Source organism: Colius striatus, chromosome 1, assembly GCF_028858725.1.
Source record: "Colius striatus isolate bColStr4 chromosome 1, bColStr4.1.hap1, whole genome shotgun sequence".
Lineage (NCBI taxonomy): Eukaryota > Metazoa > Chordata > Aves > Coliiformes > Coliidae > Colius > Colius striatus.
The window spans coordinates 68,557,573-68,841,036 of record NC_084759.1 but is presented as its reverse complement, the minus strand read 5'-3'; the positions used below and the strand labels follow the sequence as shown (position 1 = coordinate 68,841,036).

General features: G+C 40.1%; 5 protein-coding genes and 1 long non-coding RNA gene across 16 annotated transcripts; 2 read left to right on the top strand and 4 right to left on the bottom strand.

The window, feature by feature from the left end:
- Window positions 1-8,246: 8,246 nt before the first annotated feature.
- On the top strand, window positions 8,247-91,334 carry CYFIP1 (cytoplasmic FMR1 interacting protein 1). Of its 2 annotated transcripts, none has more exons than XM_061998206.1 (31): window positions 8,247-8,422; window positions 27,149-27,272; window positions 27,430-27,519; window positions 28,901-28,978; window positions 30,057-30,158; window positions 31,381-31,562; window positions 33,304-33,400; window positions 33,549-33,677; window positions 34,941-35,045; window positions 35,216-35,307; window positions 36,397-36,514; window positions 37,131-37,253; window positions 39,706-39,831; window positions 40,097-40,263; window positions 41,626-41,773; window positions 43,669-43,822; window positions 45,036-45,192; window positions 45,746-45,842; window positions 46,570-46,646; window positions 46,760-46,868; window positions 47,420-47,539; window positions 52,312-52,511; window positions 59,287-59,374; window positions 73,586-73,729; window positions 75,246-75,336; window positions 83,716-83,846; window positions 86,184-86,256; window positions 87,381-87,475; window positions 88,911-89,149; window positions 90,313-90,460; window positions 90,935-91,334. In XM_061998206.1, exons 2-31 carry the CDS (start codon window positions 27,156-27,158, stop codon window positions 91,097-91,099), a joined length of 3,762 nt encoding a protein of 1,253 aa, XP_061854190.1. In that variant the 5' UTR covers window positions 8,247-8,422; window positions 27,149-27,155; the 3' UTR covers window positions 91,100-91,334. The 2 variants fall into 2 exon arrangements, with proteins under 2 accessions (XP_061854190.1, XP_061854183.1); XM_061998199.1 differs by lacking the exon at window positions 43,669-43,822 and adding an exon at window positions 43,209-43,356 and having other exon boundaries at window positions 8,341-8,422.
- LOC104563025 (fibronectin type III domain-containing protein 9) lies at window positions 65,771-66,442 on the bottom strand. The gene has a single exon (XM_010209345.1). The coding sequence runs from the start codon at window positions 66,440-66,442 to the stop codon at window positions 65,771-65,773; it is 672 nt and encodes a 223-aa protein (XP_010207647.1).
- A 2,353-nt stretch (window positions 91,335-93,687) lies between the features above and the next one.
- NIPA2 (NIPA magnesium transporter 2) lies at window positions 93,688-106,778 on the bottom strand. 4 transcript variants are annotated; one of them, XM_061988507.1, is made up of 9 exons: window positions 106,485-106,778; window positions 103,792-103,848; window positions 100,472-100,589; window positions 99,154-99,218; window positions 98,598-98,820; window positions 96,999-97,055; window positions 96,159-96,249; window positions 95,439-95,599; window positions 93,688-94,666 (listed from the first exon to the last, which is right to left on the bottom strand). In XM_061988507.1, the coding sequence occupies exons 5-9, from the start codon at window positions 98,734-98,736 to the stop codon at window positions 94,029-94,031; spliced, it is 1,086 nt and encodes a 361-aa protein (XP_061844491.1). In that variant the 5' UTR covers window positions 98,737-98,820; window positions 99,154-99,218; window positions 100,472-100,589; window positions 103,792-103,848; window positions 106,485-106,778; the 3' UTR covers window positions 93,688-94,028. The 4 variants fall into 4 exon arrangements, with proteins under 4 accessions (XP_061844491.1, XP_061844489.1, XP_061844490.1 ...); XM_061988505.1 differs by lacking the exon at window positions 100,472-100,589; XM_061988506.1 differs by lacking the exons at window positions 100,472-100,589; window positions 106,485-106,778 and adding an exon at window positions 105,951-106,253.
- Window positions 106,779-110,451: 3,673 nt separating this feature from the next.
- NIPA1 (NIPA magnesium transporter 1) lies at window positions 110,452-125,767 on the bottom strand. Its single transcript, XM_061998187.1, has 5 exons — window positions 125,517-125,767; window positions 122,309-122,356; window positions 118,342-118,432; window positions 116,944-117,104; window positions 110,452-115,663 (listed from the first exon to the last, which is right to left on the bottom strand). Exons 1-5 carry the CDS (start codon window positions 125,674-125,676, stop codon window positions 115,152-115,154), a joined length of 972 nt encoding a protein of 323 aa, XP_061854171.1. The 5' UTR covers window positions 125,677-125,767; the 3' UTR covers window positions 110,452-115,151.
- Window positions 125,768-151,475: 25,708 nt separating this feature from the next.
- On the bottom strand, window positions 151,476-159,065 carry LOC133625465 (uncharacterized). The gene is made up of 3 exons (XR_009818735.1): window positions 158,952-159,065; window positions 153,093-153,241; window positions 151,476-151,549 (listed from the first exon to the last, which is right to left on the bottom strand). It is a non-coding gene; the product is annotated as an uncharacterized LOC133625465 (long non-coding RNA).
- Window positions 159,066-159,299: 234 nt separating this feature from the next.
- HERC2 (HECT and RLD domain containing E3 ubiquitin protein ligase 2) lies at window positions 159,300-268,425 on the top strand. Of its 7 annotated transcripts, none has more exons than XM_061998140.1 (93): window positions 159,300-159,366; window positions 160,265-160,381; window positions 170,795-170,909; window positions 178,301-178,438; window positions 186,875-187,094; window positions 188,563-188,663; window positions 189,462-189,618; window positions 190,418-190,528; window positions 190,827-190,998; window positions 191,517-191,690; window positions 192,289-192,477; window positions 193,060-193,211; window positions 194,025-194,182; window positions 194,591-194,704; window positions 196,419-196,670; window positions 197,576-197,769; window positions 198,304-198,504; window positions 199,117-199,345; window positions 199,421-199,545; window positions 200,978-201,156; window positions 202,110-202,294; window positions 202,638-202,793; window positions 203,070-203,255; window positions 204,332-204,502; window positions 204,583-204,686; window positions 204,796-204,946; window positions 205,933-206,147; window positions 207,004-207,136; window positions 207,248-207,375; window positions 207,498-207,693; window positions 208,196-208,332; window positions 209,117-209,290; window positions 209,365-209,501; window positions 209,595-209,746; window positions 210,166-210,357; window positions 211,172-211,359; window positions 211,848-212,040; window positions 212,646-212,828; window positions 213,427-213,611; window positions 215,308-215,455; window positions 215,543-215,739; window positions 215,968-216,198; window positions 216,899-217,034; window positions 217,597-217,740; window positions 218,469-218,611; window positions 218,838-219,105; window positions 219,267-219,409; window positions 221,637-221,735; window positions 221,831-221,999; window positions 222,112-222,237; window positions 223,019-223,127; window positions 223,274-223,413; window positions 223,692-223,882; window positions 225,592-225,697; window positions 225,860-225,951; window positions 226,467-226,642; window positions 227,128-227,239; window positions 228,234-228,315; window positions 228,414-228,557; window positions 229,124-229,214; window positions 231,170-231,347; window positions 231,773-231,854; window positions 231,937-232,108; window positions 232,895-233,039; window positions 233,710-233,935; window positions 234,894-235,065; window positions 235,616-235,802; window positions 236,576-236,716; window positions 237,120-237,311; window positions 238,398-238,551; window positions 239,244-239,351; window positions 240,494-240,625; window positions 241,147-241,305; window positions 241,397-241,515; window positions 242,188-242,313; window positions 243,239-243,394; window positions 243,537-243,652; window positions 243,778-243,976; window positions 245,182-245,396; window positions 246,074-246,251; window positions 247,714-247,875; window positions 248,926-249,017; window positions 249,837-249,976; window positions 251,084-251,271; window positions 251,941-252,138; window positions 253,859-253,942; window positions 261,095-261,236; window positions 262,031-262,225; window positions 262,328-262,440; window positions 263,354-263,544; window positions 265,698-265,803; window positions 266,413-266,625; window positions 267,422-268,425. In XM_061998140.1, the coding sequence occupies exons 2-93, from the start codon at window positions 160,310-160,312 to the stop codon at window positions 267,692-267,694; spliced, it is 14,520 nt and encodes a 4,839-aa protein (XP_061854124.1). In that variant the 5' UTR covers window positions 159,300-159,366; window positions 160,265-160,309; the 3' UTR covers window positions 267,695-268,425. The 7 variants fall into 7 exon arrangements, with proteins under 7 accessions (XP_061854124.1, XP_061854138.1, XP_061854115.1 ...); XM_061998154.1 differs by having other exon boundaries at window positions 159,305-159,398; window positions 189,462-189,603; XM_061998131.1 differs by having other exon boundaries at window positions 159,305-159,398.
- The last annotated feature ends 15,039 nt before the right edge of the window (window positions 268,426-283,464 follow it).

The following is a 283,464-nucleotide window of genomic DNA, read 5'->3' as shown; positions in this document are numbered from 1 at the left end:
CAAGTATACCGTTGGGAAATTTTCTGCTGCCCCACAGCACATTTTTCGTTGTTTGTTTGAATGAGTGGAACTTTTGCTTTAGAGAATGTTATGTTTGTATTTTCCTCTGCAACCACATGACACTGTTTTGCAAATGGATGTTTTGTTGTGGTAGGTGGACACCTATTAACAATTGTTAAGTCATTTGCAACTCCACTTTGCCATGACTGGTTCTCATCTGAGATTGCATGTTGTTTATTGCATGCAGAGGCAGTGTATGTTCTTTATTAACTGTTTCTTGCTCATTCAGAGTAAAACTGAATAGCATACAAATAGTATACAAATATTTCTATACTACTGTTCTACCATAGTACACAAATATTTCCAAAACCATAGTTGCATGCACTGGTTCATTACTTTCTGAGTATGCATATGTCTTGTACTCTGCACTTTAAAAAATCTATAATGTAGTTCCTTTATTTCTCCTTTCTATACAGTGATTACCTTCAGTGAAATTACTACTTTTCTTATATTCACCTTGCATAATATTAGCCAGATATGGGAGAAAAAAAACCTTCAAACTTTCGTGTTGTTGAAATAATAATTCCTAGTACATCCTTTTGCAGATTTTACCTATTTTATTTGAAAGACCTCATGGAAGTGAAAGGTTTTGCTGTTTTATCCAATATCCTGCTTAGGGTTTAACATTGCATTCTGCAGAGAAACTTCTGTGCACTTTGGAGGTGGGTGATGCCTACGTGCCAATTTTCATCCAGCTTCCCATATTTGTTTTCTCTCATCACAAAAGCATAGCGGAAAATCCGGTCATCCTTCATGCTTAGCTTTTTGTCAATCAGTAATACTCAGCTGATAAATTCCCTTGAATGAGTCTGTCTGTATGGCATCCTTTTCTCTTTTTTTGGAACCATAGAAAACGTTAGTATGCATACCCTGTTATGTCACCAGGACCTTTTCATTAGTCTTCTAGAAGTGTTTAAAATGGCTATTTACCTGTTTGGAAGAAAGAAGGCTTTTAGTGACATTTTGTGTATGTCCTAGCTTCAGCTGGGATAGAGTTAATTTTCTGCCTAGTAGCTGGTACAATGCTCTTGTTTGGATTTTGTGTGAGAATAAGGTTGATAACACTCTGATGGTTTGGGGTTAGAGTTGCCAAGTAGCACTTATCCTAAGTCAAGGATTTTTCAGTGTGCCAGACTCCACCAGTGAGGAGGTGCACAAGAAGCTGAGAGGGACCATGGCCAGAACAGCTGGCCTGAATAGCTAAGGGGCTGTTGCATACCAGAGGACATCATGTCCAGTATAGAAACTGAGGGGAGTTAGCAAGGAGGGACAGATCACTGCGAAGGCATCAGTCAGTGGTGAGCAACTGCATTGTACAGCACTGGTCATTTCTTGGGATTTGATTCTCTCTCTGTTATATTCCTTTTCAGTACAATTATTATATTTTATTGTTACTGTATTTTATTTTAGGTTGTATACCGTTCTTCTCTCAACCCATGAGTTCTGGGGTTTTTTTTTGCTCTTGATTCTCCTCCTAATCCCTCCAGAAAAAGGGCAGGAGTGAGTGAGCAGCTGTGTGGTGCTTAGTTGGTAGCTGGTGTTAAACCACAACAGATATTTGAGCTATTTTATTTGCTCAAATTTCCTTGTATCATTTTCTGATTTTTTTACAGATCAGTGTTACTTGAATTCTGTCCTGGGTCCATTCCTTTTGGATGTTTTTTTGACCACATTTCCTAATTCATGTTTTTAACAGCTATCTTCGTGTTGATTGGAATCTTCATTTTTGGAAGCTCTTCCTCGTTGGAGGAAACCTAGTATACTTTACATTGTACTTTTGGAATTCCAAGTAAGCATTTGCAGAGATGACAGAAAAATAAGGCCTAATTTATTGCATGTGTGTGTACAGATTGTAGAGGGTTCTGTCATGGTCTATGGGTTTTTTTTTGTAAACTATCAAGTTTAGCTAAAGGAAGGCATTAAGAAAAGCTCAGCAAAGTGTGTAGAAACTGAACTTTCTAAGCTTGTAAGGAGGCATCTCTGAATTTAAAACTCTGTTTTTACAAAGCCCACTAGGTGGCAGCTTTTAAAATGTCAAGGGTTTTTTGTTTTATTAGTTGATCTCTTCCCCAGCTCATGGCTGTTGGTTTTGTAATGTCTAAAGACTAATCTGTATTTAAATGAGAAAAGACTTTTTCCCCTAAATATGTTTGATCTAAAAAGCATAAAATAAGACATAATTATTTTATAATTAAGAAAAAGTCCTGATAATGGAGAAGGGTTTTTAATGAATTATGTAAGGTGAGGAAATATAGTGTGGTTTATAGTCATAGCCAAGTTATGCTGATCCTGGAGAACTTGAAAGTAGAAAGAGAAAAAACTGTCTGGATCCTGGTCTCAGACATATTTTTCTATTTTATGTTAAGGCACAAAAAGGCCTACTTGGGTTTTTGAAGCATGAGAATAAGTTCTTAAATTATGTACTTAAAGGGAGAAGTGAATAGTGAATGGTTTTAAAAAACAGCACTGATGCAGGTGGCACAGAAAACAGAGATTTGAGTGCTTAAAACCAAGGATTTGGTTAGTTGAAGTTAAAAAATATTATAATCTTAATGGTAATATGTCTGATGTCTAAAATTCTTTGGAAGAGAACACACTGTGTTACTAGATGCTGGCAGTTTCATCTTTACTTTATTCCCATCTTTATTTGGTCTCTGTAACTTCTGGGTGCACCTTCTGATAAAAGTTGCAGTGTAGAAGCTCTTCTCTATCTGGCTCCAGATTTTTTCTTCCTTCTTTTCTTTCCTGTGGGCTTCTGTAATCTCTAGACCACATTTTACCACAGATTTATTAGATTCTCTAACGCTTTCTTCACTGTTTAGTTTTAATAACCCCTCGTTAACTGCTAGGTCCTTGAGGACCTTTGGTTGTGCCAAGCTATGGATACCAAAAAAGTTAGCAACCAGTTGCTGGTTGCATGGTTTCCATGGTAGTGTGGATTAAAGATAGCAGCTCTAAATTGCAGACTGGTTTAAAAATATTTTTTAAATCCCTCTGACGTGTTTGTTAATCTTATTAACTGTAGAGAGTTGGAGTTTTTCCAGCTTTCTTCCTATACTCTTTTACAGAAAAACCTTTCCACAGTGATGCAATTCATATTTATTGGATGGTGCAGTGGCTTGTTGCTGCACTCTGCATGTATTGCTGGGAAGGCTATGGTGGACCACAAATCTTGGGGTCTAGATAGCTAATAAAATTACCAGCATTAGAGGGGCAAAGAGAGCTGGCCAAAGAAGAACCTCATGAGGTTCAACAGGGGCAAGTGCCACAGTCCTACACCTGGGGAGAAACAACCCCATGCATCAGCACAGGCTAGGGATTGACCTGCTGGAGAGCAGCTCTGCAGAGAGAGACCTGGGAGTCCTAGTTAACAATAGACTAACATGAGCCAGCAATGTGCCCTCATAGCCAAGGCAGCCAATGGCATCCTGGGATGCATCAAGAGGAGTGTGGCCAGCAGGTTGAGGGAGGTTCTTCTCCCCCTCTACTCTGCCCTGGTGAGGCCTCATCTGGAGTCCTGTGTCCAGTTCTGGGCTTCCCAGCTCAAGAGGGACAGGGAACTTCTGGAGAGAGTCCAGCGCAGGGCCACCAAGATGATCAGGGGACTGGAGCATCTTCCTTACGAGGAAAGGCTGTGGGAACTGGGGCTGTTTTGTCTAGAGAAGAGGAGACTGAGGGGAGACCTCATCAATATTTACAAGTGTATAAATGGTGGATGTCAGGAGGTTGGGGCTTCCCTTTTTTCTATTGTATCTAGTGACAGGACAAGGGGTAATGGCATGAAGCTGGAACACAAAAAGTTCCATTTAAACGTTAAGATAGAACAGGCTGCCCAGGGAGGGTGTGGAGTCTCCTTCTTTAGAGGTCTTCAAAACCTGCCTGGACATGTCCCTGTGTGACCTTGTCTAGGTGGCCCTGCCTCTGCAGGGAGGTTGAACTGGATGATCTCTAAAGGTCCCTTCCAATCCCTACCGTTCTATGAAATCAGAACCAGAGTGCTGCACATCTAGTCGTGTGCTAATGAGTATTTATGAATATGCAGCATACACGCTCTTGTCAGCTATGCTCTCAGTGGCACATTTGTTGTCAGAGGTAGGAATCTGTTTTTTCCTGGAGGTTGAAGTAGATGTGGGTGACCAGATCACTCTGAATTTGCATAAGGCCTTGAGAATCAGAGAGCTCCTGACTGTAGCGATGGCAGGAGTTGTGTTACCTGGTTGGCCGGGCTTCCTGCCGTGGGGAAGTTCTCGCTTCCTGAGCTGGCTGCTCATTAAGACCTCTGAGGCAGTTGCTGCTTTCTGCTTGGTCTCTTCTGATTAAACTCTCCCAAATGCTGTGCCCTTTACATAGGTGCCTGTCTCCTCCTTAGAGCTGAAACAGTGGGTTTGCTCCTTGCTCTGCTTTAAAACATTTGTCACATCTGACACAAAAGCAAGTCCCTGCTGACTTATGTGAATAAGCTTTTGCCCATGGAGGTTGTGGAGTCTCCTTCCTTGGAGGTTTTCAAGACCTGCCTGGACATGTTCCTGTGTGCCCTGATCTAGGTGGACCTGCTTCTTCAGGGAGAGTGGACTAGATGATCTCTATAAGGCCCTTCCAGCTCCTAACATTCTACGATTCTATGATCTTGTCCTGTCCTTCAGAGTATGGATAGGTGGCCGATATATTGCCAGAGGTTGGATTTTTTTTTTTAACTGATTTCTAGACAATTACTCATTTTATTTTGTTATTGTTTTGCTTGACATCCTAATCTTGGGGTCATTGCAGCCATTGCCTGCCACGGCTTCATAAATACCTTTCTGTGTCAGGTTACAATAGTTTCCTGTGTTGCCTTACCTCCTTTCTGAGGCTGAAAACATCTCTGTGAGCTCAGCAGGTTAAACAAATAAATAAATAAATAAATATGCTGCTAATTGCTAACATATCTGAGTGGAAAGTTGCAAAAGCAGAGAGTACATCGGCATCTTGAGCATAACAGAAACCTTGTGGCAGGACCATAAGATTACTGTTGAAGCTCTCAGGGTGCTGTTGAGTGGAATTCTTCCATAGATTTCCTTGGCTTTGGATAAATACTGTAAGGACTAAAGAAATTTAAGAGAAAATTAAAGTAGATGGAACTCAAGAAGTTAACTTGTGTTTGTCTGCGACTAGCATAGTGCCTTGAACCAAGCCTCTATCTAGTATTCAGGTGATTGCATTAAGCTTGTTACTACCCTATTATCTGTCATTCAGCTGACATAGGCTTGGGGTACGTTGCCAGCAGCAGGATACATTAGTGTTGTAGATCTCACCAAAAATCATTGACAGGTATGGGTTAAATAATCAAGTTGAAACAAACACCACCCAAGAAGGAGCCGTCTGACATCCTAAATTTGGCCACTGGGCTCAAAAAGCACACCTAATTTCCAGTGGACATAAGATCACTTAATGTCTTGATCAGGACTTTATGTATCTTCAGCTAGGGCCAGAAGGCCCATGTTCAGTGAGACAAGAGTAATGAAGGATGGATACAGCAGAGGGAGAAGCAGGTTCTGGAGACCCACGAAATACCTTTAATCAAGTGCTGCCACTGCAGTACATTGCACAGAAGTGGAAAGAGCAGGGAGTTGTAGGGGGCATTGCAGGATAAAATCAGGCAGCTGGAATGCTGTGGCATGGACTCTTTAAAATGGCTCTGGTGAGTGTGCCACATGTTATGTGAGGACATTCAGGTGGTAAAATGCGATTGGCATCTAATTCCAATACCTAGTAATAGGAAAGCAGCACAAATCTTGACTAGCTGCATGTCATGTTCAGTTATCATCAGTATTATTGTATCTGACCTTATGGGAAGCTGTGGACTTGAGTGTTGGAATGTGGATGGAAACCAGATATGACAAGGGGTAATGGGATGAAGCTGGAACACAAAAAGTTCCACTTAAATATAAGAAAAAACTATTTCACTGTTCAGGTGAGGGAGCCCTGGCACAGGCTGCCCAGAGGGGCTGTGGAGTCTCCTTCCTTGGAGGTCTTCAAGACCCATGTGGACATGTTCCTATCCAACCTGATCTAGGTGACCCTGCTTCTGCATGGGGGTTGGACTAGATGATCTCTAAAGGTCCCTTCCAACCCCTACCATTCTATGATTCTTTGATAATTTCCTTTAGAGGGAGCCTGGCAAAGCCCAGATCACCAAGCAGTCCTTAGGACAGACAAGCTGTTCTTGCTGGGACAGCATGGTGCTGATTGGCAGTGCTTTGCTTTTGTGCAGAGCAGCCGCTGCTGGCTCTAGGTGACAAGTACTGGCTCTTGACAAGTACAGGAGCTGCAGCAGCAGTCTCCCACAGAAGCACTTAGGACCAAGCTGTCACCCATCTAGGTCTCTCGAGGGGCTTTTGGCCTTGCTTGGAGCAAGCTCCCTGTTCTTGCTGCTCCATCGAGGCTTGATAACGGAGGTCTTGCTGCTGATGTAGGCCAAGTGCCTGCGTTAAGACAAGGCTGTTGCGAATTTGCACACACCCAGGACAAGGAAATGAAACCCATCCCACGTTCCAAAGGTGAGTTATTCATCAGCAAGCTTTTTGCCCCAAGCAGGGGTTGTGGGAAAGGGCACAGAATGGATTGCATTGGACAGCATCAATTGTCATTTTAGAAACAGAAGCATCCAGCTGTGGTTGTGTTTTACAGTTTGGACTGAGCTGTGACAGGTGAAATTATTAATATGGTAAGTACACTCGAAATGCTTGTGAATGTATATGGAGAACAATAAGCAGCCGCTTGCTAGCAAAGAAACTCTTTAATTGAAAAGACTATATTGGAGCACTGAGAAAAATGTGACTGTGAAGAGGTACCTGTATTATGATGAAACGGTAGCAGTAACATCTTGCAATGATGCATAACTTCTCCACAAGCTGTTAAGTTCTTTTTGATAGGGAATGGCTGGAGTAATTGGATTGGAGAGTACTTGAAATAATGAGAAATGGAACGTTTAGTAACTTATTCCTATTTTCCCAAGGCTTTCTTGAAGATGCTATTACAAAAAGGTTATTTAAGGATAGTAAATAGATAAAGGAAGAACTGATTATTCTGTTCTCAGTACAGAAATCGTTGATAACAGTGTCCCACCAACAGCTCTTGCAAGGAGAGATCTAAAACTGCTTGCTACAGCACTACTGTGTCCTTGTCTGATGATAAGAGAGGATTTTCAGGCATAAATAAAATGCTGTATGCAACTTAAAGCAGTGAAATACAAGCTAAGAGGCTTTGAAGAAAAGTTTGGAAGTTCCCATGCTTTCAGCTGCCTGTAACCCCCATATATAATAGGTTTGTGGATTCTATCTGCTGTAAAATAGGGGATGGAACGAACAATCTTGACGAACTTTAGTGAAAAGAAGCCAGCAGTTTTGGTTTGTAGTGCAGCATCAAGTTCGTGAGATGAATCTTGAAGAAATAAAAGAAAAACAGAACTTGGCACATGAGAAAGCTACATGGAAAAAACAAGTGAAGTTTATATACGTATACATAGTACTCAATTATATACATATGTGTTGTGTGTTACAGGAGAAAAAAAAAAATGAGAGGTTACCCCCAGCCCCTGGAAACCAGGCCACCTTGGGTTTTTGGGTTTTTTTGTTTCAGTGACCACTGGCTTTTCGGATGCGAAAGACAGGCCTGAGCACCCTCTACGGGACACTGAAAAGGGTTTCCTACGCGATCCCCTTTCCTGCTTTAAAGTTAGGTCCTCCGTCGCTACTGCTGGGCTTCTTCCCTCGCCATCCAGCCAAAAGGAGAAAGTGGATAAAACCCCAAAGGCCCTGTTTTTGCCGCGCCCGGGGTTCCTGGGACGCGTTTTCCCTGGGGGCTGGGTCTCAACGGTGATATGAGTGGCAGCCGGGCGCCACATCGGACTTTCTCTGGTTCGTATCCGAGTAAGACGGGGACACAGTCGCCCTGGAGATAGATTTGTCTTCTTCTGTACAGATTTCCCTGTGCATAGCGCACAGAAAGAGTAGCTTTCGTTAAAAGCACAGAGCCGGCTGCCGCCTATAGCAACCCCGGGACGACTCCCGGCTCCTCCGGAGGGGGAGGAGGCGGAGCCGGAGCCTGCGGCCGCGGGGAAGGGGCGGCAGGTTTGGGATGAGGCGGGAGGAGGAGGAGCTGGAGCGGCAGGAAGGGTGTTTCCCTGCGCAGCTCCCGGTTGAAGTGAGTCAGACAGGAAACTCCCCGCCAGGCGCGGCCCAGGAGCGGAGCCGCCGGCCCGACGCGACCCTCGGCGGCGGACGGGCCGTGCTGTGCCGAGCCGAGCCCCCGAGCGGGCGGAGAGACGGGCCCCTCCCGCCGCCACCGCCGCGTATCGCTGCTCCCGGGAGCCGGCAGCGAGCGGGTGAGCAGCGCTTCCCCGGGCCCGGGAGCGGCCTGCCCGTGGGGTGGGGACCGTCCGGCCGGTGCTTCGCCCCTCTCTCCCGGTTACAGACGCTTTCTCTGGGGCACCGGGTGGTTCCGCGCTCTGTCCGCGCACCTCGCTGCTGCCCGCGGCTCGCCGTGCGCTCGTTTTTGACTTAATGAAGTCTCCCCTCTCAACCGGTGGTCTGTTCGGTGTTTCCCTGGGAGGACCCCCTCGCAGGAGGCTGCGGCCCGCTGAGCTGCGGGGCCGGGCCTGTCCCTCGGCCGGAGCGCGGGGCCTCCCGGGGGCCTCGGAGGAGCCGGTTGCCCCTGCGAGGGCTGCCGCGAGCGGGGCCGGGCCGTGCCCTGGGGCTGCGGGAGCCGCCTGGGCCGGGAGGAAGGGTCGAGCGGCGGCTCCTCTCGGTAGTGCCAGGGCTGGAGGGCCGCAGGCAAGAGGCAGGCGGGTGGCCATTCTCTCAGGCGGGCCCCGCCAGCGGGTGAAGCCGCGGGAGGTGGTGTCTTAAAGGCCGGCTTTAGTCGCTTTTTGTGAGTATGAGGTCTGAGTTGTTCTCTCTCAGGCATAGCTCGTGTGTTTGTGACAGTAGTCAGAGTTTTGGTTCTTAGGCTGTCCGGGAGCAGCTTGGATGGGAAAAAGTAAAAGCAAAGAGTACTAAAGTTCATCTCTCTCTTCAGGCAAAAGCGGTTGATTTAGTGTCTAAGGACACAGAGTAAGTTCCTTTTGAGGAAGCTGAGTTTTATCGAGTTAAAATAGTTATGTTGTAGTGAGAGCAGCAGTGTAAGCATGGAACTCCCCAGAGGAATGGTCTGGTACCCTGGCAGTGTCTTACCTGTCTCTGATGAGCAGTGAGGTGCAGACAGACATGCACTCCATCTACTCCTGTAGTTTATCAGGAACTCTGCTAGTCATATTTGCCTTTCTCTAGGCTTTTGGTGCTTTGAGTTTTATTCATACGCCTTTTGATGACAGGTTTGAGTAGCATTTAGACATGTAAATGGTTGGTTGTGCCAGGGAGGCTGTTAAAAGGAAGATGTCTCTATGGGATGTAGCCAGTCTGCCTGAAGTGGTGGCTGGAGAGTGTGCATTTGAGGGGGAGGAAAGCTGGCTGTCTGGAGGAATTTCTTCTTAATTAGAACGTCATACCGAGCTTTGCTGTAAACTGTGGGAAATGGAAAGCTTAGGCTAATGAGCGACTCCAGTCCTTGCTGCATTCCAGTTACTTATTCACCATAACTTCATTATAATAAACTTACTGAATGCATACATATGCAGCATTGCTGGGTAGCATGTTTTTCAAAGTGGAACTTCTAATAATATTGTGATGCAGTTCTGTGATCTCTGGGTAGGTTTGTGTTAATTGCAGTTATACTAAGTGGTTTATTCTCAGACCAAGTATCTCTGATACAATATGCTGGAAAACGCATTGCTAATCCATAGTCAAGCATTCCTGTTCTTGGCTTGAAGTCCTACTTTTACCTTTTAGAAACTTTTTGTTTGTTTGTTTTGCACTTGTAAACATAGAGTTCATCCTAATCTAATGTAAAAGGCTCCTTAGCATTCTCAGACAACTGGTTTGTGAAGTCTGGCAGCTGCAGGCAGCCAGGAAGGAGGAGGAATTCAGAAGCAGCCTGTACAGCGCTGGGGTACAGCAGGAAGGCTTACTTCCCGTATTGTCAAAACTTGCTGAGCTTGTCCTCTAAGAAATATACAGTAGCCCTTCTCTGCAGCACCTTAGATATTTTTCAAAGTTTGTGGGTTTGGTTTGGGTTGGTTTTTTTTCATAAAGGATGGTGTGATTAATGAACTATCTCTATGGTACTTAGTGATTTTCAGATCGATACAACTAATTTATTTATTTTGAGAATAAATCTCTCAGAACCTTAGACAAATAACACACCTCTCCAACTGCTCTGATGAAGATATGAATAAGACTTTGTGTGTTTTCTTTACAGACCTTGAGTTTGGTCAAATTCCTGTTGAGTGTAATGGCAGGGAGAGTGGAATGGTGTTTGAAATGTGTTCAGCGGTGTTAACTTAAGGCTTCTCACTTAATAGATATCAGTTTTTAAACCTAAATGGAGCTAAGTAAGTTATTATAAAAATGTTCCACAAACAATCCAGGCTTTCCAGTTTTTAACTTCTGAATGTGTGACTTTAAAAAAGCTGATAGTCCTTTAGTGATGTACCTGTGATATCCAAAAGCTGATAGTCCTTTAGTGATGTACCTGTGATATCCAAAGCATTCATTAATAGAGTTCTTGTTTCTTTTGTTGCCTTAGATGGAAATCGACTTGAGCCCACAAAATCTCTTGACCCATTACCCAGATTTAAAAGTGTAATTAAACAACTAACAAGTATCAGTTCAAGCTACCTATTTTATGTTAAAAGTTTGTCTGAGCTACTCCTTAAGTTTTGATTGGTGCTTTGTTTATTCATTCTGCAAGAAAGGTAGGTGTCTTGGAAGGTGGCTCATTCCCAAGGGTAGATTTCACAAGCATGTGAGTGTGTAATTCTCAGAATTATCTGATTTTTCCTTTTTGTTTGTTTCTCAATGTTTTCCAAGAGATTTAGGCTGAGGTTGAAGCTTTGGGGCAGTTGGATTTGAACTGCAAAGTTGGAACAAAAAGATCCCAGCAAAGCTCCTTTTCTTGGGTTCAGCTTTATTTGATCCTTTGTCCCCAAAGCTACCAGAATTGCTTGCAGTGCTGTATAAGAGAAAATTAATTTTAGCACAGTTTCCACACATATTTATGTGTGCATCAAGGCGGTTTCATTTCACAGTCTTTGTTCTGTGTTCTCAGGGCAAGTCCTTCATGTGGTTCCTTTGCTGTACTGAGTAAACTAAACTTCAGTGTCGGGTGGCGAGTTGCATGGTACTGAATCAGAAGTCAGTGTTATAATTGGCTTCACTTCTCTAGGAACAGTGACAGGGCAAGTTTCTCAGTTTTTATTGTTTATGTGTTTTTAAATAGCTGTAGCTACTATGGCAAGCCCCAGGTTAGTAAGCAATTACTCTTGAACCAGTTTAAGTGCTGTTTACCTAGGGATGCTGCAGGAGTTGGCACACTGCAGGAGTGTGAAAGGCCACTGAAGTGTTTTGGGTGGATCTACCCCTCGCTTTGGGAATGTGATTCATTTGAACAGTCCTGAGCTTCCATTTGGACATGTGTTCGGTTAGATCATGCGGAGAGGGAGGGGTAAATATATAACAGATTTAGAAACTATTAATATTTGGAAACATATACCTTGTTACAAGTGGCCTCTGACAGACCTTATTTTTTGCAGGGCATTTTGTTAGTTTTTGGATACATTGTTATTCAAATACACAAGAATGGAAGGTCACCTCTATTTGTCCTTTTTTGTTCATGTGTGCAGATCTGACACAGGAACATAAAAGAGGGGCATTTCAACAGGGTGAAATATGATTGTATGCATGCAAAAAGTTACTGAGAACTTAGTTAAGTGTACTTTATATTTTAAGCTACAGGTATTAGTTTAGATTTCTTTTTTACTGTACACTTTCCTTTAGAAGCTGATATTTGCAATGGCTCAGGAATACTCTTTGCTGTGTAACACTGATAACAGAGTGCACTGATTTGCTTGGTTTAAGTATAATTCCAAAAATCCACATTTGTAGTGGTAAAATTATCATATGATGCATTGATGAGGCTTGCTCCAGAAAGGCAAAGGGTGCAAAATATTAGATAATCTATCTCTTGGCACCAAACGTGCTATGACTCAACTTTTGGGTGGCTCCCTATCTCTTGTAAACATACTGACAAAAAAAAAGCCGATTTTTTTTTTTTTTCATAGAACTTAAAAGATTTTCTGTGTCATTATACACTGATTGTTCTCTATCTCTATTGTTTCTATAAATATATGTGTGCTGTGAAGAAAATCCCATCTTCCAATGGTTCGGCGTTTTTGGGGAAAAGTGTCAATCTTGGACTTGTAACTGTAAAAAATAGGGTCATGATAAAAGTGACTATGGCACAAATAATTGCCAGGCATTTACCACCTCGGTAGAAACCAGCCTTCCCTCAGACTGACCACTGGCAGAACAGTAAGTGAAATTATAGCTGTGTGGCCTTTCTGGAGAAAGATCATTGTGGGAGAGGTGATTAAAGGCTGTGAGCAGCAGAGTTGAGAGCAGCCCTGGCTGGGAATGCTGGAGAGGGATCCTAGTTCTCCAGGCCTGGGAGGTGGTGGTCTCTGCTCCTAGTGATAGCTAGGAGCAGCACTTGTGTCCTGCTGCTCATTTGCCTCCATCATATCCTCTGTAGCTGTTTATTTCTTCCAGACCTCCAGCTGGCAGGAACTCCAGTGAGGCATCAGTGTCATGGCCTGGTGGGGCTCTGAGCTCAAGGACTCTTGGGATAGAAATCCCTTCATAGGTAAATTAGCTGCTTTCCGGGTGTTCCCTGTGTGGGTCTTACCCAGCTGCAGTCTGCGAGTTTGTAGATTTGCAACCCTCTAGGTCATCAGATGAGATCCCTGTTAAAATGTTTTCTATAACTAGAGAGAAGTCAAGGGAGACATGGTGGTCTTCCACTTGAGTGTTGCTGGAAAAGGTGCCCTGGCACAGACACAGCTTAAGGTCCATGTTTTCTGCAAGACAGGAGGTTCTATCTGCTAACTTTAATAAAGCTTTCCTTATTTCAAGTAATTAGGTAACACATGAGTAACTGATGCTTTTGTTTCTGCTTCTGTTAGAGGTAAATGCCAGGGCAGCAACCTGTGGTGCCCTCCTTTCCCTGATTTTACCAAGCACTTATATGTGGAGTGGAATTGCCTGATTTCTCCATGCTTGGACCAGAAGTTGGGAGATTTTCTCAGTTTAATAAGGTGTCTCTCAGACAGCCTTTCACAGAGCTGGTTTCTGCAGGTCTGCTTTTCAGGAATGCTGTTCAGGTGGCAGTAGAATGACCAAGCAACTTTTTAAAGCCAAGAATTACTCATTTGGAGAAAAAATTTCCTTTCCCCTCCCACCATCAAAAGGCATCTTAAGACTTCAGGCAGCCTGTAGACTTAGGCTTGCTAGATAACACCCTTTACAGATGATTAGCAGAGATGAGTCCAGGTTATCTTCTGAATTAATAGAATGTGAAATAAAATACAAAAAAATCAAGTGGTGCCCTTGGTTTTAGAAACAAAGACTCAGATTTTTAAACTCACTCACTGGATATGAGTCTGAAAGATTGACAGATATGTCATTGGAGCTTTTGGAGATGATTGCTTTATGCACTAAAGGCATGCAGGAAATTTGTTTCCAGGGTTTAGATCAGAATATGGTAGTGCTGTGTGTAACTTTAAAATACTTTACTTCTGATAGGAACATGGACACTATTGTCAAGAAATAAAAATGCTATGGACCTAAACTTGATTTATCATCTTCTTTCAGTGTAGCCCTGATTATTTTAAGTGAATTCACTGACATGTATTAAATCAATAAGGAGAGTACACTGAATTATACATTCTGAATGTAAAATTCAGGTAAACTGTCACGACACATTTCTCAAGATAGATGTGAATGTTTCTCAGGTGATACCAGAAGTAAAGCTTTTGATGAATTTTCATGTTTTGATGACACTGTGTGTTTTCATGTATTGCATAAAAATGGAAGTATAAAATGTTACAGATGATGAGATCTTTTAGAGGAAAAAGAAAGCTTAAGAAACAAAAAGCAAAGCCATTTGCTTATTTCCCTTTTCTCCTCCACCCTATCTTGTAGTATTTCCTTAATTTTTAGAAAGAAATACTGAGTTGCAACTTGCTTTTTGTCTGATTCTTCCCCTCCTCCCTGAAATGCACATACTGGTACATTTTCTTTAACAGCTTCTGAAGCCTATTTTTGTAAAAAAAAAAATCTACAATTTCTTCAAATTGTACATTATTCTTGTACAGTCTTGGATTTTAAAGAAAAAGCTAGTTCTAAGCATGAGTAGGACAAATTTGCCTAAAACCTTTTCCAACTTATTTTTCAGACAAAGCAGTGTAATTTTGTTTTCATGGAGAGGGTAGAATGGTTGATTTGCTAAATACAAGTAGGGGGAAGGAGTAGGAGTGACAGCATACAGCCTCTGTTTAAAGAGTCATTTTTATTGAAGCCTTTGTTCACTTTTTATACTTCATTTTAAGGCAAGTGCAAAAGCCTGAGTTTGAGCCGGAGGTTTGTATTGGATATAATTTATGCCTGTGGTGTCACTGGGGTGGGAAGCATATGCTGTGAGACAGAGCTGGACACATAGTGTGGAGGTGCTGAGAAAGACCTAGGTGGTGGGAAGGGAGGCTGCCCCCCTTGGTGCCTTGGCTGATAGCCCTCCCCACAGGCAAGGGCTGCTACCAGGAGGGCAGTAAGGCTGACCCTAGGGCAGCCATCTCTGGAACTGGGCAAAGGAAGAGCGTGCTGTCCTCCTCTCCTCTGAAAAAACTGTTTTCTTCTCAGTTTCTGTGAAGCGAAAGTACGGTTCCAAGAACTCACATGCATAAATAAACAGATTGTCTAAGGCCGAGGGGTTGTGTTGTTGCTTGGATTGACTCCAGACTCTCCTGTCTTTCAGTCTTTGTGGGTTGTTTCCCTCACCTATAACATGACAGAATAGAGCTCAGCCCACCATCCACAGCTCCTGTCAGCACATGCACACAGATTTGCCCTTTTTGATTAAATGAAGAGTGGTCCCTCCACACAAAGTACTAAGGGCAACCAACCAAACCCACATTGAAATGCGTGAGCATGAGCAATCCGTGAGGGTAGTCTTTCTGAGGGATTTAGAGGTGCTGTGTCTGAGCAATGCCAGGCTGATTTCATGAGCACGTGCCTTCTTTCTAGGGGAATTATTGCTCCAGTTGCTTTCTTCTTCCCTCTTTGTGGAATCCTTACACTGGAAATCTTGTCTTTGCCAAGAAAGGACAGAGCTTTTCACAACTGCTGAACGTGCTATAAGCACTGCGTTTCCATGCTTGGCTTTTGTCCTTGAGTCTTGCCCAAAGAATCAGCAACAGAGGTATGGAAGAGATGCACATTGAGGACAGCTGCAGGAGGTAGCAGCAGTGGCACAGCAAAATAACCAAAGCAGCAAAACAAGAAGATTAAACAACAGGGGAGGGTAGGAGCGAGCTGTGTGTAAGAAAAAGGACGTGAAAAAGAGAAGAAGGGCCAGTTAGTCGAGAAGCAGTAGGAAGAAAGAACTGGAAGTTGAAGAGTGAGCAAAATGTAGGTTGCAGTTGGTACAACTCAAAGATGTACTATCATGGAACGTTAGAGGGAGGAGGCAGATAAGCATAGCAAAACACATCATGTTGCACCTAACCTAGACTGAGACAACAATTAAGTCGTTAACATCATTCCAGCCTGAAGAGATGCTAAATATTGCAGGATTTTAAATATGTACGTAAGTTTAGGTTGAATATTTTTTTTCCACGTTCACTTAGGACTGAGCTCCATTAGAATTAGTTGGTAAATGAACACAGCCTCCACTCAGCCATCTAGTCCCACCAACAGCAAGGCTTTTAAAATGTTATATTTCTGACTTATATCCTGGGCTTTAGGCTTAGTTACACAAATAAAACAAACCAAGGAAAACCCCTCTGTGAATTCTTGTAGCACGAGTGCCATTGCAGAGGGGGTTGCCCTCCCTCCTATTTCACATGCATGGAGTGCCTTAGAAGCAAGCTTTACAGGGTTAGGCTTCTCCCATATCATAGTAACATATTCTCAAATAAAATGAGTGAGCCAGAATCAATTTCCTGATCATCTGCATCATACTGCCCTTGAGATTCCTGCTTGGGGAATTCCTTCATCAGACCCTACATTTTATCATCAGGAAGCTGTACCTCTCTTCCAGAGCTTCAAGATGTGAAATCGTGCTGCAGATGCATAGTATTGGCCAAGCTGCCTATTGAAATACCTGGTGATCACTTGCTCCATCATCACTTGCTCCATCAACACTGCAGATGCTGCTGCTGTATAATCAGTATGTGCTCATTCATGTGCTACTGCTGGCTGCTTTGTTGAGTTTGTGTGGAGGGGCATTTTGGTAGCAGGGGAGGGGCTGCAGTGGTGGCCCTTATAACCCTATAACAAGCTCCTTGAAGCTTTCCCAGCTTCAAGTGAGATCCACTTCTGGATAGGGCCCAGTCAATCGAGTGCCTCTGTGATCACTATTTAAGAAATGAAAAGCTGCAGTAGGAGGAGGAGGTGGTGGTGGAGTGGAATGGAGAGAAGTGACCATGAAGACCCCAAGGTCAGTGAGGGAAGAGAGAAGGAGGTGTGCTGGAGCATAAACCTCCCCAGATCCTGTGGTGGCAGCAGGTGTCCTCCTGACACCCATGGAGGGTAATGGCTGAGCTGAGATCTGCCAGGCAGCTCGTGGAGGGCCCCACAGCAGAGGGGATGGCTGTGCCTGGAAGGGCTGTGATTCTGTGGGGAGGCAGAGTTGGAGCAGAATGTGCCTGGAGTTGTGCTGCTGCAGGAGACCCATGCTGGAGGAATTTGTGAGGAGCTGCTATGTGGTGCTTTGTTTCTGGCAGGGCTCAAAGCACAACAGCTGCTAGCACAGCAGGAAAAGATAAACCCACTCTTGTGCTAATTTGATAGCAAGAATATTGTGACTCCAGTCTTATGCTGTGATGTAGGAGTGATAGGATTACATTATGTTCCACAACTGTGGGAAAGTTTTCTTACTGGTGCTTTTAAAGACAGTATCTAAGCGACTTGCACTTGGTGGCAGGCATCAGGAAAGCTGATTCTGTCCTATTGTGGCTCACCAGTCTTGGTGTAGGCTTTGTGTAAAGAGCCTCAGAGGTCCTGTTCATAACATGTTGTGATGATAGTAGAGTGTGAGACCTTCCTGGTGCTATAAATGTGCTTGAACTCATCCAGGATGTTGGAAGGGAACACCTATAGATATTTGACAAGCATGACTTATTGTCACCAGAGTGCTGCTTGGTCAGTGTGTCAGCATGCCGTTTCAGCTGTGTGACCGCATCATTAGCAGCAGTACCCTCCTGACCTTGATTATCTTACGGGAGAGAGAGAGGAACAACACTGATTCATGACAGTGTGGCTTTAAGGTTGCATTAGCGGTGCTGCCGTTGCTTTACTGAAGTATCTGTAACTTCACATGATGGAGTTTTCAAGGTGATGAGACTGTGTCACTGAGCATTTGAACCTTGTTTGCACAGTCATGGCATAGGTATTGCTTGTCATGATGTTTCTTTGCAGGAGACAGAAGCTGGACAGGTAGCAATGTAGGCTGTTTTCATGAAGAAGGTTGTGTGAAAAATTCACACGTGACTGGACACAAAGACCTTTTCATTTGCGAAGTTCAGATTTTTCTGAAAAGAATAATAATAAAGAAACAGAAAAAAGCATTTTCTGCAGTTTAGCCTTACATTTTCCTCCAAATCTATGTCTGCTCTTGAAAACTTGCTTCCTTCTCCCCTCTCCCCCTTCTCCAGCCACCCTGCCTCATAGGAGTCTAATAGGAAATTAATTGTTTCCATGATGTGACCATTTTTCTGGGCCATGCTGGGATGGGGTAATTCAGTGCCAGAATTTTTGTTTTCTCTTCTGCACCTCTTGAGCCTTTTTTGATTCTAATCGCAGATGTATTTTTCAAAGCTTAACAGTATGTCAGATCTGTTGCACAAAGGACTGTCAGCTGCTGTTTGCTTTCTTCTGTCTTTTACTTTAATCAAGCAGGCCAGGAAATGATGTGAAAAGCATTTTTCTTTGCTCCTTCAGCTTATGCAAATCTGTTGCTTAGGAACTAAGAGGAGCTTCAGTCCCAAAAGGAACATCTTATGCTGATTCCCCTGGCAAAAAGGCAGTTTGTGCCGTCTAGAGCACAGAAAAAGAGCATTTAAATGGAGAAGATCCGCCGCATTGCTGTTCTTTGAAGCGCTTCAGTTATCAGTCTGTTAAAATGTTTTCTGCTCAGTCTGAATTGATAGATACGCAGTTGAAGAGCTGAGACTTTTGAAGTTTAATTAAAATAGAACTAAAAGGGAATTTTTTAGAGAAGTCTTGGAGGTTTGAAAGAAAAGCGAGTATTATAGTAATTGCTGGGCTGTTCTGGGAAGAGAAAATCTATTCCTTTCATTAGCCCTTCCCTTTGCAAGAGCCTTTTGTGGTCAGAGTCTCACAGTTTAACCTGAGTAGGAATGTTACATGGAGTATTGAATCAAGTTTTCTTCACAGAAAAATGATTTAGTTGATTTTCTACAAGCCAGCAACGTAGAAGAATGACACAATGGAACAGAAAAAAACCTGAAAATGTTGCATTGCAATAGAGATAGAACTGCTGTTGCCATGCAGACCGAGTCTATTCCTGTGGGAATGGTGTCATTAGCTCCTGTGGAGTTTACTGATGGTGGTCCCAGAGACCCTAGTTCAGCAGGCCCTTCACCTTTTTCAGTTTGTCTCTCATTTCTCTCCTTCTGTACATGGATGGCAGAATGCCTCTGTTCCTCCTTTTTGAAGGATATGCTTCTCTACTCTGTCTTTAACTGCTGTACGTAGAATTTTTCTGATTTTCATTATGTCATTGTGCTCTGTAAAGCAGACTAGGCTTTGTTTATTTATTTACTTAAGCTTGTTCTACAAAGACAAAAACAACTCATGTGGATACAGGTTTCAGTTTGTGGATTGCATGGCAACTGTAAGCTCCAGTATGTCTTTGCCAGGCTTGAGATCTGGTTTTAAGATTCAAAAATGATTTTGAAGACTTACGAAGGGAGGCAATGTCTAAGGAAGTGCTGTTTAAAGTGCAGACAGACTTCCTCTTTGTGTTATTTTGAGCCTGGGAAAATATATCCAAGCACTTGAAGATCAAATGCATCTATGTAAAAGCAGAATGAAAAAACGTGTCCAGTGGACTGCAAGAAGGCACAGGGCATCCTTTCCCAGCACCTGTTTGCAGTAAAATTAAGCAATATTTTCATCTGGAAAGTCTCTCAATATTCATAAATTTCAGTAATCTGGCATTTTTCTTCATTATTTAAGCTCCACCTTAATTATCTCACTCTTTGTCATCACCCTTCTCGATTGTTTTGGATATGAAATAATATTTTCTGTTAACAAAGTTCAGTGTTTGAGCTCTTTTTGCATTGCGTAGAGCAGGGTTTTATGAGAAAGAATTTCCTGAATGTCCCAAAACACATCTGCTTTCTTGGGCTGCGTTCTCAATACCAATATTTACATGTGTTTTATTGGTGTTAGATGAATGCTAGTTTCAAAACCTTACGTTTTACTGGGTGCAACTGTGTCCTGTTCTTTGCAGCAGGAGGTGGGGTGTACTGCAGCGTCTGTTCTTGCCCTACTTGTGCAATTGCACTGGCATATTGCTGAACTCACTGTGGTAAGTCTCTTTCTCCTGCAGTGGAGAGAGACAGAGAAACTGTGCTCTAGTGAGTCAGACTTTGCTGATCCCAGCTCAGAGTCCAATGTGAGGTGCCTGGTTGCCAGCTGCAGCCCAGAACTGCTGATCCAGCCTTTTCTGCCTGGGGCCCCAACCTCTCCTTTCCCGTGGTGGGAACTTGCCCTGCCGTTATGCTGGCCATAGGAAATGTTTTTCCTGAACTGTTCCAGGTGTAACTATCTGTATCTGGAATGGATTCATGCTGCTTTTAAACTTCAGGTTTTCTTGGAGCTCATGGTTAAATGACTTAAAGTGTAATTTAACCTGGAGGAGGCTGAGAGGAGACATGATCACTCTCTACAGCTACCTGAAAGGATGCTGTAGTGAGGTGGGAGTCAGTCTCTTCTCTCAAGTAAGGAGTGATAGGACAAGAGGAAATGGCCTCTGGTTGTGCCAGGGGCAGTTTAAATTGGAGATTAGGAAGAACTTTTCCACTGAAAGGGTTGTTAGACACTGGCACAGGCTGCCCAAGGAGGTGGTGGAGTACCTATCCCTGAAGTTATTTAAAAGATGTGAGGCTTAGGGACATGGTTTAGTGGTGAACATGGCAGTAATGGGTTAATGGTTAGACTCGATGATCTTAAAAGTCTTTTCTAACCTAAAAAATTCTATGATGTATTTTTATTTAGGACACTGGTGTCCAAGAATGGGTGAAGTAAATGAGTCGTAGTCTAACTTACATGATTTGTAAAAATGAAGAGTTTATGATCATTTCAGTGCTTGACACTTTTTTTTCCCCATCTGAATGGTGACTTTCCTTTATGCTTTGTTCTGACACTCACATTCTTGTGTTTCCCTGTGTGCCCTGCTGCTTTCTGTTAATTCCAAATGGAGGTTAGCCAGTGCTGCTGCTTTCTGACTCTTCTCACCCTGAGATTCAGCATGGCTCAGCTGTTTGCCCATTTAGCTCTTCCCACCTGACTGGCCAGATTCTGCTAGAGATGCTGGTGTGTGTGTTTAAGGCAGAGAGGGAGGAGGTCTGTCAAAAGATAAATCAGTGAGTGAGCTGCTCTGAAGAGGATCAGGACCCTAGGAAAGGTTTTCTCTTCTGTCTCTGTTGTGGGGACAGCCTAGGCAGTTGGCAGTTTGTTCAAAAGCAGGTGGGACATGCTTCATTTTGCAGCACTCATTTTCAGAGTCCAGCCAAAAAGTGGGACGGACAAGTGGAGGATGGTTATTTCATCTATCAGTTTTTCATCTGCTACTTCTAGCTTGGTACAGCACTTCATGCCAGGCCAGCTCGAGGACCCAACTGAACCAAGCTGAACAAAGACATGAAAGTGCAGATCATTTATGTCATTACCTCTTTCGTGTTTTTTTCTTGTTTGAATAAGGAGTTCATGCTAAAATGAAATCGCTGTCTATGGACATGTGACCCTTTGCTCACCATATCAGCTCAAGTGCTCTGGGCAGTGAAGTTGGCTGCTGCACCTCCATATGTGATATTGCTTCTGTGGAACAATTCCCTCTCCGTGACATTGTCTTTCCCGCTCTATGGCATCAGCTAAGCTTTCATTTTCCATGGAAGTTTACCTTTCAGGATGCACAAGATGAGAATAGACCAGGTTGTGTCTGTCACCTGATCTTTCTGGCATGCAGTAGAATGGCAAAAGCTGTGCTGTACGGAGCTGACTGCAAAAACTACCTCAAAACTGTCACTGTGTCCAGGGCTTACTGCCCTGACAGTTGTGTGAGGGTAAATCCTTAAAGATTTCAAGGTGAGGTGCTCAGGTGTTCCCAGGGTGTCAAATCTTTGAGTGATACAAAGGAAAAAATGCCTGTCAGCTAAGGGTCTTAAGTTTTCATTATTTTTTCTTTATTTGAGGGAAGTCTAACATGGTTTTGTTTTATCAAAAAGGAAACAATTGCCGTAAAGTGAATGCCTCTTCTTGCTTTGTAATACTCTAAATCACCGTCTTCTGAAAAAAAAGTTGCTTTTGCTGTAGCTTGATACTCTATTTTTTCCCAAAGGACCGAATTTTACTACTTGTTTCCTGTGGGAATAGGCATTGGACAGTCTTAGTCCAGAGACTAATGCCAGTTTGCAAGTAATTTAACAGCATATGTACTCGTACCTCTCCATGGAGTTACTTCCTATACTTTTCCTATGTATTTTCAGGATAACTCAATATACCTTTTGATTTTTGCTTTATTTAACATGCTTTGTGATAACATGGTAACATTCCCATCATCTCTTGATCTTGTCTAACAGAATTGCATCTGACAATTCTTGTAGTGAAGGGCTTTAATTTTCATTTGTAAGTAAGTATCACAAAATCCAGTTATTTGAAACTGAACTTTTAATGCTGGGAATCAATGTCTTTTTAAAGCTCATATAGATAGATTCTTAAGGCCATTAGTGGACATTTCTGGGGAAGTCTCGGCCATGTGATTGTGGCAGAGGCTAAAGAGGAACTGCATGATAATTTCTGTATGTATAACAAGGTCTCAAGAAGCCTACAGTTATGTGAGTTCATTTGTTTTCCCCATATTTATTTGGTTGCTAGCTACATCAGTTACGTTGTGTGTGCTGTTGCTGAACATATATAAATGATCTCCTATCACCAAGAACCATTTTCCTGTTTTAGCTATTTATAGACTGATTTGTTGAGTTGTCTTTTGATCTTCTCTTTGGTAAATAATCTGACCTGCTTCACTCAGTTACTGGAAGAAATTTTTAAAACTATTAAGAAGTTTTTTATAACTCTTAATTCATTAGAATTTTGGGGGACCTTTCTTACCTTTGAGCTTGAGAGCTGTTCTTTCTCTCAGTTATTCTGAAAGTAACACTCCTTTCTCTACTTTCTGCTTTCTCAGTTCCTACCTTCTGTTTTTTTGTATTGTTTCTTCTGGTCACTTTTCCAATTTTTTTCCTCCAACAGATGTTTCTCCATAATTTGCTCATGTTCATATTGTTATTTCCCAAATAGTGTGAAGTCTCAGGAGGCCTAAAAGAGCAAGGCTGAGAGACGCATCAGTGTTTTCTGATATGCTTAGAATTAAGACTGTGGAATATTGAATTAAGAATACAGATATTTTGCAAATATTTCAACATTATTCTGTAAGGATGATGATGAGGAAACGGTGTCTTTGCTAGGATTGGCAGTCGTCTCCTCTAAATACCACAGCAATGTTGTGAGCAGAGTGCTGCTTACCACGTAGCTACATGGCTGAGAACATGGTACAGAGTTAGGCCGTTTAACGGTTGGCAAATCTTTTGTCTGAATATGTTTCAGTAGTAATCCAGCTCTGCAGTTAAACCCAAATGTAACCAATGCTAAAGGAGCTTCAAAGTCTGGTGCCTGTTGTTTGGTTTGTTTTTTCTTGTGGACAAAATGTGACAGAGGCAGGTCGGTGAGCTTCTTCACAGCACAAAATCTAAGCAGCTCAAGCACACCTGGTGTTCATCTCTTTCAGAAACAAAGACAAAGTATATCTTAATTTAAGCTAATTAGTGGCCTTGCACTCCCATACCCAGAGTTTCCTTAAAAAAGCCTGTGATGGATATCGCTGATCCTCAGACACGGTAGGACTTGGCACTGTAAGGATAAAGCTTGTCTGCCAGAGAACAGGGACTTTCTTGCTTTGGAATACAGAAGAAGGAGCTGAGAATCGACACAGACGGTGCTGTCTTCTGCTTAGAAAGACAGACCTGCTCATCAAACACCAAAATTTAGCAAAGCAGCTTGCTGGCATATGTGATCCTCTCTCATGGAGGATCATGTCAGATAATGAATGATTTTTAATTAAGTTGTGTACACCCAGAAAAACATGTTCTTGGAGTACATTTTGAGTGTTCTGTAATGATGGCTCATGATACAAAGATAACAAAAAGAGCATTATTTCAGAAGCAGTTCTTACATGTCTGCCTGAGAAAATCCATCCTGGAAAACCTCAGGTAGGTACAAAGCTGAAGACACAACATTATAGAAATATAGTAAGAAAGTAATTCTCACAACTTGAGTAAAATAGGTAGTGTAACTATAATTATTAGTATGACTACAGCATTTTAATCTGTTCTCATTTAGGTATATTCCTAATCAGACTTTTGAGTAGGCCTTTGAAGTTTCTGAACTTCTCTTCCAAAAAGGAGTCCATTAAAGTATTAGCTCTTCTGCCCAGTAATTTCACCTGTAAGAACTCATAGTGAATGATTCTTAAGGAAGTGAAACTATCTAATTTTGTGTCTTGGGAATTTTAGTTTTCTTATATTACTTTTTCTTATATTACTTTTTCTGAGACTTAGGGGGGAAAAAAAATCTGGCTTGGCCAGCCCTTGTTTTTTGGAGCTGGTTTTATCAACAGCAACACCAGAAAAGAAAGGGAGAAACCCCTCAAACCTCAAGCTTCAAGGAAATCTTTTCTATCCTGGTCCCAGGCAAGGGTGTGGCAAAAACTGTGTGGTGGTTTCACCCAGCTGTGGGTTGTTTTCTCCTGGCTAATATGGCATGAGCATAGCTGAGCTCTGGCTGTCACTCCTCTGCTACTGTTGTCAAACCTCTGCTGCTCGCTTCTCAAGCGGCAGAGGGGAAGCATGAATCATGTCCTTGTGACGTTTGAAAATGTGTGAAAGGTGGACAGTAAGGGGATGCTTCCTTTTTCATGTCTTGCTAGGTACCAAAGAAGCTGTAGAATAGGAGCATCGAATTTGGGCGACAACACACTAGGCATGTGGATATCTTTGGCAAAATTACAAAGTGGAGCTGTCAGTGGGTGACCTTAAAACAAGAAGGCATTTGTAACAGTTTGTGCCCAACTGCTTATATTTTCCTGGTCCAAAAAATGCTGGCCTGTGTTTGGGAAATTATGCTGAAGGGCATGAAAAAAATGCATCTTCCTGTATTCCTTTTCACAACTCTGAGGGCAACAGGAAGCTTTTGTTCCTTAGCTTGTGCCTGTGGCCTGGTAATTGCGGGGAGGGGTGTTCCAAGGCTGCTGCTATTAAATAGATTGCAGCATAAACGCCATGGGATGTTGCCTTTGCTTATAATTTGATTTCTCCTGTTAAATTATTTTCCAAGTACTACAAAAAATCCACAGACAATCTCATGTCTGCTAGTCTGAATGTAGAAAGCTATTGCTGGAGAGTTACTCCTATGTAATTGTAAATATTGAGGGTAAAAGCATGCAAGTATGCTTTCTGAAAGAGCATGTACAGGATTATCTTCAGGACATTTGCTTGCAGTGGTGAGGAAACACATCAGTAGCATAGTTTTTGTGAATGCCTGGCTCTCTCCAGCAGCAGGGACATGAGTCATGGATTTTTACGAGGAAAAGGAAGATGTGTGGATTGGAAAGAGTGTAGATAATTTCCTGGTGCTTAATAACAGCTCACTTTCACATGGATAGGTGCAGTAATTTTTGGTGTAGAACAGGCAGCCATTTTTCATTATGTTTTTTTGTAGCATGCCCCTGTTGTGCTTTCTTGGAGCTGGTGCTTTGTGGCCATTTGCCTGTCCTGCGGTGTAGAGTTGGGGAGAGTTACAGGCCCATCAGTCCCTCTGAGCAGCCGCACAGCGTGGTGTTTCTGCTTTGACAGAGAAGCTAAGAGGTGGAAAAGTTGCAAATTGGAAGGAGGCTCCCAGTTAAACTAACTTACATAAAGTATTGTGTTGTTTTCTTTTTAGCTGAAGCTTGACCTAGAGGTACTCAGACCAAAAATTAAAATACTATTTATTTGAAATGCTCTGACATGGCAACTCTCTTCTGTTCCCTCTAGTGTAAAGCTGCTGAGACTTTGACCTCCTTACAGGACTTCTGCCCACACGTGGACTTATTTTGACATTTGTTTATTTATTGAAGGGAGAAGGCCGTGGGTTTTGCCAGTTTGTAATTTAAGAATAACTATTGTTCTTGTGTCAGAGCTTGAGCTGGGTGTAGACAGGTGTTGGGCAAATGTTCCAGTGCGTGTCTGCCAGCCAGCACTCCTGTCCCAGTCCTTCCTCATTTTTTTGGCAGGGATCACAAATTTCACAATATGGGCATTTGTTTATTTACTTTAACAAAACATCATATGCTCAGATTTGAAGCAGGTTTGGACTGGGGTTTCAAGAAGCAAAAGGCCCTTGGACTTTTTTGATGGTAGCTGCTTGAAGTTGTTGGTGAGCTCACTGTACGTGGTATGTTTGCTTTGCAGCAATGGCTTAGGCCAGTTGGTCTTTGAAGGTAGACAGGTAATCACTTTGGGCTGTTTCCCTTTTCTTTGGGTTTAGTTTTGTTCTGTTGTCAACTGAGCCCTTCCTTGGATGCAAAACTGCTGTTTCCGTGGGACTTTCCCCGGGAAACCATAATTAGGTAAGAGAAAGCGAGGAGGTTTTGCTGGCAGGCCACTAAAAGCACAGTGAGTGGTAAGATGGCCAGCCCATCCCAACTCACTAGAGGTGAGATTTTGGCAAAGCTGTGGTGGGATCTGTGTATAGGGATGGCACTGCTCCAAGGGCATAGCATGTGCCAAGCAGGGCCCTACTCATCTGCAGTACAGGCACTTGGTGTTCCTGCCCTCCTGGTTAGAGCTGAGGGCAGCACACAGCCACGTGGTTTTTACTGTGGTTAGTGGTAGAAAAAAACTTGCAAAGCCCTATAGAGAAAAAAAAAAAAAAAAAAAAAAGAAACAGCTTAATTAGACATTATGTTCCATTAAATGAGTTACTTTAAAAATGAAGAATTTTTTAATCTACTGAGGAGGACGAGTAGATTACGATAAAAAAAGTAGATGACTGGGTTGTTCCACCCCACACTTTTTTCCTAAAGTTTTTTGTTGCTCCTCTTTGTTCCCCATGCAAGGGCAGTGGTGGGGGATGTGGGGAGATTGCCATGACTCTGAGAGGTTTTGGGCCTCTCTGTCACTAACTACTCAAAGCGGATCTGAATGTCCTAGGGCAAGAAACATTGGAGACTCCTGGCACCTTTTAGCAGCTAGGTCTCCTTAAGATGAACTGGTAGTAATCTCTGTGCATAAGGGTTTGAAGACACATCAGCTCAAACTTGAGCATTAGAAGTCATCTTTTCCTCATTTTTGGTGTATTTTTGGTGTGAAGCTGTGGAGGAAGAGAAACGTTTCTCAACTTATAAGAGTAAGGAGGAAGATGTTAGTCTTTTTAAACATGAGCACTAAAGCAAGCTGGGTTTCAGTTTGACTGTTTCCCTTCTGTTAAGGTTAAAGGGAAACTGCATGTTTCCCACAACATAAGTAGTTCCCAGCTCTTCATATTACTCATTTGTTTTCCAAGTATATAACAACATGTATGTGTGTATACAAATCTATACATGTGTATGTATTTTTAATCAGGTGCAAAATGACTGCTCAAGTCACACTGGAAGATGCCTTGTCCAATGTGGATCTCTTGGAAGAATTACCATTGCCAGATCAGCAACCATGTATTGAACCCCCGCCATCATCTCTGCTTTACCAGGTATGTTGTCATTGTAGGAGTTTTTCTCATTGCTGTTAAGAAATATGTGCCTTAAAAAAACCCCAAACAACCATAGTGTATTTATATTTGCAATACATATAAATATTCTTTTCCCTACTGAGGATTAAATTCTGCATTTTGCTTTCTTTGTATGCAGCCAAACTTCAACACCAATTTTGAAGACAGAAATGCATTTGTCACTGGCATTGCAAGATACATTGAGCAAGCTACAGTCCATTCTAGCATGGTAAGTAGATGGTCAGATATGTGCCTTTGTGTTAACCTGTTAACCTACCACCCTTCCGGGAGGCAGTGTGATGAAAAAGCATGTGGCCTTTCTTTCTTCATACATGCGCTTCATGATGACTTCTTGGTAAAATGGTCTTTCATCTTGATCAACCAACATTGGTCAAAAGTTTCTTGCTTTCATTGTGTATTTTTACAGTATTCTGAGGTGAGTTGGTTGTAGCTACTGTAACTTGAGTGAAAAATTACCTTCTGTCCTCCCAAATTTTCACTACTTCTCTTGTCAGTTTTAGTGGTGTTGAAGAGGTTTTGTTTACTTATTCACTATGGAGTGTTAACGTTAGTAGCTTGTTGGCATGCTTTTGTGTAAGGTATTTAGTGGCTTTTAATGGTTCCACAATATAAGATTTCGTATTAGTAGTTATGTCCATCTATGCTGATGGTGTTGCTATTTTGGGATACAAAAGAACTTGCAGACTGCAAATGCTGGACTGTGCTGAGCATGCTGTCGTTTCATGGCACTTTTGGAAAATGAGTAGTAATATATTTTATGATTCTAGAAGCCAATTCACAAACAGTGGAATGGGCAAGTTAGGCATCTGATGCAACTAAAAATCATTTAAATTTACACCAGTCTGCTCTTAACATCTGGCAACTGCTTAACCTGTTTTGATTGTTTGGGTGTTGTAGATTCTCTCTTTTGATATGCAAAAAAGGATATTGCTCTGCATATACTGACTCTTCATCCTTGACCATTTCACCTTGGTACCCAAATTTAGAAGGAAACTCCTTTCCTCTGCCTCTCTAGATTAGCATTTTTATTTATAGATCATAGTGTCTTTATTTTTTGTGAAAAAAGAACACCACCAAAACCAGCCTAATCTGGGGAGATGATAATTTTTGTCATTAGGTAGGTGTACCTGTTTAGAGTTTGTTGATTAGTGATCTGATTGGTTGTTGGCTTACGTGGTATGGGACCTGCTTCTGCAGGGGGCTTGGACTAGATGATCTCTAAAGGTCCCTTCCAACCCCTACCATTCTGTGATGATGATGTGAATTTTCTAAGAATTAAGTTGGGTGCTAAAACAGATGACTGAGAGTAAATGACTTCTTTTGTTTAGCTGTTGGATTGTAGCCAAGATGGATGTCAGTAACTGGTCAGCTCTAATACATGTGATGTGCCAGTTGAGCTTGTGCATTATGGTAATATTATTTTACATACATGAAGTATGATGTATCATTCAGCTTGCAACATGTTTGTACATAAACATACTAATAAGAGAAACAATTTTATTTGGAAAAAGTTTTGCAATGGTGGAAGACAAGTGGATTTAACCCTTCTGTATTACAATGCCTAATTATGCTGAGTGTCTTTCCCACAGAATGAAATGCTAGAAGAGGGACAGGAATATGCAGTAATGTTATACACTTGGAGAAGCTGCTCAAGAGCCATTCCCCAGGTAAAGGATGGAAATTGAACTTTTCATGCATCATACGAAGTTGTGACTTGTTTTAGTGTGGAGTTGCATGGATATAGCTTTATCAAGAAGCTATAAAATGTAGTCTACTTTGACTGCCAAATAGGCAAGCTGGCCTTTTAGCACTTGAGGATCTGTTGCTCTCTCTTTTTTTTTTCCTTATATGGAAGCTATAGCAACGCCTCATGGGTTTTGTGTTAATCTCACTGGTTGGTTCAAAAGCTTTAGAGAGGTAATGTGCTCTAAAAGGAAAAGCTTTGATTGTCACATCTGTTTGAGGTCAAGATTTAATTAATTTCATTCAGGAGAATGGACATTACTCACCAACTTAATACTTAAGTTCAAAACAGGTTTAACAGGTGGCGTAGCATATAATAATTACAATTCAAGTTAAAAAATTAAGTTGCTAGACCTCCTAGGTAGTAATTTTCAGCATGGCAGAGCTACACAGGGTTTTACTGATCTGTATATGAAAGTAAAACTGTGAACAGGTGAGAATTCCATAGGCAGCCTCAAGTGCCTGGATGTGGTTGTGCAGGAGTGGGGTCAGAACGTTAGATGCATCAGAAAACTGAACAAAATTATAACCATGAGCTGATACCTGCCTGCTTTATAAGGAGTTTGAAATTTAATTATTTTTATACTGAAATGCAAGGAAGGCTTATCCTGTGGTTTAAATATTTAGAGTGGAAATTAGGTAATCTGTATTAATTTTTGGGTTTGTTCCTATTCTAGTGCACGTCTTTCCACATCAATAGCTACTTACTGAAAGAATATTGTCCTAATTGTACAGAGGCATTTGAAAATAAATTATTTGCCGTGAGGTAATAGAGAGACAAATCTGAGATTTTAATTTTTTTTTTAAACCTGTACAGTTAGTCTTAGAAGACTAGCATAAACCAGAAACCTATGCCTTCAGTTTATCTGTTTAGGATGGTAATATATTTTCTCAAGTTGTCATTATGATAATACATTTTCTTTAGTTGTCATTAGGGATTAATAATTTCTGATCTTTAGCAGGAAAAATTCCAAGTCTAATGATCTCTTTAATTGTCCTCAGGTCAAGTGCAATGAGCAGCCTAACAGAGTAGAAATTTATGAGAAAACTGTGGAAGTCCTGGAGCCAGAAGTCACAAAGCTCATGAATTTTATGTATTTTCAGGTAAAAAGAATGGAAGCAAAATTTGTCAGTAGGCTTATATTTTTATATTTCTATTTTATATGCTTCGTATTGTGTGCTCAGATACTGAACCTATTCATTATACTTCAGGAAATAAAACCCTATATTGTCTCATAGAAGGGCAGAATTTCTAATGCCTATCTTAAAAGCTTCAGGCAATCTGCATTAAGACTTTCAGCATAAAATCAAAAGTCCCTACACAGCACATTGGAGCAGTCCTGGCACTTTAGGAAGAAAGGAAATAGAAATATAGTACATTTCACATGTATACATAAGAATTTCTCAGTACAGAAGCTATTTGTTGGGGAGCCAGGGATCCACAAGTCTGGACAACAGGGCAGCAGGTGCAACTTTGCTATCAAAATCCATAAGTGGGGCAAGCTAACCCAGTTGTTGTGACCTGCCAGCCACCCAGGCTATGCAAGCACTGGAGAACAGCAGTCTGTCTTCCTTCCCTCCTCCCATGTTGGCAGCTTGCCATTTGCTTCAATAGACTGAGTATGTTTCCAGGCATTATTCAGAGGGAGCTGGAGCAGCTAGATAGAGCCTGTGAGCCCTGGAGCACACAGGAAGAGGAGACTGAATGAAATGTAATATTTCCTGTTTTCTTCCCTGAGTGGCAGGTCTTACTGAGTACAAACAGCCTCCTTTCATTGAAGGAGATTAGTGCTCTGAAATCAGATGAGATTCCTCTTTACATTTGAAGTTGCTATCTTTTTTGTCCTTGCAATCTCCATCTAAAATGGCTCTAATTTGTGCTTGGAAATAAATCCTCAAATAAGTATGTGCCAGGATGAGTTTGAGAGCTGCCATTTACCATGTGTTGTGGGTTTTTTGTTTGTTTTAAATGAATGTACTGATAATTTGCCTTTTAATACATATATACTTTGTCACTAAAGAGAATGAAATCACACATTTCAAAGAGGTTTTAAACTTCTATGGCTTTAGTCTGCAAAGAAAAGCCTTGTCTCATGTGCCAGCCGAGCTCTGTGGCCAAAATCACTGGTGACTCTTGTAACTCAGCAAGTACACAGAGATGGAGCTGAAAAAGCCTATGCTGATTCCTTCTTAGCCCTGCACACTTGAAACATTTTTCTGTTTCTGCTCTTTGTGCCAGCACCAGTTACTCAATGAGACTTTTCCTGGAGGCATCATAGCTTTTCCTCTCTGTTTCTTCTCTATTTAATTTTTTTCCTCCCACCAGAGAAACGCGATTGAACGATTTTGTGGGGAGGTGAGGCGCTTGTGCCATGCGGAGAGGAGGAAGGACTTTGTGTCTGAAGCATACCTGATCACACTGGGCAAATTCATCAACATGTTTGCAGTGTTGGATGAATTGAAAAACATGAAGTGCAGCGTGAAGAATGACCATTCAGCCTACAAACGGTAAGCAGCAAGGACCAACGAGGCCCTGGATGTCTGCTGGCGGGATTGAGGCCTCCCAGGAGGTGGCAGCAGTTCTGTTTTTTCTGACAACTTTCTCTTCAAAAGTAGTCCCTTCATGTGTGAGACAGATTACCTTGAAACTAGGAATGCATTGGCTGCAGTTAGGCAGTTGAGTAAATCTAGTTTCTTTATGCTGTTCTTCCAGCAGCAAAAAGTTTTTCTGCCTTTTAATGCCAGGCTGTCAAATATTCTGTCTTGGTCTATGCTACACATAATGAGTGAATATACCTTGCTCAGCAAAGCTTTTCTTTTTAAGTTTGAGAGGAAACTAGCTTTTTGTTTACTTGTGCTACTTCTGTTTTCGGCATCTGCTTTTTTTCAGTCCATTGGCATTTGTTTCTGGGAGCTGTTACACTTGCTGTTAAGACATTTCAGCTTTGCTGTTTGAGGTTGTCATGACCACAGGTGTAGCAGGGAGCGGAATGGGATATCAGTGTCCAAGTTTTGTGCTTGAGCTGCCAGATGGTATCAGGTATCTTTTGTTGAATGTGATAGTCAGGGCAGCAGGGGAAGACAGTCTTTATGCCAGCTGTAGCATCTGTGGTCTTTCATAAAGAAAACCATTCAGACAATGACTAGCAAATTTTCTTTTATGCTGCTTCCACTTACATGAGCTTTCATTTTTTACTTCTGCCAGTAGTTTCATTTTGTAGTTGCTGTTGTGCCTACAAATCTCTTCAACTTACTTGTTTTGCCTTTCTTTTGAAGCATGCTTCTGTTTTCTGGAAGGTTGATTTTTTCTGGGTTGTTGTGTGGCATGAGTCTACAGAGCCACTGCTGCTACTGTCAATTGAGGAATATATACAGTGGGTTTTGGTTTGGGTTGAACTGGGCCTTTTAACTCAGGTGAAGTGGGAGAGTGGTATTGTAAAACAGTTCATTTAGGATAAATTAAGTCCCATTTCTCTCTTCATATGAGTTTGACCTTTCTTTTCATTATTTATAATAATAGATCTCATTATTTATAATAATGGATTTCATTCTTTATAAGTATCTAAATGGTGGGTGTCAGGAGGTTGGGACATCCCTTTTTTCTGTTGTATCTAGTGACAGGACAAGGGGTAATGGGATGAAGCTGGAACACAAAACATCCCATTTAAACATAAGGAAAAACTATTTCCCTGTTGAGATGAGGGAGCCCTGGCACAGGATGCCCAGGGAGGGTGTGGAGGTTCCTTCTCTGGAGGTCTTCAAGAACCGCCTGGATATGTTTCTGTGTGAGCTGATCTAGGTGGGACCTGCTTTGGCAGGGGGGTTGGACTAGATGATCTCTAAAGGTCTCTTCCAACCCCTACCATTCTGTGATTCTTTTCAACTGGTCTCTTAAACAGACTCCCTTTATCTTTTGCAAAACAGACTCTTGACATAGCTTTCTTGAGTGCATAGCCTGTGTTTGGATAGCTCACTTTTATGAAGCTGCAGCAAAAACAGGTACTGGCCATGTTTGCCAGGCTGTCTTTCTGCTCGATTCAGGAATTTGGAGGTAGGAGATGCACTGTGGCTGACAAATCCTGTATGAACAGTGAATGATATGCCATTGTGTCTGCACTTAAAGTTGTGCTAACAACTTACAGTTCCCCTGGAAGATTTGAGGATGGGTGTCTTTCTGTTGAGAAGGGATGGATTTGCTTACAAACAGTCCTGCCAAAGGGAAATACTGATTTTTCTTCTATTTTCAAAGAGCTGCTCAGTTCCTGCGAAAAATGGCAGATCCTCAATCCATTCAAGAATCCCAGAACCTCTCCATGTTCCTTGCCAACCACAACAAGATAACACAAGTAAGTTTTAATTGTCTTTTTGTAAAATACCTAATGCTTTACAAAACTATTCAAATAAAATGCTTCCAGTTTGGTAGTAACTGGTGCTCCCCAGGGAGTATAAGTAGTTGACTAATATATGTTTATTCTCTTTCTTTTTTTTTTCTAGTCTCTACAGCAGCAGTTGGAGGTGATTGTTGGCTATGAAGAGTTGCTTGCAGATATTGTGAATTTGTGTGTGGACTACTATGAAAACAAAATGTATCTAACACCCAGTGAGAAACACATGCTTTTGAAAGTAGGTTTCTTTTGGGTAAAAAATTGAAGAATAATGCTTGAATTAGTATGCAAATGTTTGAATTCTTGATTTATTGTGAGATTTTTTTTTTAAAGGAACTACATTAACCAAATAACTCATGTTATTTCCTTCCCTTTGTGTTTATATTATATTACATGATAAATGTTTTGAGAACCTTTCTATTCCATTTTCGTATCTCATAAATTGAAATGCAAAAGTTGACCCAGTTGAACTACAGCCTTGCTAGGAAAACAATTCAATGAAATTGTGTTTCTTTCTGCTGTCATTATACTTCACAGAAACTACTATGTTGTATTTTTAGATATGTGCCAAGTTTGTATAAAAGCTTTTGGAGATGAGGCTGTGTATCAAATATATCAGGAAACAAGGAACTTAAAATTAGCATTGGTAACTAGATAAGTTTAATTGGCTGGAACATGTGCATGTAATAATAGGATACTGGGCAATATAAAGTGTGGCTGACATTACCAGCTGCATGTCTTGCAGTGGAAGAAAAAAGTATTGAGGAAGAATTGAAAAATTGTCTCATAACAAATATTTCATTTCCATGTTTAACTTCTAAAGAGCTCTGTTCATTAGGACCAAATGGAAGTATCCTGAATCCATACTCTAGAGCTGTCTGCAGGAATGCCCAATGTGTCTTTCCCATTCAGGCCTTTTGTTTGTTAAATGCATGCTTGGAACACATGAAGTGGCTAAAGCTCAGCTTCTGCTATTGTAAATACTGAATTATAACTTGATGCTAATGAATAACTTGGACAAAGTGTGATTAGGTTTTATTTTTGGGGGATGCTTCTGAGCTCTTGTGTGTATAATTGAGATGTACTGAAAGCCATTAAAAGCAATTGCTCAGAGGTGTTAGATCTAGACTTCTGTTACAGACCAGTACAGAATCTTAATAAAATTCTGTAGTGGAAGTGGAAAAATACCATGTCTAAATGTAGCCAGACACTACTTGCAGTGATTGGGGGTTTTTTTGTGTACTAAACCTTTACGCAAACAAGTAGCGTCTTTTAAAGATAACAGATCAGGTTAATGTGAATGTAAAAGCTACTAATATTATGAAAGAATACTACAGAAATATATGTATTTGAATATACTCTGTTTAAAGGACGATGGATGGTTCAGGACAGTTTAAAAAATAGTACATATTTTTTAATCATATGAAGAATGATCATACTGCAGTAGGTTTTTACCTCTGAGGTCCTTTTACAGAGAGGTTTGATTTTTTTCCTTGTTCAGGTTATGGGCTTTGGATTGTACCTGATGGATGGAAGTGTCAGTAACATCTATAAGCTGGATGCAAAGAAAAGGATAAATTTAGCCAAGATAGACAAGTACTTCAAGGTTGGTTAAAATGTGATAGTAGTATATGATTTTTAAAATAATTCCCCTTATATTTTGAATATAGTTAAGTAGAATAAACATAACTTTGTACTGTAATGTGGGTAAATAATGGCTTCCTTTCACTAAGATTTGTGTTTAATTAATTAATCTTATTTATTCCCTATGTACAGCAGTTGCAGGTTGTCCCACTGTTTGGTGACATGCAGATTGAACTTGCAAGATATATCAAGACCAGTGCACATTATGAGGAAAATAAATCCAGGTAAGAGAGAGAAGAAACCAAAGAGGAGAGCATCTGGGCTGGGGAAAGTCAGACCATTGGAGTGTATTTTCCTAATAACCTCTTAGTCTGTGGATCAGTGGCAGTTGCTTTAACAGGATTTTCACCTTGTTCTCCTTCCTGCTGTGAATATTTCACTATTAATGTAGTTCACAGAATGTAATTATCATGTAGATAAAACTAAAGAAACAGATTGCTTGAAGACCTTTTCGGTTGCTGAGCTCATTCTTTTATCTGTGACATTTCTTATCACCTGGGTTGGAGGAAGTTAACTTTATCTTACACTAATGTAATCTTTATTTTTTCCTTTAAATGTGAAACTTTCTTTAAAAGAAATGAAGGATTTTACTAAGCAAGGTGAGCAGTAGCAGTGCATGGGTAAATAGGCATGTGTATATTGTATATGGAGCAGCAAATTAGCTTGTCTCCCCTTTTTTTTGGCTAGGTGTGCAGCACAGCAAAATGGCTGGAGTGGGCAGCCAGTTGTTACATTAATGGTTCTGTGGTTTATGGTTATTGCTTTGTTTTAGTGAACGTTTCTGTGCTCCTCCAAGTTCTCTCCTCTGTACAGTTACATGAATTTAGAATGTAATGCTTTGCAGTGTAATTCCTACAGAAAAAACCCCACATAACCTGCATGTAATTGCTAAGAGAAAATCAACAGCAATGGGCCTACTGAGCTACTAAAAATATGAGGCTGCTTAACATGACATTCTAGCATGTCTTTTGTGTGCCTCTTGATAACATGTTAATATTTAATAATGCCTTTTTTTTAATAATTGGGAGCATATACTGTATGTTCTTCATAGTTAAATAAGGATAGCAAAAAATAATCTTAAGGTAGCTAGATGTACCTTACAATCTATACCTATACTTCTACCCTGCCTTTCCATTGTGCAGGAACAGAGGCAGAGGTTAGAAGAGAAGAAAGGCTTTAAAAGGAGAAGTAAGAGTCAAAAAACCCCTGACGAAACAGAATTATGCGTTGTGGATCTTTCTTTCTTTGCAGTATCAGATGTAACATTTTTTGCCTAAACTGATTTAGATGAGGGTTTTTGTCTTCTGAAACAGGTGGACATGCACATCTTCTAGCAGCAGTCCCCAGTACAATATATGTGAGCAGATGATCCAAATCAGAGAGGACCATATGCGTTTCATATCAGAACTGGCTCGTTACAGCAACAGTGAGGTGTGTGGGATTACGGCTCTGTGCAAATTTTGTATCACCGATTAACAATTGTTAAGTATCTGAAGAGCACGTAAACATCAGGCTAGGGAAATGACAAACCTTGATCATCTGAATTAAGAAAAGCTGGCTGCAGGGCTAGTACCCATTCTCAGCATGATATTTGTGCTACTTAAATTTAAAATAATCGTGACACATCATACAGACTGCAGTACTCTTCTGCCTCTCTCTCGATATGTACCTGTGCTCTTAAATGTTTAAATAAAACTGAAAGTTAAGAGATTAGTTAAAAAAAAAGGCACACGTATACATATATAAAACACATATACAGATATAGAACATGTGACATATATATAATTGTTGTCTTCATCTGTAACAATATTTTGGTGATCAGAGATACCAGTGGTTCCCATCTCTTAACCAAAGTAAAGTTTAACTATGTAAGTCTCTAGAAGAAAAAGCTGATATTAGTGGAGGTGTTGGTACATGATGCTGTTTTAATGCTTAAAAGAAATTTAATACTTAAAAGAAATCTACATAGAAATTTGGCTATGAATGCTCGATACAGCATGTGCTGATATGGGCTTTCTGGGTTTTTTGTTGTTAAAAAATGCTCTAGGTGGTGACTGGATCTGGTCGACAGGAAGCTCAAAAAACAGATGCTGAGTATCGAAAGCTCTTTGATCTCTCTCTCCAAGGCCTGCAGCTTCTCTCCCAGTGGAGTGCTCATGTTATGGAAGTGGTATGTTATCTGGGAAATAAAACTAGATGAAAAAAAAAAGGTGGCTTGTTGAGGTTGGACAGGCTTTGCTTTAACAGAAGGAAAAACACACGTTGAGTTTTGTTCCCTTAATTCCTTTCATCGTTCACTTCTTTTCTCTTCCTGCTCCAAAATATGGTCTCAAAGGAAAGCACATGAAGTTCTCACAAGCTAGCAGTTTTTGTTGCTGCTTTTAAGATCCAATAGTTTGTACAATCTCATACAGTACATTCAACTTGTTATAGTTAGTGGATGGCTGATCATCTGTGAGCCTTGACCAAATGTTTTTATGTTGCTCATGATACGTACATTTTGTAGACTAAGACTTAATTATTTTCCTCTGAAGGTTGTTTAAAAATATTTCCTGTTAGAAATGTGCACACCAACATGCAGTCACATAGGAGGTGACAGAACAGCGTCTACTGGCCGTGTTTAGACGTTGCTTAGTAAATTGTGCCATGTAGTTCTTAACCAAAGACATAAAAATGGATGGAAAGGCTACCATTGGCTTTAGATTAGGCTTTTAGTCGAAAGGAAAGTAAATGTGGGGAAATGAAAATTTAAGAGGAAATGAGGGAATGGAATTAAAGAACCTTCATAGTTGTTTCTCTGTATTTTTACAATTTATTTTAAAAACAGATGCCAGGTAGAAAAGCACCTGTTATTTCCAATAAGAAACTGCTTAAGGCAGAATTTGAAGAGGAGGATGCAGGAGTCCTTTTTCACGTTGCAGATGCTTGTATAAAAGCTGCATATCTTACCTGCACCAAAGCATGTTCTAGGAATGGTTGAAACATATGTTGTGTTGTGTTGTGTTGTATTGTATAAGAGAAGCCAGAATTGTTCCTCCCCTGCCTCTGACGCCTGAGGAAGCGTCAAGCCGTTTGCACTGTGTGAATCCAATGGGCATAGGTAGAGACCCAGTTTTCTATCTCTTCTGTGTTTTTAACAGCCTCTTTTAAAAGCCAGTAGATGAGTCATGCTTTTTACTGTAATACCCTATTCTTATTTAAATCAACTGTATTTTATGGTGAAAATCTCGTTCTCCTTTTCTTCTTAAGAGAGGCTGCTGTAATCTATTTCTGGCCCATGCAACTCCCAGACTTGCTCCTTTTATTGCTGTCATTGCTAAATGCTGCATTTGGCTTCCCTCTTCACAGTGACAATCTGTTTTATTATCAAAGAATTATAGAAGTCTCTCATTCTTAGCTCTGTTTTTATCCTCCCAGTTCCAGAACAAACTTTCTCTGAGGACCACAGCAGGGGGTTTTTTTTCCCATTATCATAGCTTTTCTTTGTCTTTCTGGTTTCTGGAACTTCTTATCTAAGTTCCCATTCACCTTCTCCCTGTCTTTCTACTGAGAATTTATGCTAAGAGTATCCTACTTGTTTACCTGTCTTCTACATTCAGTATCCATGAACCTTATCAAATGCATTATGTTAACATAAAAGGTTTTAGCGTACTTCTGATGTCCAACTTAACCCTGTCAGCTTAATGCCCCCAGAATACTTAATATTTGTTTAATAGTTTCCCCAGTGTCCTCATTGTAGCACTTAGGTTGCCAGGTGTGATGCTACTCTTTCACATAGGTAAGGTGGTGCAACTATGAATCCATTATAGTAGACAAACTTATATTGCTCTGTGATCTAACACTTGTGCAACAATAATATCAACCAGACTTTACTATTTTCTGAACTCAAACTGTGAGAAAATGGTATTTTAGTGTGACTAGACTTTTTCACTAGACTGTACCCTGGTGGAACAGCCTAATACTGCTGAACACTTTGAACTGTGTTTTTAGTGGCTGAAAAGGCAATTTTTATTGAGAAATCCATGCTGTGCAGATGATATTGTCACAGACAATACAGCCATTTCCATACCTTTAAGCCTAGTAAACGTTAAAAAAAAATACCAGCCCAACCCAAAGCTGTGTAGTTTCCCAATTGTCTTTTCAATTCTACATGTGAATATTTGGCCAAGTTGAAAGTTCATCTTTTGATGTGAGAGATTGTGATGGATTGTGTGAGGTCTATGAGTGTGGTGGATTTTTTTTGTTGTGCTCTGAGGTCCCTCTGTGTTCCTTGTGCTTGAAGTGGGGAAGAAACATTTTCCTAGCGTTTGCTCAGTGAAAAACTACCCTGAAGCACATTATCTGCTGAATGAGAATTGCAATCTTTTGAGCTAATACAGGACTGATGGCTTTCAAGAAAACGTGTTAGGCACGTTATTGTTTGGCATTTCCACTAGACAGTAGTTTCAGAGCTTATCCAGGTTTTGAGAATAGTACCCAATATCATTTTTTCAAGTATTCCTGAAAACACAGGAGTATTTCTTAAAGGATATTATTTGTGCCCACCTACGTTTTGTGTTTCTCAGGCCTTTTTGTCTTTCTTCCCCTTCTCTTTTCTCTTCATTCTGCTGTGTGAACTGCAGTATTCTTGGAAGCTGGTACACCCAACTGACAAATATTCCAATAAAGATTGTCCTGACAATGCAGAAGAGTATGAAAGAGCAACAAGATACAATTATACCAGTGAGGAGAAATTTGCTTTGGTTGAGGTAAGATAAATCTTTTTTTACATAGATTTTTCCAAAGATTAAATCTATACAAAGAGAAACACTCTATAAGCATTTTCCCATGCAGTGCAAAAAGACAGCATGCTCTGTGTTGGTTCTGAAAGAGCTATTCGATATGTAGGAGGAGCACAAAAAAACTACCTGTTATGTTTTGGAACCTCTTAATTCCCCTTTTCTCACTTTCTGCATTTCCAAAAGAGCTTTTTCAACAATTATGCAAACAAAACAAGGAAAGTTTTTTTTGCAGGTGATTGCCATGATCAAAGGTCTTCAGGTGTTGATGGGAAGGATGGAAAGTGTTTTCAATCACGCCATTCGCCACACCATCTATGCAGCTCTTCAGGACTTTGCCCAAGTCACCCTTAGAGAGCCATTAAGACAAGCCATTAAAAAGAAGAAAAACGTCATTCAGAGGTACCATTCTCATCTTCATCTTCTCTTATATTCTTTCAGTTAAATCTGTCTACATTTGTCACAGAATTACAGAGCTGTTACATTTTCCCTCTTTAAGTCTGTACTTCCCTACTAGTGTGTTTGGCTTTCAAAGTTAACCTGGTTGAATATGTATTGGAAGTTGAAAAAGTTTGAAGTAAAATAATTAATGGCTGCCAACATGGCTATGGTAAGAATCCAGACTGTCTTGAGCCACTTAGGACTACCCCAGGAAGTCTGGTATTCCCCATAGTGTTTTTATTTTAAGGCAAGGTAAGTACTGTAATACTGAAAGCAAGACCTAGTATTTTTATTTTGAAGAAAGGTGTTACTGTCCATCTTCCTTGTGATTCCAATGTTCCCTCTCCTTGAGTCTCATGTTTTTTACATTCCACCCCATAGTCTTATCTCTGCCTTGTTAACATCCTTCCTTTTTTCTCAGCTTGTGCTATTTCTGTTTCATTTGCTTTATGTTTTTCTTAGAAGTGCTCTATCTGCCCACATTAATTTCTGGCATTTCCTGACCGTCATTTTTTTTATCCCTAATTGTTTTCTTTTAAGCTTGACTTGTTTAACGTTTGTTTGCTCCTACATTTCATTGCAAAGCTCTCAGCGGTGGAAGTCTTTGGATAATGAGGCTATTGCTAAAATGCCACAAAAATGCCATCATAAGCTAAAAATAAATTACTCCAAATTATCAAGTTGTCCTAGACGCTATCATGGGGTAGGGAAGCATTACCTTCATACTCCCTGAAGTTTGAGGGGAGACATTAGCTTAATCATTCAGCACAGGATATGACTGGCTCTGTTTCTGCCAAGTATCTGAAGTCCAGTTCAGCACTACAATTCTGTGATTTAGAGTTAGAAGGATGAAGCTGTTAGTAGAAATTCCATCTGAATTCCAGACTTGCACTGGAAACAGGAATTCTGCCACTTCATTGCAAGCCAGAGTTGTGTCTCTAAAGAGATAATCTGGTTAATAATCTGCTTTGATATGACTGAATAATCTGCTTTTTGTGGTTTAGAACAAAATGACTTGATGTGCTGGCTGAAGGTCCTGGAGGTGAATTCTTGACAAATGACTTTTGTCTCTGGTGAACCAGTTTCTGAGGTCATCTTGCTTCTGACAGAGAAGGGCTCTGGACTATCAGCGTGGAGTGATTGTTTTGTGGATGTGGCATTCTTGAAGTTGTTGACAAAATTATTTGTGGTTGCTCTGAGGTTACCCTGAGCTCCTGAATGCTGTTGCAAAGTTTCCATGCTTGAGGAAGAGTATTTAAAAGAAGTAAAACGTTCTCGTGACTTGGATATGTACTCGTGTGAAGTAGTGTAAATTGTGTTCAGTGTTTTGCAGGCCATCAGGAAGACAGTCTGTGACTGGGAAGCGGGTCATGAGCCATTCAATGACCCAGCTCTAAGAGGAGAGAAGGATCCCAAAAGTGGTTTTGACATCAAAGTCCCAAGGCGTGCAGTGGGACCCTCCAGCACTCAGGTATTTTCCTGTCTGGTGGTTGTAATATCTGTCAGCAATTACTGCATGAAATGTGGCCTGAACAATTTAAAAAATGCAGGTTTGGGATTTTTTGGTGGGGGGGCAGGGACATTAATTAAAAATCTACACTGATAGATTTGTATTTATGAAATGATAAATACTTAACCAAAATCCTCTGTCTGGATTGCTGTCACTTTCTACTCTAGTGCATAATTTTTCCAAGTGTTCAGTCTCTTTAATTTGCCTTCCTGGAAAAAATATTTTCTCATTGAGCTCCTAATGTTTTTTTAAAATACTGTTTTGAACTATTTGAATTCTTTCTTGATTGATTCCCATCTCTGATGTGGCTGGTGGTTGGGTTTATTTTTGTTAAATCCTGATGTTCAATAGATGTTTGTATAGCTTCAAAATATAAATGATATTCTGTAAAATATGGGAGAGTATTTGACCTCTGACAATATTCCTCTTACTGTTCAGTAAGGAATGATAAAACTCCTCCCTAAGATCTATTTGATCTGCAGCTGCCACTAAGACAAGGAACATTTCTCATGTATCTTCTGTGGTAGTCATTGAAATCCCATACCTAGATGCTCATTCTTGTTAGCTCCATATAATGATGGCTTTTATTCTCATTGTGGAATTTTTTGGAGAGTGTATGGTCTGATATTCATAGCTCATCTGAGAAAATGAGATACTGAACACTTTGGGTGAAATAATTAAGGCAGCTGTGGTTTGTAAAGACAATCTTTTAATCCTGAAATCTGTGGGGAAGAGAGCATGTACGGATAATAATCGAAAGTTGCTTAAATTGTGGTAAGATGAGTTTAATGAAGATTCCATTGTGGGAACTGAAAGAGAAAATGTTTAGATTGCTGATTTTGGGAGGGGGGCAGGAAAGGGTGGGAAGAATGTCCTAAATATCACCAGCAGTGTGCTTCTCCTGTGCTTGATGTGTTTAAGGGCTTTGTTTCACTGGCTGTGACAGGCTGTTTTAGAGTATGTGGTTCCTTCTGCCTTTTCTGCTCTCGGGCTGGCACACTTGTCTGTCTCAGCTGACAGGAGGAAGGGAGGTCAAACATGTCGATTTTTAGATAGGTTGTTTTCCTCGGTTTCACACAGTTCTAAAAATGGCTGTGTATGAGTTGGTAATATGTGGAAATCTTTGCAAAATCATTTAAGAGGCTAATAGCTCTCTGAGCATCCTCTGAAATGAATGGGAGCTTTTCCCTTCGCTGGAGGGAGCACCGGATTGCAGTGCCTATTCTGAAGGAAGAAACCTTTCTGTGTGTCCTCCTCTGCATGCTTACCGTGCCGCCTTTCATCTTTAACAAACTAACACGTTTTCTCTGCTTCTGTTTCCCCTTCCTTATTTACCCGTGTGTTTTTGATTAACGGATTCTTTCTCCCCTGCCTGCCCCTGTCTGTTGGTTTTTAGCTCTACATGATTCGCACTATGACAGAGTCCTTAAACTCTGCCGAGCTGTTGAAGCAGCTCAAGTCTCTGGGACTGGAAAAGCTATTGCATGTGACACACAAGTTTCTGAGGCAGTCCTACATCTATCCGCCTCTTTTAAACTTTGGTGGTAAGACATTACTTATTACTTTTACTCTTTTTTTTTGTGGCGACGTGAACTGTTCCACTGCACGTGGTCTGCTGCTGAGTGTCAGTGGAGGTCCCCTCGGCATGGGTAGGCGTTTGTGCTGGTGCGTAGGTTAGCGTTGCGCCTGTTCCTCTCTTGCCTGCGAGGCTTTGACCCACACAGGGCCAGTTTTCAATTTGAAGTGGAGCAGTCGCTTACTGATGGTAATTCTCAGTGTTGCTCAACTAATGTACCGTGTGTATTTTCCTTTTTTCCCCCTCCTTTCCACCACAATTGTTTCCTTTAATGATACAGCTTTACATGGTGAGAACTATGTTAGAGTCCCTCATTGCTGACAAAAGTGGTTCCAAGAAAACCTTGAGAAGTAGCCTTGAGGGGCCCACCATATTGGACATAGAAAAATTCCATCGCGAGTCTTTCTTCTACACTCATTTGATAAATTTCAGTGGTAAGATATGTAGATGATCAGTGTCCAGCTTAGCATGTCCTAACACCTCTAACACGACCTGGAAAATGTTTCCGATTGCCTAAGTCAACTTACCTTTATTTATTAAAAGCCTGGGTCTGTCCAAACTTTTTCTGAGATGGGATATTCGGTGTTGTGGTGGGATTTTTATTTTGACTCGTTACACCTTTTGTTTATAATGCATCAAATTTCATATTGTTACTTCCTTTTATCTATTTTTTTTTCGTGTACTTACCTATATAAACAAGGGACAGATAAGCCTAGATGCATTGAAATTTTAAAAAGGATGCCGTTTCTGTGGGATTTTTCTGTTTTCATTTTAAGTACAGAGAAAACAAGTTCTCTGTTGTGGTAAATTCGATGTCATTTCACTACTCTTACTATTCGGTTAATTGTAATCGGAAACATGCTGTCCTAAAGAATTCACCTACTGACATTGGATGTATCTAGTCTTTGTCATCGCCATGCCGTGTTGTCTTTCATTTTTGTTTTGCTACTGGACTCCTGTACCCTCAAAGAAGGAGGAGCCTGTTAATGTCAGTCATACCTCTACTGGGGAATGGCTCTTCAAAAGGTCTCCAGAAGGTCTTAATGTAAAAAGTTCACTCCCATTTTGGTTCTCAAGCCTTCTGCAAAAGAAGGTTTGTGCTGAATGTTTTCTGGAGAGGTGAGAAACACACCTCCATGCCCTTGACAGCAGCCTTTTTGTTTTAATCCCTCCTTCACATGTCTGTCTGTCATTTCCTGCCCATTTTTTCAACAGGAATGTGTGGAGCGATTCAGTCCTCCAGAGGGAGAGATTGGTACTGGTGAATCCAGTACAATTTTGTCTCCTTTTTCTGCTGCTTCCCAAGTTCAGCATTTGACTTTCTCAGCCCCTAGCTGAGAAATCAAGCTAGAAATCACCCTTTACTGGTGCACTTAGTTTTGCTGTTTAACTGGTAGTCTGGTCCACCCCATGTGTTTTTTCTGTGGCACTGCTTTGGGGGCCAACATGGAGTTCAAAACTCTTTGAAAAAGTCATGGGCTTGATGTTTTGAATTTGGTTTATTCATCTGGCCTATATATAGCTCTGGTGACTCACCCCTGCTTTTTTTTGTTTGTTTGTTTCGCGTTGCATCATCAGAATCACAATTGTATTGTTCTGCTGTATTTCTATGAGAAGTGTAATTTTTTTCTGTATTTATTCTGAAAGAAACACTGCAGCAGTGCTGTGATCTGTCCCAGCTGTGGTTCAGGGAGTTCTTCTTAGAGCTGACTATGGGCAGAAGAATCCAGTTTCCCATTGAAATGTCTATGCCTTGGATTCTGACAGACCATATTTTGGAGACCAAAGAGGCATCAATGATGGAGTAAGACTTACTTGTGCTCTTCCACTAAGCATTTATTATTACTCATTGCCATTCCTTATTATAATGTTACTGCTTTAATTGTTTTTAACAAACAGTCGCTGAGAAGGCATTCTAAACCTTTATAAAATTTTCCTCTTATATTTGCCAGTTTCCACCTTCTCAAAGTTTTCTTTTTAAGGTGAATAATTTAAATACAAAATCTTTCATATAAGTATCATTGCACCAGCCAAATATGTTGTTCTTTGAGTGAGTTCTCCTTACTTAATCCTCAAAGATGTCAGTGGTAAAAACAGAGTTCCATGTTGATGGAAAGCTACATCTAGAAAACAAATTTCAGACTGAAAACGTATGTATACAATTTCTGGAAAGAACAAAAGACTTTCTTAACAGAGAAATTGTGATACTTTCTGTGTAAACTCAAACAAAAAAATGATCCTGTTTAAATAAACTACATATCAATTAGAATATGCACTGGCTTACAACATCATGACTGCACCATCCTAAAGAATGATAATTTCTATAGATGTGTAACACTTCATTTATTCCTTTTCAGGTACGTTCTGTATTCTTTGGACCTTTATAATGACAGTGCTCATTATGCACTTACTAAATTTAAGAAGCAGTTCCTCTATGATGAGATTGAGGCAGAGGTAAAGTAACCTTACCTGCTGGAGAAAAACTCTGTATGTGAAAGTGATGCTAAAGCCCAAGGCTTTTTCTAAGAGATAAAGAACCGTTGAAGATAACTGGGGGTGTTTAGTCTAGAGAAGAGGAGACTGGGGAGCGATCTCATTACTATTTACAAATATCTAAATGGTGGGTGTCAGGAGGTTGGGGCATCCCTTTTTTTCTATTGTATCTAGCAACAGGACAAGGGGTAATAAGATGAAGCTGGAACACAAGAAGTTCCATTTAAACATAAGACAAAACTATTTTACTCTTCAGGTGAGGGAGCCCTGGCACAGGCTGCCCAGGGAGGGTGTGGAGTCTCCTTCTCTGGAGGTCTTCAAGACTTGCCTAGACACGTTCCTGTGTGACTTGATCCAGGTTGACCTGCTTTTGCAGGGGGTTGGAATAGGTGATCTCTTAAGGTCCCTTCCAACCCTACCATTCTATGATTCTATGATAATAAACTGTGAAGAGAGACCAGATGATGGGTAACTGGTAGGGTGACATGTGGTGAGGAAACCTGTTGACCCATTAAAAATAACTCACATAAATGCCGAAAACTGAATGTTATGTTCTCTCGAGTTGCGAAATTTAGATGCGTTAATTTTGTTAGTTACATTTCATACACAGTGGGAGGTCTTGGATAAGTACTCTCTCTAGAGATTTTAACTATCTCTAAATACAAAATTCTTTTTTTTCCTCCTCAAGGTAAACCTGTGTTTTGACCAATTTGTGTACAAGCTGGCAGACCAAATATTTGCATACTACAAGGGAATGGCTGGCAGGTAAGCTATTCCAGTAATGAGAATTTTTATTCATGCATGTCTGCTATGCTTTGCAATCTAACTTAAAACACTAAACTACAGCTTAACAAAGTGTTTTCTTCCTTTCTTAATAGCCTGCTTCTGGATAAACGATTACGTTCAGAATGCAAGAATCAGGGATCAACCATTCAGTTGCTACAGTCCAACCGCTACGAGACGCTGCTGAAGCAAAGGCATGTCCAAGTGAGTTAACTCATACTCTATTGTACTTGAGTTGCTTGGCCGTTTCCCGGTAGTGTTGATTTATGTAACTATTTCTGTGCTTTACATTGTGTCATGTAAGTGTCATAGCTGACATTGGAGATAAGCTTTTTTTGTCACAAGAAGTAAATTAAGGAAAAAACCTTGAAAGGTCCAGGTTTAATACAAATGTCTGTCACAGTTAAGCAAGAACAAGCCAAGTAGGAACGTCATAGGTGGTAGAGTTGTCTTCCTAGTAATGTCTTTCACCAGTTTTCAATATGCTGTCAGCACAATGTCATGGGACCATAAAATGCTGATATAAATACTTAAATATAAATCCAGCATATGATTTTACTTCTTTTTATGAGAATTGTGCTGTAAGTTATAGTGCCTCATTTGTTCATGAATTTTGTCCATCTGCTTTGTTTCCGTGTTTGGAATGCGAGTTCACTATGTGAGAGTCTGTGAATCTGTGTAGTCTCATAGTTCTTGGACAGCTTGTCTTGTAATTAGACTTTCAGTTCAGAACTTCATGGTGTTTTTTTCTTTAGCTTCTTGGTAGGTCAATAGACCTGAACCGACTGATCACTCAACGAATTTCAGCAGCCATGTACAGGTCAATGGAACTGGCAATTGGTCGATTCGAAAGTGAGGATTTGACTTCCATTGTGGTGAGTGTTGTGTTGAGGTTTTGCCACAGAGCTAATGCTGCACTTGGGTTCTACCTGCTAGTTCTGTTTTGGTTTAATTTATTTTCTCTTCTTTTCATTTTTATTATTTTACTTTCATTGAGAATGAGGGCATTTAGCTTCCTTTTTTCTTTTTAGTTTTTATACTGGCAGAAGAAAAAAAAAGTTTTCTCTGGCTTTGCTACAAGTCCTCTAAGTATTCTCTCAGCAAATAAGTGTACAGTCACTCCTGAAAGAAGAGCAAGCTGAATGAGTAATTGGTCAAACTTATTTTGCCCTAAACCTTAGTTAAAGATGTATCAAGTGGGAAGAATTTGAGCAGTCTTCAAAAAAAAAAAACCCAAACCATAACATTTTTCTCTGATAACTTAATTTTTCTGTAACTGTGAAGTCATACAGTGCTATGACTGAAGTTTGCTTAACTAAGTCTGGATTGACAAAACCTCTTCCCAGAGAAACAACTTAGTGTTGCAAAAGGCGTTCTTTTAGTCACCTCCAGCTACATCATAAATTATACTGGCAAATCATCTTTTGCCATTGTGGAATATTGTGGACTTTGTTAATTCTCATGTGCTGTGATTGTTTTAACTCGCCACATCTTAACCTGCAACTCTGTTCAAACAGTGCTTTGGCCTGACCTGACACAGTACTCTGGCCTACACCACTGTACTTGGGACTGTACAAGTCTCAGTCCTGTTGAGACTGAGAGTCTTGCTCTCTCCTTGCCCAGAAAAAAACATGAACCTGCTGCAACTGAGGGTCTTGGGAGTAGGGTGTAAACATCACCTGTAGAGAAGCCATATACTTGAGCCATGAGGAAATAAGAAAAATGAGCATTCTTGTGTTTTACAGTTTTGTAAAAGCCCAGTTCTGTCCATGCTGATAGATAAATTGCTGACCGTAACAAAACAGCCTTGTGCCTAGTAGAATCAAAATGATTTTATTTGCCTAGTCAGGTTGGTTTTTATATCATGACAAAAATATACTTTTTTATGGAGGGATGTTGTGGTTTAGGCCCATCAGGGAACAAAAGACCATGATTAGCCTCACGTATGGAAGAGACTGAGAATTGCCAAAGGGCAGGGAGAGCTTAATTGCCGCTTAAGGTTCAGGACAAAGCAGACCAGGCTACTCGGCTTGGGGAAGAAAACAGAAAATAATTTAATGCAACATCAACTAAAACATAACCTTAAAACCCCAAACAGAACCAAAATAAAACAACACACAACAATGAAGAGTCTGACCAGCCCTTTAAGAACACCTTCTTGCCACATCTCCCCTCTTCCTGGGCTCAGAGCCCTGTTCCTCGTGTTTTTACCTCATCCCCTGCGAACGGTTCAGGGGGACAGGGAGTGGGGGTTTCAGTCAGTCTATTCCTCATAGCTTCTGCCATTTGTCCCTCCTCAGGACAGGTGGACTCCACACCAGTCCTCCCTGCAAGTCCGTGGGGTAACTCACACTCATGGCAGCCCTGCACGGGCTGCTCCGATGTGCATTTATCCCAAAAGCTGCAGCTCCTCTCTGCCTCTCGTGTGGGGCTGCTCTGGGGCCCGCAGGCTCTCCAACACGGCCTGGTCCATGGCCGTCTCCCCACACAGTCCCTCGCCCGTCCGGGCTCACTCACATGGAGCTGCTGGTGGCTCTCAGTCCTGCCACGGATCTCCATAGATTGCAGGGGCACAGCTTGCATTCTCGCCTCGGCTTGCAGAAGGGTCTCCGGTCTATTGCTTCTCCTTCCTTCCTGCTTCTCTGGCTGAAGGGTCCGTGTGGTCGCCTCCATCTTGTATCACTCTTACACCTTCTGCCAGCACTTCAAATTCCCGTCCCCTAAATAGTGATGGCAGAGGCGCCAGATTGGCCCAGCCGGGCCGGAGGTGGGTGTGAACCCAGGAGCCGGGGGAGAGTCCAAAAACTCTTTACCGGGTTTTCACTGCAACCCGCTCCCCCTGTTACTAAGCCAAAAGCTGCTCCTTGCTAAACCAGAACAAGGGACAAGATCTGATTTGTGCCTGTGGAAGAAGAGCATCTGTGTAATATATTGAGGTGTCTTTTTGAGTTAGTTTCGTGATTAAAATGCTGAGAAACAAATTTTATTTCCAGATGGCAGGAATTTGACAAGTAAATATGCAGTCAACATGAAAAATATCAATCACATTTGGTTCTGCTGGAATGAAAAATAAGTTATGCAAGAAAGTTTACCGTTAGTCTTTCTGTGATAAGTTGGTTTCTTTACCAATGAGATTTTTTCTGTGTAGTTAACTGCCTTGGTTTAATTTCATTCTTTACTGAAGATAAATCAAATACTGAGGCCATATAGCCCCTTGGCTTTTCAGCACTTGGTTTTATAAGCTTTGGATTATTGAAGCGTGGTTTTTCTTTATGTGCAGGATTTTCTTAGTGGCCAGATGAACAGAAAGCATTGACGATGTGTTTCTTAGATCACAGGTTCTCACTTTTTCTTGAGTTGCAGTGTGGCAGGACTAAGGTGTTGTCCCTCCACTATGTTCCTTTTCATTTTTTATCTTTGTTTTATGCAAAATAATTTCTACTGAAATCTACTTGGTTTCTCAGTGAGAAACTTAAAATGCTTAACCTATCAGTAATTTCTGTTGGTTTTCGAGATATTTAAATTAAATTAAGGTAGTTAAAAGGCTGAGCTATTTTTTTCCCTCAAATAGGACTCAATACTGTAGTAACAATCATAATGGTTATTTTTCATTTTCCTTAAAGTAACTGTTACTCACAGGTTTCAAAATCCTTTGAAACATGAAGTAGTTAGACCTGACAGCACAGTAAGGGAAGATAACTGGTAGTTTGATGCACAACTAAACACAACTACAGGACTTTCATTCACTAGACAACAATCTTTAAAAGCAGTGCTTGGAGGTTTTTTTTGAGTGAGAGACTGTGTTCTTTGTGTTTGGTGTTTCTAGTATCTGTGGTGGTTTAGCCTTGGCTGGGTGCCAGATGCCCACCAAGTCATTCTATCACTCCTCCTCCTAAACTGGACAGGGGAAAGAGAAATATGAGAGGTTTGTGAGTTAAGGATGGAGAGATCACTCAGCAATTACTGTCATGGGCAAAACAGACTCGACTTGGGGAGAAATGGTTTGATTTATTGATGAACAATCACAACAGATCAGGGAAATGAGAAATAAAACCAAATCTTAAAACACCTCCTTCCACCCTTCCCTCTTCCCCCTTTCTCCTTCCCCCACAGCGCAGGGGGCAGGGGGTTGTGGTTGGTTCATTACAGATGGACTTTGACGCTGCTTCTTGTCGGGAGGCCTCCTCACACTTCCCACTGCTGCAGTGTGGGATCCCTCCCACGGGAGACAGTCCCTCACAAACTTCTCCAGTGTGGGTCCTTCCCATGGGCTGCAGCTCCTCATGAACTGCTCCGCCATGGGGCCTCCCACAGGGGCAGCTCCTCACACCCTGCCCCAGTGTGGGTCACCCACCAGGAGAACAGTCCTTCAGGTACCAACTGCTCCAGCCTGAGTCCCTCACAGGATCACAAGTCCTGACAGCAAACCTGCTTTGGTGTGGGCACCTCTCTCTCCTTGGAGAGAGCTCCTGGACTCCTGCCAGGAGCTTGTTCCAGCATGAGCTTCCAATGGAGTCACAGCCTCCTTCACACCTGCTCCGGTGTGGGGTCCTCCATGGGCTGCAAGTGGGTCTCTGTTCCCTGGTGGCCTCCATGGGCTGCAGGAGCACAGCTGCCTCACCCTGGTCCTCACCACAGGTCACAGGGGAGTCTTTCTTCCAGGACCTAAACACCTTCCTCCTTCTCCACTGACCTTGGTGTCTGCAGAGATGTTTTTACATTCTCACTCCTTATTATTGCTGCAGTTTAGCAACTGCACAGCAACTTCTTCCCCTTCTCAAATACGCTATTCACAGAGGTGTTACCTCAGTCACTAATTGGCCAGGCCTGGGTCAGCTGCAGGGTCCATCCTAGAATTGACTGGTATTGGCCCTGTCAGCTACAGGGGAAGCTTCTGGCAGATCTTTGTTTAAAGAAGCCACCCCTGTAACCCACCCACTACCAAAACCTGGCCCAGACAAAACCATTGCAGTATCTAATGTCAGAGATGTTATTTTATTTTTAAAATTTGTTATATTTTATCAAAAGTGCCAGAAAACATACTAGGAATTTCTTGTCAAGAGGAGAAACATTATGAAAGGCTGTGTAGTCTGCAGCTTGTGATTTTTCTGGAATACCTTCACAATATTTGTAAATGTTTGGTCTGATCTTTCATTGCATCTTAGGACATTCTTCACCATAGTAAACCATGAGAAGGATTTATGGTAAATGGGATACTATCCCTACCAGTACTACTGCAGAAGTTACTTCACCAGTTGACCTATTGAGCAGAAATTACTTTGTGATCAATTGTAAAGTAGGAAAGGTAGAAGATGCTTCTTGGCCTGTGTCTGACTTTGTTTAGATATTGGAGTTTTAACTTTTGCTCAGTGGAAGAAGAGTTGGCACGAATCTATGTTTGGACCGATTTTTAATGAATACCCTTAAAATCTCAGAGGGTTTAGGGCGGAGACAGGTACAAAACAGTCCCAAGAGCACCAATTCTTTCCAGCACTTACCATTAAAGTGAGAGACTGGGGGAGAACAAATTGTTCATTTTGACGTCTTTCTACTCTTCTATTTGGTGAAGGTTATTTACGTACTATGTTGAATTTCTCCACTTTATTAAATGGACTGCTTACTATGTTTCCTCTTGTTTTTTTTGTAGGAGCTGGATGGCTTGATAGAGATAAACAAAATGACTCACAAGCTTCTGAGTAGATACATGACGTTGGACAGCTTCGATGCCATGTTCAGAGAAGCCAATCACAATGTATCAGCCCCTTACGGAAGAATCACTCTTCATGTCTTTTGGGAACTCAATTATGATTTCCTTCCAAACTACTGCTACAATGGATCCACTAACAGGTTAGCACACCAACCTTCTATTTGCAGCAATTCTTCTACCATCCTCTTGCAGCTTCTTCCCTATGAAATACTGACAAGTCTATCTCCATCCATTTAGTGCATTTTGACTTATATTGCTTTACTTGAAATGAAGCAGCATGACTCATTTTGCTAAGTACTGTCAAATGTACTGAAAGCCTGTTATTTGTCCACAATAGAAGTCAAATGTAAATGTAGCCTCCAAATTCTGACATTTTGATGATTTAGCTATGACATGGTGAAAAATGAAATGCGTCCAAAAATACTGTGAAGTGCATGTCAGGAAGATACTTTGGTAAACAGGATCATCCAACTGTGAAACAATGGAAGTATAGTTTTATTTCTGATTCTGTGTTCCTGTGAAGAAGGGGATTGTTTACTGGAGTTCAGTGTTCACTGCAACTACAGTGGCAGCCTTTAAGGAGAGTAAGTAGTGAAAATCAAAGGGGAAAGGTAGGATCTAATGTTTGAATGAATGAAAGGCACAGTGCTTGGCACTTGGCATTTCTGGGCTTCCTACTTGTGTGTTGTTTTTAGGATTTGTTTTGCTTTTAGCCTTTACTCAGGTTTTGATTAAAGCACTGTGATGTGACAATACAGTGATACAGAATATTGAGCTGTAGGAAAAGGAGGAAGCCTGTTCTCATCTTTCAATGTTTCCTTAGAGAGCTTTTCCTGTCTGACATGTTCCATGATAGTTATGTTGCATTTTAGATCCAAGATTCTGTCTGGGGAAAAAAAGAAGTGGTTTTTTTTGTGGCTAAGTTTTAGCAATGAAACTTCTGTTACATGAATCTGTTTGCACAGGAAAGTTGAATGTATTTTCAAGGAATCTGCTACATTGATGTATCTGGAAACTGGTGGGGGATTATTCAGTATGATGTATTAAGAATCATGTAAGCATAATATTAAAAGCCAGTCTTGATGAAATGCTGATCCTTGACCTGTCAACTTTAAAGATGTTCAGTAGCTCTTGTAACAGTTCAGCCTTTGTTCATCCGGGCTATAAGGATTGCTGGACTGCAGACCACAGTGCTTGGGGAAGTGAGCATGGAACACTAAAGGATGCTGACAGGATCCCATAGGACTATTACTTGTCTGTTTAAAAACTGTACACACAGATTGAGTTAGGCTGATCCTTGAGCTTGTGGGGTGGTTAATTCAGGATAATTCATTTAAGAGATGATGGAGACAGATCTTGGGCAGTATATGTACTGTGTCTCCCAATTTGATCACAGAATTACTTTGGTTTCAGTCAAAAACAGCAGTATGGAGAGAATAAATGTGTGTGTTGCATGTGCAGTGCCCATTGATAATTTGCGGGGAGAGAAAGTAGGAAGTTTCTATCCATTTTATAGTTCATTGTGTCTGTTGGTGTCTTGCAGTTAGTACAAACTTTAAACTGATGAGGTCTCTCTGCATTGAGCTGTACAGGTTACTGTGCAAATACAGGTGTACATGGTGATGAGCTCTGTGAGACCTGCTAGTTTCATTCTTGACTCTTGATAGGTAATGTCTTGCCTGAAAACTTTGTGTAAACATGGTAAAAATAGTGACAATGGAAAGCTGGAAGGGATATAAGCATGATGAAAAACAGAGAGGTTACTAGGTAGTGAGGGGTTGGAGGTAGAGCTCTCAGGAAATGTGAGACCTGTGGCTTGCCATTCATTGATTTGACCACTGCCTAGGTGTAAGGGTCCTCTTTTGAGGTTAGAGTTTTGGTCACATTAACTTGTATCCAGTACCTTTTGAAGTTCTTTTCCCAAGAATGCTTGAACATGATGATATCAAACATCTGTAAAAGAGTTCAAGCATTTTAGAAACCCTGCAGATTTGGTTCAAAGGCTAAGGCTAGTGACACAGAAGTGACACGTTGCATGTTTAATTATTTGGGACTTAAGAGAAAATTAGTATCTGATAATGTACTGAGATTAAACAGTGAGGCTGCTATTAAAATATTTAGCAATTTAATAATTGCAGTTACCAGTTATCTGAAATTTAGTCTCATTAGTGCTGGCCAGCTGCACAGCATGGAAATCCAAGGGTACTTGTAATTCACCTGCTGTCAGTCACAAAAGAAAGAGAACAAACTTTCGGCTAATGGCATGCGCACATGAACTGCAGGTGAGGTCAAAGCTCTCTCTAGTCCAGTGTCCTGTTGCCAGCAGCAGCTGTGCAGAGGGCAAGTATGAAAACAAGGGAGACTTGTGGTAATTTTCCTCCCAAAAACTGTGCTGGCCTCTAGCAGCAATCAGATGTTTCTGCAAAACAAAAATGATGCAGTATTAGTGCATTTCTGTCCCTTTATATGTTTTTTTTTTTCCCCAGTTGATTTGTCCAATCCTTTTTATTTAAAGCTGTGCAAGGTTTTGGCATTCATGACGTGATGTAGTGAGGGGTTTGCATTGAAGATGTGTGCTACATGAAGAAATATCACTCTTAGTTTGCTCTCAAGCTGTTGCCTGACAGTTCTTATATTGAAAGTAATGATGTATGCCATTTCCTGCTTGTTGGCTTTTCTGTGCTGCTTGAGATTTTGGTTTTTTTAAGAGCCCTCTCTCATTTTGGCCTCAGTTACATGTTTTTCCAATCCAAATGTCTTTCCGCATCTGGAATCTCTGTCATGCTTATACCTATGTCTGTATGTTTTCTGTTCCACTGTATCTTTGTGGAGCTACGATTAGGGCTGTCCAGAGGGTTCAAAGGATACAAAGACAACTTGGATGTTTTTGTCCTTTGTTCCTTTTCTACTATCTGTGGTGTTCCTTTTTATGCTTTGTTTTCTTTCTAAGCTGATCTTTTCCTTCTGTGGTAGCTTGTTTTGGGTTGAGGTCTAACAGAGGAGCAAGTGTGAGACAGCCTATACATCTATTTGGATTAAGGATTTTCTGTGCTTTCTTGACACAAGTGATGCAAGCTTCCAGAGACAGGAATCAGACTTGTGGCTCTGTCTCCTCTCAACACATTATCCAAATCTGTGTTCTCTGCTAAAAATTAATGTGTAAAGCACTCTTCCAAATGTGGTATGACATGTTTCTTCTGAGGATACAGATTTGTCACAGATGAACAAAAAGACCAGCTTTTTATTTTTCAGTCTTCCTGCTTCTCCCCCTTCCTTTTGTGAGCTCGCTCTCTCGTACTGCTGTTGAGACTAGTTTTCACAGGAGAACAGCTGTATCTTCTTGTCTTGCATCACTCTGATAGTCACTGTTCAGAAAAATTGTCAGTTCTTTCAGACGCTGCTGGAGCAGACCTGAAAAGCAGCACTGGCAGGGAAAAATACCTACTTTCTGCTACAAAGAGCCAAATGGTGCAGTGCAGGGGATATGGTCTTATTCAAATTAGTGGTGACTGTAGTCAGCTACCTTTCTCCACCTAAAAAAACCCCAAACAAACAAAAAAAACCCCTCCAACAAAAAGCCTTTCTGCCAAAGGAAAGGTGATAGCAATGGAACCTTTACAGAACCTTTATAGTTCAGTTGTGATTCTATGAATGGAGGAGTGGATATCTGTTGCTTTTTCATGCTCTGTTTTGTCTGCTGTTTACTCACATTTCAGTTTGTAGCCTCCTGTTCTTGCTGTCTTGACATTCATGTTGAAGAAGGGTAAGTTAGATCTAACATTCATTTAGAGAGGAGGTGCAGGGCTACTCGTAGATCTGGTAGTCAGGAAAAACTAATTGGAGAAGGCTGGAATTGGAAAGTGTTAATACCAATTAGATGGGGAAATGCAGAGGGACACATTTTGTGTGAGCAGAGAAAGAGGATTGTGATATCTTAGTACTTCTGAGATGAAGCTTAGAAAGTTTATCAGTGAGACACTGTGTGATCTGGTGCCTGCAGTAGCAGGGCAACAGGATCATTGACTGAAGTGGTTTCGTCCAGATTTCTCCTGATTTCCCTAAGTAGATGATGGTAAGTAGAAACATAGAATCATTTAGCTTAGTTTGTGAAGTGTTCAAGGCAAACTCCTTCCTGGTAGGTATCACATAAACACTGATATGAAATGTTTTGATCCCCAAAATACTTACTTTAGGGCTCGTGATGTGCTTTAGCAATCACTGTTGCAAAGCTTTGGTAAGCCAGCAGGCTTTTCATCTGCTTAATCTACTTTGGCTGCTTACAACCTGTGTTGATTAAAATGGAAAAATGGTTGTGAGATCCCCGATGCTGATTGAAAACGAAAAGAAGCGATTACCTGGGAGTGTGCCAAAACCCACATCCAGTGGTACCCAAGGGAAAGCAAAAATTTCCCTATTCACAGAGCTTCAGTCCTTCAAGGAGGTGTTTCTGTTTCTTGGAGGAGGAGCAGAAGGAGTCCAACAGGCAGGATGTCAAAAAGAAAACATACTTACATTGAAAAACTTTGAGGAATAGCAGATGATGCTGAACTGTAAAGGTTCTGTGTAACCCTTAGTTTTGAGGGAAGAAATATCTAATATTTACGTGAATGATATATTGGGATTAGTGACATACCTCCTAGAGTGATGCATTCTCTTCAACTTCTTGTATCCTCAGTCTTAGCTGTAGCACTACCATAAGATAGCAAGTGACCCTCTCTTGCTCCTACTTGCTTTTCTTAAACTCTTCCTTCCTCTCTCAGTATCTTTCACCAGAGAAAGTATAAAATAAGTGCTTGCTTCAAGTCTTTAAGAAAGCTTTGAGACTATATTGCTACTACTCTATAAAATATTAGAGAGGGAGAAACCCCCAAGAATATAGACGAGCACTGGGGAACACCCTAGAATTACTTGTGCTTCTGTAGAGCCAGATGAAGCTTAGGCACTGTCTCTGAAAGAATTCTACAGTATTTGATTTTTGAGGCTGTGATTTCTTCTCAATCCAAGACTGATTTGCTCCCAGACACTAATGACATTGTAACTCAAATATATTCATAATATCTTTTTGACTTGCAGCTTCCAAAGTCATGATATTGACCCACATTTATATTCTGGAACACTCTTCCTTGTGAGGGTTTTAATTTTAGTGATATCAACTCTTGCCCCGTACCAAACCCCGACCTTATTTCAAATGACGTGTTATCTCTCTTGCTTTCGTTCATTTTAGAGATTTTATTAGGGCTTGAAAATTTATGTCTGTTTAAGAAGGAATAGGCTTTGGAGGGAAAGAATGGAGAACAGAGTAATCTCTGGAACTGTCACATATTATAGATTCCTTTGAATTCCATTAGGTGACCAGATTCGAGTAATCTCAAGAGGAACTTTGTGGTTGTGCTGCAAGTGAGAGAGAAGGGGAAACTTGTAAACTGAGGAAATGTAAATGTAAGGAGATTGAAGTTATATAGATATAGTATAAAAATAGTACACATAGGTGATTTTCTTTTTCCTTGAAAGCTCTGTATGCAAACATTTTCTGGGCTTTGACAAACCCAAGTACATTTGGAAAGACAAGACTAAAATACCTATTTTTGAGCAGATTAAAAAGATACAGAAAACTTGCTCTGAGGTTATAGACTCACACAAGAATGATTGAGATTATAAATAAAACACAGTGGAAATAATTGTAATCAACCTGCTGCACTTTAAACATGTTTGGGTGAAACAATTTTTGATTAACGTGTCTGGTTTTGTTTTCAGCTAGAAAATCGATGTATTAAAATTTCTATGTTCTTTCTAGGAAAAATTATGAATGATTCATGTATTTTGTGTGCTTATTAAATTCAAACACATTCTAAAGAAACAAAAAAATTATCAAGAACTAATTGTATCTTAGGCTGTTACAATGTACTGCAAACTTTCTTTCCTGAAACCTTTTCCTGGATGCATTTGTTTCATTCAGTTCTCCCTCAGAACAACCTGATCTGATACAAACGCTTCTGAAGTAGCTGTTTTTCTGCTTCCTTGAATATAAACAGCTTTGCAGCATTTACCAAGAAATCCTTATCAAGTTAAAAAACAAAGTAGCCATCCAGTCCCTGAACATGTGCACCATTTTGGTCAGTTTAATAAAGTTAAGCACAGTCAGAACCGTAGTAGGTGTTGATTAACTTCTTTCTGCACTCAAGCTGCAAAAAGTGCATTAAACAATTAACAGGGAACCTCAGGGGAGATGGGTCTGAGCTACTTATTCATGAGAGGACTGATGCTTGTAGAATTGAGCCCGTTATTGAGGTTTTAGGCCTCCCAATTTGGAATGGGCTGTTGATCTTATCCTTTGCAGTACTCCATATCTCTGTAGTTCTCTTGTCATGCCCTTAACAGTACAGAGAGGTAAAGCTAAACATGATTTGTATTGCTACATGCTCACATTGGAGTATGAGCAAACTTTTTAAGCATTAATTTTGCTACACGGATTATATCCTTCCTCCTGACTTTTTTTTAATGTATTAACCTAAAGTATTTCTCCTGCTGTGTGTTTCTTTTTGGGGGGAAAAGCTCCAAAACATTCAATAGAAATGTCATGTTCTTCTTTGAAGAACATATAGATCATTCTCAAGGACTTAATGTTGGAAGCACAAGGAGTTTCCTTACTCTCTGAGAGAGGCTAGTGCTACTTCAGTTCCTTCTCTCTTTGGTGGGTTGGACTATAGTTAGAGCATCGCATTAAGTGGTGAATAATCAGATGATTATTTGTGTCCAGGCCTTTGAGCAATGCAGTTTCATCATGGGCTGAAAGACAGTCTGTCTGGCTTTGATTTTTATATATAGCCAAAAGCAGTATTATACAAGGTAAGATGCATTAGGCACACACTTGCTAACCTAAGTATAATTAATGAATGTTTTCTTTTGTTGTTACAGATTTGTTCGGACTGTGCTACCGTTTTCTCAGGAGTTTCAAAGAGATAAACAGCCAAATGCACAGCCACAGTATCTCTATGGATCAAAGGTTGGATTTAATGCCCTTTGTAGTTATGGTTTGCTAATGTTTAAAAGTATTTTTTAAATGATAGAAATTGTGAAAGTTGTAAAAAATGACTCAAATACATTTTGTAAATATTTTAAATTGGGTATAAGCTTTTTTTTAGACTTTGTTGTGAAGCTTGTTGTGTTTCAGCCTAAGTGCAAGTGATTAATCCGATGGTTAGTCTTATCTGACACAGCTAAAAATAAATCCTTCTCCCAAGCACAGTTGCTTATAGTGGCAGAGCAGACTCAAAGCAAAGATTCATTAATCATCTGGTGAAGTGAGAACAAGAGCCCATCTTGGGTGCAGCTGCTCACTTGTTACAGTGGTGAAGACTGTGATGGCAGGAGAAAAGGGAACAGATAGAAAAAAATGCTTCAAATGTTATCTGACTAAAACTCTCTCACATCAAACTGCTTAAATTAGTTCTTAAAAAGTAGAATCTCTTCAGCATCTTCAACCTAAGGACCTCAAAGTTGTTTTGATGAGCTTGACCCTCTGGCCATCTCATCTCCTGTATTAGCATCGTCTTTCTTGCTTTGCAGAATAGGAGTGCCTAGAAGGATTATGTAAGTTTTCAATAGAAGTGTACATGATATGCAGTCATGTACTCTGCACCTTAAAGCAATGCCTAATACTGATGTTGGAAAGGAGCTTAAATGGGTGACAAATTGAGAGATTACTTGGCACAACAGAATGGTCATGAGCTTTCATAGAGCTTACCCAAGTGAGGGAAGTTAGCCTGTATTCACAGGACTAATTATTACTTGAGTCTTAATAAGACTCGGGTTGGGACATCCCTTTTTTCTATTGTAGCTAGCAACAGGACAAGGGGCAATGGGATGAAGCTGGAACACAAAAAGTTCCACTTAAATATAAGAAGAAACTATTTCACTGTGAGGGTGACAGAGCAGTGGAACAGGCTGCCCAGAGGGGTTGTGGAGTCTCCTTCCTTGGAGGTCTTCAAGACCCACTTGGACATGTTCCTATGTGACCTGATCTAGGTGAACCTGCTTCTGCGTGGGGGTTGGACTAGATGATCTCTAAAGGTCCCTTCCAACCCCTACCATTCTATGATTCTACAATTCTAATGACCCTTAAAAGCATACCACATTATTACCTATCTGAATTTTTACTCTCCATTCAGAAATATTGATCTGCAGCAGTAGAAGCCAGCAGTAGTATCTTCAGCAAGTCGTTTGAAAATATTATCAACATGTAACTCTGAATTTTGCATTGTTACCTTGACCATCAGGGAGGCAAAATGAAAGTAAGGAGAAGACCAATAAAAATATATGGATGAAATCAGAGGATTGTTGAAAAAAAAGTTTTAAATTATTTACTCAATTATTCCTGTAATTTACACAGGTGCCATGTGTCATCTTCATGTCTAGCTGCTTTCATTACCTAGATCCTGCTTAAACATGAGCATAGTTTGTCCTCATCTTACTGTAATTTCTGCACATCAGATCCTAGTTATGTGGTGCAATTGCCGTGGAGTGATTTGCCCAGCAAGTTGTTTTTTTAGAGCTGAAGAGATAGCTCAGAAGAAACGAATTTCAGTCCTAATCTAGCTGCTGAATTTGTAAAACTTTCATACTTTTACAATGTGAAGGAGGTGGAAAAGGACATTCATATGTCTTTAACGTAGCGGCTAATAGGCTGGTACTGTGAACACCATAATTGTTCTGCAGCAGGGAAGAGTAAATTACAGGAAAGTAGGATTTTCTTACATTACAGTTATTGTGTTATTTTAAGAATTCACCAGATGCAGTGTAAAGAGAAAAAAAACCCACTGAATTTAGCACAGATTGCTGACTTAATTTATCTAAGTGATGATACTGTTCGGTGAGTGACAGAGATTAACTGGGGAAACTTTTTTTTTTATCAATCAGGTTACATGCTTAGAATTAGTTTAGTAGTCTTTATTCTCAGAGCTACCTATTTTCAGAAATCTGATTATTTTTCCATATGAGCAGGAGCAATTGAGGGGGTTTTTAGATGCATTTCTGGAGCAAGTTTCCCAGCTAGATATGCCTGTATTAGCAAATATTCCTGAATGTAGGTTTAAATTTTTAGAAGAGTATGTTTTTATTCTTGAATCTAATGTATCTTGGAATTGAGGATGTCTAAATGGAGTTTCAGGAGGACATTTCTACTGTACATAGCAAATAATTCTTACATGATGGAGGCTGCACATTAATAATGTATGATATAATTGCAGGGTGTTTATTCTGTGTACTATATAGCCAGGGTTGTCACAAAGCACGTCCTTGTTTGGCTCCTTTAACAGTTTCATTGTTGAATTGTCCCCTGACTGGCTAATAATGGGGTATGGATTTTTTAATGTATTTTTTATTTTACTGTCTTTTTTGAGTTCTTGAACTGCTCAAGATATTCAGGTGAGCACTTTCGTTGGTTATATGAACAATACAATATGACTTCTTATTTTCCTTATTGAATTTTGTTGTTGGTTTTGGGTTTTGAGGGATTTTTTAGGGTTTGGGTTTTTTAATTATGTTGGGGTCTGGTTTTGGTTGTTTGAGTTTGTTATGGGGGTTTTTTCAATCTATGGTATTTATTTTGGTCAGGACAAAAGCTTTGTGTTTTCTTGTACTTGTGTACAATCGTACATTTGGACTGTAATAGCTGAACATTTTCTGTGCCAGAGCTTTGCACAAGGAATTTTTAGTTGACCCCAAAGCGTTCACACATTCTCAGATATTTCTAAATGAATCAAAGCATTTGGTCTATATTAATGTGTGTATTGGTGTTTAGCACAGACACTTGTGTCCTTACTCTCTGTTGCATTTAAAGTTTTCTGAGCAGTATCTTCATCTAATTAGCAAAACAGAAACCCACAGATACAACTTTCTTGTCCTGGCAGATGTGAGTGAGCTGACCCGCGAGAGCTCGTCAGCCTTTTTAGCGAGCTGAAGGATTTTAAAAGCTCTTTGAGCACAGTCACAGAAATCCCTTTACTCAGGTGAAATGTGCATAGAATTATTGAAATGAATATTAGCAGACCGAAACAGGGGCTGGAGGCATAAAGTACTTAATAATGTGTATACAAGAAAGAGGGTTCTTCTGAGGATTTGAAACAAACTTTGCATGTTAATGAAGTGCCTGGTTTTATCGAGGTTTCATAGACCCAAATTGAAGAGCTTCCTTTCTGGCTTACACAACACTTTCCAAAGCTTTTCATGTTTGTGTGTCTTCTGTGTTTTGTAGATGCTAACTCATTTGTTTTGTGAAAAAACTATCTCTTTGGAAAATACTTCTGGTGAATATAATGGTTTTTATCTACCACTGGTGCGCAAATTAACATCAGTTTGCATTATATTGTGTCTTGTTATCAGTTTAGCAATCACTTAGAACGTTTTCCCCTTACTAGATAACTGCCAAAACAGAGTTGCCAGACTGAATGAAATCACAGAATCGATATGGTTGGAAAAGAACTTTAAGATGATAATAAAACCTTGTGAGCAAGAGAAAAAGAATTGTGTAGCTGTGTGAGCGTGTCATAACATGAGTTTTTTCAAAACCTAGTTCAGAAGTCAGACAATGCTCCTTATGCATGGCTCGCTTGCAATGGGTGTGAGATGGTCTGTTGCTTGTGAGGTGATATCTAAGTAGTGCACAGTAAACTCCTTGGGTGGAGTGGTTTTGTATTTAGATGAGGTAAATCCCATTCCTGGGAGCATTTCCGTGGTAGCTCCTCGCCTTCTCAATCTGGCATATACGTGTGTCTTTTTATAACTGTGTATGTGTATATGTTTGTATATCAATAACAACATTCAGTAGGTGAATTGAGTCAAAACTGCTTTAAGACTGAACTACTCCATGTTCTCACGATGGTGTATACATGTGTATATAACATACAAGTGCAGGTAAATATTTGTGTTGGCAGAGGTGAGGATATACATCTGTTTGCTTCACCCCTTTAACATTAAAATAATCTTTTCTCTCTTGCATGAAATCCTGATCAGAGAAGTGTTACCGTTAATTTGATGACAAGATAATTTTAAAGCATTTTATTTTTCTGTTCCTGCTACCCAGCGACCCCTTTTTGGCAGTAAACTTGTAGTGTTGGCTTCATGCTCTGAAGAGAGCTTTTCAGTGTCTGTTTCATGAAACACCTTCATTCGAAACAGCAGTAAACTGTTTTTATCTTCACAGTTTAAGACTGATGTCTGTGACAAAGAAAAACTTGTGTCAACTGGAGGAAATGCTATGGAGGGGGCAGAGAACACGTTACCTCTAACTTAACACAATGAAGACACCTTCTGAAGTGTTTCTAAAAGTAATCCTCGCCCCCATTCAGCACGTGTTTCTGCATGTCCTACCTATCCTAGTAGGAAAAAAATAAAGAAAAGGCATCAAACTTATACCAGCTCGTGTCTTCCCAGCAGTATGAGAGCTGACATCTTTCGCAAGTTGTGGGAGATGTTGTCAAAACACAGTAGCTGCAAAGAGCCACTGCCTGCGGTGGAGGGTTCGACGGGTGCTCTCTTGCCAAAGTTGTACACTGCCTCGGCTTCCAGGCTGCAAGGGAAAGGCAGTGCCCAGCCAGCAGTTCTCTAGCCTTTACTGGTACAACTGAGCTGTGTCAAAAAGAGCTGACATAATGCATACGTTCATACCAATAGCAGGTTCAAATGCCTGCAGTCACAGCGTTATCTTTGGGGTTTTTTTACATATACCATACCATACAGCAATACTGAGATTTATCATGTTTTTATTGAACACAAATGCAATGAAGAGATTTAAAATAGGGTAACTTAGACACCTAAACCAGACAAGACTTGTCATGTTGTGACAGATTTCTGTCCAAAGGGCCTTCCTTGGCACTTTGCCATGAGGCTCAAGGCAGAGAGAGATGTTGGGCAGATTGGCTTGTTACAAAAACCAAAGTGTTTTGACATGTTTTTCCTTCTTTGCCCCTTCATTGTACTAAATGTACTGTTCAATTGGATTGAAATTTGCAGCTGGTGAATGAGTTTTTTGTCATTAAAACTGAAAGGGAAGGAGAGAAAGAAGAGCCAGGAGTTGCTTCACTGAATTCCATTTCCTCTACAGGGAGTCATTCAACTGTGGAGCAGAGGATAGTTTGTAATGGGATCAGCAGATGGCTTATGGTGGGTGCAGAAGAGTGGAAAATATGATAACCCAGGATATTTTCTTAGTTTCATTAGAAGTGTCTATACAGAGTTGCTATCTTGCGTATGTTTTCAGACTGAGGGGGCATTTCAAAGACAGACAAAAGAAGATCATTAAAATCCTGGTAAGGTTAGCCTATGTGCTGAGACTGACCTCACTCAGACGGGAGCTGTGGAGAGCATTGTGGTCGCTGAAGTGTCGTAGTCTGAGTGTAGCAGTTTGTACCGTGTAGTTTGAGAAGCAGTCGGGGTTGTGGGAGTGTTGCTTACGCTGGCGAACCACTGCACTCGGGGTGTACGTTCCAGTTGCCTGTAGCATAGCAGCCTGGGTTGCCATCTGAAGACTTCTACTCAGTTTTAATTTATGCTAGTAGGGGGAAAAAAAAGGGCCTCATAGTCACTTCTGATTCATTTTTGTATCTGTTTGCTGTTTTAAAGTAATGGAAAGCAACCAAAAAATAAAACAACCAACCCCTCAGAATGCAAACTGATTGCTACATGCTTCAGTAATAGAGCGTGGCTGAAGTGGGCCTCTCACTACAAGAAGGACTTTGAGGTGCTGGAGTGTGCCCAGAGACAGGCAAGGAAGCTGATGAAGGGTTTGCAGAGCAAGTCTTATGAAGAGTAGCTGAGGGAGCTGATGTTTAGTTTAGAGAAAAGGAAGCAGAGGGGAGACATGATCCTTCTCTACAACTACCTTACAGGAGATTGTAGTGAGGTGGAAGTCAGTCTCTTCTCCCAAGTAATGAATGATAGGACACAAGGAAATGGCCTCAAATTGCACCAGGAGAGGTTTAGATTGGACATTATAAAGAACTTTTTCACTGAGAGAGGGTTGTTAGACACTGACACAGACTGCCCAGGGAGGTGGTGGTGTCACCATTCCAGAAGGTATTTAAAAGACATGTAGATGTGGTGCTGAGGGACATGGTTTAGTAGTGGCCTTGGCAGTGTTAGGTTAATGGTTGGACTTGATGGTCTTAAAGGTCTTTTCGAACCAAAACAATTTTGTTGCTTCTTGGGAGTCTGAACCTTTGCTTCTGGTGCAGAGGCTGTGTAAGGGCTGTTGGAAAGGGATATGGCAGCAGAGATACAGCCAGGAGCTCTGTGGTGAGCAGCTGGAGCTCCCTGTCATGAGGGCTGACAACACTGCATGCGGTGTGTTTGCAGCAGTTGGGATGTTGTACGGAGTGAAAATCTGCTCCCTCACAAAAGGTTTCTAATTTATAGCAGAGCATTGTCCTGTCATTGGTGCTCGTTCCTGGCTTTTGGAAGCCGGCACAATGGGCTCCTTGCATGCTGAGGGATTCTTAATGATTGTGGCCAGCTGGATGCCACCTGAGTGCTTTTCCTCTGTGTCCTGCATCAGTTGGTTCTGCCTGCCAAGCTCTTCTGAGCCATGCTCCATGCTTTTGGTCAATGCCGTCCCATGCTCTTGTTTGGAGGCCTCGTTTCTCCCTTGCTGGCGCTCACGTCTCCTGCGACACAGGAGGTGCAGGCAGCCATAGAGGAGGATTGCAGCGATGATGAGGAGCAGGACGCTGCTGGTGACCCAGATGCCCAGCGCCAGCTCCTTCTTGGTGTTGCTTGCAGAGGCTGGGTCTTGTTCCAGCGTGTTAAAAACTCTGCACTGGTCGCTGGAAGGGTTTGCAGACTGGCAGGTCACGCACACGATGTACGTCGTTAGCGGAGTCAGGTTTTCAACAACGAAGGAGGAGCGGCTCGTGGGCACCCTCTCTTCCTTCTGAAAGCTCTTTCTTGAGTAACTGGATAGCATGCTGTTCCAGTTAGGGTGGTACATGATGCTGTAAAAGCTATCGGCACAACTGGCCATTTTGGGCCAAATTACCATTGCTGTGTTTCCCGTGATGTTTTGGACGGTTATTCCCATCGGGCTGTTGCTCAGCTGGTTCTTTTTCTCTCCCGGTGACAATTTGGCTGTGGAAAAGAAATATGTTCGTTTCCTGGGTAGGTAACTGAGAAGCTGCAGCACTGGGGACGTTGCGTGGATCTTAATTGTAGTGCCCTGTAATTTAGGAAAGGAGTGTATTAGGAAACTATGCTCTTGTGTAAGAGTGAGAGTTGGATGTTCATAAAGTTTGAGGTGTTTTAAACTGTGTATTTCTTTTCCAAGTGAAAGGATAAATACATGCTTATAGAAATTGAGCCAGAGCTGCTGTCTCTACAGGTGATGAGTTGTATCTGTCTCCAAGGTGCAGTTTGCAGAGTTTGCACTCAGGAAACTGCTTCGTTTCACAGGTCTATGGAGGTTTTTTCAGATGACTGAACAATAAATGCAGCACTCCCTTTTTTTTCCTAGTCTGATGATCTCGCATTTTCTTTTACTTGGTGTTTTACCTAATCTCAAAGCTCGTTTTGGTGAGCAGTGTATTTTCCTAAGTGGCAAGAGAAAAGGGGTGACAGGAGTGGATATTGAGGGATAAATTCCTCTAGCATGCACAAGTCTCTGTTTTTGCCAGTCACGATCAATTGAAGAACAAAGTAGTATGTCAGAACATCACCAGGTAACATCACTTTTGGTCTCCAGTATTATTTTACATTAATTTCTTATTCACTGATACTGTCTGTTTTTCTGCTGGCGAGTTATCACATCTGTAGCCACCGGTCGAGCAGTGACTGTGATGACTCTGCCTTGGTGGCATCAGTATCACGATATTTTGTCTTGATGCTAGTCGGCCTCTTGGAAAAGCTTTCCCAAGCTAAGCTTAGTTGGTGAAATACAGCTTTCACTAGAGTATATACCTTTTGGCTAAATACTGGATTGTTTGGGGTTTTTTTAAAGGACCAATACTCTTTTCTGTTCTAAGTAATTGTATGTACTTGTAAGTAAAGTATGGACTTCCACGCTCTGTCTGCCCTGAGCTTATAAACTCTTTCTCATAACAAAATCAAAATTAGAAAAGCTGCCACTGTTTTGAGCTCTTTCAGTTTGCATTACCACTGTAAATAGTGAAAGCAAAATACTATTTTTCCACAATTTTCTAAACACATCTATTAAAGAATATACAGTAGGAGCCAGTGAGTATCTTTTCATTTCTTTATCATGGTGGTTTTGCTTCAGCTGCTGTGAGAGTAAATTTTGAAAAAGAGCCTACCTCAACAATTTAATCTGTTTCTCTTAGTTTACTAATCAATTTCTAGTGGCATTCATCTGAAAGTTTCTTACTTCAAAAATGAAGATAAATGCCCGTGACAGTAACACTATGTTTCGTTGTTTATGTTGTTGTTATAGAAATGAATTAACTATTTTATGATCAGATCTAAAGTGTTAAGCCTCCTGACTAAATAGAATCGTAAGATCATAGAATGGTAGGGGTTGGAAGGGAGCTTTAGAGATCATCTAGTCCAACTCCCCTGCAGAAGCAGGTTCACCTAGATCAGGTCGCATAGGAACATGTCCAGGCGGGTCTTGAAGACCTCCAAGGAAGGAGACTCCACAACCCCTCTGGGCAGCCTGTGCCAGGGCTCCCTCACCTGAACAGTGAAATAGTTTTTTCTTATGTTTAAGTGGAACTTTTTGTGTTCCAGCTTCATCCCATTACCCCTTGTCCTGTTGCTAGCTACTATAGAAAAAATAACAATTGACTACTGAAAATTCTCATGATGAAGAAAGATTTACTCATAACATATTCTGAAGTTATTCTATAACACTTTTATTGCATTTTATACGTTATATATGTTAATGGGATTTTGATAGTTGCATTACAGTAATAGTAAGAATTCTGTGCCTGTTGATGTATGAAAATTGTCAATTGAGGCTTTTGGATTATACTTATTGGGAAGTGGAAACAGAAAGATATATGTTTGTTTTCATCACAATGTAGAACCAGAGGTATTACTGATCTGGGTAGATGCTGCCATTCTAATTGTGTGTCAAGTGGATACTTTTTGATACAGCAACAATATAAAAGAACTGAGTTAGCTGTCAAATAAACTTAGCAGACAGACACATTTTGGCACCTGCCCAGCTTGTGCAGTTATTAAAATCGGATGTGTTAGTAAGATCAAGAGCTTTTACTTGCTCAGTTGTCTTCTCCTTAGCTAATAGATCTCAGTTACTTCAAATTATTTCTATATTACTTTTGTGGAACACTTCCTGACACAATCTAGAAACAATAGTTTTCATCCTCATAGCATTTGTGAGTAGAATGTTTGGATTTTAATTAAATAACCATAATACATTTCTATTATTGCAGAATGTCAGTTATTTGAAGACACACAATTACTGACATGTAAATGTTCTATAGATTATAAAGTCAGTACTTACTGTCACTTCCTGACGGAAATTTCAGGACAGAATTTTCAGGCGGTGATGCTGCTGTGAAAATGATGGAAACGTTAAGTTTTCTTTATCCTTTTTCACATGAGTGAGTTATTTCCTGCCTGATCTCTGCTTGCCAGTTTGCTTTTTCTTCCCTTCAGATTCCCTGGGCTGAATTCTCATTGCTTGGTGCTTTCAGTTTTTATCCCCGATGCTGCTGGTGGCATGGTTTCTTTGTCTCTTCCACTGAAATTCATGCAAGAGCACATCTTGTCTGAAGATGCTGTTGCCTTGCTTTTCGAACAACATACAGGAGAAATAATAATGCCTTTCCCTCCCCTCTTCTGCTTGCCTCCCCTTGGATTGCCTGAACATCCCTGTTATATGCTCTTGTGCGTGTACCAGTGATGCTGTGAGTGATTAATGTTAGCACTTTGATGACATCAGCAACTAGCATCTCTTTGGGCTTTTTTTTTCTAAATGTAAGTAGGGGAGGGAGCAAGCATAGCTTAAAAAATAATGAACTCCCTCTTTCCTTCTCTGCCTTTCCACCCCCATCCCCACTTTGTTAGTGGCTTCTTCCCTAAGCATTTTACGCTTCTGTGCATCATGGGGGGGAAGCAGCAGTGGCGTGTGGTGATGTTCTCTAAATCCTTTTGTCACAGTTTGTAAAGCTCTGCTAATCCAGTGTTTACAGGTGAACCATTTTAGGTACTTCCCCGTGAGGGAAATATTAAAGAAAGATGTATTTTTAGATTGGCTGGTTTCTTACTGTGATGTATTGGTGAGTTTTTAAATACCAAAATCATGTTTTTAGGGCTTGCTTTTCTATGACAGATTTCTGCTGTGTGGAGTTCCTTCCCCTGAACCTCACGGCAGTAAAATGTTTTAACCTACTGAAGTAAAATTCTCCATGTACTATAGCTGAAATAGATACTTTGGACACATTTATTGTGGAGACCTATTTGATAGGAAACATCAAAAGCAAAAGATGAGATCTCACCTTTTGGGGACAATTACACAAATACTTGGTTGTATCTTTTAGTCTAGAGAAGAGGAGACTGAGGGTGGATCTCATTAATATTTACAAATATCTAAATGATGGGTGTCAGGAGGTTGGGGCATCCCTTTTTTCTGTTGTATCTAGAAACAGGACAAGGGGTAATGGGATGAAGCTGGAACACAAAAAGTTCCATTTAAACATAAGGAAAAAATATTTCACTGTGAGCATGAGGGAGCCCTGGCACAGGCTGCCCAGAGGGAGGGTGTGGAGTCTCCTTCCTTGGACTACCTGGACACGTTCCTGTGTGACCTGATCTAGGTGAACCTGCTTCTGCAGGGGTTGGACTAGATGATCTCTAAAGGTCCCTTCCAACCCCTACCGTTCTATGATTCTATGATCAAGACGTTCATCTGCATGTATTTTCTTAAGATTTGACCTTTAATTTCTCTCTCCTATCGGTGCCTGAGACCCCCTGTTCTGTGTGTGGAGAGCTATGGAAACACTCATGTTGTACTCAAGGGATACAGCTTTAGGGTTGCCCACCCAATGTGGTGTTTTTGGAGTTGATCTTTTTAGTCACCTCTAATCTAACAGCAGGACCGGTATGTTAGGAGTCTAACAATTAGCCAAGTGTCTATTTTAGTTTAGGTTCACAGAAAAAATGGATGAGTATTTGGAAACAGCCCTCCTCCACAAAATCATCACAAGCCCATGGTCCTTAGAACAGAACTTCCCAGAGAGGCAAATGAATGAGGCCGAGGAACCCTCTGGAACAGGGTGACCTGCAGCGGGTCATTCAGGGATGTCTGTCCAGCCTTGAACATCTCCAAGGACAGAGACTCTATAGCCTCTCTGTTTGGCAATTCTCAGAGTAGTGAAGATTTTTCCTGATACTTAAATGAGAATTGCTGTTTGTGCCCTTTACCCCTTGTCCTGTCACTTGAGCACTGGCGAGCAAGGTTAGCTCCATCATTTTTACTCCCCAGTTTAGTTGCTTATGCATGTGGATGTGAATCTCCCTGAGCCTCCTCTTCTCCAGGCTGAACAGTCGCAGCTCTCAGCCTTTCCTCTCAGCAAAGATGCTCCAGTCCCTTGATCATCTTTGAGGTCCACTGCTGATATCTCCCATACATCTCTCTGTGTCTCTCCTGTTCTGAGGAGACAAGCCCTGGACTCGGTACTCCAGATGTGCCTCACCTATGTCGAGTAGAAGTGATGAATCATCTCCCTCAACATGCTGGCAGTGCTCTGCCTAATGCAGCCCCGCTGGTTGTTAGTACACCCTTTCTGCAAGGACATACTGCTGGCTTGTGGTGGGCTACTTGTTCACCAGGACCCTCAAGATAACAAACCCAAAGTCTGCAAAACCCACTTTCTGGTGGTCAGGCTGTTCTGCTGTATGGTTTTGTCGCATAGATGGAGACAGAAGTTCAGACATGTAGAAGTATAAAAAAACCTTTAAGTAAATTTCAGTACTGGGAACTTCTTTAATTTTCACATTGCAGAAATAAATAGCTTGAGAGTTGGGCAAAGAAGAGCCTTATGAGGTTCAATGAGGGCAAGTGCTGAGTCCTGCATCTGGGAAGGAACAACCCCATGCACCAGTACAGGCTGGGGATTGACCTGCTGGAGAGCAGCTCTGCAGAGACCTGGGAGTAATTGTTGATAATTAACTGAAAATGAGCCAGCAATGGCCAAGAAGACCAATGGCATCCTGGGATGCATCAAGAAGAGTGTGGCCAGCAGGTCAAGGGAAGTTCTCCTCTCTCTCTACTCTGCTCTGGTGAGGCCTCATCTGGAGTCCTGTGTCCAGTTCTGGGCTTCCCAGCTCAAGAGGGACAGGGAAGTGCTGGAGAAAGTCAAGCGCAGGGCCACCAAGATGATCAGGGGAATGGAGCATCTTCCTTATGAGGAAAGGCTGCGGGAACTGGGGCTGTTTAGTCTGGAGAAGAGGAGACTGAGAGGAGATTTTATTAACATTTATAAATATCTAAAGGGTGGGTGTCAGGAGGTTGGGGCACCATTTTTTCTGTTGTATCTGGTGACAAGACAAGGGGTAATGGGATGAAGCTGGAACACAAAAGGTTCCATTTAAACATAATGTTTAAATCATCACATCTAAACATAAGCTATTTCACTGTTCAGGTGAGGGAGCCCTTGCACAGGCTGCCCAAGGATGGTGTGGAGTCTCCTTCTCTGGAGGTTTTCAAGACTTTCCTGGACATGTTCCTGTGTGACCTGATCTAGGTGACCCTGCTTCTGCAGGGGAGTTGGACTAGATGATCTCTAAATGTCCCTTCCAACCCTACCATTCTATGATTCTAAGTTCCTGTGGTTATTGAAGCATGATAAAATTTGTGTAATTTTGTGTGTGTTTTAATAACATGCAAAGTTTATCACTTAGGTCAGGAGTTGCCTAATTCAGAAAGTTGGTTTTGGATCTGTAATTCTCTCTTGTTATGAGATAGACACTCTCTTCTGAGCCTGCACCTTCATGTATTTTTTCCATAGTGCATCAATTTTTGACCCATGAAGGTTTGGGAAGTGCATTTAAGTCATCCACAAAAGGTGATCAAAAGGTGTTAACTTGTTGCCAAATATGCATTCACTAGAATCCAGTTTATACATTTGTAAGATCATAGTTCAAAACATGTTGGAAACTCTATAGACATTTACAACATAAAAATGTGCACCTTCTATCCTGATCTCTTCTAAAGATGAAGTATAAGCCCATTTCTTTTATGATACTGATACCCTCTAAGAGCTTGATAGAGTATCAGGACTTGAATTCCTAGTAGTTTCTTCGTGCAGTGCCATGTGTTGTGGTTTCTGGTATCGACTGGCATGGATGATTGGGGCAGGATCTGCACTGAAGGGAAGGTCAGAGGTGGTGTTTGATACTGGTGAAGGAAAATTTTTTGTTACAGCTGATGTGTGTAGAGTTCAAATCTAACAGTGTGCTGCCTTTCATGTGTGTGTCAAAACGAGAACTGCAGAAGAGGAACACAATAGAACCTTCAGCAAGAAAGGTAGACAAGAACCCCTTTTAAAACTAAATTTCAGGATATTAGGAGGACAAGCCACTTAAAGAAATGGGGGATGTTAATTTAACTCCTCTTTGATCCCTACACGGCATCAGTCTGTACAGTTGTATTCACTTTAAAGAAGTAATGATTTATATGGCAAAGCACCTGGTCCTATTTACAAAACTCTGGAAGAATTTCCATGAGGTTACATCTCAGACTTAGCTATACACAAGATCAAAGCGAAACGAAGGGGTTTGAAAGAGAGATCCTTATTAATTAGTCACAGAGAGCAGTAACTGCAGAAAGCAGGCTCTTTTTGTAGTTGAGTCCCCAGAGACTTAAAACACTTATGAACTGAAAATTGAAGTAATTGCTTTCAAGATGTTTTGTTCATAAAATGGATATGATATAGGAATAGAAGCTGGGCTTTAAATTCAGGGATCTGAACACTGACATTGACTACTCATGCAAAAGAGGAAAAGTTAATGTCTTTATAAGTGGTAAGTGGAAGATGCCTGGTGGGGAAAAAGCGTGAGTTTTCCTTGGCAATACAGAGATTTTGGTTGGATTTCTTGCCTAGTTTTGTATTTTGCTTTCCTGGAGAAAGATATACAAAGTTATTATTTTATTTTTAATATGTGTTAAAATGCTGTTTAAATAAGATGGTTACAAAGATGTAGTAAGCTGCAGTGTTCATTAACCAAATCTGTTCTCTCATTTTAGGCATTGAATCTGGCATATTCCAGCATCTACAGCAACTACAGGAATTTCGTTGGTCCCCCTCACTTTAAAGTCATCTGTAGGCTCCTTGGCTATCAGGGTATTGCTGTGGTGATGGAGGAGCTGCTGAAAGTTGTCAAGAGCCTGGTATGCCAGTTGTCTTTCATTTTCTGCTACTCCAAATGGTTTCTGATAGGAAATGTCTCAAGAAAAACAAAGCTAAAGTAAGATCTCAGATGAAACTAACAAAAATGGTACTTTAATTGAAGTTCAATCTAAGCTGTGTTTGAGAGTAACCAGTGTCTCGTGAGAGCAGTAGAAGATGTGTCTTGGTTGCCTGTGTAGTGTTTTGAAAACTATGGATTCTTCATTGGGGATGAATTTAACTGATGGAGATCTGTGCTTTTAGGTCCTGAGTAAACTCTGTAAAAGAACAAATGTTTCAGATTAGCTGATTTGAAAAGTTTGTACTGTAAATTCACTGTCTCGATATTTTTCTGAGAACAGCTGGAGGGATGCTTTCTGCCTCGTTTGGCTTCAGGGCTTTCATTAATAACATTGACAGATGATGCCTTAATAACAAGGAAGGTTTAATCTCTGTGCCTGATCTAGCAATAGATAGCATCAAGCCTATTTAGAAGAGTGCTCAGACCAGATGTTGAAGAAGTTATCCTTAAAGCCTGGTTACTTTGTATTGGAAAGAGCCATTTCTGTAACTAGGAGGAGGTACAGGGGCTGACTGTTTGCTATATTATTAGTATCTATGTATACACAGTTAAGTTTAAGCCAAAGAAATTGTCTTTTTCTCCTTGTCCTTGTTGCCTGTAAGGAGCATACTGCCAAAATAATCCATCTATACCAGGGAGTAGCTGTAGTATTTGTAATCTTGACACATTCAACACTTTGATTGCAGTGATTGCCACAGTGTTCTAAGTATGTTTGTGATGTTCCTAGAAAGGTTGGAGCCCGCTTGAAGAGATGCTGTGGCATAAGCTTTAGGGAAAGAGGAAAACCCAGTTATTTTTCATGGTTTGGGGTCGAGTGTTGGTGTGTTGTTTTGGGAGAATTTTAGAATTATTTATTTAGGTGGTAAGTCATCTCAGCTCATTAAAGGTGGTATTGAACGCTTGGGCATTTGTGAAGAAGGTTCAAAGGTCTTGGGGGAGGTACCCTGCTGATGCAAATACTTAGATGTAAGGAGACAGGTAAGAGATAGGTGACTAGTGGGAGGAAGGCAGACTGACTGTAGGCTGGGCCCACATCTGGAATAGCCGGTTCTGAGCTGTTACAGACATACTCAACACTAAGGATTTGTCTCTTGCTGCATTTGAAAGCATTCAAAGGCAACTCTTTTACCAAAAATCAGAAAGTTGGTGGACAATAAAGACAGTCTGCAAGAAAGAACTGGATTTCTTTCTTTTCTTACCTTTCTGGCCTTAGGTGGTATGTCACTCTTCCTGTGGCAAGAAGCAGCTGATGCTACATGAAGGAAAGTGCAATCATACTCATTTGAAAAAGTTACCTTCTTTAAGATGATGACTGACAGAGTTAAATGCAAGATTTTTAGAGCTTGTTCAGTTCATGTGTAGTTTGAATGCAGTTTGTTGTGAAGTTTCTTAGTTCAATAACCCTGACGTGTTTACACACATCTGTTTTCTCTTAGTTACAAGGGACGATACTTCAGTATGTCAAGACCCTAATGGAAGTGATGCCCAAGATCTGTAGGTTACCGAGACATGAGTATGGTTCTCCAGGTTAGTTCATGTTTGGTGTTATTATAGCAGCCTTGACAAGGTGACGCTAGTCACCATCTTCTGGATCATGTGTACCTCTGTCTTTCACTCCCTCTCTTCTCTCCCAATAATCAGAACTCTTAGTTTTGGGGTTTTTTCATAATTAAAAAATCTGAAAGTACTTCAATAAAGTTTTAAGAGTTCTGTGCTTAGGGGAAAACAAAAGCATGACAGTCTATATAAAGACAGCCTTAGGAGCTGAATAGTTCCTGTTTCTAGTTTTTGTCAGCAGCATGTTGAGCTTTTCCTTCTGCAAGTTAGCCTCTTAGGCTTGTTCTGTTTAAGTGTCTTAATTTTGATAAGCCTGTTTGTCCAGAAAAACCTCTCTTCCCTTTTCCTTTGCTCTTACCAAATGTAAAATAAAAGGAGTAATACTGCTGAGGCAAACTGGTCCTGCCAGAATAGTTATGTGGGGTGCATCTTAGCCACTTAACAGGAGGTGTGACAGTTGCAGAAGAAGAAATGACTTTGAAAGCTGCTTGCCACTATGGAGAAATAATTGGCTAATTAATATTTATCACATTGTTCACTGAAATTCTGAAACTGCTTCCCCCCCCCCCAAAAAAAAATATTCCTCCTCCACAACTTCTAATTAACACAAATTAATCCTTCCATTGCCACCCACTGCCTGAGTATATCTTTATTTTTTGAGAGTCGCTTAGGTTTATTAAATGCCACTCCAGCTGGAATGAGGCTGGGTGTTTTTTCTGCTTCCCACAGCTTGCTTGACGCTCATTACCAATGTTAAACGAAATCGAGGGCTTACTAAGTGTTTCCTTCCTGTTTTTCTCCCTGGAGCATAGAAATGGATGAATCATGGTGGTTAGCAGTCTAAAAATAATCTCTCTGAGGTTTTTAGCCACTCATTAAGGTCTGAATGCAAAAGCAATAGGTATTCTCAAATATAGATTATGCATCACCGGGGTCTGTGATGCCACAGGTGACATTAGGAAGCTCGTGTGTCTTGCCAGAAGTGCTCACCTGTAAGGAGTAAGTATTTGGCAGGAGATGCCAGGGACTTAAACAGGAGCTTTCTATTGAGGTTAAATGCAACCCATGCTATGGGTAAGGCAAAACTTTACTTGAGCAATGGTAGCCTTCACAGGATCAATTAAAACATTTTGAAATGCTTTGTTAGACTGTTTTGTGGAGATCACAAACTGCTGTGACCTCACTTTTACTCTTGCAAAAGAAATCCCCTATGTTGAGATACCTGCTGAACCGAGAGATCAGAGTAGCTCTTGGTTTTATGATGAAAGGTCGCACAATTATAATTGGATTGGATCTCAGAAATCCATCTGATTCTCTGCTTCTTCTTTGCCCCTGTTTCTTGACACATGGATTTTTCCTGTTCTGAACTATTTGTAGCAATGGACACTTAAAAATCTCCCCGAGAGTCTCTTCCAAGAAATGGCAGAGACAGCTTTTATAGCACTGTCACACCACCTCTCCCTTTGCTTTTGAAGACACCAGACAGAAGAGGGTTCTGGAGGCTCAAGGCACTTCATCCCTCTATCCCATCACTGAAGAATCATGTTGTGCTCTCTTGACACCTCCTCATCATGGAGCAGCTCTGACTGACAAAATATTCTCTGCGATGAGGATGTACTGTATATTCTAGCCCTTATCTGGCATGTTGAGGAGGAACTGCCATATTGTAGAGGGACAGGCTCAAACTGTGCTTGATTGGAATCACTGTCCTCTCCTTTCTGTGCCACACTCTGTAGCAGTCTTTGCCACACCTTGTTTCCTAAGTTTACCACAGAAAACGCAAGCTAATACGTGCCAACTCTTGTCTGTTCCCTCCTCTGCCTCTGAAATCTTCCCGCAGGAGTTAGTAGTTGTAGTAGTAAGTCTGTGGAGCATGTCTGTATGCTGCTTCTATTATATCATAACAAACCATTTAATCACTTTTATAATTGGAACTACCTACACGTACAGACCAAAACTGTGATTCCAATCCGTGGATTAAGCATGTAGATTCCCATCTGTCTTGATGTAACATTCATTTATCGATTCAGAATTCATTTCCTGAGTCCATTCTCCCTAAGCAAAGTGATTTAAGTGTGCTCAGTAAGTAAGCCTCTAGCTATTTCATACACCTCAGACTTTTAATTTGGAGGGTTTTGTTTGGACTCCAATTGCAATTCCTTGAGCTCTACATAATCAGCGCTCTAGACTGCTTCTAAATGGTGATTTATTCCTGCTAAAAGGAGCAGGGGACAGACAGTGGCACCAGACTCGTTCAGGCCTCCTGTTTGCCAATGGGCTTGTTTCCATAGGAACGGTCTAAAGCAGTGAGGAACTTGCTCATCTTGTAGTCATAAAAATATTTGTCTAAAAATACATTAAGCATAAAGATTTTTAAAGGGACCTTTGAAAGTCACTAAAGCTCTTAAAGGAATATTGGCCTGTGAGAGTTTGAATGTTCATCTTGTAGGTAACTTTTACTTCTGCCGTTTTTCCTGTGTTTGAATACAGCATTCCTGCTTTTGATAAGTTTGTGTTTCACGTCCTGCCACTCTGAAGTGGTGTCAGACACAACAAGGAAAGTAATTTGTCAACTGTGCTGCAAGATGAGGCTTAGGTTTTTGTCACTGGTACATCACCCTTCCAAAACAAAGTGGGTTTTTTTGAAAACAAAACAAACCAATGAGCTTAGCAAGTTATAAACTTGTTGAGAAAGTAGCTTAATAGTGTGGTTTTTTTCCTAAGTGTGCACCATTTCCATGCTTCTTATTTAAAAAAAATAAGATGCCATAAATGCTCCTGTTCAGCGGGATCTCGACCAGCTGGAGAGTTGGGCAGAGAGGAACCTCATGAGGTTCAACAAGGGCAAGTGCAGAGTCCTGCATCTGGGAAGGAACAACCCCATGCACCAGTACAGGCTGGGGGTCAAACTGCTGGAGAGCAGCTCTGCAGAGAGAGAGCCGGGAGTCCTGATTGATAATAAACTAAACATAAAGCCAGCAATGTGCCCTCGTGGCCAAGAAGCCCAATGGCATCCTGGGAGGCATCAAGAAGAGTGTTGCCAGCAGGTTGAAGGAAGTTCTTCTCCCCCTCTACTCTGCTCTGGTGAGGCCTCATCTGGAGTCCTGTGTCCAGTTCTGGGCTCCTCAGCTCAAGCAGGACAGGGAGGCGCTGGAGAGAGTCCAGCGCAGGGCCACCAAGATGATCAGGGGACTGGAACATCTTTCATATGAGGAAAGGCTGTGGGAACTGGGGCTGTTTAGTCTGGAGGAGACTGAGGGCGGGGTATCTCATTAATATTTACAAATATCTAAATGGTGGGTGTCAGGAGGTTGGGACATCCCTTTTTTCAATGGTATCTAGCAACAGAACAAGGGATAATAGGATAAAGCTGGAACACAAAAAGTTCCATTTAAACATAAGAAAAAACTATTTCACTGTGATGGTGAGGGAGCCCTGGCACAGGCTGCCCAGGGAGAGTGTGGAGGTCTTCAAAACCCACCTGGACGTGTTTCTGTGTGACATGATCTAGGTGAACCTGTTCTGCAGGGAGTTTGAACTAGATGATTTATAAAGGTCTCTTCCAACCCCTAAAATTCTGTGGCTCTATGAAATGAAATCAGAGAAACCTGGAAGCTATCCATTGGCTAAAGATTTGGGAGGGAATAGCAGACTGAAAGAATTTGGGGGCAACCCAGATCACCTAGATGGTTGTGAAAGGGCAGTAAGAACTCATTTAGATATGCAGGACAGTAGGATATTTCTTTCTAGCAAAATAAACACAGTGCACAGGTTCTGTGATCATAGTTTCCAGATGTGTGTATGTGCTTAAACCTTGGGAACATTTCTGTTGAAAGGAATGGCCTGACTGCTGAAATGCAGAGTTAATGATGTCTCTTGTGAGCCAAAAACATATTTGTAGCTACTATTTGAAGGTCTGTATGAAAGTGAATGTAAACTGAAGGTCTTTTATAGCACTCAGTTTCTTGAGAGCAGTTTTGCTGTTGCAGATGAGCAGATTTTATTTGCCAACAGTCATGTAAAACTACCCAAGACACAACTAGACCAAGAATTACATTCAACACCTGGTTTGTTGTGAGTCAGCAATTCAATTCTAGAATTAATGGCTAAATTTTTGTCTTAATCTTTCAGGTACCAGAAGTGTTACAAGCTCTGTAATGTGTTTGATTTCAGTCTGTAAGTGTGAAATGAGCTTGTTTGATAGAAAGTGAAAGGTGACCCAAGTGAAGAAATCCAACCAACTTTGTGTTGCATGTGTTGATTTGGTCCTAAATTAATTCATGTACAGGCTGCACAGCTGAAACTTGGCATCTGCTGTTTGAGTGCTGTTGAGATGGGATTTTTGGAAGCAAAGACGGAACTTAATCCTTTACTAATCTTCTGTTCTACACTGGATCTATTTTATATCAACAGCCTTTGCTTCTGTGGAGATCTGTGTAAATCGGAAAGTGGGATTATAAAATTGATTATCATGACACTTCATATCATTTCTTGAATAGAGAGGTTTAATTACAGTTGCTTTCTTGGAGAGAGGGATTTATTTGATTCATTTGCCTTGCAAAATACTGTGTATATATTTAACTAATTCAGTGGCTTATGAATTGTACCCGTAAATAAAATTAGGAGAAAGAGGAAGAGCTGCATGCAGTTAAGTGAAATTAACTTTCCTAAGACACTTGTTCTTTTTACAGGGCTTCAGTTTGCCTACACAGTCTTTCCTAAACATACAGTTCTGGGCACTGTACAGTGTCAGGAAGTATAACGTGGAATGCCATTGCTCAAACGTTAATGAAAACACGGTGATGTATTTCTGCCACGGGACTCTGTTGCAGCGCAGATCCTACTTTCAGTGTCATTTCCATTCCGTTGAAAATAGCCTGTGTACCTCTGTAAAATTTAGTTTGTTTTGCTGGTAAATCAAACCTGGAAGTTGTACACCACTGATGGCAGCATTTGGAACAACTGCTAAAGACTGGGTGGCAGATTTTTGAAGTAGTGAGATGTTTTGTTGGTGAATGTATGTGTGTAGGGGGGATGTATTTATCTCTCTGTTTATGGAGACTGGGGCTTTGGGTGGTGAAATAAGGGTCTTGCTTAAGGACCTGGAGAAGAATTCTTCACCTTGAGTGACTGTAAAAGACAACATGTAATTTTTATGGTATGAACCTCAAGCCTCTTTAACTTCTCTTATGCTGCTGCTTTTAGGCAGAGTTGCTGTCTTGCTTTGGTTTCAGTCACACCTTCAGTATGAATTCCTCGTTGCTGACCCTCTGCTGCTCCTGGTTTCTCTCTGTGCCATCCTGCTCCTTAATATTTGCTGTAGGTGACATGGGATATTCTCAGGATTTCATTGTCCCTGTAACATTGAGAAAATTTTCTCTTTATCTTTCTGGACATTGATCCCTTTTCTGAAACTTTCCACAGAAGCCACAGGTCTGAACTCCCCTTCTTTTCCATCCTTGTCATGACAGATGGTTGTTTCTGTGTTGCAGTAGCAGAATTGTCCTTGCTGCTCTGTTCAGCTTCTATTTCTCACCCAGTTGCTTCCCTCACAAGCTAAATGGGAAAATTTCTTCATGTCTGTCCTTGTCACCAATATCCTAGTTGCTCAGAAGTGCTTTCTCACCATGGTGACCGTGTGGAGAAGTCTACGGTTACTTGCTGTGCTTCGGGGAGTCTTACAGCCCTTCTGTTGATTCACCATCAGTTTCTGTGTACATGTTGTGGATGTTAAGCTCAGAACCGTCAGTAGATATTCTAGTTTGACTTCCTTTATGGCACAGACCCAAGCCCAGGATGACACAATCCAGAAAGTCATGGTATGAGGAAAGTGTTTGACTTGACTTCTAGCAGTTGATCCTTAGAAGACCTTTGATGCTAGGTGTGGAAGCCCTTTCCCAACAGGCAAAAACACAAAGGGAGTACTAGTGTGTGTAACTAAAACACATGAAAAAAAAAAGTGTGTAGCTAAGGCTTGCTTCAGTTCCCTCACTTTGTATTTTTTCCCTAACATCAACATTTTCTTTCTGAGAAATGTTCTGCTTTATCACTCTGCCTTTTCTACTTCGTTGCCATGGAGGGCAGGTATGTTTAAACCACAAACACAAGTGCTCACTGCTGCTACACCACCTAGGGACTGCAATTGGTCTTCATACCACTGTGCTGAATGAACACAGAGCTTTTGCATTGCATAGTCCTCATGTTACGTGAAGGAGGGTGCTGGTGATGTGCTGGTGTGACTGGTTTGTGTTTTTAGCTAGATTTGAATGCCTTTGAATAAATTGAGCTCACCAATGCACTCGCTACATCTGACCTTCCTCCATTAGTTTTTCAGTTCTGTGGGGCTTTTGTTGAGTTGTTAAATGACTCAAGTGAGATCTGAAGTTTATCTCTGCTGAATGCACATTTGAACACTCATTTACTGCAGACTTTCTACTGACACACCTGAGATGTAACTGAGCTGCTCCTGCATCCCCTCACCATACACTTGACTGACATTTTGTGTTAGTAATTAGTTTCTGTAGTTAGCCATGCAGCTCCTTTCTTCACTGTATATTTTCAAGTTCCCCTGCTGAATTTGAGGGATTTACTTGAAATATATCAGCTCCAGGCTGTGTTTCAGATTTGTGTGCTCCCCTCTGAGCTGTTGCCTTGCTGGGTACACACCAAGGGCTAATCTCCTGCATGGGAAGTGTCCATCAGCTGCACCTGGGAAACAGAAGAGAAAAGTGGTGGGAGGCATCTGTGCTCTCTTTCCTTGTCTCCTTTCAATTGCTTTAGATGTGATTGGGTCGACTTAATTCAGTGCAATGGAAATGACCTGCCAAATGTAGCATGCAATTTGAAAGCATTACAGGGTGCATTTTCTTCTGCCATCAGTTAAGGGTTTTGGTGTCTTTTTAAAAGGGTCAGGCTTGTGCAGACAGATGGAAAAATGCTGATAAACATTAACTTGTAAAAAGCCAGAGAACTGTCTGACCTGCTGCAGTTGTCTGCTCTTCCTGGCCCATCCTGCACGTGGCTTTAAACTCCACCGTGTTGAGTGCTGACCAGGTTGAGGCCCTGCAGAAGCTGCCAGGCCCAAAGTCTCCTGAGCTCATCTCAACCAAAGGACTGAACAACCTTCCTGAGGCCAGGGTAAGGGAGCTGGAAATCCACCAGCATGTTAAGTGACACTGTTGTTTTGGAGAGGTTCATGGAAAAGACATGTGTTTATGTAAATTATGTGGGGTTTAAAATCAGAATTTTGCTGTTTTTTAACAGCTTTTGCCAAAACTTTAACAGAAACAGTGTTTCTGAATGTGCTTGTCAACAGGATCTGATGTACCCTTGCCAGCAGAGCCTGACTTGTGATTTCTGTGTTTGGCTTAGTGAGGTTGCAGATCACCTCTGACTGGCAGTAGTACCATCAGAGCTGTATCCTGATACCACCTCTGTTCCCTGTACATTTAGCTCTCTGCTTCTGCCTGGCTCTGGCGTCCTTGAAAACTAATAGCTGTGAACTGACCGTGTCAGGTGGTGCAGCAAATTGAGGGACAGAGGCTGGAATGGGACTGACACCAGACACGAACCCATCCCTCTTCCTGCTCCTCACAGAATCACACAGAATCATAGAATGGTAGGGATGGGAAGTGACCTCTAAATCAAGTCCAACCCCCTACTAAAGCAAGTCCACCTAGATCAGGTCACACAGGAACACATCCAGGTGGGTTTTGAAGACCTACAGAGAAGGAGACTTCACACCTTCCCTGGACAGCCTGTGCCAGGGCTCCCTCACCCTCACAGGAAAGAAGTTTTCTTTAACTGGAACTTTTGCTATTCCAGCTTTTTTCCATTACCCCTAGTCCTAGAAATTTCCTCCAGGAAATTGTTTACTTACCACTTATATTAGCTCTTTTTCTTCCAGGAGTGAGAAGCTAGGCACCTTGTTTTGTGTGATTTATCCAGTTAAAAAGGTCAGCACCTCACTGGCTTAATGCTTTATAACCTTCAGATTTTGAATGTATTTAAACACTGCTCCTTTCAGTTTCCTCCTGGCTGCACATCTGGAGATAAAAATCTCCTTTATGTGCTGATACATGGGGAGAGAGCTATAAACATGTAACCTTGCTTACCTGTGCTCTGGTACAGTGTTTTTATGCACGCTCACTGCAAGCTTTGAACAAGCAAATTGGTTAGAAAATTGGTGTGCTTTTGAGGCAGAAGGAAAAATGAATCCTGATCCTTGTGACTCTAACCCACGTGACCAGAATCTTTTTCTCTTCTTTCCTAAGGTGTGCCTGGGTGATCACCACTAGATTTCTTTCTGGCTCCCGAGACTTAATTTGTTTGCTTCTCTCTTGATTTCAGGTATCTTGGAGTTTTTCCACCATCAGTTGAAGGACATCGTTGAATATGCAGAACTGAAGACTGTCTGTTTCCAGAACTTGCGGGAAGTGGGAAATGCTGTCCTGTTTTGCCTCCTCATCGAACAGAGTCTGGTAGGTCCCTGCTGTGCTAGTTAAAAACCCATCTGTCTTTCAAAATGTGCTCTCAATTTTTTATTACTAACATCATAAATAACAAGGCTGAAATCTGCAAGTTTGCCATTGCTGATGAGCAGATGGGTTGAGACAGTTCCCTGCTCTCCGAGCTCTTGCAGCCTTGCAGGGGCTTTCATGTCTGTGAGACAGCAGCGATGCCTGGCTTTGCTGGGTGAGACACATTGCGTTTGTACAGTACCTGGCGATCAAATAGTACGACCATTATCACAAATCACAATTGCATATAGTATTCCTGCAGTTGGTCACGGTCTCTGAACTGGGCATCTGGTACTGTTCTTTTCTTTCCTTGCTTGTCATTCCTCTTGTCTGAAACATCGCGGAGTGAACATGGACTTCTTGGGCACCCTTCTTGCTGCCAGGATGGCTGCCAGTGGTGCCTGCTCTGCCAGACACTCATCAGTCCGAGTTTGAATGAGACTGATTTATGTCCACTTTTTCTTCTGCTTCCTCTCTGCCTAGCCTCTACCTCACAGCATGCAAAGCTCCCCACTGCTGAGGGCACAGTGCTGCAGTTGCTCTTGATCCTTACCTCTCCTTTTCTTTTCCCACTCTTCTTTCCCATTCTACAATCTCCTGTTCAAACAAAATGGCCAGACATTCAGTTTCTTGGTCATTATGCTTTCGGGTTCTGTAAGCAGAGGGAAAGTTGGGTATTGCTCATGGGCCAGAAAAACGAAGAGGTGTGCTGTCTTCCCTTTCTTTTCCTATGTTGTGTTTTTTGAAGCTTGGATAAGCAGTCTCTCCCTTGCCTGTGTGTACAGGACACTCTACCCACGCTGTGCAAGCACATGCTGGCACTGAGGCTGGGCTGTCCATCACAGAGAGCTTTGCTGAGTGCAATCCAGCTATGTCATTTCCTCAGCAAGCTGGCTGGGGGCCTGCCATTGCACAAAAATAAGTCCTGATGTAGGACTTCTTCCCTAGGGTGTATTAAAGCTGTTGATGGTAGATAAGGTAATGAAGACACACTGTTCCTGGTGCTAGAGGATCACTCCCTCGTGGTGGAGAGTAATCAGAGGGCCAAGTGGCAAGCAGTGAATGCGCCTTCAGTAATCATAGGACCATAGAATGGTAGGGTTGGAAGGGACCTTTAGAGATCATCTAGTCCAATCCCCCTGCAGAAGCAGGTCCACCTAGATCAGGTCACATAGGAATGTGTCCAGGCGGGTCTTGAAGGCCTCCAAGGAAGGAGACTCCACACCTTAATGACATAAGTGAAACAAAATGAGAAACTGGACTACTTGGGTTCAGGCTAATAGGGTGTGTAGAGAAAGGCCAAGCTAGCCTTCCTCTAGTTTTTGCCCTCATTGGTGCCCTGACGGCTTGTCTCAAACTTCAGTATTTTCTCACCATGGTCATCTATCATAACTTAAACTGGGATTTACCCTGGTGCAAAATGTAGGTCTGAGTGCATTTGTGCTAGCGGGTGGGTCTTGGCGATTTTGGCCGCCTAGCACATGCACATTTGTAGCATTGACAAAGAATCATAGAAGCATTTAGGTTGGAAAAGACCTTTAAAAGCAACAGGTCCTTCTCTAAGGATCCAGCTGTGGGAAAGGCATATTAGTTCCAGTACCCTGGCCTTGCTGAAGGGGTGTGGCTGATGAATGTCTCTTCTAATACTAGTGCCGAGAGACTACAAATAAGCAGGGCCTCTGCTCCAAAAATGAGGAAAGGGGTTTACCAAAGCCACGTGTCTGCTTCTGGTCATCTCTGTGTTTTCTCTGCATGTACAGCAGCCAAGAAGCAGAAGACATCTGTCTTCCTTCCCCTCCACCCTCACGCTTAGAGATGTAAAATGCTTCCTGCAAGGTAGTTTGCTGCTGCTGTCGTGTGTGTCAGCCTGCCTGGCAGGGAGATGCCCCCCTGGATAACAGGCTGTGGGAATACAGTTGGTAAAAATAGCCAAGCAGTGAGTCAACTTCACCGCTCTGTCTGTCTGTCCGCGTGCCACTCGCACACTGAAATTACTCACCCTGCATTAGTCTTTTTTAATAAATACCCTGTCCTTTATGAACTACCAGCTGAGCGTGGGAGGAGAGAGCTGCCGGGTTGTCTTTGGGCAGCCAAGGTAGCCTGGCTGAAATCAAACGGTCCTTGGGAGCGATGGGGAGAGGAGATGGAGGGAATGGCTGCGTGCCGTGGTGGAGGCTGGCTGCCCTCTGCTGTTCCTGCGGTGGATGGGATGCTACTGGCAGCCCACCCGTTTTGGGGATCTGATGGGGTTGGGGCATTCTTCCATCCTAAATGCCTCTCGCTTCCTTTTCATTTCAGTCCCTGGAGGAAGTGTGTGACCTGCTGCACGCGGCGCCGTTCCAAAATATCCTGCCCAGAGTTCACGTCAAAGGTACGGGCTACGTGCAAACACCTTCCTTTGGGTAACGCTTTCTGCTGTCCTTGCCTGTTGCTGCCGTTTCAGTGACCGTCCCCGGTCCTCCTCTACATCACCACTGTTCGTTACGGGACAAAGGTGACACATTCAGGCCTGTTTGCCTGCCTTTCTTCTTAGCAAGGCTCCGTGCAAATTACAAGAGGAAGAGCAGGGATACTGGATACTGTGACGAGTGGGATGGATACCCAGGGCAGTGTCACCCCACTGTGTGGATGTGGTGAGAGGCCTTTCTAAAGGTGCTGTTTAGCTTAGATGGTTGTCAGTTAAATGAGTTTGGCTTGATGATACAGGGCATAGGAAGTCTGTCAGCAGAGTAGGTAAATACAAGTGGTCTCTGGTCACAATAGCTTTTTCACGTGCTTTTTGATGGAGAGTGCAGTGGTGGATGTTTGCAGGGTTGCTTCTTTTGCTTTCCTCATCCTTCATCATCAGAAAATGAGAGCTGTTGGGTTTTTCCCCCCTCACACTGCTCTTCTCTCTCTGTTGCGCCTGTCTCCTTTCCTCTCCATTTCTCACTGATTTGTTCTGCTCAGAGAGATCCCATCAGTTAAGCTTTCAGAGTATTTCCACGTTCACCGCAGCTACTTGGATCTCTGCGGAAAACTCACCAGGCTGTCGTAAACAATATTTTCCCATTTGCCAGAGAACATTTCCTACTTGTCAGTGTTGAGGGGGTGCCAACTGCTTTTTTTAAGCCTTGCTATACCTAAGATTCCACCCTCGTTATACCCCAGCGTCGACAGTCAAGAATTTTGTGTATGATAAGGACAATTTACTTGGCTCAGTACAAGTGGGAGTTAAATATGTTAGCAGCAGCAGCATAATAGAGCCTTATATTCTGTCTTGAATTTCATTAATTAATGTGTTCTGCTACAAATCCTTCTGTTTGCATATGCAGTGCAGCCTTTTAAACTGTAAATATATTTATCTAAAAAGCACATTAAACAACTATTTAGAGCTGAAATCACCTATAAAAATAACACACCTAGTTTTCTTCCATACTGAATACAGATTGGGTGAAAATAGGAATTTTCTTGGTTAACTGTAATTTATCAGTGCTCTGTCTTTTTTTCTTTCAGAGGGTGAAAGACTCGATGCTAAAATGAAGAGACTAGAATCAAAGTATGCTCCCCTACATTTGGTTCCTCTCATTGAAAGACTTGGCACACCCCAGGTAATCGCTCTCGTTTGTGTCAGAGACAATTTAGAGAATCACAGAATCTCAAGGGCTGGAAGGGACCTCAAAAGAGCATCTAGTTCAACCCCCTGCCAGAGTAAGACCACCTAGAGTAGGTCACACAGGAACTCATCCAGGTGGGTTTTGAATGTCTCCAGAGAAGGAGACTCCACAACCCATCTGGGCAGCCTGTTTCAGTGCCCCATCACCCTGACAGTGAAGAAATTCTTCCTTGTTTTTCTTTGGAACCTCTTGTGTTCCAGCTTGTACCCATTGCCCCTTGTCCTATCATTCAAGATATTTCTGAGCACTACAAAGCCTGTGCACCCATAGCTTTGTCAGAACTTCAACCTGCACATCCAACTTGTTCAAATGACAGGGATTTGGATACGATTTGTTTGTTTTTTCTTTCCAGAATCATGGATTTAAAGCTGTTAAAGCTCAAAAGTTTAAAACATTTGATATTGGGGTTGAATTGACAAGTTTCGGAGAAAATGCTAATTTGTATGGAAGTTGGTATGTGATGCCCTCTCAGTATAAGGGCCCGCCTGGAAGGTCCTAGTGAAAATCCTGCCAAAAGTGATCTGTTTTCTTGTGCATGTGTGTCTCTATATATACATATTTAAAACCAGTATATTCTTCTCTCAGCCAGATGCTTAGAAAGCCTTGGAAAATGAGCAGAATTGAGCTTTCCTGGAAACACAGTGACCAAAGAGAACATTCTTGAACTGCCTTTGCAGCTTGAGCACTGTTTCTTTTGTCAGTGTGAGGAGTCCCATTAATTCCCAGCTAACCTTAGCCGTTTGCAAGCAACAGAGATGTGATTAGTAGACATTAAGAGCAGAGTGCTCTGAAGCAAAAGCCTTCAGCCTGCTTTTATTGTCCTGCATGCCTCAGCTCGGTAGGTGCTGCCTCATGGCAGGAGCTCTCAGGGTGATGGCAGGAGCTGGGCCAAGCTCTAATAGAGCGTTCCCATTTATGGGTTTTGTCTGAGCCTGTTTGGACCTTCCCCATCTCTAACAGCAGTAGCTGAGGGAGACACAGAGAAGAGCACAGGCAGGAGCTTACTGCCTGTACCAGCAGGCAGAGCAGTGAACTTTTTGGTTTTACTTTCTGCCTCCATTCAGGCAAAGAATTCTTTCAGCTTCCCTGGGACTACTCCAGGATTAGCATTACCACAGTGAGCATCACTCACTACAGCAACTGCCTACTTGAAAAGGCTTTTGCAATTTTCTCTGAACATTTTGGGTTATTTTTCCACCAAATTGAACCCCAGATTAGTTTCTGTGACCTCCCTTAAACTCAGGAGCAATTGCTCCTAGAATAATCCAAATTCACAGAGAACCGTGGTGGTGCGGTTTTGTTTAAAAATGAAGTCTTGTGGTCAAGTGGCTTTTACCAGGATCTTACATTTCCTTTCTCTCCACCTCAGCAAATAGCAATCGCAAGGGAAGGGGACTTGCTGACCAAAGAACGCCTGTGCTGCGGCCTGTCCATGTTTGAGGTTATCCTGACGAGGATCCGCTCCTTCCTGGACGACCCCATCTGGCGAGGGCCCCTGCCCAGCAACGGGGTGATGCACGTGGATGAGTGCGTGGAATTCCATCGCCTCTGGAGCGCGATGCAGTTCGTCTACTGCATCCCTGTGGGAACGCATGAGTTCACCGTGGAGTACGTACTGCCAGCGGCCCGCACTTAGGGAAACGGTCTAGTGGTTGATGGGGCTGGGACAAAGGCTGGACTCAGTGATCTTAAAGGTCTCATCTGAAACGATTCAATGATTCTAATGGGGCCTCGCCTGCCCTCCCCAAGGTGCCTGGAATGGAGGGGCTATCTGTGGGGGCTGAGTGCAAGAACAAGGGAAAGTGCTGGGAGGGGCTCATCATCCAGGGACACAGTTGATATTGTGTCCTTAACACAAGTAACCCTCTGTTTTAAGAAATTGCCAGTGTATAAGGGAGGATCCCGTGACAAACAGGCCCTGGCACATGTCTTTCAATAGTAGTCAGACCCCTACAGATGCTGAACTTAAATGGCTGAACATCAGTGCATGTGTTTCTAACAAGTTATTTCTTCTCTGCATTAAGAGCAAGAATGAGCACTTGGAAATTAACGTGAGTTAACCCGGAATTGTTCTTGGGTTTGTTAATTTGTTAATAATCTTCCTTATTTTGAAGGACTGTTGAGCTCTAACATGCCTTTCACTGGGCAGTTACGGAGACAACACAGAATCATAGAATTACAGAATGGACCTCTAAAGATCATCTAGTCCAAGCCCCTGCTAGAGCAGGTTCACCCAGATCACGTCACACAGGAATGCATCCGGGCAGGTTTTGAAAACCTCCAGAGCAGGAGACTCCACACCCTCCCTGAGCAGCCTGTGCCAGGGCTCCCTCACCCTCACAGGAAAGAAGTTTTTCCTTAAGTGGAACTTTTGTGTTCCAGCTTATGTGCATTACCCCTTGCCCTGTTGCTGGGTAGGACATTTGCTTCCTTCATGGCTGCAGAACTGAAGGAGAGGAGTGGTGTTGAATTCCCGCTTGTTTCTTCAGAAGTGTTATTATCCTTTGAAAATGGGGAATGAATATGTTTTTGGAGAACTACATTATGTAAAGTGGCGGGGGGGAGGGGCACTTCTGTGGGGTTTTTTGTTAAGCATCCATTCACATCAGTCATGGTATCTGGAAAAACAACTTAATATACCAGAGCTTTTGCAGTATTTTCTAGATTAACTCTTTGTTATTTAGTATAATGGCTGATGACTGAGCATTTCCTGTGGCTGTTTCTGAGGATTTAGGTGAAATGTGCTTTATGCGGTGTGTTTCCCGTCTCAGGCAGTGCTTTGGAGATGGCTTGCACTGGGCTGGCTGTATGATCATCGTGCTTTTGGGACAGCAGCGCCGCTTCGATGTGCTGGATTTCTGCTACCACCTGTTGAAAGTCCAAAAGCATGATGGCAAAGACGAGGTTATCAAGAACGTGGTGAGTTGAAAACATCTGTTCTGTATTCACTATGTCAAGACAACAATAGATCAGAGCTGGCTTGGGTGGCAGTGTAGACGCAGCAAACGCTTTTTAGAACAAAATGCTGCAAATGAGGGCAGCGACGGTTTTAAGGAACAACAGCTTAAGGCGTTAGTACTGGAGTTGGAAGACTGGTCAGTGAGAATTCCAATTTCCTGAATATGTGGGATTTTCTTAGTGCTTTCCAGCTCATGTATGTGCATTCAGCTTATGACAAGGTTGCTGCAAATTGCCCTTTTTTGTACAAAACTCAGCACTATTGAGAAACAAAAATGCATTTTGGGTTTTTACTGGATTAGCAGCGGAAGGGAAACATTCCCAACGCTGCTGGGAGAGCTGAGGTAACAGCGTCCGCTGCTTTTGCATTGAAGCCTTTTTAGCTCCAAAGCTCATTCCCACCGTCCCTCTTTTTTCTTTTTTTGATGTTTGCAGCCTTTGAAGAAAATGGTTGAGAGAATTCGCAAGTTCCAGATTCTCAATGACGAAATAATCGCTATTCTGGACAAGTATTTGAAGTCTGGTGATGGAGAGAGCACACCCGTGGAACACGTGCGCTGCTTCCAGCCACCTATTCACCAGTCCCTTGCCAGCAACTAAACTGCCCACCTAACGATACTTCTTTTTGTACCGATTTAGTATGAGAAAACAACCAACAAACCCCCAACCAACAGTTTTAAGGCATATCCTCATCTGCATTTTGCTGTATGCCTGTGCCATCTGGGCAGTGCACTGTCCCCTCCAGGCTCCGGGCAGAGGAACTGTACACAATCCAGACGTATTTTTCTAGACTAAACATTTTATACGCTTTGATTAAAAACCTGCGACTGTTGAAGATTTTTTTTCTCTTTGCATTCCTGTACTGAGGTGGCCATTTTAGCCCCGATTGGTATAATTTTCCCCCAAAGCCAGCAAGTTAGTAGCTGTGGAGGGTAAGAAAAACTAGGTTCTGTAGAAAAAAACTTTTTAGAAATAAATTCCTAATTGTTTGTGTTAATTCCTTAATTAGCCTTTATTAAAAAAAAAGAGAAACAACTAACCCATTCTGTTGTCTCTCTGGCAATCATTTTTCTAGTCCATTGATCATTTTTCCTCTTCACACTGTTCTCCAAGATCAGTCCTTACAGAAATGAAGGCTAATTAAAGTGATTTGTTTCCAAGTTCATTGAATGGGGATGCGACTGGTAGTGTTCTGACCTTTTGAAAAGGTGGTGGTTTGACTGATTGCAACAGGGACTTTTTCCTAACAAGAGCTTCTAACACAACCAATACCTTGGTTGGCTCTACAGCCCCATGTACTGAAACACCTGGTTACCCAGCAGTAGAGAATTCTTGCTGCCAAGAATCTTGACTTACAGCATCAGCTCTAATGATGTTCATGATGATTTACTTATGGAAAGTAGTTGTTTAATTCCACTTACTCTAATATGCAAACACAGCACCAGTAAAATTGTTTGTAAAACTTTGCCACTGTGAAAGCTGAGTTTTAAAGCAGCCTGTTCAGCCAGAAGGAGTAACTCCTGCTCGCCTCCTGCAGGAACCTAACAGAGCTCTCGCTTGGCTGTTAGGATCAACTCACACCAAAGGTGAGTTAAGGTGGCTGGAACAGACACAGTGGGATAATCACTGAAGCGTTCGGTTTGGGAAAAGACCTTTCACATCACAGAGTCCAACACTTCACCCAGCACTGCCACATCCACCACTAAACCATGGCCCTCAGCTACACATTTTAAATACCTCTGGGGATGGGGTCTCCACCACCATCCACCACTGGGCAGCCCATTCCAATGCTTGACAACCCTTGCAGTGAAGAAATTTTTCCTCATGTCCAACATAAACCTCCCCTAGTGCAACTCAAGTCCATTTCCTCTAGTCCTGTAACTTGTTACTTGAGAGAAGAGACTGACTCCCCACCTCCACACAACCTCATTTCAGGTAGTTGTAGAGAGTGATCCTGTCTCCCCTCAGCCTCTTCTTCCCCAGACTAAACACCCTCAGCTGCAACTTGTAAGACTTGTTCTCCATACCCTTCCCCAGCTTCATTGCCCATCTCTGGACACACATTTTATCCAGCATATAGATTTGTGGACATGTCATTTAATGTTTCTAACCCACAGTGTGAAACCAAGACTGCATCCCTTTGAGAACCTATTCTTCTCCCTTCCCTCTTTATACCTCAAGGTTAGGTCTCAGCACATCTTTGTTCCTGTTCACCTTTCTCTGGCTGTTTTGCAGCAAGAGAATCGAGTCCAATAGCAGGTAGCAACGACCATCTGACAGAGGAGATATGCAGGAGCTGAGGTACATGTAGATACTGGGATGGCTGAGAACTGGATTTGGAGGAAAGAAACAAACTGGAATTCCTTCAGCAAAACAGAGGGTAGAGTTTTGCACATTTCCACTTACCACAGGTTTTCCTGGGACATCTGGGCTTGAGAACCGCTGTTCCGGAGTGATGTCTGTTGTGGGGAGAGCACACACACACACACACGGCTGTCCTGGGTGTGGAAGATGGACGTAGGAAACACTTGGGCTTTCTTAATGCCAGCTTGTTGCAGGATTTTTTTTTACAAGGTGCTAAAGAGAGAGTTTTCTTTATGAAACATTTATATTTAGTTCTCAGAAGATTTCTAGTCAAGCAAATGCATCCCTGTGCTTCAGGCTTCAGTTAAGGAAGTGAACAACTTTCCTTGTTTGTTGAGATCATCAGTGGTTGAGGGATATGTCACACACCTGAAGCTTTGGCTTGACACTGTGGTACAGAACTTGTTAACTAGTAAAGTCTGATGCCTTTAAGAACTATTTATAACTAACTAATCATGATTTGAGTAAAGTCAGTTCTAATTCTTACCAGTTAACCTTCAGCAGTAATAGAACTGGTCCCTAGCCACTTAAAGCTACTATCATAAATACATATTTTCTGACCACTTATTCCCCTTTCATACAAGTTTAAGAGAATTCAGCCCTTAGTCCTCGGAGACACGTTTCCCATTTTTTCAAAGGTAAGTTCCTTTTTTTTCCTCAACAGGATTATTAGATGATGGGAGCTAAAACCTCTTCATCTGGTGTAACTGCTGTTCTTGCCTAGAAGGAAAAACACAGCAAAGTGCATAGAAGGTGTAACTTTTCCATTGTTAGTCATTCTTCATAATCAAAAATGAGTACAAAGGCTCCAGGTTCACCCCATCTTTTTACCACCAATGCAGAAATAAAGCATTTTATTTTTGATAAAATTGTCATTAGTGCAACACATCTTAAAACAAAAATGAAATGGAATTATTTACACATAACTTAATACAACCAACTGTGGTCTGAGGTCATTTTTAGTATTTGTTTTTAAAGTAAAAATAAGGCAAATAAAACCCCCTTCAGTCTTCTTGATCCAAACTAATCAAACTTAAAAAATTAAGGATTGTCTACACATACTGTTAAGTAGTACATGATTTTTCCAGACAAGCTCAGACATTTCACAGCAGAAGAAAAATCTCCAGAGTTACAAGAATTGTTCTTCAGCAAGATGTAGGTATTTTCAGAAGACTGACAGACTTCCATTTCTCCTGGCCGAGAGACTCTCCGTGGACTGTATTTCGCCCAGACAGGCAGAGCTTTCTTCGTCCTGATTAAAGCAGTCATAGGTGCTCAGCAAAGCACCGTTGGCTGCTCTCTCATCTTTCCGCAAAGAGAGGGGCAGGTTTGCGAGGGTGAAGTTAACATCTTTGAAGGCATGCAATAAAAAGATCCCCACAATAATAGTCAGGAAGCCACTGAAAGTGCCAATAATGTCATCGGCCGCCATGTGTTGCCACTCCTTGAAGAGGATGGCAGAACAAGTTAAAACAGATGTTGTAAAGATTACGTAATAGATGGGAGTCACTATCGAAGTGTTGAATATATCCAGAGCCCTGTTTAAATAGTTGATCTGCGTGCTCACACAGACAATGAGGCTCAGCAGCAGAATCCAAGACAAGGGATGGCTCATCACTGGTTTTCCCGCAAAAAGTTCTTTGATCGCGATCCCCAAACCTTTCACACAGGAGACCGACAACGCTCCAATCACAGAGCAAATTGTTATGTACACGAGAATGTTGGTCTGTCCATGGCGAGGTCCCACCACGAATATCAGGATTAAAGACACAATGACAACAAGAGTTGCGAAGACCACAAAACCTGTGGTTGAGGGAAAAATAAACACATCTCATCATTTGTGTGGACTATCAAAAGTATCTTAGAGGTACCAAGAAAACACTGATAGCGCCATCAGCTCAACTTAAACAGAGAGTTCAGGGTGTTTCTCGCTACTCCTCCAACACCAAAATTAACACTGATCTCAGAGCGAGTAAGCTCAAGCAAAGCACTCAACTCGGACATACTGTGTTACCTTTATCAGTGTATGGGGAAGATGAGGCAGGATTGGATGTGGCACATGCGGATTGTATGGTAGCACAGACTCCCAGTGGGGCAGATGCCAGCGTAAGCAGGTGTGTGCCAGTGCCGCTCAGGGAAGGAGCCTAAGGCAGGCTGCTGCCAATAACCAGGTCACTCCTCCACAGCAGCTCTTTAGTCTCTACCCTTGCTCCTTCCTCGTGTTTAAAATGGGACTTGCCTTTGCATCTACAGTGTTTTGCAGACATGTATTGGTGAGTGCCTCACCCTCCATGCAAGCACAGAGCCTAGACTCCAGGACTGCACTTAGCAGTCGTTTACCAAAACACTACAGAACCACAGTGGTTCACATCAAGCCACTTTGTCCAGAGCCAGGCAAGTTCACTGGCATCATGCAAAGCTCCTTACGGAATTACCATGGAATTTTAACACTCTGCTTCATTTTGACAACACGACACAGACATGGGCTATCTTCCTGGTGCTTAAAAGCAGCAGTGATGAAACCGTAATAAAGAAATGATGGGCTACATGCATATCAAGCCAGATTTTTTCTTACCTGGATCACATAGTTTATGGGACATTTCATTCAAAGTTTCTACTTCCTCCTCTTGCGGTGCATGAATTACCATCACAGTTGATCCCAGAATACTTAGCAAACATCCTATTTTTCCATGTAGATTAAGTTTTTCATTTAAAAAGAAGGATGACAGAATGGCACTAAAAAGAAGAAAAAGGCATCAGCAGATGGGGAATTAGTAATATCATCCATCTCATTCATCTGCTCATCAACTTACAGGTTGCTTTGAATGTATAGGTCATTTGCATGCACAGCATGCAGCTTAGATCAACTACATAGCTGTTTTGAATCTCAAGATACTTGCTATAGAGAAAACTACCTGTTCGTGTCTGGCATCTCTCCCTAAAACTCCCTTTTTTATGCTGCCTCTCAAAAAAACTGTATCAAGAATTATTTTTACAAGTGTTTAAAAAAGACAAAAAGCCTAATTCTGCTTCAGAATGTAAATACTACTCTGCTGTATACAGCACGTTTTTGAAATGCAGATGATGGCTTTTTGCAGACTGAGGTGTAAATGCCCCGCAAGAACCCATTTATAGCACAGTCACTTGACATTGGAGAAACTTGAAGTTACTCCTGATGTTTATAAGCACTATTTTATTAAGCTAAAAAAACCCCATTTATTTCAGTGACATATTTCTAAATAAATACTTTACCTCCCTCTCTGAAATCACACTGCTTTCTGTTACTTTTTCTTACCTTACAAGAACACTGAGAGCTCCTAAAGGAGTCACTAACGTAGCTGGTGCAAAAGCATAGGCAGCAAAGTTGGCTACTTCGCCAGCTCCCACTGCAGAGTAAGAATAGTAATAATTAAAAGAAAGGAGTTAGGCTATCTCTCACAACAAACCTGAGAATCAGTGCAAGGGTTCTTATAGACACAAACGTACAGTAAGGGAACAATGGAAAATTCTAATTACAGCGTTCAGCTGACAGTACTAGCAGCACACACACACTATTATATTTTAAAAATAGGCTGGGGGACTGCAACAGGCATTAAAATTAATTCAGACAATTAGAAGGTGTTTTGTTTTGGTGTCTGTGTTGTAGCTTCCTAGCCTGCCAACCTGACTCACTACTTCTGTGTGGAGAAATCTGCAACAGCAGGATATAGGGCAGCACACAACATTAAGCAATAGTTACCTGAACGCAAGCCCTCAAGAATTTAAACAATGAAAACAAAAAAAAGTTTGAACATAGACATCATCCCAAAACATGCATTCCAAAACATGCTTCCTTCTAAAGAATCCTGCACATCTGAGCACTTCTCTTCTAGAACAAATTGCATAAGCTAATGAAGAGATATGGGAAGACCAATGTCTGCCTAGTTCTGTTGCTTGAAAGAGGCCAGTAAAATTAATGAAAGAAGCCCTGGTGTGAAAGAAGGTTCTACTAAAATCATTTGAGCTGCACACATCACCAGGTCACGTTACCATACATTGAGGAATCTCCATCTCACTCCTTTTCTGTACCCATTGCTGTCATTTGTGGCAGTTATCTACTTAAATTATCTAACGCACATTATTTTTTGATACCTACTTGAAAGAAGTCCAGCCCACCATAGCCACTCCTTAAGGTATGCATGACCACCTTGACCTGAAATTGAAAGAATGTTTGCCCCTCCATTAAAAACAATCATTGACAACCAGTCAGCCCCATGTGGTGCCCCTTAAATACAAGGACAGCCTTTTCTGACTTAGGCTTTATATTTAAGTAAACTGTCTTCTATTTCTGATGTGCATATGCCTCCTACAGCCTACTTTGAAAACCAGTTTATTTCTTTTGTATTAGAAATGGCTCTAATGAATGTGTCTGCATGACCCTGAAAAATACTTCTTTCAACTCCCTGTAATGACATGAAAAGCCAAGTTTTGTGCCTCAGAGAGTGTTACTTTGTGGAAATTACGTGTGGTTTATGTGGTTGATTACATATACAAATTGTGAAATACAGGCACACTTTCCCATTCCAAACCAGGGAGCCTGAATTATGTATCTCAAGATCAACCATCTTTTAGAAGCAGAGAATGACAGGTACTGAACTAAAAATATTCAGATTCAACCTTTTGAATCATATGAGGATGCTGCAATCTTCCTATCTAAATCTACGCTCTTTCAGTTTAAAACCATCGACCCTTGTCCTGCTCCTACAGGCCCTCTCCATCCTTAAGTAATGAAAGGTTGCAATAAGCCTTCTCTCGTCCAGGCTGAACAACCCCAACTCTCTCAGCCTGTCCTCACAGGAGAGCTGTTCCTTCCCTCCCTCTGATCATTTCTGTGGTTCTCCTCTGGACCTGCTCCAACAGGTCCATGTCTCTCCTATGCTGAGGACCCTGAGAGTGGACGCAGGATTCCAGGTGAGGTCTCGCCAGAGGGGAGCAGAATGATCCCTTCAACCTTCTGGCCACTCTGCTTTTGATGTAGCTCAGGATGCACTTGGCACTGTGGGCTGCGAGTCCACGTTGGTGGCTCACGTTCAGCATTTCATCCATCCATAGTCCCAAGTCCTTCTCTGTCAAGCCATTCATCTCCCAGCCTGTAACTGCCTTGATGCAGGATGTTGCAGCACTTGGCCTTGTTGAACCTCATGAGGGTCACATGGTCTCATTTCTCAAGCCTGTCAAGGTTTTTATGCATAACATCCCTTCCTTCTAGCCCATCAACTGCCCCACTCAGCTTGGGGCCACCCACAAACTCACTGAGCGCACACAATCCCCCCAGTCCCACTGTCTGTATCACTGATGAAGATACTAAATAGTATTGCTTTCAGTATAAACCCTTAAGGGACACATGATTATGTGATTTTTCGTTTTCTAAAGCAAACCCCTAATATTCAAATACAGTTAACATTCTCCTAAATTCACTCATTCAGGAGCACAGATGTAGTTAAGAGTGCTGCTTATTCAAGTTGCAAGTCAGTTAAGTGGACATCTGAAGGAACCCTTCAGCAAGAGTCCCTAGAGGGCACTGCATGCAAATTACATAGTGTGTATCATACAGAGAAAAAACACATCATCTCCTATGTTTTAGGTTTCACATACCTGTAATGAACAAAAGTTAAAAAATAAGATCCTGACTTTACTCATCTTCTGTTAAACAGCAAAACTTAAATGTTAGCAAGGTTCTTAAACATGTATTTACCTGCTCTCATGGAGCCTTTCCTGGCTAACCGGAGAAGGCCTTTCTTCTTCAGGATGAAACTTCCTCCGATGAAAATGCTGGAACTCATAGCCAACACCAGCCCAATGCAGAAGTCGTATCTCCCACGAGTTTCACTCATCTCGTAAACTGCTAAAGACTGTCACATTGATCAATGAACAGCAGAACTTCCTTCACTCAACTCAAGATGATCCAACACCAAAACCTGAGCAAAATAAACACATCAGAATCAAACTGGCAGAAATACGTACTCCTCAACAGCTCATGGGACTGGTTCTCCTGTCAATGGCCTCTGAGTGTTTAGAAAAAAGAAACAAAAAAGGCAGCAAGTGTAAGCTTTAATCATGGAACAGTGACTAACAAGTCTGAACACAGAGGAGGGTCTCTGACCTGGTGTATAAAACTTGAAAGGCAAAGAAATTAAAAGTTCTGAGGGAAATGTTAAGGAAAACTGGCAGATGTGTGATTTCTTTTTCATTATGTACACAGATCTATGTCCAACACATCAGGTAAACAACAATACTGATCAACCACTTACTTGCGTTGAAATCAGTTCATAAGAGAATTTGAAAACAGCCACAGCATTTCTTCCATATAAACTCCCTAGGGAAATGAAAGAGAATATCTGAATGGGTGTTTAATCATAGAGCAATTTCCTGAACACAAACAAGCTTGAGATGTATGGACATGTGCTTACTGTCTAACAAACAAGGAAATACACACAAGAAACAAGGTTTCCCACACCTATACACAGCATTTTTTCAGCTTGGCTGCAAAGCTGAAAGCCTTTCACCCAGCCCGCTAAGTCTCCACATTTACACTGATAAGACCTTCAACAACAGCTTAGTAGAAGATAGCAATTCTTAGACTAGAAATCAAGGTTTTTACAAGCTCAATATCTAGCTTAAAGAGAAAATTTGTCTCAGAACGTCTCTTCTCCTGTTCCATGCTGCAATCAGAATATCCAAGCTTCCAGTTAATACCTGAGATTTAAAAATTATTTATAGAGATATCTTAAATTTGACAGTGGAAAAAAAAGGCCCAAAGTACTTTAAAGGTGATTAACTTCTCTATAGTATAAAGCAATGTGGAAACTATTTTTAGCCTTTGATTTCAAGATAACTGATAATTGTGACTGTGTAGAGAACTGTTCTAAGGAAAAAAACCAAACAAGTGTAGATTAAAAAAATATTATTTCCTGGGAACACCACTCACTGAAGTGCCAAACTAACATTTGGTTCCCTAAGCAATTATTTTTCAGCTACTCAGAAGCGTGGCATATGATGTAAGTTGCATTAACAAGCTTTTGACTTAAAAGTAAAAGGGAGGAAAGAGGATGGAATAAAATGTTTCTATTTCAGTCCTCACTGGAATCTTGAGTTCCACAGCTTTCATGCTGGGATAGAGCAGCAGCTTCCCCAAGCAGGAGTACAATGCTGGTGCCAAGGCACTACAATATCAGGCACCCTCTTTCATGCCCAGGCACAGATGGATGCATCCATTGGGAGTCCAGGACTAGATAAAATCATATTCTGATCTGCTGTGCCAGTTCACAGCTCCGACACCTGCACTCATTTCTTCAAAACCCATTTCCTTCAAAACTCTTTTTTACTGTACATTCTTGCTTTCGACTTGAATTAAGTTGCCACACCCCAAGGAAAAATCTAGCAGGGCACTACAGGTAGACCAACACTAAAACTGAACACAGATCCTCTTCCTTGCACACAATTAGGCTGTGAGAAAGTATAGGAAAATAGTCTCATTGAATAAGCACTCAACATGGCATTGTTCAAAATGCTGCAAGATCCACAGGTGAAAAACCTCAAATCCTCTTCCCTTAATCTCTACATACTAACCTTTAATATCTTATTTTGCAGGGTGAGAAAAAAAACAGATTAACTGCAAGGGTCTGCTTTCATTTTCTAGCAAGTTTAAATATAAACTGAAGTAGATTCTTGCTTGATACAAAATCACCTATCAAACAAAACCAAAAAGGACAAATCATTAGTGGAGGAGACAGACCAGAAGAAGCCACCTCACTAACTGCATCAAATATTTCCCTGGTTTCAAATTCAAAGCTAGTCCCTTGTTATGAAAGGGAAAACACATCAAGAGACTTGTGCAGTTGTTCTCTCTATCGTCTTTTCCAGCAGTCCTAAGTCACACTGTTCAGATAATGAAACTGAGAGTGCCCCTCTAGCTGGTACAAAATGTTGTACTGATACAGCATCACCCAGGGGAAGGAGCCAAGGGAGGGCTTCTTTTGATGAGCTTTTCTACTCTACTAGGGTCCTCAACAGTTGCTACTCTAGCTATATTACTAATGGGAATATTTATATTAGTGTAGCTTTTTAGTAAATAGAACTCACTATACTGGCAAACGCACTTTTTTTCCCCTTCTCTCTCTGGCTTCTGTAGCTTCATCTACGTGAAAACCTTTTTAACAGAGGTACAGAGTGTATCCTATCTTCCTTGCACTGCCACTTCAGAGAGAGAAGCAGCACAGGCTGTTTCTTTTTGGAGTAGAGGCAGAATGTGATTGCAGAAGAATAAGGGAAACCTGCAAGCAAATATAAATTTCTGAATTTAGACTTAAAAACACCCTAAGGATGCTACATTTTGAAACTAGTAGTTCTAACCTTCTCCCATGTCCCAAACACATTAGGTTTTGATTCCCTGTCAACCACTTTATTACAGTCTTGTCAATGACACAAATCTTAAGCCCTTCTTCACATACTACCTAGCTTTTCTTGCTAAATTTATTTTTGTCCTCACAGATGTGGCCAGTCCCATTTCTCCTTGGGCTGGACAGCTAAGCTTCCATCTAAGGTTTACACAGATGAGGATATTTGCTGACCACTTCTGCCAGGCAGTCACCATAAACCCAGATAGTCTGTCTCTGAGGAGATCTAGTTCCCTTTGCCTGCAGAGCAGATGTCATTCACACGCGTAGAACCAATACACACAGCAGCAAAGTGAAAGCCATAGCAGGCTCAGGAAGTTTTACAATTCAGGAAATCAGTAGCTTAATTCTAACCTTGAGACTTAGTAAGAGAAGAAAAAATATCAGGTTCTCATAAATATCATCAAGAAAAAATATCTTTGGAAAAATTGAAAATTACGTTAAATTAGTTGTTTCTAGAATAAATACTCCTCTCACAATTCAGCTTTAGGATGTGCCAAAGCTGTCCCATTCCAGCAGCCAGGACCACTACTAAGTTCTAAACAGGAGAGATGCCAGAAAACGTAGGGGTTAAACAAAGCTGGCAGTGGTTTTAGTTGTATTTAGTGTAGGTCTGCACAGGTTCTTTAGTTGAGTTCACAGCTGATTTTAACACAATCGTTCAGTGAAAGAATACTAGTTTGCTGCTCTGATTTCAGAGAAGTAATAAGGGAATGAGACTTTGCTATTCACAGCAGCTATGACATTTACAATACCTCAAAGAATCACCCATTTATGAACCAACTTCCGTATACCTTTTAGTGTCCTGAGTCATAACTCTCAGTGTGCAACATGATGACGACAGACAACACAAGATATACTGAGTTTGAAGGTTATCAGATAGAGAGAGATGGAGAAAAAGCTTTCTGAAAATAAAAACAACCCGGGGGACCACAAGCAAGTCCAGAGTAGCCACGGGCTTTGTTTGCTTTTTTTAAGATGTAACTTAGAAGTACCACAGATGCACTTCCTTGTCACCTTTACTCAAAAGTCCACTTCTACCAAAAGCAGTATACACATAGAGCTCAAAAGATGTTATGTATTTATTGTGACAAATAATCTATCTAAATACTCAGATATGCTAAAAGTAGTGTCCTGAGACGAAAAAACATGTAAAGCAGATAAGCATAAGTATGAAGGAGTTATCAGAAAAAAAAAAAGTAGTATCACTTCCACAAGTTATACATTGTATGGAAGCAATTAATTATACTCAGTAAAAGTAAACACGGTGGACTGTTCCCACTTTGCCTACTTGGCCCCCGAGAGTTCAACAGACACTCTTTTCTCCTAGAAGTAATCTAAATGTAAGCTAAAATATTTAAATACTGGAATTCATAACTTCCTTGTCCAAAATCTGATACTCTTAATCGTGAAAGGGCCACTAAATTAAAAAGGGCCATAACAGGCCATTTACTTAAACCCTTTGTCACACACAGCATCATTCACTGCTGCTTCTCATTACAGATAATTCAGGCAAGTTTATTCCAGGAAATAGTTAAGAAGGATCCTCAAAAACATCACAGCCATGCTTCAATGCTTTTAGTAACTCTCATCATCTAACAGTCTTCCTCTAGAACTTCACTTCCGACTACCAAGGCCTTTTATGTTTGTCCATTCTGAACTTGGATACAACTCCCTTTATCTTTGCACTCACATCTTGTCGTTACTCTTCAAGTCAGGTGCTTGGCATCCCCTCTTGTGCCACCCTCTGGGTCCTTTCCCAGTAGCCCACAAGTTTTTTTATGAAGTTCAACTCCCAGAGCTGCATACAGTATCTTAGCTGAGTTGTTATTACTTACACAGCAGAAGATGACTTTTTTTCACACAAGCCAAAATGGGTGGTTTACTTAGCCCTTCACTCTTGACCTAACTTCCCTCTAGTAGTACAATCTCTGAATTCCTCTCTACAGAACAGCTGTTCTCTATGCTGTACCTGTGCAGAAAATTATTCCTGCCTATGAGTTGTAACTTTTACTTACTCTTAGAAAAAACATTCTCGTTCAGAAACATTTCCTGAAAATACCCAGTGGCGCTTACACACTGGCAACCCTTCTGTGCTCAATGCCATTATTTCTTTGTCTTCTCAGCCAGATCACTACTGCTAAATAGCACAAGATTCAGACACTACTCTCACGGGATTTTTAACAAAACATTAGTAACAGTTACTCCAGGTACATTTGTAAGTTTCAATTTTGCTTATTTCTAAAACATCTGTGAGAAGTTTTAGGTTTCTAACATTGAAATAGCACTCATTTAATTCCCTCCTCCCCATAAAGTTTTCACGGAAGAAAAAGGAGTTGAATCAACAAGTTGTTTTCAACAAATACACGTTGATTATTACATGTCACACATTAAAGTGTTTCCTTCTTCCTTCCCACAAGAAACAGAAACATTTCCTAACAACAAAAATGCAAATGTTCAGTGGTAAGCCTTTCAAAGGCTCGTTATACATACCAATTTTGTTCCAAAATCCAGACCCGTTCACTTCTTAAATATTTCAATATTAGGTTTCTAAAAGATAAGTTAAAAAAAATATTAATTGGTATTTTGAGAATTCAGCTGAAACAATTATGCCCATCATTTCAAGTTAATCTCATTTTCAAGCATGACACACAAGACTTTATGTTGTCTCATCTATGCTTTAAAAAGGAAAAGTACCTGTGTTTCAAAACCACCTGAATCATGAAAGTAGTGTGATTTTAAATTTGATCTTCCTTAGGTATGTCTCACCTGAAGTGTTACAGTTATTTCAGCCCTTTACATTTCACTTATCAAAGAAACTAACTTGCAATCTGAGCTACTCTTTAGAAGGTAACATGCTAAAAGTTGATTTGAAGTACTATCCAAGTCCTTTCAGTTTTCTCTGCAACTTAAGTGCTAAGACACTTTTATTACAAAAAAAGAATATAAAGATTTAATTACTAGCTTTGGTACAGTGAGCTTTTAGAGGATGTTTACATATAGAACTCTAGGGTGGTGGGGAGTAGGAACACAGAAATATGCTCAGTAAGATTACTACAATCCCCAAAATACAGTCTTTCTCTTCAGTTATGCCCTGTCCGCTAATGAACAGATCTTTTAAATACAGGTATAGAGAGAACACTGAAAGGACAGATTTAACATACCATTAAGATGTAAGAACTGCTGGTTTGAAACTTAGTTACATGGGTCTTTTAAGGGCTAAGGTCATACTTACAGTACCCAAGATTCTGTATATTTTATTGAGGGAAATGGTACCTTCAATTTTGCACTGTAAGTCTGCCCAATGTGATACAGTAAGTGGGCATGCAAACTTACACATATAAATATTAACACATTACATAGGCAAAGTAAAAAAAATGTTTGTTTATAAAGATAATGTTGCGTATATAATATGTTAGAGACCCTAGTACTCAGAAAGCAAACCATACATTAACAATTCTAAAGCTGCCTGTTGAAAAGGTTTTAGCTAAATTGTGGGGAGACATCCTTTATAGCAGATTTCTATTAGTAACACCAAAGCAACAAGCATTCCACTTTAATAAACCAGGAGAAAAGGAAAATGACACGCCAAAGATTTTTGTACATCACCTTCTTCATATTTGTTATTTGCAGTTATTCTCATTTATACAAAGAACAACCCTCAATTAAAGCATTTTCACATAAAAAGTATCTTCGTTAAAACGGAGTGCAAGTCATTAACTACATGCAAACTACAGATGATGGTTTTTAGTCAATACTCTGTTGACTGTATTTCCTGGATGTCTATCAAAATAAACTGAAGATAAGGGTAGATGACATGACTTGCTTCATCTTTGCTGTACCTAGTACACCAGCTCCACTATCATTAGGATGAGTCACCAGCATAGGTTCACTGAAGTTCTGCCTTTAGTAGTTAAGATGAACAGTGGTCAATTTAAGATAATTCAATGAATTAAAAGTAAAATCTAGACATCAGTCACATTTTTCCTTTGATGTGACTGTTAATCTCTTACAATCTGCTTTTTATAACCTGAGATTTTTATCCTGAGTATTAATAACTTTAACGAAAGCAGAACCGGTGTGAGACTGAATTCTAAATAAAGCAATACCGATGAAAACTTACGCAATAGTTTCCTATTAACAAAACTGTGACTTTTGAGGGGGAAAAAGCCTAACTGTATACAATAAGGTACATCAAAAGCATTCAGAAATAGTACCGATGACTTACGTTTAGTTTATTATGTTTTAATGAAAAATAATATTAAAGCTATCGCTAGAAAATATGAAAAGCTGATCAGCTGAAAAAGATCAGGAAAAAACTCAGGAACTACAAGGTCAGATCTAGACTGTATCTTCACAGTATGAGAACCAACACAAATCATCGTTCTGAACTACAACACGAAATGATTTTTTCCACCTCAAATCCAAGCACTTCCAAGGGCTCTGAGGTTCTGCTCAAGTTGATCTAGACCAACCTGCGCAACCCTCAACCTCTGTTAAATTCAGTCCCGAACCAAACCAAAACCAAACTGGTTTAACAGCACGCACGCTCCACTAAGACGCACAACAGCTCCAGTGGAACACACGTACCGTAACTCGCCAATTCTGCCCAGCCAGAGAGCCTAACAAACACATAGAATTATATTTTTAACCTTAGCCTCCAGGGCCCAGACCGCAGCAAGCTTCCTGTTACGGAGACCCACACGGCGAAGGTATCCTCAGCTTGGACACCCGCACCCCGTGACAGCCACGCAACCACGGCCAGCCGCCCGGGGGAAGCGGCGCCTGCCCCGGCCTGCTCGCTCCTCACCCACAGCGCCCAACGCCGAGGACCGTGCGCGCCTCAGGGGAAGAAAGCCCCGGCGGGACTGGAGGGAGTCTGCATCAGGAAGACAGGCGGCAGCTGCCGGCACACCGGGGCGCCGGCAGAGAACCTCCCGCCGGCGGGAGGAGCCGTCGCTCCGGGCGGGCCGGGGCCGCACATGGGGGCGGAGCCGCGCCCCGGGCCCGTAGGCACCGCCCTCCTCCGGCGCCCTGAGCGCCCCCAACATCGCCTCAGCCCGCCCTCCGAGGGGCCGGCCGGGCCCGCCGCCGCCACCGCCCCCGCCCCTCAGCCCGCCTGCGGGCCGGCCGGCCACCCACCCCCCCCGCAACCTCCCCGGGCGGTCCCGCCGCTTCCCGCTTACCTGCGCTCGCCGCCCCTCACATCCCAGCCGGGAGGGGCCCCGCGGCCGCCGCCGCCGCGCGCGAGCAGAGAGGAGGAGAGGGGGGAGGGGGAGGCTGGAGCGGGTGGTGGAAGGGCCCGGTGCCCCCGCGCTCCACAGCCATGAGGGGAGACAGGGAGAAAGGTGGGGGGGGGGAGGGGGGGGGAGTGGTACGGGACACGGGACTGGCAGCGGCGCGCGGCAGGAAACGACGGCGCGAGGCGTCACGGGCCCGGCCGCCCCCTCCCCGCGGATTCCGGCAGCCACCGCCGGAAGAGGCGGGGCACGGCCGGGCGTACACACGGCCCCCCGCCTCTCGGGGCACCGGCCCCCTCCCCCGCCGTTACTAGCCGCCCGCCGTCTCGCCGTAGCGCCCCCCAGCGTCCCGCCTGAGCTCTGCTCACAGGGCCGGCGGCAGCCCGGGGCGAGGCGTGCTCGGGCCTGCGAGCAACTCGGCGTGGAAACGGTTTTGCCGCTGCCGAAGTCAGCCTCGGCTTTTAAAACGCGGTGTGGCGGGCGGCGGACTGCGTCTGACAGCCGAGCTTCTTCCAGGCGCTTCCTCCACAGTCCACCTTACCTGGGTTTTACCCCCTGACAGGATAGAAACACAAACCGCCTGCAAGAAGGGAGAAAGGCTTCTCACAGAGTTGGGTTAGCCGTGTGGTTTATTAATCTATTTAATTCTAGTCCCACGCACTTACTGCATTCCTTGTCCCCAAAAATGCAGTCGTCTCACGCTATTTCTCCTCAGCTAGGGAAAAGCCATTGAAACAATCACAAGAAGCTTCAGGGCTTGGAAGGTCTCTTCAGTTTCTTCAAAATTAAGGCTTTAAGCAGCTGCCTTGTAACAAGGTCTAGATAACAACCACTGGCCAGGTACGTGCCACAGCTCCACAAGGAAGATGCAACTCTGCCTTTTGACAGAGGACACGACTTTCTTTTTTGTCACATCCTTTAGTGACAACGGTTCCTACTTCTTTATCCTTTTTGTCTCAGGGTTTGTGTTGATGTTACTGTGGTCTGCACAAGCATCTGCCTCATCTTTGCTAAACTTGGAAACAAAACCAGAGAAGGGAGCTCGGCGTTTCCCCGCAAGATACCCACAACAAAGCTGTTCCTCATCACGTTACCTGCTGTGTTCTTTCTTACCAAAGATGGTCCCATATTCTGTTACAAACATAAAATTTCTATACAACTCAAAGCAGCAGGAAAAATTTCAGGCCTATTTTAATCTCTAAGGCAACATTCCATTCCCTGATTTAAAACTAGTATTCACAACATGAACTTTACACTTGTGGTTATATATGTGTGTGTACATATATTTTTTTAACATCCAAAACCCAAAGCAATATGCAGTTATTACTTATGTGATTACACAGTAGGAGACTGAATTTTCTGACTTTTATGATAAAACAAAACTGTGAGGACTTTGAGAAAGTTCAATAGCTGGTGGAAAGGGTTCCTCAAATGGATTTAGAAAAAAAAATTCCACCTAAAACAGTACAGTATAAACAGAGTACTGATATCCAAGGCAGTTCAAAGTTTAAAGCAACTAAAGAAATTAATGTGCCTGTGATCATATCAAATGCTCAGAATACAAATACATACATATATATTCCTGAGTTTAACTAACGATGTCTGAGGCAAATGAATTTAGTCTGCTCCTTCCCCTCTCCTCTCCTACTCCCTTTCAAAACCACCTCTCAAACAACCTAAAACAATAATGAAGGGAATAAACACCTGAAAATATTAACGGGACTCCTTTAAGCATTGCAGACTCTTTGTGGGACTTTGGTTGTTATTTGTTAATCCTCTTCCTCACGTTTCTTCCACTGGTAGTTCCACTTACCATACTGTCATCGGCTCACACAAGATACAAATTTTTTTTAAGTGCTCTCAATTCAGCACAAATAATGAAAATCATTACTTTGAAGCAAGGGGTTGCACTACCAGAAAATACTGAAGGCATCTCTGAGTAATTTACAACAGCGTAGTATTTCAGGCATGTTTGCTGAGTACCTGGAAAGAACTGCAAATATGAGAAGGGTGTTAACCTGCCTAACCTAACCCATTCTTGCCAGGTAACTTAGCAGCAAAAGCCATCTTTGTGCTCGATATATTTCACAAGAGAGATCTGCTAGCGTAAGCACTTTTGCAAGGCTATGGGCAGGGTTTTTCAGGGCTTAGTATCTACTATGTGTATAGACATCTTGTAAGGTTTAAAAGGACAAAGAGCAAAAATGCCACTCACACAACCTTGGGAAACATTAGCGGGTAGTTGAGCTTGTGTTGTGTACTGACTCTTGTGCAGTGAAGGGACTGTGATGAAAGCCACCATGTGCCAGCTGCCCAGAGCTGCTCTGGGCAGAACAGTGCCAGCTGGCAGAGTTTTAAAGCATCCCACCAGGGCTGTCGATCCAGCAAGGTCCATACCTGGCAGAAAATTGATTAGAGAATCATGCAGCTGTAACAGTGGCCACATCCCTGCTGCATTTTGTGAAGATGGCAAATAAAAACAAAGAAGCCACGTCTGCCAAGTCTACTCATACAGCAGTTGATCTGTCACACACAAGGAACGTAAGGGACTCAGGTTAAGACTTAAAAAGTTAGAACAAACTTCAGGGAAAATAAATAAATAATAATGAAAATAAATCACTGGGACTTTATTTTTGTATTCTTTTGGCACTACCAGATTTTGATCTTTAACGTTATTCCCTTATGATCTGCATTGGTGAGATACATACACTCAGCACTGGCCATATCCCAGACTTTCAACGGTAACAGTGATGTAAACGGCCTACTTGCTGTTACCACAATGCTGCTTCAGAGATGTAACTGATGCAAAAGAACAGAATTGAATATTCCTGCTAAAAAATGTGTTCTCAAAATACATTCACCTTTTCCTATTTATGTAAAGACCAGAGATGCTGCATGTAGAAGGGAAAGCTCCTCTAGTTTCTGGTCTGTCTTTGTACATGGCATTAATATCATCAACACTTTTAAAAATCAAGTTGCAATGATACAGCCAGTAAAGAATCTACATCAATCTTTCCCACTGTTATATTGGAGAGGAACTAATTTCCTTGATTAAAAATTACTTTCAATTTTGACCAGCAGTAACATGTTGCATCCCCCAAAACCCACGTGCAAAGGCTGAAACAACTCTTAATCATAAATCCCACTGTTATAAAAAAAACTCAACAAATAAAACCCCCTCCTGTGGCTGAAAGTCATGTATTTGCCAGTACCTGATATGAGGAGCTAAGAATTTCAGATCGAGGATTAGATGGGCAACTACTGTAATTTTCCAAGTGATTCTGCAGGAAGCTCTTGCGATAGTAAATTAGACTGTACTGTAATTTTCCAAGTGATTCTGCAGGAAGCTCTTGCGATAGTAAATTAGACTGGTGACGCAGACTTCCTTACAGCTGTTGCCACTCAATGCATACCCAACTATGGAGTAGAAGATCTTGAAATAAAAGCTCTGGTAAGTAGCCAACATACAGCAATGCCTAAACAGAGCATGTGATGACTCTAAGACACGGTTTGAAGTAACTCAGGCCCCAAACAAACATTTCTGCCACAGAAATGCTTGTTTTGCCTGTGAGCAGACTTCACTACTATGAAGGCATTAAGACTACAGCTTGGTGGTAGACACCACTATACGGGCAACTCAGTCCTTCATGTGGCAACTGATCTGTACCCAGGAAAGAATCTGCTACTCTCAGTAAAAGCAAGGCTGCTATTTTATGAAAAGGGTAATGGAAATAGTTTGAGCTTACGCATTGGCTTTAGGCTGTACAGCAGCTAGATGAGTGGGAAATGGATTCTCCCTCCCCATGTGATAACAAGTCACAAAACAAGCATTGAGCTAGAAATAAATCATTTATTTTAAAACAATACAGGTTAATAAATAGATTAGTTATCAGAAAACTTAATAAATAGCCTTCTATAATTTACACAAGGCAAATACAACATGCCTATAACTATTTTTTAAAAAGCAGAGAGAGTAAGCTTGACTTGTAAGCCATTAACAAATATATATATACATTATTTGGAAGCTAATAAAATAAACCATTTTTATGTAATCTGTAGTAACTATATTGCAATAGCATTGAAGCAACCAAACCTGACACTGTATGTTTGTTGCCATCCACCTTTTCCCCATATCCCATTGGAACTATTTTTATTACATTCCAGGAAAAGCAAAAAAAAGGAAAAAAATTTAAAACTGTTCCACTGATGAAAAAGGATGTAACTTAAAAATACCTCTATTGTGTAATATTTTCCACTCTGAAGAGCAACTGTCTAGGGGAGAGGAGGGGAGCCCAACACAACAAAAAAACCCAATAAAAATCCCAAACTGATTTGCAGCTTTCGGAAAAGATTTCTTAATCCATAACATTTCAACACTGCTGTCTGAAATACTTGGGCACCAGTAATAAGAACTCTTGACATCATTGGTGGCTAGCATGGTACACGCTAAAATTCTGCATGACTTCAGCCCATATTCAGTAGCACCAAAGAATTATTACAAGGCCTAATCTTTGTAAAGAAAAGAAAACAGGTAACACACAGACATTTGATAACATTTGATTTAACAGTACAACTTCAACAGATACAACTGAGGGATTGCTGTAGAATCCTTGATGCTTTACAAAACAAGGTGAGAGGGGTAGAACGTGCAAACAACTGCCCATTTAAAGCACCCCTTATTTATTAGCCCCCAATCTTCTTCAACTACAAACCCTCTATTTTTTAAATACAAAGAAAAGCTAAACATCAGTTTCTAGTGTTTCAAGAAATTAATCCAGTGGTTTCATTTATCAGTGCTAGTTACTTCAGAAAAATATACACTTTCAACATAAACCAAGATTACTAATAGGAAGCCTCACTTGTCAAACTGTGATGAGACAAGTTCTTATTAATGTTTGTTGCAGCTTACTAATAAATAGGCTCTATTTACACATACAGAGTCCTGGAAAGTCAATACAGCAGGTGACTTGTTTAGATTTTTTCTTTTTTTTTTAACATAAGTATTTAAGGTGTAACAAATTCTTTTGTTTTATCAAAAACGTTTCTATTCTCCTACTGAACTATTTGAGGGATTTTTGTGTTTGACACCTAACAAAGATCGTGACTGACACACATGAATCCTTCATAAACTGAAGAGATAATGACCAAGAGCTATCTTTCAGTGAGAACCAAGTAAATATGTTTGACAAGTATAACAGAAGCCAGACATGAAATGCCTTTCATATGGATTTGAATGTAATTCAAATACATCACACCACTGTAACAAGTCCACTTCGCTTTCTATGCGTAGCCTCTCCCACTTCTACTTTGGAGTCAGAACAGAAGTCATCTAGCTCATAACTATGGACAGACATCATGCAAAGAGAAAGTGAAAAGGGCAGACCCATGAGGGATGACAAAGCTCAGGAGACAACTATGCACATTTGCTCCCTGAGATGATGGAACTCAGATATCTGTCTTATTCTAAGTGCTTACTTGTCAAAGGGGTCAAAGAAAAAAAAGAGGGAACTGCTAAAACCCAACTTCAATGGTGCCTCCTTTTAAATCAGAAAGGCAACGTGACTAAAAAAAGATAGGACACCTAGAACAAGGAGGGTGTGGGATGGAGGGAGGGGAGAATCGTACCAACACTGATGACAGAAAATGCTAATACAGTTCTAAAGTTAGAACTGAACCAGATCCAGGTACAGCAGAACTCAAAAGAACACTGCCACATACTGAAAAAAGTAGCAAAAATAAAGGTTTCCATTATTTAGCATTCATGATGTAAAAGGCTGCAGATATAAACGATGCACAAGGCCACAGGAATTTCTTTCACCTTATGTGCTGGCTTTTCACATCTCTGTTTTAAACATCAAGCTTAACTAGACATTTCTAGAAAGCTCATCACAGGTGAGGAGCAGCTGGGGAGAAGGAAAACTATGCAGACATTTATCAGCTGTAAGGATGGCCAGAGGACCACAGAACATGGCTGCTACTTTATTCTTACTCTGCATAGTGAGTGCTTATCAAGTAAACTTGTGTGTGTGGTGGAGAAAATAGCAAAGTTTAGACAGGGCAGTCAAGTTATTTTGGATCTAATATTTACTAATAATTTGCATATGCGCCTAACATACTAGGACAGGCACTTTCTAAATAAAACAGGAATGAATTTTAAAACAGAACAAGACAAAGAAAGGCCAAAGGAAGACTAAGATGAGACCGCAATCATTTCCCTTCTGATCTAAAGATTTTCACAGAAGCCTTCATAGATTAAAGACTAGTACAAAACCAACATGCAACTCATGAACTATGAATTTGTATTTTGAAATGACTACTTGACTGCTTCAGAGAATGGCAAACATTGGTTTAAAATGTGTATCACTACAGGTCTCACAACCTATGTACAATTCCCGTTTCAAACAGGAAAAATGGGAATGAATATGGCAAAACTTGTTTGCTGAGAACCAAGAGATACCATCTTCCAGTCGGTAGTGGTTAACCAGCTTTCCTTATCCAATTCCCCTCACCTACAATTCTCAAACTTTCTAGAAACCATACATAATACTGTAAAAATCCATGAAGATGGTCTTTTCTCTGCTAGTGCCATTTTATTTCACCAAGACACCCAGTTTCCACGTGGCCTATAACAACGTATGTGTCCACCAACTCAATCCCCTCTCAGTTTCAGGTTATAAAACAAGCTTCCAAATAAATTACTGAGGCTCTTAGTCCCTCAGAACAGTTCTCTCAGAATATTAAATCTTTAGGATTCACTGCTTGCTATTATTGCTGAGATCAGAACAGCTTGTAACATTCCTTTTAAACTAAAATGGAGGCTGAGTTTTAAGGTAACATTAATTAACCAACAAGGGAGTGGACAGTTCTATTCACCATTAGTCAGCTTCCACATTCTTGTCAGCCACAAAGCTGATTTTTTGATAAAGTATCATCAAATATGTCTCATAATCACATTGGGGTTTTTTGTCTGAACTAGAGATGTTGAGTTCCACCCTTCCATTTTTGTGCTTAAATGGAAACCAACATTTATTGCTTTTCAAGCTTTCTCTACAAGTTTTTGACTCATGATATTTTTAACTACCAAATATAAGTACAACATGACAGTTACCTATTTCTTTGACATATCAATATTCTCTAAGGGGTTTAAACTGAGTAGTTCAGAATCATTTAAATCATAGCTTAAGCTATCTGTACGAACTGTCAAAATATTATGGCTGAACTGCTAACACAGGTCTGCAAGTCACTGGATCAGAACGTATATCCCTGTTGGTTATCTGAAATTCAGCTCTTTGAATGCCTTGCTTTTTCAGTTTTTAAACTCTTTTTCCCCACATAACAAAAGGATCAGACCATGTTTATTTGAGCTATGAGAAATCTCATGCTCTTCTCTCATTCTTTTTCTCCTGCATGGGGGTTGGACTAGATGATCTCTAAAGGTCCCTTCCAACCCCTACCACTCTATGACTCTATGGTTCTACTAGCTACTTCACTAAACACTTAGTCACTTCACTAAAACAAAGGTATACTGGACTGCTTTAAACAGTCCTCCCATAGATTACCTCTTCCTATTAGGACTATAGGCTTTTCAGAAGCTTTCAAGGCATCTAAGGGTTTTGGTTCAGGTTTGTAAATTCTTCCAAAAACGTGTGGCTCCTTCTGGATGCTTTACTTGGTTCTAATTTGAGTACAGTCCAATATTATAGATAGTGAGACCGAATTATTAAGCCAGTATAGGCCATCTGAAACAAACACATTCACATTTGCGCAGTATTTTTGGATTACAAAGGCACTGAAATAGTTCTGAGCTGCTTACAAATAAGCCACCGTACAGGCAATGAGTCTGTGCATCATTTCCACATCCTTCTCAGTCTTTCTGTCTGCTCTTAATTAAAAACTCTGAGATGAATGCGACATGTCTTAATGCATGGAAGTTACAAAGAGAAAACGCATACCTGGACACTACCATCAGCTGGTAAGTAATTAGTAAAAGATTGTTAAAGGTCCACTGTTGTATATAAAGAACTAAATGTAAAACTCCCCACTGTCCTCACCGCATAGCAGACCAAGTTGCTGAGACAGTCACTAGGAAGTACAAATCTGCACTTCATGGCTCAGCCACCATTTGTTTCAGAATTCAAAGCCTTGACAGTGAACACATTGCTATATTGAGATCAACTTGTTCCACTCACTTTTTTTTTTCCCCCCCTCATATTTTAAGGTATATATCACTCATGAAAGGTGTCAGATTGAATGCATTAGAAACTGATGTTCTCTGCCCACAGAAATGGTACCTTAGCAGCCACAATGCAAGCTCTCACACACAGATCTGTCAGAATATCCCTGGATCTTTTGTGATGGATTACCTTGTACAGTAAAGAAATACATCGGTCTCTATGCTGACTCAATCAGTGGTTCCAACTAAGGTCATTTATTGTGTTGACTGGGGTACATGGACAACTGTTCCTTTTAAACTGGATGGAGGCCTCCAAATCATATCAGAGAGACCACCAAATTGTCAGAGGGTAACTACCAACCTGAATCATATTTGAATCAGAAATGAAAGGCTCTGTATCCTTCCCTGGGCCATCCAGTTTCCTCTCAAAAAAAAATATTTTAATCTGTCTTCATGTTAGGCTTATTTAAATCCCCGATATTGAAGTTGAATTCCTTGAAGACTTGTATAAGAACAATTCCAATAGATACTGTGGTGAATCCACAAGCCATTCCCAAGAAATCTACCACTCCTACATTACTCCATTCCCTGAACAGGATGGCTGACGCCAGCAGGACTAGAGTGGTAAACACAACGTAGTAGATGGCACCAAACACAGAGGAGTCAAAACATTCCAGTGCCTTATTGATGTATCTGAACTGAATGATAATGCTACATCCTAATACTGCCAGAAGTACCAGACAGAGGTACAGAGCCCTTTGACTCGATGGGTTATTGTGAAAGATATCTTGAGCAGCCAGCCCAATGCCTTTTGTGCTGGGAACAGTAAAACTGCCCAAAAGAGAGCAAATGCTGATGTAAACCATTATATTAGTAGGTCCATGAGCTGGAGCTATCCAGAAGATAAGCAGGAGAAGCATTAGCAGCACTATGCAGAGATAACCCACGAAAACTGAAAAACAAAAAGAAAACAAGATAATAGATAGCAAGGTGAAAACTCTTGGTCTTCCAAAACTTTTAGCAGGCACATCATGTCATACCAGTGAACTTTGGGTATACATCAAGATTAAGATTTGCTACTGAATATAGATCCAGACCCCTGAGCTTTTAGAGATGTTGTGGGCATCTGCAACTGATGATCTTGTCATGCTCTTTGGGTAAAACAAATCATCACGTAGCAAAACACACACTGTTACTCATTTGAAGTGGATTTAGGATAGCTTTTTAAAAAGTTCTCTCTTCCCTTAGGATTATATTCCTTAAAGCCTTCTGTGACAGAAGTTGTAACATCTCATTCATTAGCAGTTCCATGGATCTAGCAAAGGGCTTAAACTTCAACTTAGATCCCATTAAGGTGAATAGGGAGAACTGGAACAAATAGGAGGTCATATTACATTATACCATCAATACACAGACTGGTGAAAAACATTTATTGCTTGAGAGTTTTAAAAAAAACAAAACATTTCCAATTTATTTTGGTCAGACTTAAATAGTAAATTTAGACTAGGGTATACACTTTCTTTGTTTGCAAATTCTTTGGAGAGCTGATGTTACTAGGTTTGAGTTTCTCTCATCTAAAGCACTTAAAGGAAATAACAATAGTTGCTAGTTTAGTTCATATGCATGAAAAATAAAAGTATGTCTGGCACTTATTAGCACTAGTAAGCGGCCACCAGCAGCTAGTGGGACTTCACATTCTCTGTGATAGGCATTTCAGCTATGTCTCAACAGTGTATTTCTACACACCTTTATTGTGCAAAGAAATCTGTTTGGAACATGACTGGAATCTAGCATAAACTTTTAATTAAAAAAAACACACAAATGCAGACTTAGAGAATACAAGACAATCATTTTTTTTTCTCTTTGCATAAAGCAACTGAAATTGTGATCCTAGAATCATACCTTTCACCCCTAAGTAGCAAGACACACTTTTTTATAACTTTAGAAAATGACACATTCAAACGGCCATTGTTCTGAGCTTTGCTGCCTGGTTAATGTTTTCAAAAGTATCCACATTTTCTTTACTGCATCTTTGTATCAATTAAACTGACAAGTTCCAAGTACAGCAAGGCATAGTTTTCCTACACAAAAACCGTACTGGTTTGCCTTTGTCACATCATCATTTCTTCAGAAGTCAATTTCCCTACCTGGTGAAAGCTGTAAGTCTCTTCCTCCTCTGTGGTTTTGATCAGTCTCACAAAATCATTATGAGTTAACAAAAGAACAAAGTACCTGGATTTGTAAGCTTCTCTTCAAGTTCAGCCTGAGTCGTTACACTCTCGGACTTTGGGGAATGGATGATGAGAACAACAGACCCAGCGCAGCTCAGCAAACATCCCAGCTTGCCAAGAATGTTCAGCTTTTCTTTCAGTAAGTAAGAAGCTAAAATGGACCTTTCACAAAGAGGAAGAAAATGAAAAGTTTTAATACATCCAGTTAATAATGCTTTAACAGTGATAACATGAATTTCTCTCTCAAGAGGAATAGCATCAAATGTTGGTGGATGCTCAAAATGCATTTCTGACTTGTCTTAAGAAAGATTCATTGTGTCTCAGCCTTACTCAATATTTGATGTCTCATCGCAGGTAAAAAAAAAACAACCAACCAACCAACCAAACCACTCCAGAAAACAGCACCACACCATCGCCTCTCAGAAAAACAACCCCCCAAACCAGGCATCTGGCACACTTGAGGCAGGTATCCATGTATCAATTATTTGGTGAGCTGTCACTAAGCCCCATGTTATAGGTGCTACACAGTCATGAGGTTGGTTACAAAGATCACAGCGCTCAGATGTGTAGTGGCCAAAATATGCACAATTACGTGGACCAGGAGAAAAATAATAGATGGCAAGTAGAGCACCATCAGTGTGCTTCGAAGTGTATAAAACTAAAGGCAGTCACAAAGCCCACACAAAGCAATCTACACTCTGAAGTAGATGACCAGTGCAGTCAAACAGACAATTCAGCAGTCAACAGAAAAATCTGGAGGCAATGCACAGCTTTGTTTTTAAAGAACTGCACTTTTTCGCTGCAGTAGCTTTGGAACTCTAGTTTAGCTATTCACAAATCCTCTAGTTGCATATTAAACTCCTTTTATGAACACTCACTGCCTTTTTTGTGTCCCAGTCCCCCTCAACATAACATTCAGGAGGCTGGAGGCATGTATGTGCAAGGCACTCCCTCGCTTCAGGAAAAGGGCCAAATCTAATTAAGTGAAAACCAGCATCAATAAACACATGCGGGCTGTGCACAGCAGAGGAGAGAAAGAATGTGAGACAAAAGATCTACATAGTAAGGGAACTGTGAATAGGAGAACAGGTAGAAGAGTCTAGAATAACCACAGTGAAGGGGAAAGGGAAAATAAAAAGTTTATCTGATCCAGATCATACTGACAGTTAAAGCAGAAGTTACTCAGGAACCTTTTCTTCACCATTGCCTTCCCCCTCCCCATTGCCACTTTGATACGGAAGACAGGAATAGGTGACACTATAACATATCACTAACTATCATAAGCCAGTATGACTAGCTTATAGAGTTCTCAGTAGACCTCCAGCGATCACTGAGTCTATCTGACATTTTATTAAGTAGTAACAACACTCAGATAAGAACAAGAAAAGCAAACTCTTACCCAAATGGAACACCAAGAGCTCCCAAGGGCGTCACTAGCACAGTTGGGACTGCAGTGTAGGCCAAGAAATTCCCTATTTGACCCAGAGCCACTGTCAAGCGAACCAGAAATAAGCCTTTAGATCCCTTTGTGAAAAGAAGTAATGAAAACTTACCCAATACTGTTTGGGAAAGACTGACCTAACTGGAAAACAGATGTTACAGATTTGCTGATCTCTGTTAATTTTGCACTTACAAAAAAAATGGCTGGAATTTGACCATATTTTTTTTTTTTTAATATAGGATTTCTGTTTGCCTCACAAGAAGATCCAAAAGGGCACTGTAAATTATCTTATTTGCACCTTCTCTTAGCTGAATATAAATGAGACTAGGAATCGAAAACACTCATGAATTACTCTCAAATATCTCAAAATTATATCTGAATGTTTGTATGAAAAAGACTAAAACAATATATAATCCATGACTTAATCTTTAGAACATGAATGACTGCAATACAAATGAACTTGGTTACAGTTGCTAACAGCAGTGTTACCTTCTGGAGGGTAAATAAGGACAGTACTGAGGAAAGGAATCTAATAATGAAATACTAAGCACGTGCATAAAGGCTGTCCAATACACAGTAGACTGCATTAAGTTTTCACAGCACTATACAACATCAAAAGCAATTCCTAACCACTGTAAAAAGAACAGATCCCTAACAAGTCACAATAACAGCTTCACAATCTCATTTTTTTTCTTTACCCCAATAAAAGTAAATTCCAACATGTACCACACTGTTGCACACCACAGCTGTGATAAAAGACAGTTCATGCGTTCAAGTTTCCAGTTAAAAAAGAAAAGCTGGGTGGTTTTGTAAGTGCTGGCATGTTTATAATAGGTCAACACAATGCTTGCATAGTTAAGGACTCTGTGGTAACTGGCAAGAACCTTGAGAATGAACAGAAATTACATACAGCTCAGATTTCCAGTTGATGTTAAGAGCTATTATCAGCATTTAAAAGCATCTAAAGAATCCAAATTGTCCTTACTCTCAGGCTGACACTGCACTTGACTATCAAATATCGTTACCATCATCCTGTTCTTTACACTTGCAAAGCATTGTGCAAATATTAATCAATTTGCTAAGCTGAAGACCCACATAATTTACAGGAAACTCAAAGGAGATAAACAAACTTACAAAACTGCAGAGTGTGCAAAATTATACTAATTCAATTCACTGAGGCTTTCTCTGCGTGCAGGAGTGAGTCAGGTAAGTTAATGAGCAGCATTTCTAGAGCACAAAAGTCAGCAATGGTCTCCTTGCCCCTGGGATCAGAGTAACAGCTATCAGTCTCAGGCTTGGTTTTCAGCAGATGTACATGGCAAACTTTGTCATTATCTTCAAGGCATCTGAAGGCACTGGGGTAGATCTTGCAGGGAGGACACACTGGCACACTGTGTTTCTGCAGATGGCACACATTTCCAAGTGACTCTGACAAAGGTTGTTTTTGGTTTTTTGGAGGTCAGGTGCCTTAACTTTCTGTCAGAAGAACCATTAACAGATGGCACCAACGCTGATCCATAAATTAGGTCTCTGAAGCTTTAGGCAGACTGCACATATTGTAAGGCAACTGAACTTACCAGAGATTTTCAGTATCACCATAGGGTACTAGTAACAATCTCTTACCACCACAAAAGGCAGACCAGGACTTATTAAGACTAATTATAAAAAGAATCTGAGTAACTGTTACCATCTACCTGATGTTGAGGGCCTTTGCTGCCAACCTATCCAGTCCTCTCTGTACAGAAATTCCTTTCCAGGTACAGTATTGAAGTAAGTCAATACATGGCTTGGGTTCTTGAAGGCACACAGCTTTAAACTTACTAAAGGAGTACCAATGTCCCTGAAGTTATTGCAACACAAAACTTGATCTACACTGACATGTCTATACCAGCAAGGAGACCAGGAGTAGATCTGAACAGCAAAAGGTGTCTGCTCTACCTATGTCAGGGTTGTATTGGAGACTAACTTCAGCCTGCTCCCATGAACAGGAAGTCTATTTACAGCTCATGTGCATTAGACATGTTCCTAGAGTGCATCTTCCAACTTAGTTTCACCTAAAGTCCTGTCTGAGAGCTCCAACACTGCTCCACAATATGAAATAAAGCATAGTCTGTGGAAACAAACTAGAGATTCACCTCACAAGTGTACTCTGCATCTGAAATAAAGCGCTAACATAGAGATATCCACTACAAAAAAGTCACATCTATACTGCTATCAAAACCTATGCTAAAGCTAATTAATTGGCCAATTAATTAGTTTAATGCTCATTGAAATACCTGTACACATGCTGCTATCACTCTTTTGACTACAGTGTAAGAAAGAGTCCCTTAGCAGAATCTGTAGCCCTTCCCTTGAAGTCTTCAGCAGTCCAATGGATCCCCAAGCATCAAAATGGTTAGGCACTGTTATGCTGAGTCAGCATGCCAACACAGAAATGCTTGCTCACCATCTGAACAAATATTATGAAAACAAGTTGATAAGAGTTTTATGTGGGTTTTGTTAGTCATTCAAACTCCAAATTCCCAGCTTGAGAAAATGATGTCAGCTGTTATAATCTTGCCCAGATAACTGGGGATACTGCTAATTCCCCAAACATTGCCCTTCTCTGCCTAACTCTAGGTGCCTACCTGGCCCTGGCTATTGCTGTTTGTGGCTCTGATGCAACTCTGAATCTCTAATATCCTTAAGCAATTCTTCCCTTGGTTCCTTTGTACATTTACTGAGGGTTTTTTTTTTTTCAAATACCTGCACCTAGCTACTGGACAAAAGCCAACAGACACCATTCCCTTCAGCTATTTTGCCTTCATACAATTCACCCCACTCTTTTAAGCATGAAATTGTTTTCTCTGATTCACCAAGATAAACTCCTGTAATAAAATCGCTCTTATTTTAACCCTTCTTGCTTGGAGATTCAAGGTAGGAGCCTCACAAGCAATAAACAACTGATTAATGTTTATTGCTACTTAGGTAGCAGTGATCCTGGCAGAGAAGAAAGCTGACAGAGAACTACTTAAACTTTGGTTAAATTAGCTGAGGACTTTCCTCTGAAGCTCTGGTGGCTTCTATACTTGCTGTGAACTTTGTCCTTCAACGGATCTATAGGTTTCCATTGCTTCTACATAGACCGAAAACAACAAAAGCAGAACCTTGCCTTGCTGCCATGAAATGAGGGGAGCACCTGGACCTTTCAGAAACAGTATCGGACCATCTCCAAATAATTCACAAAAAACCTGGATTAGAGTCTCAAAGTAGGGTATGATTTTAAGCTCACTATTAGAACTGGAGCTGAACTGCAAGAGGAGAAAGCCAGCTGCTCCCCATGCTCCGGGTTCACATCAGAGGATGAACTTAGTGCCAGCAGAGTTTACAAAGATACTGAGAGTAAAATTACACTGATCTCATATCAGCACCACACAAGGCTTCGCATTAATCTTGTCGATTTAAAGCAAAACTGAAACTATATCTGTCAAGCTAGAAACCAAAAAGGCTTTTTCTTTTTTAAATGGAGGCTGGCTAAGTGCTTTCTGATCTGAAAAATAACATGTGCCCAATGAACCCTTTTGTGCGAGGCGACAATTTCTTATTCAGCTGTGACTTTTATTAAAAGCTGAGTGGAGCAGCACAATCCAGAGACACAAACCATATGGGAACCCAGAGTCAGAGCAGCATGTGGCTGTCAAGGCCTGCAAGCATCAAACGGTTTGGAAGTGTGGAAAGATGTCCCAGCTCTTTGCTTTCTCAAACATCATCTGACACGGTAGCCACAGTGAGAGTTGACCAGAGGTGGGATATTTCTGAGGGATGGGAATTTCATGACAAGTAAGCACGAGATTCAAGATGAGACTCCAGATTTCCTGAGGTCTCATTTCACCATCTAAGCACAACTTCTCCCTTCAGTATAAACCAAACCTTTTCAGATACTTACTCGCAATAGTGCCAGACCACCATACTATATCTGTTAAGTATGAAGTACCTGGAAGAGGAAGTACAGGAAGATGTATTAGAATAATATGAAATTGCAATATTGGATCTATGAATCAGAATAATTTCAACAGTCTCAGCTACTAAGGTCCTTCATCTTAACCCCGTTCTTCAAGGCAACTGAGTGGGAGGGAAGACAAAAAAAAAGAGAGAGGGTGCCTGGATTTGGCCTAAGTGTCCAAGTTAGAGGCAACATATTAGTAGGAAGTTATGATTTTCAGTTTGAAGTACCTGTTTGACACTGATATAGTATTACATAGAAAAGCCTCCCAAATGTCACCAAATGCCTCCGAGGATGACATTTAAACACACAGATTGGAACCACTACCAGGAGAATGGAAAAACTGTGGAAACAAAATATGATTTGGATCAATTAGTTTGCTAATAGAACCTCAAAGAAATTGAGAAATTATAGCAGAGAAATTGTCTTGGCAGTACCATAGCACAGACCAATCCTCCTGCACTTGAGCACTGGGAAGTGCTATGCCTGAAGCCTCTGAATTCATGACATACTGCTTCATTTCAAAGAGAGGAGCAAAAACTCTGGATTGTCCCTTAGTGCCTCCCAAGATCAAGGATGATTCTTTTCACTGTCAGATTATAGACTCTTGCCTTGGGATGCGCCAGGGGAGCCCGTGGACCACATTTTAAAAGTTCTGCTTCTGTAGAATACCAGGGCTAACGACCACTTACTAAATAGAAGCTTGGCCTCCACCGAGCGTGACCTTGGCTACATGTTATGTGCTTACATTCTGCTCCTCTTTCTAGCAATTCAGCTCTGCATTTATTTGGAAAGATGCTCTCCCAAGAGCTGCTGGAGCAATATGCAATCTTGTACCTACTCTGAAATCCCAAATGAAAGACAAACACAGTAATCTATAACTCTGGAGATACATAAAAACATTAAGCGCTTGGCAATCACACTATATAATTGAAATGAGATTGAAAATGACTAATGAAAATGGCCAGCTTTAGAGTGGGTGTCACAATTTTTTAAACTTTTGTTATTGCATATAAAATAAGAACCCTGTTGGGGGCACAAATTATGGAAAATATTGACTCAAGTAAGATAATTTTTCAGAAATATTTGTCACCCGCTGCTGTTTGTAACTGAGCGAGGATTACTAATTGAGGTGATATGCTGTTATTGATTCAGCAGAGAAGACAGAAAAAGACTTGAAGTACCTTCTTGTTAATTATACAACACCTACTGAAGCCAATGGAAAAAAAAAGACATCATCTGACACTGACCGTCTCAGCCTCAGAGCTCCGGCTGGTAGACCGAAGGCAACGCAAGAGGAAATATTAACAAATTACTCAGCAAGGATACACGAAACATCAGTCATATCTTCAAAATGGGATGTTTTACAGCTGCCAGCACTGAGAAGGCAGGCACTTCTCAGTGACACCCCCTCACCCACTTAAACCAGTGCTCCACCGAAAGCTCTTCAGGAGTAATTAGATCTAACTAGACTGAAAAATGGAAACTTCCTCCAACTGCTTTGGGATGGAAAGTCATCTCTTCCATAGAATCATAGAACGGTAGGGGTTGGAAGGGGCCTTTAGAGATCATCTAGTCCAACCCTCCCCCCACCAAAGCAGGTCTACTTTCTCTTGAATTTTCTCATTGTTTGCTTTACAAAAACAAAAAGATTTGCACTTATGATGCAAACATGATCTCTCTGTGGACAACAAAAATGGATTACAGCCATCTCGAGGGCCGGGGAGACTATGCTTGCAAAACAGTAGTTTGTCTGAGGCCCTGAACTATAAGATTATTGCAGAAAAGGAAAAATAAACTTGTCAGATCAGGCTGCCAGATGGTAGTAATGTAGTTGCAAGCTTGGTCTGCTGCATCTACCCTGAACACGCTTGATGCAGCAGGTGCTGGAAATGCACTGCTGCTTGAACACCATCTCAAATACATATGTGTGTGTGTATACATATATACTTACATACACACACATATACAAAGAAAGTACCTGGCACTCTTGGTCACTAAAAAGGATTTTTCGTAAGAAAGAGCTCCCAGAAGCTATGGGCATCTGCCCATACACACAGAGACACCTTCACCTACAAAACAAACAGCTACTGGCCACAGAAATGCAATTAAAACGCCTAACGCAAACCGTCTTTACAACTTCCCTCTCACATAAAGCCATGATATTAAGAAAAGATAAATATATTGCATCTTTCTATAGTCAAAGCATCGAGGTGCAACTAGCAAATGTTCTTCAGAAGCTGCATGCTTTGGGGAGCTCCAATTTCAGGATAAAACACAAAAGATCTTCATGCTCTGTGAATTTACAGCTTTGTTTTGGCTAAACTGTCTAGACAGCACAGCCACTTCCTGAATATGTTTATCTCAGAAAACAATAATGAGATACGGGATTTCAATATGAAAAAATTAGAGAGAGAAACGATTTCATGTTACTGGTCTGCCTTCTCTACAAAGGGAAACCACCACGTGACTGATGTAACTTGTCCTGGGCGTCCGTGGAGGAGGTGGAATAAACAAGTGACAAGATGTGCTGGTGTTGTTCATGGCAAGAAACTATCGCTACCAAAGACACGGGTCCCACAGGCATATGAAAATGCCGCATGAGGAACCTATGTATGAGCGGACACACACACACACGAGGCCCCAGCGCTGTGTTACAGCGTAGCAGGAGACCGGAGAGCTGGCCATGCATCGGGAAGCTGCTGCTGCTGACCACGTGAACCCCTCCTCACTGCTCCCCACTTGATCGCACCCCTTATTACGCCGCGCTCCAGTCATCGACCTCTGATGTCAAACACGCTTAAGGTGGCAAACTAAGGCCGGCTGCTCCGCTCCAGCCGCCTGCAAGGTATCCCCCGCTCCAGACCACACCGGCAGTGAGGGTCCTGGGGTGCCTGTGCTCCGAGCGCCGCGGCAATCCCCACCCCGTTCCCCGCCCGGGCCGCCTGCCACCGCCGCAGCGCGGAGCCACCGCGGCCCTTCCGCGGGGGCGAGGGGCGGGCGCGGAACCGCGACGGAGGCCGGGCTGCTCCCGGGACGGGCTCGGGGCGATGCTCCGGAGAGCTGGGAGGTTATCGGCGAAAAGCTGGGAAGCTCGAAGGGGTTTGGGGAGGCGCTCCCGCCTGCCGCCGCCGCAGCGCCGGGCCCCTACCTCGCCCGCGAGCCCGCACGATCCCCTTCTTCTGCAGGACGAAGGTGGAGCCGTTCACCAGGCTGGAGATAACGGCCACGCTCAAGCCCAGAGAGACGGCGGCGGGGCCGGGGCTCTGCGCTGCCCCTTCACCCGCTGCCGCACCGAGTGCCATCCGCATCTCCGCTCCGAGAGCTGCTGGCACGGCGCTGCCCGGGCCCCGCGCACCCGCCGCGGCTCTGCCCCAACACCAGCCCTGCCCTGCGCCGCGCCGCGCCGCTCCTCGCCTCGCCCCGCCTCACCCCGCCCCGCCGGGGGCGGCTCCGGGCGGGCTCCGGCGGCAGCCGCGGCCCTTGGCTCCCGGCCCGCGCGGGCACGCAGCAGCATGACGTCATCACAAGGGCGCTTCCTCCCCCTCTCGCTGCTCTGACGTCACGGCTTCGTGCCGCCTTTCTCCGCGCTGGCACGGCGGCGGGGGCTGAGGGGGTACCGTGCCGTACGGGGGTACGGGGCCGCGGCCGGCGGTCTGCAGCGCGGCGGGGGGCGGGTGCGGGCGTCCCCAGCGTGTGGACTCACGGAGCAGAAGCTGCATTCCTCGCGGGAGGGGGCTGCGAGCGTCCCGTGGGGAGGGGGGCGCGGGAGATGGGTAGAGGGGCGGTGCGGGAGGACAGAGGGACAAGGGAGGATGTGCAGAGCGATGTGGGAGGACAGAGGGACGAGGGAAGATGTGCAGGGCGATGCGGGAGGACAGAACGATGCGGGAGGATATGCACCGCTATGCGCGAAGACACACAGACGCAGGAGGATGTTCAGGGTGATGCGAGAGGACAGACGGATGCGGCAGGACGGGAATGCGGGAGTATGTGCAGGGCGGTGCGGGGGGACGGGGATACGAGGTGTGCAGAGGGACGTGGTCTGCAGGAGGGCAGGGAGCCCTGCCGGGACAGGGTTTCCTGGTGTGTGAGCAGTGCTGCTTTCCAGGCCATGCAGGGGCTCAAGGCCACCACTGCAGCCCCTGTCCTTGACCCGGAGCTGCTGTTCAATCCACTCCACCACTGGTAAGGTCAATGGGTCAGGCAGAGCTGGAGTGTCAGCAAGGGAATGTATGGCTGCAGACTGGGAAAGCTATCCACTTGTCAGCAGTTGCAAACATTGTCTGAAAACTGTGCGATACATAAAGGCAGTAAATCCCAGAATCTACATTTATTTCCAGGAGAAAGTTCACTCTCCTAATGGCACAGGGTAAGATCAACTGCTCAAACTCACCACTCATCCAGCCTCCCTGGGCTATTGTTCAGCAACTTCCAGGTTCTGGAAGGGGCAAAACATAAGTCATTCTGCCATTAAGGAGAAGGGCTAGAAGTCCTTCTGGTAGCAATACCCCTGGGCCATCATGAGCTTACGGTTTTCTTTTTGGGAGAACTTAGTCTCTTAAAGCATGAAGTGCTGAGCTGAAAGCAGTCTTCCTTACAAGGCAGCAGTGTTCTGGAGCACATATTTCATTGCAGTTCTTACCAGTTTCAGATGTGCATTGAAATAAATCAATCCATCAATGGATTACTGTGGCAGTATTCATCAAAGGAAACAGGATACTGTATCCTGGCTTGGTGCAAATGAAAGTGGACATTTTTGTCATTCATGGGACATACTTAGCATGAATTTTATTATTCTTAGGAAACAGGAGTTTAGGAAAAGGGCAAACTCCTGAAAATGTTTCTCTTGTTAGCACATTTCTCAGTTTGTGTACACTGCTGGAGGCAACCATCCCAGGAATGCACAGGAAGGCTGCAGTATGCTTTTCTTGAGGTTTAACAGCAATAAGATGTAATATTGACTGCAGCATTACCCATATTTTCACTCATATTGCTTCACCAGGTCACTGTATAAATACTGAATGCTGTGGAAGAAAGGATTCATCCTTGTGAGACTCATAAGACCTGCAAAATGAGAACACAGGAGGTGGAAGAACAGTTATCCATAGCAACCCTGGGAAACAAAGATAGAGGTTAAGACAAATACAGGCTAATTATAAATATCCATTTCTGATCTATATACAGCCTAGTAACATGTAAAGTGAAATTTATTACAGGAAATAATTTATGCTTGCACTGTGGAAAAAAATGATACATAGTTAACATCCTTTGCATCTAATTATCAGGCAAGTTTCTAAACAAAGCTCAAACTTGACCAATTTTTATACTCAAAAACTCTCTCTGGTGTGGTTGAACGAAGATAAAAACAGGTATCAGAGATCTCAAGAGAACAATTTCTTTCTTTCTAGCCATGTAATTTTAGTCTCCTAATTGTAGAACTTAGATATGCCTTTCTAAAGTATCTATTTCACTGAATCTGCCTTATTCAGTTAGTTGCAGTTACACTTGCCATGTAATAGTTGTAGGGTTCTTAAGGATTAGTCATGAACTAAAATAATAGCAGTGCTGGTAAATATTAAATTTGCAAATATCCTTAAAAACAGAGCCTGACTTACTAGAATCACAGAATTATGACAGCTGGAAAAGACCTTTTTAAAAGGACCCAGCCCTTGGCCTTGTTGAACCTCATGCAATTGGCCTCGGCCCATCGCTCCAGCCTGTCCAGCTCCCTCTGAATAGCCTTCCTGCCCTCAAGCAGGTCTACCCTTGGTTTTATCTGAGAATTTACTTAGGATGCACTCAGTCCCCTCATCCAGATCAAATTCACTAAAGCCTTATAGGATCACTTGATGAAAAAAAAAATCTGCATTCTCTAGTTTACAAACATTTTGGACCAAAGCATAAAGATCCCTCAAAGATAACAGCTGTTATCATTACTTGGATGGAAATTAGATGACATTTCTTAAACCATTACATATATACAGTATATAAACTCCTAAGGTACATCTAGCCTTCTGAGACTGAGTTTTGTTATAATAGCATCATTGCTCTTGGCAAAGTTGTGTTGTTATGTTTGTAGCACTGGAAAACAACATGTTTTGGGTTAGTTTGGTTCATACATTGCAATAGCGCAGTGCTACTGATGTCACAGCAGTCTGATGATGTCTCAGGAACCCACAAATTTCACAGGAGGAACCTCAGATCTGCATAGTGTTTCCTCCAAGAAACTCTATTCCTCTTCATTAGTCTTATCCAGCTCCAGTCTAAGCACTCATAGTACTTCTATTTCCACACTTGTTGGCCACTTATTGGCTACTTCGTACAATGTGTGAGAGCTGGTACAAAAAGTATACAAGTTGTTTATCAAAGTAGCTTACTCTACTCTGGGTAGATGTGCAAATCAGCACAACATCCATATTTCAGACTTACAGATATTGTGGGTATGTTATTGTAAGTTTTGACATGGTGATCTACATATTTTCATAATCTGTGTACCAAACTAGCATGTAGCAGTCACTGAATCACGTATGGTGGTAGTCTCTTCCTATTAAGGTGGTCTGCTGCAGAGTTCAGTAAGTATAGACCAAATTTTAGGGTATACTATGGATGCTTGGACAACTAAAATTCTCACAAGAACACCAGAAGTACTCCTCCCACTGACTGAGTAAACTCTCTCATAAGATTTGCTGAATAGTTCTAACAATATATATGGATCTTCTACTATATTGTTTCTCAGAAAATCTTTTCTAGCAGACACCTCAGAGAGTATAGCAGTCACCTGCCTGCTCTGAGATCAGTCTTTGTGAAGTTGAGCCCATCCATAGCTCCAGAGCCTGAGTTTCATTATAAAGTTAATTTTTATCCAGGTGCTTTTGAATTGAATTTTCAAGCCAATATTGTTGGAAGACTGTAGATGTATCACGCTGTGTCTGAACTGGTATTTTTTGTCATCAAACTAAACAATAGGGGACTAATTTCATTTCATCACGAGAAGAGTCCATATTTAACTGTTTTCCTCTTGAAACTTCACTTTCAACTGAATGTGCATATGCAAACTGTCAGACATTTTGCTCCTGGAACCTAGTTTTTCAGTTCTTAGTGCTCACACTATGTCACCATCCCAGTAACATGTTTTATCTGCTACTTATATACCTTCTCAGCAGCAAAGCTACATCTCCAATTTCACTCACCATTGCCTTTGAGAGCACAAAGCAGCAGCCTGTCTTCTCTGGGAGGACAGTACTGAGAAGCTGGGGTACCCAGCTAATGGGCTTAAACAGCACCCAAGCAGGAGAAATGGTGATGGGCTGATTGAAGGGTGATGGGCTGATGCAAACTGTTTCTAGGGAGATTCTATCAGATAGTGCATGGTAGAAGGAGACTTCCCATGAAGTTCTCTGCTCCAAATCAGAGCTGCTGCACAGACTGCTACTTTAGTATTTTATATTTAGCATTTAAAACTGAGTTTAATATTAAAAATGGAGCTGGTTTGAGAGTTGTAATGAAAGGCAGGTGTGGTAGTTACTTATCTAACCTGGAATGAAATCAGTTGGCATGAGGTTAGTCTCATGGTGTTAACGCAGATGTTCAGTGTTATCTCACAATCGTTGCATGTGTCTGCACCTTTTAATAGGGCAAGACTATATTTATGCTAAGTGCAATATTAAGATCTTAGGCAATGTGAGAAAGGAGCTGTCACCTTCTAGGGAAATTCATTCATCTTCCCTAAATCCTGGCAATATCTGGGCAGAAAAGCCATTTTTCATGGTAGTTAAGGTGCCTATTATGTGATTAGTCAACATTATGTCATGAATCCTAAGATAAAGTGTGTTTTAGTGATGAGTAAGGTGCTTGGGTTGCATTTGGTCAGAGTTCATGCAAAGCTGCCAACAGGAATGCTAACTAACTTTGATGAAATTGGAAGTCACGTTTCTGGTCCTTAGCAGATGAGGTACCAGGGATGCAGGACAATTATTAAAACTGAATTACCGAGTTTCTTCTTGTTTTGACTATTCTGCACATGCATTTGGAGCCTCTTGGGCATGCATTTGTCTTAAGGACTTCCATAGTACTGCTTCTAAAAGAGGCCAATCTCTCTTTTGGTTCTGTTGCTATTTGGTGTTGGGTTTATTCTGGATATATGAAGATCACGATAACTAGTACCCTGACAACAACTGACTTGCACACAAAAGTTATTAGGGTTGCTAAACTGTCAGAATGAGATCTGAGAAGAGGAATCCCTGTGCTTAGCTGTCACTAACTTTGAAGTGCCTAAAAACATTTATTGTCTGGATGAGATGTCCAGCAAATATTATAGGCAGTCTTCTGGGCAAGTCTTTGTATGTATGGGCTGGAGAGAGATAAAGTGGTCTTTAATGTGCATCATACTGTCTCTTGTTTTAATGATTAAGAGCATTTTAATGATGATTTTAATGATAACCACTGCTGAAATGAGATCTTGTGTTTGACAGTCATGGACAATTGTAACAAATAATAGTGTCTCAAGTCTAATGATCTAATCTTAAACTCAATGAAATAATAATGTTCCCTTGTCAAATAAATGTGACTTTAAAAAAAAAAGAAACAGAACAAAACACTTTTTTAAAGGAACCCGTGAACAGGAGAGTATTTTTAAACCTTTTGTCTCAGAACATCTTTCCATCAAATGAGTCTGACTGTACAATAGCACAGTGAAAGGCAGATAATTGCTACTTCAGCAATAGAATGGCAGGAACACCTGAAGCTCCTTCCTCTCTGTGATGTAGCCAGTCACTGAAACAGAATACTTCTCTATTTTAATGTTTCTTTTGGACTCTGTTTGGCTGACTTCAGTTTTGCCAACCTCCAAAATTAATATTTGGGACACTTCCCTCTTCTGTCCCTTAAATAAATCATTGTTGTGTCTGTTTGTTTTGTTCTTTTTGTGGTTATTTTTTTTCCTTTTAACAGCTTCTGCTCAACTCTGAGCTAAGGGACAATGATAGGTGCAGCAACATCTGCCAGCTTAGAGAAAAGAAGGCTTTCAACCACTTTTATCAGAGTTCCCTCTCCTCAAAAAGCAAAAAAAAAACCAAACTGGATTTTGAGATGGGCATTAGTCAGATGTGTAGGGAGAAGGAGCAGCAGCAGTGTGAAGTATGAAAATGGAGAATGTAACTCAGGAACCAAAAATATACTTCACTAATACTGCAATGCACCCAGGACTACTGCTTGCTTAGGAGAAAGATATATTTTGGGTAGAAGATGGTTCTTTTTGCAGGTTCCTATACCCATGCCAATTCTTCCTGTTGTGGGAATGGCTGAAGAGCACTGTGCACATAAGCTGTCCTGCACAAGTCATAGGGTCCACCAAGCATTAGCCCAATCTTCCATCTGCCTTTGCAATGACAGTGTGGCCAAGTGGTTGATGACCATAAAGCAGAATGTAAAAGTACTCTTCTGTTTAGAGCCTGAGCACCCATATTGTAAAACCCAAACTCTTATCAAATGATCTAAATTATAAGAAACATAGTCATAGCAGAATCAAAACCAGGCTAGTAGGTAGGCTACAGTCTTGCAGTAGCTCGAGGAAATGACCACCATGCTGAGATGCTGAGACAAAGTATATGTGGAGGTTTCTTTCTTACCAAGTAAGAAAACAGGCTGCTATTTGCAGTAGTGCTTAAAGTGAATACATGAAAACACTTGCTCATCTGAACTGTGAAATGAATCCATTACAGTTACCCTCTGAGATTCAGTACAGAGCTCTTTGCAATTTTTAAGATGAAGCACATTATCTACTAACATCAGTGTGCTAAGCAGGAGGTGGCACACCTGAATGTCACCTGAGCGTCTGAGCTGTGAGCATTCTTTTACACTGTTTTGCTACTGATTGAGCATCTTTTTCCTTGCACAGAAGATTGCAAGCAGGATTGCACCAGGGTTTTTGAGTAAACAGTGGCTATTCATTGGTGAAAGCACACAGAAGAGAGCTTGGTCTAACTCAGCACCCCAGGGTGACACGTTGTTGGCCATACAGTAGTCAGGCATGGGACTGAGCAGCCCATGGGAACACCAGCCTTTGTTGCTCCTTGGGGAAGGCTAATCCTCTGCCCTGCTGAGTTGATGTCCTCTAACTATCTTCTATTATTTTGCCCTCAGTTTTCTAACTTTCTCATTTACAGTTTTCTCTTGAGACCTTAATAGCTAGTATGAGTCAACAATTTATCTACTTTTGTGTGCGTGTATTTCTCATCTTGCCTGACTCTCACTGCCTGACAACAATTTTCTTCAGTAAAGCTTCACATCTTAATTAATTAATTGGACCCTGGGCTGTGGGCTACTATTTATGATCTTTGAAAAGGACATGGCATTTCAGCACAGCTATTCTTAAACTGATATGGTTGCTCCATTAGGGACCTGGGGAATACATCTCCTAGTGAAAGTGGTGTGTCCCTTGGGAGCTGCTGAGAGATGAGTAGGGGAGAGAAAAAAGCAATAAGATGGCCTGGGAACAGATCCAGGAGGTGAGGAAGTACTTAAAAGGTTGTTTAGAGGGTGGAGTACCTGCCCTGTAAGGACAGGCTGAGAGAGTTGGCGTTGTTCAGTCTGGAGAAGGCTCCAGTGAGACCCTATAGCAGCCTTCCAGTATTTAAAAGGGGCCAGCAGGAAAGCTGGAGGACTTTTTACAAGGGCAGGTAGTGATGGGAGAAGGGGTAATGGCTTCAATCTGAAACAGGGTAGATTTATATCAGATACTAGGAAAAAGTTCTTTGCTTTGGGGGTCGTGGGGCAGTGGAACAGTTTGCTCAGAGAGGTTGTGAGTGCCCCATCTCTGTAAACGTTCAAGGCCAGGCAGGGGAGTTGGAGCTAGAGGATCTTCAAGGTTCTTTCCAGCCCAAACCATTCTGTGATTCTATGAGTCTATGAGAAGGTTTCTTCCAGGCCAGGAGACAGGGAGCACCAAGAAGCGTTGCTGAGGCAATCTGGATTTTGAGAGCTATTGGGAAAAGCCTTCTTCTCCTGTGTCTGTGGTGCTGATGTCCTTGCTGAGGGTTACTGGTTTGGCTCTGTGGCTTTCAGCAGTTACAGACTTCTGCTACCTTTCTTGGCCTGGCTGTCAGGAGCCACTTTGCCGATTTCTCCCTTTGCCCTCTCCTTGCCATGTTCCCTGCTGTGCACCAACCAGTACTCCCCCTGCACCCATCCAAATCAAAAGCAACTCTTATGTGGGAAGAGCACCCAAAATCCAAAGCGTGCTTATGGTGAGGGGGATGTAGAAAAGCAATCTGAGGACTGCTGGCTCGGTGCATCTTCTCCCACGCTGCTGAGGAGGAAGCAGCACTTCTCTGCAATCCTGAAATAGCATGGCAACATTTGAATGCCCAAATGGCACTGTGTGCTTGTATGACAGGGGTTTGTCATTCATCACAGGAAATACCTCTGTAGGGGCCAAGCTAGTACCTGGCTGGCTCCCAGGGGAAGAACTAGGGAACTTGTGGGGACAGGTACTCACTCTAAAGAGATTTCAGGTAGCATCCATACATCTTCTCTGGCCCTTCTAGCAGTTTGCCAGCCCTACCTAGCAGTGACGCAGGTATAAATATTTCAGTGCATTGTTGTTGATAAGCTCCCACTGCCCTTTGGGCTAGTGCTTAGAGGTGCTCCCTCCATCAGAGGGAGCCTTAGGTCTGTGTCTTACCATCACATGGCAAGAACTACAATCTGCATCATTCACACAAAACCTAACAGCTGAGTAAACTGTCATTTTGGCTGCTGGTTTTTCATTGTTATTTGAATGCTGACAGAGTCCCTCTCCTTCTCTGCAGTTCCCTCTGCTGTTTTTAGTGAGTTTCTGTGCTTGGATTTTTTTATTTTTCCCCCCAAACTCCAAACTCTTCTCCTGTTCTGCTCTTTCTAAGTATTTTCTGGTTGCTTATGTAAGTTCCAATGACTAATGTTCTTGAAGGCCTGAAACTTTGTGCTTTTTGTCTCCTTTCTAATCAGACACTTAAGTACTGCTGCAACAGGTATTGCAGACTGAACTGAAGTATAGGAGAAACAGGAAATCAAGATAGTTTCTTGAACTTTTATGCATAATCATGAACCCTGACCCACTACCTGTATGCTATAATTAAACAAACAAAGCCCTTGCTGTGAAACTGTTTTTCTTCAGTGTAAGAAATACTTGCAAACTGAATCAGCAACTTAACTGTAGCATGTGTTTTTTTGTAGTCAGTTAGTTTGAAAGTCTGGTCAGTTTAAACGGCCCATGTGGATTAAACACAAAGTATGTTTAAAGTGATGGTTCATACTCAGTTTCTTCCTTCCCATGCAATTTTAATATGACCCCCCTAGTGAAATTATATCCTAATATAGCAATACTGTATCATAAAGCTGTGAATCCCTGTATTTGTACAAGAAGAGTAGAAGTCAGGAAGGAGGCTATTATAAAGTAGAGGTCCTCAGCTTCTTGGAGAACTTGAAAGATGTCAGAAGACTTAGGGGTCCAAATGGAGGGGGCTGTCATTTTCTTCAACAACTGAATACTGTGTGGGAAGGCTGGATAGTATTGCTGTCAGGGCCATGAGGGCCTCTGTAGGTCTGACTTGCCCTGACCTGCCTCACTTGGGACTCCCATTGATGAAGGAGGTCCACTGAAGCTGGGGCCTGGGTGTAAGCTATGTTGTAGTGGTATAAGCTCTTGGCGATATCATTGACTATTGTTTGCATCTCCAAGGCTGACCTCAGACCTGACTTGTCACCTTGCCTTTGCCTGTCACCAGCCTGCCCGGCTTACCCAGCTCAGGGACCATATCCTGTTGGTGAAGGCACTGCCCGTGCTGTGGTTGCCTTCAGCTCCTGGCTTGATTTCCCTTCTAGAGTAGCTCTGCTGCTGCTTCTCACTGGCAGTTAGCTCAGGTCTTCTGGAGTCTTGGGCTGAGTACCATGGAGCCTGTTCCCCAGTCTGTGCCAGGGTCTGTCCCCCGTAGCTTACTGGCTCCCAGGCTGAACACAGGGCTTTGCCCCTGTGGTTCCTCCTGCTGCTCCTGGTTGACCTCCAAAGCCTGCAGGAAGCTGTAGTCAGCATGTAGAGGCAGACAGCAGCTTGTCAGGCTTTTTTCACGTTCCCTGTACCCCTAGCAAACTCTGTCCCTCAGCTCCTCGAACCCTTCAGTGGGCACTGGGAAAAGAGGTAGTGGTCCTGACCAGCAGACAGTTGTACACTGAGGAGATAGTGATGCATATAACAGTCAAGTCAAATAGGTCCAGGTCCGTGCTTTACTGCATATACAGGTTGTCCTTCAGGCTTCTGCCATGCTGCACATAGCCCTTGGCTGCAGGACAACCTCAGCCAACTCACTGCAACAGTTCCAAGTCTGTATCAGTGATTACATCACTTGTATGTTCTTGCCTTTATCTAGCAGTGCAGCAAGAAGTTCTCAGGTGAGTATCCTTTCTGTTTGACAGTAGAAATGATGAATGGAGTTGTTTACTTGTAAGAAAATCCCCTGATAGTTTGAATGATTAGAACAGTGTAACCTTTTCCACTGACAGGGTCTGCACTGTGTGCTATGTGTAGATCAGAGGTCTGTTTGATGCTGCGTGACCCATGGTTTCCAGCAGCTGAAGTATTTATACTATTCTCTCTTTCTTTGTAGTGTTAGATTTAATAAATAGGATTTTATGTGATGCTTTACAGAGCCTGAGTGACTTTCTTACTGATATCGTCATGGACTGGCATCTCCTGGTACAAAACATAAGGATACAGGTCAGATGCAGCAAATCTTTACTGCCTGCCCAGGGACCCAATCAACAGATACCAGCTGCTCAGCACTGGCAATCACTGCAGGATATGCCAAGGCCTAGGAAGAAGGCCTCGGATAACGGTTGGCCTCCAGATGGAGCCTGTATGATTGCACTTGCTACATCTTTACAGACAATAGTTTCTTTACTGACAATAGTTGCATTAATGAAATATGCACAATTATTAGCAAAAGAGGTAGCTTAGACAAAATATAATTGTTGATAAGAATGAAGTCCTTAATTGTTAGTGAAGGATGTAGCTAAAATGTCTATGAGAATGTATTTATGCTTTTTAATGTATCTATTCCTGTGTGTGCAGGGGCTGGTGTTCAAGGTTGGGAAACTAGATGGTCAGCCTCAGTTGAAAGTTCCATGAAGAAAAAACCCAGAAGACAAGGAAACTCTCGTGGTTCCTCCTGAAGCCTTGGCCAAGTTTAAGGTGATATCTCAACAGAAAATGATGTTATGTATTGTTTATTCAATAATATAAAAAGCTGGACCCTCTTGCAGTGACTTTGGAGACCTCACCTATGAGTGGATGCACTGTGTAGGAGCTCCTAATTGCCAGGACAGGGTCTCCAAACCCTTATTGCACCCGGGGGACCCCAGTGATTATGGACCTGGATGATGGTGATGTGTCATTCTTAATGACTGTTTCTGTTTACCTGTAGTGATGATTAGGTGCATAACCTTGCTTATGCTTTTTGCTGCTTTAGATAAGAGTATCATAAGCTTACTGTTGTAACTGAATGTTGTATCTTATTTTCTGTAACATTTTTAAAGTAGACAGTAAAGTAAGATTAATCTTTTTACTGGTATCTGTGTCCTTTCCACTGAGCCCTATCATCTGGCAAAACGTTGGGCAACATACTGCACCAGAGAGGAGTATACCTGGACCTTTGGAGGAATCCTGGCATGTCCTGCCTTACTACCCCCAGGGGAGGAGCCCACAGAGGTAGATGTCATCCAGCCACGCTTCTCAAGCCAGAGGCAAGATGCAGATAGAAAGAAGGGGTGAGAAGTGCCACTGTGTTTGTAGAAGGTCTGTCACCCCGTTGTCCATCCAATTGCCTCATGGACACGACAGGAAAGGAGGTGCCCTTTGAACACATCTATGCATTATTGCTCTCTGAATTAGCAGAGTAGCTCAAGGACTATCTGGCACATGGGTCTATCCATACCGCTGCCTTCCTTTTTGGGGTTCCTATGCTTTTCTTGTTAAGAAGAAGGATACGGTCTCTTTCCCTGTGTAGATTGCCAATCTATAGTATCAGACTAAATTAAATACCTGTGAAAGTCAATTGATTTGTGGATAGTTTTGAAGCTGTCATCCTTTAAGAGTTTGGGGAGAAAACATAACATTATCTTGAATTTCTGGTTTAAGCAGCCTGACTAAGAGGCAAGCTTTCCTCATACTAGCTTTTTCTTTCATTAAAGGTTCACCTTATTTGTAAGAAGCATTTTTGGCATCTAAGCATACTATGAAGTGACAAGGAGATGGACCCAAGCTGCACTGTCAGAGTGGGAAGGAGGGAGAGGCTTATTGTTCACTAAGTTTTGATGGAGTGTAAACACGGAAGATTAAGGAGCAGTGAAAAAGATGATGGTTAGCTTGACAACGGTAAGGAAAGGAAAGTATTGTGAGCTCAAAAAAGGGTGATTAGCTTGGCAACTGCAAAAGAAGCAAGACTCAAAAGCAGTGAGAAAATGTGTAGGAGGTGATTCTGAAATTAACAATTGTGCACCACCCAGAATTTGGCCTCATGAGAAAAAGTGTTCCAGGGAATAGGCTGGTCACTGTCAGTAACAGGGTGGAAGAAATATTTTATCTTTTATTCGAATTTTTGACAGGTACAAAATTGGCACAACAAAATGTCACCCAATCACCGCCAGCAAATAAAATTTCATGGTACTGAGCAACTTCATTTTTAAAGGTCATGACACTCTGATTCTCATATCTTTCATTTCAAACAATGCCTCCTTTATTACCTTTTCTTAAAGATAACAGAGGTAACTATGTGCCTTAGAATAAGCCATTTTAGATTTAATGCCTAAATTGGGCTGAGAAACGAAACAGGTATGAAATGACAGCACAGAAGATTCTAGTACATGCACTTTCTAAGTAAATCATCGCTTCAGCAAGATGAAAACATTTACTAGCTTGAGATGTAGTTGTTTCTGGATTCTGATCCATGCTTATGATTCCAAGACAACTAAACATACCATCAGCTGGAGCTGGGTGTGTATTTAAATAGCTGTTTGAGCTGGTATGACTCTCCCTTTCCTCATTTCTGCACTGTGTATTTTATAATAGAACTGAAGTTCTTGGCAAGAATAGAGTAAAACAACGTTGTTATCATAAGTCTATGCCCTTTGAAAAAGAGAGATTAGTTTCACCTGACACTCCCACCATGAAAAACTCATTAGTGAAATAGCAGAGTAAATTTTGTGTAGTGCTTTGTCTTTTCAGAATCCTGTATTTTTGTTGCTCATGGCACATGTTCCACAACGTGGAGCTATCTCACCAAGGAAATGGGAGGATGGGCTGGTAAATCTTAAACTTGCACTGAAGGGCAGCACTATGCCAAATTTTAGGGTGGTAGGTCTTCATTTTAGAATGGAGGATGGTTATTAAAGAGCAGACCATCAGTGCTACATTTAACAACTTTTTCTAATGCCTTAAATGATTTTCTATTCACTTAGTGAAGGAAATCTAATGTTTAAGACAAACCATCAGCTGCAAACCACCACCAGGTGAATACTTCTAACTTGCAGCCTTTTGTTCCTAGGCTCCCCTTCCCTTCCTTGTCCAGTACTGAACTGGATTTTGATAAATTATGGCTCACTCAAAGGCAAGATGTTGGAGAGCTCAGAAGCTCAAATACACAGACAGCTCTTGTGAAACACAAAATGGTAGGTTTTGAATGCATATCTGAAACGGACACTTTCTTTCTTTTTCTTTCAGAGAAATAACTCACTTAAAATTATTTGGAGCTAAGGCAAGAGCTGACCCCAAACCCTGACAAATCTCGTTTGTAATTCCTTTCAGAATGTCTTACTTTGGCCATTGGCCATCTCTGTACTATATGCTTTATTGCACCTGTACATACTGACTACTCCAGCATATAAGTTTCCTCCTCTCCTTGATGGCAAAGGTGTCTGACAGATTTTGGATGTTGTACAAGTCTGGATATATTTTAATCTTGTGCTACGTGGCTTTGAATAGGGAGAATGCCAGTATGAGTATGGAGTACTATCCCAGTGACAGGATTACTTTTAACTTGCCTGTGCACTAACATGGGAAAATTGTACGTTGTATACCTATGAAAAAGTCATGTCAGTGGGAAGCAGGGAGAAAAGCTGCCTGTTTAACTCCTCCCCAGCTGCTGAGCATCCATCATGCCAGGCCTTGTGTCAGGGAGGCAGGTAGAACCACAGCTCCTTTGGAAGGACCAGCAGAACAGACTCACTTGCAAAGTGGGAATAAAGGGAGTCAGCATGAGGGGAGCAAGTATGAAAAGGGGAGAGAAGCTCAGGCTGAAACAGGGAGCCTGTCTCTGTAGAAGGTAGGCCCACAACCATGCTTCAGAAGTCATAGGAAAGAGTTTCCATGTACTTTTCTGTGGGCCCCCCTGCATTTGGCTAGCACAAAAACTGACTGTGAATTGCCTTCAGATTTCAGAGAAATAGAGGCGACTCCACAGTTCAAAGAACACATTTTTAACTTTTTTTAGTATGCCTCATCCAGCATGGGTGATCTTGTTCCACTATAACACCCAAGATTCACACACAACCCCTTTGTCATATTTACTTCAGGAGAAGGGAGGAAGGAGGGAAATCTACCACTGCTCTTGGCTGATTCGTGGTCCTCTCAGCCACGGAGAATGGTGTGGCCTCTAGACAGACTGTGCATGGTCCTACAGCCATGACATTCCTAATCCTGTGAATCTCCATACCAAAACACAATGCTACTTGTATCTACCCTTTTATTTTAAGGGCTCCCATTTATATGAAGATAGTGGAGCCTTTTGCTTGTTATCTTCATTGCATGCAGACTGAGGCCACCATAAATTAGATGTTTTATGTTCAACTACCCTACTAATGCTTAAATCAATAAGATTTATTCAAAGGATTTCTCATTCACTGCAAGTAGTAACTGCTGAAACTATACTATTGCAAACATTGTTGAAGTTCAGGTGGGACATAAACCCTTAGACGTACCTGTCAGAAGGGAAAGGTCCGAAGGAGAACAAAGGACCTACTTGTTCCTCTACTGAAAGAGCTTGAAGGCTTTATAGTACCTGCTGCCTCCTGAGGCTTTTATTCGGTTTAAAGGAAAGGCTGGGTAGGATGTCTCTCTTAACTTTCATGAAAACAGAGAGGAGTGTTCCCAGTTCTACCACTTACAGTTAAGTGCTCACTAATGTGGAAGATGCTTACAGTCTAGTCTGTTCTAAAAAAGTAATCAGCTATGCAGTCTTTCATGTAATCATAAATATGTGTGCAAGGTAAACACTTTCCAGTTTTCTGTAACTCCGAATGATGCATTTCAGCTCAGACGTCTCATTCTCAGTCTCAACATGAGGGAGTTTAAGTTAGAGGATCAGATTTTTTGATGCAGATTCCTGTACCGAGAATTTGACTATTTGCTGTATTACTGTGATGCCATTTCTGCCTTAAAGAGAACTTAACAGAAGGATCTGTATTGTTAAAGAGTTAAGGTTTAAAATACTAATGCATCAGACATTGGGACAGAATCAAATACATATGCTTCCTTAAAGTATCAACCTACGTGCAAATATACGTGCAGCTTGTTGCTCCAAAAGCTGAAGGGGGAAAGATTTAAGAAAGGAAATGCTAAATGGGAATTCCCATTTGTCCAGGTTCCTTTCAGACCTTTCTCTGAAGATCAGAGCATACGCATCAAGAAGGAGACTGGAGGTTAAAGGGAGGCAGGGTCAGATGACAATTAATCACCCCTTTGCTGCTCAAGGACTCTTTGCTACCAGTAAATGCTGAAACCAAATTCTCTTCTGGAGCACTTGCTTGCCTACTGAGGAGCAGGATTTGCAGGAGGTTTGCTTTTAGTAAATGAGCGGATGCTGCTGAGGGAACGGACATGCCTTTGAGTGGCTAAGTCTATCTATAGCAGAAGCTAAAAACAGCACAGGCAGGTGAATCCCTGACAACACAACGTGGGGGAACCGTGCTGCCTGGAAGGACAGACAGTTATGGCCCTTGCTGCTTCTTACTAAAAGGTAGTTTATACATGTCTCCAATAGCTCTTTTCTCCCTTTGAAAAAACAAAGCTTGAGGATAATCACTGTTAACACAGGCAAGAGTCCTTTCCCAGTTCCTCAGAGATAGTCTTTCTCCCCTAAAATGTAATTCCTGTGAAAATATTGTATGAGTAGATCACTTGGAGATGAGACCTAGCTAGCTCTGAGTCATAAAGTAAAAAGGGAGAAATGCTTGTTCCATTTGCATAATTCCTTTTTCCTCCCTTTTTTCCCCTAAAATTCCAAGTACAAACAGAAGCCTCCCCCCTTTTTTTTTTTTCCCTAGAATAATGATTTTTTTTGGACTAGAAAAGGAGCTGATCATTTCTGAAAGGATGGAGGTAAAAAATGAACTTACCCAACAATTCTTGTAAGACTAATGCTGACAGAGGCACTGAATCATTTGTTTTCTTGCTCGCAGTAGTATCCTACACATAAATCAGTAATTACATTTCTTGGCTTGATCTCTACTGAGATGAAATAGGAATGGTATCTGATGCTGCTGAAAATGTGCTGCATTAAGGCAACAACTGTAAAGTTGAGGAGCATGAAGTGTGACTGAGAGGTGTCCAAAGTGGCAGCTGGGCAGGGATTAATGCATGCCATGTGCTGCTCTCTTCTCTGCCTCTTCATAAAAGGCAAGGAGAAAGCCTGTTTGCTTCCTCAAGTCAGATAAGAAGACAACTTCCCTTTCTGAGATCCCTTCTGGGAAAAAAAGGTTGAGCAGTCAGCTCCAGAGTGGTTTGGGGGCATATGTTTGCCACTATTAGAGATGCCTTTCACTGCCAGACAGACAGAGGGGCAGCGGGCATGATCTCGAGGTTTTTGCCTTTCGTACCAAAAGTGCGTCATCTCCCAGTTCAGAGGCTCAAGATAATTTTCACAGCAATTAAGAATATTTCATCTCCTAGGAAATATGATTTTAGGCCGAGACTAACAAAGAATAGGACAATGTTCAACGTGAATTTTGCAATTTTAAACATTATTCTATCTTTTATTAACTCTTAAAGACTGCTGCATGAATAGCTGCTGTTACGAGACCAGGAAAAAATGAACAATAGCTAGATTTAAATTCAGAGAGCACTGAGCTCTCAAAATGATCCCAAATAAATAGATATTTCTCAAAAACATGATAGAGAAAGAAAAGCAGGAGGACATGATGGGATATGACTTAAATTCATTTCCCTAGAGAGACAGCTGATACTGGCATTGGTCCAGAAATGTAGTTTAAAAGAGGCTGAAAGAAATATTAAGAAATAAATCAGTCTGAAGCGTAAACGTGTGGGTGTTTTGATAAAGTGTAAGGGATTCTGGAAGGATGGTGGTGGGGGGTGACGGAAATAGGCCAAGCTACTGACATTATAAAGAAAAATCTAAGCCTACTTTTCTTTGTGATTAAGTGCAAATCTAAGTAATATTGAGCAGCAGGTGTGGATAACTCGCTTAGCCCTGTCTCTATCTACTAGGTAGGGTACTGCTATGTCATGGATGGGGGGCTAGTGCGGCAGCACCATTTCCACCTCTGGCAGAAGGAAGGAGAAACTCTAATGAGTTACCCTCAGAACTCTTTGTACTATACAAGCCATTTATCCTTGTTTAATAAGTTCATAATGTATCTAGGAAAAGGGGCATAATCCTTGGCAGTCTCCTACCTATACCTTTAGAAGACTCTGTGCCCAAGCCCTGTGGTGTCAGCCTATTGGTGCAGACGCAAGGCTCGTAGTGATTATCTGAAGTCATTACCTTACAGGCTTCGTATGTTCAGCCCTTTGGGCTGAAGACTTAAAACTCCAATTTTTCAACTAAGTAGAGCCTATATGAGCAGATCTAGCCAACAGCAGTGCGTGTATCTCACCCCGCTGTATGCCCTCTCCTGTGCTCCTCTGGTGTCATGGTATCATTACAATCCCCATTCTTCTCTTTCTGGAGCCAAAGGATGTGGAATTAGGCTGTTTTTGTGATCATCTTTTCATGGATGCTCTGGAGTCAGCACATCTAAGTAACTTGCCACAGATATATTTGAGATGGTTTCTGCATTGCTTATGCTAATACATCTGGGAATACTGTGGGAATTGAAGGTGGGGTGTGGCCCAGGAAAAGAAAGATGTTGGTCTGGCCTTAGGTCATTTCATCTACCCTTTTTGGATAATTAGATAAAACAGATCTTTATCTTTGCTAGAATAACAAATTTGATTGAAATAATTGTACATAATTGATAGACATAGCTTTCTTAAGACATAAGACTTTGTTTTGACCAGAAATTAGTTCTTAGGCAAGTGCATATCAGATGAAATAGTTGGGATGTAACTGAGCAATACCAAGATCATGAATATACACTAATATAGTTGTCATTGTGGAATCACTGAATAATGTGCTCCTGTGGGGCTCTCCACTGTTCCCAACGTGTAGATAATGGACCTTGCAGATGCCCTGCTTCCATTATGCAGCGAAAGCTGTACTGTCACATAATCTGAGTTTTGGCAAATTCAGCCTAAGAACAAGGCAGGCAAATTACCACTTGCAGAAAGGAGGTGGGAGCTGAAGAAGAGAAAGGGGAAGAGTATACAAGCATCTGAATGTGTAATGCTGATATGCCAGAGCAAAGATGACTTACGAAAGTAGGTAACATGACACAGAATAGGGTCTCTGTATGATGTACTGTATATAGCATACTGAAATAGGATGTGTAGCTCTGCTCATAGCATTTTAAAAGCATGTTGAAAAGCTAATGATGTAGAAAAAACCTTAAAATTATTTGAGAGATGAAAGAACACATATGAGAGTGAACAACTTGAAGAACTTGGTTTACATCTCAACAGGCAATCAAAGGGCAATTTGATCATGTAATCCCTTCACGGTGAGGGGGCATTGATGTTCTTTGGTTCCATCAGAAAAGCAACAAGAATGAGTAGTTGCTAGTTAGAAAAGAGTGTATTCCTTTGATTTTGTTTAGCAGTGGTGGTGACCTGCTGGAGAAAATTGCCGCGAAGTTTTCGGCTCTTGGCCTGAAAAACCAGACTCGAAGTCTGCAAACCAGACTCTAAGTCTGAAAAACCCCGGCTCGAAGCCTGAAACCAGGCTCGAAGCCTGAAAAACCCAGGCTCAAAGCCTGAAACCAGGCTCGAAGCCTGAAAAACCCAGGCTCGAAGCCTGAAACCAGGCTCGAAGCCTGAAAAACCCAGGCTTGAAGCCTGAACAACCAGCTCCAAGCCTACTTCATGCGGCGATCAACCCAGGGTCCGATTCTCAGCTGGGTGGGAAGAAATCAGTCCTACTCAATGTGAGTGATAGCAGAAATCTTCTTCTTTATTGAGAGCAGGCTCTAACTTATATACACAGCAGCTTCAAAGCTAGCTCAGCAACAGCAGCTAATAGATTACATTCTTGTGTTCATCCTACTTGCGGTTTCTGCGATAAGCAAGCTCCCTCACATTTTCCCATCTTGTTTTTCTCCGAAGTTGTTTTCCACCTTGAGCTGTTAGCTCGTTAGCTGAAAACAGCCTGACCTTGAGGGAACAGAAAGCAGCCTGCTGTCTGTGCTGACTATGTGACAGCAACTACTTTAACCATGGCTCTGACTCTGGTCTTGATTGTGCATTAAATTCATATAACTAGAACTCAGATTGCCTTGCCCCATCAGGCCTAACATTATACCCTGGGATCCATGTCTATTCTCCCTTAACCACTCCTCCACAGAAAATTCCTAAGGGAAGTAATGGAAGATGTGGTCAGGGAGCACAAAACATGAGCTGCTCAGCAAAGAAACAGGTGTGACACGTGACAGCAGGGCAGGTAGAGACAGTGACCTCACTGACAAGGGGTGCAGTCCCATAGCAAGGTGCATATAATCAGGTTCATCCAAAAGTCCAGATCGCTGGATGAGTCCTAAGTGGTGAACCAGGTCTGAGGTCAAGTCTGGAAGTCAAGACAGCAAGTCAAGGTCTGTTTCATTGGCACATGTTAGGCATGATGGAGCTGCTGTGTAGCTTCAGCAGAGACCAAGGGCAAGAGACTTATCTTAAAAGCATCCTTTGAGAGAAGAAGAGTGACCTACTACCAAGGCTTCTTACAATTTAGATTCAAGGCTGGATCAGCCTGGAGCCCAAGCAGCCAAACCTCCAGGAACTGGAGAAGGATACACTTGATATCCTGATAGATAGACCTTTGCCTTTTGATGGCTTCATATCTAGACAGTGTATCTATTTTATGCTGTCTGTATTTGATCACAAAAGGTTAAATTTTTAAAGCTTAGGCTATGCTGAAAAAAGGACTGGAGGATGTAATAATTCTGAAATGAAGGTCTACAATTGTATGCATGAGTAAGTTGTAGAAGTTATATTTATTTAAGATGGGAAGGTAATAATGTGACACTGTAGGAACTGATCAGAAAACATTTAGTGATGAAGAACTCTTGTATCTGGCCAACTTTAATTGTTCACCTATGCAAGTGGGTAGTACAGTAATTACAGACGTAATTTCCTTTTCTTGGTCTTTGATTGCACTAAAGTATTTTAATTCATATCCTGTTAGAACCTACAGTGTTAGGCTTTTCTGGTTCTAAGGCCAGTAGCTCATTTCTATTTCTTGGTTCACGTCATTCCTTCCTGCTCCACCGCTTTCAGTAGCTTTTTTCTCATGGACTACAGCACTCAAGTCACTTGATCCCACCTCCCAGTATTGTAGCCACCTCATGGCTGTCCTGTAACACTGGCAAGTGTCTGTCTGCCTCTTGCCTCCACTGCAGAAAATCCCACTGCCCTCAGAGCCTCTCGGAATGGATGCTCATCGCCTCCAGGGCCTGTGTCTTTCAGGCTGCTCTCCAGCAGCCTTTATTCAGCCCATTGTGGGCCATACTCCAGGATGTTGGGTCTTTGCTTTTGACAGACTCAGCTGCACCATGAGTGTGACACAGTCTCTGAGCCAGGACTTGGGCTAGCTCAATATCTCTTAAATTATAAAAACAGGCCTTGGACAGAGAGGCAAAAGCGGCCCTATTTGAATTCCAGGAAACAGCAGTGACCCCTTCTAATAAAAATACACAAGATGAGTACTTCAGGTGCTCCTTTTGTATGGAGAAACAGAAGATCTCTTGAACAAGAAAGACATTGAAACAGCCACTTAAATGGGATTCTAGCCACTATACCTCTTACCTGCTTGAAGCTAAGGAATGCCTTTGTGACTACAGTTAGAAATATATTGGCTTGACCATGATGAGAGGTCTCTCACATATCCTAGAAATTAACAGGTGTTCTGTGTGTTTATCCGGTGCATTTTTTTTCAACTGATGCGGTGTAGTTCCACCTCTGAATATAAGGGTAGAGTACTGAAAATAAGAATCTAATTATCTGTAAGGTGTCAGCCAGTGCTGCAGCTCCTAAAATCTTTCTTCTGTCCAATAATGGTAAAAAAACACCCTCTTCTGTCCTTGATTTCCACAATGTCCTGGTTATGGTGAAGTGGATGAGTTCCAAAATCCACAAAGCTGTTAACCCTAATTGTTATACAGTTTCAAATGCAATGGTTGCATAAATCTCTGGCTCTCCTCCCAGGCATTGATCCTGTACTCCAATAAACCTATTCTAGAACAGGAGAGTTTTTTCAAGTTCATTGAGATCATCTCAGATTTTTCTTCTAATACTTTTACACACTGAGATTACAGGATTTGCTTAAAACTTTTACCAGTCCAGATGTAGTCTCAGCTTCATCCATTTAGTTGCTGCAACTCAGAAAGTTTTAATTGACTTTTGTCAAAGTAATCTGGAGGTCATTTATCTGCTTATGCAGTATACTGTAAATCCTTGTGAATATTTTTAGCAATCTGAGTAATTTATGAGGTTCTGTTTAAAATATGGAACAATAAAATTGTTCCAGACTTAGCTGTGACACAGCAGTACGGTATAACAGAAAGCTTGAAGGGTTCAAATGATGTGATGGCAGTGTGTATAACATCTTGTCCAAGTGGATAATGGTCAAACAGATGGCTATCTTCAGAAGTTTTGGCCTCTACTCTTTAGTTCTAATATTTAGTTCTAATATTAAACTGCCCTTTCTTGAGATTCTGATAACCAGGAATGACTCTTCTATACTTAATCTTCTTGGTGCTCGCTGGCAATACGTTGGCTTCTGAATGTATTTCAAAATCATATAACCACAGAAGGGTTTAGGTTGGAAAGGACCTTAAAGATGCTCTCCCCTGCCATGAGCAGGGGTACCTTCCACTACACCAGGTTGCTCAAAGCCCCATCCAGCCTGACCTTGAACATTTACAGAGATGAGGCACCCACAACCTCTTTGGGCAAACTGTTTCAGTGCCCCACCACCCCCACAGGGAACAACTTCTTCCTTGCATCTAATCTAAATCTACTCACTTTCAGTTTGGAGTGATCTCTGCCTGCCTATCCTATCACTCCATGCCCTCATAAAAAGTCCCTCTTGAGTTTTTTTGTACGTCTCTTTTAGGTACTGGAAAGCTTTTGTAAGGTCTTGCTGGAGCCTTCTCCAGACTGAACAACCCCAGCCTTCTCAGCCTGTCTTCATAGGACAAGTGCTCCAGCTCTCTGATCATCTTTGTGGTCCTCCTCTGGACTCACTCCCAACAGCTTCATGCCGTTCTTATGTTGGAGACCTCAGAACTGAGTGCATTATTACAGGTGGGGTCTCACAAGAGTAGAGCAGAGGGGCAGAATCACCTCCCTTGACTTGCTGGCCATGCTGCTTCTGATGCAGCCCAGGATATGGTTGGCTTTCTGGGATGCAAATGCATATTGCTGGCTCATATTCCACTTTTCATCCACTAACACTCCCAAGGTCTCCACAGGGCTGCCCTCAGTCCACTCATCCCCCAGCCAGTATTTGTCCTTGGTGTTGCCCTGACCTATGTGCAGAACCTTGTACTTGACCTTGCTGAATTTCATGAAGTTCACATGGGCTCACCTCCCAGGCCTATCAAGGCCCTTCTGCACTGCACCACTGCTTGGAGTCACTGGCAAACTTGCTGAGGGAGCTCTTAATCCCACTGTCCATGTTGTCCACAAAGACATTAAAGAGCTGATCCCAACACCAACCGTCAAGGAACGCCACTTGTAACTGCTCTCCACATGGACATCGAGCTGTTGACTACAGCTAAGCTAATCTAACAAGACTGTTGTATAGATGTAATAGCAGTGAAGTAAGGGAAAGCATCCCTTACAGTCTGTGTTTGTGATCAGTGTAATTTAAACTACATCCAATTCACCAAAATTTAGTCTAGTAATACAGAGGAAGCTGTAAAATAACTGGGACTAAAGTGATTTCCTTTTTGTATTAGAGTGGCGAAATATTAAAGCTTTATCGATGTCCTGATTTGGTACTAAAATGTCACTTGACCAGAGTCAACAGTCAGCAAACTTTTGTTATGTGCAGAGGAATCATAGAATCACACAATGGCAGGGGTTTGAAGAGACCTCTAGAGATCATCTAGTCCAAACTCTCCGCTAAAGCACCTAGATCAGGTCACACAGGAATGCATCCAGGCAAGTTTGAAAGCCTCCAGAGGAGACTCCACATCATCTGGGCAGCCTGTGTCAGTGCTCTCTCACTCTCACAGGAAAGATGTTTCTCCTCGTGTTCTAGTGGAACTTCCTGTGTTCCAGCTTGTGCCCATTACTCCTTGGAGTCCTGTGACTTTCCTTCTTATTTAAAAAAAAAATCACTGCATATTTTTCTTAAAGATCGTTGTAAGAACCAAGACAAGATTTTAATCTCACTACCATCAGTGTAAGTCAATTCTTTCAGCTTTATTATCTGGCTGTAGAATTCACATCACTGTATCTTTTTTTTTTTTGTGTAGTGAATGGAGAGTTGCCTGCAATTCCGAGTGCAATTCCTCCATGCTGCTTTAGGGTGGAATAAGATGCATTTGAGGTGCCTGTCTCTTGTTGCTGACATTAGAAGTAATCCAGAGAACTATCCTGGGATGGATAATAGTAGCCAAAATGAATCCTATTTGTACTTTTCAACAGTGGAAAAATAATTGAAGATCACTTAATCACAAGAAAAACAGTGTGTTTTTGGAGTATTATTTCTGATATTTTTGTATTTTATATGTATAATCCTGGTCACATCTCTCCAATTACATCTATTTATACCGCTGTGAATCAGTTACATTTGATTTGCTCTACATCAGACTTTGTGTCTGCAGTTGTATTTCCCAGGCAGGAAGTAAATACAACTTCAGATTTCAAATGAGATTGCAGCTGTTTGTCCTCAAACAGGAAGGAAGCTTTTATGATTTGAGTACCTCACATAAGTAAAGGTATCTTTTTACCTATGATTTGTTGTTCATAATAACATATTAATAAACAACTTCATTAATGCCAGCCTCAGAGGTAGTTCACTGTAAATGGGACAGGTGGTAAAACTAGATTTACTTTTTGGCTTTGCTTTCAAATGTAGTATATTACCTTTAAGGCCAGCTTGTATTTTCTCAGGTTCTCTTGAGGCCATGTTAGTAAATCGTAGTATCAAAGAAAAAAGAGTATAAATAGGCGTCTGAAAAGTATTTAAAATGCTATTAGTAATTGAGAAGGATGAATGTATAAGCCATAAAGGCTAAAACCTTTAAAAAATATTGCTGTCTCAGATGTTAAAAGTTAGAGTCCATCTGGGACAGAAGCAGTAGGAATCAGACTCTCCAGGTGGTGGTGGAGACAGATATGCATTTGGTGTTTTCATGGTTCAAGCCCATCTGGCAGCAAAGCACCACACAGCCTCTTACTCAATTCCCTCCCCAAACCCCCACCTTCTATAGGATGGTGGAGGACCCAGTGAGATAGAAAGAGAAAGATCACCAAGAGCCCTGTGGATTGAGACAAAGACAAGGAAGGCTCACTGTCAATTGTGTTGCCAGGCAAAATACTTGACTTCAGGAAGAAAACAAGAACAGCTTAATCTACCATCAACTAGCAATAGAACAGACAGAAAGCAAAAATGGAGCAGGATTATGAGAAAAATTACAACCAGAACCTTAAGGTCTCCTTCCCCTACCTCTCCCCTCTTTCTAGGCTTAGCTTCCTGCTCCCAATATCTCTACCTCCTGCCCCTCAGCAGGGGCAACATTCTGCTCCAACACCACTGCCCAACAGAGTGATGGCCCCTCTGGGCACTGCCATGTGGCCCTCCATGAACTGCCAACACATCTCAGCTCCATCATTACCCTCCATGTGTGTCAAGAGGACAGCTGCCATATTACCATGAGATGCAAGGGAGTCTCTGCTTCAGCACACCTCAACTCCCCTCTTTCAGCTTCATCTTCTTAAAAGTGATCATGGAGGTGCCCAATTGGCTCAGGCCCAGAAGTGGGTCTGACTTAGAGCTGTGAAAAGTTTTGAGCAACTTCTTGCAGGAGCCACCGTTACAGCCCCTTCCCGTTACCAGAAATGGCTCCACACAAACCCAACACAGTGTTTTGAAATGCATCCCAGGATGCCATCGGCCTTCTTGGCCACGAGGGCACATTGCTGGCTCATGGTTAGTTTATTGTCAACCAGGACTTCCAGGTATCTCTCTGCAGAGCTGCTCTCCAGCAAGTCAATCCCCAGCCTGTACTGGTGCATGGGGTTGTTCCTTCCCAGATGCAGGACTCTGCATTTGTCCTTGTTGAACCTCATGAGGTTCCTCTCTGCCCAACTCTCCAGCCGGTGGAGATCCTGCTGAATGGGAGCACAGTCTGCCGGGGAATCAGCCAGTCCTCCCAGTTTGGTGTCATCAGGGAACTTGCTGAGGGTACACTCTGTCCCCTCTTCCAGGTCGTTGATGAAGATGTTGAACAAGACTGGCCCCAGAATCGATCCCTGTGGAACTCCACAGAAGAAGTGGTGCTTGAAGATCAACCAGCTCTCTTGGGCACTTTTGCCTTCTAGGATCTTATCCCATGAGATGCCTCCAAGCAGGTCTTTGAAGAGGCCAAAGTTGGCTCACCTGAAATCCAGGGTCACGGTCCTGCTTTGTATCCTGCATCTTCCACACAGGATCTTGAACTGTCTCATGTCATGATCACTGCAGCCAAGGTTGCCTCCAACCTTCACATTCCGAACCAGGCCCTCCTTATATTACGTGATTCTCAAGCATAAAATAGTTTCTGAAATTGAAGTAAGTGATGTGGGGGTTGAAGCAGAAGAGATGGAAAACCTCCCTTTATAAATGGGCATGTTTGAGAAACACAGCAGAAATATTCCATAGCTGTTTGTAAACATCTGTTGAAAGGGAGCTGTGGACAGTTGCCTGATTCATAAGCCAAGCAGATTGATGGTGATTTCAGCTGGGGCTCATTTTACATATGAAGGACAGACCTAATAATTTGTCTTGATTCTACTTCCTCCTTCCCCTGCCTCGGCTATTATCCCTTGGCTCGTCATGCTTTGACCAACCTGTCCTTGACCTTTCAATTCTGCTGCTAATGCCTCTTCCAATACTCTGAAGCAAGAACAAAACATGGCACAAGCCCAACTTGTTCTAACTTTTTTTCAAGTAAGTTTTTTTTCCCTTACAAAGCATTTTTGTTTGAAAGGATACCATATGGCTCTAGGTTAACAAATCCTTTCTAGAAACACTGCTTCCTTTCTTGCTTAAATGAGTAAAGATTCCTATCAGCATTCATAAAGTGTTTCCCTATATATTAAGCAATGTATAAAAGCTAAAGCATTTTTGGCCACCTTCCAGGCATTAGGAGAAACTCAATACTTGTTAGCTTCTAAATGGAAAGAATTAAAATTAGCATTATGCTTCCTTCTTCTATATTAGATTTTTCTCATACTCTGATTGTTGGCTAAAGGATACTGTTCCCATCTCTGCCTAGTAAAGTTTCCTCGTACTGCATCCACCTACCCTAACTAAAGGGCATAAGACTTTTATTTCAGAGATGTAATGGATGTTATGCTTTTCTCATTTTGCCAAATAATTTTCATTTTGTTTCTAAGTTCTTCTGCAATGAGCTATGCTTTGCATAATAATGTGGGGAAAACCCCGCAACATTCCTGTTTCTGTACTTAAACTCAAACTCCGAAATGTTTTTACTGCCCAAAGTGCCTGCTAAACATCCCTCCATCATGTTAAGTGATTGTGAAGCATGTTGCAGTGCCCACTGATGGGTTAATTTGTAAATGTTAACTAGGCAGCTAGCCTCCTGTTAAGATCTTTAAATAATAATAATTTATTTGCAGATTAGTATGATAATATAGCATCATTCTGCCCTCAATATATAGGTTACTATAACAGTGAGGATATATTTCAATTTCCAGCATAATAGCATGCTGATTTTTACAACCCTTAGCATTGCCTTGATGTTTGAGTGTATTTTAAAATTCTACCTTGATCATTTCACAAATCTATTATTTGTAGGTGAGCAGTTTTATGAGCGTAGCTTAGTACCGTAATATATCTTTAGGTGCTGTTACCAGCAAATCTTACACAGAGTATTTATCTAATTGAAAGGGCCTTTTAAATGCAAAGATTTTCTGCTTGGCTTTAAGCTAATAATTGTATTTAATTTGAAAATGATAGAGAGCTTCTGCAGGTTGCCACTTTTAAGTCTATGGAATATAGATATTTTTCCATCTGAATTTCTGACATCTCCCTTACTGTATATGAAAAGCTTTTAATTTCAACAGGTTTGTAGTGCATACCTGAATATTTATGTAGTGTTTATTTCCAAAGTCTCCTGAAGATCTGTCTAGTGAACACACTCAAGCTGGCATCTCCACAGCTGCTTTGCAAATCGGAGAGCAACATCCATCTCAAATATTTTATGAAGAGATAATTTTGAATTGATGATCTAAAGAAATAATAGGAACAGTCATAGTGAATTCACGATTGTTGCTGAGTTCAGAGATGCAGACTGAAATCACATCAGGCTGGTTTGGGTTGTAAAGCAAGAGACTTCTTGGACAGAATGGAAGACATAGCCTGGAAAGCAAGCTTTGGGGATTGCATTTTTCTGGGAGACTAAAAACTAGTGTCGTTGGCACTGAATGAGTAAAATGAAGGATATATGAGGATGACTATCCAAGCTTAATGAAGTTAATGAAAATTATTGCATGCTTTAGCAAGGACTGGATTAACTCTAATTTTAAAAATAATTAACTATGCACAAATGTAATTAACAATGGATTCTAATCAGCTATCTGTGGAAACTGTGGCTTCATTGTGACAGATTTCGGTTGCTCCATCCTTTTGGGTTTTTTTTTCAGTTCCCTGTACTCTGAATTGCTTTTCTAACACCACCTCTGCAATTGAGTTGTGTCAGCTCTACTATATACTGTGATTCACACAAGACTGTTTTCCCAAAGAAAACTTGTCACAAGAGAAGAAATTGTTGAAATTTTGGTTGTAAGTAATATTTATCATTGAAAACCAGGGTAAAAAAAAAAAAGTCAGGGAGCAGTTAATATAATTCTATTTAATAGAGGAACAATACACTTTCTGTGCTAAATCATGTATGTAACACTGCCCAGTAAAGGTAGGAATGAAATCAGCTTGGAAGTGTGGATAAACGTCAGGAGTATAGGTTGGAACAGAGATATATTAGAGAAAAAGATGAGAAGTAGCAGGGCTGTTACCACTGAAATCAAGAAAGGAGCAGAAACCCATGCATAGAGACAGATTTTGTTTCATTGTCCTGAGGAGGCATGAGGAAAGAGGATTAGGATACTGATTGCAAGAGGCTTTGGTTATTGAACTTGGAAGCTGCTTTCTTTGTTTGGGTGTTCTTCTCCTCATTTAAATAATAATTATTTGTTAATAAAAATATCTAGTAGAAAGTACCATTGTGACTCTTTGAAAATACTAGTTCATGTAGAAAGGAGGAGAATCCTCTTACGTCCTTACTGTCCTGTTTTCCCCCAGTAGAAAGCACTGGTATGTCATAATAATACATATTGACCAATTTGAACTGATGGCACATAAGACAATAAAGAAATAATGGGCCTCATAGTGAGCTTTTAATTGCACAAAACTGAAATTTTGGCCAATACTTCAGAGAATATTAAAATAATAAAGGCTAATTATAGAAGTTTCTTACTTTCTTTGTGAAAGACTTCATCACTGAGCAGTATATCAGGAAATTCTTCAAGACTTGCTTTAAGCCCAGAGTGCAGTGGAATTTGCATTTTGTGTATAATAATACACAAAGGCTTCCAAACTCAGTGGGAGAGCTCAACACAAATGGCTCTTGAAAAAAATTACAAACAAAAAAGGCATTGTCTTGTAGTGAACAGATAGGCACTGCTTTTACAGAGATGGCTTTGTGTCCTATTTGCATGCATAACGGTTACTGATATTCACTAATGAGAGAAAAAAATGACCCACATTTCATTGCTGAAATAACCAGAATGGATTCCTTAGAGCTTAAACATTTAAAAGAATTATTAATTAGTCAAGATTTCATATTACACCTAGGAGGCCTGCATATATGACTAGATACTATTTTTGTGTAAACATATACTTGTACATTTTTGGTCCTTTATCATTAAAAACAGTTCTCACCACCTGTTTGTTGGCTCTTCAGGTTTTGGATTTAGTTACTGACAATGCAGTTGCCTCCAGTTTTGAGATAGATCTTGTCAATACCATTGTCGTAAGTGAAATACAAAGAAATATGGTGCTGCCCAGATATTTCTCTTCCTTCTGCCTGTTCTGCTTTACATTACTGTGTTAGTTTTATTTTATTCATCTAGTGTCTGTTCTTTTCCACTTCCTTAGCCTGACAGTTCTACAAATTGGCACTGCAGGGACGTGAGAGGAAGGCACTGTTGATGCTATCAACCTTATGTTCTTCAGCCTTACATGGTTTACACAGATCCCATGTGCACCATCATCCTCCTTTTCCTCTACATCTTGCACCACTACAGTGTCTCGTCTCTTGGAAAAGCTAGTATGGCCTCTTCAACAGATTTATATGAAAAGAGAGATCACCTGCCCAGAGGCCAGACTTTTTTTGGAGCGCTCTGTATTGTTTTTAGGTGTTCCAAGAGGTGGATCAGAAAATGTGACCTCATGGTTTGAGTGTGCCTCTGTTTTTGATGTATTTACTTTTTGCTTTAATCTATAATAATGATTTGACCATACGCCTAGAAATGGATCCATGAAAATAACTGTGTCTGTCCATAGAAGCCTGATTTTTCCATGTCCAGACATTTCTCTGGAAGAAGCAAGAGAGATGTCTGAGTGTTTGCACAGACTTGCAGTGAAAGCAAAGAGCTGAACTTTCACCTCACTAGCACTCTGCCCTGCAGCTTCTGAGGATGTCACTGTCTCCAAGGCAGGGCCATTAGATCCACTTACTGATTTTCGTGGGTGTAAAGTAGATTTCTTAAACAAGCTGGGACACAAAGGATGGTGTCTACAGAACTGATTGCAAGATCATATAACCTTGCTTTAAGATGGAAAAATGCATCAGAAGAATGAAGCTCAAGGCTTGGAGTGGTAACACTTCAACTGTTTGGTGTGGACTTGCCTTCTGAAGTCTGTTAGACATTTGTTACCTTGGTCAGACTGAAGTGAAACAATGTGCCATTGTTATTTAAATAACTTCAGAATAACAGTGATCAGTGATCGATGGACTTAATACTGCAAATATTGTGTATAAAGACAAACTTAACTTCAAGGTCGAGAGTTCTTTAATTGTCTGGGTTTTTTTTCTTTTTTTCTAAAAAGAAAATTATTATTAATAATGTTATAAGAGTACTTATTCATGTTACTCTACCAGACATACTTTTCTCTCAGGAAAATTTGGTGGGTACATATTTTTGTAAATGAGAATGCCATTTGAAATTGCACCACGCTATTACATTGCATTTCAAATGCAAACCAAAATTATTCATCAGAAGTGAAATCTAAATCTGGAAATACAAAATAATCCATAAATTCTTCAGAAGAATATCTAGCTTCAAATTTCCATGGTTACTGCACCCAAATATGTTTGGATTTTTGTTGGAGCGAGTGCATACCTACTAATTGGGCCAGTGATTCAAGTCTAACAAGTTAGCTAGTTGTGCACTCTTCAAATTATTCACACCAAGTGCCAGCAAAAGTCTATTGCCATTTGTTCTGTAATGAAAGTAAGAAAACTCTCTGAAACAAATGCAAATTGTCTAAAGATACTCCTCTAGGAGAACCAAATGAAAAATGGTGGTGAATGTTGTACATGCAGAGTATCTCATTTATATCTGACTTGCAAATCATTTAAGCAAGGAGTAGGCACAATCAGCAGGCACTGCAGTTTCTTAAGAATTCCTTTTGGCTTGGGCTCCATGCATTCTAAAGTAGTTTTTGTTCTTACTTGGGAATATGACAGTATGACTGTTTTCATGGAATTATGAAATGCTGTGGTTTAGAAGAAACCTTCAAAGATCATCTAGTTCAACACCCTCACCGTGGGCTGGGACATATTTCACTAGATCGGGTTGCTTGAAGCCCCATCCAACCTGGCCTTGAGTACTTCCCATGAAGGAGCATCCATAACTTTAGTTTTTCAGGCACTTCAGAAATTTTGTACAGTGTTTTACTTGCAGTGACCACTGCATCTTGATCCAAGAGAGGTCTGTGGTGCGAGGCTAAGTGGTTAGGTCATAGCTGCATTTGCTACTTTGAAAATAAACCCAGGAGAATCAAATTCACTGTATTTTATTACAATGCTTCTTACGTAATAACAAAGTGGTGTGTATTTTTGCCTAAATGCCAGCAAATGATATCAATTCTGTTTGAATTTCATTGACATTCAGTCTGTGACTTCGTATCAGCCAAAGTCAATCACGGTTCCGTCTGCTAAGCCATGCTCCAACCTTCCTAATTCCTTAAGTCCCGGGGAACTCGGATCTAAGCATTGTGAGCAACTGGCACTGCGGGATGAACCGAACGCCGGGTTAAGGCGCCCGATGCCGACGCTCATCAGAGCCCAGAAAAGGTGTTGGTTGATGAACTTTTGGTTCATTTGAATTTCAAACTACTGGTATATTTCATAATTCTCAACAAACTTAGGGTGAGTATTTGCCACAGTGCACTCTCACTTGGGCCATCAAGTTGCAAATCAAGTAGCTCCAGATTGCTGTCATCACCCACCATTAGCAAGTTCCTTCTTTTTACCCCAGCATCTCTCTTCCCGTGTGTCCAGTGGCATTATTTCCTCATTTCTAGCCTTGACCCTATCAGACAGATTCTGCCATTTTGTTTGCTTCTGAACTACTGATTTCTGACCTTTGTGCTCTAAAATATTTAACATAATCAAAGAACCACTTCAGTTGGAAAAGATCTTTATGATCAAGCCCACCACTAAATCATGTCCCTCGGCACCTCATCTATATGTCTTTTAAATATCTCCAGGGATGGTGACTTCATCACCTCCCTGGGCAGCCTGTGCCAGTATCTAACATCCCTCTTAATGAAAAAGCTCTTTCTCATGTGCAATCTAAACCTCCTCTGGCACAACTTGAGGCCATTTTCTCTTGTCCTATCACTCCTAACTGGGGAGAAGAGACTGACCTCCATCTCCCTACAATCCCATTTTAGGTAGTTGTAGAGAGTGCTTACGTCTCCCCCCACCCTCTTCATCTCTAGGCTAAACACTCCCAGCTCCCTCAGCCACTCCTCATCAGACCTGTTATCCAGACTCTTCAACAGCTTTGTTGCCCACTTCTGGGCAACGCTCCAGCACCTCAATGTCCTTCTTGTAGTGAGAAGCCTAGAACTCAACACAGCACTCAAGTGCGACCTCACCAGCACTGAGTGCATTTAAGAAGTTTCTCTTTTTTACGAAATGCACTTCACAGTACAGTTCACATATGGTCCTAAAGTGACTTTAAAAAAAACAAACCCTCTTTCTTTCTCATAGAATGGTAGGGGTTGGAAGGGACCTTTAGAGATCATCTAGTCCATCCCCTCTCCAGAAGCAGGTCAACCTAGATTAGGTCGCATAGGAACGTGTCCAGGCAGGTCTCGAAGACCTCCAAGGAAGGAGACTCCACACCCTCCCTGGGCAGCCTGTGCCAGGGCTCTCTCACCTGAACAGTAAAACAGTTTTTTCTTAAATGGAACTTTCTGTGTTCCAGCTTCATCCCATTACTCCTTCTCCTGTTGCTAGATACAACAGAAAAAAGGGATGCCCCAATCTCCTGATACCCATCATTTAGATATTTTTAAATATTAATAAGATCCCCACTTAGTCTCCTCTTTTCTAGACTAAACAGCCCCAGTTCCCACAGCCTTTCCTCATAAGGAAGATGCTCCAGTCCCCTGATCATCTTGGTGGCCCTGTGCTGGACTCTCTCCAAGAAGTTCCCTGTCCCTCTTGAGCTGAGGAGCCCAGAACTGGACACAGGACTCCAGACGAGGCCTCACCAGGGCACAGTAGAGGGGGAGCAGAACCTCCCTTGACCTGCTGGCCACACTCTTCTTGATGCATCCCAGGATGCCATTGGCCTTCTTGGCTACTAGAGCACATTGCTGGCTCATGTTTAGTTTACTATCAATCAGGACTCCCTGCGTCCTACCTAAAAGGATGGTTTGTTTCTTCTTCTTAAAGGCTCCGTTTCAGCTGCGTTCGCGGGGCTGCTGTCAGTAGCCCCTGCCCACCTCGCAGCCATGCCGCCCGCCGCGACCCGTCCTAGCGCAGCCCAGCCCCCGGCCGCTCTCCGCTAGCTTCCACTCCCCTGTGGCCCGCTCCGGGACAGGATGTCCCGCCTCCCGTTCCTCGTCTGATTGGTCGAGAGCTTTGCTGGCGTACTGAGGGGCTGAGCCGCGAATTGGCCGAGTTTCCCCTACCTCCCGGACCGAGGCAGGGAGGGACCGGCGAGCGGTTCTGCCGGTGGAGGGGCGGGGGGTGGGGTGGGTGGAGAGCGGGCGAGGGAAGGAGGGGCGAGGATTAGCCAGGGCCGAACGGGCGGCGGTAGGACGAGGCGAGGCAAGGTGCGAGGAGCCGCCGTCGTCCCGGACGGCCGGTGGGTGCGAGGGAGCCTGGCGTGTCCCGACGTCTCCATCTGGCTTGGCGGGGAGGCGGAGGGGTGGGAGGGGGTAGACGGCCGCACTGGGGGTGGGCCGCGGTGGGCGGGCGCGCTCGGCTTCGGGTCTATCGGCGCGGGGAGAGGAGCCCCCCCCTTACTTCCTCGCCCCGCGCGAGGGGCGGCGCGGCGCGGTGGTACGCGGCGCGCAGCCCGCACCGTGTGCAGCGACCCCTGCCCAGGCGGCGCCTTTCCCCCGCCCCTCTCCTCCCCTCCCTTCCTGCCCGGGGCCCCTCAGCCCAGCGAGGTCTCGGCGACACCCGCCCCGCGACTCTCTCCCCAGGGCTGGCTGAGGTGGGTTAGGACTGAGGCTCGTGACCGTAGCGGGTGGTGACAGCGGGCCGTGAAGACGGGGGCGCCGGGGATGCGCTCCGGAGAGGGGGCCGTGCGGCGAGGTGTAGCCCTAGGGCCTCGGCCGCCGCTGCCAGGGAGGAGGGGGTGCGGGTGACCCTGATAATCGCTTTATGTTGGCCTGCGGCTTGCGTAATCTGCGATCAATTATTTATTTCATGCACCACTTATGGGTCTGAGGGGCAGCGTTAGGCCTCTGATGTAGCTCAGTGCAGCAGAAGGGAGGCCTCTTCCTTCCACGGTCATTACAGGGGAGGGGGGTGGGGGATTTTTTTGGGTTTAGATAGTGTTCATAATGTGTGTTCATCTCCCTGTGCAATTTCAGGGGCTGTGATGTTCTTATTTTAAAGATCGGATGGAAGCCACCCTAGTCTGGACAAAAAAAAAAAAAAAAAAAAAAGCTTGTGTGGTTTATTTCTTGTGCTCGATTTGTTATTTTTCTTGTTATGTGGCAGATTGGGCTGCTCAGCCAGCCAGGAGAGAAGGCTGGAGAAAGAAACATGTCTTCTGAATCGTTTTGTCTGGCTGCTCAAGCTAGATTTGACTCCAAATGGTTGAAGACAGACTTACAGGTAAGGAGTTAGGTAGTTGTATTGCATTGTGACCTTTCAGGTACTGATCAAGGATGCTTTTTGGCTAAATAGCTGACAAACAGAAGACTGCAGCATTGCTTTGGGGATAGATGTATAGGATTTTTTTGAGTATGCTGATTTAAAACTGATGTGGAAGAAACGCTAGCTTACTTTGAGCTGCAAATCTGTATTGTCAGTCTGGTCCCTTCTACTTAGAAACAACCTGGTCTATACACTTATGTTATCTTTGCAGAGAGTCAAAGCACATAGCTGAGTATGTAGCATTACTGTTAGACCTAGAAATTCTTCATTTAAGCTGTTGCTTAAAGTAAGCATATGCTAAACTCCATATGAACTGCCAACTTTAATGCACAAGAGGACTGAAGTGAAAAATGATAGAAATAAAATTTGTATTTTGAAGAATTCAGATTAGCTTTTGCTCTGTTTACTTCTATACCAGTTGTAGGCTTCTGTTAAATTTTGTGCTTTATGATGAGGGTTATTCTTTTTGTTAAAGGTGTGTGATTGAAATGGAACTTTCTTTGTTGAAATGTACTGGTGTTTGATGAAAGTTTTCTTTTGTCATAGAAGATGATCTGTTTATTTTTCAAAGTTGCATGATACTGGGATGAGGATATTACAGTGTTTTCCCGACTAAGGTTAGAAAATCAAGTGGAAAATATAGAGGAGTGGTTTAGGTCAGTTACCTTTGTTTCAGGTGAAGTAGGTACTAGAGAAGTCATTGCCTTGTTGATTTTCTTCCTTCCCCTAGATGTTGGATATAGATAGCTTACTTTGAAAAGCCTTTCCAAGTTCCTGCTTGAAACTCTGAAATTCTTGTTGGGATGGGATGGCGTGTGTTACTCCTTTGTTACAGATCAATACTAATACTAATAAGTTTAAAAAAATTGCACCCTGAGTGACTTGACCAAAAATTGCATGCTGATGGTCTGAGTGGTTGAGTTGGATTGTTCCTGTGGCTAGACAAGAGTTTTTCCCCATGCATTTGTGATTCAAAAGTAGTACTTCTTCGATATTTTACATCAAAAAAGATGAATTGGAATCAGAAATGGCAGCTATAGCCTTAGAGGCTACATTATTTAGTAGATGTTTTATGTAGGTGGTATAAAATGACAAGGCTTGCTTTTGATTTGGCTAGATTTTATTTTTTTTTATTCTTGCCAAAGTAAAATTCTTGATCCAAGGTTACACGTTTTGGCTAATGTGGTAAATAAATGTGGTAGTAAACTATTTGAGGAACATCAGAGTATTTTTATGCTGTGTGGAGGCTGGCTTCTAGCTTACAAATACATTGCTTCAACAATTGTAGAGCAGAGGAAAATTGTAGCTGAAAAAGTAGCAATCTTTGTTAACGGCTGCTGACTTTGCATTGCCTATTTTTCTTCTGTATTGTATGGGGTGAAAAATGTGACTGTTCATGTGGTTTGTCAGATTCTTCCTCTCATTTGTAGTGCCTTTTTATTACATCCCTTTTTTTTTCTGTTTATGTAAACCTTTTGACAAACGAGTTTCAGTTGCCATCGAAACTTTAAGGATTATTTTCAGCTGAGTGTGTATAAATGCAATGAAATATTTGTCTTTTGTGAGACTGTTGTGTAATTAATGTGTTTTTTAATAATAAAAACCTTAATTTATAACAAATTTCTATGAATAAGCTCTTATTTATAGGGGTTCTTTATGAGTAGGAACAAGTTAAACTCTAATTGCCAGGATACTCCCTTTGTTTTCTTCCAATCATGCTCTAGTCAAAATAATGAGATTAATGAAGTAAGAGAACAGTAACTGGTTGTGATCTGCTGGACGCAAACATCACTTCTTTGGAATCTGAAGACTAGGCAAGCCTCCTGGGTATAGTATAGTTTTCTCGCTAGGTTAACTGGTTTTGGTATTACACAGGTCCTCAACACAGAGTTCTGCCTGGGTGTATTTATCCAGTATTTTAACACATGTGCATGTGAACCTTGAATTGGTCCTTTTTAATGTATTAAATGGCTGATGTCTTCTGTTAAGTAAAGGGGTTTTGGGCTCTGGGGAACTTTTCTATTCCATGATTGACCGTTTTAGCTACTGGTTGACCTGGCTGCATGTGAAATTTTTTCCTAAGTATAACTCCAGTCTTTTAATCCTTTAAGATTGATGTGTACTGAATTTGCTGATTTCCTACTGTGTATGTTTTTACCCACTAACCATAGAAGGACCTTGCTGATGTTCAAGAAACTGTTGGCAGGAATTGATAACATAGGCACAGTACCTAGGAGAATTTTGAAGAAAGACACTCTAATTTTTGTGAATTAATCAAGCTGCGTACAAATTATTGTTTGGTATTAGATCATGAAAGTCTTCACTTTGCAGCTAGATTTTTAACTTTTCACTGTGCAGCAGTCCAGGAGTGGGTAGATCAGAGTCCTTGGAGAAATAGAGTTATATCAGGGAAATCTTACCTTGTGAAGCATACAGAGATTGATTGATAATTAAAACTTTTTTGTTTATAATTGATTTTAAATTAAATTTAGGGAGTATAGCTAAAATTGAAAGTATAACACTTGGTGGATTAGTAGTCTCCAAAGTCTGACTTGCCTTTTTTTTTCCTTTGGTCACCATTGCCAGTTTCCTCTTTAGACTTGATGACTGTGGCAATTATTGTGGATTAAGCCAGTGAAATCTCTTCGAAAATCAGCAGATTCTATTTTGCTTAAGCTTGAGATAATGTTGCATAAACAAATCTAATACACGATATTGCAATACTCACTGCACCAAGAAGTCTATAAAGTAGTGGTATTAATGTAATAGAAGAATGACATGTGGATATTAGCATGGATTATATTTAATCACCTGTGTGCGTCACTGTTTCAGCAGGCACCCAGGCAAAATTTAAATGTTCTTATTCAGTTTTGGGATGTTACTGGTGAGAGACAAAGCCAGCGTCATGAAGCATGTTATTACTATTCTTAAGAGAATGTCAAAGACACAAGCTCTTTTGTAGTAGCAGTGAGTCTGTAGCCTGCAGGATTAACTGGTGTGAAATGTTGCTGCAACTATATCTCGACTATGTATTTTTTGCTTGTATTATTTATCTGAAACTAATCAGTGTTACTAGAGGAAGCCAGAGTGATCTACAAAGACCTGTGTATTGTTGATAACTATTCATGTCTTTCTACTAACTTTGTAATTAGTGACTTATTATTGTGTGATTTACAGCTGCTGATTAGAACAGATTAGAACTGCTTACAGAACTGATTAGAAGCATCTGTTTTATTAAAAATCTAAAATTCCTAGTGGAGCAAAATGAAGACATTCTATACATTCTGAAAAAACACAAACTATTATAGCAGATGAAATAGCATAATTTGGATAAATGTGAATCCATATTATGTATGTATGACTGTTGTTTCCTTATACTAGATATATTGATAATGTGTATAATTAATAATGTCTGTAACTAATGAAATAATCCTATGAAGTTAAAAAAGGTGGATTTTAGTAGAAGACACTTTTTCATCAGTCATGTTTAATGTGGTTGCTAGAAATGTTAGCATATCACTTAAATATCCAATTCATTTTTTTTCCTTGGAATTAATACATTTAAAAACTTCTACCTAGTTTTGTCTATTAGTAGTAGAAACAATCACATTTATAGCAAAATCTGTGTGTATCGGGGGATTTGTTTTAATGGCTGTTTCTGAGGAGGAGGTCTTTTTTTTTTAAAAAAAAAGTATAAACCAAATGCAAACTAAAAGATTAAAACTGTTGACTTAAACCTAGATGCCCAGTTTGCTCAGAATAATGCCTATTAAACAGATGTACTGAACTACTAATTCAGAACCTCATGCAGGGAACTTAAATTAGTGATGGCTGAATAACAAAGAACTAGAATTGCAGTCAGGTAATGGGATGCATGTATTCGAAGTTTAATTAGTCTACTTATTCTGGATTCTGCAGAGAGCTATTGTACTGAATAGCAGGGTTCAGAGGTGAAAATGATTAATTTTCTCGTAGTGGGGAAAAAAAACTTGAGGAAACAGTCAGGGTGCAAGAACTGTCTGAGAGCAATATGATGCGTTTCATCAGTTTTCACTGAGTTTGTGGTTGGCAGGCTGTTTCTGTACTCTTTGGCCACAGAGATGAGAGTGAGCTTTTTAAAGTCAACCAACCATCTATAAGAGTTGCACTGGTCTGAAGCCTTTGTACCTTCCCTTTTAAATTAAATTATGTTCATTTGGCATTTTGGTTTTCATGAAAATCCTATTCTTTTAGCATCTTGATCACTACACGTAAATAAATCATGTCTCAACTACTATAAAAAGTTAGTGACAGTTGCTTTCCCTATTTTGGTGATTTCCTGTCAAGTTTTTTCTAATTTTTTATTAGAAAACCAAAACTGAAGAGCTGAGGTGGAAGTTCTTCTAGCAGAATACGAGTGAGAACTACTGTGTTAGTATAAGTGAAGTTTGTAATAGAGATTTAAAAAAATTAGTTGGAAAATGAGATAATGCTGTCTCTCCAAAACAAGTGATTTCCGGAGGCAGACACAAGAACCATAGATGGACTGATAGGTTACAGAAATTAAATGTAATTTTTATGCAAATATTGGGGCTCAAAGAGAACAACTGTTCTACAAATGCAGAAAGTCAGATAATTTCTTTGAGAGGTTTGTATCATTTTTCTTTGTATATGACCGTGAGCTGCTAGTAACTTTTGCAACAATTGGAAAACCAGTAGGCGATTGTTATGAGGACGTTTCTAGTTCAAGCCTCAAGTCTGTTGAAGTAATGTGGGACTTTTGAACTTTTCTACCTTTGCTATCAGAGCTTTAGAGCAGTATGTTTAGAACTAATGATGTTTCACTGTGCTTTGCAGAGTTATGATAAACAGCTGTGGTTTCAAGGCATGCTTCAGCAGGGAAGGAAGGAAGCTAGAGCAAAATACTGAAGAAGACAACAATGGAAAAGGAAACACAAATTGAATGGATTAAAAAAAACCAAAACAACAGAGAGTCTTCAGGAAGGGACTTACTGTTCTGTGATTTTCTTACCATTACTGAACTCCAAAAGTTTGCTTTTCTTAAATCTACTTATAAAGAAAAGGTTTTTTTTCCATATAGTTTTTAAAATACAACAAATGGCTAATGAATGAGTAACTGAATGGAAGAATAAATTCTCTTCCTCTCCCTGCCACTGGCAATTTTGAAGTGAAGATTATTTAAGTAGCTTATATTTTAAATCCATATAGACATTTTTGTGATTATAATGTCTCTTTCTTGAATTTACAGTGCAGTTATATAATCAGGAATCCTACCTGAATCAATCCTTGTCCTTTTGTGTTACTGTATTTTCCTAGCTTCATTTTTCTTGAGCTTGAGTTATCTTTTGTGGAAGCTTCTATGCTTTTTGCTGGCAAGTTTATGAAACCACATCAAGTACATGATCTGCTGTACCACAAGGATTAAGCTTTGCCTGGCTTAAACTGTTCGCTTCAAAAGAAAATCGCGGCTTCTGATTATTCTTAAAGTAACTTATTAAAAGCAAAATTTTAGTGATGGTTAGAGAATTGTCAGAAGCTTATCTGGTTATAGTTACAAGATGTAATTTTCTTGAAATGTAAGTAAGTGTTAGTGCCAATGCCTTATTTTCTGGAGTTGATGGGGGTCCTATTGAAGGATGGCAAGAGCATATACCAGCACTCAAACTAGATAGCCCTTTGAATTCATGAAGTGTTATACAAGACAGAATAAATTAACAATTTAACTGCACAGATAAGATAAGCAAAGGATCAGAGTGGAGACTACTCAGTTTATAGTACAGGAGAAGTTCACTTTGAAGTCTGCTTAGACCCTTGTTTTTTTGGCTTGAGTTAAGTGGGCAGGGTTAGGGCTGAGAGGTCTATGTGAGAAGTACAGATTTGGTGAGACGTGCCTTCTAAGTGCAGAGATCAAGTCATGGTCTGGGGATGAGAATGTGACCCATAGTCTAAATGGCTTTGGTTTTGTGAAGGTGAGATGCATAGGAGATGAGGGTATGTGGCTGTGGTCTAAGAGGAGGTCAGAAGATGCTATGGGAAGAACAAGGGAGATTTTAGGCATGGGGAATGGCAGTTGATTTGGTGGGATGAGTAAGAGGATTAAGAACACGGACCAAGGTTGCAAGGCTGTGCATAGTTGTGATGCAGCATGGAGCTGGTGTTGTCTTGGCTTTGTGAAGGCAGTATGTAGATGGTGGGGCAAACAGGTTTTTGTGCGGTTTTTATAGAGCGTGTATCTCTAGCATTGTTGCTAGTTGCAAAAGTTCAGTGAAAACTTATTTGTTAGCATACTGAGTTTTAAGTTCATCCCTTTAAACATTCACAAATGAAGTTACCAAGTTATTAGGGGAAAAGATGTCCACATAAATCGAGCAATCTAGTGAGAGAGTATTAGACTTCACAAAACATGAGTAAGTACTCTTGTACTTGCAACTCATGCATTTTTCTTCTTTTGCACTGCCTTGTGTACTTTTTCAAAAAGACTGAGTGGAAGAAGAGCTGTATTTTTTAAGAAGTCTTTTTTTTTTTTTTTTAATAGAAACCTGAGAGAGATTTTTTTTTTTTAAATTTGTTCTAGTTTGTTCCAAGTTGGTTTGTCCAATAAATTTCTAGTTCTCCTAGTTCAGCACTTGGGTGTGTTGAAAGACTCCTGGCAAGTGACTGAATGCAAGAAGTGTTGGTGAGAGCAAAAGAAGGAACTAGTATGTGGTTGTGCTGGCTAAGAAAAGCAGAATTGTATAGTCAAAGCAGATACTTGACTTTTCTTACATGTGGTAGAGTTACTGTTATCTTCAGCTGCTAGTTTCACAGAATCACAAATGGTTGATGTTGGAAGACACCCCTGGAGGTTATCTGGTCCAATAACCCTGCTCAAGCAGGACCACCTAGAGGTAGTTGCTAAGTTCACCCTGAGTCTTCTCCAGGCTGAACAGTCACAATTCTCTCAACCTTTCCTCATAGGAGAGATGCTCCACTTCCTTAATCATCTTTGTGATGGTTCAGTGGACTCTCCCTAGTGTGTCCATGTCTGTTAAATACTAAGGAGCCCAACCCTAGACCCAGCACTACAGCTGTGGCCTCACCTGTGCTAAGGGAAAGGATCACCTCTCTCAGTCCGCTGTCAACACTTTCTGATGCAGCCCAGGATATCATTCACCTTCTTTACATGAAAGGCACATTGCTGCCTCATGTTCAACTTCATGCCCACTAGGACCCCTAGAGACTTTTCTGCAAAGCTGGTTTCCAGCTGGGCAGCCCCCAGCATGTGCTGGTGCCTGGGATTGTTCCTTCCCAGGTGCAGGATGCTGCATTTCTCCTTGTTGAACTTCATGAGGCTCCTGTCAGCCCATTTCTCTGGCCTGTCAGTGTCACTTTAGGTGACAATGCAACCCTCTGGCATATTAGCAGTCCTCCCCATTTCTGTTGGTTAGATGAAATACTTCTCTTGAGGAGTTGTGAATATTCTGTTATGGTTACAGAGTTTTAGGGTCATGAAACTAAAATTGCTTGAATTATTTATCACTTAAACTCAGACTTTTCTTCCACTTTAGTCTTAGTGGCAGTTTGCTGTTTAATATGTTTCCTGAACATCAAGTAGATTAATAATGAACTTCTTGCCGTTGGAATTGAGTTACCCTGAGTTACGACAGACAAATTGGTTGTAAATACTGTTTCCTAATTGTCTTTTCAGTTGGTTGCCTAGATTATTGCTACAAAAAGTACAGTGTTCTTTTACTTTCAAACTTGCCTACTTGTCTCCTTTTCACCCCTCCCCCAACAAATATTGCACTGGCAAAATGTTAATTAACTACAACCTGAGTAAAAGCAAAATTGTTTATCTGAAGGCTGCTTATGGTGCAAGCTTCCATGTGAGGTATTTTGAGAAGGAGGGAGGAACTTTCTGTGACCTGTAGTCTTGGTGGTTGTTCTATCTTTATGGAACATGCCAAGAAAATGACTTTGATAAGAACTTGAGCAGCAAACCCAAGGCAGAAGAAATTTTGTTTACTCTTTCAGTTTTTAGTTTCTTGGAAGACTTGGCTGAACTCCGTGCCATGTGAAAGGATTAGAGGCTAAAACGCAGAAAACACTGCTTTTGTTCTGATTAATAGCAATGCTTACAGAAGTAGTAAGTTTTCTGAAGTAAAACAATGCTGCATTATGAAGAATTCAAAGTTTGAGGACCTTTAGACTGTAAGCTTAAGGGCCGTGAGAATCATTTTCTGTACCAAGGTGATCTGAGAACGTAAAATAAAATGTATGAGAAGACAGTTTATCAGACAAAAATATTAACGTTTTCTTAATGCAACTGATCTGGAGGGTTGCCTGACTATTTTTTAGGCCTGTATTTTAGCATAGGTTAGCATTGAACAGGTGAAAGATTTAAAAAAAAAAAGTCTTCTGTCACATATGAGCCAAAAACAGTTGAAACAGTTGTATTTAGCTATTTTTGCAAGAATGAAATGGTGAAAAATAAATTCCTTAAGCACCCCACTGAAGTATATGACCACATCAGATGCAAGAAGTGAACACTGTTTATTTTCAGAATATTTACAGACTGAGAACAATGCAGGAAATTCGGTCAATGGTGAATATGTGAAGTTTTTTGCATTATTGAAATGGACCTTTACTTCAGACTACTACATTTTTAAAAAAATTAAGCCACATGCAAAGCTTTTAGCAAAACGTGGTGTTTTTGCAGAAGCTCTGCGTGCTGTCAAGCTTTGAAGAACAGGGCCTATGCCTTTCAGTACAACATGGTCACAGTGTAGTTCTGGTGCTGCTTGACTGATAAATTACAGCTAAGTTGAATGATATCTGGCTCATGCTGTGTGATTCTTTTCCCTCTTATCCTGCTGAGATGAGCCAACACATTGCATGTTTTTGTCTCTTGCTATTTCCTCATGTTTTATGCTGAAAGAAAAATGATTGAAATTATTAATATGTGTCGGAGTGGATTTCTGAAGTATGGAATATGAAGCCAAGAAACTACTATGGTAATTCAATGTGTTGCAGCGGTGTCAAAACATGCAAGTTGTCTTGAATTATTTGTGTTAACTGAGATTAGCTAGATCAGCAAATGACTTCCCTGCTGGTGATTGTGACTCTTAAAACCTATAATCTTTAATAATTAAAATAGCTTTAGGAAAGTATTCCCTGTATAATGGTAAATATTTGCCATTGGTTATGTAAATAACATTTTTGTATTAGTCCTTAGTTAAAACACATTGGGTTTGGATGGTAGTTACATAACAGAAAGATGCTTCTGAGTAAGCCTTCAGCAGGTTTTTTTTAAATGTCTCCACTGCACCACTTTGGTATGCTAAAGGTATTCTGGTTTTAATTTCGTGTACTTCCCTCCTCCCTTATGCTGTACGGTTGCAAATTATAGCCTAGTTATTATGGAATTCACTTGGAATGTTGACACTTTCTTTGCAGCATTTTATAATGCAGAGAACAATATCAGTAGAAGACAAATTGTTCTGGTCATTAGGATTCTTCAATGGAGCTCCAAATTGATAAATCATTAGAAGGCTTGTGTTAAAGCCAGCAGTTTCACAAGTGCTTTCAGATAGCACAGCTCTGCCCTTTTTTTCCTATCATAGAATTATAGGTATTTGTCCTGTTGTACACACAGCATACTGGGAACTGACCTGGGCTGAGGCAGCCCCTCACTCTTCCTCCAGGCCCAGCTGATTTCAGTCTTGATCAGTTCCATAATCTGGCTCAGCAGATGATCATGCACGTGTGTTTGCCTGTGTGTGAGAAGAGGCATTGTAGCAGCTGGAAGGAAGAGGGAGGGCTTTGAGAGATGCTTTGTGCAACAGGACCAGTTTGAACTGGTTAAATACATTTATGAATCTGTGCCTTGATGTCATGTGTTCTGATTGAGTGCCCAACTCTTCACCTGCTGTTTTGGAAAGGGAACTGTGTTGACTCTCTTGATGTTTCTCTATGTTGTGACTTTATGCAGCTTGACTTTGTTTGGATAGCCTTTCCTGAAGGGAAAAAGGATTGCACACCCCATGCCCCTCCTCCAGTTATTGTATGATGTTGTCTTGAATGTGTGGGTAATTCTGAGGTGACCCAGTCCATGCTTTTGAAATTTTTTTTATCTTGCTATATTTGAGCCTAAAAGTTACTGGTTTGTGTTTTTAGGCTCAAAATATGATAGTTAAGGAATTAGAGATCCTGAAGATCTTTTAAATCCCTATCACACACCTCCTCCCTCACCGTGAATATATTAGTGAGTTGATATATTTTGTCCCAGCAGAAAGACACATAAACATCTGATGTTTTTTTTAAATGTTAGCTTGAGTTGGCTTGAGAGAGAATTGTTATGTGTAACTATATATAATGTATTATTTGTCACAGCTCGCCTTCACACGAGATGGACTATGTGGCTTGTGGAATGAAATGGTAAAAGATGGGGAGATTGTGTATCCTGGAACAGAATTAACACAAAGTGGTGAACTACCTCCAAGGAAAGGTATGGGTTTTAAATGTTTTTTTTCTTTCATTGCAATGATGGAAATGGAATTCAGATTTTACACTTTCATAGAACTTTGGTTTATCATCACCTGTCTATACAATTTGGAGGTGTTCATGTTTTCAATCAAATACAGTTGAAAATGATTTCTTAAAAAGTGTATAAAAAAAGAGTAATGTCTAAACCTTAAATGAAGGCTTAAACCTTTTGAAATTGAACTTCAGAACTAGGCATGTTGTTATGGGAGAAGCTTGGCAGTGTCCTTTTGTTTGGTATGCTTGGTGTGTTTACAGCTGAAGTTTACAGCCTTTGTTTAAAGAAGGCCGACTGAGGAATGGGGTAAAAGCCAATACTTCTGTTTCTAATTTTGTTTATAATCTTCATGAAGTATCTAGAAGGTCAACTAAAAAACTGTCCACAGTCTGACTGAGAATTTATTTTGTATTTTTGTCCTCTAGTGTACTTGAGAGCAGTTTAAACAGTGTGAATGGCAGATTAATGCATCTATTTAGAGACATTACTTCGGTGGAGGTGGATTTTGTTTTGTGGTGGGCTGTGCCAAAATGGAGTGATTCTGCTCTTGTCTTTTTTGCTCCGTCGGATTGTGGTGCTCTTCTGACTCCTTATTGAACAGAAAATTAAACTGATGAAAAAAGGAAAAGATTTCTGTTTCCTGATGTGTCTGAAGTGGGCTTACCAAACAGTGAGATGAGTTGTCACTGGTTTCTGTGACACCCAAATAAATGAGGATCTGTCTAGGAGCAGAGTAGAAATGCTGCCTTTGGTAGTGGTGAACTATCATTTCAGCTACTGTGACTTCCTGAACCGTTTTGTTAGATAGACATGTTTCAGACCAGTAATGCTCAATTCCTTTTGTACCTCTGATTTGTGGTCCTAAAAAAAAAAAATGAGGGGGAGGAGGAAGTCTTTGACTGGAGCAAGTTATTTCTATAGGAGAAAAGCTATAGTAAATAGTTTATGAGAGTGGATTATATGTTATTTTTATCAAGAGTATGAGCTTTGTAGATTGTGAGTGGCTGTATGCTCTAGGGAGGACTGGAATTATTTTCCCAATTGTTTCAGAGTTAGAAGACTTTTTGTGTCCTCCTGCTGCTGCTGGCCTTTTTGAATATTATTGTTGATACTGGACAAAAATACAGCTGATTTTGCCAGAAAGGCAACAGCTACTCATTAAATGAGTGGAAGTAGTGTAATTTTTTTTGTTTTTTTTACTTTAGGGTTGACTAGTTTCCTGTATATTACTAAAAGCTGCCATAAACTTGATGGAATAAAGGAAAAGGTTATCCCCTAAATGAACTGTGGGAAATGCTTTCTCATACAATGACAGGAGTTGTGATGGTTGTGGTATAATGATTCAACACACACTGCTGTCGTGTACCAAAAAGATAATGTCCATCTATAATAATAAAGACAATATATTAAAAAAAATCATTGCTTTACAAGTGATGCAGTTTCCTCTTTTTGTGCCAGATACGTAACCCTTTTGTTTCTAGTGTTGTACCTGTGCTGGTCTTGGACAGGAAACTATTCTTCCAGTGTCTTTATAGCTACATAGACTTGGGGCTTTTGTTAGTTGTGGTGCTGCAGGTGCTTTCAATGATTCTGAGAAGGTGTATAGAAAGATGTCATAGTATGATTGGTTTTTGTTTCAGGAGGAATCATTGAAGTATCAACTAGGTTGATACTAAGCTGTTGGTTCTGATCCAAAATGTAATAGAGCAGTATAAAATAAAAAACCCACGAATGTGAAGCAAGTCAGTCATCTCTGTCCTCACATGTTCATCCATGATTAGGACATCTATTCTGAGTAATGATGTGAAGTGGGTTTTTTTTACTTTTTAATTTGTTTTTTTAAATGCTGGATATACGTACGTACATGTGACTTGGAAAGACCAAAAAGGTATGAAGTGTTAAAGGCTGTAGGATAATGTGACTGAAAAATACAGAAATTCTTATGATTTACTGTGGAAAAGCATTCATTTTACTGTAAACTGTCAGTGATCCAAGCTGTGATGAGGCTTTCAAAAGCTTTCCTGTATCTATGGTGTATTTAGTTTTGGTTTTTTGATTGTTGTTAAAGCAAGACCGCCACTTGTTTCCAGTACTGTATTGTGATGGGTTGACCTTAGCCAGCTGCCAGCTGCACACCTAGCTTCTCCCTTCCTGTTCCTCCTCAACAGGAGGGAGGGAGGAAAAAAAAAAACCCAGAAGAACTGAAGGGTCAAGATAAAGCCAGGGACATAAATTACCAGTTGTTTGCCCAGTCATGGGCAAAACAGACTTGACTTGGGGAAAAATTTAGTCTATTGCCAGTTGAGGTGGATAGTAGAAAAGATAAAAGTGAAAACACCTTCCCCTCACTCTTTGTTATGGAGGGATAACGTGTAGACATAACACATCTCATCTGTCCTTTTCCACCATTGGAAAAGTTCTTCTGCATAGCTACTTTTAAACCATCTATTTCTTGAAATGCTACGATCATTTAGAAGTTTAAATACAGCTTTTTCAGACAGTTTAACTCTTAGAATTATTTTTATGAATTCTTGTTCAGTGAAATGCCATTGTGCTGGCCTACAGCACCGATAAAATACAACCATCTTGCTTACTAGGCTTGAACTTGAGAAGAAAAAGCTAATTAAAACTGGTTTTGGTCAATGTCAGTCAGTTGTGATTTTAATTCTGTTAGGCAGTGGTGAATCATGGAGCCATAAAAATTGGCAGTCAGTTGCACCTCTGAACTTGCAGCTCAGATTGAGTTTCATGAAATTAAAATCTATTTCAGTCTTTAGTTGATAGTTTTTGCATGAGTGATCACAAATGTAGATCAAGAGGAGAGGGAAAAGTACATACCAGTAATGAGATTTATACAAACCCCAGTGCTTTTATATTAAAAGCAATACATTTTATTCTTGATATTCAGATTTTTCTGATGAATGGACCAATTTGGAGATAAGGGAGAGAAATTGCTCTATGTAGTCCTTTTTTATTCAGTCTGTTTTTAAAAGTTTTTTGCTTTATACCCATCCGTTGTGAGTCCTTTTCTTCACTAGAACTCTGGCTCTCTGCTGATGCTGACTGGGCTGCTCAGAAAAGGCACTTGATTCTTTCAGCAGGAGTCAGCAGTGGCAAGAGAGTGGAAGAACATGTTATTGATAGCAAAAAGCATTCCTTTTCTTTCTAGGAAGAATATGTCAGTCGTGTGGGATTTTTTTTCCCCCTGTTAGCAACTTCTCTTTATGAATAACCTCTCTGATTTTTGCTTCATGATACTTTTAGAAAAACATGTTTTATAAATAAGTTCAGCAGAATGTGTTTGCATGTTTCCAAGTATCATCTGAAAACATGTGGCAGTAGTGATGTGCAGGTACAGGTGCACTTATGACATGGCATGTACTTAAAAGGTTATTGGCCTGCCCTCGGGAAATTTGCATGAGATTATTATTTTGCATACTGGAAACTATGTACTGAAAATAATACAAAGTATTAAAAAATGTTATTCTTAATAAATTTTAAGTTTGAGAGCCATTACTGTAAATTTTGAAGATATATCAGTCAACTACACAGATCTCCCTTTTGTGAGTGTTTTTTTTAAAAATTTTTGATTCCACAAAGTTCTGTATAGGTGGGAATGTTTGTTTCAGCTGTTTTGAGTTCCAGGACAAAAATACAGAGTTGTCAGCTTCCTGCTTCTGTCCTTTGGTAAACACCATGAGCTTCCTCTTCTGTTCTGTTCTTTCTGTCTTGAAAGTTGGACCTTTGTCAGCCCAGTGCTGCTGAATCCACAAACCTTGTTCAGTGTTGCACCTGCAAATAGGTAATCAAGTCCAAACGCCATCAGCAATTCCAGAGAGGCTGTCAGAGACCAAATCTTTGTGGTAAGAATAGCAGTATGTGGAAATGGGTTATATTCAGATGACATATGTGTCAAACAATAGTAGTGAGCAGGCATGTAGGAAAGTTCCTTATTCGAGCCTCCCTTTTTGTGCAAGAAAGAACTTGTTAAAAGTGAGAAGTGCGTCTTTTCTCTCCTTCTTTTCTGCTTTCTCCAGCTCAGCTGAACTGGCTGTAACCATTGGCTCAAGTGGTCGGTACTCAGCTGTGAATTATTGTATTCTCTTTGCAGGAGAGGGAAGTCTGTAGTTAGCCCATTGTACAGTTTGACTTCAGGAATATTAAATGCTTTATTGCATAGTCAACAGATAATTTAATGAATGTAATTTAAAAAATAATCTACCAAGGAAGAGAAGACATTTTGTTTCTGGTGAGGGTTAGAGGATTAGAATCTTCCATCATCTGGGCTTCTACACCTGGAAGTTTGTATGTGTGTTTATGTCTGTATATATGTGCGTATATATAAAAGAAAAGCTCTTTGACAGAAAATTACTATTTTGTATTGCAGCCCAGTTACTTCCTGGATCTGGGACTATCAAACACTATTTTAGAGTGATTGTAAAACACAGCCTTTGCCAAAGCACATTCTGTAACTTTTTGCCTTGTGAATGGCAACATCTGTTGGGAAACTATTGCTTGCTTTTTGTTTCTATTGAGGGATTCTTAAGGATATTGGTTCATTGGCATTTAAGAGCAGCATAAGATCATACTGTAACAGGTGCCAGAGGCAACTAGGCAGTTATTGATTATTTTCTTCATTGAATATGAAATTTAAGGTCCACCTTTAATAGCTTCCTTTTTATGCTTCACTTATATTAGGTTGTTGCTGTGCAAGATGGAGCTACTGCACTTTGATTTCTGAGCTGAGGATGATTCAGTTGCTCAGTTGTAGACTGGCGAAGCACACCTGCCTTAGCTTTGAAGCTGAGGGTTGTAAACCAAAACATAGTTAAGCAAAGATCTTTCAGGGGAATGTTACAGAGTTGTTTTCGCCCACCACAATGTTCATACTTCAGTCTGAGAAAAAAGAAATTAAAGCAGATTGTCACATTGCAGCCTGTTTTTGCATTTATTGTTTTGGAAATTGTTATTTTGGCCTGTGCTGGCTTCACTCAAGATTTCTTCCTCCCTGCCCCTCTTTCTGAAAAATCTTTGGGCCTCCCTTTTTAAAAATGCCTTTTGTGAAGCATAACTGAGCTCCCCCAATTGTGGTACCTGTGTTGCTGCTTCAGTGTACACTGATAGTAATTTTGACCCTTACGGAGCAAGTGTTTTTTTGCAAGTATAGTGAAAAGTCTTTGTGGAACAATTTGATGTAGACATCTGATGTGACTTCTATCTCATCTACTTCCCACTTCTTCCCTCATTGCTCCCCTTGTCTGTTCATATAGACAAAGGAAAAAAAAAGTCCACTTTATGGGTTTGCATCTCAATGTTGTTTTCACACAATACAAAGCTTAAGCTCCCAACCGGATTGGGACCTTCTCTATTTGCAGCGAGGAGTTGGACAAAATGACTGTACCCCTTGGTTATCCTTTGCTAGGGATCTCTTAAAAAGTGTGACAAATTCTCTTACAGCTGCCTGTGATACGTTGTGTGTTGACACAACACCCTTCTACTCACGATCCCAGACCCTGTGGAGTGTGTACCTAGATGTGTGGGTGCGTGTAGAAACAGTGAGATCATGGTGTTACTGTGGGAGTATTCTGAACTACTGGGGCTAAAGAGGGTCCTTAGTCACTGATTTAACTCTATAATTGGAATCTGTGCCTTTAATATTATTTGCTTGTACCTTAGTATATAAACAGCAAGATTCAGTTACATATTGGATGTGTGTTATCATGCTGATGACTGCTGTACTATTGGCTGTTTCTTGGTGTTTGAGAGAAATGATGATACTCTCTCTGATTGCCACTTACAAGTGGGATTTCCAAACTATTTTTTTGTGTTCTCAAATGACTCTACTATCTCTTCCTTAGTCTACAATCTCAGCTGCAGCATGAATACTTCAGATATATCTTGTTTTTCTTGGGTATTCATCTGCCACATCCTCAGCTCTGGTGTGTGTTATAGATTAGGAAACAATGGCTTTAATTTCAAACAGTTAAAGTACCTTATAAAAATGTTTATTTTAAGAGGTGCTGTTGTTAAGACTGTAGACAACAAATATTTAACAAAGAGACATCACAGATGCAGTTACAACAAGATGAGGCATTAATTTCTTTTCAGGCCAGGTGGAAAGGATAGTTGATTTTTTTTTTGTGTAAGTCTGATGTGTGTTCTGAGGTAATAAGAGCCTTTGATCTCCAAGTGGGGTCATGGTGAGTTTGAGGCAGGCTGCAGTCGGAAGTGCTATGTCTAGCTATAGCTGTGAATCTCTTGCTGCTTATTGTTTTATGGATTTGTACCAGCACATTTCAGAAATTTTGAATGTGAGGGATGGGCTAGGAAAAAATAGACACAATACTGATTCTTAACATGCTTATCTGGCTTGTGTGGTCAGGATGCTTGGGGCAGGGGGGTGGTGGGGCAGATGAGAATGGTGGCACATTAACTTTTAAGAGCTTGGTCAAAATGACTGGAACTAAGCTGTTCAAGGGCAAGTTGCAAATGCTGGACTTGAGAAATTTCGGGGGATATTTGTAGAAAAGGTGGTCAGGTTGAGGAAAACAGTTGCCAGTGTGGCCCTTAATTGCAAGGCAGTATTTTGTGTTGAACTGACTGGAGGTATGGATATGGAAATCCATAACCATACTATGTGCACAAGGAGAGACTTCCAGCTGTTTAGTTCTTCCGTGTTTAGAAAATTGGGACTTTAATGCAGCCTTTGATTATGGAGATAAATGACTTGTGTCTATGTTCTGTCTTTATGAAAGTAATCTCAAAAGGATTGCAAATTCTGTTTTGTTGCTTGGGCAGAAAGTGGTGGTATTATTTTCATTACTTGCTGGTGATTACCAAGATGCATTACAGATGTTGGAATAGTGCTGCATAAAATTACAGTAAATGCCAATATATAGCTCTCCTTGACTTTAAAATTAAAGCAATTTTCATATTTTTTCTTTGTTAGAAATTGAGTATGAGAACAAGTAAATACTGCAGAAATGCAGATAGTTGGGAGCAAAATCCAAAGTGCATCCTTTGAAATACTGTGTGCTGCAAATTGTTTGCAAGTCTAATATGATGTTATTGATATTAAATGTTCATCCTTCCTAAGAGATTACAGCAGTGATTTCTAGTTTCTAAGGTCACTGTCTTACGAAATGTAACATGAGGCCTAGCACCTGTGACAGTTGACATGGGAAAATAGTACTTCTCTTATGTGTAATTCCCTGTACTCTTAATGATAGACAATATTGCTGTAAGCTTATGGGCTAGGTGTTTCACCTTTATGTTTTTCCCCCTTGAACTGAATTCCATCTTAGAATTTTGACTGATCTCCTTTTTTTTTTTTCTCCCCTGTGTTTTTTTTTCTTTAGATGATAGCACTGAATGCCAAACTGCATCAAAGAAAGAAGAGCAAAATGACAAAGAAAAGAAAGATGAGGAAGAGACTCCGCCACCCACTTACAGGGCTAAATCAATTGTTGAGAGTTGGGTGTGGGGCAAACAACCAGGTATTAGAGCTATTTTGGTCATTCTCACTGAAGTATTATGTATTCTGTATTGATGACTGCTTTTGTAGCATGAGTGGATCAAATGTACTTGCTGACAGATGCATACGTTAGGTTAGTGGATTAAGTTGGGTAAGTGGTTAACTGTGGTTGAAGTTAAACATTTACTATAATTACTTTCAGATTTCATTAGACTCATGACTTGAAGACGCAATTTGTACCTTTCATGCTACATGAAGGAATGATAAACTGACTTGTAACAAATGCAGTTCTACAATGAAATGTTATGGTGTCTTCAGAATATTTCTTTTCAGTTGCAGACACTAAAAATAATTACTTAGATTCCAAAGCCTGCATTTTCTACAGGCAATAACAATTTAATAGGTGATTTTTCTTTCTGATTTCATGGTCTGGTAGGTAAGTTTGAGTGAATCGTGGAAGGAAGATTGAAGTGATTAGTTCAATTAAGTGTCTGTTGTGACCTTTGCGAACGGTAATCTCATCTGTGATGGCAGTGGAAAAATGATTTGTGCGTTCATGTCTTCATGTATGGCTCTATAAAATCCTGGGTTTTGTATTGAAGTCAGTTGAAGTTCATGGCTGCTGATTACTGCAGAGCTGCAATTCGTTGTCTAAATTTGTCCGTGTTTAAAAATAGCAGATCAGAAGAAGCTTCAATTTGGTGGTTTGTTTTAGACTTCTGGTACCTGGTATTGCCTGATTTGTATGCTGGCATGTAGAAACTTTGAAGACATCTATTGTGCCCCTTTTCCTTTCCCTTCACCCAGAAGTACTTGGAGATCCCTGGAGAAAGTATTGTTTCTTCAGTGCCAGAACCTGCATCTGTGTAGCCCCATTTGCTGGGAAAGCTATTTGTTTCTGTTGACCCACTTGTCAGCTGCCAGTCTGCTGTCCTCTGCTCTGTGCCAGCTAGTTTGCTCCCTTTTCTTAAGGACAGGAGAACAGATGGACTTGCTGTCACTCTAGTAGTGGGACAGAATTTTGCAATGTACGAGGAATTAAAAGAATTGCCACCACAGTGGAAGGGAGAGTGAGCATTGAATGTATTAGGAAACCTAAGCTGAAGGTCGTGTTACAGTTGTTTTGTATTTTGATTTAGTGTTGCTGAAAAGCAAACCAGAATTATTTTATGAAATGGTAATCTAAAGGCCAAGTATCTTACCAAATTTATCTCGACTGACTGAGGTGTTTGGGACAAGACCTGTCCTTAAAGCACACCATCCAATCATTTCTTAAAAATAGAAAAAAAGAGAAAAGATTAAGGGGATGCATGTGTGTTTGGAGATTTTAGAATGAAATGATTTACTTTCTTGTATTTACTTTTGGTGTTTATATTTAGTATGGTTTATTGGCACACATGTAGATACTTATTCTGGAAATAACACACACTTTATGTAATTAATTTATATTCCTGCTCTTTTACTCTTTTTAATTGAACTTTGCATCACATAGCTGTGACATACAAATCCTTAAACAACACTACAAACACATTTGCAGTATAAAGGTGTAACAGGTGGCTTTTTTTCATGATTATAGGTGACTTTTTGTTTTGTATTTATCAGAAATACAGCCTCTTGAGCCATTGTGGTCTTTGTGGTTTGACAATAAATTTTGACAAATACAGAGAATCACTTCAAGTTTGATACTTTGTATAAGTGTTGTGTCAAAATAAGTGTTTTACACTTTTCTTCTGTCATCCTTTATAAAAATAAAATGAACCTTTGAATATTTGCCTGTCAATAGCATAAAGGAACTTTGGGAAAGGAATACTGTTTCTTAAATACATTGTTGCTGATGAAGTAAGAATTAAAGACTTACTATGTTTTCATTTATGTTTTGTATTCCTTTACAAGTAAGGTATAATTTGGAGATGTGTGCTTGGAGTTACTTTACAAAAAGAACTGAAGGAATATATGAAGTTTGTGTTTCAGGCCAATATCCTGAATTATTTATATCGAGTTTAAGGATTTACAGTCTTACATTATGAAAATAGTACCTAGATGTTAGACAGTGTGTAACTGTTTTAGAAGTGCAGTAATACAATCCTATTTTGAAAAGAAGTGTGGAGTATCATGTTATTGAACTTCAGCAGGCTAATCCAGGTCAGTGGGCCTTGTGACATCCCTCTCCCATGAGGGCTGAGAGATTTTGAGAGCATGCAAAAAAACCTGTTCATAAAATATGTTGAGAGGCAGTACTTTTGTCCTGTCTCAAACTTGTGTTTTGTCATCCTGGCGAAAGTTCAGAGAAGCAAAATACTTTCACAAGTCCTAATTTATGCTGAGATCACTTCTCTGCCAGAACAGGGCAGAGAGGTCATATCTTTCTTTGGACTTGTTTTATTATGCCAAGTACTGTAAAAATACATGAGTAATAAATATATGAGTAAGTCAACATTTGACTTTATCCTTCCTTCTTGCATCTGAGTACATGTCCATTTCATATTCAGGTCTTAAGTGATGTCAGTGTTAAACTATTCAAGCCTCATTTTTTACATGAGTCTTTTAAAACATGCTCGCCCTATCCTGTTCCTACCAGATTCTGTGCTCATTAGCTGGTTCTTCTGATTCCTCTTAAAAGTCTTGGTTTACTACTTTCATCACTTTTCTTTTCTGAAAATATTAATTTTTTACCATTTTGTATGGTCTGGAGAGAAGCCCAGATATTCAGCCCTGGATATAGGAAGAAAAAGAGGAAAACTTTTGAAATGATTGTCCAAACCCTACAACATGCCATGTCTTTTGTAGATGTAAAATCTTAGAGATATGCGTATTTTTGACTTCCATCTGAAAGTACGGTTTTCCCTTCAAATGTATTCTGTTTCTTTTGTTGTTGTGTTTTGCTTTTTTTTTGGTTGCTTTTGGTTTTTTGTTTTTTTTTTTTTTTTTAAATCTTTGAGAAAAAGCACTTGCTAAATCTTTCTCAAAGCTTAAAATTGTAGACACAGCTCACTTTTGACTATGAATATAGTTGAGGATTTATTTAAAACCACTCGAGGTCAGGTAATTTTTATTTCTTGACAAAACAAACATCTCAACTGATAGAACAACTGTATGTGTAAAAACTTACCTTTAAAAACTGTTAAATAGATTATGCTTCAGATTCAGTGTAATGTGATCTCATCTTGTACATTTGAGATACTAAATATCACATACTTAAAAAGTTTAAATTCACCTTAATTGCCTTCTGACGAGACAATGCACCTTTCTACTTGGAAGTTTCAATAGTAAGGCTACTGTTCTGTTTCCCCTATAGGACAAAATAAGGAATTACCTGAATACGAAGATCCTTAAATGAATAAGCCATATACACTTGAAGTGGGAATATGGGGTTTTTTGTGTAGTCAGATCTGGTTTATATTAGCTGTGAATTACGCTACTTTGCTGGTAAATCAGTGTTACAGTGTAGCACGTTTGTGGTTTCTTCATGCATGAAGAAGAGTTTGTTTACAGACTGTGCCTGCATCTTATTTTTCCTGTATTGTTAGTACAGCTGTTTGAACTAAGAAATGCTTTAGAGGTAATACCTAAGGGGTCAGGTTAAAATTACCCATGTAAGCTCAGTGACATATTGTTGAGATACATGTCACTACCAACAGTAATTGAATGTTTCTGTGATTACTTTGGGAGAGAGGAGATTTGGAGAGCTTTCATCCCCTAAGGGCTATTAGTTCCAAAATTAAATAGGTGCTGTGAAAAAGTAATTGAAAGCAGATACGGGATTCAAAAAACTTTTTAACCTCCTTTGTAGTGATATTTTCTACTTGAATAAAATGTCTTGATTGACACTTTTAAGTTTAGATTTAGAAATTCTAATGAAAGAATGGTTCATTCAGAGAATGAAATTTGACCTCCTGTGTTTTACATTTCTCAGAACTCCTTCATCCCTGTTTTTTCTTTTGCTTTCTTACCACTTGGAAGAGATTTTTTTTTTTTTTTTTTAACTCACCATCTCCCCTTCCTCTACCCACTCCTCAAAACTGAAAGCTGTCGTCCAGCTCCAAGTATCTGGTTTTCTGTTTTATGGTCTTAAAGAGTATGTGCATATACATGATATACATGAGTCTCGGTTCTTGCTATTTTGTTCTGTATATGAGTATTTGATCATCAATTTAAACAAGTTTTGCTCACAATATAAATCTTGGAAAATTAGGCGCCCAGCCTCATAATGAGACACATTCAGAACGTGCATACAACTATTCATTATTTCTTGTCCTGAACACTAATAAGATGAAATGTGTTGATGGTCATCTTATGAATAGGTGGACAGACAAAAGGAAGCAAAAGCTAAATGCCCTTTAGAAAGTATATTCTTTGTTGGTGTGAAATAATTTTGAGAGTGTATTTAGCTTCATTTCTGAAGGAAATAATGTGTATGTGATTTCATTATTTGTCTTTCCCTCTAACTTTTGAATCCACTCATTCTGGGGTGGTGGCTTGTAGGATTATTAGATACCTGATAAGCCAAGCCAACTGCATCGTTTCTTTGTGCTTTGTCTAGTGGAAATACCATGTAGTGGAAGGGAAAAGAGGAGATGAAATGTAAAAATCTCTAGGAAATTAGAGCACATTAATTCTATTGCAGACAGGAATGTGTGCTTATTATAACAATGTATTGTTGCCATATTTTGTTTGAAATGTGTTTTAAGTTTTTTGGTCTGAAATATCTCTACTCTGTAACATCTCTGTTTGCCTTTACTAGAGGTTGCGACTCAACTGATGTCCTTAAAACTTTTCAGTTTGATATTGGTGTTTTTGAGGTCCTTAGTTTACCAGTTAGGGTCCTGTGGCATACCCTACAAGAGCTAATGAAAGAAATAGTAAGAAACCTTTAGTAAATTGTTGTGTGTTTTTGTGGTGTGAAGTTTTTTTCGTTTTTGTTTGGGTTTTTTTTGTAGCTGCTAAAACAGGAGCAAAGGTGCCTTTAGTCAGGCTACATGTCTTAAGACTCATGTCAGGTTACCTTTCTGGCTGTGGCCAAGATGGTTTAAGAAGTTACTGTCTTCAGCTGCTTGCTCTGCCTGCCCTTAGTTTTGCTGGCATACCTAAATAGTGTGTCACTCCTTAATGCCATTCTGTTAAATGATCTGGGTTAAACACTACCAGTTATTTTTTCTTGTAATGCAGGGAACTTCTGGCAGGAGCAGTAAAGAAGTGAAGACATGCTAGTTATGTTAGTTGCTGAGGAGAGGGAGAGAGGTGATACATTTTAACAGAAGATGGTAAAATCCTTACCAATTACTATTGCAGCCAGAAACCTACCTGTGTAGTTCTCAGTTAACAAGTATTCTGCTAATGGTAGTTTTGAGAATTTAGACTTGTATGATAGGATTTGAGCTCTCACATTTGAGAGTATGGATGAGGTAAATAATGTGTGTCCACCCTTCATAAAATAACTGACAAAGCAAAGCCTGGTTAGCATCAAGGGCTGGTGTAGTGGTGTAGGAATGATTTTGTTTAGAGTTCCATGTAACCTTCTCAGATGAAATTTGAATCGTTACTATTAATAAGCTATTCTCTCATTAGTCTGTTAAGTTCATCGGTAATAAGTGTTGTTCAGAGTTGAGAGTTTGCTGAAATCAGTTTCACTGGGATGACTTTCTAAAGCTGAGCTGAATCTTTGTAAAGATAAATTTACATATAGGATAAAAGGAGATTTAAAGTGAGAAACTGTATAGATATATCTGCCTTAAAAATAGTATTACTTTTAATAAAACAAGACAGTCATGGGTTTGAGATGTCTGAATTACAGGACTATTATAACCTGTTCCAGCCTTTACTGTACTTTGCATCTGAACTTTCTTTTGCATTCTTGAGATTGTGAAGACAAGGTGAGAAGTGAGGAAAAAAATTACTACAACTGAATTGAGTAAACTTCAATTTATGCTTCATGCAGGTTATTTTTATATTGTTTGAGTCTTGGTGAGGCTAAATACTTTTCCATTAAAAAAAATTTTTGCACACAGTATATGAGAAGTATTTGAAATGAGTATGTTTCAACTGAACAGTTTTTCGTATGACTGGTTTCTGAATGTGTAGACTGTGTTTTTCTTAGGGTTTATCACTTGAAAATTTAATTATTTGCATATTATTTCTTAAAATGCAGAGACATATTTTTAGTAGATTATAGTGTCTTAGTTTGATTATTTGTTCATGTTGACTTAATTGAAAGGAAAGCAAAATATCTTCCTTTTAAATTCCTTTACTTTAAAAAGTGCTGTTGCAAAGTTTTGTTTTTTGAAACCTTGCATAGTCCATGGAACCATATGCTGGTTTTGTATCAAAATGAAGTTGAACCTGTGAGGTATTCTCTTTTTTTTTTTTTTGATGTCGAGTCACTTGTCAGATTATTGAGTAGGATGTTGAGTGTTTTACAGGTTGCCCTCAGATGCCCCAAATCTGTGTCTTTTCTTGGGGTTTATTTAGAGGGATCATGAAACTGGCATGTCAGTATTGACCATGTTTTCTTATGGTACTCTAAAGTACAGAAGCCATGTGCTTCTAGATATTTTTTGTGCTTTTGCTTACCAAATGGAGATTAAAGCGTACCTAAGATAACAGCAGCAGCCGTGGAACATGTAGTTTATATTTTGTAGAAGTTTTAACTTTGATGTTCTGAGTAATACTAATGCTTTACAACTGAGATTTTTTTTCTCTCAAAATCGTGTTATTTAGTGAAACAAAATTTTAGTTGGATCACCCAAGGTATATTGGAGCTTGAGACTTGATAGAGTTGTCCACTAAAGTCTTTCAAGTCAACTTCTACGTGGTCGTAATGTTAAAAAACATTATAAAAGCCAAAACCAAATGAATCAAACATACCTGTGTCAGGCATCTGTTCTATTTGTGTATAATTTCACATTATGATTGTAAGTAACTGTATATAACTTGTCAATATTTGACTGTGCTATAGAGTCCTCTGGGGAATTTTGCGGGGCTCATATTAGGGACAGCATGGCTTTTTTGATTGTGTTTCTTGTTGATTTTGTCAGGTTTCTTGTTTTGAATCAAGGTATGAATGTGTATGATAGCTGCTACTGCTTTAGACATTTAAAAAAAAATAGATAAGACTGCAAGGAACACTTCTTAATCTGTTCTTACTCATTAAAAAAATAAGTTTGTTCCTCATAGTCAGGTGCAATGATGTAAATTGCCTCAGGGAAAGGAATCTAAGACATTACGAAATGGTGACATGTGAGTAGCAATGTCAAAAACAGACTGGGGTGATGGCTGACAAGAAAACATAAATGACTGTGCAATGTGATCCCATGGCAGAGAATGCCGCTTGAATTCTCTGCTGGGTATGCAGACGTTTGTTGTAGAGGGGATAAAAAACCTTGGATATTTTATGCAATTACATTTGCAAAAACTATTATGCCTCATTAGATAGAATTTTCAGCTCTAGAGACTACCATAACTCTGTCTAAATATCTGTAGCTTGGAGGCAAATGTTCAAAAAAAAGCGTTGCTTCTTTCTAAGGTCTTGTCCAGCTTCTCACAAATACTGTTACATATATGTGGACGTGTGGGTTTTATTGTATCCCTTAGGTGTCAGCTAAAACAAAGGTGCTTCTGTGTAACAGCTGGGCAACAAATGTGGTTGGCTGAGGGATGAGTACAGTAATTCAGTGCAAAGCAGAGAGGGGTGGCTCTGTGATGAGACTGTTAATAAAGTGACAGAAGAGACTTTGATGTTTTGTTCTAGGAATTAAAACTACAGGGAATGTAAAAATATACAATTCCCAATTTTTTGTTTTCAAGTTTTGTGGCTTTGTTTTTTGGTAGCGTACTTACTGTCTGTTGTTACATTACTGGATTGTTGACTGACCACTTTTTCTGGTTAGTGAGGAATTAACTCTCTAGTGTTGTTACTTAAGTCAGATGTTTTAAGATGCTTGGAAGTACTATTAATAAATAAATTTATGACATTATTTGTTTCAGAAGCTTATCAGCTCTTGGAAGTGATCCTAGAGCTTCTGAAAGTAGTTTTTAACTTCTGCTAAACTTAAGATGATGTGTATCAGTGCAAAATGAAAGCATATCCTTGTGGGGGCTTGCAGGGTTGTTGCCTGCATGTAAGAGAAGGAACTCTGAGGTCAGAGGATGGCAAGAATTTGCTATCTAACTTTTTTTTTAAAATGCATAAGTATTTCCTATGATATTTTTATTTCAGACATGAGATACGAAGGTTCAAATGGGTTCACCCAAACCCAGTTTTGGTGATAAACTTTGTCTAAACCCTTGTGAAGTATGTTTGAATAATACTGTGGATTAGAAGTGTGCACATTAAATATGGAAACGGAGTTTTGAGGTTCAGAGTTCTGGTCAGTTCACAGTTTACGGTTTGTCTTGATTTTTCTTGATGCTTTATATAACGAAGATAAACACGCATAAAATAATATCTTTCTGTGATTCTCAGATGTGAATGAATTGAAGGAATGCCTTCATGTACTAGTGAAGGAACAGCAAACTCTGGCCACGCAAACTGCTACAACAGCTCTTTCAGCTATGAGGCTAAAGCAGAGGCTAGTTATCCTGGAACGATATTTCATTGCGTTGAACAGAACAGTTCTTCAGGAGAATGTCAAAGTTAAGTGGAAAAGCAGTAGTATTCCTCTGCCTGCTGTGGATAAGAAAAGGTAATGACACCTGCATGAACAAATGAATACATTATCAAAGTCATAGATGTCTCGTGTGAGAGCTAAATGTGATTTCTTCCTCTTTGTGAAACACTAGCAGTGAAGAAACTCTTCTTATTTATTAAGATGGTTTTACTTGATGTTGTCTGCTGTGCAGTTTTCCTCCTTGTCTGATGATTGCTTATAATCTCTCTGTTCATACTAGTGGATTTTTATTGTAGTGCATTGTAGATATGATTCTTTGAGCTCTAAGCATACTTTTATTGAAGTATCCTTTTGTTCTGTTCAGCTAGAAAGTATGGAGAAGCCTAGTTCAGAAATTAGGCTGATGGAGGTTACATAGTTCTAATAACTTTACTACTTTTTGTCCATGTTGACTCAGTTAAGGCACGTAACAAATTTTAAAATACAAATATGTAAAAGTGGAACATAGTTTTCCTTAACTAGGGTGAGAAATGGTGTAATTGTACGTTTTATATGAAACTGTTTCCAGAGAACTAACTGAATAAGATATTTTCTGATTACTTTCTATGTCTAGATAGCTTATTGACCTAGAAATAGGAAAATCTATCAGATGAGGCATTAAAGAAGCTACGCAGTAGCTGAACAAGGATGCTGTCTGACAGAACAAGCAGTTCAGCCAGGGATACTTTTATGTTACATTTTTGTCTAGCTTCAAAAATGAAAAAAGATGGTGGGTAGATATCATAACTAGTTATTATAGAATTGGAGTTCTGACAATGGTATCTCTCTCTGAATAGTCTGTCCTAACAGTCCTAGTGCTTTCTTTTGATGTGAGATTAAAAAGAGAACAGAATTGTTGGTGTGTCTCTGAGATGAAGCAGTAGGGAATCTCATGTCATTAAGTACAAAGGAAGGCTTACTTTAATTAATGTGATTGTTTGCTTAAAAGTAAACAGGAATGTATGAGAGTCCAGTGGGTATTAACAAAAGTTCAAACTGTAAGGAGAAATACTTAACGTTGACACTTGAATGGAAAGATAAGAAATGACAAAATTGGTGGAATTAATTCTAAATAGTTCAAGATTCATCTAAAAGAATAGGCTATAAGCATAGTTATGCAGTCCAAGTTAACTTCCTGAGTACACGAAGTATCTTACCTGTGTGTATTTTGAATACACTTATCACAGTTTCACTCTGAGTAACTTACAGGCACCTTTGTGATGACAGTCAATTATGTAAGTCTAGTTTGTTTTTTCTCTGTGAAGCTTATTGATGTTGGGGGCTGGATAGGTTTCTTTGAGGCAGCTGAAGTTGCATTTTGGTTGTTGACATTTGAGTGTTGATCACTTTCATTTTCAAGAGACAGTTACAGTTCTTTACAAATAAAAATGATGTAATTGTATATGCATACGTATGGCTAAATTATAAAATCGTTGAATACTATGTATACTAATATGAATGTATAATTGTATACATTTTATTGAAACAATGTAAATTTATATAGCCCAAGACCTGTAGGCAAAGGTGTAGAAGGACTTGCACGAGTTGGATCCCGAGCAGCACTTTCATTTGCATTTGCGTTCCTTCGTAGAGCCTGGAGGTCAGGTAGGTCTACTCTGTAGCATATTACATCTACTTTTCGTTAGAAGAGAGATGCTTCATTAAAGCATGTGTGTATATTAAATATTTGCATAGAACTATACTGAAAGTTAAATAAATGCTAGATTTGCATAATTGTGTGTTATATTTTTATGACATTATACCCAACAATACTGTTGCTGATTGAAACCATCCAAGCCAGTACCATTGCTGTATTGCGCTGCAATACTTTTATGCTTAGGGAAACGATATGAGAGTTCATTAAGAGAATGTGTTTTTAATGCCAGGTTTCAGAAAAGCTAAGATTTATTCTTCAGACAGAGTCGATCCACCATTTTGGCACATGATAGTAGCAGCTGAGAGAAGGGCTTTGGAGCAGTAGTGTGAGACTTGCATATGATTTATATACTTGTTGGAAATTGTCAAATTGCAGAGGTTGGCAGAATTGTCATTTGTGCCACTGTAACTTGACCTGCTGTTTGTCTTAATCTGGGCTGTTTGTTCACATGGGAGCTGTTCAGCTCACGGTGTTCAGCCAGCTCCTAGTTCTTTTAATTTCTCCATTTGATGCATAGTGGAATTAGCTGATTTAAGAGTTACCACCTTTCTAAATGTAATTTCTGAAGAGTTAGCTGCCTCACAGAAGCATTGCACTCAAAACGTTTGTGTGAAGTTTGAGAACTTTGTATGTATTAAGTAACCTTTAAGCTTGAGGTTAAAAGAAATCCACAAAACTTTGCATCTAAAACTTTTTATAACTTCTGTAAAGACTGGACGTGTAACTGATATTATTGTGTTCCTTAGGTGAAGATGCAGACCTGTGCAGTGAATTATTACAAGAATCACTTGATGCACTACGAGCTCTACCAGAGGCATCCCTTTTTGATGAAGGGACTGTATCTTCTGTATGGCTGGAAGTGGTGGAAAGAGCTACTAAATTCCTAAGGTCTGTTGTGACTGGGTAAGTTTCTCTTTTTGAGCATTGCTGAAGTAGCTGTTAAATGGCAAGCTTGCATTTCTTAGTAGCTGACAGTATCAATAGTTTATAGAAAATTTAAAAGATTGCTTTAGTTTTCTAATGTCATCATACAAGCAAGCAAAAAATAGATGAACTATTGAAATTATGCTCTTTAAATGTGATTTAATTCCTTTAACTATTTAAGAAAAAAATCTGTAATTGAGTATTCTGAATCACTGCTTATAGATCTCCCTGAAAAGTATTTCACCAATGTAAACTGTATCCATATGAAGAGTGCTTTGGTAATACAGTGTATGTATACACTTAATTGTACTTTATTAGCATAGTAAAATAATAGACTTTTGTGCATAGGATGGAAAATAAACACATATTGGACTTGGAACACTCCTGCTTTTCCCTGTTTAAAGAGTCTTAAAGTTACCCTTTTACAATAGTTTGCAGAAATTAATTGTATTTTGAATACTGGAACTAAATCCTTATAGTGACTATCATAAGGAATATTTGAATTTCACCTCTGAAAATTGTTTTTCATGTTCTTAGTATGTTTAATACAGCTATATGGCAGATAGTGAAGCTTGAGACAGTTTTAAAGCCTATCTGGCACTCTGAAAATGGATGATGTATGAAGTGTCAGCTCTTCTCAGCTGCTTTCATCACCAATTTTATATTTCTATATGTTTAGCAGTTCTTGGTGTGCTGAGGATACTTTTGGTAAGTGAATATGCATTTTTTTGCGGTACATAACTACTTAGTTAATGTATATTGTTTGACTTTTGAACAGAGATGTGCATGGAGCTCCCGGTACCAAAGGGCCAGGAAACATTCCATTACAAGACCAGCACTTGGCGCTTGCTATATTGCTAGAGCTGGCAGTGCAGAGGGGTACATTGAGGTGAGGAGCATGAGTGCATGTATTTTTCCTTGTCTGTTGTAATGGCCAGAGCAGTACCTGTCTTGAGCTTTCATGGATTTGCATTTAATGTATTAATTGGTGTTCAAGGCATATAAGCTTTTTTTGCAATGCAATGTTCATCAAGATCTTTTGTGAGCTAGACTGCAATTTTTGGAATTTTTATAATCTGTTTAAATTAGACAGCTGTGACATCTGGTATAGCTAATCTTCAAAACGTAGAAAGTTTTAATGTTTTCAGGAACGTTTGTTAACAGAAGATGTAAACTTCCCCTTTCAGCCAAATGTTGTCTGCTGTTATGTTGTTGCTTCAACTTTGGGATAATGGAACAAGGGAAACAGACAATGAGCGATCTGCACAGGGAACAAGTGCACCCCTTCTACCTTTACTACAAAGATTTCAGAGTATAATATGTAATAAAGATGTGCCCAACACTGAGGAAGAAATTCAGGTATGAAAGAGAAAAAGATATTTAAAAGAGATGTTATATTGATATCACATTTCATTTGACTGGCTAAAGTAATAATAAAATTATCCAAACAAAATTAGCTAGTAGTGTTTCCCGTGTAAGATGTATGTACACCAGTGCTGCTTGGTTTTCATGTGTACATTTAAGTTTATTGGGGTAGGAGGAGGAATGTTAATAGTATAATTAGAAGTAACCATTGTGTTTCAGTTAACGCTTTTGTGATAGTCAACTTACAGATGGGGTTAGTTAACTTTTCTGCACATTTGGATTGTTTTTGTTTGAAGTTAATTGAATATTATTGAGGTTCGTAAAACACAGTAAATCACTTTTATTCTTGTAATCTTCTGTTCTATTCACAATATAACTATTGTCTCAACGTGTGTGTTTGGAGTTTTCATCTACTCTAAAAATTTCTCTTAAACTTGTGCAGAGACTCAGCATGTGTAAAATATGTTGTTTATCCTTCAGAATTCTGCTGACTACCTTTTTTTCTTTTCTAGCTCTTGACTTATCCTCTCAGTCCAAATGAAAGTTTTCTGAGGTATCTGACTTTACCACAGGACAATGAGCTAGCAATTGATCTGAGACAAACAGCTGTAGTGATCATGGCCCATTTAGATCGTCTAGCCACCCCGTGTATGCCTCCACAGTGTAGCTCTCCCACATCTCATAAGGTAACTGCAATGTCAAACTTAGTAAGATATTTTTCCTAAAAGCAAAACTGATTTTCAGTTTGTAAGGAAAATGATTCTTGAAATTTCCTTTTGATTTTCACAAGGTAACTTAAGGTAATTACATTTGTTTTACTTGGGTGTCATTTGTTACATCAGTGCTCTTTCAGTCTGTCCTGGAGTACAGTTCTGTGGTTTGTGAGCTGTTCTTTCTTATCACAATGTTATGGCTAATTCTACCATATTTTCAGCTGCTCCATTGTGCTTGTCAAAGTAAATGATCAAGATCAGGTCATTTGTTGTGGGTATGGCATATTTAGAAAAAGAAAGTAAATGTTAAGCTTACCAATGTGAAAAATCTCTGAACATTTACTGTGGATATTTATAGCTTATTCAATACCAGGTTACACTGAATATAATGCATGCAAGTCTTTGATTTTCATGTCTTCTAATAGGTAAGCTTTATTAACTGCTGGCAGTTAGGACTGTCACAGATTTGAGTATATTTGGCATATAAAAGCTTAAACAAGTAATCTGCTCTGTGCTTTTTATCAAGTTGTCGATTTCAAAATTAGTACTTGAAGAACTTCTTATTTTCTAGGGATCTTTGCAAGAGGTCATTGCTTGGGGTTTAATAGGTTGGAAATATTATGCTAACGTGAGTGGTCCAATTCAATGTGAAGGACTTGCCAATCTTGGCGTCGTGCAAGTTGCCTGCGCAGAGAAACGCTTTCTAGTATTATCCAGGAACGGACGAGTTTATACACAGGCGTACAACAGTGATACTCTGGTGAGAGGGTTTTTTTATGTGTCTTTAAAGATGAATTCTCTTCTGTATTGCTTCATAGCCTAAGTCTGCCCCTTAACTTAATCTGCTCCTTACAGTGTCTTGGAAGAGCAGATGGAAGCGTGCTGACTTTTTTTTTATGAATTTCTGTGTTGGTTTTGAACTTTCAGAAATAGTGAGTTTGATCTCTTGTATCGATTTGATGAAATGCATCTGGTTTCTGTAATTTCTGTTAGGCTAGAAGTTAGGAATCCAGGGATAATTGCTTTCATGGATATACTGGCCGCCTTTTGATAATTGGCAGATGCCAAATGGAGTTTGCTTCAGTGATGAAACACTGTGCCTCAAAAAACCTACTGCTACGGAAACGTTTATCACTAAGATTGCCTGTAAGATTAAGATAAACACCATTTTCATAAACACTGAAGACCTTATAAGAGTGGGAACAAAATAACTTCACATCATTGTTTCTGTCAGACTCAAATGGTGGATTTGGCTTTAACTGTACCTGCTTATTCTGTATTAGACAAGTGATGGAAAATATCAGCAATTTTTGTAAGCGTATTGCTCTTGTTTGATTCACAGGGACCTCAGCTGGTGCAGAGTCTAGCTTCCAGAAATATTGTGAAGATAGCGGCACATTCAGATGGGCATCACTATCTGGCTTTGTCAGCAAATGGTGAAGTTTTCTCTTGGGGTTGTGGAGATGGTGGAAGACTAGGCCATGGGGATACAGTGTATGTAATAAAAATAATCCTGTTGTTTATTTACCAGTGTTCTGAATTCAGCATTTGACATTTGTCTGTGTTTATTGAACAGAAGTTGCCTTCTCCCTTCGTGTTTTCTCTGCCTATAATATTCCCAGTTCTGTATTAATTCTGCTTTCTGAAATACTTGTAGGTAGAGAGTAAACTAGTGATTGCACTGTTTTTAGGCATTTTATTCATGGTTTTATCCATCCACAGAGCATTTGCTCTAGAAAGATTGACTCAAATATTTCCTATGCAGTCATATTGCATAAATAATTCATTTTTTTCTCCCTGTATCAAACAATAACATTACTGTTTAGAGGCAATTTTCTAAAAGGGTATTCTATATGGGGTGTACATCAATGTATTTTAGAAGTTTCAAGTGTCTTCCCCCAGTGCTGGGTTCCCTATAAAGCAAGGGAGTTGCTACACAGAAGTTGGTATGAAATGAGTTGCGCAGAGTTAGTGTGACACAGGAGTGTCATGAAATGAATTGTTCAGATGTAGCAATTAAAGATAATATTTTTTTAATGATACACAAATATTTTTTAAACACACTGCATTAATATGATTGTAAATCAAAACAATAATTGTCAGACATGCCTTCAATGGTTTGTATGTTGTTGAAGAATCTGAACTTGATTTTGACATATAGCTATATTTATATCTTGACATTTCAGATTATCAATAAAGTTTGCAGGTAGAATTGCGGCATTCTTTTTCCTGACAAGTATGTCATACCTTTTATAATCTACGTACTGGATCACCTTTTGTGAAATATGTCACCTTCTCTTTGAATAGCCCTCTGGAGGAACCTAAGATGATATCTACTTTATCTGGAAAGCAAACTGGGAAGCATGTTGTTCACATTGCATGTGGAAGCACCTATAGTGCAGCCATTACTGCTGAAGGAGAGCTATATACATGGGGACGAGGAAACTATGGCAGGCTCGGTCATGGTATGTTACTTGATATCTTAAAGTGAAGTGTTTAGTGATTATCTCAAGTGATCTTGATTATTCAACTTACCCAAAGCTGATTTGAGAACCTTATGTGATTTCCATGTGAATTTAAATAATTAGGGGAGGGATGTTCTCAAAACTACATTTGAGAGTTATGTGCAAATAAGCAATTGGATGGAGAAGAAAATCTATATTGTTCTCTGTTCCTTTCTTTGTCAAGCAAAGACAACCTTATGGGTTAAATCCATGTTGAATATCTAAGAAACTATGAGGGCTTAGTCACTGCTGCTCAAATCTGAAAACAAAACCAAACCAACATCCCCCACCCACATTCAATGAAACAAACAGAAGAACGTACCACACCCTCCTTGGTTATGGTTCTTACAGAATTACTTTGTTTTGAAGGTTCGAGTGAAGATCAGACTATCCCAATGCTGGTCACAGGACTGAAGGGACTCAAAGTTATTGATGTGTCCTGTGGGAGTGGAGATGCTCAGACTCTTGCAGTTACTGAAAATGGTTAGTAGAAAAATATAACTTAACACTTTAAATAAGTTTACCTTTTATTCCTTTTGTTCTTAAGATATTTGTATTGCACATATGCTTACTTCCAGTGGCTTGAATTCTGTGTAAATGTGAAGCTAAAATTCCTTTTGGGGAAATACATATGTGTAGTTAATACACTTTGCTTATAATATATGCAAATACTTTTCCATGCATAGGTATGTAATATATTCATTGTGAATATGCAAATATACATTTCCATTTGTGGTGTGTGTATTACAAATATCCATGTGTCTTGGTCTGTTAAGCATGTAGAATGTGATACTTGGTGTGTAAACTGGGGGAAGTTGGCAAGAAGGGGTGGGTTTGCTGCTCAGGCATCAGTCAGCGAGTGGTGAGCAACTGCATCATGCGTCACTTTCTTTTTCAACTTGGGTTTTATTTCTCTTATTATATGAATTTTTATTGCTACTATCATCATTATTATTTTTGTTATTGCTTATTTCCCCATACTTATTAATCTGTTCTTGTCACAACCCAGGTGTTTTACCTACTCTTTCTGATTCTTTTTCCCGTTGCACCAGGGATGGGGGATGAGGAGTGAATGGATGACTGTGTGGTGCTTAGTTATTGGCTGGGATTAAATGATGACACTATGTAAATGTATATTATTATACACACAAAATATTACATATATGTACCTATGCATCTAAGTTTTCTTCATTTCTCTGTAAGTGCAAATAACTCATGTTGTCACACCAGTCGGAGTTTTGAGTGCGAGATTTGTGTGTGTTAACCCATCATGAGAGGTGCTAAAAAGAGACTGTATTGAAATTCTGCTTTCTAGCATCCCTGAGCAAGGTGCTTAGTGTGAGGCAGATTCAAAGCTTGAATTTTACTGTGTGAGGTTCAACCCCAAAGTCATCCCTTAGAAAGCAGATAGTTCTTGGAAGCTAGTTGCTCTTTTAAAATATATCTGGTTATAATGATGTGCAGTATGTAGAAACTGAGGGATTTGCTTATCCAGGAAATGCAAACTCAGATGATCTCCTTGAATGCTTCCATTATTTATCAGAGCATCTTAAAGACTGTGTTATGCAAGTAGGGAATATAAGTGCATCAGAGTGTAAAAAAAGACATTATTTTTGGGCAGGCATGGATTTGCCATTTTTGAACCATAATTTTCTGTAATGCAGATGCAGAGTGACCTGACCGTTTCTGAGTTGGGACTTAGATTTAGTAGTGTATTTCAAAGGAATATAGGCAATGGCACTTCTAATTTCATTTTATGAAATGGTTGAATGACAAGAACTGAAGATTTGCAGACAATTTGACCATTTTATATTGAGAAAAGAACTTGCAGAACCTGGAAACAATACCTTAAAATGAAAGAGAGCAGTATTTTACTGAAGGTCATACTATAGACTTGATTTGTAGTAAATCCTATCCTTCGTATGTTTTTAAGGACTTTCTGTATGCTGATGAATTTTCAATGCATGTTGTGTTTTACAGTTTTATATTCAGTTTTATTAACACGAAAACATTTCAGATATCTTTGTTCCTTTTTTTCCCGTGGACAATTAGAAATTCATTTTTAGCTGCCATTCTTAAGTTGCAAATTAAAAATTATGCTTACTATAGAACCTCAGACTTGTTTGTCAAAACCAATAACTTCATTACATGAAAAAACAGTGTGATATTTTTTGCTTTTTTTTCTCTTGACTTAAAGGCCAAGTGTGGTCTTGGGGTGACGGAGATTATGGAAAACTGGGAAGAGGAGGCAGTGATGGCTGCAAGACTCCTAAGTTGATAGAAAAACTTCAAGATCTGGACATTGTCAAAGTACGCTGTGGGAGTCAGTTTTCTATTGCTTTAACCAAAGATGGCCAGGTCTACACCTGGGGAAAAGGTGACAATCAGAGACTTGGACATGGAACAGAAGAGCATGTTCGATATCCCAAACTACTGGAAAGCTTGAAAGGTAGTTACTGAGCTGAAAATACTCCAAAGTTCTTTTTGCTGTTTTTTGAATTCTTTACTGGATATTAAATGATGTCAGCTTTAACGATGATGGTACCATGTACTCAGTCATATTTTATTGCATTGAAAAAGACAATAGCACACAGTTCCTATCACTTTTGCATTTATACCTTTAAAATTCTAGCAGACTTAGAGGCACTATGACTACTGTCAGTGCTCCTTGTCTTGTACTTGTCTTTGTTCTTAATGCATTTCTTTTTTCATATTCACAGAAATGTTTATTCTAAACATATGTTTTTGCATTGTTGGGCAAGTATGTATAACATATATGCTTAGATAAAGGCACATAAATGGAATAAATGAAAGTCAGAGGCAACAAGTAGTGTCACTAAAGTTTGTGGTTGTGCCAGTACTTTTGACTAATTTGCAACAGAGTGAATATTATTCCTTGCATTTGTGAGAAATCAGGGGTTCTGTATGGGAGGATAAAAACCTCTTTTATTGCTCTGTCTCTTCTAAATTATTAATCCTATGTGATGGATGGTCTAAATGAACTATACTTCTGAACTAATGGCTACAATATAACTTTACAATCTGTTTGTAGATGAGAAGGAAGATCTTTAATTAAACTTTCCTGAAAAAAATATCTGAGTAGAAGGAATACAAAATAGAAGATTTTTTTTAAACTTGTGAACTTTTGTATTTAAGCTGTCTCTTAAGAATTTTTAAGTATTTTCTTGTTTTTTCTTTGCTATACTCTTCTTCTACTAAGGCAAAGGTGAGACTCTTGACATTCATAATCTGTTCATAGTTAAATATGGTTGTAACTAGCAGAGTTTTCCTCACCTCTGATATTTTTCTGTTAATGATCGTGATCTTAAAGTTATGTTTTCAATATCTTTTCAGGAAAAAAAGTAATAGATGTGGCAGCTGGATCTACCCATTGTTTAGCACTAACTGAAGATAGTGAAGTGCATAGCTGGGGAAGCAATGATCAGTGTCAACATTTTGATACTTTGCGGGTCACCAAACCAGAGCCTGCAGCTCTCCCAGGATTAGACACAAAGCATATCGTTGGAATTGCTTGTGGGCCTGCTCAGGTAAGTTTTTTTCTCTTTTTGAACTGTTAATTATGATTTGTCTTTCTCTCCCATTGACACTAATTATGTACACTAATTCTAGTCCTTTTGTCTGTACTTGCATGACTTTTCTTATTCTGGATTAACGAAGACTTGGAAAAAACACATCTTGTGCATTTCCTCTACCAAAAACAAATGAGTAGCTTTCCCTCTGTTGGGTATTCTGAGAAATAGCTATTTTCCTGTTGTGGTTCTTGTCTAGCACAAAAAGTGAAGAGTTGTCAAGCAGAATGTTTCCTCCAGCAAAAACAGTGAGGAATCTGGGCTGACATAACAGCATTTTGGAAAATGTCAGAGTTGTTTTGTGAGATTGGTAAGGTGTGTGTTTATGTGGTTGCAAGTGGAGGAGGCACATCAAGAGATGTGCTGATATTATTTCTGTGTTTTCTGTTACTGTTTGAAGGCAGATGTTAGCTTTACATTGCTATCTCTAATCAGTGTCATTTTATATTTGGGAAATGACTGTCGAACTTCACATATTGTTTCTGTTAATAGAGCTTTGCTTGGTCATCGTGTTCAGAATGGTCAATAGGCTTGCGGGTGCCTTTTGTGGTGGATGTTTGCCCCATGACATTTGAGCAGCTAGATCTGTTACTTAGACAAGTGACAGAGGGAATGGATGGCTCCTCTGACTGGCCACCACCTCAAGAAAAGGAATGTATGGCTGTGGCAACATTAAACCTGCTGAGACTTCAGGTACTTTTAGTTTCTCACACACTGAACAGATGTTGAAACAAAAGTTCAGTAAATTGCTTGGATGAAAATAATGGACTTAATGTGCTTTAAAACAATTTTATTGATTTTAAAAAGTGAAATAAATAACTATCACTTCATACTCTTTGAAATTTGGCAGGTAGTGGGATGTTTTTTTTCTTCTCAGCAGCTTTTCAACTATAAAAATATAACTTAAATGGATTAACCCTTGTATAACATGCCCATGTGCTCAGAGGTTCTGAATGCTTCTAAGAATTTTAAGCATTTTTAAGTGAATATCCTCTTTAGAAGTGTCTGATAGTGACTGAAGATATGCTACACGAAGCAGAAAAAGTTTATATTGCTCTTTAGATTATTACAGTTCAGAGTTTTAGAGAGTATAGTTAATTATAGTTCATAATCTTTGAGTATTAATTTAAATTTAGCATGTGTTTGGGCAAGCCAGCATTTCCCTTTGGTTTTGCAAATTTATAGATGAAAGTTTGGATCTGTGAAATTAATCAGTTTCTCTAGGATTGACCTTTTTTATTTGTTCGATTTCACGTCTCTTCTTAATTAAAATCTGCCTTTTCAAAAAATGATTTCTTTTTTCAGCTTCACGCTGCCATTAGTCATCAGGTGGATCCGGAATGCCTTGGCTTAGGGTTGGGCAGTATCCTGCTCAATAGCCTGAAGCAGACAGTAGTAACTTTAGCAAGCAATGCTGGCGTTCTTAATACGGTGCAGTCGGCCGCTCAAGCAGTGCTGCAGAGTGGATGGTCCGTGTTGCTGCCAACAGCAGAAGAGCGGGCTCGGGCTCTCTCGGCGCTTTTACCTAGTGCAGGTTGGTCCTCAAATTTTAAACCTATCTGTTTCATGCTTGCATTTCTATTTTGTTAATAGCTTCTTCCATTCTTAGTTTCAGGAAATGAAATGAATGTAAGCCCGGGCCGTAGATTTATGATTGACCTCTTGGTGGGCAGCTTGATGGCTGATGGAGGCTTGGAGTCTGCACTCAATGCTGCTATTACTGCAGAAATTCAGGTATGTTTCAGCAACTTTGCAGTTCAGTATAAACAGAATAAGATGATATATCAAGTGTTTTCTGAAGTTCACAGATTCACGTTATCCCCTTCTGAACTTAAGCTTGAGCTAGCATTTTTATGGAGGCCTGAATCATATTAGTCTTTTCAGTGGAGTATTTCTTTTCCTTGCCTGGACTGGTGATTTTTAACACCATTAAACTTTTTCATAAAGCTTTGTTAATAGGAGCATAATTTTGCAAAACACTTTGTACCTTTCTGTGGGATTCTTGAGTTCTTGGATTCCTTGCTTTCACCTGTATCTCTTCAGCAGAAATTGCAGAAGATGGATTCAAGACGAATGAATTCTTTGCAGCATCCCAAATTTCCATAGTTTCCATTTCAGATTGATTCAAATGTTTAACAGATGCTGACTAGTCATACAAAGGATGAAAGAAACATTCTGTATACACTGTCTTTTCTGTTAGCCTTGCAGAGTTAGGACATCCTCTGCACAGACTGCTTTAAATTTTCGTATTTATGGATGACTATCAAAACAAAAATGTGTTTTCTCTCTTGCCTCATTGTTTGTTTAATTGTTCCAAGTATATTTTCTTTTTGGTTTCTCTCCGCTGTTGGCAAATAGGGAACCATATATATTAAGTTTTACTTTAATGCATAGTCAAGCGTTAGCATTTTCTTTTACATTTAAAGACATGCAGGACCCCTTGATACTCATCCAAGTCTCCTAGGGCACACTTATGTTCTAGCATAGATCAGAGATGGTGGAGCCAACTTCAGATATGTACTGAAAGTGATCCAGGTCTAGGCAGCAGCATACAGCACTGCAGAGGTTAATTTTCTTTATCTAAAACCTGGGTGACTTAATTTCCATAGTTTTGAAAGACTCACAGGTGAGGTGCTGAGGGACATGGTTTAGTTTAGTGATGGGTCTGGCAGTGTGAGGTTAGTGGTTGGACTTGATGATTTTAAAGGTGTTTTCCAACTGTAATGATTCTGTGATGATGTGACTGCAACTCAGTAGCAAATCTAACCCAGACTCTTCTATGGTGGAGTGGGTCTGTAACTTTCATAAACAGAAAGTAAATGCGCCTTGAGTTATGAACTGTGCAGCAGCTACTGGAATGTTTAAACATATATAGAACAGAAATCGGTTGTTAACTTGGTTTGGTGGAAAGCAAATTTGGAGTTTGTCTGCTCTTGTTTACTGACCTCACTCCCCCGCCTCTGCCTTCCTTTTTATAGTTGTTCTAAAAAAGTGTGCCCATCTGGTTGTTACAGAGTATACAATGCCTGTTTGTCTGGTAGAAATTGTTTCATTCCTGTCTAGGTGTAAGTAACTTGATCTTGTTATTGTTAATACTCGTTAGTGAAATGTTTAATAATCACAGTGGCAGTTTGCACATTTTCTTTAATTGGACTTACTTTTCTAGGATATTGAAGCAAAAAAAGAAGCACAGAAAGAAAAAGAAATTGATGAACAAGAAGCAAATGCTACAACGCTTCATAGGAGCAGGACTCCATTGGACAAAGACCTTATTAATACTGGAATCTATGAATCTGCAGGAAAACAAAGTTTACCATTAGTTCAGTTAATTCAGCAGTTACTAAGGTAATTGCTTCACATTTGTCTTTTCTTTTTTTTACAGAAAATGTATTTAGATTTTTTATGAACTAGTCAGCTAAAGGATGGCTAATTCTGATTAGCAGATAGCACCCTGCTAGCGTTTTAGCTCTTCAGAGTTCAAAATACTGAACATTCTCTTAACTTGTATATGTTTTTGTTTATTTGCAAACAAAATAGCAAAGTTCTGTACTTAATGACATGATTTTAGAAAGACTTACTGCCTTGCTTTTATGTATTTTGATACCTCTTCCTATACTCTGAAAGTCTGTGTAACAAATATAGGACAAACATTCAAAAGTCTGTCCTCTCAAAGTATGAGAACAATCACAGATTTCTTTAGAACTCAATATTTTGCCACATTTGTTTAGAGCTCAATATTTTGCCTCAAGGAGACTATAGCTGAGGCTCGAAGTGGGGAAGAAACCTGAATTTTAAGTTCTTGACACTGAGAATTGCGAATGCCTGACCAGTAAGGTGCTGAGAATAAAGATTCCTTATGTCAGCTACAGCAGTATTTAATATGTAGCATGTGTAGCAGGAATTAATGATGAGATTATTAAGAAGTGTATTTAGATTTCTCAATTCTAATGATAACCATATAATTTAATCAGGACTGAGGTTCTTTTGAGCCATATAATGGCATGACTTTCATTGCAGCCTTCCAGTGGAAGTTGTCAGGTTATGACAATATTGTGTAGTGAGTTGTGGCAAGAAATACAGAATAGATGTATTTTACAAACCCTATTAAAATTCCTCCACAAAAAACACTGACTTTTTTGGTACTATGGTGGAAATAAGGGAACATCCTACAAAGAAACTGTGCCTAGACTTCTTAAATATTTGTGTGAAGTTCTAACAGAAGCTTGACCCATGTTTCTGTGGACTGCCTTCACTGTCAGCTTCCTTTAAGTACTTGACAATACTTTTATACCAATTAGGAACATCGCTTCACAGACAATAGCCAAACTAAAAGATGTTGCTCGTCGCATTTCTTCCTGCATGGACCATGAACATTACAGCAAAGAGAGATCTGCTTCTCTGGACCTGTTGCTCCGTTTTCAGCGTCTACTTGTTAGTAAACTTTATCCAGGAGATGGTGTTGGGCAGGTCCCTAATACATACAGTAAGTTGTTGTAAACCACTTCTGTCCTCCCCCCCCCCCCGACATTTCTGTAATATCTCCTTTACAGGGTAGTGTCTTGTTTTATCTTCTTGTCTGATTTATCAGCCTAGTTGTGTAGTCTGTCTGAAAAGCATTTGAAAGTAGTTTATTTGTTTCCTGTAAAGGAAAAATTCTTTGGAGACTACCATGATCTGGGTGACAAACAGCTTATAAACTTTTAAAAAGCGTTAAAAGCATGTGGTTTCTTAGTTCAATGCTAGTACTGAGTGGCTGCATTTCAGAAGAGCTTTTCAGTTTTTGATTCTTAAATATGACTGTGATGGTTCTCTGTGGTTTTACACAGGTCCAGACCTCTTAGGCGTTGGTTCTTTACTGAAGAAATACACTGCTCTTCTGTGCACACACATTGGTGATATACTTCCTGTGGCAACCAGCATTGCTTCTACTAGTCATAGGCATTTTGCAGAAGTATCTCGTGTTGTTGATGGAGATTTAACAGGTAGTATATTATTTACTGTCCTCCTTTCCTCCTCTTCCATGAAATTATAAAGTTATATTGTAAATGTTTCTAAAAATTCTGGATGCCTAATAAAGAGTCAGTTTAATCTTTTGATTGATGGGAGAGGAGGAGTGCAAACTTGATGAGGAAGGCAAGAACTTTGTACTAAAGCAATAATAGAAGGCAGAATGTATTGCTTGGTGATTTTCTTCCACTTTGCTATTAACATAGGTCATGAATTAAATCTGAATGTCTTCTGTGTTTTCTGTTTTTTAGGCATTCTTCTTCCAGAATTGGTGGTTTCTGTAGTGCTGCTGCTCAGTAAAAATGCTGGATTAATGCAGGAAGCTGGTGCTATTCCTCTGTTGGCTGGCTTGCTAGAACACCTAGACAGATTTAACCATTTAGCCCCTGGAAAGGAAAGGGATGACAATGAAGATTTAGCGTGGCCAGGAATAATGGGTATGTACTAGTAGCACCTGAACTACTTATTTACGTTTTCATAAAACAGCTGTATAAAAATGTTGGCTGGTCATGATCTACTCTCTGGAAAGGAATTCAACTTTACAGTACAAGTTTTTATTAACATCTCATATGGCAGTATTTAATTAAGGAAGTTATGTATAGAGGTAGGTTTACGCAAAGTACAGATACAACTGTTTATAGCAGTGACTGACGCTGTTTGGCATTTCAAGTGTGAAAAGTTGCAGTGAAGACATGAATAGTACATCTGTGCATCTTGTTACTAAATTCTATCCATGACATTATGTGAAAGCTTTGAAATAAGGAAGGTTTTTTTTTTTTCCTCAGGGCAGTCTATAATATAGGTCTTGGGGGAAAAGTAAAGCAGAAATTGTGCATTTCTGACTGAGCATTTTACTGGCAGAGAGAGGAATGAAACATGGTTGGCATAAACCAAGAAAGCTCAAGGTCATACTGCTAGACGGTAATGTGTTGGGGAGAGCAAAAACTATGTGAAAATTCAGTTAGTAATCTAATAAGGCAAACTGAGATGAAGGTACATGCATGCAAACATTACTGTTACATTTCTTGCCTGGATGAAATTACCTTCCATTTGAAATAGCCTATTGATCCGTAGATTGGAAGAGTTCTAATATGCATGTAACCTTCCTTCTTAAAAGAGAAATCTGGATGTAGACTGAAATGAAATACTCAGACAATGCCTTTGCCAAGTGCAAGCATGTAATACAATTGAAGTAATTTGGAGGGAGAAACCGCTAGAGTAGTGGTTTACCAGAACACTAGTGATTCTACTCCACATCCAACAGAAGAGCTGTATAGTTGGTCAGTGCTAGGTCTTTGACACTGTGCCATAGGAGATTAGTGCATAAAAGAATACAAAATCCAGACAATTTATTTGTAGACAGGAGCATTGAACAGCTGTTTTGACTCTTGAGTTTATTTTTTTAACAGAAATGAAAAATTTGATTAGGCAACTACTAAGATGATGTTCAGAAAAAAACCTCTACTTTGTGTTTTTCTGTTGATAAATTCTCTAATCTATTTTGTACCTCTAGGTTCATTTTTTACTAGCCAGAGTTGCAGAAATAACGAGGAGGTGACACTTATACGTAAAGCTGATTTAGAGAACCACAACAAAGATGGAGGATTTTGGACAGTGATTGATGGGAAAGTATATGATATAAAGGACTTCCAAACCCAGTCTTTAACTGGCAGTAGCATACTTGGTGAGAATCAGCATCTGAATTAAAGACAGAAACTATAAAGATTTTTAGATCTTATACTGACTACCTCATTCTTGTATTAGCTCAGTTTGCAGGTGAGGACCCAGTTGTTGCTTTGGAAGCTGCTTTGCAATTTGAGGACACACGAGAGTCAATGCATGCCTTCTGTGTTGGCCAGTACATGGAGGTAAAAACATTATATGTGAAGGGGTATGCACTTCCTGAAGTACTGCTTTGCTTTCCGAATTCTTGTTGAAGCTCAGTTCTAGCTTTCAATTCCTGTTTCTTTTCATTAGCCTGACCAGGAAGTGATAACAACACCAGATCTCAGTACTTTGTCATCACCTCTGATAGACACTGAAAGGAATTTGGGTCTTCTGCTTGGACTGCATGCTTCCTACCTGGCAATGAGCACACCACTTTCTCCCTTGGAAGTTGAATGTGCCAGTAAGTAAAACTTTGTTTTAAGTTTAAATAAGTGATAAATACTTGTCAAAGCATGTGAAAAAGACAGACCAAATAAATTAACTGGAAGTCTGGCAGCTCTTTAGTCTTGCTGTCTTGTGAAGTTAAATATCCAGAATTCTGTAATGTGCAAAGTAGAGAGAATGTTGGAAGAGAAAGAAGACTGTATAGCTTAGTTTTCTCATAATTAATATTCAGAGTGTGTGAAGCGTCTGGTCTTGGGTTTGATGAGTTGGGTGTCTTAGTTTGGAGAACAGAGTGTGATTCGCTTCACTACAAAAAAGACATTGAGGTGCTGGGGTATGTCCAGAGACAGACAATGAAGCTGGGGAAGGGTCTGGAGAAGAAATCTGATGGGGAATGGTTGAGGGAACTGGGGGTGTTTAGCTTGGAGGAGGATGAGGGGAGATATGATCACTCTTTAAAAGTAGCTGAAGAGAAGTTGTAGTGAGGTGGGAGTCTATCTCTTCTCTCCAGTGATCAATGATAGGACAAGAGGAAATGGGCTCAAGTTGTGCCACGGGAGGTTTAGATGAGACATTAGGAAGAACTTTTTCACTGAGGTTGTTAAACATTGGAATGGGCTGCCCAGGGAGGTGATGGAGTCACCATCCATAGAGATACTTGAAAGATGCATAGATGAGATACAGAGGAATATGGTTTAGTTTAGTGATGGGCCTGGCAGTGTGAGGTTAGTGGTTGGACTTGATGGTCTTCAGGGTCTTTTCCAATTGTAAGAATTCTGTAATCAAAAATAGCTAAGGCCCTATTTTCTCTAAACAGGTAGTGGTTGCCCTGTTACTTGGTCTTTATTTGCAGAATCCTTTTTTTCTGTGAAAAAGTTTCAGCAAATGGAATAACTTCTGAGCCTTCTTTGAAGCTATGTATGCATTTTATTTGAGAGAATTGTTGAGTCTCGATAGCTTAATCTTTCATCAGAGTATATATTTATGCTTTTTATCTTTTAGAATGGTTGAAGTTATCTATCTTTTCTGGAGGCTTGCAGACTAGTCAGATTCATTACAGTTACAATGAGGAAAAAGATGAAGACCATTGCAGTTCACCTGGTAACACTACCCCAAAGAAATCAAAACTCTATACACATCGATTATCTTTGAGTGACCATTCCCAGCCTTTTCTCCAAGCTATTGCAGATAATAATATTCAGGATCACACTGTGAAGGTAAGGCTTCAGTAGTTCTGTTCAAAAAAATGTTACTGAAGGGTAACAGTGGTGATCCGAAAGAGTTTTGTTGGTGAAAATTATCCATAAATTATAGCAAAACAATTGGAAAAGTTATTTCAGAATTACTTTTGGTCATGGGAGTGGTTGACAATTACTAATGGATTAAATTTCTGTATTTCACTTGATATCATAACAGTACAGTTTTTTCTTTGGAGTTTTTGAGTTGGAGAACTAAAAAATTTAAATGTGTCTTTATCCAAAAGAAAAACTAATGCTTTACTTTCAGTGTCAAACTTTATTGACAGACCCCGCTCACTTCCAGTTGAGTGAAGATTGACAAACTCCAAGTGCAAATGTATTTTGTGTGCCAGGTGCATGAATACATTTGTCTGAAGGTCCCTTTGTGCCTTAGGGTTGTAATTGTGGATATTATGTAAATCGCTAAGATTGATCGGTGTCTTCTGGAATACCTTCAGTTTTTCTAACCCTTTCAGCTCAGCTCCTTTATCATTAAAAAACAACTAAGTCCTTAGGGAGGGATAGGGTAGCAATAGCTACGTGTCACAAGGCAGCAGTTAAAATTCACATAAGGTGACTAGGCTATCTCAAGAAAAGATAAAAACAGTAGTAGCTTTGTTCCTTGAGCCATGTTGCTCTTTCATACAGGAACAATGGTCCAGGGTATGCTTTGTAATATTGGGACTGTAATTGCTGTTTCTTAAATAGTGTTGTATCTCAGTTCTGAATGTTAGGAGGTTATTCAGTGTTGTTTAAATGCTGGCTGCAGTATTTTGGGTCCTTTCATTGTATTTGAAACTGGAGTTAAGTAGAGGCTGTTGTGTGTTTTTTGTAGGACTTCCTGTGTCAAATAGAGAGATACTGTAAACAGTGTCACTTAACAACACCAATCACATTCCCTCCTGAACATCCTGTGGAAGAAGTAGGCCGTTTGTTATTATGTTGTCTTCTGAAGCATGAAGATTTGGGTAAGTAGCCTTGTGATATAGCTGTCCCAGAATCTATTTTGGACCAGTTTAAACTCATCTGTGTATGATTTTGCAAATTCATATTCAGAGATTGTTTTTTTTCCCATTAAGGTCAAGTAGCACTGTCTCTTGTTCATCCTGGTACCCTTGGAGTTGACCAGGTAAAGCACAAAACCTTACCAAAGTCTGTAGTGGATGTGTGTCGTGTTGTCTACCAAGCAAAATGCTCGCTGATTAAGGTAAGCCTATTACCTGCTGAAATTTGGACTATATTTCATTCAAAATATTTTGTTGAAAAATTATATATGTTTCATTTTCTTGTATATTAAGCAGTTACCCAAGCTTTCGTTGCCTTTCCTAGACCCATCAAGAACAAGGACGTTCTTACAAGGAAGTTTGTGCTCCTGTCATTGAGCGTTTGAGATTCTTATTCAATGAACTACGTCCTGCAGTTTGCAATGATCTCTGTATAATGTCTAAATTTAAACTCCTGAGCTCTTTGCCTCGATGGCGGAGGGTAGCTCAGAAAATAATTAGAGAAAAAAGGAAAAAAAGAGGTAAGGCAACATTAATGTTGTATTTTCCTTGAAGTAATGAAAATAAATCTAATTCCGGGGTTTGGTACTGTGTATTTGAGACTCTTGTTAGATAAAACATAGAAATCATTTGCTTTCTGCTGCACTTTGAAGAGTTTTCTGAGTCAATAGTTACACATCAGTTCAAGAACAAGAACAGACAGACAAGAATGTCAAGTTTAGGGAAGGCATCCTTTGTGTTCCAGCATATTAGAAATGGTCTATCAATATCAATCCCTCTGGGCTGGTCTTAGTAAAGTTTAATTAGAATGGTTGTCTGATTAAAAATCTTGTCTTATTAAATGAGTGTAATTGGAGAACTGTTTAACTGGAAAGAAATTAGTGTGTTGAACAAGCACCAAACTGCTTCTTTAAAGACAAAAAGCATGTGGTAGATATTAGCAGAGCTAATTTGGTAATAGTTTTGTGGCACTATAACATGTTATCAGATTACATGGAAAAAAATTATTATATTTATATATAGGGCCAAAAAAATCTGAATCTGCTGATGTGGAAGAATCCAAAATTGGAAATGAAGAGAGTGATTTAGAAGAATCCTGTGTGGTACCTCACAGTCCTGTACCTATAGATAAAAGGCCCATAACAATCAAATCACCCAAGGTAGGATATCAGATTTTGAATGAAACTCATGAATAAAATGAACAAGAGGGAAAAATAGGAGATAAAACGTGATTACTGTAGCTTGATAATTAATATTCTGATAGTGATCTGTGGGATATGTAGTTAGATGTAGCACATCGTTTTAGTGAAAACTGGAATAATTCTTAATAATAGGCTTGTGTACTGCATATTCAGAATAGAAAAGGAACTATCTCTAGTTTCTAGATTATCAGTAATCTAGTAATTCAGTTCAGTTCAGATAAAACTTCCTTTCAAAATAAAGGGGCAATGGATGTTTTTATTACATAAGAGGTTCCAAAGAAATACCAAGAAAAATTTCTTCACTGTGAGGGTGACAGGGCACAGGAACAGGCTGCTCAGATGGTTTGTGGAGTCTCCTCCTCTAGGGACATTCAAAACCCACCTGGATGAGTTCCTGTGTGACCTACTCTAGGTAGTCCTGCTCTGGCAGGGGAGTTAGACTAGATGATCTTTTGAGGTCCCTTCCAACCTTTAAGATTTAAAAATGATTCTGTGATGGGTTACTTCCTCTTTTTTTGAATATTAAGGCCTTTAAAATTTTATGTAGCATCTCTAAAGAAGATAACAAGTTAGAAATAATACTAAGCTCTTCCCTGACTTTGAAGAGGTTTGTCTTGTCTTTTTTTTTCTTCCCCTGGTTTTAAATTTGGATATGCTTTTACATGAAATAATTTAATTTTAAATTACTGAAAATAGAGAAGTTACTTGAAATGTTTTAACATGGTACCTTCCTGTTTTGCAGGATAAGTGGCAGCCACTTCTGACTACAGTTACAGGTGTCCACAAATACAAATGGCTCAAGCAAAATGTCCAAGGCTTGTATCCCCAGTCTGCCCTCCTTAACACCATTGTTGAATTTGCACTTAAAGAAGAGCCAGTGGATGTAGAAAAAATGAGAAAATGTTTATTAAAACAGGTAAAATGATGAAAATGAGCTTGCCTGTATTAGCAGTTTACCAAAGTATGACAATTTTTTTTTCCTCTTCTCAGTTGGAAAGAGCAGAAGTTCGTCTGGAGGGAATAGATACTATTTTGAAATTGGCAGCAAAAAATTTTTTGCTCCCGTCTGTGCAGTATGCCATGTTCTGTGGGTGGCAGAGGCTTATTCCAGAAGGAGCCAATATAGGGTAAGACTTTCTGTTGCTTTTGCTTCCATAATTCTTCACTAAGAGGAAAAGAAAAAAAGAGCTTATTTTTGTTGTTATTGTCTTTTTATGAAGGGAACCTCTTACTGACTGCTTGAAGGATGTTGATCTGATCCCACCATTTAACAGAATGCTGCTTGAAGTAACTTTTGGGAAGTTGTATGCGTGGGCTATCCAGAATGTCCGGAACATCTTGCTAGATGCTAGTGCAAAGTTCAAAGAACTAGGTGAACCTCATTTTCTTGCTCTTGAAAGCTGGTTTAAATGAACATTGTTGCTTTTTTCCAAGTTCCCAGTAATTGAGATCCTAATGCCAGTTTCCTTGTTTTATTTGTGCTGAGAATGACTTAGACTGTCCCTCCGTGTGTTGTTCCACTTCCCTCTCACCACACCTCCCCTTAACTACCCTTGTCAGTGTTTAAGAGTGTTGCTAATTTCAGTTGTGATTGATTTATTTGCTAGTAACATATTATCATTAAAATCTAGATTATAAAATGTTTTTTGGAACTTGAGCTTGGAAATTCTTAAAGCCAAGCAGGGAATAAAAAAGAAAAAATGTAAACCGTCAATATACCAAATCTGGAACTTGCTTTACCGTAGCTCCAAGTGTCAGCTGACTTTGTTCTTTATGGTACTTTTGAATTAGGTGTGCAGCCTGTTCCTCTACAAACAATTACCAATGAGAATCCAGCAGGACCAAGTCTTGGAACTATTCCACAAGCACGCTTTCTGCTAGTCATGCTCAACATGTTGACGCTGCAGCACGGTGCTAATACCTTGAGCCTCCTCCTTAATTCTGGCATGCTGGCATTGACGCAAACAACGCTGCGGCTGATAGGTACGAGATCTTGTTTCTTGTCTGGAAGAAAGCCCATGTTGTATCAGCATCTCCTATATTTTTTTACCTTTTGGTGTACCCAAACTACATAATTACTTTGCTGCTTGAAGGTAGTGCTTAATGCTTTTTGCTTCTATCCCTGGCACAGAACCCTTGTCTCTAAGCAAAACTGAGAAGGAAATGAGCTTGACTGTAGCCTTTTTTCAATTGTGATTTTTCTCCTAAGCCTTTGCTTTGACTATCATTTGCTGGAATTTAGGGGTGTAGTTTTGGTGGAAATATTGCAAATAAATGAAAAATGGAATATTCAAAATTAAAACATTAAACTACTTCCATCTTATTCAGCTTCTGTTATTCTACTTAATAAATTGTTCTCAGTCTGCATATTTAAGCTGGAGGGTTCCTTTGTATTTTCTGTTACAAGAAGCTCTGTGGTGTTTTTTGCCATAATTCAAGTTCTACGGGCTTTTCTTTCTTGGTTTACTTAGATAATAGTGAAGGTTTGTTTTCATAACTTGTACTTAAATGGAGTACTCATAAGAAGCTTTAAAAAAAATATTCTTTTAGTAGAACCATTTAGCCACTGGGCTTGTCATCACAGTGTCTCCATTATTTATCACAAATTTTTGTTCAAAATTAACTATTTACAGTCCTGTGCATTCAGAACTGTTACATCGTAGTTTCCAAAAGCTTGACTGACTGTCACTTGTTAAGTCAACTCTTCTATTTGCTATTGATGCCTCAAAGTTAAAGTATGAATGGGGTATGACAAATCTTGTAGCTGGTTTTAAATTTTTTATTTTTTCATCCTAAGGACCCAGTTCTGACAACATTGAAGAAGATATGATTGCCTCTTCTCATGGAGCTTCTGCCACAGTCCTAGAGGAGTCAAGAAAGGAAACTACACCTGTTCAGCTCCCAGTTTCAGGACCAGAACTGGCAGCCATGATGAAAATTGGTACCAGAGTGGTGAGAGGGGTAGACTGGAAATGGGGTGATCAGGTACAACTTCTTTCATACAGGTTTGAGTGTATTAAGATCTAAAGTTTCTGTTCAGTGGACTGTCTGAATTTTATGTTCAGACTCTAAAGGTCAATTCATAGACTTGTAAAATTTGTGAAATACATTAAGATATTTGTTTAATTACATTTTTGGAGATAAAAGTTTTATTTGGTGAGATCGTAATGATTCATGATTTAACAGTAAATTGGATCGCTTGTTTGCTACAGTATTAGACGCTTCCAGCTAGATGTGTATGGCACTTAGACTGTAATAAAACAAGTCTAAACGTGAGTGTTGCAACCATTTAGTGGGGTGATTTTTCTTGAAGGTAGTGAAATGCTTTCCAACTTTATGCTGCATTATTGAGTGTTTACTACCTAAACATTAGGCTAGCAGAAAAAAATAAAGTAGTTACATTATTATTTGTGTTTATCTGGGTATGAGTTAGAGTTGTTGAATCCGTAACGTGAGCATCTGTATTCTGTCAGGATGGACCTGCTCCAGGTTTGGGTCGTGTGATTGGAGAACTGGGAGAAGATGGCTGGATTAGAGTGCAGTGGGACACTGGAAGTACAAACTCTTACAGAATGGGGAAGGAAGGGAAGTATGATCTCAAACTTGCTGAGCCACCACCAGCAACGCAGCCCACAACAGAAGATTCAGACACTGAGGATGATTCGGGTAAAAAAGCAATTTTTTAGTAAAAACGGAGGCAAAGTTTTGCTAAAATTCTGAAGTGGTTATCTGATTATAAGTATATACATCTTTCATAGGAGAAAATGCATCACCAAAGATTAATTTAATAGGTGTCCATTTCTGACCAGAATCTTTCTTAAGATAGCTTTATCATGAGGAGGGAGGATAGCAAGATGGCGCCACATTTGTTGCATATTGAAAGGCCAAAGAAAACAGTGTTATCCAACTAAAATAGTTCCAGTTTACAGATACCAGGAGGTATATACATTTTAACGTATGTTAATGCCATTCTGAACTGTATATTTTATATGACCTAATTATTCATCTAGTCACACTATTTTCCTGTTCTTGACATTGCATTTGGAACTTCTTTTAAGTTATGTACTGAGAGCAAATAACTTGAAGATATGTGCATAAAATGTCTGATTTATATGTTGCTCTTGCACTTGGAAATGAGGAGTCTTCATGTCAAATCATCTTAGAGAAAATGTTTACAACAAATTTCTCACATCGTGTTTATTTCAAAACTCTTTGTGAAATAGATTAACTCCATCTTAATGTATCTCTTTGCATTTTGTGTCTGCCTTCAGAAGGAGAACAAGTTGAGAGGAATCTCCACCCTACTTCCATGATGCTGACAAGTACTGTGAACCTGTTGCAGACACTATGTCTCTCTGCTGGTGTTCATGCTGAAGTCATGCAAAGTGATGCTACTAGGACTTTATGTGGTCTACTCCGTATGCTTGTGGAAAGTGGAACAATAGACAAATCAGGTATATTCTATGGAAACAGTCTGATTCAACTGTGTGCTTCTGTTCTGTGCTTTGTTGTCTTGTAACTTTGTAAATCTTTCGTTACTAGTTTTTAATCCTTAAAAGCCAAAGGCTAGAAAATGCATTGTCAGAGCTTTTAATATCTTAATATTTATAGCAAAGATAACATAAGTGATATAGCATAAGTGATCTTGAACAGTCTTAAAACTTAAGCAGTAGAAGCAGGAGAGCTGCCTGAGATGTGGAACATCTGGATGTGTGTGGTCAGCTTAGGTGATGAATTTCATAGCAGTCTTTTTCCATCTGGGAACAAGTGAATGACCGGTTATGTCATATTCATTTCCTTCTGTGGCTTCTTTTTAATTTCAGAAGTGAAGTTGTTAACTGCTTTGAAAAGAAGGAACAGTATAAGGATGAGAATTGTTGCAAAGGCTTATTTAATAACATTAATTACAGGCTCTAAACCGAAAATTAATGGTCCATGTAAAGTCAGTAGAGTAGGTCGGTGTTGTTTTGTCCAAAGAAGCCCTGTGTAGTATATAGATATGTAGCTGGTGGAAAAGTAAACAGTTATATGTATGTATCTTTTTGTTTTTAGCCTCCTTGCCAAATAAATTAGTTTATAAAGAACAGCATAGGAGTTGGTGCACGTTGGGATTCATTCGAAGTATAGCACTCATGCCTCAGATGTGCAGCACTCTTAGTACATCTCAGTGGATAACTTTGCTAATGAAAATTGTTGAGGGGCATGAATCTTTCACTGCTGCTTCACTACAGAGACAGGTAATGTGTATATTCCAAATTACTTTGATAGATAATGAATTTAGTAGACTTTAGTTGTCTTTTTTCCTTTTTTTTTTTAAGCTATCTTTTAAAAAACAGATGGGGAATGTCCTTAAATCAGTTTTTAATTAATTGGAAGAAAGATAACATGTCATCTTGTATTTAAAACAATGCATTCTAAATATATATCTATAAGCTTTTGAGGCTTCAGGGCATCACATATGCCTTTCGTCTATTGAAAGCCTGGAAGCTGAGAAGCCAAAGCAGTATTCCAAAAAATGTATTCTAGAAATTCTCTTCTAATGTTTCCTAGAAGTTGAATAAAGAAAAAAAATAACAAAAAGGTGGCTAGGGAAAATGTTCCATTTATTTTTCAACTTTTTGTATATTATCTTTTGTTCCTCCTTCAATAGTAAAGTGTTGTTATTTTTTCAATTAGTCTTAAGAAGCTGGATATTTACAACTTATATTGATATTATATGTCTCTTCTACCTTGTCTTATTTTTCTTTTTATCTTTTTTAAAACATTTTTCTCTTTTTTTCCCTCTTTTATCTTTTTTCTTCTTTTTTTTTTTTTTCTTTTTTCTCTTTCCTTACCATCTTGTAGTGTCTTTTTCATGAGATTGAAAAGCAATCTTATTGTGGAATAACCCTTGCAACTTTTAAGGCTTGGGAATCAAAAGATTTCTTAATCTTTTCATTGATAAGGCATCCACATTTTTGTACCTAAACCCTTGCCTTATAAAGGCCTATGTGTTTTTGTGCAGTCTTTCAACAAATTCTTGCCAGTGTTTTCAATATGATGAGGTTTCTATCATCATCCAGGATTTAGTGCATTAGAGTAATCTGTATTGTTCAGGGAATACTCGAGAGGAATGATCATTCCTCATGTGCCAGCATCTCAATAACAACAAGAAGACAAGACTTTGAAGTTGTATAAAGGTGTGTTACTGACAGGTTTATAAGAAGAGAAATCTCTTCACTGTTTTTGATCACTTGTATTGGTCTTCCTAGTTGATGAGAAAGCTTAAAACCTGAAATATTCCTATTCAGAATGTACAACCCCATCTGCTCTTTGATACTAGAGTGATGCAACTTCCCATGTTCCTCATCAGTCCTGAACTGAGTGTCTATAAGTTTGGAGATGCCAGCCTGTTCCTTCTGTGTACTGTGTTGGTTGGAGGCCCTAGTTTGACAGGAACTATTTCTATGTGTCACTGATTGCTTTTTGCCTTGTTGGATCATTCCTGTGTCTGTCTCACGACTTTGAATTATCATACCTTTCTTGCAGAATATTGGGAAACTTTCAGAAGTACGTCTTAGTACTAAGTTCTGAGTCTGGAATCTGAACAAACCTTCTCATTCTGTACTCCTGTTTTTCCTGTGTTTTTGTCATATACTTTGTTTCTTGGTGTGTTTGTCTCATGCTTTGAGTATTGAAGAGGTTGGATTCACTAACACAATGTGCCAATAAAATTGTTACTGACTGTCACAACTTCTTTTAGAATGTTCCTTAGCAAACTGATGATCAGTAGCGCTCTAATTTCTACAGGCAGAAAGAAAACACCATTATACGAACAACTACAAAGGAAGACTAACTTTTAAAGCATCTTACTTCTGTACTTAACGTGTTAGAGAATGTGTTAAATATTTGATGTCTTAGAATGGAATAACACTCCTTTTGTTGTCTTTTTAGATCCTCGCTGTACATTTACTGAAGGCAGTGCTTCCATCCTGGGATAAAAACGAAAGGTCAAGAGACATGAAATTTCTTGTGGAAAAACTCTTTGGATTTTTAGGCAGCCTGCTTAGTACTTGCTCTTCAGATATCCCACTACTCAGAGGTAGAGCAATGATCCCTCAGTGGCTTATTTTTATGCATAGAAAATGTGTGCATTAAACTGATAACTGCTGTGCAACTGTCTTTCCAGAATCTACTCTGAGAAGGAGAAAGGCCAGGCCCCAAGCATCTCTAACCGCCACTCACAGTAGTACTTTAGCAGAAGAGATAGTGGCACTGCTGAGGACACTTCATTCGCTCAGCCAGTGGAATGGACTCATAAACAAGTACATCAACTCTCAGCTAACCTCCATCACCCACATCTTTGCAGGAAAACAGTCAGAAGGGGTAGTTTCCACGTTTTAAAATAAGCTCATTTTTATAGCAATATTTGTTTTGAAATTATTAAATATTTGTAAACAGTATTAAGCTTAATTTTGAAACCATTTTTCTCTTTTTATATGTATTTATTTGTTTGTAATTTTTAAATTGACTTATGTGTGATTAACTTTGTATTTTAAAGCAGATAGAGATACATGTTTTCTCCCTACAGTTAATTTTACTGTTCTTTGTCAGGCTGTGTTGGACGACTATTTTCCTGACACTGAGAATGCAGAGGTTGGAGGCCTCATGGCAGTGTTAGCAGTGATCGGTGGCATAGACAGTCGCTTGAGACTGGGTGGCCAAGTAGTTCATGATGAGTTTGGAGAAGGCACAGTGACACGCATCACCCCAAAAGGGAAAATCACTGTACAGTTCTACGACATGCGAACATGCAGAGTGTGCCCTTTGAACCAACTAAAACCAGTAAGTTTGGTTTATTGAGACTTTAATTAGAGGGGAGGGTATGATTGAAGACTCTGATATGGTGCAAAGAAAGTGTTAGTTCTTCATTGAGTAAATTCATTGCCATTCAACACACAAAATGCTCTGAATGCAAGTCTAAAGTGATACCCATGCGAGCCTCTGTAGGGCCTTTAAGGCCCTCCTTATTTGTTGAGGATGTGAAAGGAGAATAAGCGATTTGAGCTGAAGTCCTTTGACTTGAGGTAAAATCCAAAGTTGTGACAATGTGGTTTTATTGCTCTTATATTAGAGAAGCTTATTTATTTGTATTTAATTTGATTTGCTAACCAGTGTGGAAAGTCTTGGGTGTTTTCATTTGAATCTTAATCTCAAGTTGGTTAATATGGCTTTAGTGAAAGCACAGTCAGAGTGCCTTCAGGAACTGTAGTTCTTCCTTGCTCTGACTCTGTCTTTGTTTGACTTTTTTTGACTGTTTTTTTTTGCCAAGTAGGCCCTCAATTTTGTGGTACAAATACAGGCTTAGTAGCTATGCAGGGAATAGAAATGCTCTCCAGTTGTTCCTGGCTAAAAGCAATAAGACAAATGCCACTCTTTCTCTTCTTCAGTTAATAACCATTGAAACTTTTGAATGTTTTTAAAAAAAAATGGAAAATGCTTATCTCTTTCTTTTGTTTTGTCTGATTCTTCCTCCACTGTCTAGCTTCCTGTTGTGGCTTTTAATGTGAACAACTTGCCTTTCACGGAACCTATGCTATCAATTTGGGCTCAACTAGTAAATCTGGCTGGAAGTAAAATAGAAAAACAAAGAATGAAGTCTCCTAATCAGGGTCTTTCAGGTAGAGTTGTGGTTTTTGTTTCTTTCTTTTTTTAATAGGTTGATATACTCTAGGAAAAATATTGTTAACAGCAGTATGTATGTAAGAAAAGGTATTTTCTTGAATCTTACTCTATTTTTCTTAGTGAACATTGAATAGTATTGCACTTATGAGACAAGTTTAGCTAGGAGATGAGTTGCTCTGCACTGTAAGTGGAATGTAATTTTTATTTTGGTGAGAAAAATGTGACTTAAGGTTTGGGACTAGACTTATTGAATTGAATTGTTTAATATTGGATACATATAATGTCTCAGCTGTGCTTACTGTGGTATATATCAGCTGTATGATTGTCCAGGATGTGAAAAGTAGGAAGGTGATGTTTTTAATATCACGGTTCATAGAATGTGTGAATACCTTTTTATCCAGGTGCCTGGATAAACTACCTAATATTACCAATGTTTTACAAGCTCTCACACTGAGTTAAGATAGAACTGATTTTTAGACTGAGTTTGTATTAATAGAAGCCTTTCTTCTCAAATACAAGAGATTTGTTGTGCTAATAGTTGCTTAATATTTCGAATAGGTCAAGTGGACTTGGATCTGCTACGATGCCAGCAATTAAAGCTGTACATATTGAAAGCAGGTCGAGCTCTGCTTTCTCACCAGGATACACTAAGGCAGATCTTGTCTCAGCCAGCTGTTCAGGACTGTGCATCAAATCCTGCAGGTATTCTGAAATGCAACCTGAGTGTGTTGCTGTTTGCTTAGATGGTAGATAGAGTATTTGACTATAACTCGCCCTAATTGTAGTTGAAATGTAGAGATTAAGTTTGCCCTTTGAAGACTAAAAGATTAAAATTCAGGAATGTTCTAACCTTATGTATTAAAATGATTTTGAATTTTTAACCTGGATTTTGAAGACTAAGGGAATCAAGACTTTGAACCTTGAAATATTAGTTAGGTAAATTTGTAAGTCTTAGTAAGCTTTGTAAGTAATTTTAAAAACTTCTGGACTTTTTCAGTGGTTTCTTTTTCTGCTTCAGAACTTAAATTATGAGTTCTAAATTGGCTGTTCCTTTTGCTTCAAATGTTTTTCAGTTTCCAGTGAAACAGTTACCAATATATAGTGTCTTAAGCATAGTCTTTATAATAATCTTTATGCAAGAAGGTTGACTATGAAGATACTTGTGCAAATTCACTGTCCACTGCGCAGTTTCTGCTAGACATGTTCTAGGTGCACTTTACTAAAACTATTGTTTATCTACAAATTTCTCATTTACTTACTTTTTTGCGTTGAGGTTGACACACGTGATTTAGTCTTAAATGTGTGATTCCCGTGGAGAGGAAATATAGGAGAAATAACAGTGTATTTGATCAAGCAGTAGTTCCCAGAATAAGTCTCCCAATTGACTTATTTTAACCAAAACCATGTAATATTGATGTTTTTCTTTCAAGAGGATGGAGCAGTTGCCTCTCCTGACATAGGAGATATGTCACCTGAAGGACCTCAGCCTCCCATGATTCTCTTACAGCAACTTTTGACAGCTGCTACACAACCATCACCCGTGAAAGCAATATTTGACAAACAGGAGCTTGAGGTAGAGTCTGTTTTCTGATAAGTCACCTAGTAAACCAGTCTTTCTAATTCACATTCCAATTTAAACTTGTTAAGCTCTAGGTTTAAAAAAAAAGTGACACTCAACCCTTTTTGACAAATAAGCTCTAATTTTAGAGACACACACACACACACACACATAAAAAAATAATAAATGTGCTTGTTTTACTTAGACTGATTTATTTATTTGTTTATTTGTTCTCATTTAGGCTGCTGCTTTGGCAGTATGCCAGTATCTGGCTGTAGAATCTACCCATCCTTCAACTCCAGTGTTTGAAGACTGCAGCTCTAGTGAAGCTACAACACCTATCACAGTGCAACGTATCCGACCCACAAAAGTGAAGAAACGCAAGCAGTCTCCAATTCCACCCCTCCCTATTGTAGTTCAACTTATGGAAATGGGATTTCCTAGGAAAAACATAGAATTTGCACTGAAATCTCTGTCTGGAACCTCTGGAAGTGCCTCTGGATTACCAGGTATTTAATTAAGTTAAATTAATGATGCTAGAAGGAACAGGAAAGTTACAAGCAACTTAAAATACTAATTACAGGGAAGCAATTATTAGTTCTCTGTTTGGGTACTGTCTTAAGAATGTCAGAAAATCCTGTAGACAGACTAAGCTTGTTTTCTGTGTTAGGAGTGGAAGCCTTGGTTGGATGGTTGCTGGATCATCCTGATGTTCAAATTACGGATCTCTCTGATGCTGATACTATCTCTGATGAGTATTCAGATGAAGAAATAGCAGAGGAGGTAGAAGAAGCTGAAGCTGCTTGTCCAGTGGTAAGTATCAATTCACTAAAACCTAAGTTGGGGTAGCTTGGCTGCAAATATTGTAGTTCTTGGATTGGAGGAAGGAAAGGCTGGAGCTGTTGTCTACCTTGACTTTAGTAAGGCATTTGACACTTTCTCAGAGTGTTCTCTTAGGGAAATTGGCTGTTCTTGGCTTGGATGGGTATACAGTTTCCTGGGTGAAAAACTGGTTAGATGAAGTCCAAAAGGTCAATGGAGTTAAATCTGGTTGGCAGCTGGGCACGAGGCAGAGGCACCTGGGAGTATTGGTTGACAGCCAGCTGAACATGAGCCAGCAGTGTGCCCAGGTGGGCAAGAAGGCCAATGACATCCTGGCCTGTATCAGTAACAGTGTTATCAGCGGGAGGAAGGAGCTGATCATTGCCCTGTACTCAGCTTTGGTTAGGCTGCACCTTGAGTACTGTGTCCAGTGTTGGGCCCCTCTTTACAAGAAGGACATTGAGGTGCTGGAGAGGATACAGAGGCAGGCTACCAAGCTAGTAAAGGATTTGGAACACATCTCCTATGAGGAATGACTGAGGGATCTGAGGCTGTTTAGCCTGGAGAATAGAAGGCTCGGGGAGACCTTATCACTCCTTACAGCTACCTGAAAGGAAATTGTAGCAAGATGGTCATTGGCCTATTCTCCCTAGTAACAGGCCTCAAGTTGCACCAGGGGAGGCTCGGGCTGGATATGAAGAGGAATTTCTTTGCTGAAAGGATTATCAGGCATTTGAATGGGCTGCCCAGGGAGTAGTGGAGTCACTATCCCTGTAGGTGTTTGAGACGGGTGGATGTTACACTTAGGGAAATAGTCTAGTGGTTAATAGGGCTAGGGCAAAGGCTGGACTTGATGGTCTTAAAGGTCTCTTCCAGCTGGAAGGATTCTATGATTCTTTCATATTATGAGCTTGTTTAGAGTACAAAGGCATTGTATTATCCCAGGCTTCAAGATTGTAACAAGGACCACATTTGCCATGTTCCTAAGGCATGTAATGAAAGAACTCAAGAATAATTTGAAAAGATTTATGTCTGAGTAGCACAAGGGAAGAGTGGAATGAAGGTAGATGTTTCACTAGTGGTAGCTGTAAGTCTCCTTGGTAGTTGATCTCAGTTTCATCTGAAATAGCCAATGCCATAGGATATTAGTTGTCCTTTTTTAAAAATTTACTTGTTTTTTTTCCCCCAGTTTCTTTTTATCTTGTCTGAAAAACAAATGTATGTTGGCTACAAGGTATGACTGAGGAATTAATAAATAGCAAAAGGATGTCAGTGAAATAACTTGTTTTTTTCCTTACAAAAGTTATTTCCACTTATTGGTGATAAAAAGACCTTTATAATGTCTATTGACTGTGGTGGCTTTAATGCAATTTTATATTAGTCTTCTGTAGACTTTCAGAAGCTGTTTCATTGAGGAAATGGATTCCATATTTCTGTTTATTTAAGAAATTATGTTGAGTTTTCTGGCACACATGGCATTTTCTGATTGAAAGAAATGGATTATATTTAGAGAGAAATCAACTAGATGTCCAGTTCTGATATCTTTATCAGTATTGCAGTGAGAAACTGCTCTGTGTTGCCTTGAATGAAAAAACATTTAATGCTCAAAACAGAACAGAGTTTTCTGAACATTCTCGTTACAGCTGGAATGCAATAGTTGCTTAATTTTTTTTAAATTAATGTATCTTGAAAGGAATAATTTCTGATAACAGCATTCTTATTTTGGTCAGCTTGTATTTCTAAGAGAGTGCTTTAAATCCCATTATATTAGATAACACAAATGTTAGTAGTGTCATTCGGGTAGGAAATGATCAGTCACCACAGCTTTTTTGTTTTTTTACCTCTCCAAACATGTAGCCTAATAAGTGGAGTGTGAATGTGTATATGCAAGGCTAAGTAGATTACTCACAAATATTTCTTTTGGTTTAATTTTGTTTGGTAAACAGATTTCATAAAAGCAACTTGCAGCTTATTTCACACATTTTGAGAATTTGCAGCTTGCAATTCTTTTAGTTTGGAAACTAAACTTGAATTTGAAGTAGATTATAAATGTTAGCCCTAAACTGAGTTGACCTGTGGAAGAATTTTTTGTGTTTTGTTATGCAGCTTGAATATTACATGTGGGTTTTTTTTGTCGAGTCTCTACTAATAATTTTACTTATCTGAATTGAAAACAAATGTTGTGACTGTTAGATGTTTATTGTTTATTTTTTTCCAGTCAAATGGTGCTGTTGTCACGGAGAGCCAGACCTATAAGAAACGAGCTGATTTCTTAAGTAACGATGACTATGCTGTGTATGTGAGGGAGAATATTCAGGTAAGCGTGATGATCAAAAGCTGTATTGAAACTACATTTCTCCAGGTACAGATGTCTTTGCATAGCTATGCCATTCTATTTGCCCTCTTTCCTAGGTGGGGATGATGGTTAGATGCTGCAGAACCTATGAGGAAGTTTGTGAAGGAGACGTAGGAAAAGTTATTAAATTGGATCGAGATGGATTGCATGACCTGAACGTACAGTGTGATTGGCAACAAAAGGGTGGTACTTACTGGGTCAGATATATCCATGTTGAGCTTTTAGGTAAGTTCACTGCTAACTGTTTTTCAATGAAAACCAGAATGATACACCAAGGACAAAATGTGTTTTGAGAGAAAAAACCCACTCACCGTGCATTTATTCTTGCAACTGCTAGGATTCCCACTGCAGAGTTCTGCCTCTCATATCAAGATTGGTGATAAAGTGCGTGTGAAAAGCTCAGTAACCACACCCAAATACAAATGGGGATCAGTTACTCACCGAAGTGTGGGAGTTGTCAAAGGTATGTTCAAAGTGGGGCATAAGGAGTTAATAAAACTGAAAACTGTGTGAGCTTTCTGCAGTGTTTAAGGAGAGAATCTTCTAGACACACTTAACAAATCACGCTGTTTTGTGGGCTATTGCATGGTGATAGGAGAGTACAGAATGCATTTGGTATCTGTGACAAATTTGTAGACATGTACTCCGTGGCAGCTCATTTTGTTAGAGTGTTCATCTGCTCTTTGAAGAATTCCATTTGCATACAGTAAAGGTCTTTCAGAATCTGTGCAGCTTCCTGTTGTAGTTCTCATTTGTACTTTGGATGAATCATAATTGGTTTTCTATAAGAATGAAATCTACCTTGAAGACTTCCATATGAAGTAAAGAGAAAGCGTGGTGCACTGGTGTCAAGCTGTAAGGGATGTTAGAGAAGTAATCTGTGGGGCATAGATAGGGGACAGGTATAGATGGGGCATAGAGGTACAGATTTTAGTCATATTGTTGTATTTGTGCATAGAAGTACTCTCTCTCTTTAGGAGCTATTTTTAAAAAGGAAGAAAAAAAATCACAGTCAAGGAATTTAAATATAATAATACATATCTTAAAATCTTTAGAACTTCCTTTCCCTCTGCCCCTCTCTGGGGTACTTGATGAAATTAATACATAGTTCCACTAAAATAATAGATTAGTTTTTCCATGTAATGTGTATTATGTGTTTCTACTCTGATGATGCACTGGACACTTTCTGCTTCATTTCATAGAGATTTGCATTGCATTGTATTTTCTGCATGTTTTTGTTTCAGCTTTCAGTGCCAATGGAAAAGATGTCATTGTAGACTTTCCTCAGCAGTCTCATTGGACTGGCTTGTTGTCTGAAATGGAACTTGTCCCCAGCATTCATCCCGGAGTCACGTAAGTGATGATCTATGTTTTTCTAAATGTACGTGAGTTATCCCTTAGCCTTATTGTCTTGATTCCATTGTCTTTATTTGTGTTATGATTAACTTGTACCGTGAAAACTGCTAGAAATATATTTACTTGTTCTTTTCTGAAACCAGGTGTGATGGCTGTCAGATGTTTCCTATCAATGGGCCTAGATTCAAGTGCAGAAACTGTGATGATTTTGACTTTTGTGAAACCTGTTTTAAAACCAGGAAGCATAACACTCGACATACTTTTGGCAGGATAAATGAACCAGGTAAGTTACAGAATCTGAGAGTTTAATTTGAAATGCATTGAATTTCTTTTGTAATAAAGCGGTTCTAAACTTCAGCTGCTTAACATAATAAAGTTATTGTTCTGTGTAACTCTAGACAACAAAACATTTTTAGCAGATCGTAGCACTGTATTCTGCTTTTAGATTATGTAACTGAAATCTTTGATTTTGTCATATAGCCTTTCACGTTGCTTATGGGTTTAGTAAGAGCAATTTTCTTTGGGATGTATATGCTTCACATGTTTCACTTAACCCTGCAGGTCAGTCTCCAGTGTTTTGTGGGCGTTCTGGAAAGCAGCTGAAGAGACGGCATAGTAGCCAGCGGGGAATGTTACTGGATGATTGGTCAAGAATAGTTAAGAACTTGAATGTATCATCCTCTGTGAATCAAGCTTCACGTCTTATTGATGGTAGTGAGCAGTGCTGGCAGTCTTCTGGCTCACAAGGAAAGGTAACTTTAAGCTATAACTGGCATACTTTCGTCTTCTTAAGAGGATAAGTATTTACCTTAGTGAAATGTATTTGTTTACCTTCATATAAGGTAAGAGTAGTAAAACCAGATATTTGAAGTTCAAAACTTTCTTCATAGTAAATGTGTTTTGTTATTTCAAAGGTGTACTTCATGTTTCATGTAAACTGCAATGAACTTGTGTGATGTCTGTAATACAGGGTAGTTATTCTATTCTTTAGTTGGTTGTATGATTACAGTTGCCTTTTCAATATAACAATGGCAATTGTTCTTAACAATCACATTGATTATATTTCACTTAAGTGAGTTTGTTGCAATATGAAAAGCACTTATGTTCTCACTAGTTAAAACTGCCTCTGAGCACTCCCTCACTTGCACAGAATCAGGATTATCTAAAACAAAACCATATGACAAAGTGCGTCTTCTAGATACTGCTTGAACTCTGACAGGCTTGCTGCTGTGACTACTTCTCTAGAACCCTTGTTCCAGTGAGTGACCACCCTCTCAGTGAAGAGTTTTTTTTTTCCTAATGTCCAATCTCAACTTCCTCTGACACAGCATCATTCCATTATCTTATTTCTTATCACTGGTCACCAGAGAGAGATCAGCTCCTCCTCCTTCACTGCCTCTCTTGAGGAATATGAAGATGGTAATGATGTCACCCCTTCAGCCTTTTCTTCCCCAAGCTTAACAAACCAAGTGCCAAATGAATCTCACAAGTCTTGCCCTCAAGACCTTTCACCATCTTGATCTCTCTCCTTTGGACACTCTGTAATAGAGTGATGGTCTCATATTGAGGTGCCCAAAACTGCCCACTGCTCTTAAGGTGGGGTCACACCAGTGCAGGGTAAGGTGTGAAAATCCTCTCCCTTTAATAAGTAGCGATGCTGTGCTTGATGCACCCCAGGGCACCGTTGGCCCTTTTAGCTGCCAGGGCACACTGTTAACCCATATTCAACTTCAGACCCGACCCCAGATTTCTTTCTGTGAGGCTGTCCTCCAGCCTCTTGTCTCTCAATTTGTGAATGTAAGCAGGATTATTCCATCCCAGATGGAGAACCCAGGACTTGATCTTGTTAAATTTCATATGACTGGTGATTTTCCACTTCTATAATGTATCCAAATTTCTCTATAGAGCCTTTCTACCCTTGAGGGAGTCCACAGCTGCTCCTAGTAGCTGGAACGCAGAAAGTTCCATTTAAACATAAGAAGAAATTATTTTACTGTTCAGGCGAGGGAGCCCTGGCACAGGCTGCCCAGAGGGTTGTGGAGTCTCCTTCCTTGGAGGTCTTCAAGACCCGCCTGGACACATTCCTGTGTGACCTGATCTGGGTTGACCTGCTTCTGCAGGGGCATTGGACTAGGTGATCTCTAAAGATCCCTTCCAACCCTACCATTCTATGAAATTGTCTTATTTCTTGATCTCCAGTGGTATTGTGCTTTCCCAGTCTTCTTGCTGGTGTTGCTCTTGGGTGAAATAAATAATTTGCTGCAACTGTTTTTCTTATATTTGGAGATCAGACAGGCAAGAAGTTCATAAGGTCATTTTCCTTTGGCCAGTTCCCATGCATTGCTGCTGTTGTGTACCTTTCACAAAGGTTTTTAATGCTTTCTTCAAAAACAGCATATATTTATTCCTGTTAACTGATGATCCTAATAATACTATCTGAAATTCTCCATTTTTCCCCTAGCACTGGATTCGCTTGGAGATATTTCCCGATGTTCTTGTTCACAGACTGAAGATGATAGTGGACCCTGCAGACAGCAGTTACATGCCCTCTTTAGTTGTGGTTTCAGGTAAGTGTGCTCTCTGAGGAATCTGAAAACATTTTCATTTTTTGTACTTTCACCAGTAGATTTTATCTGGTTTCAGTGAATATAGTCATCTATTTAATATGCACAGTGCTTGTTTATGAAACATCATATCTTAAGTTTTTTTCTCTGTGTTGTGCTTTCTAGGGGGGAATTCCTTAAATAACCTTATAGAGCTAAAGACAATCAATATAAATCCTACAGACACCACAGTGCCTCTTCTCAGTGATTGTACAGAAGTAAGTGAAGTATGAAAATTACTCTTGCATGCATCAGGAAAATATTTTGTTGCAAGAGGTGGATGAAAAGCATTGTCTAGAAGTTTCATAAAGTTAATTATCCCAATAAGTTTTACTGTAATGACAGTGTATTTCTGTAATAACCTTAGTAGTAAAGATATTTTAGTTTTTATTTCTGTGAATCAATGTGCATATGAACCAATAATACATGCGAATAAAGTTAAATTTGGGTGGTGTGATAAAACTTATTTTGGATAGCAGTTCTGATCTTTTTTAGTAAAAGCAAGGAAGAATGCATAATGAATTGTTAGAAGATAGGAATTGAAATTATTCTCAAATGGGGCCATATGTTTGTCTTAAAGTATGAATTATGTAGAGCTGAAAAGCCAAATATTTAAAGTTACAGATTCATTTTGTTAAGCAGACAAAGTCAAGCAAATGTTCTAATTCTTGCCTATGTTTTATAAAGTTATATAGAAACCAAAATGTGGCAATTTAGGGTTTTTCCTTTGTAGTACCACAGGTACATTGAGATTGCAATCAAGCAGTGCAGAAGTTCTGGGATTGATTGTAAAATACATGGCCTCAGCATACTGGGCCGGATACGTGCAGAGGATGAAGATTTGGCTGCAGTCCCTTTCCTTGCTTCTGATAATGAGGAAGAGGATGATGATAAAGCTAACACTGGGAGGTAGGTTGTTGCAAGAGTAGGGGGGAAATAATAAAGAACCTTAGTGTCTACACATTCCTCTAATTCAGGGTATGATTACAAGAGCAATTTATTTAGGTCGAATGGTACTAAAGAGGAATCAGCATTGTTAGAATAGTAAGTGGGTCATTTGCTGACAACTTATTTAGGATTTTCACACTGGTAAGATGGTACCATTTTGTACAGCTCTTCTGGAGTATACTTGAAGCTGAAGACCTAAAAACTCAATATGTTTGGATTTGGTATGTGACACCGTTTTTAATTTACCAGTATTTACCATTGCTCAGCAAAGCATTTCAACTTTACTGGGTTATTTTTCCTGTTTTTTATAGCCACCAATTAACTGTGGTGGTTGTAGTTTGAGTATTGTAACTGTTCCAGACTGTCAAGTCAGTAAATACAGGAAAAAGTGCTTGTACTATGGCATGCAGAGTGCTAAACTGACTGTTTTTTCTCCATATGTTCAGCCTTGTTAGAAAGAAGGCATCTGGGCTTGAATCAGCAGCTACAATAAGAACCAAAGTTTTTGTTTGGGGACTGAATGACAAAGACCAATTAGGAGGACTAAAAGGTTCCAAGGTATGTTTATTGTCTTCCTACTTGAGTACAAAACAGTAGCAGCCAAAACCAAAATGTTCAAGTCTCACAGAACTCAAAGTTAATTCCAATTCAATCACATTTTAGAACTTATTATCAAAAGCTACGAAGGCATTTTAATGGATTTTTACTTGTTGAGACGTATATTTCTGCTGTGTAGAAAATTGGAGAAAACTTGCATTTCGGTCATTATTCTGAAATACGATTTGATCTTTAGCAGCCACTTCATCATGTATTTTAGATGATAGTGGACTAATTGTTCTAAAAATGTGTAGCACTCTATATATTTACAATTATATTCCTTTTGAGTTTGCGTGCATGAAATGAGGGTATTGGTGAACTTTTCTAGATATTGCTTGTACCTGGAACTGATGTAATCATCAGAAAAAAAGCTAAATTCCAATGGAATGATTGATGGGACTTGATTACAGTTCAGGGTAATTTGAGAAGAATTTCTGTCCTGTGTGCAGCAATTTATGCATAATTTTTTAATAAAATGCAAGATGGGAGATACATGACAAAAGTTTAAAGAGTTTAAGAATACCGTTAGTCTGAAAGTTATGTTAAGAGAGTATGTATTTCATTTGTGTTGTAAATAAAATGTGTAGTATTATATGCATACAGTGCCTTTCAGGAAACAGAAAGTTAACCTTCACTGCATTCTTCAATTTTCTCAAAGAGACTTTACTAAAAGGAAAGTCCATGTTTATATCAGATTTCACTTAATTTCTTAAGTTTTGTATTTATCATGGTTTCAATATTAAATGATTTTTCTTGGTTTCTGTCTTTTGCCTGGTGTATGTTTCCTGGAATGTCTGAAGTGCCTGAATAATATGGAGGGTTTCATCTATTTTGGTTTTCTTTAAAAAAAGTTACCTATTAGATTAACTGGTTTATCACTTCAGAATAGCTCTTCTTTTTAAAGTATAAACCTTTAAAGTGTATTGTAATGACGTTTATTTCCTATCTACTCTAGATAAAAGTCCCATCTTTTTCTGAAACCCTATCTGCCTTGAATGTGATCCAAGTTGCTGGAGGATCCAAAAGCCTTTTTGCAGGTAATATAAGTTCAAAATAAATACAATTATTTAAGGACAGAAGCAGATTTCTATCTGTGAAACATTAATGATGTTTCAAACTTTCTCCTTCATTTTAGTGACTGTAGAGGGTAAAGTCTATGCTTGTGGAGAAGCCACAAATGGAAGACTGGGTTTAGGAATATCTAGTGGAACTGTGCCTATTCCCCGCCAGATTACAGCTCTCAGTAACTATGTGGTAAAGAAGGTGGCTGTTCACTCAGGTAATGGCTACTGCTATTCTTATATGTACACCCCTCCCTCCAGATAGTAAGCTTGAGAATAGTTGCTGTGCCATTTTCTTGGGTGCTCTAATGTTCCAGCATGGCTGATATTTTAAAGTTTTAAAATCAATTCAGGTTATTACATTCTGTCTACTGCATAAAATATTAGATTAAATCTGTGAATTTCATCTATACATGATTTCTTACTTGCTGGAAGTTTTGTAACTTCTGAATAGCTTTTTGATCTGATCCAAAGAAAGTGTTTTGATTTTTTTTAATATTGCTAAATGATGGGTGTTTCTTTTTTCTTGCAGCACTAAAAATAACAAATTGAGTGATTGTTTCTTTTTTTTTAATATGCCAGGAATTCTACTCTCATAAAAGCTTTGTGTTTTAAATTAAATCATGTTAAAAACTCTGAAAGAAAAAAGTGATGTGTATTGGTTTGAAAGGCTTGTACAATTACTTTGTGGAAGTACAGCAGTGTCAAATTTCTGAGATTTTTTTTCTTAGACCTGCTGCCCACTTGAAAACTTAGAAATGTCAACTTCTCTTTACACTTGCAGGTGGCCGGCATGCTATGGCATTAACTGTTGATGGAAAGGTGTTTTCATGGGGTGAAGGAGATGATGGCAAACTTGGTCACTTCAGTCGAATGTAAGGATACCAATTTGGTCTGTTTTCAGTAAGAGAACATATATGTTTTATGTTTGTCGTGGTTTAGGCCCATCAGGGAACAAAAGACCACGATTAGCCTCAAGTCCTGAAGAGGCTGAGAATTGCCAGAGGGCAGGGAGAGCTTAATTGTTGCTTAAGATTCAGGACAAAACAGAGCAGGCTACTCGGCTTGGGGCAGAAAACAGAAAATAATTTAATGCAACATCAACTGAAGCATAACCTTAAAACCCCAAAACATAACCAAAATAAAACAACACAGAGTGGTACAACAATGAAGAGTCTGACCAGCCCTTTAAAAACACCTTCTTGCCACACCTCCCCTCTTCCCTAGCTCAGAGCCCTGATCCCCGCGTTTTTACCTCCTCCCCCGCTGAATGGGCAGGCAGTGGGGGTTTCAGTTAGTCTGTTCCTGATAGCTTCTGCCGTTTGTCCCTCCTCAGGGCAGGTGGGCTCCACACGCGTCCTCCCTGCAAGTCTGTGGGGTAACTCACACACACGACAGCCCTGCACGGGCTGCTCCGATGCGCACCCATTCCAAAGGCTGCAGCTCCTCTCTGCCTCTCGCGTGGGGCTGCTCTGCGGCACACAGGCTCTCCAGCACGGCCTGGGCCATGGCCGTCTCCCCACACAGTCCCTCGCCCGTCCGGGCTCACTCACACGGAGCTGCTGGTGGCTCTCAGTCCTGCAATGGCCCTGCATGGATTGCAGGGGTACAGCTTGCATTCTCGCCACGGCTTGCAGAGGGGTCTCTGGTCTATTGCTTCTCCTTCCTTCCTCCTTCTCTGACTGTAGGGTCTGTGAGGTCACCTCTATCTTGTATCACTCTTACACCTCCTGCCAGCACTTCAAATTCCCATCCCTAAATAGTGATCGCAGAGGCGCCAGATACCTGGAGGTGCAAAACCATAGAAATTGTACATGCCTGAACTGTATCAGTTCATAATGTAAGCCTGACAAAATATTTTATAGCCCTTTTCTTTAGACTTCAGTTCACAAACTTCTTAGCTGGAAATAAATTTCTTCTACTTTTCATTAATATGTAGTTTAATCATCCACAGGACAGCTTTAAGGAAAATGTAACCTGTGTCAGGGTTTTTCTTTGTATGTTTTGAAAGAAAAAAAAACCTCACAACAACAAAACAGTGGGCCATGGGGAAATCTTGTTTGTCATTCTGATGTATTTTGAAGAACTGCTGGAAATACGTGGAAAATTACAGTGCCCAACTCAGATGGTTAATATACAACAAATTCATAGGGATATATGTCAGATCAATTAAAAGGGAAGTCCTGATTAGAGCAGTATTGTTGTTGTTCAACAGCCTCACATTCTCTGTAATTTTATTAAAAGTGAACTCTTCAGCATTCCATGGGAGCAAATTTTCCAGAGGCCATGTGTATTTTATAAAACCTTAATCGTGACTCTGATACACCATCAATATTAGAAACCTTCAGCTGAAACTCTTCCTTAATTTAAAAAATATTGTAACCACGTGAATAGTAAAAGTTTCCAATACTCTCATGGAAGCCTTGACAATAAATTCCAGTTCTGACTTGTCTTTCATAAAGAGCAAAGTGGGAATGGGAGTGTCATCACTTAATCTTTCTATCTGGCTCTGTGTCCACAGCTAACAAATTGCTCAACTTTGAGCAATGACAAAATATCAGTTTTTAGTTGTATTATACACTTTCTGATTGACCTAATGTAACTGATGAACTGTTTTGCAGGGTATACCAAAAAAAAAATTCTTTAGGTAAACTTGTGAACTTCAGATTCATGGTGCTGCTAAAGAGTACATCTTGGAATGATCAAGTTGCATCTTCTTTTATCTTTAGGTTACTATTAGTGCATAAATTTTTTTGGATTATGAAGGTTAGAGTATATTGCGTAACTATTTCATAATTAATGCTTTGAATCCTTTACTGATTTTCTCTAGGAACTGTGATAAACCCAGACTGATTGAAGCGTTGAAAACCAAACGCATCCGGGATATTGCTTGTGGCAGTTCTCACAGTGCTGCCATTACCTCTAGTGGTGAACTGTATACGTGGGGTCTTGGAGAATATGGAAGGCTAGGACACGGAGACAATACCACACAGCTGAAGCCTAAGATGGTAAAATAAATGTTTCTTGTCTCTGATGAAACGTGGATGTGTGTATTTGTTTAATAAATAATAAAATGAAGCTAAACTGAGGCCAAAACCTGTGAAAGCACCATGAGACATAATTTTGGAGTGATCTAAATTAGGTTTTTGTACACATACAGGAAAGCTTTTTCAGAAAAGCCAGAAAGATCTAGTCTTTTTTTTGAGAAGTGATGTGAGACAGGTAGTGCTGCTTTGAACATTGGTGTCCTGCATCTACTTTGAAATATAGTTGAAAGATAACACTGTCATGGAGCACTGTTGCATCCTGAGCAAGGCTTGGTAGTACTTCAGGCCAGGCACAGTGAATAAGATTAGTCATAAGAGCTTGAAAATATCTGTAAAGTTTTAAAACCTAGCATCTTTGAAATGCTTTGCTTACTTCTGTTTTATAGGTTAAAGTGCTCCTTGGCCACCGTGTCATTCAGGTTGCTTGTGGAAGCAGAGATGCTCAGACTCTTGCTTTGACAGATGAAGGTAGGACTGTTTCGCTCCAAAAGCTTTCTAGCACGTGGCAATACTGTGATCATTGTTTGACCTGAAATTTGGTGTTTGTTAGGTTTGGTGTTTTCTTGGGGTGATGGTGATTTTGGAAAACTTGGCCGAGGAGGAAGTGAAGGATGCAACATTCCTCAGAACATTGAAAGGCTGAACGGCCAAGGCGTTTGTCAGATTGAGTGTGGTGCTCAGTTCTCATTGGCACTGACCAAGTCAGGAGTGGTATGGACATGGTATGTTACTTTTGCCAAAAAGTAATTATTAACAAAGCAATTGCTAAGTATGTGTGGCATTTATTGATATTTGACTGTCTTAACTCCACCTATGCCTCATCAACTTCTCTGTTATAAATTACACAGTACTGTATAACAGGTGTACTGATATACAGGTGTATATCAATATTCACCTCCAGCATAAAGTAATTTTTATTGAGGAAAAATTGGTAGTGGTGAGCAGCAAAAGTGAGTGAATGGTTGCTAAAGTCACAGTGGAGATCTCAAGTTTTTTTCTTAGAGACATTTTAAGACACATTACTTTTGCACATGGTATAATTTTAGTGCGATTTGTGTGTAACCGTTTTAGAGTATTTAAATTATGGAGACTTGCAGCAGTATGAAAAAAACCTAAATTCTGAAAATGTTTTAGTTCCCAGATATTTTTTTCACATGAGTAGACTTGTAAAAGGATCTGTTACTATTAGATTTATCCACTGTAGTATATAACTGTCCAAGTCTAGCAAAACATATAAATTGTGTAGGTATTTATAATTGCAGTATTTCTGTAATAGAGGAAATTCATTGTAATCACAATTGCACTATGTACAAAAAAATAACTGTAATGGTGCCTGTTGTATACTGAGGTGAAAAGTTACGGAGTCATAGACTGCAGTTATTCTCTGTTTTTGGGCATTTGTAATTGAGATTTGAAGAATGTGCTAGTTGGTGGTAAATTAAGCTCCATTGACAGGAATGTGTAAACAATATAACAGTTTTGAGTTCTACATTTACTATCTGTTGCAGGGGTAAAGGCGACTACTTCAGGCTAGGCCACGGCACAGATGTACATGTACGAAAGCCACAAGTTGTGGAAGGACTGAGGGGTAAAAAGATTGTGCACGTGGCTGTGGGTGCACTTCATTGTCTGGCGGTTACTGACAGTGGACAGGTACTGTGCATCACTCCTTCCTTGATCCAGAAAGTAATAAATGAAACCTTTGAAGAAGAAGAATATAATAGCATGTGTAATAGCTGATTAAATGGAATAAAATTTTCCGATGATATTTTTCAAGTCCTGAATAAATACAAACGTCATTGTAATTTAAAATATATTAGCTTTCATATTATTATTGGAGTTTAAATGATGTTGTTGTCATGGTAGCTTTTGTAATACTTTCCTAGTTTCTCTATTACCTCAAGCTTCTCATGCTTGAAATGCAGTAGTCAAGAGCATTCTGGACAGATTATTCTGCTGTGATCCAGAATTATCATTACTGTAATGTTGATTCAGATCCCCAATGTAATTACTGTGCAACTAATTCTTCTAGCTTACCGTTCACTGTGAACATTGGGTAACTTATGAGTAAAATAATGATTTACGAATTGGGAGTAATTTATGAATTGTCTGATTAAGCGCTGCTTTGCTTTATTTTACTTTCCTGTTAATGTATGATAATGCTACCTTATTTCACAGAAAAAAAAAAAGTCATGGTAATAGGTTCTCTAAAGTGTCCTAGATTAATAATACAAATCACTAAGATTCGTTTATAAGAATTTGAAAGAAAAAAATTAAGAGGCAAACAATGAATAAAGGACTATGTGGAAATGTTTACTGGCAGGTTTACGCTTGGGGTGACAATGACCATGGACAACAAGGCAATGGGACTACTACGGTCAATAGAAAGCCCACTCTTGTCCAGGGCTTGGAAGGCCAGAAAATCACTCGTGTTGCTTGTGGGTCTTCTCACAGTGTAGCTTGGACAACAGTGGATGTAGCTACACCATCTGTTCATGAACCGGTGCTTTTCCAGACAGCGAGGGACCCTTTAGGTGCTTCTTATCTTGGTTGGTATATATGGCCTTAAGTTGTTTCTTGTGTGTTTGCTTTTGTGGGTTTTTTTTGGAGAGTTTGTTGGGTGTGAGGTTTATTAAGTGATAGATGAGTGCAAAAAGAAAATATCTCTTGAAAACCCCAACAGAACAACTAAAAAAACTTCCAACGAAACCTTATTGAAAATGGAAAGTGTAAAGGACTTATTCAGAATCATAGAATGGTAAGGTTGGAAGGGACCTTTAGAGATCATCTAGTCCAACCCCCCTGCAGAAGCAGATTCACCTAGATCAGGTCGCATAAGTAATATTAGTTTGAACTTTTAATCATTTTTCAGGAAATTAAAAGGCCAACATGCTTTATCAAATGCTCTAAAGACTTGGTCTTTAACATATCATAGAGCTTGATGGAGGTAACGATAGATGGATGTGTGATTTCTGTAGTATTAGTCCTCTTGCATTTTACCTATTTCTATAATTCTTGATGATACTGTTACCTTCTAAGATGTGAGGTGAGAATTAGGGAGGCAAAACAACAGTGATTTGTATTGAATATGAAAACACTGTTTTGCTAATTGAACTTTTTCATGAACAAGGCAATGTGTATAAAAAAGAGCAAAAATTACGTATCTAGGATATTTGATTAATATTCTTAAGAGCACTACCTAGTAAATACTTATACTATTTGAGATTTGTGTGTAAATAAAAATTGGCTTAGATGCTGATCACCAAAATATTTATATCTGTATTAGGTTAATCTTCATGAGTATATAACTCAAGGCGAAACACTGTTTAATTGAAAGCTCTTGCTGCAGAACCTCAGACTTCAATGTTGTAACTGTAGGCACTACATTTTAAGAATGTACTGTCAAGTTAGTTTGACATTTTCTAATAAGAAATTAGATAAATCAAGTCCAGTTATGTGTTACACCATTAAAAAAATGCTCAGTCTCTCTCTTTCCCTTCACTCCAGGTGTCCCTTCAGATGCAGATTCTTCTGCTGTCAGTAACAAAATTAGTGGAGCAAACAGTTCCAAGCCGAATCGCCCTTCCCTGGCTAAGATTCTCTTATCTCTTGATGGGAACGTTGCCAAACAGCAGGCATTATCTCATATACTGATGGCATTACAAATCATGTATGCCAGGTAGGTATGCAAACATTCTTGTCTTTTGCACAATGAAAAATGACATCCTTACCATCTCTGAGGGTCTTTTGAGTCAGGTATAAATTGTTTCATAGGCCTGAGCTTCATTTAAATTTTCTTTTGATGTTGATCTCAGTTTGATGCTGTTACATTTCCTTTATGCCTGGGAAGAAAATTGTTTATTTCAGAGTGCTCAAGTAAATCATGTGAAGGAGTGTAAATAAATCATGATAAATGGTATGGAGGAAGCCGTGGGGGACAAGGTGGAAAGAACAGTAGAACTTTACAGTGCCTTCCTTATTGTTGGTAAAGCACAAAGTACTTGAGTTAAAATTTATCAAGAGGAACTCATGTAAAGTAGTGACCTTAAAATGCAGTATTTCAGCATCAAGCCCAAAAGAGAGAATGGAGATAAACTATTGCTGTAAATTCTAGAGGCTGGAAACGTTTCCCTGTTTTATTAGAACAAACTAATATCATTATTTTTTTTCCCTAAGTTCAACGAAGGAGGATGATTAGGTTTACCTTAATTTGTCCTGTGTGATTTCAGGGATGCTGTTGTCGTAGCATTGATGCCTGCAAGTATGATTGCACCAGTAGAATGTCCCTCTTCATCACCAGCACCCCCATCAGATGCTACTTCTACAGGAAGCCCTGCAAATGGAGATGAATGTGTGCTTGTAGGAGATATAGAAGAGAGGCTGAGCCCAAACCCATGGCAAGACAGGAGAGGGGAGGTAAAGTGTCGATGGAATTTTTCCATCAGTGTTTAACAGTGAAGCTGAAAAATATTGTCTCATTTAGTTTGATAATAGCAGAGATTAAGCAGTTCTTTTATGCCCTAATTTCAGGAGTGAGTACTCTGCATATGTCAGATTTGGAAAATTTAAAATTCTAGTGTGGAATCAGATTTGAACTTTCAGAATACTCTGTGTCATTTAAAAGCAGTTGTGATGATTTCTGGTAGTATTTTAGGGTTAACTTGAAAAATATTAACTGTGTGACCAGATATTAAATTTATTTTACAGGAGTGACTATTGATTTCTAAAAAGCCAAGACCAGGGGACTATTTGACAATTATATAATGAAATAATTGTAAACTTATACCACTAATGTAGACAGGGGGGCCTGAATGGAATTCTGCTCTGTTTATTTCTATTTGCTAACAAAAACCAAAAAAGGGAAGGATGGCTACTGGAGAGATCTTTTCCTTTAACAAAGTGTTCATTTGATATATTGTTAGGACTTGGCATCTACGTTTTAGTCGTCTCTGTGGGCACATTTTTATTGTATGTTTTTGTAGCAGTTGGCATTGAGGGGAGTGTTGGCTAGTTTGCCATGGTAGGGACATAAAATAGAAGATAAAAATAAAGGGAGCGACTCAGTTGGTTTTGAATTTATGACTTTTTGAATTGCTGCTGTCTTTGAACAGAAGTCCTTCCAATAAATAGTTAGACTGTTAAAGGTTTTACAGTATCTTGCAACTTTTGTTGTTATTTGCTTTGGTTAGGTTGTTTCTTCAGAAGATGCTGTGACACCGTCTGCTGTAACACCTTCAGCTGCTGCTGCCTCTTCCCGTCCTTTTATTCCAGTCACAGATGATCCGGGAGCTGCCAGCATCATTGCAGAAACCATGACAAAAACCAAAGAAGTAATGTTTTCAATACCTTCCAAGTTCTTGCTGTGTTTCTATCAAAGCAGTTTTGCTTCTTCTCAAGTTATTTCATAAATGACTGCATTCTTTAAAATCTATCCAAAGACAAGAGTGCAGGTTTTGTTTTGTCTGAAGTTAAAGGATGTTAGTCTTAGGAAAGCTTTTTCACTTGAGGTTTAACAGTGGGTTAATTTTGGGGCTGTGTAATCCCAAATTTAAGAACTTTGTTTTAAGCTACCTTTAAACTTCTTCAGACAAGTGATCTAGGTGGACCTGCTTCTGCAGAGGGGTTGGACCAGATGATCTTCTAAAGGTCCCTTCCAACCCCTACCATTCTAAGAGTCTATGAAATACTTCTTTCCTCTTCACTGTCTAAATATTTCTGCCGTTTGTTTTGTAGGATGTAGAAAGTCAAAGTAAAGTATCTGGCCCAGAACCACAGTATTTGGATGAGTTTACAAGTCTCTTAGTACCAGATGACACGCGAGTCATGGTTGACCTGCTAAAGCTTGCTGTGTCCAGCCGAGCAGGTGAAAAGGGAAGAGACGTTCTTTCTGCTGTGCTGTCCGGTATGGGCACAGCTTACCCACAGGTCAGGTTTTGATTCAGTTGCATTTTAACTATATCATTTTTGTTCGTAGCTTACTAAAATGTTTTCTTGTATTTGAAGTGCAGCTCAGCATTAATAAACGGGAAAATATGAGGTGAACTAAAATACATGTGAACCTTACTGGTTTTAATGGAAATATTACAAGAATATATGCATATACTACAAATGTCAGTAATAGACTATTTTCTTGAGTTGTTGTGCTGCAATTAGGCATTAAAAAAAGCAACTTAATTTAATTTATTGTGATTGGACAAGTGGCTGTGGTTATTGGAATGATGATGAATTAACCAAGATCTGTTTCCAGGATCTGTAGAATATTAATTTATAAACTTCCATGTTGGTTATGTTTTGAGCTTATTTCTTAAATTGAGGTAGTCATTATTGCCACCTAAAAATACTGACAAGATATTGTTAATGATCTAGTAATTTGTCTTATTAAGTATTACGTTTGATGCATTGAAATTTATGTTTACAAAGTATCCATGAGTGTAGGGTTTTTTTAGGACAAGTGACAAACAGGCTTATTAAATGCTGAAATGCTGGATGCCAGCAGCTGTATGAAAGAATGGTACAAATAATAAATTATTAATAGAATGTCTGCTTTCACTAATGCACTGGAAGTTGTTCAATGTTTCTCATAGCTTTACCCTTGAATTTTTTTTTCTAATGAGTAACAATGCATTTCTTACAAGATGCTCATACAACCCAGTTTATGGCTTTGAACTGCTTAACGAGCAATTTGAAGCATTGGAACTGATTATGCAAAGCTGACTTTTGTATTCTTATATTAAGCTTGGCTTCACTAGCCAAAAAGATACATGATGACTTTGCTAAGGAGTGTGCATTGAATTGAGAGAAGTTTTCTTTATTATATTACAGGAGTTTTTCTAGCTTTAACAACACTAGAAAGAGTATTTTTTAATTGATGTGGTGGTTGATGAATCAGAATTCAGAAAACAGTGATTGATTAATTGATTGATTATAAGTTTGGCAAGAATGATAGTTGACTTAGATTCCTTGGACTAACCAAACTTACTTTTCCTAAAGTGTATGTTTTTCTTCTTTTAGGTTGCTGATATGTTGTTGGAGCTGTGTGTTACTGAACTAGAAGATGTAGCAACTGATTCACAAAGTGGTCGCCTCTCTTCGCAGCCAGTTGTGGTAGAAAGCAGCCATCCATATACCGATGATACATCTTCTAGTGGCACAGTTAAAATACCAGGTATAGAATTCTTACAATTACATTACTAAAATGCAGTTAATTTCAAGCCTGCATGCATAAATTTTCTCCTTAGCTTGCAGAAATGTGTATTGATCTTCTAAAGCCCTGCTGTGTACCCTGTCTCTATTATTTCTTAAAACACTGGCATTCTGCATAAACATCTCAATCTCGTGAAATCCACTTTTTTGGGTTCACCAGATGTGACTGCAGCTGTATGTCGTTGCTGTTTTCTGTTCAGTTATGAGACTGAAAAGGATTGAGTCTTTTTCAGGGTCAGTAATTGAACTGCTGTCTTCTAGTCTTGAGCTTTAGGGAAAGACTCCTACTATTTTAACGCTGTCTTTTTTCTTCAGTGCTTCGTTCTGTGTTACCTAGTACTTATAAAAAGGTACAGGCAACAAAGAGCTATTTGCCTTAACTGTAAATAGACATTTTTTGTCTGTTACAACTTCAGTTTGGAATGTTCTGGATATAGTCTTCTGTCTGTTAGCCCCTACTCATGTAAGCTTGCTTTTCAAAGAGAAGAAATTACAGACAAATAATGTCATTAAACCAAGGGAAGGTATTTTTATTAATGAGTGTGAAGGCTTCCAAACAACTGTATGTGATTTCATGTGGATTTCTAAAATACTGCATTTACTTGTGGTATTGATTGCTCTGTAGAAATGTGTAAACTCTTTGTTACTGTTCAGGTGCTGAGGGACTGAGGGTAGAATTTGATCGCCAGTGTTCTACAGAGCGGCGTCATGATCCACTCACCATAATGGATGGTGTCAACAGAATTGTTTCCGTCCGATCAGGTTGTGAGAACTAGTCGTTTTCAAGAATGTCTCGTGATTGAGTGTTAAATGCTGAATGAAATGTACCACTGTCTGTGACAGACTTACCATGAGGGATGTGTCCATTAAAAAAAGGAAAATCAATGTAAATTGATACTATTTGAAACTTAAAAAAAAAAAGACGTAGGATCTAGACACAGACATGAGTGCTCTTGCATCTTTGGATGTAGAGAATACCAGAAGAGCATGTTGCCATGCCTTCCTAAGAGCAGTTAGTGTAAAAAAAAAATCCATGTTTAGCACTCCTGCCAACGTCTATGAATTTCTGCATAATCAAACTATATTTTAATGAAGTGGAACATGTTTGGAAAAAGGTGTTTCTTTTCTTTTGTTAGTTTTTTACCTTTTCAAGTAATACTTAGAAATTTAAGCTTTCATACAGTCAAGACAAATGCTCTTCTGCTGTCGAATGCCCAAAATAAAAAATAGATTCTCTCTTTCTGTTTTCTACTCTGGCCTATATATGTGACACTACATGAACTCTTCACATCTTTTATCCTGTTATCTCTGATTTAATTTTGAGCCCTGTTAAATAGCAGTAGATATTAGAGGAATATTTTTAATCTCATCAAGTTTTACATTGAACCTACTCATACACTACATGATGTGCAAGGGTCTTGGTAGTTACCGCGTGTGCTTAACATATCTGAGCAGTGATAAGGACTTTTACTTTTGACCTGTTTCTCCCCAGACTGTTTCAGATGCTCATGTGTTTCATTACTGAGATATTTCTGTTTGTGTTCCTTGTTAGAAAAAGCTGTAAAGCTTTATTTAATATGTATGCTGTTATGTATTTTTGTAATATGAAAAGATAATTTGAAAATTACAAAGGATTTTAGTAAGATCTCTTAATTGTCTTTTGAATGTGGTTTCAAAACAGCTGAGGTTATCAGTTAATGCTAACTGAAGTGTTTTAAGACCTAAGTTTCATTAATAAAATGTCTTTATAGTCATGTTTATGTGCTGTACATAGCTTTGTTTCTTCAGTGTGTTTGTGTGATGTTTATAATACTTAACTGTGGAGGGAAGTTGCTGTTGGTGAGCGACTTACATATTGGCTCAGGCAGTATACTTGAATATGTTCATATTGCCTACTGTGACAGGTCGTGAGTGGTCAGACTGGTCCAGTGAATTGCGAATTCCAGGGGATGAACTGAAGTGGAAGTTCATCAGCGATGGCTCTGTGAATGGATGGGGATGGCGATTTACTGTGTATCCCATCATGCCAGCTGCAGGTAAGATGTCAGATATGATGTTTATGGAAGGGTGAGTGAGCAGATTTCTTTCTCTTCTTTTCTTTTTTTACAGTTGTAATAATTGCATGATATTTACATGCCAAAGTTCAATAGTCCATTTGCATTCATAGTAAGAAAATGTTTTCATTCATACTTAGCAAGTGTTTTCAACAAGTCCTGAGAGATGCACTTAAACGTAGGGAAGAGATAAAAATAATTTGTAATCACAACAGTTGGTGTCTTCTCTTCATCACTGAAGCAGAATACTTTTGAGGCAAAATTAATCTCATTTTTTTTTTTAATGCATCTGGTTTGGAATTAGGTGAATTATGTCATGAAAGTGCTTCTTTTCTCTAGTCCCTTCAATGGAAACTCAAATGGACCAACCCAAATGCAGACAGGCACTCTAGACTGCTGTGTCAGCTAAATCCTGTTTCTGTTCTGTTCTTATTTCAATCTGAGGACAAATCTTTCTTACCTTTTTGTTTTGTTCTCTCTTTGGTTTCTTTTGTTTCTTGCAGGCCCTAAAGACCTCCTTTCAGATCGTTGCATTCTTTCATGTCCCTCAATGGATTTGGTTACGTGTCTGTTGGATTTTCGCTTAAATTTTGCTTCCAACAGGAGTATAGTTCCTCGACTGGCAGCTTCTCTTGCAGCTTGTGCTCAACTGAGTGCCTTAGGTAGGTGCAGTCTCAAAATGATCTCTCTTTGTTTGAAGTTAAAATGGTTGTTTTAAGTAATTAAGTTCTCTGGGTGCTTATGTTTCCTTAGCTGCTGGCCACAGAATGTGGGCCTTGCAGAGACTACGGAAACTGCTCACGACAGAGTTTGGTCAATCTATTAACATCAACCGGATTCTAGGGGATAACGATGGAGAAACACGAGCTTTGGTAAGAAGACAGTGATGCTCTCCTCCTCACAATTTTCACATTAAGATGTATGTTAAAATGCCAGCCTTGATGTACAACATTTTTTTTGTTAATGGCAAAATAGAAAATGGCAAATGAGCAACCACCTTGCACGGGTCTGCAAGTCTGTAAATTTCTAGGGAGCTACTCTGTTTTGGGGGCAGTGGGGGGAAAGACCAACTTCTAATACTGTGTAGATCCCAGAATCACAGAATCTTAAGGCCTGGAATGTACCTTGAAAGATCATTTTGTCCATCTTCCCTGCCAGAGCAGGACCACTTATAGTAGGTCACACTTGTCCAGGTGGGTTTTGAACGTCTCCAAAGAAGGAGACTCAACAACCCATCTGGGCAGCCTGTTCCAGTGCTCCCTCACCCTCACAGTGAAGAAATTCTCCTTCATATTTCTTTGGAACCTCTTACGTTCCAGCTTGTATCCATTGCCCCTTGTCCTATCATTGGACATTGTTGTGGTTTTGGAATTGCTGAAAAGAAAGATTGAAATACAAAAGTATTAGGAAATGGATGGAAACAGTACTTCACTTAGCTAACTGTAGTTTGGGAAGTTGCTGATGTTTTATTGTGGTCATCTAAAAAATGTACGTTTTGTAATACATACAGTAAGACTAACTTTTGAGTTCTGTGGTTTCTCCAGAGTTTCACAGGGAGTGCTTTAGCTGCTTTGGTTAAAGGTCTTCCAGAAGCATTGCAGCGACAGTTTGATTATGAAGACCCCATTGTGAGAGGTGGCAAACAATTGCTCCACAGCCCTTTCTTTAAGGTAATGGGATTCAGTCGGTAAACAATTCATTAGTATCATTCTGGATTTTTTTGTGAGACGTGGTAAGCTCACCTAGTCCTGTATCAGGAACATTGTCTGACAAAATCAGAGCTCTACTTCTAAAAGGATGATCAAATATACAAATATAGAATATGGAGTATCTAGCTAGGCAGAGGTAGGTAGTTAAAAAGAAAATCCTTAGAAGTACAGTACACCTTTTGATAAATGATTTCTGAGTTGTCCTAATAGGACTGTTGTCTATTTATTTTCGTTTTAAAATACTCTGATGATTTAATTTACATCTAGTTAGAACAAATAAGTATGTCTCAGAAGGAAGACTGTTCAGTTTTGGACCCTGTACTTCAAAGTAAAAATAAACAGGCTGAGAAAGTCTAGAGAAGAGCAACAAGAGCAGAAGACTGTGTAGTAAAAGTTAAACTAAGAAGACTTATCTATCTAAGGAAACCAGATTCTTAAAATATGTAAAAGTTTATGCAGAGAAGTAGTAATCCATTGCTCATGCTCTTCATCACTGACATTAATTTAAAATTGAATCTAATGGAAAATTAATTGAAAAATTATTTAATTGTAAGAAGCAGACTTAGTTTAGAAATGGAAGGTAAGAAGTTCTGCATATGGTATTTGATATAAAGAAGTTAATTAATCTAGGAGTATTTTTCACAGGGAGGTTGTGAAAATTTGTGATTGGAAATCAGATACATAACTGTCTGAGGTAGTATGGGTACTCTTGTTGCTGGCCCATCAGTTAGGGTTACGAAGAAGGCTCTTAATATCTCTTGTACTTCATGTCTCTTTGAGACTGTGTTCAGACCCTACTGGTCTATGAACTGTTCAGCTGCATCAAATGCATGTTACTTTTAATTACACATTTTTGATACATCTCTAAAACATACTTTGTCTGCAGGTGCTTGTGGCTCTTGCTTGTGATCTGGAATTGGATACTCTCCCTTGCTGTGCAGAGACACACAAATGGGCTTGGTTCAGGAGATACTGTATGGCATCCAGGGTTGCTGTGGCCCTTGATAAAAGGACACCGTTACCTCGCCTTTTCCTTGATGAGGTACTGAACCATTTTCAATGGTTCACGGAACATAAGGAAGTGTTTAATTAAAAACACTTACTGAGTTTGAAGTACTTTATGACAACGATGACACGAATAACTGATTGTTTGAATAATATTGTTTAATTCAAATATTTTACAGGTAGCAAAGAAAATCCGAGAATTAATGGCAGATAATGAAAATATGGATGTTCTTCATGAGTGCCATGATGTTTTTAAGAGAGAACAGGATGAGCAGCTTGTCCAGTGGATGAATAGGTTATTTCTTTGAAATATCGTTGGTTTGGGCTTTTGATTCTTTGTTGTTGTGCAGTGATAAGCTGCATTTTTGTGGAATTTTTAAAAGCTCTTTTAAAATTTCGTTTGTTTTGCACTTTTTGCAGACGACCTGATGATTGGACACTTTCAGCTGGAGGCAGCGGAACTATTTATGGTTGGGGTCATAATCACAGAGGACAACTTGGTGGGATTGAAGGGGCAAAAGTCAAGGTTCCAACTCCATGTGAAGCTCTTGCTACCCTTAGACCGGTGCAATTAATTGGTGGAGAACAGACTCTGTTTGCAGTGACTGCTGATGGGAAAGTAAGGATACAACAAATGATTGGTCGTTAGACTTCCTTGAAACATTGCATCTTCAGTCAGACTGGATTTGGCCAAATGAAAAATAATGTTCATAGTATAGATTTGAAAAGTAATTATTATTACTATTAGTAGTAATTTCTTGGGGTTTTTTGAGAAAATGACCTGTACCAACTTGGCCAATGTGGTCTAGGAATTCAGCATGTTATAGCATTGAATGCGTGAAACAAGATGTATATTTTAGTTCTCAGTTCAAAACTGTGATCAGATTTTGGGAAACAAATTTGAATACAAGTAATGTCTTCAGAGTCCCATAGAACAGGATAGACGATAAAATGTGTCATGGTGATTATGTCTTTCTGACGGGGGAAAGATACAACTGGAAGCTGAGATTTTCCACAGTTGTCGAAGTGCCTGTCGGTTAAACACCGCAGGATTTAATTTGCAGGTGCTTCAATCCTGAATGAAGAGAAGCATCATGCAAAGGTTTAGTGTAAGGTATAGGAAGAAACAATAAATTCACAAATTTGAAGGAGTCTCTGTTTTGATACAGATGGCAGCTTTGTGTTAAAGATGTGATCAGGAATTTTAGCCAGAGCTTTTTGTAACAGTTACATTATTCTAGTGAGATACTATAATGATTCCACAGTAGTCGACATCGTCCTTGTTATTGTTTTACATACAGAAGAGCAAGAGACAGATGAATAATGTTGCTTGACATAATTCTGTTTAGATAATTTACATTCAGATAGACAAAAAGAGAGTGAAAAGCAGTGCTTAAAGCTGTATTTATGAGATGGAAGGGGAAGAAGCAAATGTGTTCAGTTGTGTATATTCCAGAGAACAAAGAAAACTAGAACATTGCTGCTCCAAAGAGACCAACAGGTGATAGACTATTTCATAATGTTATCACACAAAGCTGTGGTTTCTTGATACTTCTACAAAATCAACCTTAAGATGAAATATTAGATATGTTGAGTCAGTGACAGTTCATATTGACTTTAATGTAGCCATTGTTTCACATTTTCCCCCTGAAATATTTGAAAATATTTCTTATTTTCCAGAAGATGATACAGAGGCATGTAAGAAACTTTTTTCAGGCCTTGCTTTAATTGTACTCTAGTATGCATACATTAAGACTACCTCTCTACAGCTCTAGTGAATGTTCTACAAAGGGCTAACAAAGTGAAATTTTCTTCCCTTTAAAGCTGTATGCCACTGGATATGGAGCAGGTGGTAGGCTTGGAATTGGAGGAACAGAATCAGTTTCTACTCCAACTTTACTGGAATCCATTCAACATGTATTTATCAAGAAAGTTGCAGTAAACTCTGGAGGAAAGCACTGTTTGGCATTGTCTTCGGAGGGAGAAGTTTATTCTTGGGGTGAAGCAGAGGATGGTAAACTTGGTCATGGAAACCGAAGGTAAGTAACACTTGGACATTTGGTTTTTCAAAACTTCCCATGGATACTTATTATAATTGCTATGTACTTGAAGTCTTGTATGAGTACTGCCTATATGTAGAAGTCAGCATTAAGTAGTGATGCGGAAATGTATTTTTAAGTTGGAGAAGCACAAAATATTTTTTTCAGGTAAATAGTTACACTGATTTTTATGATTAGATATTGTGTTCTAACATATCTGTGTGGATGCTAAAGTGCAATGGCTTTCCGTTGGGACCTATCTTGTAGGTATATGGAACTTCAAAGCACCTTAGGGAGCAAAACTGCCAGTCTGCTTCTGATCTCTGCATGTACTGTTGCCCACATTAAAGGAGAAGTTCTGTTGTGTTTGACAATGGATCTTAAATTGGTCTGATTTTCCAGGGTAAATGCTAAGCTTTGACTAGATTTTAATGCAAATGATTCTGTATTTTCAGCTTAACTCTAAGGCTGTAGTATAATGTGTGGTAAAATCCTCCTAGCTTTTATAGGCCTCTAAAAGTATTTCTGAATGACTACTTACACATAAATCTTCAGGCTATTAAACTGGAGCAAACAGAAGTTACTTTAGGTGTCCTTGTTAAAACTCTGACTCTGAAACACTAGTGAATGAATGGTCTGTTCTCCAAGTTTTGTTGAGACGAGTAGTTTCATTTCAGCCCTTGTGACCGTCCTCGTGTAATTGAGTCCCTGCGAGGTATAGAAGTGGTTGACATTGCTGCTGGGGGAGCACACAGCGCATGTATCACAGCTGCAGGAGACCTTTTTACGTGGGGAAAGGGAAGATACGGACGCCTTGGGCATGGTGATAGTGAGGATCAACTAAAACCTAAACTGGTGAGAAACCTTTGGAGTTCTACAGAGTCTTAGTCTAGTTCCTTACCTTGTGATTTGTAATGTTTTGCATTTCTGCATATAAAGAATAAGAGGGCAAAATGGTGGCCAACTACTGGAGTAGTTGGCACTGGAAGTAACAAGTGAACTCCCTGTCTCTACTGGATGCCCTCATTGATTACTTCCTGGAAAATATACCAGTGATTACAGTGATAGCTGCTAGGTCACTTGCAAACTGCTTTTTTCCCTGACGTAATAATTACACCCTTAATTTTAATGATTGAATAATGTTTCTGAAGTATATACTAAGGTAATAAGAATTCAACCTAAGTAATTCTGAAGTATTTATTTGCTATTTGCTAAAGGAATTTGATGAAGAAGATAGCTGTTTCCCTTTGATTTTTAAGTGATAAGCATGAGAAATTGGACAGCATGGAATGAAGGAAGAATGAATATACTGATTAGCTGACAAATTGTAGTTCAGACCATCATACTCCTGTGAACTGGACCGTAAGAGCTTGAAGTTAGAATAGGAATACTGGGAAGACTGCCCTGGCTTTGAATATTTTGCTACATATGCTCTCCTGCTTGAAAACATAGCAGAGGATAAGATTACATTAGTTTTGTCATTTTTATTCATAGATCTATGCATATATTTCTATTCATGCGAGTGTATTTTTTTTAGAGTGCTTGACTTTGGGGGATGTGATATCGCACATTTTTAGTCCACTTTGGGTCCTTTTCACCTGTATCCACATGTTGTTTTTCCCCTGACCCCAAAAAATCAAGGTCTACCCACCTTTCCTATACGTATTTTATGCCTTTCTCTCATCTGTGTACTTGGTTAATATGAAAATCTGTTGAAGAGCTAAAGTATATTAAGATCCATGCTGCTTTGTATGGAGGATTGTACTACCTAAAATCTATTTCAAGTAGGGATGAGGATGGGGAGGGTGAGATTTATGTGATTGACCATTCTTTCAGTTTGTGAAGCCAAATCTCGTACTCATCACTAGATGGCAGCATTTCAAAAGACGTTGATTAAATTCAGACTGATGCGAGTGCTAGGAAATGGTAAACCAGTAAAAGAGCATTTAAAAAATAAGCCTGTTTTTACCTTACTCTGTACAACACTTGCCCAGAACACTTTTAATTGTTTCAACAGAATGCAGTCTTTAATAACCTTACATGTTTTGTATGAATTGTTTTTCCTGACTTTTTAGATCAAAAAGATTTAACTAGTTCACCAATTAAAAAGCATAACCTAGTATTTAAAATGCACAATTTTAATTTTACTGGTTTGAAAATAGCAAAGCCCTTTGAGTTGCTGTTATTTGCTCATTCCTGTGGTGTTTCTGACTTGTCGTTCCAGTGAAATGCCTCTCCAAGTTGAATTTGTCATCTTTTCTGGAAGTAAATGACTGAGTGTTTTATTGCAATCAAAACCAAGTGATTTCTTTTCCAGGTGGAAGCTCTGCAGGGCTACCGTGTGATTGACATAGCCTGTGGCAGTGGAGATGCACAGACGTTGTGCCTGACTGATGATGATACAGTCTGGTCCTGGGGTGATGGAGATTATGGAAAACTTGGGAGAGGAGGCAGTGATGGCTGTAAAGTACCAATGAAGGTATTTGAATAGGCTTTTTTGTTCTTACTTTAGAAACCATGATGGTGGAGTAAGCTACATCCAGATTTGCCAATACGTGAAAACTTCTGTCCTAGGATGTCAGAATTTTTGTGATTGTTGTTAAGGAAAACTTGGTAGGCTACAATATCGATTCTATAAGTTTTTGCTGACTGTTAAAGTTGCACTTGAAGGGTTTTTTTCGTTGAAGAACATTGCTGGTTCCAGCAATATTTCTCATTTTAATTTTGGTTCCTGTCAAGACGTCAGGATTTACCAAGAAATCTTTGTATTTCCTTGTGTTAATAAATTTCAAGAATGCTGCTGAAGTCATAACTTCATTCCAGAAAGGAGTATCAATCGATTGAAAACTAGTGTTACTTTATATTCAACCTTTCATGGAAATACATGACTGACTTGGAATTTCTTCATGTGTTACAAATGCCATCAGTGTAGCCATCTAAGTTGAATTCCAGCACTTATTGTGAAGATGAGTGTTGTTTGACATTCACGTAGTCAGGAATTGCACTTTATTACCTCTAGAGAGAAGTCCTCATTCTGTTTCAAATGGACAAAGTCTACCAACCTTTCCCAAATAACAGGGTTTTTTTTATTGTGCAATGGAATGCAATATGAAAATAGTTTGTTTCATTAATCATCAGTCCCATAGAGTTGATGGTTAAGTGACATAAGGACCTACACAGAATAAATAGAAAGAGTATAGTGGAGATTTAGATATTTTTACTACGTTGGCAGAATTGCATCCATGTCATTTCAGCTAGAGTTGATTAATGTTGAGTATTTGGAGACAGAGCTTTACTGTTTCTACTGAGGAGTAATTGTCGAGAAACTATTGGCAAAACATACTAGAGATATCTTGCAACAGTTTGCCAAATCTGAAAGATAAAGGGGGTAGAATTCTGCTAAATGATCTACATGCATATTTTAGTTTATAAATATACATATAGACACTTGCACATTATATTTTAGTGCAGTCTGTGACGCTGTTGCCTCCTTAATTAACTTAAACTTCATTTAATGCTATTTTCCTAGATTGATTCTCTCACAGGCCTTGGAGTGGTTAAAGTAGAATGTGGATCACAATTTTCTGTGGCTCTTACCAAATCTGGAGCAGTGTATACATGGTAAATGCTTTCTATTAGTTATGTTGACAGTGTTAGATGTAACCTTGTCTGCAACTCATATTAGTGTTATTCTGCCTTCACTGATTTCCCGTAGTCAAAAACTTTGAGTTCTTCTGTGTTGATTAGTAATGAAATCTACCGCTTTGGGGAATATTTTGCAGTGCTGTTTGAATGAAAAAGGTAAAAAAAAAAAAAACCCCAAACACAGAGTTATCATTCCAGGCATTGACCACTGCAAGATGCAGACACTCTAAGGAGGTCAGTAGAAGTATAAGCCTGTATAAGCCTGGTGTGTCATGCAGGGTGGGAGATGATAGCATAAATAACGTTCCCATAAATTATAGAAATTGTGTCTACCTTGTGGTACCTGTAGTCTGAGAACTTGATTTTAGTTCATTCTTCTCATCTTTAAAACTAAGCAAAATACCTTCCCAACATCATTCTGCTCCCTTGTTTACATGGCAGTAGAGGCATCCTTAAACTGTACAAAGTTCCAGTGTCTGAGGTCAGTAGACTGCTGTTGTAGATGACTGCTTCTAATAATTTACCCTTTTAAAAAGGAAAAAAAAAACCAACCCTCTCAAAAGTGGACCTACACAGAAGCAGGAAGAGCATATTGAAGGTTTAAGAATTTTTACTATATCAGCAGAATCATAGACATGTCCAATGAGATAAGGATGATCAAAGTTGAATTTTTGGAGAATATTTTGGTATTGGACATTTTATAAATACATCTACAGGTCAAATATTGGCAACAATCTGTTATTATGTGTTCTTCCTCAAAACACAGGTTTGAAATGCTTTACCTTTTCTGTGCAGGGGCAAAGGAGATTATCATCGATTAGGCCATGGATCTGATGATCATGTTAGAAGACCACGACAAGTGCAGGGACTGCAAGGAAAGAAAGTCATTGCAATTGCTACTGGGTCTTTGCACTGTGTTTGCTGCACTGAAGATGGTATAAAACCCAAATAATTTACCTAGCTTTCTGTACTGCATTTGAAGAAACCCAACTTGATTTTTTTTAGTCAGTTGTCCTTGCTGAAAATGTTGGTCCTTTATGTGTATAGACATATTTTGTGTAAGCATGTCGTTTATTTAAAATGATCATGTAAAACCAACTGAAGCTTTTTAAGTAATAAAAAATAAAGAGATAAAGTTTCAGAAATGCTGATGGTCAAAGAAAAATATAGAGCAGAGTGTTCTGAGCCTGCTGTGGTGTTTAACTTGCTAAATGAAACACTGCACAAACAATATTACCTCTTACAGAGCAGGCTGAGATACTGAATATTCTTTGTAGCAGATTCACTCCAATATGTAATTAACAAGACTGTACAATAACTGAGTACTTTATAGATGCTAGTGAAACAGGATATAGCTGCAGAAAATGAGTACTCAGGAACAAAATTGCTATTTTTAAAGTATTTTCCAATTATCTTGCAACAGTAAGCACTCATTTTAATGTCCTCTCAAGTAATACAACCTATTACAGGATCTCTTCTTTTGTCTCATGCGAAATATTAAACCTTTTCTAATTCTTTTATTAATATCCAGCTTTTTTTTTGCTATGAAACTATAAAATTCAGGCTGTTCCTGGTATATCTGTTGTTATTCTTCTGCTCCGCTATTTCTTCCTGTTCTGGAACAGAACTTAGAAGTTATGCAAATTATGAGGAAATAAATGCATCTTATAGTAGCTGCTCTACATAGACCATGGACCTAACTGTGTCAGTCAAGATTTATCTGCACTAGATAGTGATGGCCACCAGTCCTGGAAATCTTGATTACAGTTCAAGGCCTTGTTTGGTTAAATGACTACCCAGAGAGGTTGTGGAGTCTCCTTCCTTGGAGGTCTTCAAGACCCGCCTGGACATGTTCCTATGCGACCTGATCTAGGTGAACCTGCTTCTGCAGGGGGGTTGGACTAGATGATCTCTAAAGGTCCCTTTCAACCCCTACCATTCTGTGATTTCTAAATGCTAATTAAAGAAAAAAAAAAAAAGGGGCAATAAGCTTCTGTCTTAGCTTCAGAACAACTTTTTTGTTGGTTTTTTTGGTGGTTTAGGGGAAGTGTATACCTGGGGAGATAATGATGAAGGGCAGCTTGGAGATGGAACAACTAATGCCATCCAAAGGCCACGCTTGGTTGCAGCTCTTCAGGGTAAAAAGATCAACAGAGTAGCCTGTGGCTCAGCACATACCTTAGCCTGGTCAACCAGTAAACCTGCTAATGCTGGCAAGCTCCCTACACAGGTAATATTTTGGGCTTAATCGTGTTCATATTTTTAGCATACTTAGTATGCTTGTTGCTGATCTTTCAGTAGCCATATTTTACTTCTAAATCCCTGCGTAATTTCAGTGAGCTTTGAATTTGGCTTTGAGTTTGAGCCAGTTACTTCATCTCACTTACATATTTCCAAAGAAGGATTCCAGTTTTCTGAGGTGAGAAAGCCTCTTCATTCAGTTGTTAATATAATGCAGAACATTAACTCAGTTTTCAAATTGGAAGGCATTTTATTTCTGCATTCCAGCTATGAAAATCTTATGCCTTCCATATGGGGGTTCTACATTTCTTGCTTTACATTGAGAAGATTGTTTTTTGTATATTCTGTCTTTCAGCTACAATATGTAGTGATAGTACAATGGTGTAATGATGACGGGATGTAAAATACATCTGTTTATGGATGAGGGGACTGTAAAATATGGAGGAGCAAGAATAGTCTGTCGTGTTTCTAATACATGTTTTAGTTTGGATACTATTCGTTTCCTGTTATGAACAATTGGACTCTGCATTAAATTTTGGCAATGTGAATAAGAAAATATATGAATGGCTACAAATTTGCCTCTTAGAAATTGTTGTTCTGTTTAATAAAATACATAATAATTTTGAATTATGTTTGGATATCATTGCCTTATCCATAGGTTCCTATGGAATACAATCATCTGCAGGAAATTCCCATCATTTCATTGAGAAACAGGCTTCTGTTGTTGCATCATATTTCTGAACTCTTCTGTCCTTGCATTCCAATGTTTGATCTTGAAGGAAGACTTGATGAAACTGGCCAAGGACCTTCAGTTGGATTTGACACTTTACGTGGAATACTGATATCACAGGGAAAGGTATTTAGGAGAATGCTTTTAAGGGAATGATTTGTAACTCTTAAGTGACTGTAACCTGCTCTGTGAGAAGCTGTAACTGTAGATCTTTAGTTTGTAGTAGAGTCAAATTCTTCTAGAGTATTCAGTAGGTGCAATCCTGCACAAAAAAGTAAGATACATATTGAAGTGGTCATTATCTGCTTTTTGTGTTTCAGTTGTCATGATCAGGTGATAAACTAGTTGATCCAGAGCTCTATGCAGGTACAAACTTGTTTTATCCTAGGCTGAGTTAAAAGCGAAGACAATACCTAGGAGTTCAACCTTAAAATGGTAAAGAAAGTGGATTTTTGTAGTCATGAATGAAGTCAGTCTTGAGAAAATGTAGAGAATTATAATGCTTTAAGGCTACAACACTTTTTCAGAATTTCAGACATGGAAGTTATGGAAATGTGACTTATATTTATATGATCCTCAGTTTTACATCTGAACTTTCTCAGTGTCATAGTAACTTGTCTAAGGAAAATTGATAACCTTATATAAACAGACAAAAACTGCTGGAAGATCTATTTGCAAAGACGAGCAGTTAAGTTTACCTCTGAAGTCCTGTTCTGTGTCCTTCAAATAAGAAACGTGGCAAGTAACTGGTCTCCTTAGCATGTATTGTCTCACGATTGCCATCTTGAGACACCAATAAAATTATGTAGTAGAGCCATCCAGCAGAATACGTTCTTCACAGATCAAGAAAAGACCGTACATTTTTCATAAAAATCTGAATTGAAAAATAGGAAAGATAAGTCCTTGCTACTCTGTTCATGACATTTTTATATGTTAGTGTGTGTTCAGGTAGGTGATGTTAAGTATAGGAATAGGTATGCAAAAGGTATGTTCAATGTATTTAATGGTCTGCTGAACAGATACAGAAAGGCTTCAGATGCCTGATAACATTTTTTCTTGTGTGTTTTATGTCAAAAACATTCAACAAAGATACCAGAAGTTGCAAAGTTGTTTTCATATCCAGGCATTGAAGTTAGGCTTACCTTCAGAGATTCTAAGGACTTAAAAAATCTTTTTAAGGCTTCCCTGAAACTATCAGTGTAAAATTAGATCCATATCCTCAGATACTTGAATTTGCATGAGAAGTTTCACTTTTACTTTGTTTTAAATTTATTTGATGTTTGCCTTCCATTGCAAGATGATCTCATCTTTGACTTCTTTGATTGTATTTCTCTAATATTAATTATCCATATACATTTTTTTTCTGATATAAACTCATTTATACCTGCACACAGCAGCACATTGGTTACTTAGTAATAACTGAATCGATCTGCTGTATAACCGTATCCCTCAAAAACTGTCTTGAAAAGAAGAGACTTGTCATCTTCAGTTCTTTAGTATCTCATACTGTTTCAGATTTGAATTGTATTAGTGCAAACAACCTGATCCTTAGTAATTATCTCACAGCATTATCTTCTGTTGCTTTTGTTTGGTTTAGTATTTCGGAAGTATTTGATGCTTGATCCCATTTTTCTAAAGAAGGAGGTGTTACACCTTTTCAAGTGTTTTGTGCTTTACTCAGAAGACAATTGCTGAAGGATGGTATTGCAGGATCAGTTTCTCTGTTCTGCCAAAGAGTCTCTTATTTTCCAGAGATGAACTGTGTGTTCTCCATGTAGCATGTGCAGCTTTCTTCTTTGATTGCAGTTTTGCCACTATTATAATTTTTTGCATTTTCCTTTTTTAGGAGGCAGCTTTCAGAAAAGTTGTGCAAGCAACTATGGTGAGAGATCGTCAGCATGGGCCAGTTGTAGAGCTCAACAGAATACAGGTATCTCAAGATGAACTTCTGATTTTAGTATTTGTATATTTAGCCTGCAGTGCTATATGTTTCTCCACTCCCTTTTTTCAGGGGTTTGATATCTGAGTACTGAAGAGCTGAAATTTTACCAGTCAAACAGTGAAGAAGTGAATGAAACAAGGGCTGCTCATTTTCTTTTCAGAGTGTTTTCATCTATGCTGTAGTTGTTTGAGGGGAAGGGGGCACTTGTTGAAATAATAGATGAATGATTTAGACTGTAGTGAGCAAAGTATGTTCTACTTGATGAAGAAACAGTTTCAAAACTCTCTACATCAGATAATTTAAGAGAGTAACAATTCTGATGCCTTTCTTACCTTTCCATGTGGTCAGATAAATTATTCAGCTGTTGCTTTCATAACGGAGAACATGAAGGGAAAAAAAATATAAGTGAAATAGAATTAAAAATTAGACTGTTTAAACTCTTGTCCTTTGCTTGTCATCACATGTGATCATATTGATTGCAGAACACTTTGATACAAAAGGGCTTTTTTCCTTATCATTGACGTTAGAAAATGTAACGTTGTGCCTTGGGCCAGATATGTCTTTTTGCTGTAGATATTTCTGTAACATCGAATAGTAAGACATTGTTTTAGCTTAATTGCACTGGAGCCTGATCTTACAGAGTCCTCATACATTTATTTCCTTTAGTGATGATTTTCTTGTTTATAGATATTGTAAAAAGTAAGAAAAACTGCTCTTTGTATGGTTAGATTGGAGAAAATGAGAAAGTTTTGATGAATTAGTTTTGCTTTAGTGAACAGAACTATATCCTATTGTGGCTGGACCTTGTTTCTGTTTCTTTGCCATTTTCTATGGGCACTTAAAGTTTCTTGTGGTAGTGTTATGTGATTAACATGTGTTGGTTTAGCTTATTATTCAGGAAGTTGAAGCTGAAGAGAGTGTCAGAGGTTTTCCTGTTATTTTTTTGTGTGTGTGAATTCAGAAAGTCCAATAAAGCAGTGCATATATTTAAACAAGAAACTAGTGTGTAGTTGTTGGGCATGTTTCCTAGTGTCCTCCTTCTACTGTTGAATTAATTAGTTAAGATAGGTTTTCTCTTGTATTCCTGTATGTTACTTGAATCTGTCTTGAACTCTAGAAAAAGTACTGGTACCTGCAGGATGCCTTCTTCATAGCTTCTTGGGGAAGTGAAATAACGCGGTAACACAAGTCTGTCCTATATATAGCCAAGTAAAAGCTAAGAAAGTCCATGTTCATAATCTGGCCTGATTACAGATTATGTTCACAATTTCTTGACCTGACTTTTGCAGAGAATGAAAATGCAGATTCTTAAACTATTTGATCCTTTATAATATTTAGTTGAAGATTCAAAGCTGCATTAGATAGTTTGAAACACCTAATTGTTAGTGTTAGCAGAGTTTTCATCTTATTTACTGTTGTGAGTTTAACTGCAACTAGGCTTTAAGATCACTTTACTTTCAGAAGGCTCCTCTTAACAGTTTATATGTTACGTGATGCATTAAATTCACTTAATCATCTTCCTCAATGTAAAAGAAACAGATGAGTTGTTAAGTTGCTTTTGTAAATATTTCCTCAACTTACTTTGTTATTCAGTGGTTTCTTAGGAACTACCAGAACTGGACATTACAGACATCTGTTAAAGTAAGACAAACACCACTCCCTTGTCCTGAAGTCAAGTTTTATGTGGACCAGATTCCTTTAGAGTAGGTCACGTTCAGCTTCCATGCTACTTGGTCCTAGATCTTTTCTGTTGGCAACCTCATGATAGTAGGTCACAGTGGTTTTATGTCATTTTCTTTCACAAGGTATGTGGAATACAATGTGATGGCTGTACTGTGACTCGCCTCTGTGCCAGTCTGATATTTCTCTAGCACGAAATTGAGGGTAGATATTTTATGCTTTGAGGTGTAGCATGAGGACAAGCTTGAATGCATGGAGACAGTTTGGGACACTGTTGGGAGGGGCTGCTTTGGGCAGAAGAGACCCAACTTGTAGTTTAATCTATATTACATTTTGGGAATGGTCATTAAGTGAAGCGTTCCAAAACAGTACCTGGGCCTTGTTCTGGAAAAGTGTAAAGGAAGTAGCTGAAGACTGAGACAAAAAGGGAGCTAACATGTACAGGGTTCCAGTGCTCAAGTTTACTTATTGACCTTCTTACTAGCAGATTAGATTTATCTAGTATTTAAGTACTGGTGTAGCTCCTGTGGTGTCAAATGAGCAGTATGTTGAGAACTACAGGCAGACACTTTCACGGTGCTGTTAAATCATGTCTTTGCCTTTAGATGAAGGAGATTATCACAGCAGTGGAAAGGAATTTTCCCCCTTCTAAAGTGGAAATAAATTTCAGCTAAGGGTAATGTCTGCTTTTAGTAATGTAATCTTGCAAAGGGTCTCCTGGTTCCTTCTACTGTGATGGGAGGAATGTCACACTTAAGGATATATGAAATCTCACTTTAAGAATAGTTTCTACCTCCTCACTTGGACTCCTTAATAAATGTGGTTCACAGAAATCTGAGTAGTGTGATGATTAAAACTGCTCTGATCTCGAAGTAGTCACAGCATAGCAATGAAGGAATTATTTGTTCTTTTGTGAATGTTATACTTCAGTTGAAATAACATTCTTCCTTCCTCATTATTGTCTTCTCCCTTACCAAATGTGCTCCTAAAGAGCATTCATTTTACGACAATGTTAATTTTCCTACACTTATTAGGTTAAGCTTTTTTGTCTGCTCGTGTAGATTAGTCTTTCTCTATTCCTTATCATTTTATATTTTATTTTTGATGTAGCATTTCACTTCAATCACAGCTAACTGAAACATCAAGGTACAAGTGAGACTGTGCCTCTGGTTTTGCAATTATCACACTGATATGTCTCTACCTCTTGTGGAGATAGAAGAGATTATGAACAAAACAAATGCGATTCAAGGATATGTCACGAAATCTATTTTAGTAGTACGTATTTCTCTTTATTAGCTGATTCCAAATAATAAGCTGTCATTTATCAGTCTCTTGAGTTCATGGCCTACTACATTTCTCCCAAGTTTTGGTGAGTTTTATAAAGTTCCACATGATGTCCAGTATTTCAGTGTGTACCCTCAGGTTGCTTGAGACAGAAATTATAGTTCTTAAATTTTGGTCTTCATTACTTCAAATTCTTTTAACCAGGTTATACATTGACTCAAGTGCCTCTTCTCTGTTGAAATGGTTCAGCCTATGAGTGGTTAATCACTGAGGCGAGTTCTTGAACTTGATTCTTCCACATTTCACTGTATGCTGCTTTTGAGCTGCTGACTGTCTCGCGTAAGAAAAGTTGGTTTTCTACAAGCTAATATCTTCTGGTGAGAGACTTACATGAAAATCCTTCATGGGCTCTGATCAACATATTAACTTCTTTTATGCTGAAAGGTGATCTCATCAGCAAGAAGACTGGTACTGTGTTTTAAAACCTTGAGATTCTACATAACTGTGTTTAATAAGGCATTTAGGGTTATAATAGGGTTCAGTTAGGGTTCTATCTGACCCTAATCTACAAATAGATTTCACAGGATACTTTTTTCTCTGCAGAGTTTGATTTGGAAATGTGAGCAAGACGATCTGCTACAATAAAAACCTCAGACACCAGTGGTGGATTGTGGCCTAAACACATTTGTTTGAGTTTTTGCCATTTTTCAGTGAAGTGCTTTACTCTCTGCTAATAACCTAATGCATTTTAATACAGGCATCTGTCTTTGTCAGCAAGCGATGTATTAAGATGCTGGCAGAAATGCCACTAATCATTCATAGTGTTCTTACATAGTTTTGTTAAAAGTCACATTGTTAACCATTCCTGCATCTAAATGATTAGATTAAGTGAAAATTCTGTGTTGCCAGAAAAAAAACCACTCTAAATTAAATGTATAATAACAAATGTGCATGCCATTCTCCTCTGTTCAGGCAGAATTCCTTGACTTTTTATTGTCCCTTGATTAATTTGTATTTTAGGTCTGAGGTTTGAAAAAACAGTGGATTAACTACTGCTTTCGTAGACCTTCTGCTCAAACTTGCCTTTTTTTAAGAGAACACTCAGTCATTTCTCAACCGAAAACATCTTGGGCATCCAAATTTCTTAGAAATCTGTTGAATTGGAACCAAGTTGAGTTGGTACAGAACATCTCACATATGAGGAGAGCTGGAGTGCATCAGCCTTTCAATGAAGTCTGAAAGAAATCTGGTGGGTGTGTCAAAGCCTCAGCATCAGAACAAGTGGCTGATTTTGAGATACACTGTAGCTTGGTGTCGGAGAGAGCACCAGGGAGAAATGACAGACACCAATATGGTTAGGTCATAACTCAAATTTTACTAACAAGCACCAGAGTTTTATAATCAGCATGTTTACATCACTTCTAATTGGTCCTTTCTCTAAAAGCCAGCTGCGCTTTCTGCGATAAGCCTTGCGGTTTCACATACTGCTTCAGCCCCCTCCTTGCTCAAGCTTGTTACCATGTAGACATTCTTTCTTCTTTTCTCACAGTCGAGAGCGGCTCAAGGACAATCTGCACGTTAGTTCTCAAAGCATGGGTTGTTCACTGTTACTAGTCCGTGGCCTCTTTCAGACAGAAATTCCTCCACAGCTTGGGATGAGACCAAATACAGATCAGTGTGATGAGTCTGAGTTACTTCTTAGTCAACAGTCTGACAGATATTGGTAAACTGCATACACTGCAGTCAGAGCAGGTTTGGAATATAAAATGCAGAACACCAGTGGTCAAAAAAAAACCCCAACTTGGGTTTCTACAGCCTTCTGTATACTGATGAAATGCTTTTTTGTATATTTTGCATCTCTTGCAGTAAAATATGTGGGATTTTCCTTGCCATTTGTTATGGATCTTCTTCAAATCTTAAAATACACTTTTTCTATAGGTGCCTAAGAAACACATTACTCTGTGTGTGTGTATATATACATATGTATTTTGGTAGTGCTTACTCATTTTTTAGAGGCTCCTAGTAAGTATGATAGATGATTATTTAAATATTATTCATTAATGAGTATGAGAAGAACATGTAGTGTGTTTTCTGGCCAACAACGTGGCTTCTGATGTGTCCTATATGTGAAAGACTTACCCAGATTTGACAGCTGAATATGAATATAAATAGGATGCATTAACTAGGTGGATTGCAATCCAGAAAAACAGAATTTACCAAGGCATTGGCTGCTTCTTCAGAAACAGGGGAAGAAAACTTTATGAACAAATTTTATCATTATTACCCCTCTGTCTTTCCTCTGTCCTTTAAAGATTAACAGATAAACAATTATGTGTTTGGAATTCAAGGTAAGGTATTGGTGACTGGGGGAACATCTAATTCTTTATCTAGAGAAGAAAGCCAACAGGGTTGTCAGCTGCACTGGGTAAGAATCATTCATTTTGCAATCTGATCTAGGCTGACCTACTTCTGCAGGGGGATTGCACTAGATGATCTCTAAAGGTCCCTTCCAACCCCTACCAATTTGTAATTCTTTGTCTGCACTAGCTACAATGAATACCTATTGGTTTTTACATGTTTCCAGCTCTAACAGTAAAATTACTATAGCTTAATCAACCTTCAAATTTTAGTTTTGTTAATCTTAGATCAAACATCTCTGGTCACTTTTTTTTTTGTCTCAAGTATTTGTAACTGTATCACGTCACAGAAATTACCTAGAACAATCATTCAACATTGTCTAGTTAGTTGAGGACATGGAGTGGAAGTGTCTAGATAATCAGGTACTGTTTTTCATGTTTGTGCAAATCCAAGCATCAGTTGAAAAATTTCTGTTATAGGGATGCTGGAATTTGCAGTGCTTGTAAATGATGATAATTGTTGTAATCACTGGCACTTGGAGCTATGTCACAGAGATAGAAACTATTGCAGATGTTGTAGTGCAGCCTGCCCTGGAACCAGTAACCCTTTCTCATTAATCTTTAGGTATGCCCTCTTTTTATACCAGAAACAAGCTGACAAAGTATGTACTGGATGAGTAGACAGACACTGAGGTTGGGTGGTAAGTGACAGGAAGTCTAGCTGGAGGCCAGTAACTAGCAGTGTGCCCCAGAGGGCAATGCTGAGTCCAATCCTAGTCATCATCTTCATTACTGATCTAGGTGATAAGGCAGAGTATACCCTTGCCAAGTTTGCTGATTGATGCAAAACTGTTTGGTTGATAGACCAGAGGGTTGAGCTGGTAATCCAGAGTGACCTTGGCCAGCAGTGTGCCATGAAGAACGTTAATGAGTGTCCTGGGCTGCATGAGGAGGAGTGTTGCCAAGCAGGTCAAGGGAGGTGACCCTTCCCCTCTGCTCAGCATTGATGAGACCACAGTGGGAATACTGTGTCCAGTTCTGGGCTCCTTAGTACAAGAGAGATGTGGGTATGTTGGAGAGAGTCCAGCAAAGGGCACAAAGATAATTAAGAGACTGAAACATCTCACCTGCAAGGAAAGACTGAGAGAGCTGGACTGTTTTGGCTGGAGAAGAGAAAGCTTAGGGGACATCTCATTAATGTATATTTTTGCATAACTGATGGGTAGGTGTAAGAAAGATGGAGCTGGACTTTTCTCAGCAGTGTTCAATGACAGTACCAAAGGCAATGGGCACAAACAGAAACACAGGAGGTTCACTCTGACCATCAGGAAACACTGTTTCACTGTGAAGGTGATGGAGCGCTGGCACAGGCTGCCCAGGGAGGTGGTAGAGTCTCCGTCCTTAGAGATACTCAAAAGTCAAGCAGACATGGCCCTGGGCAGCTGTCTCTAGGTGGTCCTGCTTGAGCAGGGGAGTTGGACGAGATAACCTCTAGAGTTGCCTTCCAACATCAGTCATCATGTGGTTTTGAAATAGTTCTGGGTTCCTAATAGTCTGAGATTCTAAGTCCTTTCATCCTCCTGGAGAAGATCAGGAAGTCTGTGGCAGCTGTATTTAGGGATGCATATTACTGAAAAATACTGTAGTGGTATAATTTGAAGTTTGATGCTTCTTCTGTCACCTATATATCCAGGATACACTGTGGGCCTCTGCTGCGAATGTTTCATTGAACAGATGGATATTTCATAAACATCAGTGCACAACAGTGTCAGCTGAAATGTGTTCTTACAGTGACTTTTATAATGTGCTTACTCAATAGGTAAAGCGTTCTAGGAGTAAAGGAGGACTGGCTGGGCCTGATGGTACAAAGTCGGTATTCGGACAGATGTGCGCTAAGATGAGTTCCTTTAGCCCTGATAGCCTTCTGCTTCCTCACCGTGTTTGGAAAGTCAAGTTTGTTGGTAAGAGGGTTCTCTGTGCTGCCCCTTCCAACCCCTGTGCTATTTTGCACTTACCTTTACAGTTTTCTTTAGATTACTTTCTTGAAGCATCTGAAGGAAGGAAGAGATACAGGAAAACAATGAATATGTGTAGGCAGAGGAAGGTGCTAAAATGTAAAGCAGTGAAAAAGTGTTCTAAAATGGTTTGATAAAAAAACCTCAAGATCAGTGGAAATGTGTCTGTAATTCTTCTCAAATTCCAAGGGCAACTCTTCTGCTTACGACAAACATTCTGCAAAACATAAGCCTGTTTTTCAGCTGTCTGAAATGATAAATAATCCTGGCTAGCTGGTCTTAGTGGTAAGGTTGTTTTTAAAATTCACATATCACTTTGAGCTCTTTGAAACATTAGATTGAAGAGTCATTCTCTCTACTGCACCTAAGTTATATACCATATATCTACTTTAAAATGTCAGTTAGGAGTTGTGTTGCTTTGGCTTTCTTTTTCTACCTCTATTTTATTTTGATTAGTGTATAACACAAAAATGGTAGTTACACTCTGGCAGAATAGCAATTTTGACACATATTATATATTGAGATATGTTGTATAATCCATCTACTAAATACTACAGTTTACAGTGAACTGGAAATGCTCAAATATAAAGTGAAACGTAAAGGGTCTTCATATGAACAGATACGGCACTTAGTAAACTTTTGTTTACTCAGTCATCCCCATGGAAGGAAATACAGTTTCTTTCAACACTTGACTGACTTATTTTTGCAATGATGTTTTAATTTTGCTCCTTTTCTCCAAGGTGAATCTGTGGATGATTGCGGTGGAGGTTATAGCGAATCAATAGCAGAAATGTGCGAGGAGCTTCAGAATGGGCTGACCCCTCTGTTAATTGTGACACCCAACGGACGAGATGAATCTGGAGCAAACAGAGATTGTTTCCTGTTAAATCCTGCTGCCAAGTCACTCTTGCATATGAACATGTTCCGTTTCCTTGGTAATTTCTAAGCAATGTTGAGATGTTCTGTTTGCATTACGTGATCGGAATGTTGGGAATCCATCAAAAAAAGAAATGAAAACACTCTATTTAAACTTACAGGTGTTCTCCTGGGCATTGCTATCCGAACTGGCAGCCCTCTGAGCCTCAACCTGGCTGAGCCAGTGTGGAAACAGCTTGCAGGAATGAACTTAACAATTGCTGATCTCAGTGAGGTATGAAGTGTGAAGCTCCTGAGTAGGATATAACTTACAGAAGAGAAGGAGACTAGGGTTATTTTTTCCCCAGTGATTGGCTTCCCAGGCTTATATATATTTGTATTTTGACCGGCCTTTTGCATTTTGAGCCAGTAAATGAGCATGACTCGTTCTCACATTGTTAAAACTGTAAATTCAAGTAATTCAAAAGTAGTTAAATCAGGTATTTGAATTCTAGAGCATTCTCAAATCTTCTCCTGGGTTTGACTAGACAAATGTTTGTAGTCTAACTCCTCCTCTCCAGTAGACCTTTCTGTTGCCGTTACTGTCTGTCATGCCAAGATGCAGTAACTGATTGAGTGCACACACCTACACTGTTTCGAAGTAAAACAAAATTAGTTAAACTACTACTGAAAATAGTTTGTGCCCACATACTGAATATCACTAGCTTTTTCACTTTTATGTTTACTGACCTCAGTAAAGGTGAAGTAAGAGGAAGTCTTTGTTGTGAAGAAGGGTTCCTTCTGAAATACTGTCATGTAGAAATGGACTTACTGTAAAAGCACTGAGCACATTTACTTGTCAGTAAGGTGAATTCCTTTTGTACAAAAGCAGCATTGGACTTTGTAGGCATGGTTATTTTTTTAACCTTTAAATCTATCTTCTTGTATAATATGGTTTCTTGGCAAATATTCAGCAAAAAATGCTTGAAATCTAGAACACATGGACCCTCCCACATCCCAGCTTAATGAACTTTTATGTGAAATCTAAGCCATTTTACAGCTTTAAAATTAAGTTAAATGGATTGTGCTCAGAAGTTTGACAATGCTTTTAGTAGATGACACATGACCCACTGCTTTTGGTATGCAGGAGATGCTTTTGTACAGTGCTAATAAACTGACTTTAATTCGATTTTTGTCATTTTCAAAAGGTTGATAAAGATTTCATTCCTGGACTAATGTACATTCGAGACAATGAAGCTACTTCAGAAGAGTTTGAAGCTATGAGCCTCCCGTTCACTGTGCCTAATGCAAGTGGTCAAGATATTCAGCTGAGTTCCAAGTATACCCATATTACACTGGATAATAGAGCTGAATATGTGAGGCTGGCAATAAACTACAGGTTTGTTGAATAAATCACTGAAGTTATTGACATGAATAAGCATTTTCTTAAAAAAAATGCTTTTAAACAATATGCCACTTTATTCTATAAAAGTGTTTAAATATTTCCATGTGATTACAGTATTGGTTTTCTGATTTCTTTTAATCTATCCAAAGATAAATGATTAAACTTAATTTTTAGGAAATAAAATAGATTAGCAGGTATGGCTCTAGATTTGAATAGCTATCCCGACAGAGGAGTTTTGGCAGCCAGTTTTACAGGCAGAGAAAAGTCTCATCCATCTACTTCTTGCTCTGCAGTATAGTAATAACCTCGATCATTAAGTTCTTTATGAAGAGAGCTTAGCTATAGTACTACTGCTCCTGCCATTTTTCATCTCATCAGTTGCTGTCAAGAGCAGTCCCACCTGAGTTCTTACTCTATTCGTACACTAAGTTGGAATGCACAGAGCAGAATGTTCATTCCTTGGAAACCATAAAATAGACCTGACACCAATGTCAAGTAAATTCACCCACAGGTGCTGAAGGCTGAGCATTGCAGTGAAATCAGGGGGAAATAATTGCTCAGTGTTTGAGAAGGCAGGCCTTTGGTTACTTATATACCTAGATAGCTCATCTAGACAAGTACATCAAAGAAATAACCATAAGCACAGGCATCTTGTTTAGTGAGCCTAGTGCCTATCAAAATATGGAAATTCAGATAATTTGGATGAGGAATTGGTTCATAGTTCTTTCACTCTCTCTACTGTAGTTAACTGTTTTGAGGAGTGCTTGAGCAAGGCTGTAGCATCACTGTTTACTTATTAGTTTCTAGTTATAGTGTCTGACAACAGATACTGAACTAGTCTTTTGTTTGGGGTTTTTTATTTGTTTTTTTAATCTCTAAATGGTTACGAACCAACACTTAAAACTGGTTTTGACAGTAGGAAGAAATTTCATTTAGAACGGATAAATTCTATGTCCATGTGAGATGTTGCATTCGTTTGAAAGTAATGATTTTGTTCTCTTGCCACTTCTGGCTATCCTCAAAGGGACCGAGCAATTCTAAAGCATTTTACAGCTTAAAGGCCTTTGGGAGAAACGTTTAAGTGTTTAGATAATGTATCAAGTTTTTTTTAATATGAAGCCCTAGAGACACCAGCCTGGCACCTCAATAGAATATATGTGAAAAAGTGGATGCAAAAGTTGAAGTATGTCTTGTCATCTTTGTTTATTTTGTGTGATGATAAGCTTGAGGGTAGGACTTGTCAACAATGCGACTCTCTGCTCTGGAAGGCTCCATAAAACTTCCCACAAATTATTTGACAGGGGAAAAGGAAAAAAAAAACCACAAATCATGGATGGCAGCAGAAGCTGCAAAATGTTAGACTTATTTGCGTTTGTCTTAAAATACAACTGCTCCTCTCCCCTCAGACATCATGTTTTAGTGCAGACCCATTTTTCTTGTACCATAACGTCTGTCTGGTGCTGGGAATGTTTGAGGGCAGTTTCAAAACACAGCCATTCTTTTCCAAGGGGCATGTTGCTTCCAAATGGATATTGGCTTGTTCTTATCAGGCACAGCACATGGATAATACTGGAAAAAAAGTACCTGAAACATTGTCCATGGAAAGATATTAATGGATCTCATTAATATTTACAAATACCTAAATGGTGGATATCAGAAGGTTAGGGCATCCTTTTATTTCTATGGTATCTAGCAACAGGACAAGGGGTAATGGGATGAAGCTGGAACACAAGAAAGTTCTCTTAAACATTGGGAAAAACTACTTCACTAGGAGAGTGAGGGAGCCCCTGGCACAGACTGCCCAGGGAGGGTGTGGAGTCTCCTTCCTTGGAGAGCTTCAAGACCCACCTGGATGCATTCTTGTGTGACCTGAACTAGGTGGACCTGCTCTGCAGAGGGACTGGGCTGGATGATCTCTAAAGGTCCCTTCCAACCCCTACCATTCTATGATTCTATGATTCCCTCCTGAGCTTGCTGTGTGATTGGTGTAGAAACCACTTGGTGTTCAAGTATCTTGTGTGGTCAATGTTTATTGATGTTCCTCAGCACATAGCTGGAGACATGAGGAGAACGGTTTAAGTTGCCTTGCTGTTACAGTAATTGCTAGAAGTGGCATTCACAGAAACTTTGGAAAAATGTCTCTGCAGACTTCATGAATTTGACGAACAAGTTGCAGCAGTTCGGGAGGGGATGGCCCGTGTTGTTCCAGTTCCTCTACTTTCACTCTTCACAGGATATGAGCTGGAAACTATGGTATCAATTTCTGCTTTGCTACTTCTGTCAGACTAACCTGCAGTGAGATTCTTCACTTCCATTTTACTAGTCCAGGCCCCTTGTTAAATACCGTTTAATCATGTTTACTATTTACTTTTTTGTGTGTTTTGGGAATGTGAAAGAAGGTTCATTATTGTCTACTGATGGAGTGATTATTTGTAATATAGAGTTTTGTTGGGGCATCGCTTTTTTCTGTTGTATCCAGCAACAGGACAAGGAGTAATGGGATGAAGCTGGAACACAAAAAGTTCCATTTAAACATAAGAAAAAACTGTTTCACTGTTCAGGTGAGGGAGCCCTGGCACAGGCTGCCCAGAGGGGTTGTGGCGTCTCCTTCCTTGGAGGTCTTCAAAACCCACCTGAGCACGTTTCTGTGTGACCTGATCTAGGTGACCCTGCTTCTGCAGGAGAGTTGAACTAGATAATCTCTGAAGGTCCCTTTCAACCTTACTGTTCTATGATTATCTGAGTATTCACTTTGTCAGTGCAAGAGCTGAATAAATATTTTAAAGGAATGGAGAGGATAAATCACCTGAAATATGATCTGATCAGACTTTTGTAGCCTTATCACTGTCTTTTATTTTTCAGGTATGTGGAAGCCCAGATATTCCACTTCACCTTCTGAAATCTGTTGCAACTTACAAAGGCATTGAACCCACTGCTTCCTTAATACAGTGGTTCTGGGAAGTAATGGAGTCCTTCTCCAACACAGAGCGATCTCTTTTCCTGCGATTTGTGTGGGGCAGAACAAGGTTGCCCAGGACTATTGCAGACTTCAGAGGAAGGGATTTTGTGATTCAGGTATGGTGTATGGGATGGCATGTGGGGGTCTTGTTTTTCCAAGCTGATAGTGGAGAAGTAGGAGCATGATGTAACAAGAGAACAGGCTGATTTCATTAAACTGTTCATGGAACATTACAGTGTAGATTCGGCTGTGCAACAGAGACCTATAATGTATATAAACATTTTTCTCTCTTGATTTGAGTAAGTGAATGTTCATTTCATTTCCCAGCCATTTGCTTCTCTGGATTTTGATAGTTTTCCACTGTCAGTCATCAGCACTTTTTGCTGGCACTTAATAACTTTTCATTCAGCTCAGCCAGTCATTTCAGCTAAATTGAAAAACCAGTCTTCAAATCCTATTTTGATATTTGCTGAAGTAATGTCATCTTTTTTAGATTGCTCCCAACTACATATTCATAATCAAGGAAGCTCATAGATGTCTGGTTTTATTTACTTATTTACTGTAGGGAAAATAGATTTGATCTTTTCATTTTTCTTTAAAGGAACTTCATCACCAGTATCACAAATCAAACATGCCATTAAAAAAAAAGGTTTTATAGAATCACAGAATGGTAGGGGTTGGAAGGGACGTTTAGAGATGATCTAGTCCAACACCCTTGCCAAAGCAGGTCCACCTACATCAGGTCTCACAGGAATACATCCAGGTTTTGAAAAACCTCCAGAGGAGGAGATGCCCCTCCCTGGGCAGCCTGTGCCAGGGCTCAGTTCAGTGCTTAGTTCTAGTGCTTATTCTGATGTTTGTTTGTGGTTTGGACAATGAATAAGAAATGTTAATGCTTTCTGTTTTGGACAGGTATTGGATAAATACAATCCTCCAGACCACTTCCTTCCTGAGTCATACACTTGCTTCTTTCTGCTGAAGCTGCCCAGGTATTCCTGTAAGCAAGTACTGGAAGAAAAACTCAAGTATGCCATTCACTTCTGTAAGTCCATAGACACTGACGACTATGCCCGGATAGCACTGACAGGGGAGCCGGCGGCCGATGACAGCAGTGATGATTCTGATAACGAAGATGCGGATTCTTTCGCTTCAGATTCTACACAGGACTACTTAACAGGACATTAAAATATGATAGAAGGGATAAGTGTTACAAGCACTGAGGCAGAACGCCGAATTGACGATGAAGCCGAGGAGAGTTTAGGTCTCAGAATATAGAGTATGTAGTCAGAGGGATGGTCATCTTCGGAACGTGGGGAAAGTGTATTCGCTACTCACAGTAGGAATTAAGGGTTACAGCTTAACCATCAGCTTAGAATAAATGGCACAGTATGTGGGCATTTAACATTTATTTTAAGAGCTGAAAGAGGCCCCCCCATAATGCTGCACTACATTTAGAACCTTTGTGTTTACCGAAGTGTTGTAAATGTTTATATAAATATGGTAGTGCAGCATCCAAAAGGCAGTGAAACCTTTAAATTGTGGGTGCAGTAGGGTTTTTTTTTTCATATTAAGTGTCGTGTTCTGTGCATCTTCTTGACTGTATATTGGAAATACTGTGCAACAACTGAATATAAATATTTCAATTAACTTTACTAGAAGTTTGTTAAAAATTTTTGAACATTGGATTAACATTATTCCTTGAAATTCTTCTATAGATAACAAAAATGGCCAATAGTTTCACCTCCACCCCTGGTTTGTATATTTTAGCTTATGCATTATTTATCTCAAATTTGATACCTTTCGGTGAACAGCGTCATAATTCTTATCATGGAAAGTGTACTGTATATAATTCGTGCCATGTAAATGCAAAAGTTATTATTTCCCTCCAAATAAAAGTTCTGCCACAGGAAAAAATAGTATGTCTTCCTTAGTGGTCATGCAGCTGTTACATGGGGTGAAAATTGTAAGGGCTCCGGTAAGAGATGTTCCTGACATTAACAGCACTTGTCCAAATGCTAGTGCTGCTCCACCAGTAGTAGCTGCATTGCCATGAACAGAACACGAGCTGTACTAAACTCTGAGCAAGTCTATACAACAGGTTCGTGGTACAGTTTGTTTGTGCAGCGGTTCCTAATGCTTCTGTTGTCAGTAATGCTTAATTTGTTCTTGGACACCTGGGAAAAGAGTTGCTTTTGCAGAAGTGTACGGGACAGATGTCTTCAAGTATCTCAACCGGAGTAGAAGAGTATGATGGCAATCACATAACACGTTACCTCTGAGGAAATGAGGTGGTTTTACAAGGCTTTGTCACGAAACATTGTGTTTCTGGACTAGCATGTTGGAATAAGCCACTGAAGTCAAGCTGTGTCTGGGCAGGTGTTACGTGTTTAATACACAGTATATGCACTAGTTTTTCAAAGTAGGGAAATAAGCTTTAGTTGTGCCAAACACTGGTATCTTACTTTAAAATCCACTGGAAGGTGATGTCATACCATTTCCTTACTAATTGTCATGATGTGCATTTGACTTCTCTTCTGCCTTCTGTAAATTTAAATATTAACTATGGTAATAAGTTTTTTCCCAGACATACTGAATATTTCAAATTTTAGTGGTGAAACCACCTGTGTGTCGTTAAGATGTCAGAGTTTTGGAATTTGTTACCTTTAGAAGCCTCTACTTAGCGCTGAAGATCTCTTGCAGGAAATGCTCCCATCTCAGTCCTCTGTCTCGCTGCAGATTCCAGTAGTCAGCCTTGTGCTCCAGATTTTCTCTCTGCTGCTGAAAAACACTGAGTCTTTTCTGAGTCGTAAGAAGATGGAAAACTCAAAAATTTATGCAACCTCTTTTGTCTTTGGAGCTCAATGGGATTTCTCCTGAGGGTAAAGAATGGACAATCACATGGTCATCTGTCTGTACTGTGGTAACACCGGAGGCTTATAGGCACCAGCCTGATCAAAGAGATTCTGTAGCAAGATGTGAAGGACAAGTCATGCCCAAATGTCACAAGTCCAAGGAGTGAGAACAATTTCAAATGCAGTTCTCGATTTTCAAACCCTCTTTCAGGAGCATATGAACTACAAAAATGTGGAGAAGTTTTGTAGCTTGTTTAGGAAGGAGAGAGAATGAATTGCTAGAGCTCCTTTCTCTTTTTCATATGGTACTTCCCTGTAACAGCAAAGACAATAGTTTTGATTTATTATAAAGCTTTGCTATTACGAGTTTGTGAAAAATTGAGAGAAAAATCCTTCCCCCATGTTCAGAATTGCTCTTTTTTTCAAATTCCAGACACCTCTAAAACCACCTAACGGTGCTAAACAACCTGTGAATAAGGAGAGAAGGATATTGAGTCCCATCAGGGAGTTTAGGGGACATGTACTGTTTACAATCATGGCATTTGTTCTGTAACACCAGGTTGATTCCAGAAGCCTTCAGGCCATCATGTCCAGGTAGTTGTCTCCCCTGCAGGTAAAACTGAACCAGGCAGCACTCTGCTAGGAAAAAAAGGGAAGCAGTGGCTTCCAAAGATGTCACGGATAAAGTGTTTTCACTTTTTAAAGAAAATGTACAGATGTGTAGTTTCCTGTAGATGTTGCGTTTCCAGATTCATCTCCCAATGAATCTTATAGTTAAAAATTAGTGTCAGGTAAAACATCCCAACATTTTTCTTTTGCTCTACTGGGGTTCAGGGGTTGTGAGATGGGTGGAAAAGTTATTCCGCCGTGGAGTTGTGTCCTTGCCTGAAGTGAAAACTGCAGCAAAGCAGCACAACTGTGAGTTTGACACAGAGACTATTTGTGAATTGATGCTCCCGATACTTGGGAAAGATTCTGCTGGTTCACATGTTTGTCTCAAAGGTGAACGTTGCTCTTGTATCTGCACGGCACCATCCCACGCCTTTGCATTTAGTCATCTGATGGGAAGCGAGTAAGATTGTGCAAAGATCTCATGGGAACACAGAGTAGGATTGTCTTGGTTGTTTCCTGACTGTAGTTATCCTTGATCAGCTCTCTCCAGTGAGTTTGTGGGTGGTGCACTAGCAGTGTGACCTGAAAAAGATTGCAGTGGAAGCATCTTGAAAAGTTTGTTTGGAGGATGTGGAGGCACACATGTGACAGAATACAAAGTCCTCTAGGATTCAGGGTGGTTGGACTTAGATGATCTTTTGAGGTCCCTTACAGCCCTTGAGAAGATTCTATGATTCTGTTTTGTGAATGAGTCAATGTTAAGTGACAAGGAACTTCATTCTCATGGGGCTCTTGCAGGTACTCCCTACAGATGATAATAGAAGTGGGTACAGCACTTGTAGACAATAAAGTCCAAGACAAGAGCACACCTTCTCGTTTCACTGTCACAACTTTACTCATGTGCAGGGGAAAAAAAAAAAGCCAATGTGGCTTGGTCTTAGTGGTCAGCTGAGCTTTGTTATCCTAATCAGCGGCAACTTGTGGGAAAAGAAAATGCAAGAAAATGAAATCGAAGTGCATAAAATCGAGATGCTTGCAGCAATAGGAGGCTGCTTTCCCTTATGCTTCTTCCCAGACCAGCACCCCACTATCAAAGGTCCAGATGGGCAGAAATTTAAGAATGACCAAGTAGATGAAGTTGTGATTGATTTTCCTAAAAGACAGACTTTTGGATTAATCTGTCTGTGTAAATTATTTCACCTCTGTTTTGAAGAAAAGGTGCTTTTTAGCCTCAGAAACGGATCTGTTTTGAGCAACTTTTTTCCTAAGGTTTGTTTTGATACACCTGACAATTGTCATGAACATGTGATTTGTCAACCACAAATTATGAAACTGTTCTAATGCTTTGACTTTTTAGTTAACAGATGAGTCAGGTTTGCTTTATGACGGTTCTTGCTACTCTCCTGTCCCACTGCCCCAGGGGCAGCAACATGTCTGTCTCTTTCCCCTTTGCAGGTTCAACCAGTGGCAAAGCTGTGTCTATAGCCCAGAGACACACACATGGACATGGACAGAGGACACTGGTATGGCCAGTCTTGCCTCAGCAGATAGAGGTCAAAGACCCCCACCTGCGCCAGTAGCTAATGCTGAGACCCTACTTGTGCCAGTACCTGGCACTAATTTTTGCTCACACCGGCAGCCTCACTGGTTGCTGTCACTGAGTCCTTGTGGCACACGTACACATGGGATGGAGAGTGCAATCACCAAGAGAAATGCTTAGAAGAGATTTAATAGATAAAACAGACAGTCTTTTAAATATCTCCATGGATGGTGACTCCATCACCTCCCTGGGCAGCCTGTGCCAGTGTCTAACAACCCTCTCAGTGAAAAAGTTCTTCCTAATCTCCAACCTAAACCTCCTCTGGTGGAACTTGAGCCCATTTCCTCTTGTCTTGTCATTCATTACTGGAGAGGAGACTGACCTCCACCCCACTACACTTCCCCTTCAGGCAGTTGTAAAGCGATCATACCTTCTCTCAGCCTCTGCTAGGCTAAACATCCCCAATTCCCTCAGTCTCTCCTCATCAGACTTTTATCCAGGTCCTTCACCAGTTTCCTTGGCCATTTCTGGTCATGCTCCAGCACCTCGATGTCCTTCTTGTAGTGAGAGGCTTAGAACTAAACACAGCATATGAGGTGCAGCCTCACCAGGGCTGAGTACAAGGGGACAATCGTTGCCCTGGTGCTGCTGGTCACACTATTTCTGATACAAGCTGGGATGCCATTGATCTTCTAGGCCACCTGGGCACACTGCTGGCTTATGTTCAGCCGGCTGTTGACCACACCCCCAGGTCCTCTTTCTCTGGGCAGCTTTCCAGCCACACGTTCCCAAGCCTGTAGCATTGCCTGGGGTTGCTGTGACCCAAGTGCGGGACCCAGCACTTGGCCTTTATACCATTTTGTGTCAAATTAGCAAACACTAATTCCTCAGGTTTCAGGGCTCTGTGTGTTTGTATTCCTCCCTTTCCTTACTCTCCTGACTGATAAAATAAACATTCCCATGCTGCACACAGTTAGTGCCACTGACCAGGTTTATTCTCATCCTGATCTCCCTCATCATGTGTCAAATCTGTTAATCAGATTCACCTGTGTTCTTGTTTATGGCTCTTCATGACTGGATACCCTCAAAGGAGTGGATGCTGCCCTCTGACATACTCTTGCAAGTATGGTCAGATATAATTGGTTAGTTGGCTATATGGCTGAGGCGTGAGCTGTAAGGTGGTATATCTAGAGATAATCATAGAACTGTAGAATGGTAGGGGTTGGAATGGACATTTAGAGATCATCTAGTCCAACATCCTGCAGAAGCAAGTCTACCTCGATCAGGTCAGACAGAAACATGTCCAGGTGGGTCTTGAAGACCTCCAGAGAAGGAGACTCCACACCCTCCCTGGGCAGCCTGTGCCAGGGCTCCCTCACCTGAACAGTGAAATAGTTTTTCCTTATGTTTGAATGGAACTTTTTGTGTTCAGCTTCATCCCATTACCCCTTGTCCTGTCACTAGATACAATAGAAAAAAGTGATACCCCAAGCTCCTGACATCCATTTAGATATTTGTAAGTATGAGATTCCCCCTGTCTCCTCCAGACTAAACAGCCCCAGTTCCCGCAGCGTTTCCTCATGAGGAAAATGTTCCATTCCCCTGATCATCTTGGTGGCCCTGAGCTGGACTCTCTCCAGCACTTCCCTGTCCGTCTTGAGCTGAGGAGCCCAGAACTGGACACAGGACTCCAGATGAGGCCTCACCAGGGCAGAGTAGAGGAGGAGCAGAAGCTCCCTTGATCTGCTGGCCACACTCTTCTTGATGCATCCCAGGGTGCCATCGGCCTTCTTGGCCACGAGGGCACATTGCTGGCTCATGTTCAGTTTATTATCAATCAGAACTCCCAGGTCCCTCTCTGCAGAGCTGCTCCCCAGCAGAGAGAGATCTGATCACTGAGGCATGGAGGAATGGACATCCAAATGTCACTACTGATGGCAAGTGTGCAGAGAAACAGATTTATACCCAAGTGGGTGAAATATTCTCAAGAGCGGTTTCACAGGGCTGTTAAGTGTCTGACAAAGACTGGGTAGACAGGTGGAAGGCACCTAGAGAGGCATAGAGGCAGCCACAAGACTTCATGTGTGCTTGGGGAGAGTTTGGCCTGCAGGCATTAGGCTAATGAGCTGGCTTCCAAATAATTAGCTGCTTCCTGCAGAGCTGAAAGCTATGAGGATGGGCTGCAGGACCTCCAACTGCAGCTGAAGGTAGGCCCGCACCGGCAGGATTTGTGTGAGGTCTGACAGACTTTGAGCTTTTTCCAACGTTCTCCACCTGCAGGTGTAGGTGCCAATTTTTTCTGTACCGGGAGTGGGCTGCACTGGCAATTCACACATGGGTACTAGATTCTGGGTTTTCTAGATCCCATGATGTATATAAATGAAGCTGTGGCGTGCAGCTTCTTGAAGAAGTCAAGAGTGTGTGTGTGCAGTCTCTTTGTAGTCAGAGCTGATAAAGATGATAAGAATTTCTTCATTAGGTAATGCTAATGGACAAAAGGATGTGAAGACCACAGACCATTCAAGGACTGGCAATTCATCACTGACGAGCAGATACAAAGGGAGCAAGTATCCTTCCAGGGGAGTTTCATTGGCATGCCATGACAGAAAGTCCATTTTAAGCTGATAATGAATTAAGTCTTGTCTGGAGTAGTCCTGGGTATTCCCTAAGACACAAACAGGCTCGCTGGAGAAAGTAAGAGAGAAGCACACCTCTGTCAGGGTTAGAGAAGAGAGATGAAGGGGAGTGGGAAAAGAAAAAGAGTGGGAATATCTGATGCAGAAATGCTCGGTAAACATACCATAGTAAATCTTTCAATATGTAAAACTTTGAGATAAAAAAGGGAATAATCAATTGTCCAGAGTTAGCCAAAGCAGGTAGAGAAGAAATAGTACCCTTGCAGCAGAGATAATTAACCCACTCCTCCCACTTTCTAACTTTAGAGATGTTTAAGCACCAGAATTCCCAGTTTGGGCAGATTGTGAATTTTGGTCAAGTAAGAGTTTTTAAAATCTTATTGGACATCTCTTGATGCTTATCTGATGATACTTGCTCTGCCCTCAGCCAGGCAGCTGCCCAAACTGATTTCTTGAGTCTTCTCAGCTTACTTGTTATTCATGCAATGCTCTACTCATTATTTGCTTCTCCAAAAATGAATTACCAGTACGTAAACTCTACAGTGATACCCTGTCCATCATGTTGTAACCAAGGTGCCTTGAGACATCCAAGCCTACTGTAGACAAGACCCTTGAAACAGATCTTTATCAGTTACTATAAGTGAAGACACTGAAGCTTTTCAGATTTTCCAGTGTGGACCTGTACTGGCCCAAGAAGATCTTTTCTTTTTCAATAATAGCTTCCTTAACCAGATGCAAACTCCTCTGCATACATAGTTTTCCCTGACCCCATCAGGGCTTGCTGATGATTTAGGTTGCTCTTCGAGGTGCAAGAGTTCTCTTGTGCCTTCCCACAGCTCTTACCTAGAGCTGTGTGTCTACTGGGGTAGTGCCACAGCTCTGGCTGAGCCTGGTGTGGTAGAACAAGCTGTCTCCTCCATCCCAGGTGAGCCCAGCAGCCCGCAGCACCCCAGGGCAGCGGGGTTTCTGGCCTTACTGGAAGACTGCTCACCGCTGTGTCAGATTGAGGTGGGTGCTGACCCTCTGTTTCCTATGCTCAGTTTAATGTGGAAGTGTGGGTGTGCCTTTTGGCCTGGGAGGAGAAGGAGAAGCAACTGATGAGTTAAACTGTTACATTGAGACATTGTATTTTCAAGGAGTGCAACTACATCAGAAAGCCATGCAGAGGGGTTTCCCCTCCACCTGCTCCTGCCCTGGGCCGGGCTCTGTTGCTGCTCTCTTGGGATGGGAAAGACTCATATGCTGGAGGGATTAAGTGACTCTTCCCTCACCCCTTTCCTGAAAGCTGTTGGTGGCTGTTTTTCAATAGGATTGTTTCCTTTCTCTGGTTTATTAGGTGGCTTCACAACTGAATAGACTGGCCCAGTAAGATGAAGACAAGAGGGTAAGACCTGCTAAGCCAACCCTGTTCTTGAGTCCTTTTTATTATTCACCTTTAGTAGTGTCCCAAGACTGCAAATACCTGCCAAAATGCCTGCTCCCCTCCTGAAGGCAGGGACTATGTGCTGGCCATGGCTACTGCTCTGAAGGCTACAGGGAGGGAAACCTTGCTGGGCTGTGAGCACACTTCATGTCAACAACATATGACCGCCATGTGGGAAACGGGGTGGGGAGGTAGTGGGAGCACATGGCGGCCCGAGGAAAGAGAAGGCCAAACTACCTCTGTCACTTGTAGCAGCTGAATCCTTTTGGTGCCCCTCAAGAGACCAGGACACCATCCCTTGTCCATCTGGTAAAGGGGGTGCTGCTGGGGGAACCCTCAAGACACAGCAGGCACTGGGCACCTCCTGCATTTTGGAACTGCCTTGATTTATTGTTTCCAATTTTTCCTCTCCTTACCCCTCCCCTGCTCTTACTATTCCTAACTTGTGGAAGCCTTTCATCTTGATCCCATCTGGAGACTCAATGTTTGCTTCCTAGCCAGCTCCTTTGCTGGGATAACGTGGCATTGCTGAGTCAGGGGGAGGCTGGAAATCCGGCTCCAAGGTTTTTTCCTCTCTGGTTAAAAATGCCCTGGCCCCATGGCATGGATAACCAAATGTTATATCACTCATTTTACCAATTCAAACTTGCTCAAGTGATTATGGTAGTGGGTAAAGCAGAAGTTATCAAGCTCAGTGTAAAGTGAATTGTCATCTGTTCTGGAGCCAGTATGAAGCTAACCCAAGCTTTATACTCTGGACCTTGGCTGCTTCAGTGAGAATGTCATCCTGTGGCCAGGTAATTTCTCTTTGTAGGTTGTTATGCACAAATCCAAATTGTTTGCTGTGAAAATGGCAACTATTTTGAATGGCAGTAGTCTGTGTAACTATTTTTGTGCACTGTTAGAAGACAAATATTGGGCATTCTATGTGTCAGGAGAGGGAAGCCCTTGGGAGTAAGACACATTTGCTATAAAAATCTTCAGAAAAACAGACAAGTATGACTCCAGGGTACAGTCTTGGCCCCAGGTGAAATCACTTTTGGCTTCAGGCCTTCTTGATTCACCAAATAAAACTGCCTCCATGCTGCAGGATGCCAATATCGTTTTGATGTTTGCTTCCCAGATGGTCTTGCTTGGTCCCAGGCAGTTTGCAGTGCTGTTGTATAGGCATGACCAGGGGAGGAGATTTTTTCACAGAAAATCTCCTGTGGGAGACTTTAAAGCTTCCTCTGCGGTTCAGGCACAGGATCATGAGTCAGGAGATCAAAGTCCCTGTGTTGTGTAGGAGAGCTATTGAAACTTGTAAGCTTCATTGATAAAAGTGATCTTATAGGGGGGTTACACACATTTCTTTGTTAGGGCCAAGGCTCTTTTCTTGCACTGCTCTTAAAAGAGACTTGGCAAAGCCTGTGGCTGGCACAAACCCCTCAATATAGCAGATAGAAACGGAGATGACAGTAGAACAGGCGGTGGGCATCACTGAGTCTAGACCTTTTAACAGGCTTGTTGATGTTAATGTGAGACAACTCTGCCATTCCCAAAGACAAGAACACTCCTTTCTCATGGAGAGTAAAAGGTCAGAAACAATAACTATGGAGCAACGTGAAAGAGTGTCTTGTGAGGCACACCTTTCCTCTGTATGAGTCCAATATGGAGATGAGGAGTTATGGTGAGATGTTCTCACAGGTGAGCTTATGGGAGCCAGCTGTACTTTAAAGAGCCCGGAAAGAAAATTCATCAGTTTGGCAAATATTGAGTTAAATCCTGCAGAGATGGAAATGTTCAACCAGGTTAACATAAAGGATTCTGTGAAACAGGGCTGGGTTGTGTTGGGTAAGGTGTAATAATGTTAGAACTTTCCTAGCAGAGTTGTGTATAAAGTATGTGTGTATCATTAATTATTATATTATAATTATAATTAATTAATTATCATTTATTATACACACATATGGCAAAGGAAAGGGAGGGGAATATCTAGCTATTGGGAAGGAAAAACATTGTGAACCACTATTAAACTTTACTGAAACATCATGGCAATCAAACACCTTTTATGAACAAATTCAGAAAACCTCTCAGTTTAAGCGCATTAGCTTCAGGTCTACTAGAGGCATATTTGTTGCTCTGCCTCACACATGGAAAGAATGGCTCCACAACCCCATTTAAGACTGAGATTTGCCTCTGCACGGACACCAGCATAGCTACCCTGGACTAATTATTCCTCTCACTCCGCTCCAGGACAGTGCAGGGTGTGGAAGTGGAGAAGGGGTTGCTCTGGTATAGGTGTGGGCAGCAGCATAGGTGCAGAGAGATGTAGAATTTGGAGCCACTCAGTGTTTGTTTCTCTATGCAGGTGAAAGATTTGTCAAGATAAAGATTTAACTTTGTAGCTGCCTGGGATGAGTTATTATTAACCACAAGGATACAGGATGACCTTTGAACATGAAGGTCCTCTTGTGTAATGAGTGCTGTCTCATGCTTCTTTTGACGTATGTGCTCATGCATAGAAGACTGTTCGCTTTTGTAACCATATCTTCCCATACAGAGAGCCACACAATGGCCCTAGCAGCTTTCTCTGCATCACCTGGATGCTGCTCTCTTGTCCTCGTGCCCCCTCGTGCACAGCCACCCAGCAGGTCCCTGTTCTGCCAAAGCAGGCAGCACTTTGCACGGGGCTGCAGCTGGCAGCGGGAGCTTGCTCAGGCTGTTAATGTGAATGCCACCTTTCAGTGCCCACAGCTGAAAGGGTACCATTGTTATCTGCATCCCTCACCAACTGCATCCCATGACCTGGTGCCTCGAGTGTTTTGAAGTGAGTGCAGACACAGACTGGGCTGTGCACCCGTCTGCTCACTGGTGGCGTGCTGTGAGCCAGGATGGACAGCTCGTGGGTGCTCTTCTCTCCCTTCTGGGATCAATTGTTGCTGGCCAGGTCCGTGCTGGGCTGACCAGCATGATGAGGACTGTAGCTTGATATGGAATACTCAGAGATCCTCAACAGTGACCACAGAGAATGCAGAGTAAGTCTCTTTAATATGACCAGGAGCTGAATGACAGGACCATCAATACTGTCTTAGCCTCACTCTGAAAGAAAGTGATCATAGGATTGGCTGCCTGAGATAGATTTCCTCTGCTTTTTCTTGCTGCAGCCTTGGTGGAGAAGCTGCTTGTTCCCATGTACTACAGAAGGTGAACCTTTTATTTCAGTTTGCTAGTTAATTGAGTTTGGTTTGTTCAGCTCTGGCATACATCTGCACAGGCTTCTCAGATGGTCAGTTCAAGATGGCAAATCAACATCCAGCTATTAACTCTGCGATGAGCAGACAATGTTGCTGGAAAACTCCTGTTCCTCTTGAGTAACTGCAGAGGAAACCAGTCACGTGTCATGCACAATTCAGATGGTTTGCAGATATTAACTGCACCTTTCACCTTCCTGATAAAAAGTCATGCTGTTTAGAGGAGACTGACAGGTGGATCTTATTAATATTTACAAATATCCAAATAGTGGATGTCACGAGGTTGGGACATCCCTTTTTTCAATGGTATCTAGCAACGGAACAAGGGGCAATGGGATGAAGCTGGAACACAAAAAGTCCCATTCAAACATAAGGAAAAACTATTTCACTGTTCAGGTGAGGGAGCCCTGGCACAGGCTGCCCAGGGAGGGTGTGGAGCCTCCTTCTCTGGAGGTCTTCAAGAACTGCCTGGACGCGTTTCTGTGTGACCTGATCTAGGTGAACCTGCTTCTGCAGGGGGGTTGGACTAGATGATCTCTAAAGGTCCCTTCCAACCCCTACCATTCTATGATTCTGTGATTCAGGCTGGTGTCCAGCAAATGGGATTTTCTGCCCCTGTGTTTTCAGCAGTTCTGCTTGCTCTCACTCCTCTTACCATCTTTCTTCCCTCCAGATCTCCTCTCTGTTGCAGACATGCCCTCACAGGAGTGGGAAACAAGATTATGTGTCAGGAGCATACAAGCAGAAAAATGGTAACTAGAGAAAGGAATAGAAGAGATACTTGAGGAAAGAGCCTAGCCACCTCTGGACTTGGGCTTATCTGAGCTTGGTGCAGCTCCAGCAAATACAGGGAAACAGCAGTGCAGGTACAGGATGGTGTGTGTGGACACTTACCTTAGGGGGATGGAATTGTTCCTGGTTAGATAGACCTCCTTACAAAGCCATCTCCCTCCTCCCATTCATTGTGCAGGCAATGAAGGTGTTTGCCTCTACATGACTGCTGAACTGTATCACCTAAGTCTTCACCCATTCTAAACCTAGGTGTCTAAGATAATAAACAAATAAACTCAGTGTCTATTCTCCTTATTTTGGGATGTGGAGCCTTAAGCAATACAGTTGATACAATCTAGAGAGCTTTTAGCCTCATGCTGCAGTGGACAGCTGGCTGTGCTTGGAGAGTCCCTTCTCAGCTGACTACATTGACCTTTCATTTCCAGGAACTGTAGATGGGAGTTTAGACCCACAGCTTTCATGTAGACAAATAAAATTTGCCAGCACAAACCCCTCCTTACTTTAGACTGGGATCATTTGTTCATCAGAGGTGTCTGTATCGTTAATTTAACTTGTAGGAGAGGGATGAGGGTAGACAGCCAGCTTTCACACAGCAACGTCAGTGTAGTGGGAAGGGGTGAGATGGTGAGTGGAGGAGTTGCTCTTTCCATGGGGAGAGGGTACCATGGGTGAGCTTTCCACTGCCCTCCACTACTCCTAGCCCCTGGGGTTGGGAAAGCAGCACTTTTCCACCTGGAAAGTCAGTCAGTAAGTGAAAGCCCCTCTTAGTTGGCCTGAGCTGCCTGAGTTTCACATAAGGACCAACCTGTTTGCAGGAACATTATTCCCTACTGAGATCTCAGTTTTTCCTCCATCTCTATAGCAGGAACTTGTTTAGAATATGTGGGTTGTGATAGAATACACGGGCTTTGATCTTATTTATCTATTTGTCTTAACTTCAAAACCAGAATTTTCTCCATGAAAACCTTTATAGGGGGTGTTGGAAACCCTGTTTTAGCTCTGGAAAGACAGATAATGGAACCAGAACCAAGCTTGGTTTACCACCCAGCTCTTGTTAGTTCTGTGGAAACTGAGATGCTCCAAAACTCAATACTGGAGAAATGATCAACCTGAAGCCAAACTCCAGTTAGCTACTGTTTCACTGTACAGGCTTATGAATGTGGAACCCTAAATCTACCTGGGCAACAACTTTCTCTTTGCAGTACCTTCTAGATGTGTTTTCATAATTTACTAGTATTTTTTGCTTATATTTTTGTTCCCATTGCAGAATCTTCTGCAAGTGCAAGGCATGATATTCCACCTAGTATGTCAGTGGCATGTTGAAAGCATTATTTTCAGACTTGAAGCACGATAAGCACCACTTTCTCTAGTGCAAATGTATGATGTTATTTTGCTGTTTTTTCCTTAAATTTACTAATATAATTAGGGAAGCAAAATATTTTTTACTAGCAGTATTATAAAATCCAACAACGTTGCGTCCCCAGCTTTCACATTTCCTGTGCCCAACATATTGTTGGAGAGAACACAAACACCATAAACCCACATATGAGCGTAGCAAAGGCCACAGCATTTTACAAGCTAATAACCCTCTGCTAATTTGGAGAATTTTTGCCAGCTCCATTGTGCACATGTGTGTTGGTGTGTGTTCTTCAGTGTCCTGTTCACTCCTTACAGTTTGAGCCTCCTCCAGCCTTTCAGCGTTCATCTGGGTCTCCTTGCTCAAACCTTGCTGTCTGCTTTTCGATGTTCGTTTGTAAGCCTGTCTGCCTCAGCTGTCCAACAGCTCTCTTCTCCCCTCTGCCTCTTTCTCTCAGCCATCCTTTGACTGCCTTGGTAGGAACAGACGTTTTTTTTAAATAGCTGACTGGACTCTCTGTATTGATTCAGCCTTTATACTCCAGCCTCTGCCTTGACACCTGCAACTCTACAACTTGTGAAGCTATTCCCGTATTTTGTACTTCTGTTCCAGTTCTGGTCAAGACCAGGTTGCTGGCCCTACATCTCTGGGAGGTGAGCCCTGCCTAGCTTAGTACATTTTTGCTGAAGTTCCAGTTGCTCTTGCTTCACAGATGTACAGAAATAATAATAAACCCTAGATGCATTTTCCCCCCATTCCTCACCTCATGCAGACACCAGCCTCAGTTTCTCAGGACATAACTGAGAAACTGGTGCCTTCTCCTTCTGAACCATGGGCTCTTTCAGGTCTGTTCAGATGCTGTTTTCACAGGATCTGCAGCTAACCTACTTCTGAAACTCCTTGCTACCATAAGGTGCTCATCTGCTTCCCATTTTTGTTTAGTCCCAAGCATCCTGAGTTTCTTGACTTCACTGCTACTTGTTTTCCCTAAAGATATATAAGATCCTTTTTTTTTAATGCTGGGCAACTTTCTTCTGCTGCTGCAGACTGGTGAGACTCACTTCAATGAATCTCTTCAGTACACTCATCTGGGTAGTCTTGACTCTTCCAGACTTTTTATAAGCGGGGAGTGAAATGATGCAGCTCCCTCCAGCCCCAGTGGTTTATGCAGCTTCAGAAAGCCTGGAAGAGCACTACAAGTCCATGGCATCAGCAGGAATTTGTAGTTCCTGTGTGCACAGTGACCTCCAAATTATGACAAATTTATGTATAGATTTTAAGTTAGTTCTACGCTTACCAGGAAATGCCCTCGCTTCTTTGGCTAGGTCTCCAGCTAAAAGTTTATAGGAAACACATGCAAAACATGACTTTCCCATTTCACTGGACTGCATTAGCTTTCTTAATTAACATATAAACTTCACAGGAAACATTTCTTCTGATGAGATTTCTGCCTGGCCTTTCACTGTTTGTATGGTTATCTCAGTGACGGAGCACAAATCTTAATGGAAATGTAGGTTAAATGAGATGACGGGTGATTGAAGAACTCATGTGGCAAACAGAATAGTCTGCATTCCTTTGATGTGTGTTCCCTTGAAATACTACACTTAATTACTATGAAGATCAGCAATGTCTTACTCTCTTCTTACTCTGTGTGCTGTTTTTTGTATTTTACACTATGTGTATAGAGGGAAGCTTCATCTTTTCTTTCCCTTTTTGCCTTTTTTTTTAATGGTATTTTTACAGCATCTCCTGTTTTGGGGTTCCCAGACATGGCTGAAATAGTAGAAACACAAATAAATTGTTAAAAAGTTGGAGGTGAATAATTTATCTTAATAAAGGGATTCTTTTTGGTATCAGAATAATCTTTGAAAGGAGAACTGGATTCACCTGTTTGCATAAAATTAGACGAGAGGACACCTATATGTTTGTAATCTATTTTTAAATTGATACTTTCATGGAAATGATATTTTCTGTGATTAAAAAGACCTGCCACAGTAAAGCGGTCAGGGAGAAGCTGCTCTGTGATACTGGGGATAGGTATAAATAGATTTGCATTCACAAAACGTGACCAGCTGCTTCCCAAGTTACAGGGGTGTAAATAACTTCCTACAGCCTAAGCTGCTGTTATCTTAGTGTTTGTAGATAGCCAGATTAAACTGGAATCTATTTTACAATAAAAGGGCATTTGGTACATGTGCTCTACAGCCTTGGAAAAACAAACAAACAAAAACTTTGAGAAAACACACTTTTGGATAACTAAGTAGCTCCAGTAACTGTACACATGGAATGACTTAATAGAAACTGCACAATGGTAGAACTTATCCTATTTCCTCACCAGACTCATGTAAGTGCCTCTCCCCAGCAGCGAGATAGAAGAGACAGGACATGGATGTACATCCATGAAGCACATCAAATGAGAGCGCTGGAGAAAACTATTGATGCCCCTATAGATAATCCTGAGGGAACTGGAAGTGTTCATCTTTGCCTTGAATCTGAGAAGGTCAAAACCA

Excerpts from the sequence above, each read along its gene's own strand:
- CYFIP1 (XM_061998206.1), top strand. The coding sequence starts at position 27,156 with ATGACTGCTCAAGTCACACTGGAAGATGCCTTGTCCAATGTGGATCTC. Across the intron at positions 59,375-73,585 it reads AGTATCTCTATGGATCAAAG|GCATTGAATCTGGCATATTC; the intron begins GTTGGATTTAAT and ends CTCTCATTTTAG. Across the intron at positions 83,847-86,183 it reads TCCTCATCGAACAGAGTCTG|TCCCTGGAGGAAGTGTGTGA; the intron begins GTAGGTCCCTGC and ends TTTTCATTTCAG.
- LOC104563025 (XM_010209345.1), bottom strand. The coding sequence starts at position 66,442 with ATGGGAATAACCGTCCAAAACATCACGGGAAACACAGCAATGGTAATT.
- NIPA2 (XM_061988507.1), bottom strand. The coding sequence starts at position 98,736 with ATGAGTGAAACTCGTGGGAGATACGACTTCTGCATTGGGCTGGTGTTG. Across the intron at positions 97,056-98,597 it reads GAAAGGCTCCATGAGAGCAG|GTCAAGGTGGTCATGCATAC; the intron begins GTAAATACATGT and ends TTTCAATTTCAG. Across the intron at positions 94,667-95,438 it reads CCATAAACTATGTGATCCAG|GTTTTGTGGTCTTCGCAACT; the intron begins GTAAGAAAAAAT and ends CCTCAACCACAG.
- NIPA1 (XM_061998187.1), bottom strand. The coding sequence starts at position 125,676 with ATGCGGATGGCACTCGGTGCGGCAGCGGGTGAAGGGGCAGCGCAGAGC. Across the intron at positions 122,357-125,516 it reads CGTGCGGGCTCGCGGGCGAG|GTACTTCATACTTAACAGAT; the intron begins GTAGGGGCCCGG and ends TTCCTCTTCCAG. Across the intron at positions 118,433-122,308 it reads GTGGTCTGGCACTATTGCGA|TGGCTCTGGGTCAAATAGGG; the intron begins GTAAGTATCTGA and ends TTCGCTTGACAG.
- HERC2 (XM_061998140.1), top strand. The coding sequence starts at position 160,310 with ATGTCTTCTGAATCGTTTTGTCTGGCTGCTCAAGCTAGATTTGACTCC. Across the intron at positions 187,095-188,562 it reads CCTGCTGTGGATAAGAAAAG|CCCAAGACCTGTAGGCAAAG; the intron begins GTAATGACACCT and ends AAATTTATATAG. Across the intron at positions 235,803-236,575 it reads GGCAAGACAGGAGAGGGGAG|GTTGTTTCTTCAGAAGATGC; the intron begins GTAAAGTGTCGA and ends TGCTTTGGTTAG.